The sequence below is a fragment of the Leucoraja erinacea genome, chromosome 27 (assembly GCF_028641065.1).
Source record: "Leucoraja erinacea ecotype New England chromosome 27, Leri_hhj_1, whole genome shotgun sequence".
In the NCBI taxonomy this organism is placed as follows: Eukaryota; Metazoa; Chordata; class Chondrichthyes; order Rajiformes; family Rajidae; genus Leucoraja; species Leucoraja erinaceus.
The window spans coordinates 22,767,103-23,033,134 of NC_073403.1; the positions used below are offsets into that span (position 1 = coordinate 22,767,103).

The following is a 266,032-nucleotide window of genomic DNA, read 5'->3' on the forward strand; positions in this document are numbered from 1 at the left end:
CACCCCTTCCCCACTCACCCAATGCCACCATGCACGTTTCTTAGCAACCTCTCCCCAACCCCTGACCCACCATTTCCCCAGAGCTTCCTAATTTTCTAATCAGTCAAATCGGCATTTGAAGTTCCCAACCAAGGCCCCAGCTCCTCACTCTCTGATCTTGATATTGGTTCTCTGGTTGCTATTATGTTCCTCTCTCATCCCAGGCTCATTAGGCTGCTGCCTGCCAACCAAATCCCTCAAACTTGGCTTTGATCCCACATGGCACATTTCATTCACGAGAAATACAACCTTTAATGTTGTTACCGTACAAGAACAATATAACACACCTATGGCAATATACCAATTATCATGCAACTGCAATACAACACACCTATACTAATAAACTAGGTCTAAACAAACATTCTTTCCAATTTGTATAAAGCTCAATCCCATTATGAACGATAACCGGTTTAACTACTTATGGCCATATTTGGTTAGCTGAACACCTACGCTCAATCCACCTTGCATATGCGATCCTCCTTTGTCAAACATTTCAACTCCCATTCCCATTCCTATACTGGCCTTTCTGTCCTGGGCCTCCTGCCCTGTCAGAGTGAAGCCACAAGCAAATTGGAGGAACAGCACTTCATATTTCGCTTGGGCAATGTACAGCCCAGCAGTATGAAGGTTGATTTCTCTAATTTCAAGAAACCTCTGCATTCCCCCTCTCTCCCTCCCACCCCGTACCCTAGTCATCCTACTAGTTCCACTGTTCGCATCCCAGTATCCCTTCATTGTCACTTCTTCCCCAGCCAATTAGGGTCATGATGTGCTCCACCCTTCCTTGGTCATCTACTGTCGACCCTGATTTGTTCTGATCTTTGTTCCTGCCTCCAATTCCTCCCCCCCCCCCCCCCCCCCCCCCCCCCCCCCCCCCCCACCCCAACCCTTTACTTTCAGTCAGAAGAAGGGTTCCGATCCGAAACGTCACCCATAATTTTCCCCCAGAGATGCTGCCTGACCCGTTGAGTTACTCCAGCACTTTGTGTCTATCTTTGGTTAGGCAAGTGCTGGCTCGCAGGGAAGGAACAATCAGATCATTCTCTTTGAATGTTGCTACGGGCTTTATTTACTGGGAGGGTTGATGAGACCTTGGTTTAAAATAGCATTGGACAAAGGGCACTTCCAATAACACAGTGTTCTTCAGTAATGTGCTGAAGTACCCATCTCAGTATTGTGCTCAAATCGGTGGGAAACAGGAACTCGTGATCTTGTGAGCCAGTACCAAAAGTGAACTTTCTCACAGGTTTTGTTTGCATAATCCACAATTTAATAATTTCCTCTTCGTATTTGCTTATCAGGAAATTCATTCAGAGGTGATTAAAAATATACAGGGAAAGCAATTCAAAGTAGGAGATTTAGGACTGAGATGAGGAAATCATTTTTCACCCAGATAGTTGTGAATCTGTGGGATTCTCTGCCACAAGGCACTGGATGTTTTCAAGAGACGTTAGATTTAGCTCTTAGGGCTAAGGGAATCAAGGGATATGGGGCAAAAGCAAGAACGGGGTACTGATTTTAAATGATCAGCCATGATCATATTGAATGGTGGTGTTGGCTTGAAGGGCTGAATGGCCTACTCCTGCTCCTATGTTTCTATGTTCACAGTATTTCTATGTTATCCCACTTTCTCACCCATTCTTAGCGCATTAGGGGCCATTAGAGACCAATTAAATTACAATCTTGCATGTCTTTAAGATGTGGGAGGAAACTGGAGCACCTGAAGGAAACCCACGTGGTCGCAGCGACAACATGCAAACTCCACACTGACAGCACCTGAGATCAGGATCGAACCCAGGTCTACCATCCGCCCCACTGCTCCATCCTTAACATTACCGTCAAGGCAAGTTGGGTGACATTAGGTAAACTATTAATGATTTTTTTTTTTGCCATTGATTTCCTTTCCGCAGACTTGCTTCTGGTTCGGTAAATGATGTGCGGACTTACTTTGATCTGGTTATCAGGATCACACTACAGGCCGCTGCTGGTGGGAGTGCTCCAGTCAGCAATCCTCACATTTACCATGTCGAGGAATACTCCCACACTGCAGCACACAGTCCCAGGAATATCAAACACGCATTGCAGACTCAAGTGAAAATAAACTTGCCTATCCCACAAAAACATGAAGTAACTGAGCTACAGTCTGCTTGGTTATTCCAGGTATTCATTTCAAAAATGCCCTTATGAACATATTAGTAAACAGACCATAGGTATAACGGGGGTGGCAAATAATCATGGAACTGCATATGCTGTTTTATTTTTAAAAAGGCACACCGTGCTGGAGTAACTCAGCGGGTCAGGCAGCATCTGTGGAGAACATGGATAACTGATGATGCGGGTTGGGGCCATTCTTCAATCCAAAAACTCACCGATCCATGTTCTCCAGAACTGCTGTCTGACGTGTGGGCGGAAGGGCTTGTTCCTGTGCTGTACGGTTTGACGTTCTTATGTTCCATGTAATTAAAATGGACAAAGCAACTGGTGATCAGCGTCAGAACAGCAGTGGAACCTTTGATGCTTTTTCAGTAAAACTTTTAATAGTGACGAGGTGTCGTGGACTGATTACTTTTAGCAGGCACACCACAACTACAGTGTGCACTGAGGTCACCGCACTGACAGTGGATGGTGGAGATAAATGTGAAGCACTACTGCAAATCTGTCAAACTGCAAAGGTGTGAAGAAAGCTTCTTCACTGCATATCAGTGAAGTTGCTTACTGAACCAATCTATTATAACTTGCAAAGTGTAGGGGGTTTGAACCATGAAATAGAGGAAAATTAAATGCCTTGACATTTTCTGCACATTTGAACTTTCTGGTGCTATCTATCAGTTCCTTAAAAGATGTGCGTATAATGCAGCAATCTGTAATCCGACAGAGGAAACCATGGCAGATACAAAGATATAACCAAGCATTAGAAATAACAATGCTATTTGCAGTAAAAACCAGGATCTGAATTTAGAATGGATCGTTTCAATTTGTAACATTTTTCAGAACAATAAAAATACATATCTCCAAAAAGAAATCACAGCACAGTTAAAACGTTTGGCCTCAAAACAAGAGATTATCAAAGAAAAGAAGGTGTGTGCAATTATATAAGTGCAAAAGCAAAAGCCTTATAAAAAGAATAGGAAAAGCAAACACACATTGTGAAAATGGTCAGAAAATGTGAATGTGAGAAAATGGTATTAGGGGTAGGATTCTGAGGGGAGTCGGGAAGAAGCTGTACATTAAGTCTGTACATCAAGGCTTTCAAACTCCGACTACATTTCATCTCTGTATCGCCCACTCCCCTGACATCAGTCTGAAGCAGGGTCTAGACCCAAAACGTCACCCATTCCTTCTTTCCAGCGATGCTGCCTGTCCTGCTGAGTTACTTCAGCATTTCGTGTCTATCAAGGTTTTCAAACTCCTGTATTGTCTCTCGGTTGGTAGGAGAAAAAAGGGAATGGCCAGGATGGCAGGTGTCCCTGACAATATTTACAGTCTTCCTGATCCACAGATGATTCAATGTTTTTCAGACAATCATGGTCTTCATACAGTATAGTCAAATAGACTACTTTACAGTCATTAAGGTCAACCACGCTATTAAAATAGTTCCAAGACTGGAATTAACAAGAAGATTATTACTTTGATGTTGATACCTATGACGTTGGTACAGGAATTTCACATTGTTTAGTATAGTTAAAAAAAGAATCAAACTAAAATGTAGTTGTGTAGGAAGGAACTGCAGATACTGGTTTACACCAAAGATAGACACAAAATGCAGGGGTAACGCAGCGGGTCAGGCAGCATCTCTGGAGCAAAAGAATAGGTGACGTTTCAGGTCGAGACCCTTCTTCACACTCTGTGCCTTTCACAGCTTAAGAATGGCATTTAATTACACAGCTATGGAGATGCTAGCTGATTTGTAGATAAGGAATTGGCATGTATTTTGTAAATTCCGGTCTGATTTCTTAGGTCTCATGCAGTCACTTGATTCCATTTAAAATCACCAGCAAGTTTACATAAAGCGTTAGTTAGAAATATTCTCTCATATTTTCTTACAACATAGGAGGAGGTTGTTTGGCCCATCAAGTCTATGCTGACTGTCAGAATGTATCCATCTTTTTATACTCCTGCCCTTATTTCCCGAAAATGTATATCCCCGCACAGGCCCATCAACGGTGGCGCAGCGGTAGAGTTGCTGCCTTACAGCGAATACAGCGGTGGAGACCCGGGTTCGATCCCGACTACGGGTGCTGTCGGTACGGAGTTTGTACGTTCTCCTCATGACCTGCGTGAGTTTTCTCCGAGATCTTCGGTTTTCTCCCACACTCCAAAGAAGTACAGGTTTGTAGGTTAATTGCCTTGGTAAACGTAAAAATTGTCCCTAGTGGGTGTAGGATAGTGTTAATGTGCGGGGATCGCTGGTCGGCACGGACCCGGTGGGCCGAAGGGCCTGTTTCCGAGCTGTATCATTAAAACTAAAACTAAAAACTTATGGGGTAATAATTGACCAGGCAGGGTTTGGCCTGCTTGTTATGTACAGGGCATACCTGGGGAATTGTCCACACTGGTGGGTGGTGTTGTAGCTGCACTGCAACAGTTTGGAAAATGGCAAGGCAGGACTTTGACTTTTGCTTCACAGGACAGCCACAGCCACAGGGCCTGGTCCTCAGGTCGGCCCATTAAAACAAATGAGTACAATGCAGGGCAAGTCCCGGCAATTTGCACAATATAGCCTTGTACCTGTAAAAAAAACTGACATGCTAATTTCATGTCATCGCGCAAAAGTAATTTGTCTTAGTATTTTGTTTAAATTATATTACCTTCATTTTCCCACCATTATACGCGGTTTTGCATTTTTCTTTATCGTCAGTTGTTTTTTGTCTCTGCTCTGTTGTGGTCTGTCAGTGGCGTTGCACAATTCTTAAGGTGTGACTGGATTAATGTTTCTTTCAAAGGTTTGGTATGAGTTCAGTTGTCTCCTGTACTGCAAGGATTTGCTTTATCAAACTCTAATTGTCAAGCAAGCTTACCAGAGAGTTATAGAGCACAGAAACAGGCCCTTCGGCCCAACATGTCCATGCCCATCAAGAGGCTCCATCTACACTAGTCTTACCTGCCCATGTTTGACCCATATCCCTCTAAACCTTTTCTATCCATATACCTTTCCAAACATATTTTAAATGTTGTTATACAGTAGCTGTTGCCTCAACTACCTCCTCTGGCAGCTCGTTTCATAACCCACCACCCTCTGTGTGGATATGTTGGCCCTAAGGTTCCTATTCAATCTTTCCCCTCTCATCTTAAACCTGTGTCATTTGTTTCTTGATTCCTCTACTCTGGCTAAAACATTCTGCACATTCATCCTATGATCATCCTATGATCTCATGATCTTATACTCCTCCGTAAGATCATCCCTCAGCCTCCTGCGCTCCAAGGAATAAAATCCTAGCCTGCCCTATAACTCAGGTCCTCGAGTCCCGGCAACATCAATACCAAAAAAGATCAATATCGAAAAGATCAAAACTTAAAACATAACAGCTCCCTGCTTTAAGATGTAAAGATGAGTAAGGACGAACAGCTAAACTCTTTCATTAAGAAGTGCTCAGCAGTGTTACCTTACAAGCTTCTCTTAAGATTCTTTGCCATCGTTGGCATGCTAATAGTTACCATTTACAAAGACCTAACCGGACAATCCCTGCAAATATGTTGCGGCAGGATACGTCAAAGGCTCAGATGACTGACCTGCCTTCCCAAAGCCTTTTCACTATCAACAAGGAAGAAGTCACAATGGTCATTCAAATATTGCTTGCGTGAGTTTAGTTCCAGCATCTGAACAAAGCTACCAGCTGGATTAATGTTCTTTTTACCATATTAAACATGCATTTATGCCTCCTCTCGTGCTTGCAGTGCAATGGATTAAGATGCACAGCAGTAATTCATCAAAGGTTGTGAAAATCAAACAATTTGGAACATGGATAGAGATCTCGAGATCTCCAGATCTTCACCTTCCACATTCAACAGATCATTCTCTGCTCTTTCTGCTACCTTGAAAGATATTCCATCACCAGACATGTCCTCCTCTCTTTTCACCTTTCAGCATTTCATAACACTGCTCCTTTTACAATACCATATTTCTGTTCCCACTAACCCTTCCCTTTCCCACGGCACTTTCACTTGCAACCATAGAATATGCAATACTGGTGCTATCACCTCTTCTCTTTCCACCTTCCAAGGACCTAAGCAGTCGTTCCACTTGAAGCTGTGATTCACTTGCACTTCTTTCCATCCAATGTCCTGCATCCGGTGTACACAATGTGGTCTCCTCCGCATTAGAGAAACCAGATGCAAACGCACTCTTTGCAGAACCCCTGTGCTCAGACCACTGCATTGACCCAGACTTTCCTGTTGCGTGCCACTGGATCCCATCCCACTCCCGCTCTGACCTATCAGTCTGTGCCCTCCTGCACTGTTACAATGAGGCCAAATGCAAGTTTAAGGAACAAAGCCTCATCTCCATTTGGGCATGTTCATAAGTTCATAGGTCATAGGATCAGAATTAGGCCATTTGGTCCTTCGAGTCTACTCCACCATTCAATCATGTCATCTATCTTTCTCTCTCGACAACTGAATTCTCTTGCCTTCTCCACGTAATCCTTGACACTCTTACTTATCAAGAAACTGTCAATCTCTGCCTTAAAAATACCCAGTGACTTGGCCTCCACAGCCATCTATAGAAATGAATTCCACAGGTTCATCACCCTCTGACCAAAGAAATTCCACCTCATCTCCCTTCTAAAAAGGTGCGTCCTTTTATTCTGAGGCTGTGCCTTCTGGTCCTAGACTCTCCCTCTAATGGAAACGTCCTCTCCACGTCCATTCTGTCCAGGCCTTTCACAATTCGGGCATGTTGCAGATTTCTGGATTCAATATTGAATTCCACATTCAGTAACTGGATTTCTCTGTCCATATCAATTATCCATCTATAACATTAGCTCAGCTTGTTTGTATCTTTCCCCCCCTTTTTCCTTTTCTCCTCTCTCTTGGCGAGTGGAGGACATGCCCACCCTGGTTTGCCAAGAATATCTTCCTGCACTACAACACCTCCATTCATTGCATATCTTCTTTGGTCTATATTCTCACTCTCTAACCTCTCCTGTTCACTCATTGGCCAGAAAACCTTGTTTACAGCTTATCCCCAAGGTTTTTACCCTGTCCAACACATCACACCTGCAGCTTGATGGACTTCTTTTGTCTCCTGCCTCATTCTGACGAAGGGTCCTTGACCTGAAGCATTAGCTCTGTTTCTCTTCCCACAGATGTGGCCTGACCTGTTGAGTAGCGGAAAAGACTGCAAAAAGTTGTAAGCACTGCCCAGTCCATCATCGGCTCTGACCTCCCTAACATCGAGGGGGTCTACCACAGTCGCTGGCTCATCATCAAGGACCCACACCATCCTGACCACACACTCATCTCTCTGCTGCCTTCAGGTAGAAGGTACAGGAGCCTGAAATTTGCAACATCCAGGTTCAGGAACAGTTCTTCCCCACAGCCATCAGACTGTTAAACGCAACTCAAACAAAAATCTGAACTTTAATAGCCTATTGCACTTTATATATTTATTTAAGTGTGTGTGTATATATATATATTCAATGGTGTTTGGACACACTGATCTGTTCTGTATTTATTTATGCCTACAATATTCTGTTGTGCTGAAGCAAAGCAAGAATTTCATTGTCCAATCTGGGACACATGACAATAAACTCTCTTGAACTTGAACTTAAACTTGAGTATGTCTGGTGTTTCCTGATCATTTTTATTTCAGACTCACCAAATGTTCTTTTGCAACACCTCCGAAAGTTCAAGGGCAGTGAAAACACGAGAGTACCACCACTTCTAACCCACCATTGCTGACTCAGAAATATATTCTTGTTCTGATTGTCTTCCTTCCATGCCTTCACAATTTAAAGTTCTAGGATTCCATGACTTTTCAAAGCTTGCTTGCGCTTGGTCTCTATCTCTCCGTACCTGTCCTATCCATGTACCTGTCTAACTGTTTCTTAAACAATGGGATAGTCCCAGCCTCAACTACCTCCTCTGTCAGCTTGTTCCATACACCCACCACCCTCTGTGTGAAAATGTTACCCTCGGGTTAACTTTTAAATCTATTTCCCTTCACCTTGAACCTATGTCCTCTGGACTCTGGGCAAAATACTCTGTGCATCTACCCAATCTATTCCTCTCATGATTTTGTACACCTCTATAAGATCTCCCCTCATCCTCCTGTGCCCCATGGAATAAAGACCCAGCCTATGCCTCTCCCTATAGCTCACACACTCTAGTCCTGGCAACATCCTCGTAAATCTTCTCTGAACCCTTTCAAGCTTGACAATATCTTTCCTATAACATGGTGCCCAGAACTGAACACAATATTCTAAATGCGTTCTAACCAAAGTCTTATACAACTGCAACATGACCTCCCAACTTCTGTACTCAATACTGTGACTGATGAAGGCCAAAGTGCCAAAAGCCTTTTTGACCATCTTATCTACCTGTGACTCGACCTTCAAGGAACCATACACCTGTACTTCTAGATCCCTCTGCTCTACAACACTACCCAGAAGCCTACCATTTACTGTGTAGCTACTGCCCTTGTTCGACGTCCCAAAATGCAACAACTCACTATTTTCTGCATTAAATTCCATCAACCATAGGCCCACCAGGCCAATCGATCCAAATCCTGCTGCAATCATTCACAACCATCTTCACTATCTGCAAAACTACTAACATTTGTAACATCAGCAAATTTGCTAATCTTGCCTTGTGCAGTATGTTCTCATCTCATGACTATTCAAAGAGAAGAGATTTTGGGAGTGATTTCTGAGGAGCTCTCATCCAGGCATTGTAAAAGCCCAGCATAAACATGGTTGCACCACTTAGAAATTACATACCCTCTTTTCCTGTGAATCACATCCAGCTCCATTTGGGGAAGTTTCTATACCAGCGTCATCAGTCATATTACACAAAGTAGAAGATTACAAAGATAAAGATTTATCAATGCTCCAGAGAGTTTTCTGTGTTATCTTCCCTCATTGGAGATATATGGAAAATAAACCAAGAAATCTAATACCATGCTGTATGAAAATATGACTGACTGACCGTTTCCTTCATTCCTTCTTTCCCTCACTCTCTTTGTCTCTCTCTCAGTCTCTGTCTGTCTCTCAATCTCTCTAGGTGTCTCTCTGTCTCTTTCTCAATCTCTCTTTCTCTCTGTCTCTCTCCCAGTGTCTCTCTTTCTATCTGTCTCCCTCTCTTTCTATCTGTTTATTTCTCTCTCTTTCTTTCTTACGTCATTATATCTGAGTTGAACACATTTACTGCACTTGTGTTAGCACCACTCAGGTCTTTTTATGTCTGGGCAATTAGTGTGTATTGTAGAATAAATGTCAGAAGCAATGACGCAAAGACGAGCCATACCCTGCACTTCTCTGCGATACCTTTATCATGACAGGAAAAGAAGGCAATATATCAGCCTAACAAATACAGAAGATAGTTTCCATGTTGAAAAGTATACCATAAATATAAAATGAAGCTGTACAGGAGGAAACTATTCACTGTACTGTGCCTGTATTCATTTTGAAATAACTATCTAATTAGGCCTCGTTCCATGGTCTTTACCCAGAGCCTGAAGCTATTTTAATTTCAAGTATTTATCCCATTTCCCTTTGAATGATATTATTGAATCTGCTTCCTCAATTCACAAACACAAATTCACAGTTATTATTCAAAACAATAAAACAGACCGCTAAGCAGTCTTACGTTACTATGGTGTGAATTCAAATAACAAGTCCACAATGAGAGCCTTATCCAGGCGCCGATGATAATCGAGTAAAATTATATTTTGAATATTGCAAAGCAAAATGCCAAGAGGAAGTTCAGATGTCTTGTGGCTTTTCTTTGTTCTAGCTGAGGTTAGCATATTATGACATAGAGAGTAAAGCAACCTTCTGAGCAGTCACATGCAATGCTTGCAATATGCACAGCTGAACACGGCTTATCTCACCCTTTCCGCCAATGCTGGCGTTTCTCGACACACCTGAAACCAGCTATTGTGGGACAGATGTCTTGGTATTTTAATGAACATTTCTTTCTTGGGTTAAAGGAGCTAAGGTTTCCAAAGCGGACGTGAAACTTGATAATGAACCTGTTCTAGGACTGAAAGGCCGTAGTCCAGAACATGCCGCACCTTGAAGCCAGCCACTCAAGTGTGCTTGCAACACGAGCTTGCACACAATCATTTGCAAAGCTGCCCAGGAATGGCCTGTTTCCAAAAAGTCAGTTCAAAACAGAATGACTAATTCAGTCCAAAACAGTCCACTTTCAGTTCAGGTTTCACACCCAAACAGCCTACAATTCGTCTCAGCAAAGTCATGCAAACTGAGCTAACAAGTAGCACCTACTCACTGGTAACCTGATTATTAATGACCATTGACCTCCAGATTCAGAGGCAGTTTCATCCCACTTGTTATCGGGCCACTGAACTGTCTTAACACTAACTAGAGAGCGGTCCTGACCTCCCATCGACTCCATAGAGACCTTCAAACTATCTTTAATTCAACTTTACTGGATTGTACTTTGCACTAAACGTTATACACTTTATCTGCGGATCTGTTTTAAAGTGTATCTGTACACTGTGGATGGCTCCATTAATGACCATTGACCAGTTACCAATTCCTGGACGTTACTTGTTAGCTCAATCGTGTGTAGTCTTTTTGCTGACTGGACAGCGCGCAACAAATAGCTTTACTCTGTAACTTGGTACACGTGACAATAATATTAAACTAAATTAAAGTAACTTATGATTCATCACAACTACATGTATAGTCCAAAGAACTGAATTCTATGGGTGAGGTTGAATTAACTGTCTTTGAACATGGCATCATTGAATCCTGGAAACATTGAAGTCACTGGACATTAAGAGGGAAACACAGCAAAAACTAGTCAAACCTCACACAAAGGAAGGCATCTGTGGTTATACAGCCATGGTCATAAGAGTTAAACAACACAGAAACAGGCCCTTCAGCCTAACTCATCCACGCTGACCTGGGTGCCCCCCCAAATAGTCCCATTTGCCCCATATCCTTCTAAAGATTTTCTATCCATGTATCTGTCCAAAGATCTTTTTAAATGTTGTAATTGTACCCTCCTTCACCACTTCCTCCAGCAACACATTCCATATACCACCACCCTCACCCTCCTTATGAAAAACCTGCCCCCTTCGGTGCATTTAAATCATTCCCCTTTCACCTTAAACCATTGCCCTTGAGGTTTAGACTCTCATGGCCTGGGAAAAAGACTGTGAACATGCACCATATTTATGCCTCTCAGAATTTTATAAACTTCTACAACGTCACTCCTCGACTTCCATTGCTCGTGGGAAAATAATCCCAGTTTATCCAGTCTCTCCTTCTAACTCAAACCACACAAACCTGGCAAGGCCCATTGGAATCGTCCATGGGACCTTACCCGCCCCTTAACCTCTGGGACTACAGAGAGAACAATCCAAGTCTGTCCAACCTATTTCAGTTAGAGCTTAGGTGAATACAAACCTAGTCACCTTAATCTCTCTCATTTGGCAGTCCCACCATCTAAGAATCAATCTGGAGAACCTTCACTGGTTACATCTTTGCCAGGTATATAATATATTAATAAGGAGACTTATATTCATGTACCTGACTAAAAGCCTCTTAAACACCAGTATCGTATCTGCCTCTCTTGGCAATGCGTTCCAGGCACCCATTACTGTATGTGTGAAATATTTGCCTCGCATACTTCCTTGAAGCTTTGCCTCCTCAACTTAAAGCTATGCCCTCCAAAGCGATATCCGTGAACCCTGCTTGCTTACGGTGTCTGCTTATGTCTACAACTTCCCCTCGTGACATCACAAGTATTCTGGTGTCAACAGACCCCTCTGTGTGAATTGCAAACTCAAACAGCTCCCACTCACGACATAACTTCCAAACCACTTGCAAACCTTGCCAAAGAAAACACCTACATGCACAACCTCAGTACTACTAGAATGTTATTCATTACGCCCACTGCTTCTTTTTGACCCGAGTGCTTCCCCTCGATGCGAGGGTGTGATGTTTGCACCTAAACCTAATCTATTGCTGTTTCTCAGTCTTCACTGATCTGCAACAGTTCATGAAGTGGCTGACTGATCTGTATCATGAGGAGTTTTTTGGTGGCTGAACTGTATGATAGCTAAATTCAGATTAGACTAGCTACTGGCTCCACCACATGCACTGTTGCATAAGCAAGATTGCTTTCCAGTGCCACAATTAGAGAGCATAAGGAGGTGGGATGCAGACTGGAGAGTACAAGTACCACGAAGTACACCACAATGTCCATACATCAGCAGGTTACATCCATGCCGTTAGCACTTGGCTCCATGTGGCCTGTGGTTTGCAAAACAGACAAAATATTGCTAAATGAGATCCTGAGGAGGGTTTGGTTTTAACCTTGAAAGGTTAGAATGGAAAGGCCTCTCCAATCCCGCATAAGAGGTGGCAGTGGACGGTCAGTATCCATGCCGGACTGTCCACTCACACGGCCTCTGTGGTCATGTCCCTGGTTGCCAGGCGGGCATCAGGCTACCCACATGCCCACAGTTAGATGGACCAGCACAACTTCATCCATCATAGTGACACCAATGGCAAAGTTAGATGTGGATTCCCACATTCTTCCTACCTCCTGATGCATACCCTGTCCAAGCAGTTGCAGGTTAGCCTGGGCAATGGTAGAATTTTTTTTTTAATGTGTAGGAATAAAGTCATCAAGAACTTTATTCAAGGGCAATAGCTCCTAACACTTCAGTCGAGAGCATCTGAATCTATAACTTACCAATGTAAATGTTGCAGAAGGATTTAGATTTTAGACTTTAGTTTAGTTTTGAGATACAGCACGGAAACAGGCCCTTTGGCCCATCGAGTCCGTGTCGACCAGCGACCACCCTGAACACCAGTACTATCTTACACATTAGAGACAATTTACAATTTTACAGAAGCCAATTAACCTACAAACCCGTACGTCTTTGGAGTGTGTGATGAAACCGGAGCACCTGGAGAAAACCCATACGGTCACAGGCAGAATGTACAAACTCCGTAAAGACAGTACCCGTAGTTAGCATTGAATTCGGGACTCTGGTGGCGTAATGCAGCGACTCTACCGCCGCGCCACTGTGCCACATTATTTATTTGCCTGTAGAAGTAGTTAAGGCAGGTACAATAACAACATTTAAAAGACATTTGGACAGGTATATGGATAGGAAAGGTTTAGAGAGTTATGGGCCAAACGCTGGTACATGGGAGTAGCTTAGAAAGGGCATCTTGGTTGACATGGACGAGTTGGGCCCAGAGACCTGAAATATCGTCTGTCCATTCCCTCCGCAGATGCTGCCTGACCTGCTGAGTTACTGCAGTAAAGTCTTAGATCAGTCTGCTCTAAAACACTTCCCAGAGCCCTGCTATTCACTGTGAAGGTCCTGTCCTGGTTTGACATCCCAAAATGCAACACCTCGCACTTATCTATATTAAACTACATTAACCATTCCTCAGCTCATCTGGCCAACTGATCAAGATCCTGCTGAAATCTTTATTAACCTTCTTCACTATCTACAATACACCTTAAGCACGCTGTGCTTTTCTCAAGATTCTAGCATCTGCAGTCCCTTGTGTCTCTAAGAGCCTGCTGGCTGTTCTGTCATTGACTCAGCAGAAGTTTCCAAGTCTTCTCTGTATTAATCTATATTGCACTATAGGCTGTAAAATATAATGTTACAATGAGGACAGATGCTCTCAACCTGGGCATCACTATACAGATGATGTATGTGTTGTTGTAATGCCACACGTAAACAATGCCAGGATATCGTGGGCAATAATATTTCACACCCATAGAGAAATAACGAACGGTGACTAAAAATGGTAACACGTTCAGTACAGAGCATTTTGAAAAGGGCTGTTGACTACTTTGTTTGATATGGTAAGGTAAGGTCTTGGTCTGACATTAATTACCTAAAGTCAACACGGTACATAAAGGGCGGCACAGTGGCGCAGCGGAAGAGTTGCAGCCTTACAACGAATGCAGTGCCGGAGACCCGCATTCGATCCTGATTCCGGGTGCAGTCTGTACGGAGTTTGTGCGTGGATTTTCTCCGAGGTCTTCTGTTTCCTGCCACATTGCAAAGACGTACAGGTTTGTAGGTTAAGTCAAGTCAAGTCAAGTCAAGTTTATTTGTCACATACACATACGAGATGTGCAGTGAAATGAAAAGTGGCAATGCTCGCGGACTTTGTGCAAAAAGACAAACAAACAAACAACCAAACAAACAATAAACACAATCATAAACACACACATATTCAATCACACATAATTGGCTTGGTAAATGTAGAAATTCTTTCTGGTGGATGTATGTGGGGATTGCTGGTCGACGTGAACCTGGTGGGCCACAGGGTCTGTATCCGCGCTGTATCTCCAAACTAAACTAAACAGGATATGTGGTGCACGTGACATTCCTTTCACAATATTTGCACATTATTTTCTTTGTTGAGTTTCAGCATCACATCCGCAGAGGAGTTGGTAAATTAGGGGGTTTAGAACCTCTATCTGGATACACAGACATGGCACTGAAGCAAACAAATATCTTCTGCTCAAGCCCGCTGCCATTTTCAATCCTCCCCTAACTCTTTCCTTCCCCTGTCATTTAGTGCAGTATGGAGGTGAGAATTCTGTGAGGTGCCTTTAGACAAACCTGACCCTGGACAATCCGCTATGTGCAATGTTGGGTTATTTGGCTTAATTCCCACCTTCCTGCTTCTAAAGGCAAGACCATCAGTGAATTTCAGTAGAAATCTCCACTCTTTAATGTAATTCCAAATGTCCAAAAGAAATGTTGCACCTGGAATTTGAAAAAAAATCTAGGGCATGCTGTCATTGTTTTTTCACCTCTTCCTTCAGTATCACCCTTGTCTTGCAAAAGTGACCTCCACCTCCATTGCTGCCCCATTTGGTGTGGGAATAATTGCCTGCATAAACCCTTTCTCCTTTCTCTGACACCCCCTTTCCCATTTTAAAGTTACTGCCACAATCTTCCATTATTTATTTCATTCATCCTGTCTCTAAGCTTTTTTCCAATTGACTTTAAGTGGTCCAGAAGTGTGAAAACACATACCTCCAAATTCAGGGAGTTTCTTCCTAGCTGTTAAGACGTAACTGAACCATTCTATCAACAATTAGTGAGCGGTCCTGAGCTACCATCACCCTCATTGGAGACCCTCGGATTATCTTTAATCAGACTTTTCTAGACTTTACCTTGCACTAAACATTATTCCCTTTATCCTGTTCCTGTGGACTGTGGATGGCTTGATTGTAATCACGTGTAGTCTTTCTGCTGACTGTATAGTGTGCAACAAAAAAGCTTCTTACTGCACCTCGGAACACGTGATAATAAACAAAACTAAATATGTACTTACAAGTAATATTAAAAAGACAAGATGCTGGAGCAACCAACATCTGCAGTTCCTTGTTTCTACAAGTAACATTAAAATATCTGTAATAATATGTTCCTGAGGTAGTCAACAATAATGTGCTAAATTCTTGTAAACATGATTAAATGTGTTAACTCTGAAGCACATTGACAAACATTTTAACCTAAGCTTTCATCAGCTCTGATGTCAAGTTTCAAAACATTCAGCCAAGCCTGAAGAAGTGTCTCGACCCGAAACGTCACCCAATCCTTCCCTCCAGAGTGGCTGCGTGCCCCACTGAGTTACTCCAGCTTTTTGTGTCTCTCTTCGGTTTAAACCAGCATCTGCAGTTTTTTCCTACACATTAAGCCAAGCCGACTCTTTCTGGTGCCAGTATATCTTTGTGTACTTCCAATGATAACAGCAAGGAAAAACTGGTACTGGTTTAGTTTAGTTTAGAGATACAGGGCGGAAACAAGCCCTTCGGCCCACGAAGTCCGTTCTGACCAGTGATCCCCGTACACTAGTGCTATCCTACACTCTAGGGACAATTTACAATTTTTACTGAAGCCTGTACATCTTTGAAATGTGGCAGGAAATGAGAGCACCCGGGGAAAACCCATGCGATCATGGGGAGAACTTGCAAGCTATATTTATGTCATGTTCGCATTGCTAGCATATGCATTATTATCTTTTATCTCATATTAAAATATCTTACTCTTCCCAACCAAATACATGGCAGATGGTATTGCACCATGCTTCTGTAGATAAAGATCATTTTCATTTAATGACAGGGCTTTTTTAGTCCATATGTGCAAAGCAGGATTTTAATGGACCTGATAGTCACCTTTACAAATGCTAATCTGTTAATTGTGCAACTAAACCCTATCTGTTCAACCACTCAGTATTCACCTGATAGGGCTATGTCAATTTGATTATCAAGTAAGCAATGCAAGATCCACGACTGTGCATCTAAAACAGATTTATAATTCACTTTGTTGCTCAATTTATATATTCTATGTTTACATAAAAATGGCTCGGTATATGTATATTCCCTTTACAATAAAATATATTCTATGCAAGCATTAGTTTTAATGTTTATACCTGAAATGATACTTTTCTTGACTCAGAACATATTCTACGAATGAGATGTATGAGCTCATTGACAGGTTAACGACTAAGAATTTCATTAGGCTGGGGAATGGTGCATGAAGCTGATGGTGTGATGGGTCAGTCAGGGTGAGGGTGCATAAAGGACAGGGGAATTGGTTTAACTTGATCCAGGTCAATGTGGCACTTGGTAATGATGTCCATAAGCTCAGGCGACGAGAAGAACAAACACAAGAGCAGCAATTGCCCAGCTCTCCGCAGGCTGTCACACTTATACCCCTGTCCCACTTAGGAAACCTGAACGGAAACCTCTGGAGACTTTGCGCCCCACCCAAGGTTTCCGTGCAGTTCCCGGAGGTTTTTGTCAGTCTCCCTACCTGCTTCCACTACCTGCAACCTCCAGCAACCACCTGCAACCTCCGGGAACCGCACGGAAACTTGGGTGAGGCGCAAAATCTCCAAAGGTTTCCGTTCAGGTTTCCTAAGTGAGACAGGGGCATTACCCTTGTGCATTGAGGTAGGATCCAGTCTTCACAATTAGTTGGAGGGGGTAGGGGTGAGTGAGCAGTTGGGTTATGGATATCATGGTAAGTGACATTGTATTGAAATGCATCGCATGTTACACTGAGTCAGAAAGGTCAGGTGAGACATGTTGTTGGGAAATAGCTGATGCGGTAAGAAAAATTGATGCGGGTTGAAAACTTCAAATTCCACGGGGTCAATATCGCCGACGACTTCTACTGGACCACCAATATTGAAGCAACAACCAAGGAAGCACACCAATGCCTCTACTTCCTGAGAAGACATAAGGGCCTGTCCCACGTTCACGACCTAATTCACAACATTTTTTTACTCGTGGACATTTTTCATCATGCTAGAAAAAATGCCCCGACCTACTTGATGCTACGAGTACCTACGATTAGCATCACGGCCTGCTACGACCTACTGCGAGTATGAGTCAAGGGCAAACTCGGCAGAGGTCATGAATTAGGTCGTGAAAGTGGGATAGGTCCTTTAGGAAGTTTGACACGTCCCTAACAACCCTCACCAACTTCTACAGATGCGCCGTAGAAAGCATTTTAATGGGTTGAATCACAGCCTGCATATTCTCTGCCTAGTCTTTGGACATGTCCCAACACCTCCAGGTGAAACAGTCCCTTCGGTCCACCGAGTCCGCTCCGACCAGCGTTCCCGCACACTAACACTATTCTACACCCACTAGGGACAATTTACATTTTATACTAAGCAAATGAACCACCAAAAAACCTGTACGTCTTTGGAGTGTAGGCCAACATTGGATGTGAGCAGAAGCTGATAATTTTGTCCACCTACCAGTTGCTAGTTCCAAGTACTAGATTCCACCGACAAGGCTTGTGAGGATGCAAAGCTCTTCTAAATTGAAGGGGGCCTCAAGGATTAATGGAATATTTTGTTTAAAATTTACTTCAGATTTTAGTGATACAGCGCGGCAATGTTCCCATTGGCCCACCAAATCCGTGCCGACTAGTGATCACCCCATACACTGCACCATCCTACACACTAAGGACAATTCACAATTTTACCAAAGCCAATTAACCTAGAAACCTGTATGTCTTTGGAGTGTAGGAGGAAACTGGAGGAAACCCACTCGGTCACAGGGAGAACATACAAACTCCGTACAGACAGCACCAAGGTCAGGATCGAACTTGGGTCTCTGGCTCAGTAAGGCAGCAGCTCTACTGCCATGCCACTGTGCCGCCCAGTGATGTTGTGGCCCATTAATATTGCAGAATTAGTTCAAGGTGCCAGTCTGTAAGATTATCCAAATATTCTGTTGATATGCTAACTCCCTGTTTATATCACAGGTGGGTGCTGGATTATGGAAAGGAACTGTGTGTGTGATCTGGTTGAAGATGTTTGAACATTGGTGCCACATATCCTTTCCCAGAGTGGACACAGGGCGGTTGCATATCAACACATTCAGTGACGAAGTATGCAAAAGGCATCAGGAACACCCAAGAGATGTTGGAGAAGAGGAAAACAAGGTTCCACAGGCAACACTTTAACTCCCCCTCCATTTCCCACATTGACCTTTCTGTCCTGGGCCTCCTCCATCGTCAGAGTGAGGCCCAGCACAAATTGGAGGAACACATGTCATATTTTGATTGAGTAGCTTACACCTCAGCAGTATGAATATTGACTTCTCTAACTTCAAGTAACCCTTGCTTTCCCTCTCTCTCCATTCCTCCCCCTTCACAGTTCTCCGACCAGTCTGACTGTCATTGATTACATTTTACCTCTGTTGTTACCTTTTCCCAGCTAACGATCATCTATTCTACATTATCCTTGATCCACATCCCCTTTGTCTCGTTTTCACACCTTTCACTTCCTTATCTCTGTATCCTCTTCTCCCCCGACTATCAGTCTGAAGAAGGGTCTCGACCCGAAATTTCACCCATTGCTTCAATCCAGAGATGCTGCCTGTGCCGCTGAGTTACTCCAGCATTTTGTGTCTATCTTCAGTTTAAACCAGCATCTGCAGTTTCTTCCTACACACTACTCCTTTCCCAGGGTTCTGCCTTCTATCAGGTTAAATCTACATCTCTGCGCCAAGCTGCTCAATAGTCAGATTTCATAATCACCAGCAACACCTAAGAAGAGACAAGGGTTTAATATTTCATCCAAAAGCCAGCACGTCTGTATGCACAGCATGCTCTCTTTACTTCACTGGAGTTAGCCTAGATGTTAGAGCTCAGTGTTCTGGGGATGGACTTGAACCACAGTGCAGTTGAAGACAGCTGATACCACCACCTGGTTAAAGAAGGGGTCATTGACACAGAGAGTTCTCCTTCCTGCAAACTATGGCTTTTGATTCAACGTTGCATGGTAAAAGAAATAGTCTTCACAAAGCCAGCACCATCGAGCCAACCTTAACACTACAAGAAAGTTAGATTGGTTGAGGTCTAACGAGCATTGAACATAGAGCATTGACCTCAAGCAAAACCAAAGCACTGTCTGTTCTCTACATACATGCCAAATGGCCAGTTATGTTCTCCGAGCCTTTCTCTGATTGGGATCTTCAATATTTTATCATGTTCTCTAAACATCTCTCAGTCTCCGGTATCAAACTCAAGCATCAAATTCTCGTCCCTGAGCTCAGGCCCCTAACTAACTAGACTGGAACATCATTAAAAAAGAAATGTAATGTCTTAAATTCCATTAGCGCCAGTCACAGATGGTAATAGGTTACTCATCACTCACCCATCATGGCCTGTTATTTAAAACACTATTGCCTTTTGTTTCACTGCCTAGTGCACTCGTTAATGTAAAACTTTAATGTTTCAATACCTAAAATTGGATTTTAAAATGACCTGTGGCTTTATGAGAAGCACCTGGGCTAGATATACGAGGCATAGTCGGATGTGTTTACTGGGGATTTGCTTAACAGCTGCAATCCTTTTCATACAGTAAGTAGCTTGCCATCTGCCATTCTGAGGAGAATTTGCTGAGCTGGCCTCAATTCTCACAGCGTTTTAGTTTAGTTTAGTTTAGAGATACAGTGCGGAAACAGGCCCTTCGGTCAACCGAGTCCGCACCGACCAGCGATCTCCACGCATTAACACTATCCTACACACACTAGTGACAATTTACACATACCAAGCCCATTAACCCACGAATCTGCACGTCTTTGGAGTGTGGGAAGAAACCGAAGATCTTGGAGAAAACCCATGCGGTCACGGGGAGAACGTACAAACTCCGTACAGACAGCACCCATCGTTGGGATCGAACCCAGGTCTCTGGTGCTGCCAGCACTGTAAAGCAGCAACTCTACCACTGCGCCACCGTGTTCTTTTAACTTCTCAAAAAGTACTTTTGAAAACACCTTTTGCAAAGCATGATCAAATTGCCCCATTAAAACATTGGAATGCAATTGCTAAAACTCTGCGGGGTCATGTGTGATCAGTGGAAAGGGAAACTGAGTTAACATCATATGTCTAAGTCCCAGCGACAAAACGGATTGTTCTGATGGATCCAACAAAGGGTCTCTGCCCTGAAACATTAACTTGATCTTACTTTCCACAGATGCTGCCTGACCTGCTGAGTATTTCCACCATGTCGAGGATGGCGGTCAAGGACGGGCCATGTGGGTGCAGGAGGACAAACACACCACCGGGAACAAAGGAGGACCTGGCGCGGGATACTTTGCAACTACGTCAACGCCCTTTATATGGCGACTCCTTGCATACCTTGGGTATGCAAAACAAAGAACATCACTGTAATTGTCACATGTGACATTAAAGTACCATTCATTCAGTCATGCATTCATTTTCTGTTTTTATTTCACACTCCCAGCATCTGCAGTTTTTTGGTATAAAGTTGTACCTCAATTATTTCAGAAGCCGCCTCATCTCCCAAGTTTCTATTATCGAGGAACGGTTTCTTGCACCTGTTTTTTATAATTCTTTAAAATATATATATCATTTGGAGCATTAAATGTGAAGGTCGATCTTTTGTTCACACATTGAAGCTCAAAATAGAATCTGCTTTCGTGGTTTTGGAAGAATGCCCAGTAACTGGGAGCTCACACCATGCAACCTGTAACAACACTCAATAAGGATCAGCATTGGAACGTTTCCCTTCAAACTTCCCTGAAAGTTATTCCAGGGCGGCAAGTTGGTAACAGCGGTAGAGTTGCTGCCTTACAGCACTTACAGCGCCAGAGACCCGGGTTCAATCCTGGCTACGGGTGCTTATATGTACAGAGTTTGTACCTTCTCCCCGTGACTTGTGTGGGTTTTCTCCAAGATCTTTGGTTTCCTCCCACACTCCAAAGACGTACAGGTTTGTAGGTTAATTGGCTTGGTAAAAATGTAAAATTTGTACCTAGTGTAGGGTAGTGTGAATGTGCAGGGATCGCTGGACAGTGTGGACCCGGTGGGCCAAAGGACTTGTTTCTGCGCTGTCTCTCTAATCTAAACCAAAAAAAGGTCAGAAATCTAAAGAAATGGTCCCATAGCTTGAGAATCTACTGCCCTCTCCAGCATCATGTCTCTGTGTGCCATCTAGTGTAATCCTGATCCTGAAAGATGGATCGTCAGCTTCCTACTGCTGCTGGCTTAGACCACCTCGATCCCAGGCATTCCTGGAGCTTTGATATTTGACCACCTGGGTCTGGTTAATTGCGATAGTTTTCTGACGAACAACCAAAAATGTTCAAGGAAATTATTTTCTCTCCTGGGTGGCTCTGAAGAATGAACAAGAGACTCATCTTAAAACTATAAAGGTTCTTGGACAATCCCGGTGGAACGTCAGTCGTAGCTGAACTTTAAATTTTCTCCTGATCGTGAGTGGCTGTAAAAATGACATCTATATTCTTTCAAGTTTCAAAGCATGAGGGGTGATCTTAATGCTACCTGCAACATGTGTTGATTACGAAAGGGTAGATAACTAAAAAGCACTGTTGAGAAATGGTTTTGGAAGGAATTTTGGAGTGCGTTCCTATGAACAAAAGTTTAAAGGCACTATAAAACTTGGCACAAGGCTCAACACATAGCTTTCTGAGTTCAACAAAGATGGCTGTCCGAGTTCATTAAAGATGGCTTTCTGAGTTCAATAAAGATGGCTGTCTACCAATTTCAATTGAAGATAGACACAAAAAGCTGGGGTAACTCAGCAGGACAGGCAGTATCTCTGGAGAGAAGGAATGGGTGATGTTTCGGGTCGAGACACTTCTTCAGACCCGAAACGTCACCCATTCCTTCTCTCCAGAGATGCTGTCTGTCCCGCTGAGTTACTCCAACTTTTTGTGTCTATCTTTGATTTAAACCAGCATCTGCAGTTCCTTCCAAACAATTTCAATTCATGTTTAAACAAACATAGTTAAATCATGATGTTGGCACAGATATTTGAATCTCGTATTCACTTGAAGATTTCATAACCTTCTCAAATAATTCACATAAACCTTTTTTAAAATTGGTCACGAATTCTGCTTTTTTGAAATTTTCTGTGGGTTCATTCTGACACCCGGCATGCTACTGTGTAAAACCTTCCCTTGTGATTCCTTTGGGAATTATATCACAATTAGGTTCCTGATTCATGACTGGAATCATAGCTATTTCAACACATTTAAACCAGCAAAGACATCAGTAAGTTATGGGATGGAGGAATGACAAAATATTTACAGCAAAGAAACAAGTCTTTCAAGCCAACAAGTCCATGCAAACATGTGTTTATTGTAGAAGCCTCCTCCCAGAAACTTATAGCTGTGTCAATATATCCTGCTATTTATTTCTCCCTCATGCTAGCTCAATTACTCTTGTGGTAGCTTGTTCCTTAAGATTGCGTTTGATTAATTGGGTCCAAGATGAAAGTTAATGCTTTTGATTTCCTTTCTTTAATAAATTGCAAGGAACCTTCTACGTATACAGTATGCTTGGGGTGGGGGCAGTTAACGAGAGAATCATATCTTTCTCATCTGGTAAACACCAAGTGAAAGAAATTCCTCATGCAATAGAAACACTAAAAGTGCACAAATAAAACTTTGCATTGCAAATATGCAGCATGTGATTTTGTGACAGTTTTTTCTGAAGTACATTAGCCAATAATAAGAAGCGAATCCGAAATGGGTAAATTGCAGGATTTTCATGGTGTTGTTAGTTTAGTTTAGTTTAGCTTATTGTCACGTGTGCCGAGGTACAGTGAAAAGCTTTTGTGAAAATCTTGAGTCATGGAGGGGTAGAGCAGTAGAGTAAAAAAAATCCCTTTGGCCCAACAGAATCCATTTACATTAACGCAACATTAATCACAAGGTTGATAGTGTAATACTGTCCAAATCAGGTCACATTTTCCTCAAAGAGATGTGTAGCGAGGAAAGGGTTATATCATCCTGCTTTGGTTCCAAACCTAGTATACTTTTCATATTTGCACCAATTGCCTGTTTATTTGCACGATCAACAAGATGTGTACATTGAAATAATTTGTTTCTTTCTGCAGCTTGTGTACATCATGGGGGAGTAGGGAGTGTGAGTTTATGTATTTTAATTCTGTTTCTTGTAATTTTATTGTAAATATTTACTTGGTGCTGCGAGCGAGATTTTTTCTTTTACTGTTCATTGGCAATAAAATCTGATGAGAGATGTGGAAGGGTTTCCACACAGTGCTTAGTATAGTGACCAGTTTTTTTTTTTAAAATGCTGCTGCAGAACATTTGGGCTGGTAGAGCCACTTCCTCACAGCGACCAAGACCCAGGTTCGATCATGACCTTGGGTGCTGTCTGTGTGGAGCTTGCGTGTTCTCTCTGCGACCGTGTGGGTTTCCTCCTGGTGCTCCGGTTTCCTCCATCATCCTAAAGACCTGAGGGGTTTGTAGGCTAATTAGCTTCTGTGCCTCTGGCACCTGGGGAGTGGATGTGAAAGTAGGATAAAGAGGTAGTGTGAGCAGGTGATCGATGGTCCATGGACTCGCATGGGCCGAAGGGCCTGGTTCCATGCTGCTATTCTTAAACCAAAGAAAAGCACATGCTGCTGAAGCAGCTGATTTTCAGCTGTTGATAAGACGGCAGGTTGAACTTCCTGACATTGTAGGTGAATCTCTGGAATTCTCTCCCGCAGAAGGTAGTTGAGGCCAGTTCATTGGCTATATTTAAGAGGGAGTTAGATGTGGCCCTTGTGGCTAAAGGGATTAGGGGGTATGGAGAGAAGGCAGGTACAGGATACTGAGTTGGATGATCAGCCATGATCATATTGAATGGTTCGAAGGGCCTACTCCTGCACCTATTTTCTATGTTTCTATGTTAACTTAAATACAAATGGAAAAATGGCAAAACAAGGAACTGCAGATGCTGGTTTACAAAAAAAGACTAAGTGCTGGAATAACTCAGCGGGCCAAGTAGTATCTCTGGAGAACATGGATAGGGGATGTTTTGAGTCAGGACCCTCTTTAGATTAATTGTGGGGTGGGGGCAAGACTTTGGGGGGTGGGGGCAAGAAAGAGCCTGTCAAGTGATAAGTGGATACAATTGAGGTGGGGGGGTTGAAAGATAGATGTTTGGACAAAGCAAGAGGCATAAAGACAGAGGTAGAGTAAATGTAGGTATCTACTGCTTGTGTCAAATTACCTGTTTTCTAGAAATTACAAGAGTTCAATAGTGCTTCATTATCATACGTGCAAAACACAGTGATATTTAATTGAGTTGCAGGTTTATGCTAGAGAAGACACAAAATGCTGGAATAGCTCAGTCAGCATCTCAGGAGAACATGAGTAAGCGATATTAGGGATCGGGACCCTTCTTTAGCCTGATTTTGGGCAGGGGGGGGAGAAAGCTGGGAGGGGCAGACAAAAAGCCTGGCGGGTAAGAGGCTGACACAGGTGAGGAAGGTTATTTAGGCGGCAAGGTGACGCAGCATTAAATTTGCTGCCTCACAGCGCTTGCAGTACCAGAGACCCGGGTTTGATCTTGACTATAGGTGCTGTCTGGGCGGAGCTCGTATGTTCTTACAGTAACCCCGTGGGCTTTCTCCGATCTTCGGTTTCCTCCCGCACTCCAAAAGTGTACAGGTTTGTGGCTTAATTGGCTGGGTTAAAGTGTAAATTGTCCGTAGTGTGTACGGGATAGTGTTAATGTGCGGGGATCGCTGGTCGGTGCGAACTCGGTGGGCCAAAGGGCCTATCTCCACACTGTGTCTCTAAACTAAAACCAAAGATGAAAGACAGAAAATGGGAGATAAAATGATTGAAGTGTTGTGAATTGTGAATCCAGAGGAATGAATGTAGGGGAAGAGGTCCAGGTGGAAGGGGGGTGGGGGGGGGGGGGTCCTGGTTCCTAACGTTTACACTAGCTGGGATGCAGTTGTTTTAAAGTTACAAACGTTGAAAATGGCAAAACTATGGTTAAATATTTATTTTTATTACATTTGTTTTCTTTCCATCCATTTAATTATTGAGAATGTTTTTGTGCTACTTCGTGCCCTTCTGGACAGAAGACAACAATCTAAAAGAACATCATTTATTTAAAAGATGAAACAAACAAGGACACAGATGACTTGTATAAATTTAAATCTGCTCTGACAGCATTTTAAAAATCACCAGAGTGGGAGGGAGTAGCGTCTAAAGCAGGAACTGAGATTTAGTTTGAAAAATGACCAAGGCCACAGCAGGAAATTATTTCACAGTAAGACAATCAACACAAGAAAATAAATTGTTCTGCACAAAAAAATCCTCACTGAACTATCAAATTTTCGACGTGAGGTGAATGCAAAATTATAACAAGGGATAAAAAGAATGTTTATTATTTATCGATTTTAAGATACAGCATGGAAACAGGCCCTTCGGCCCACCAACTCCACGCCGACCATCCGTTCATATTAATTCTATGCTATCCCACTTTCACATCTACTCCCTACAGACTTGGGCATTTTATAGAAGCCAATTAACCTACAAACCCGCAGGGATTTGGGAAATGGGGCACCCGGACGAAACCCACGGGGTCACAGGGAGAACGTGTAAACTCCACAAACAGAGAGCACCCGAAGTTAGGATTGAACCGGAGTCTCTGGTGCTGTGTGGTAGCATCGTTACCGGCAGATTATTTCAATTCAAGAGTTTTTATTAGTCATATGTACTGGCAGCAAAACAATGAAATTCTTACTTGTTGCAGCTTAACAGGCCCATAAAACCAATAACACAAATAATATATAATAATAGAATATTAATGACAGGTTGCCATAATAGTTTTAAAAAATCAATAGTGCAACCAAAGGCACGGTCCAAAGAGGTGTGATGTTGCTGAGGTTAGTGTTGTGTAGTGTTCAAGAACCTGATGGTTGCTGGGAAGCTGCTGCTCTTGAACCTGGTGGTCCAAATAAAACCAGGAAGATTTACTTTTGCAAAGTTTTCTTCGTTGCCAGATTCATAAAACGGATTTTGGTTAAAATTAGGTTATTATCAGAAGTGGCCCCTGCCCAAGAACACATCTAAACTCCAACTAAAGAAGTGGACACCCTCAATTTCCAGCGCACACTCGTTGCTTAGCAACCCAGGACCCAAGATCAAAATGCTTTAGCGTTTAGGGCAAGGCTTGAGTTAGCACATTAATGATTTTAAATAATTAAATTGCTGTGAATAACAGTATTTGACTTTTTAAATAAGGAAATCAGACCAGGTATGTTTATGGTAATTTACAACTTTTCATATGTTGTCAAAGGGATGCTGTATTAGCTGAGAAAATAGCACCTTATTGTTATGATGGAATATCAGGATATCTCTAAAGCAGAAGAGTATGCAGAAGATTAGAAAGTGATATATTACTTGAATATAGCTTTTCTTTTTCACAGCCAAAAGGAAATCCAGATTCTGGTTTACAAAAAAAGACACAAAGTGCTGGAGTAACTCAACGGGTCAGACAGCATCTCTGGAGAACACGCATTTTGGGTCAGACCTTTCAGACTGGGGAAAACGCTCACACAATGAACACCTTGCACCTGATACGAGGATTTCTGAAGTTGTACTGTCCAGAGTAATAATAATAATAATAATAATAAATAATAAATACTTTATTAATCCCCTTTTCAGGGGAAATTCAGATGTGCTCAGGACCTGCTTGCAGAACATGGAAGAATGGATCTCCAACTTCAGATAATCTGTTCCTCCACAACATAGCAACATTGAGGGCTCACTTCTAGCCAACATTTGGGAAGCCAGAGCTGGAGGAGGAGAATGAACTGAAAATAGAAGGAAAAATCAGAGGAATCTCAGATTGGGATGGTCAGAAAGAACCACTACCAGACCTGGATTCCAATACACACAATTTGAAATTCCAATTCCAGAGTAATTCCCATCCTATCATGCTCCCATAGCTATTTGACTGAGGCAACAACAAATCATCATTTCAAACCATTATACATAGCTTTCCTGCAATAAAAATATCAAACATCAACTTGTCAGCCCCAAGAGTATTCACTTTGCGCCTTTCTTACTTGTACAGTGCTGCTCGTTGCGTTATGGCTGGCAAAAAGCTATTGACTTTCAAAACCTGAAAACATTGCAAATGTTAGTTCTTCTTCTTATCGAGTCCACACACAAGATTAGAAGTTGTTCAGCCAGAGCTCGGCATCTGCATACAGTGGTGTCTGTCTTGTTGCTTCTTGTGCTTGTCGGGGGTGGTGGTGGAAAGATTGGTGGAAACAGGGCCGCGACGTGAACGCTCTTTTCTTGACCACTTGGCAAGTGTTAGTGAGCCAGCAACACAAATTGTACCTCACACATCCTACCTCGCCAAGAACCTCGACTAACTACAGTTCGCATACCGCAACAGGTCAACGGTAGATGCAATTTCACTGGCTCTCCACTCCGCACTGGACCAGTTGGACAATAAAAACAACTACATCAGGCTGTTGTTTATAGATTACAGCTCGGCATTTAATACCATCATCCCTTCCAAGCTGGTTACCAAGCTCACTGAACTGGGCTTCTGCGCATCCCTCTGCAATTGGATCCTTGACTTCCTCATCCACAGACCACAGTCCGTTCGAATTGGAGGAACCACTTCATCCTCAGTAACAATTAGTATGGGAGCACCTTAAGGCTGTGTGCTCAGACCCCTGCTTTACTCACTCTATACCCATGACTGCGTAGCTGGTCAAAGCGCGAACTCCATCATCAAGTTCGCCAATGACAGCACTGTGGTTGGACGAATCACAGATGGGGACGAGACAGAGTAGAGAAGTGAGATCGACCGACTGACCAAATGGTGCCAGCACAACAACCTGGCTCTCAACATCAGTAAGACCAAGGAACTGAATGTGGACTTTAGTTGGGGAAGGATGAGGACCCACAGTCCTGTTTATATCAACGGGACGATGGTGGAGAGGGCCAATAACTTTAAATTCCTGGGCGTGCTATTTGTTCCCATAGCTATTTGACCAAGATCAGAAGATCTTTCCTGGACCCAGCACACCGATGCAATTGTAAAGAAGGTACATCAGCGACTCTACTTCTTGAGATGATTACGGATGATTACGGAGTGAAATGTGATCGCCAAACAGCCATACAATAAAAATAAAGAACACAACACACGATAGAGTCCAACACAAAACATCCCCACACAGCAGAATCAAAGTTTCCAACTGTGAGGGAAGGCACCAAAGTCAGTCATCTTCCTCTAATGTTCCTGATGTTCACCCATGGTCGGGGCCTCCGGACCCCTCCGCAGTCACCGCTATGGGCAGCCCGCTGTTCAGGCCCACTCGCCGGGATGGAACTTCGACGTCGGAACGGGAGGCCAACCTCAGAGGCTTGGACCTCCAAAACGTCCGCTGCTTCCCTCCGGAGTCCGCTGCTCCCGAAGTCCCCAGGCCGCGCCGGGCGGAGATTCACACTGGCAGCCCTCGGCAAAGGGCCCCAGGGACTCTGCGATGTCGCTCAGCGCCGCCCTCGCTGGGAGCACCGCGTACCACAGCTCCGCGATGTCGATGCTGCAGGCCCAACGCTCCGGAGTTTCAAACGGCGATCCAGGTAGGTATCGCCTGCTGCTGCCGAAGCTCTGCTCCAGTCCCCATCTCCAGTAGGAAAGGCCGCTCCGATCCAGTGGTAGGCAGCGAGGAGGAAGGCCAGGACGAGACTTGGAGAAATAGTTGCATCCCCGCCAGGAAGCGACTGGGAAGCGGCTTCCCCCTTACCCTCCGCCCCTCCCCTACATAGAAAAACAAAAGTATCCCCAAAACAAACTAGTTAGACAAACTAAAATTAAAAAAAGATGGGGAAAAACGGACAGACTGTAGGCAGAGGCGCCTTCAATGGGTTCTTCATGAGGATGGAGAGTGACATAGTTAATTCAGAAACAAGGGTTCTGAACTTAAAGAAAGGTAACTTTGAGGGTATGAGACGTGAATTGGCCAAGATAGACTGGCAATTGATTCTTAAAGGGTTGACGGTGGATATGCAATGGAAGGCATTTAAAGACCGCATGGATGAACTACAACAATTGTTCATCCCAGTTTGGCAAAAAAATAAATCAGGGAAGGTAGTGCATCCGTGGATAACAAGGGAAATTAGGGATAGTCCAGCAGAGGAGGAGAAAGGGCTTAATTAGGAAAGGGAAAATAGATTATGAAAAAAAACTGGCAGGGAACATAAAAACTGACTGCAAAAGCTTTTATAGATATTTTCTATTTTCTATGTTTCTATGTTTCTAATGGAAAATTGGTTCAAGACTCTTCCTATGTGACCAGAGGGCTACCAGCCCCACCAACCCCAATCAACTCTGCATTCATGCCTCCTGTAACGCTCAATTACATTCTTCTAAAACATTAAGCAAGGCTCAACAGTGGCGATTAAATACATTCACCTTATCAACAGTAGCATCTTGGTTTCACTTCGACCTTTCCAAATTTTGTGTACGTATGTATATGTGCGTGCATATATATATACCTGTATGTGTATTTGTGAGTATGTGTATATATACACACACTGAAGTTTTTTTCTCTCTCTCGTTTATTATATTTTTTACAGTGTACTAGGTTTACATATTCTGTGTGCTGCTGCAAGTAAAAATATAATTGGTACATCTGGGACATATGACAATAAAACACTCTTGACCTTGTTGTCACATCTCCTGCAGTGGCTTCCCTCTCTGTCCCATCTCAGTGCCCTCTCAATAACCAAGCCCTATGCTACCCATTGATAGCACTTCCATTCTTGAATCAAAGATGGCCTTACAGATTTGTTTACCCCATGTTGCCTGATTGCTTGAATTTTAGCCAACTTAACACTGATAAATCCAAAGGCATTTCATTCAGCTCCTACCTCACTAGTTCCAGAGTTCAGCCATCCTCATCGCGTATGCTCAGTCCAGCAACCTGCAGCGCCAGTGATATCAAGAACCTCAAGCCAAACTCTAAACCCCATTTTCAAGTTATTATCAGGACCCCAAGACTTTCCTTACACAGCTTCCTTTCTGTATCCGAACACGGGTTTATCCGGCTCTTGTATTACTGTCCGTCTTTGACTTCAATGGCCATACCCTGTTCTATGTACCATTCCCAGCCACATTAACAGCAGCCCAAATAGGCTGAGCAATCTCAGCCCCTGCAGCTTCATGCCTCATGGGATGCAACATGTAACATGCCACATGCAACAAGCCCTCGTCTGCTTATGACCTCCATTCAAGAGCACCCTTCTAATTTCACCACTGGTAGAAGTTTCTTTAGCCAACCTGTCCATACTCTCTGCAAAACCTTTTGGAAGCTCGTGGTCGTCATCTGGAGCATACCTTTGATCACCTCCCATATGTCTCTGACTGCTGCTCAACAATTGTTTATGCCTCAACAAAACAGCTTGCAGGGATTATTATGTTCAAAGTCCACTGACTGCATTGTCATTAAGTAAGCTCAACGCTAGTTTAACAAAATGACCAGAAGGCGCAATGCATCCGCGGAGCACACTTGAAGCTGGTTTGATACTGCATTCACTCAATGACAGACTTGACCAGTGCCATCTGCTACCATGGGAATACTGGAAAAACCTCCCACTAGATCCAGGTCAGCATCTGATTTAGGAGCTATATATTGTTAATTGAAGCAAATATAATAAATCTGTAAAACTGCCAATTCTTGCGGAAAATTTAATGAGCTTATAATCGACAGCACTGTTTAAATAGGTATTTAATTATACAGGAGTGTTGCAATCAATAATTAACCATTTTATTGAGAAGCTGTTATGTCACTGCAGAAACAATTAGTATTATTTCAGTAATCTGTAAACACAATCATAACTGCCTCATAAATATTTGAGTTTCTTAATGTGTTATTAATTAAGTATGGAATATTTTTAAATATATTCATTGCATTTGGTGCAGTGCGGAGCGTTAGATTGAGATTTAAGTCCAAACAATCTCCACTTGACCAACAACCCATCTTTTTCCCTTTCACACACATATGGACCCGATGTGAGGTTTTATCATTAAATAAGTATCTTTTGCATTGCCAGCATTTGTACTTCTGAATACATAAAGGTTAGGCCTTTGTAGTCTGGCGAATCAATGCAGCAAAGCACTGGCTAATATCATGAAGGTTAAACAAGGAACTGCAGATGCTGGCTTATAAAAAAAAGACAAGTGCTGGAGTAACTCAGTGAGTCAGGCAGCACCTCTGGAGAACATGGATATGTGAAGCTTTGGGTTGAGACCCTTTTCTAGACTCAAATTGCTGGAATAACTCAGCAGGTCAGGCAACATTTCTCAAGTACAGAAGAAGGTGTTCCATGTTCTCCAGAGATGCTGCCTGACTCGCTGAGTAACTCCAGCACTTTGTATCTTTTCACTGTCCAATATCCAGGTCCTATGAACTAATATTCAATGGTTCTCCTTAACTTTTACTTTCACAGGCCCATTCAGTCCACAGAGTCCAAGCCAACCACTGATCACCTATTCACATTATCCCACTTTCTTTTAGACCCCATACATTAGGGGAATTTTTTTTTAAAACAGAGGCCAATTAACCCAATAATATCTTTGGGATGTGGAAGGAAACTAGAGCACCCAGAGGAAACCCACACGATCGTAGGGACAGCATGCAAACTCCGCACAGGCAGCACCCGTGGTCAGGATAGAACCTGGGCCTCTAGTTCGGTGAGCCAACAGCTCCTAACCCAAGAGCATAGGTTTGTTTTTTTGATTACTGGAAAAAGGCAAGGGGCTGAGAGGGGAAAATAGATCAACCATGATCGAATGGCAGAGCAAACCTGATGGGCTGAATGGCCCAATTCTGCTCCTATGTCTTCTGATCTTCGTGAATGTAGCACAACGATTAATGAAACAACAGTTGAGATCCACGAGTGTGCTTCTGTTGAATGGTGTTTCATTTCACATAGCTACTGATTATAATTTATTTCAGCTATTTAAATTTCCATTAAAAGCCTAACTTGCCATCTCAGAGGATAAGACACTACGTCTCCTCAAGATTTATTGTTGGCCCCTTCACTCATCTCCACGCTGCTGTACATGAATTCAGCAAACACAACATCACGTTCTATCTGCATGGTGATGACATTCAGTTAGACCTCAGCAGCATCTGTTTCTCAGCTTCCATCGTGTCATTGTGTCCACTGTTCAGTATTGTATAACTGATGAATGAGAAGGACACAGTCTTCAGTTCTCTCCACAATCTTTGCTCCCTGACCGTAAACTCCAACTAATTATCCAAATATTCATGTCTTGGCATCGTATCCGAATCCAAGCTCAGCTTCCTGCTTTGCGCCTTCCCCCCCATTGCCAAGAAGGCCACTTTGTCAAGCTCTGCCTCAGTCAGAGCATTACCAATAGTGATATCAGCTTAATATGCTGTTGCACCCGTTGAGTTTCTCCAGCATTTTTGTGTACCGACAGATAACAATCCTGCCTTTGTTACCTGCAGACCTATTAAGTTTTATAGCTGACATTCCACCCTCTGAGTTTATCCAAAACATGCATCCCTTATCCTAGTACCATTCACCGCCACTCTCATATGAACTCCCTATCCGCAATGGCTCGATTTTAAGCCTCAAATCGCCACGCCTTGCCCTCCCCATCTACATAACCTCCTCTACTTCCACAACCCACTGAAATCGCTACACTCTGTGCAAAGCAAGCCTTTTACACCTTACTTTTCTGTGGTGCCATGCTTTTAACTGCCTGGACCCTTAACTTCAGATATATTTCCCTTAAACGTTTCACATCCTTAGCTCTCAATCCTCCTTTAATATGTCCTCCGCTTCTCACGTCAACTAAGCATTTTAGGCCCCATTCCAAAATCTTCAATTATGTCTTGATGTCAAATTTTAGCATATTTTGCTTTGTTAAATGCTGATGGAATAACAGCACAAGTGACTGGAAACTTTGTTGGTTCCAGCAATGATTGTTTAAAAAAGACAATTGGCTGAGTTAACTACAGATTGATCACTTCCACTTTCTTTATCTGACAAATTAAGAGGAAATGTTAGCATGTACTTAAGTAATAAGGCAGATCAGCTGAATTTACTCTGAAACAGGGAATGTATCAAACCTCTAATGACTAGAAAGAAAAACTTAAGTTATGTAGTATTTATGCCTTCAACCCAAAGTTTCCATAAAACTGCTATTTTAAATTAATTTATACTATACTCTTAAAAATTAATTCCACTTTAAACAAAATTGGTATTGCCTCGTTGGTGACCCTCGGACTATTTTTGATCGGAATTTACTCGCTTTATCTTGCGCTAAACATTATTACTTATCATGTATCTGTACACTGTGAATGGCTCAATTGAAATCAATTTCCGCTGTCTGGTTAGCACGCAAAAGCTTTTCAATGTACCTCGGTACATGTGACAATAAACTGAACTGAACTAAATTGATTTTAACCCAAAGGCATACAGCAGCATTTCTGCATTATTTAATATTATTGTAACTATTGTTTATTATTTAGGTTAAATATTTCAAGCATTACAATAAGACAAATTGTTAATATTTTGCTTAATAATGGAATTTTTCCAGACTTTGCAGATGATTGCTATTTTGACCTTACTGTGATGCGCTCAAGAGTGAGAGTCGTCGAGAGCACTGAATTGCTGTTTGTGTACTCCAGGTTGATTGCATTAGTTGAAACAGGGTGGACCACGTGAAAGTTGCAATCTCCCACCTCAACGTTAGGCTGTGCACGCCATACGCAAGAAGAAGAAGAATCACTGAATTGCTATGTGCATCAATAAAATGGTGAATTTCTTACTTGCTGCAGCTTTACAGGCCCATAATTGCAATAAAAACAGTTACTTTGCTTCTAATATTGTTTATTTTTATTTCAGATTTCCATCATTTCCAGGTTTTTTTCTTTCCAACCTGAAATATCAGACTGAGAAATCCTGGGCTGGTTACACTTTTTTTTAAAGTTTATTTTGGATACAGTGTGGAAACGGACCCAATGGCCCACCGTCCACGCCGACCAACTATTCGCCAAGAATTAGTTCTATCCTGCACACTAGGGACAATTTACAGTAGTCAATTAATCTACAGACCTGAATGCCGCGGCACCAGCAGGATTAACAAACTCATCAGGAAGAGCGGCTCCATCCTGGGGGTGGTGTGGATTCATGGGAGATGGTCTTGGAGGGGAGGATGCTCCTCAAACTGCGGAGCATCCTGGACAATACAGATCACCCCCTCCATGACACACTGGTTAACCTGAGGAGTACCTTCAGCAACAGATTGGTTCCACCAAGATGCCGTACAGAATGCCACAGGAGACCCTTCTTTCCTGTAGCTATCAAACTGTACAACTCCTCCCCCTTCTGTCATGGGGTAGACTGTCTCCCCCCCCCCAATCTTTGCACATCCCCAATCCTTTCCACTCGTCACTTTCATTTCATGTTTCATGTACTATATCGTGTTTTATGACTGTGGGCAGATTAATTTCCCTCCTGGGATAAATAAAGTTCTATTGTATTGTATCGTATCGTCTTTGGAAACATGGGAGGAAACCCAAGCACCTAGAGAGAAAATACTAACTCCATACAGACAGCACCCGTAGTCAGGATTGAACATCGGTATCCAGCACCGCAAGCAGTAACTCTACTTCTGGGCCACTGTGCTGCCTGTGTTATGAGCAATTTGTTAACAACTTAGTAGAATGCTGCCGACCTACATTTGGCCCATCTGCCTCCTTCCCAATCATGCAACCAGTCCCCAAAATCAGTTCTTTGTAAAAGGACAAAGACTCCACACATGCAACGGCTGAAGTAAGATTAGGTCATTCCTTGCGAGAATGTTTTGAGTCTCTTCTGGAATCATTCGAGCCAAACCCTGTTGAACTGTGGAAAGTCATATGGTGTGGTAGCAATTCCTTCCTCATTTTCTCTCTCAGAACAGAACCAGTCAAGAAATGTTTAAAACACCAGCTGCTAACATATGCTGCAAAAGCCGCATTGCTCACATACTAATTATATAGCATTTGCAGTTATGCCCTTGGGCTTGCTACTACTGAGCTGGGTAGGAACGGAAAAGTCGCTTGGTCAAAACCAATATAAAACCACATCGACACCACCTATTTATTGTGATTGCTCCCTTTACACTTCATTGTGTGGAGAGTTTGTATAACTGGCTTCCACTGTTATTCTGATGGAGACTTTAGTCAGACTGCACCAGAATTTGCATATTTTGCAGATCTAACTTTTGCACACCTGTGCTTACAAGATAAAAAAAGTCCAAACAAATTGCATAACTAAATTGCAATTGTGAGATCTTTCTCTCAAAGTCACTCGTGTGAAGAGAAATTTTTTTGCTAACATTTGATGTTGCCGATTTTCCCCCAAGTTCGTCCTCCATTTTCAAGAGAGCCAAGGGTGTTTAATTGTCATATGTACCAACAATGGAACAACTAAATTCTTACATGCAGCGGCACAACAGGCCTGGGTCGAAGAACATGGATGGCAAGCTTTGTCAACAATGAAGACAGTGCACATATACAAAACCAGCCAGTTCATATATTTTACTTTATGACGTTGCATGGTCAGGCATGAGAAATGAAGATGGACTCCTCATTATATGAGAGCAAAAAAAAGAGAAACAAAGGATTGTTACAGTCCTGAAAAAAACACGATTCTACCACAGTCTATGTTGGCTCTGTGTAAAGAAATCCAGTCGGTCCCTGGCCCCTGATCTTTCACCGGAGCCTTGCAAATGTTTGATGTGCAGCTATTCATCCAATTAATATGAATATAAGTAGTAAGCACACTGTGCTTGAATTTGTGAAAAATAGCTGTGGATCTTTTTCAATCCTGTTTACAATTTTCTCTTTCCCATTCTGTCACCAGAGAGTGTTTGTTTCCTGAGAGGAGCACTGTTGCAAAGGGAAACTCTCTGGTGTAAATAACTATGATTTAACACCCTAACATCCATGCAGGCATTTCCAAGTGAGGGATCATTAGTGAATGAGCACAAACTCTAGCCTGTACCTCATTCTCTTCTTCAGCCTATTGCGAACAACAGATGTGACATTTCCTGAATTGGTCGAGGTACATTCATCAGACTAAAATCAAACGGGAGATCTTTATAACCCCTCAGAAGATTTAAAACAAAAACAATCAATCATCCAAACCACTTCAATTTATCACATGCTGAAAAATGTCAACCTCCACTTTTTCAGTCAATTTTAAGTTATTAAGCTATAGGTCACATGAAAGTGGTGCCTTTGCAGGGTTTTATTCAAGTTGTTCCAAGTGTACGATAAAGAAGAGTTTATGTGGATCGAGAAGAACAATTCATGTCTGAAGAGGGGTCTCGACCTGAAACGTCACCTGTTCCTTTTCTCCAGAGATGCTGTCTGACCCACTGAGTTATTCCAGCTTTTTGTGTCTATCTTCGGTTTAAACCAGCATCTGCAGTTCCTTCCTATACAATTCATTCTTAATGATCACCATATAAAATCATGGAGACACACTTAAAAATATGCTTTCATTTGGAAACAGATAATTGCAGTCCATCAGATGCTATGTGACCTCACTGGAGAGGAAAGTATGGTTCCATTGAAAGAATTGGAAGAAATCATTTATGGCATCTAACTGCTGTCTGCTTGCACAGAGAGGCCTGTGCTAATACCTGGTCCAAGCGTAGGTTATCATTGCTGAGACTCATCCAATACACTGGGGAGAACTTTAACTCCATGTGGTATCAGGGATAACACCAACACTCACAGGAGGGTGAACAGTCCCTCACTGTCCATGGGAAGGAAGAGGTACTGGTATCTCAGGCTTGCCCAGCCACTTAGTCTTAGCCGCAATAGACGCGCTGGCTGTCTAGGGCTTCTTTGCGACTGTCTACTCTCGATCATACAGTGGCGCTAGTGGTTTCAGGTTTGTCCCAGTGGCTCAATCTTCCTCAAACTTGAAACAGGAGAACTCAGCTAGCAAGGAGCCACCACACCTTGTCTCCCTTCCTCTATCCTTTTTCTTCCTTGCTCTCTTTTTGTTTTCTTCCTCTTTCTCTCGTGCTTCTTCTGTCGTCATCTCTCCACTGGCTGGAATGACTAGGGAACAGGCTGACAAGGTTCAAGTGGCCAACCAATGTCAACTAATTGCCTTTATCAATGACGCTGGGCATTGGCCTCTCCTGGCCTTTCAGCCAGTGATCGGGACAGAGCGGGCTCCAAGCCAGGGGGCGCTGTCACACCCAAGAACATATTAGAGTTGGTCAACTTGGTAAAAATGTAAAACATTTCAGCATCTTTAATGTTTAGCTGGACTGGGTTTAATCTTACCAGAACGAACTCTTTCTTAAAACAGGTGGAATCATAAAGAAACTAGAAGCCTATTTAATAAAATTAATGAAAGCCAATCAAAAATCAGGATGGCACAGCTGGTAGAGCTGCTGCCTCACAGCGTCAGGGAACCTGACCTCGGGTGCTGTCTGATTGGAATATGCACATTATTCCTAGGATTGTGTGGGTTTTCTCCAGGTGCTCCAGTTTCCTCCTACATCCCAAAACGATGTAGGATTTGCTGATTAATTTTCCTTATTAAAATTGTTGGTAGCAGATGCGACGACATAATAACATCAAACTAATGTGAATGGGTGATGTGTGGGTTTGTGGGTTAATTAGCCTCTGTAAATTGCCCCTAATGACTAATGACCACATGTCGGATAACACGGAACTAGTATAAATGGGTGATCGATGGTCAATATGGTGGGCTGAAGGGCCATTTCCATGCTTTATCTTTCAATCAATCATCTTGAGTCAAAAGCCTGAAATATTCAAAGTACTTGGCAACTGATGAACTGGTAAATATGTAGTAAATATACAAAGTAGGCAAAGGTTTTCTGATCAATTTAACAGTGGAATGGCAGATGAGAAAACATTATGCAGAATGCATACTGCTCAAGGTTTGCCTGTAATAAATGATTAAGTAAGAACTTTTCTGTTCATTTAAATTACACTTAGCATTTCCATGGATTTTAGATTAAGTGGTAACCCCAGGAGAATGGGGTTAGGAGGGAGAGATAGATCAGCTATGATTGAATAGTCGAGTAGACTTGATGGGTCAAATGGCCTCATTCTGCTCCTACACTTATGACCTTATTACCTTATTTACCCACTTCTGCCAGAAACTATTTGAAGACTCTGCTTCCGATGTCCTTTGAGAAAGGGGGTTCTAAACCCTCACAGAGAAAATAAATTCTCTTCATCTGTGCCTTAACTGGATGATCCTTATTTTTAAACAGTGACTTTGTTCTGTATTCTCCCACAAGAAGAAAATACCGCTCTGTGAAGGCCCCTCAAGATCTTCTATGCATCGGTTAAATCAACCCTCACATTTCTAATCTGCAGCAATACAATGCCCATGCAAAAGTTCCAAACAAGACGACCTATCTTTTCCAGTTATCAGTCAAGAAAACTGCCTCCAAATATCCTCCTTAAATAAGATGACCAATACCATATGACCAAGTGCAGGATCGGCGATCATTTCGCTGAACACCTCCGCTTGGTCCGCCTTAACCTACCTGATCTCCCGGTTGCTAAACACTTTAACTCCCCCTCCCATTCAACTCACTGACATTTCTGTCCTGGGCCTCCTCCACTGTCTGAATGAGGTCCAGCGCAAATTGGAGGAACAGAACCTCATATTTTGCCTGGGCAGCTTACACCCCAGCAGTATGAACATTGACTTCTCTAACTTCAAGCTTGCTTTCCCTCTCTCTCCATCCCTCCCCCTTCCCAGTTCTCCTACCAGTCTGAATGTCCCCGATTACATTTTATCTCTGTTTGCTTTGTTGTCACCTTCTCCTAGCTAACAATGCTCTATTCTACAGTTCATACTCAGCAGTACTCTTCCTATTACCAGGTGGGCTTTGCTCAACCTGAACCTCACGTTCATACTTTTACCAATTCAGGGTTTGACTTCTCCAACATTCTGTGGACTACACTCACTTTTTCATCTTCCCAAATATTACAGCTCATTCAAATGTTCCCAAATGTTATAGAAAATAGGTGCAGGAGTAGGTCATTCGGCCCTTCGAGTCAGCACCACCATTCAATATGACCATGGCTGATCATCCTAAATCAGTACCCCGTTCTGCTTTCTCCCCATATCCCTTGAATCTGTTAACCCTAAGAGCAATATCTAACTCTCTCTTGAATACATACAGTGAATTAATCTCCACTGCCTTCTGTGGCAGAGAATTCCACAGATTCACAACTCTCTGGGTGAAAACGTTTTTCCTCATCTCAGTCCTAAATGGCCTACCCCTTATTCTTAAACTGTGATCCCAGGTTCTGGACTACCCCAACATCAGGAACATTTTTCCTGCATCGAGCCTGATCCCAGAATTTTATTTGTTTCTATGGATCCCCTCTCCCCAATTCCATCGACAGAGTATGGAAACAGACCTTTTGGACCACCTTTTACAAGCAGAACAAGATGCCCCATGTACACTAGTCTATCGAGGCAAGAATTCCCGTAAACAACCAGGGTCTACTGAATTGGTGGCAAGGGTTGAGTTTATAATTGCGTGAGATGCACGAGATGCCGCCAAAATCAGTGACATAAAACAATACAAGACAGAGGAATAATTAACTATCAAATGAGTTCCTTGGCCTTCTTTATGGGGAACAGGATCTGAGCAGTCTGCAGGTCATTAAACCATCAAAAACAAAATTCCTTTGAACAATTATATTCAGATTAATTGAATCCTGAACTAATAAATTAACTCTATGAGAGTTTCAAAACAAGAGGCTGTTTCATTTTAAGCTCTCTTTTTATGGCTGTTATTTTATATCGCTGAATCAGAAAGCGATAGGAATTGCAATCAAGCATGCCACGCAAAACAATGGCAGGGAGTTAAAGTTAAACAAGGATGGAAATTTTCTGTACAAGCACAATAAGCGCTAAGAATAAATTCTGTTGTTAAAAATTATTTTAATTTAAATTCTCCGCAGCATAAAAGTATGTAAATTTCTGCAAATTAGCTGATTTTATTCTTAGCTTTACCTCATAACTTTAAATAAAATGGTACTTGAATAGTTAAGCTGCATGTAAAAAGTATTTCTATGCTTTAGTCTGGTCAAAAAGTTGATAAACATTGGAACAGTGGACACTGGGTAAACTGAATCCAAAATGGTCTCGGGGCAAGCAACAAAATGTTAGTCACTGAGAGGTGAAAATGTGCTTAAAGGCCTGTTACCAATTGGGTCTTCTTCTTCTTGCGTATGGTGTGCATAGCCCAAAGTTGTAGGACAACTTGTTCTATTTGATCTTATTTGCTTGTGCACGGCAGGTTGATTACATTTGTTGAAACAGGGCGGATCACGTGAAGGTTGCAATCTCTCACCCCACCAGGTAATATACAAATTAGCCATAGGATTCAATGTCCTATTTCTATGATTAAGATACAAGAGGTAATCTACGGGAAGATAATGCTGGTGTGATCAGATAAACTGAAAATTGACTTGAGGATATCATAGAGACGTGCAACGCAATGCAGAATAGCATGAGAACATATCGTACATGACAGCAAAAACTAGCTGAATTCCTTATAAACCTGGTGAAATTCTCCAATTCCATATGCCTAAATATCCTTGGTCAGAAGCACACAAAGTGCAAGGAGTAACTGAACAGAACAGGCAGCTTTTCTGGAGGACATGAATAGGTGATGTTTCGGGTTGGGATCCTTCTTCAGACTGATGGCAATTGGTGGAAGAAAGCTCGATATGATGTGTGAGGCAGGAAAAATCCTGGCAATATGGGACATAAAGAATTGCAGATGCATTAGTTGAGAAGAAAAATGACTATAGCATATCTAAATACAGAAACATGGAATGTTATCCAAGTCTGAAGAATGTTCCCATCCCAAAACATTGTCTGTCTATGTTTTCCAGAGATGCTGCCTGACCTACTAAATTATTTCACCACATTGTCTTCTACACAATATTTTAGCTTCTGCTGCTCCTTGTATCGAGTCCTTGATCAATGGCTCCTCTACATTGTTCCATCAGCTGAGTACCTCTGAAAGTGCTCTTTATGAGTCATAGTCGAAGACTCATACTGTGTGGAAACATGCCCTTCAGCCCAACTTGCCCACACCAACTATTTATGCTTTAAATAAAACATAGTACAGTACAGGACAAGAACAGGCCCTTCTGACCACAATGTCTATGCTGAACATGATGCCAAGACCAACTGTTATCTGCTTGCATATATTCACATAATTCCCTGCATATCCATATGCCCACCAAAAGCCTTTTAAATGGCACTGTCATATCTGCCTGACCCATCACCATTGGCAGTGCATTTCAGGCACTCACTGTGTAGAAAAACCTGCCCTGCACATCTCCTTTAAACTTTGCCCACTCACCTTAAAGCTATGTCCTCTCGTATTTGATTTTTCTATCCTGAAAAAAAAGGTTCTGACTACCCTATCTACGCCTCTCATTTATTATTAACTTTTATCAGGTCTTCACTCAACCTTCGACGTTTCAGAGAAAGCCATCCAGGTCTGTTCAATCTTTCCCTGTAGCTAATACACCTGGCATCATTCCGGTAAACCCTTTCTAAAGCCTCCTCATCAACCATTGTCCTATAAAGCTGCCTCATGACATACAGATTCTTATACTCAATGCCCCAACCTACGAAAGCAAGCACAGCATATGACTTCTTTACCCATCTACCCACTTGTATTACCACTTTCAGGTGGTTATGGACTTGAAAGTAAGATCGCTCTGTGTAGCTATGCTGTTAAAGGTCATGCCATTAATTGTATATTTTCCCCTTATATTTGATCTTCCAAAGTGCATCACATCATACTTGCTTAGATTAAACTGCATCTGCCATTTCTTTGCTCATTTCCGTAGCTGCTATATCCCGCTGTATACTTTTACAGCCTTCCTCACAGTCCGTGACCCCAGCAATCTTGGCGTCATCTGCAAAATTACCAACCAACCTGTCTATGTTTACGTCCAAGTCATTTATATATATCACAAATCATGGAGGTCCCAGCAGAGATCCCTGAGGAACTCAACTGGTCACAGACCTCTAACCTGAATATTGTCCTTCCACCACAACCTTATTCACTGGAGTTTAGAAGGATGAGGGGATTCCTTATAGAGACATATAAAATTATAAAATGACTGGACAAGCTAGATGCAGGAAAAATGTTCCCAATGTTGGGCGAGTCCAGAACCAGGGGCCGCAGTCTTAGAATAAAGGGGAAGCCATTTAAGACTGAGGTGAGAAAAAACGTTTTCACCCAGAGAGTTGTGAATTTGTGTAATTCCCTGCCACAGAGGGATGTGGAGGCCAAGTCACTGGATGGATTTAAGAGAGAGTTAGATAGAGCTCTCGGGGCAAATGGTATCAAGGGATATGGGGAGAAGGCAGGCACGGGTTATTGATTGGGGACGATCAGCCATAATCACAATGAATGGCGGTGCTGGCTCGAAGGGGCGAATGGCCTCCTCCTGCACCTATTTTCTATGTGTTTCTATGTTTCTAACCTTATCGTAAGCCAGTTCTGAATCCATATGACCAAGTCATTGTTAATCCCATGCATCTTAATCTTTTGAAACGGCCTACCATGGGGGACTTTATCAAATGCCTTAGTAAAATCCATGTAGACAACATCCACCATCCTACCCTCATCGATCACCTTCGTCAACTTCTCAAAAAACGTGATCAAGTTGGTAAGACATAACCTGCCACCTACAAAGCTATGCTGCCTGGCCCTAATCTATTCTCTTTGAAATGGGAGCAAATCCTCTCACAGAGAATCCTCCCCAGAGCTTCTCTACCACTGACGTGAGGCTCACTGGCCTTTGTTCATACGTTCATACGTCAGGAGTCTGCAGAAACGCACTCCTTACTAGTTCTTGTAGGCCTCATTTTGAAGTTAGGATGTCCAAATTTGCAAAAAATATTGCAAAAATACCGAGAGCATTGGCTAGGTTTTATTTATAGTATTTGGTATCTTCTTATCTGCTGCACATTCTTTCATAAAACAATGATCACAATAACCCCAACGCACCACCAACACCACTACCCCATGTTATTTAACTTTAACTTTTGGCAAATGGGCATATTAGAGAATATGCAGACAGACGAAACTGCAGATGCTCGAAACTTGAGCAAAAGCGAAGTGTTGGAGAAACTCACCAGTTTAGGTAGCATCCGTTCTGTCCATTCCCTCCGCAGATACTTCCTGAGCCGTTGACTTCCTCCAGCACTTTGTTTTGTGCTCAATATGCTTTATCTTTCTCATTTATCCAGGTAAAAATTGCATCAGCCAATGCCTTCAAGTAATTAATGCCTTCTGTATAAACTGGTCCATGTCCTTGTGTATGCAATCAATCTCACTTGTACTTGTTATCTTACTACATGAGTTGATGCCAATAGCATATTTCATGTCACACACTACAATTGGGATTATGGGGAGAAGGCAGGAGAATGGGGTTAAGAGGAAGAGATAGATCAGCCATGATCGAATGGCGGTGTAGACTTGATGGGCCAAATGGCCTTATTCTGCTCCTGTCACTTAAGACCTTATGACAATTCACTCTATGCCTGAAGCTTCCATCTCGAAGTATTGTTCTGGGTTATGTAAAACGAACATGTAGTAAAACAAGGTTGTGGGAACATTGCTTGAAACCGAAGTTGTAGCTGGTAAACAAATACCAGGAGACACATTCAGCATAAGACAGCATGAACAATAGAACAATAGCGCAGTGAATCAAGCAGTCATGGGACATGTACACGGCCAAAACACCTGGAGCAATCCTGGAGGCATTCAGTACGTGGGACTTCCTTCATTCCCATGACAACAGTGACTCAAGATTATCCCTGGTGTAGATGTGCATGTTGTCCATTGTAATGGTGACAAATTTGCCGTCAAGGGTGACCAGGCAAAGTTTTTTTTTGGAAACATAACTGGTGAAATGAAGCAATGTTGCACAGACAGGGAAGTTGTTCTATAAAGGTAGGTTAGAAAATGGAATAAGGGAAGGCCTCTCAGCCAAAAGCCGTATTCACCCAGAATGTTTAAGGAGCAAATCTCGTACACAACCCCAACATCTCCAGACCCTGATCTGAAACGTCACCTATCCTTGTTCTCCAGAAATGCTGCCTGACTCGCTGAATTACTCCAGCACTTTGTGTCTTATTTTGTGAATCAGCATCAGCAGTTCTTTGTATCTCCACCTATTGCTTTCCAGCTTTGTCCTGCTCCCACCTCTCTTTTCCAATTTAGATCCCCCAAACTACAATCAGTCTGTAGAAGGGCCACAAACTGAAATGTTTCCTGTTCATTCCCTTCAAAGATGCTGCCAGACTAATGGTGTTCCTACAGCACTTTCTGCTTTACCTTCAGCAAGGTGTCATCTCTGAGATGTGTCAATTGCTGCAGTCACATCTAGCAACACAAGGTTGGAGAAGGACAGAACTTCCTAGGACTGAAAAGTCACTGTGCATAATAGGTTTCATGTTTGTGACATCTTCTACCCTGATGTATGAGAGGTGTACTACTCTGCTGTTAAAGGGAGCTCTCTCTGCAGTGACCTTTTCATCTCATTCCAACCCGCCTGAGGCAAAAATGAATCCAACTGTGAATGGAAATGAAGGCCTCTCACCACTCTTCCCTCTGTCGCGATGTGTGGCAGCATCCTCTGTAATTCTCCTTGTGATAATCAGTGCTCCTCTGCCGTGGTTAAAACATCACGGAATGCTGGTCTTCCTCGGTTTCTGTCCTACCCCTGACTATTACTTTCCATCCTCGTCTGCAAGGAAGTCTCACTGAGTGCCCTGCATGGATAAGAAGTTTAGGATGTTGTAATTGGTGGGGATGCGAGATATTGAGCAGTAGATAAGGCTATCAGTGCTTTTGGAACGATCTGCTCGCTGAAGATGAAACACTCGATGTGATAAGTCGTGTCAGATCATAAAAGTTCTTCCAATGTTATATTCATCTGTTTGGGTCTGATCTCAGTTGCCACTAACTCCTGCTGCTCCTTGATCGTTTATGGGGATTCTCCTTTTCCCCCCATTTCCCCCACACTGGTAAGTCTGAAAACCTTGATTTATGCTCTGTATCATTGATTGATTGATTGATTTTGATTGATTGAAAGGTACAGCATGGAAACAGGCTCTTCAGCCCACCAAACCCATGCCAACCATTGATCTCCCGTTTACATTAGTTCTATCATATCCCATTTTCTCATCCACTCCCTTCACACTAGGCGCAATTTACAGAGGCCAATCAACCTACAAACCAGCAGGTCTTTGGGATGTTGGAGGAAAACCATGCGGTCACAAGGAAGAACGTGCAAACTCCTTACAGACAGCACCCGAGGTCATTATCAAACCTGGCACCGTGAGGCAGCAGCTCTATCTATGTCACCGAGTGGCGCTTTGATGGCAGCCTCGCCTACAGTTTGTCTGTCCTTTTCGTCATTTTTTTGGTTATTTTTAGTGTGTTTTAAAAGTTTGTGTAAAAGTTCTCTGGTTTGTTTAATGTGGGGGGTGGGTGGAAGGAGTCGGGGGAAACCTTTTTTCAATCTCTTACCTTGCCGGAGATGCGATTGTTTTCCAGGTCGTATCTCTGGTCGCTCTGTGGCCTAACATCATGGAGATGGAGGCCTTGTTTGTGACTGACTTTGAGCCCCACCGCGGGGACATGGACTTACCATCTGAGCCGATTCCTTGCCTGGTATCGAAGCTCCAACCGCGGCCTCGGACATTAACATCAAGGGCTCGCAGTCTCGGGAGAGACCGTCGGGAAGCTCCAGAAGCCGCACGACGTCGACGTCGTAAGATCGCCCGGCACGGGCAAGCTGAGATTCCCCCCCCCCGATGCTGGAGCTTGATCACCCCGACGAGGAGGCCTGCCGCCGGCTATGGGAGTAAGATCGTCCCGTCAAGGGAAGGGTAGAGGCCCCCGACTGCGGGTGGACAAAGAAGGGAAGAGATTGAACTTTTTTTCGCCTTCCATCACAGTGAGGAATGTGGAGGAGTCACTGTGGTGGATGTTGATGTTAAAATGTATTTTGTGTGTTCTGTTGCTATTTATTAGTATGACTATTTGACAAATCAAATTCCTCGTATATTGCAAAACATACTTGGCTAATAAATTAAGTATGAGTATAAGTATCACAGTCTGAGATTGCTTAAAGAATCACAACCCAGATTGACATTTGAAAGATCTCCCATTTTCGACTGCCATAATATGCCTTTGCTTTAAGAAGAGCCTGTTGTCTTTAAACAGCAGTAGCAACTTGCAGTGCTAGCCCCTCCCCCCATCTGTTGCACATAGTCAATGAACTGAGACTGAAGTGCTGGCTGGATGTAGTAAGCATTTAAAAGAGCAGAAGGCACCAATTTAACATGCTGACTGTAATGGAATGAATGGGTGTGGACTAATCCCCATGCCCATTTATTGTAGATTTGGCAATTTAAGATGACCAAACTTAGTTCAGAAATATTATTGATCATTTTAACTGCTGACATCGTTGTGAAGTTTGTTTGTAAATATCATTTATTTTTAACCTCTGTCAGAATCCACCAGTTTTGCAATTTTTCAGTAACATTTCCCTTATTTAACTTTTGCTTTCTCAAGAGTATATATATTTATATATATATATATATATAGTCGCCTTTAGTGTTATGGCAGCAGCAATTTTAGTTCACAACCACTTTAACTGGGGACTGATTTCCTTATTGCCTGGTAGGCGCTAAGTATTTAAAAAAAACACACCCTTGGGTGTGGTAGTGACACTCTGTAGACAGTGAGGGCAAATACTCCCCATCATTGTTTAATCTGATGGCACCTTGTCCCTGTATGATCGCTGCCAGCTCTTGATTGTGAAACTGATAATGTTTCATATACAGGTAGTGCATGCAAGAAATTCGGTCTCTTATCTTCATTTCGTCTGTTAACAACGAGATCACTATAACATTCATTTCGATTAGAGAGGGAGGTTAAAGCAGCTTTAAATTGATAGAGCAATTGGAAGTGCGGTTCCTATTTATTGAATAGGGGAAGAATGAACTGCTGCTGGAAGTGGTTAGTGGGTAGTATTTAAACAGTAATGTTCAGTGATGATTCTGGCACAGATGAATTGTTATTCATACTGCAACTGAAGGGCATACGTGATCTTTCCAGGATGTTCTGAAATATTTATATCTGCTAAATTCCATTATCAGATATTTTGATGCTTTGAATGGCAAAGAGTCCATTCCTACACCTGGTGACTGAGATATCATATTTTTGCATTTTTTAACAAAACTGTTCAATTGACCTGATCTAAATCTGTTAATGTGATTCTAGAAGATATGTGGAAACGCAGAGTTGCAATTGTACATTTTGCTGCAGAATGTTTAACCATCTTCATTTTTGATTTGGCCTGGGACAGGAAGTCGTTATATACACAAATACAGTGAAGTTCCACTACAATGAAAAGCTTACTTGCAGCAGCATCACAGACACATAGACTCAGACAAAACACAAAACATAAATGATATGTAAAGAGCGGCACAGTGGGACAGGGGTGCAGCTGGAAGAGCTGCTGCCTCACAGACCCGGGTTCAATCCTGCTGCAGGTGTGGAGTTTGCACGTTCTCCCTGCGACCATGTAGGTTTCCACCGGGTGCTCCGGTTTCATCCCACGTCTCAAAAGCAAGCGGTTTGTAGGTTAATTTGCCTCAGTAAATTGCCCCTAGTGACCAGGGAGTGGATACAAAAGTGGGATAACATGGAACTCGTACAAAAGGGGTGATCAATGGTCAGCGAGGACTCGGTGGACCGAACAACCTGCTGTTTCCATGCTGTATCTATCGATTCAATTCATTTCAAATTATATAAATTCGACAAGATTGAAGAGGAAAAAATTGCCAAAAAAAACGACATTAGGGCAAAGCACAATTAGAAAACAAGTCCATGGTGGTGCGAAAGGTGTTCTGTGGTGTTAAGCTGTTGAGGTAAGATTTAGGGGGGGCCGTTAGAGAGGAAGGGGGGGGGGGGATCACAGAGGGGGGGGCAGTTAGAGAGGTCGGAAGAAGGGTTTCGGCCCGAGACGTTGCCTATTTCCTTCGCTCCATAGATGCTGCTGCAGCCGCTGAGTTTCGCCAGCATTTTTGTGTACCTGAGGTATGATTAAGGTTGTGAAAGTCAGTTGAAGAACAAAAGACAAAGGACAAAGGACATTTATTGTCACATACACCAATTGGTGCAGTGGAATTTGAGTTACCATGCAGCACACAAATCAGATAAACACAACACTTTAGAATTTAACATAAAACATAAAAAACATAAAAACCTGATGTTTGTAGGAAAATAGATGTTGCTGTGCCTGGTAATGTGGGACTTCAGGCTTCTGTATCCCCTGCACGGTGGTAGTCATGAGAAGAGGGCATGGGCAGGAAGGTAGGGATCCTTGATGATAGATGCTGCCTTTTTGAGGCAGCCCCAGAAAAAGACGATCCAAGCATAGGAGATGCTTTTCAGTGGCCGTTTTTAAATTCGCACTGGGCAAAGTACAAGGTGAAACTGAGCGGCTGAGACACATAAACGTGATTCACTTCAGTGGACCATGGCAAGTTGATCACAGAATTAAATGGGGTCAAGGAAAGAGCGTTCACGTCGTGGCTCTGTTTCTACCAATTTTTCCACCACCACGAACAAGAAGGACAAGAAGCGACAAGACAGACACCATTGTATTCAGATGCCGAGATGTGTGTTCCACTCTGGCTGAACAACTTCTAATCTTGTGTGTGGACTCGATAATAAGAAGACAGAATTAAATGAAAAAGCAGATTTGGTGATGATATTTGTGGGAGCATGAAGAACCTTTTGTCCTTCTTTGGTGCAACCTTCACCCGCAGAAGTGAGCATCAACCAAGGCCACCATGGCAACACTCCCCTCACCCTCCTCAAGCTCCAACAATACTTCACTTCCGGCTAAGGAATCTTCGGAGTTCAAACTTTACAGCTCCACCCTCCTCAGTTGGTGACTCTCGGACTTTCATTGATCGGACTTTGCTGGCTTTACCTTGCACAAAATGCTATTTGCTGATCATGAATCTATATACTGTAAATGGCTCGAACGTAATCATGTTTTTTCTTTCTGCTGACTGGTTGGCACGCAACAAAAGCTTTTCACACTATCTCGGTACACGTGATAATAAGCTAAACTGTAACTGTAACATCCTTTCTTCTCTTCCTCTACCTCCTATTATCCACCCCCCATTCCACCATCCATCATCACCTTCCCAACTCCCCTTCCCCGTCGCGCATCCCCCAACCACCAACCCCCCCTTTCCTATTGCCCATCCCCCGACTCGACATTCCTCAACTCCCACCATGCACCACCACTCACCCATCCCCCTTCCCCATCGTCCCACCCCCCAATCCCGCATCCATCCTCACCACGCACCCATACACCCCTCCACCTCCCAACCCCAATCACCCACCTCTTTCCCCATCATCCATCCCCCCACCATGCATCCCTCATCCCCATCATGCACCACCACTCACCCATTCCCCATCCCTCAACCCCGCCACAATTGGAACATTTATTCAGTATTGGCAACGCAGTGGTATTAATATAGTGTGACACAATTAAACTCCCAATTTATGCAATAGTTGTAAATTACCCATGCATGTCACTATTTTAATGAGGAATTGATTGTAATGTGTGATTAAAACAGTATAAAAGAGTCTATTCAGAATTTTCCCATTGAATTTCAAGGCAGATCATCTCCAATGAAACTAAGCCTTTACTGTTTGCACTGAAGTGGTGGCTTTGATAGCGTGGCTTAGTGGGATTGAGGATCAAATATTACTGCACATCTGCCCAAAACATGTCCTTTCAAGTACTCAAAGCTCCTGAGAAAGAAGGGAATGCCTTTTACCTAACATTTGTTGGTCACATTTAATAAGAGTAAAAAATTGGTATATTTGAAATAAGTTTTTATCTTATAATCTTCATTTGATCCTTTGCAATATCCAAGTTGTGCCTCTTGAGTAATTTGAAAACATTTCCCTTAATATCTCGAGTTAGCATTTACTTCTCTGAAGTGGACAATTTGTTTTTATTCAAATCGTTACTCACTAATGCATCCTGAAGATCTCCTCAAACTTCCAGATACGTTTTACCTTGAATTTAAAAATAACCAAACTTTAATTTGGGACGATGCAGTACCAGCGTGCACAAGGAAATGATATTTCACCATTGTCATTAATCCTTTTACATATAGCAATGCCTAAAAACCCATTGTTCATGCCTGCCACTGTTATCTCGCAATAACTTCACTAGAATTAGCAAGATTGGTCCAAAAGAACCTCACCAACTTAAGATAGAAATACACCAATATAATTTTGGATACATGTGGACATAAGGAATAGGAGTAGAATTAGGCCATTCGGCCCACCATGTCTACTCCGCCATTCCATCATGACTGATATATCTCTCCCTCCCAACGCCATTCTCCTGCCTTCTCCCCATAACTGACACCCGTACTAATCAAGAATATATTTATTTCTGCCTTAAAAGTATCCACTGATTTGGCCTCTACAGCCTCTGTGGCAAAGAAAAATCCACAGTCACCACCCCTGACTAAAGACATTTCTCCTCATCTCCTTCCTAAAAGTACATCTGCCACACCAAAGCTCCCAGGGTAACTGGAAATATTGGTCCCCACTCTCAGAATAGGAATGAGGTCTAACTGAGGCCTTGGTTTCTTTAACCATTTTTGTCTCACTTTTACATTTCTTCTTCTTTTTCAAAGAAGATTGTTGGAAGTCTGGGCGACTTTCAAGCTCCTGCATTCATCTACTATGACAGCCATTGTGTGTATCATCTACCATTGATGCACTAATCCCAATCAGGGTTGTGGGTTCCCATTCCTGCCTCTGCCCCACAGCTCACTGTCACTTGCTGTGCAAATACTGGATGGAGATTCTGCTCTACAGAAGATAAAGTGGAAACTCTTGGCAATATGCATGTTATGGGGACACACTGTGAGGATAGTGGGACGGACAGATAAAGGCAGGTCTACAAGCCACATTTCCATCGCCAATAATTATTGATGATGGGAAGGGTCATGCAGTTGCTGCAGCACTGTACCACACAGTGGCACAGCTGATAGAGCTGCTGCCTCACTGCACCAGAAACCCGGGTTCGATCCCGACCTTGGGTGCTCTCTGTGTATAGTTTATTCAATCTCTCTGTGACCACATGGGTTTCCTCTGGATGCTCCAGTTTCCTCTCACATTGCAAAGTTATACAGGTTTGTAGGTTCATTGGCCCCTGTACATTGCCCCTGTGTGTAGGGAGTGGATGAGAAAGTGAGATAACATAGAACTAGTGTGAACGGGTGATCGATGGTCGGTGTAAACTCGGTGGGCTAAAGGGCCTGCTTCCATGCTGTATCTCTAAATTAACGCTAAACATAATAATTGTGCAATCCTTGATGTGGATAATGTATACTAGATGAAGTGGGACCCGTTGGGTCCCATGTTCACACGGGAGGGCTGGTCCCCCAACGCAATATTCCACCTCTCCACCAATTCCAATATTGGCTTTCTGGAGCATTAGTATGGGTGTTGTGAGCCGAAGGGACTGGTTTCCAGTGGGCTAGTATGGACATTGTAGGCCGAATGGATTCTTGGGCTGGCAGCTCAGTCACTCAGGTCTGGTGGGCTGGCAGCTCAGTCACTCAGGCCTGGTGGGCTGGCAGCTCAGTCACTCAGGCCTGGTGGGCTGGCAGCTCAGTCACTCAGGGCTGGAGAGCTGGCAGCTCAGAAACTGCCAGAAATTCTGCCCAAAACAGGTGAGAGACTGTGAGAGAGAAAGGAGAGAGGGTGGAGAATCAATTTTAGAAATTTTTGCATCTTTTTATCCAGATCACAGCAATGAAGGAGGAAAGTCTATGCTGGCCTGGATCTCACAGGGAGCCAATGAAGGGAGGGAGAAATATACTGGGCTGAGGTTTGATACTTGCAGGGGGAATACTTACTCGTGGTCCGAAAGGACTCCCCCTGGGCTAGTGCAGGCATTTTGGACAAAAGGGACTGGTTTCTCGGCTAATAGGGGCATTGTGGGCCAAAATTAGGGGTTTCAGGCGGGCCAAACAACTCATTTCATTTCATTTCCATTTCAATTTCAAGCACAGGGCAGGCCAAACAGCTCGTTGCATTTTCATTTCATTTCCATTTCCATTGCAGTTTCAAGCCACAGGGCAGGCCAAACAGCTGATTGCATTTTTATTTCATTTCCATTGCCATTGCAGTTTCAAGCACAGGGCAGGCCAAACAGCTGATTGCATTTCCATTTAAGTTCCATTGCAATTGCAGTTTCAAGCACAGGGCAGGCCCAACAGCTCATTGCATTTTCATTTCATTTTCATTGCCATTGCAGTTTCAAGCACAGGGCAGGACAAACAGCTCATTGCATTTTCATTTCACTTCCAGTGCCATTGCAGTTTCAAGCACGGGGCAGGCCGAACAGCTCATTGCATTTTCATTTCACTTCCATTGCCATTGCAGTTTCAAGCACAGCACAGGCCGAACAGCTGATTGCATTTTTATTTCATTTCCATTGCCATTGCAGTTTCAAGCACAGGGCTTTTTGGCCAAACAGCTGATTGCATTTTCATTTCATTTCCATTGCCATTGCAGTTTCAAGCACAAGGCAGGCCAAACAGCTCATTGCATTTTCATTTCATTTCCATTGCCATTGCAGTTTCAAGCACAGGGCAGGTCAAACAGCTCATGGCATTTTCATTTCATTTTCATTGCCATTTCAGTTTCAAGCACAGGGCAGGCCAAACAGCTCATTGCATTTTCATTTCATTTCCATTGCCATTGCAGTTTCAAGCACAGAGCAGGCCAAGCAGCTCATTGCATTTCCATTTCATTTCCATCGCCATTGCAGTTTCAAGCACAGGGCAGGCCAAACAACTCATTTCATTTTCATTAAGGGCTAACAAATCATTTATTGCTAGTACATTGCAGACTCACAGTTAAGTTGATTCACAGCTTAGAATGAGAGTTGTGGCCTCTACCTCACGATCTTGCAGAGTGACTGAGTCATGTCAAGGCATCCAGGGTTTTATAGTCCTGCCCAACCCCACCCCCCACCCCCCGGAAAGAGGCGTTACCTTAAACGCTGTAATTGACAGACGAGAGGATCTCAAGGTATTTTAAACACTCATAATTTTTTATTTTTCATCGATGGGAAAAATCCTCAGGGCCTGCTCAGCGGAGGAGAACTATGAGTAAGATGGCCAACAATCATAGCGATATATGGTAGCATTTTTTCTAAAATCAATATACAGCGCAGACAGGAAGTGATCAAGATTTTAATTATATTGACAAAAGGCCTCCAACATCTGTCAAATTTGCAGTCCTGTGTGTGGCTGTGGAAAAGACCCAGCAAAGCTGGGCTGCTGCCATTTTCCAGAGGATGAGACCCATATTGCCAAAGTTACACTGGCAGAATCCCCCAGGGAACTTGGCTTGAATTTCTCCAGCAATACAAACATTATGCAAACATCTCTTTTCTGCACCGATGCAAGTTTGAAACCACACTGATGCTTCGTCTTTTGTCTTCAATCTTGAAATATGATTATCTGCAGTATTTTCATTACTTTTGAACTTTGAGATGATTTTCGGAAGATCTTTTCTTGACTCCCTCTCTAGCAGTCTTTCAATCTAATTTCATATGCAAACGGAAATCCTCCAGTTCCTGGCCACAGTTACAATGCTTTTAGGAGTGTTCAGACACGGCACAGTTTATTCCTATTAGTTCAAAGAGACGTTTTGCAATAAAAACATCTATTATCTGTAAGGTTTACTCAGCACAAAAAGAAAGGAGCACTTGAACAAAGTTGTCCAAGTAACACTAGACTAAGGGAGCTGTTATATTAATTTTAAGAATAGTTTTTGCTACAGTTTAATATGAACCAGCTCTAACACATGTACTAAAAGCACTAATAAAATTGCATTTCCATTCGCAAAATGCCACTGTGCCCACTTGAAAATATGTCAGTATTTAAAATGATCGCTGCATGGAATCATATTCAATGGTCATTACCTCTGAGAAATAATGAGTTGTAAAAATAAATAGATTTGAATATAGCTAAAGAAAAATTTCCACTGTGTAGTCCTGCTAGTTGGTTGCCTGGATAATACATTTGCATTGTTCCAAATATTGATATCGATACTGAATGGCAGAAACAGCACCAGGCAGACAAAGTCCATTCACAATTAACGAACATCAAACACTCCCCAGTTCATGAATGAGAGTAAAACTGTTCGGACTCTGGAGTTAAACGCTTGATTCAAACCAAGGCATTTATAGCCCCTTCTTTTTGATTCCTGATGCATTAATAATGCAGGCGCACAGAGCCGCACAACGCGCTCCGAGTTCCCACACTTGCTTTGTGAGCTAAATTTGAGAGGCTCTTGCGAGACCTGCTACTGACAGGTGCTGAATAAGTGTTAATTAATAGCTGCCACTCAATACAAGTAGCCAGGGCGACTCGTAGCACTGCCTCATCCACTGTGCCTCTCCTCTGATCTGGCAGCCTAATCAAAAGCAGGTGGCTTGTCTGAGGGAGAAACTTTCTGAATAAATGGTATTATTTCCAAGTCTTTAATCCTGAAAAGTCTGAACAACAGATCTCTCCTCTGGCAGGGCGGATAGGACAAGTTTTCACTTCCCAGACAAAAGTAGCCAGTTTGTGTAACTTCAAATTCTATGCTAATTGGAGATATTGACGTAAATGGTGTGAAAGAATACTGTAAAAAAAAATAATGACTATGCCAGAGCAGTTTTGCTTTACATAGTATTTGCGAGATGGGCGCTGTAATAATGTCAAACGCTTTTCGCCGCCTTGTCATTGACTGACTCCATTGGCAAGATATTTACTCGTCAGGAAGTGGTGCTAATAATGCCAGACTTTTCCCTTTTGTTGCTAGTGTAAGGGTTTTTCAAGAATGCCCGGGTGGCACGCTGGAGAATTATAAATGCAAAAGGGAACATTGTCGGTGTAATTAGGCCGCGCGTGCAGTGTGCCCCTCGCCACTAAACATGCCAACGTGTGGCATAATTAAGACATGCCTGCTGCTGGCACAGAATGATACGGGAGAAGCGATGGGAGCAGGCTCCGTCACCCAGCGCTACTGGTGGTGGCAGTGGCAGCCTCGTGGTTGCCAAGAGATTGAGAGAAATTTGAAGAGGCTGCATCTTCGGAAGAGACCGACCCCCAGGCTCGGCTAACCACCTCTCTCTGAGAAGGAGAGCACCATCAGTTCGGCAGCCATTTGTTTTTGAGGTTCCAGTGTCAGATACCTGTGCCTTTAAACGACAGCTCATAAACTCTCGACAGTAAACACTTTAAAGGCTCGGTTCACGTCTCAGATATATGTAAATGTATACATCGCATGTGAAAGAAAGCAGAGTTTTGCATTTCCTTGGGTTCGATCCAGCAATTGCTAGAACCAACACAATAGTTGTTCTCGGTCTAATCCCTCCCACAGGCTCTGCGAGAGAGGTCAGGCAAACAGCTGGAATCTTCCCTGAATAGAGATGACTTGTCATCAACACAACAATCATTTAGATAGAGTGCAATCCCAACAATTCCCAGTTCACATGTTGGTGCAACAGACCAGATCCATCTCGCTGGGGCAAATCGCTTCTGACCATTCTCCATAGGAGTCTTGACATGGGCAGAAATAACCTCAGCAACCACACAGGCATTCAGTTCAAAAACATGACTTACGATTCTCAACCTGAATACAACCTGTATTCTTTTGTACAGAAACACAAAAGTCAGGTTCATTGTGTTTTTAGGAAAAACCGTGGAGAGAACGTTGTTTGGATGGTGGTTTTATCATGTTCTCTAGATGTCTTAGAATGCCGTGCAGCCACTGAATTATTGTTAAACTGTTGTTAAGCAATAAAATAGTGGTGTAATATTTGACAACTGAGATGAATGCGCAGTTAATCTGTTACGAGATGGGAAGATAAAAGAAGAGGTGCCGGTGCTTTTGTTCAAATAACAGGCCAATGTTTTCGAGAGAATTGAGCAGGCAGAGAGGGCTTGGTACTCAGTCTCGTCTGAAAGGTTTGCACTCCCAAGAATGCAGGATGAATTACATTTGGCATGTTCACCAAACGTTTCAGACAATTTGAGGACTGCATTATAGGATAATCTTACATGCATTATACGCTGTGCTATAATAAATTGTGGTATTCTTCAGATCTGTTGAAAAGTAGCAATGCTGTAAAACAAAAAAAAACTACCTGGTAATAAATATGGTGGCTCTGTCATCTCCAGGAGGCAGTGCATTCAAATCATGCACTGGCATTTTATTCAGCACTGCTCACCCTAACACAATAAAATTTCAGTCACAGTTTATTTTTAGTTTAGAGATACAATGTGGAAACAGGCCCTTCAGCCCACCGAGTCTGCTCCTACCAATATTCATTTATACACTAGTTCTATATTTCCCCAGTTTCACATCCAACATACCGCAATTTACAGAAGCAAATGAACCAACAAAACAGCATTTCTTTGGAATGTGGGAGAAAATCGGAGAACCCAGCAAAAACCTACGCGGTCACAGGGAGAATATACAGACTCTGTACAGACGCTATCCAGGGTTAGGATTGAATCTGGGTCGCTGGTGTTGTATGGCATCAACTCTACCACTGCGCACACTATGCCGATAGACTGCATGATTAACTATTGCTATGGACTTGATTCTGTAGAATTTAAACTATTTGGCAGATTCTCACTGTTTCCCAATAAAATCTGCTCAACTTCAACGGGAAATAAAAATGTTAAAACTGCGACCTCTCTTTGAACTAACCTCATGACCCTATCTCCCAATCATCTTTCTCCTGACTCCTTCCTGCAATAATCAATCCAAAGTAATCAAAGACCTCTCACACCTCTCTCTTCTCCCTCTCCTGTTGTGCAGCAAATTAAAAAAGCTTAAAAGCCTGTAAAAACAGATTTTAATACAGCTTCTTCACCTCTGTTATCAAACTCTTGAACGGAACTCTCGTACGCAAAGCATGAATTCCTAGTCTTCCAATCTATCTAATGCTGGCCTTGCACTTATTATAATCTGTACTTTCTCTGTTGCTCTTTAACACTATATTCTGCACTCATGTGTTGTATGATTTGCTTGGATAGCATGCAAAACCAAAATTTTCACTGTATCTCATCACGTGAGACAATAATAAACCAATATCAATACCAAATGCTCACAATCTTCTTTTTAACACTCCACCCTCCGACAACCTGTTCTCCTACACCTCCTCAATCCTTTTGTTGCTACTTCAATCACTTCAATTCCCGGAATGGTGAGACTGTCATATGTTGAAAGAATGGAGTGACTGAGCTTGTATACACTGGAATTTAGGATGAGAGGGAATCTTATTGAAGCATATATGATTATTAAGGGTTTGGACACGCTAGAGGCAGGAAACATGTTCCCGGTGTTGGGGGAGTCCAGAACCAGGGGCCACAGTTTAAGAATAAGGGGTAGGCCATTTAGAATGGAGATGAGGAAGAACTTTTTCACCCAGAGAGTTGTGAATCTGTGGAATTCTCTGCCTCAGAAGGCAGTGCAGGCCAATTCTCTGGATGCTTTCAAGAGAGAGTTAGATAGAGCTCTTAAAGATAGCAGGGTCAAGGGATATGGGGAGACGGCAGGAATGAGGTTGTGGATGATCAGCCATGATCACAGTGAATGGCGATGCTGGCTCGAAGGGCCAAATGGCCTACTCCTGCACCTATTGTCAATTGTCACTACCATAATCAGCTCTTAGCTGATAACACAATGGTATGAACATTGAATTCTCAAATTTTGAGTAATCTCTAACAACCCCCCCCCCCCCCCCCCCCCCCCCTCCCCCCCTCCCTCTCTCCCTCCCTCCCACTTTCTCCCCAACAACCCCTTCTTTCCTTCCTTCCCTCCCCTGTGCCCCATCTGGACTTGCACCTATTTCTCCCCTTGCCCTCAACCTACATTCCTTCCTCTGGCTTTACAATTACCAACTCTTCAATCCTGTCTCACATCTGCTTTAATCACTGGCCTTTGTTCCAACTATCCACCTATCAAAACCTCCCTTGTCTATGTCCACCTGTTACTTGCCACACTATTTATTTCCCCTCCCACCACGATCAGTCTGAATAAGGGTCCCGACCCAAGATGCTGCCTGACCCGCTGAGTTACTCCACCACTTTGTGTCCTTTTGTGTAAGCCAGCATCTGCAGTTCCTTGCTTCTAGTCTTTATCTCTTCCATACAGGGGTGGAAATCCTGGGGGGTACCAGGGGACTCGTGCTTTGAGAGGTGGGGGACAATCCCGCCCCATGTTTTGTCATCGGGACTTTATCAGACACTTTCTAAGGGCTGAATCGGCCCATTCGCGGGGCCTATCATCGCCCGGTACGGCTTGGAATCAAACTGCTGCATCGAGGCGATCAAGGCTCCCGATGTTGAAGCCCTCGCCGGCTGATGAAAGACCCCGTGAACGGGCCGTTTCAAGCCCACGGCCGAAGCCTCGCACTAATGCATCTCGCTCTCTTCATGCTGGAAACTAGGAGACAACAATCAGTAAATTCCAAATCTGGGAATACAAAACCTGAAGATGCAGCAGAAAGATGGGAGACCCAAGAGTGTCCAAGCAATAAATCTATATTTTAACAAACTGTGGAAGGCTGTTTGCCAAATTTATTGATTTGCCCAGCGCGCCGCTTGAATCGGGGATAATTCGGTACAGCGTGGAGTCGGTGCCTGATGGGCAGAGGGAACCGGGACCGGGTCACCGCCATGGATGCGGTTCTCTATCTGGAATCTGGAGGGTCTGCTGCGGCTGCTGGCAGGTACAGAGAGAGAGAGAGAGAGAGAGAGAGAGAGAGAGGGGGGCCACTCGGCCCGCTCGTTGCTGCTGCCTCACAGCGCCAGGGACACGGGTTTAGATCCTGACTCCGGGCGCTGTCTGCACGGAGTCTTTTTCTCCCCACTAGCGCCTTGTCTGATGTCGATCTCATCCTTGATGCTGAACAGACCGAGCACCAGCACCGAGGGCTCGCTCCGCCACCTCCCTCGCTTAAGTTTATTTTGACAGTGGGTCTCCACAGGGCCCACGGCTGAAGCCTCCGAAGCCTCGCCAGTGTGTGTGAGCGTGCGCATGCAAGAAATTGTGTGCCCCGGTCCTCCCCAAGTTTTTATAGCAATTTCCGTGCCTGCTTACATACCATCCTTTCTACCACATTAGTTTCCTCTTTGATCTTCTTGCACCACAATGACGGGAGGTTATGCCAGGTTGCTAGTGCAAGTCCTATACTGGTTTGGCTGTCTGTGTTTGGATGACCGTCTCTGAAAGTGGCAACCCAAGTAAACTGGAGGGTGAAGAAGACGTTTGGAACAGTTGCCTTCATCGATCAGGGGATCGAGTACAGGCATTAAAATATCATGTAGCAACTGGACATATCATTGTCCATACTCGGAGTATTGTGCACAGTTGTGTTTGTATGAAGTATTGCGAGATGACGTATTAAGCTGGAAAGGGTGCAGAAAAGATTCAGGAGGATGTTACTGGGACTGGAGGACCTGAGTTTTAAGGAGAGGCTCGATAGGTCGAACTTTAAGGAGGCGCGCAGTCATTTTATAAAGGACTAGACTAAGTGGGACCCGTTGGGTCCCAGCATCACATGGGAGGGCTGGTCCCCCAATGCAATATTCCACCTCTCCACCAATTCCAATATTGGTGGCCAGTGAGGGGGGAGGGGTCTTTCTGGAGCACTAGTATGGGTGTTGTGGGCTGAAGGGACTGGTTTCCAGAGGGATAGTATGGACATTGTGGGCCGAATGGATTCTTGGGCTGGCGGCTCAGTCACTCAAGCCTGTTGTGCTGGTAGCTCACTCACTCACGGCTGGTGGGCTGGCAGTTGACTCATGGCTATTCCTTGAAATTCCATTTCAAGCAGGGTGCAAGGCCACTAAAGACAGCGAGTCGTGACGTCGCACTCCTCCATCTTGCAGAGACTGAGCCCAGCCCACACTTCTGGGTTTTATAGTCCCTCCACCCTCCCACCAGAAGGGGTGTGGCCTTCATGGCGTGATTGACAGGAGAGAGAATCTCAACATTTTTTAAACACTAATAACTTTTATGTTTCATCGATGGGAAAAATCCTCGGCACCTGATGAGCAGAGGGGGCTCTGAGTAAGATGGCCAAAAATCACAGCTGTACGTGGTAGCATTTTTTTCTAAAATCAATATAAACCACAAACAGGTGGTCAAGATTAGACTTTTAATTATATAGAAGGCAAGGCAACTTTAATTAGGCAAGGAAACTTTAATTAGGTGACACAGCTTTAGCATTTCCAAACCAAAGGCAACACAGCTTCAGCATTTCCAAACTATATTTTCAAACTGCATTAAGGGCACTGACAGGTCAGTAAAACCACTCACAGTTTAGTAGACATGTGTTCAGTTTATTCACAGCTCAGACTGAGAGAAGTGACCCTCTCGCTCCCCCATCTTGCAGAGACTGACTGAGGCACTCAACACTTCTGGGTTTTATAGTCCATCTGGAAGGGGCGTGGCCTTTAGGAGAGCGAATCTCAACATTTTTTAAACACTAATAACTCTTTTATTTTTCATCGATGGGAAAAATCTTCTTGTCCTGCGCAGCAAAGGGGAACTCTGAGTAAGATGGCCAAAAATCACAGCCGTAAGAGGCAGTGACTTTTTTCTAAAATCAATATACAGAACACCAGGAAGTGCTCAAGATCAGACTTTTAGTAATATAGACTAGTAAATCATGAAGGGTGTGGGTAAGGTGGTAGATTCCTGGCTTTTTCACAGGGGAATTTATAACTAAAGGTGAGAGGGGAACGATCTAAAAGGGACCTGAGGAGCAACGTTTACACAGGTGGTGGGTATATGGAACAATTAGCCAAAGGAAGTGGAGCAGGCCGGTCAAGTTATAACGTTTTAAAGACAATTGGACCACGGCATGGATAAAAAAGGTTTAGAAGAACACGAAGACAGACACTAAATGCTGGAGTAACTCAACGAGTCAGGCAGCATTCCTCGAGAAAAGGAATAGGTGACGTTTCAGGCTGGAACCCTTCCTCAGACTCCGTAGAGGGACATGGCACAAACATAGTCAATTAGGACTAGATCAGAGAGACATCTTAGTTAACATGGAGAAGAGTTACCTGACTATTTCACTCTATTACAATATCAGGATGACGCAGGGACATAGGTTGGGACATAAGTTATCTGCACACTCTGTTCTACGTTGCTATTCATTGAGATTACGTGTGATTTGTAACCACACCCACGCAACTGATTTTGCTCCGATTATTTAATTGTCATTGAGGGACATAACCTCAGGGAATATCTTCTTCACCATCAAAAAGGTTCAGGAATCTACTGACGCCGTCATTACAAATGGACCCTTTTTGTTTTACTCACTCCTCTAGCCTCGTATCCACCTCGACAAAGGTTCATTTGGTCTACATCTCTTTCTATTACCATCTATATCTCTTGTTTCCCTTTCTCCTGACTCTCAGTCCGAAGAAGAGTCTCGACCCGAAACGTCACCTATTCCTTTTCTCCAGAGATGCTGCCTGACTCGCTGAGTTACTCCAACGCTTTGTGTCGATCTTCGGTTAAAACCAGCATCTGCAGTTCCTTCCTCAACATGTTTTAATTCTGTGTTAAAGCGTTTTAAGGAAGCCAATTGAGAAAGATCACTGCTCAAGCAACAGGTGGCCAGTGACTGCGTTATGCTCCATAATGGACTGATTATCCAATGTCCTTCCCGATGAATGAATGAATAGCTAACACTGTGCAAATATACATATTGTGGATTACTTCTGAATATTTCAACCCTCACCCACTGCAAAACTTAATATTGTAGAATTTAAACATGCCTCATATCTACAAACAATAATGAATAGATTTTCTACAATCGGAGATGCTGTATAAACTATCTGTCCCTTCTCTGCTTTCATTATTAGTTAATTGAAATTTAAGAAAAACTAGCAAATTGATGAAGCTAATGGAAAAAAGGAGAGAAAATGAAATGAAATAAAATAGATATCATCCATTCTCCTGGAAATGCTCTTTCCCCCATGATCTCTCATATTGAAGATCCATTTGTATCTCATATTGAAGATCCATTTGTATCTCTTGTCTCGTTCTGACAGAAGATGGCTAACACAAAACATTGTGTAGGAAGAAACTGCAGATGCTGGTTTATACCAAACATAGACACATACAATCTGGAGTAACTCAGCAGGTCAGGCAGCATCTCTGGAGAAACGGAATAGGCAATGCTTCAGGTCGGAAGCCTGAAAAAGGGTTCCGATCCATAACGTCACCTATTCCTTTTCTCCATAGGTGCTGCCTGACCCACTGAGTTACTGCAGCATTTTGTGTCTAAACTCAACACATTGACTGTTTCTCTTTCCATAAAGGCTGTCTGACCTGATTAGTTTTGGTATTAACAATCATCCTTCTGGCCTCGAGATGCCTCTAGATTTCCAAAATTGTGCCTGCACTTTTGTGAGGCTATAAACAGTGGGCAGGATATTATTGATGGCTTTGGCCACCTTTTTCATGACTATCTCCTACAGAGCTGGTAGGCCATGGTGTCTAACTGTGTGCAACTCTAACATGATTGCCGGGGTCCCATTTTGGAGCACAATACACTAGCTGGCAGCTTCTCAAAACCCTGCACAGCTGAACAAGGTAGGATCTCTGACCAATACCATTTAGAGGGATCATCTATGATCATAAGGTCATGTGATAGGAGAATTAGGTCATTCGGCCCATTAAGTCTATATAACCATATAACCATATAACAATTACAGCATGGAAACAGGCCATCTCGACCCTTCTAGTCCGTGCCGAACACATAATCTCCCCTAGTCCCATATACCTGCGCTCAGACCATAACCCTCCATTCCCTTCCCATCCATATAACTATCCAATTTATTTTTAAATGATAAAACGAACCTGCCTCCACCACCTTCACTGGAAGCTCATTCCACACAGCCACCACTCTCTGAGTAAAGAAGTTCCCCCTCATGTTACCCCTAAACTTCAGTCCCTTAATTCTCATGTCATGTCCCCTTGTTTGAATCTTCACTACTCTCAGTGGGAAAAGCTTTTCCACGTCAACTCTGTCTATCCCTCTCATCATTTTAAAAACCTCTATCAAGTCCCCCCTTAACCTTCTGCGCTCCAAAGAATAAAGCCCTAACTTGTTCAACCTTTCTCTGTAACTTAGTTGCTGAAACCCAGGCAACATTCTAGTAAATCTCCTCTGTACTCTCTCTCTACTCCACCATTCAATCATGGCGGATCTATCTCTCCCTCCTAACTCCATTCTCCTGCCTTCTCCCATTATGGGCATGTTAGTTATTCCTTGGTTTCTTTTCCAGCAGCTTTGGTTGTCCGAGTCTTCAAGGAGCAGCGTGAAGCACATTTTGCTGACCGTGCTTCTATACAGATTGGTTGTTCCTGTACGAGAGGGAATGTATTGGTAGGTCTTCTCCTTGTGTACATGATGATTAGAATGGATAGAGAGAACAGGGAGAAACACACAACTCGGAGAGCAGTCCAGAGGTCGGGAATGGTTGGTGGGAGAACTCTAAGTGGCACGTTGTGCTTGCCCAGGTAGTCCATGAACATGTCGCCCACATGGACCTCAGTGACAAACAAGGAGGGTAATTGTGCTTCAGGAAGGACAATCTCAATCAAATCTGCCATCCCCAACCTCTGCCTCGGGGCTGGGTAAAATATGGGCCTAGCACTACCAGCGCCTGCCAAGGGGACTATCGCAATGAGCTTTCATAGAGTCATACAGCATGGAAATAGGCCCTTCAGCCCATGTTGTGCATGCCATCCGAGATCCCCCATCTAATCTGGTCCCATTTGTCTGTGTTTGGCCCACATCCTAAACTTTTCCTGCCCATGTATCTATCCGTGGACAGGTAATGTTTGAAGAAGGATCTCAACCCAAAATGTCACCCATTCCTTCTCTCCAGAGATGGTGCCTGACCTGCTGAGTTTCTCCAGCTTTTTGTGTCTATTTTTGGTTGAAACCAGCAACTACAGTTCCTACACGATAGGTAATGTCCATTCACTAGCTTTATCCAACTGGTGCTTTTTGCTGCATTTCACTGTTTGATCACCTCCCCATTGTAAAACCTAGAAGATCACCGATATTCACTCTCTTGGAAGAGCTGACTTGAGTTCACTCCCTCTTGCCTCACACCGGAGATAGAGAGAGCATGAAACTCTGCTTGGATTGCAAACCCTCCCACAGAACAGGACTCATTTGCACCAGGCATATTACCTCACAGAAGCTATGTCAGTTCTGTGGAACAGCAATAGATTATGTTCCCTCAGCATGCAGCTGATAGTTTACAAAAATGCACTTCACCTCGATGCATTCATCTGCAGCAGTCTGCCATGTTGACTGCAGCTGAACCATCGTGGTGAACCAAAAGCAGAACACAAAGTGCTGGAGGAACTCAGTGGGTCAGGCAGCACCTGTTTCCCTCCACAGAAGCTACCTGTCTTGCTGAGTTCAACAGTCAAGACTGTTTTATTGTCATATGTCCCAGATAGATATATATATATATATGCACATGTACACACAAAAAAACAAACAACAATAGTGCAATAATAACAATAATAGTCTATGTAGGCAGCTTATTTGAGGTTGTAGTGTTTAATAGCCGAATGGCTGTTGGGAAATAACTATTCCTGAACTTGGACGTTACATTTTTCAGGCTCCTGTACCTTCTTCCCAATGGCCTGGGTGAAATGAGTGTGTGGCCAGGGTGGTGTGGGTCTCTGATGATGCTGGCTGTCTTTTTGAGGCAGCTATTCCAGTAAATACATTCGATAGTGGGGAGGTCAGAGCCGGTGATGTACTGGGCAGTGTTCACAACTTCTCGCAGTCTTCTTCGCTCCTGAGCGCTCAAGTTGCCGAACCAGCCGTTCCTCCAGCACTTTGTGTTTTGCTCAAGGTTCCAGCTTCTGCAGTTTCTTGCGTCTCCATGGTAAACCCAGTGTTAATTTTCAGGCAGAGACAAGTCGATAAATTGTCCCATGACACTACCCCACAGCATACATATGTCCAATGAAAGACACGCTGTTTCAAGATATTTATTGGAGCAAAATGGCAAAAAAACTTGCACAGCCTGGACTGCTGTGGAGGGGCCCTGCCATTGGATGGAGGCTGAACGGCGAGAGTCATGGTGGTTTGTTGCATACTGTACCACAACAGTATTAATTCAGTGGAGGGCAGATGAGGAACAGGACCTTGTAGTGGAAATGCAACAGGAAGAAGAGGCCAGGAATGGAGACAACCTTAATACCCACCTGTTTGAGTCACCTTTAGTTTAATTTAGAGATACAGCACAGAAACTGGTCCCTCGGCCCACTGAGTCCACATCGACCAGCGATGCCGTACACTAGCACGATCTGACACACTAGGGACGATTTACTATCTATTAACCTACAAGCCTGTATGTCTTTGGTGTGGGAGGAAACCGAAGCACCTGGGAAAAACCCACTCGAACATGGGGAGAATGTACAAACTCTGTACAGACATGCACCCATGGTCAGGATCAAACCCGGGTCTCTGGCGTTGTAAGGCAGCAACTCTACCACTGCGCCATCGTGCCACTTTAAGGAGGGCATCCAATTGTGATATTACAAGGATAATTGGGCCCATTCCCCAATCTTACCTTCTGTCTCTTACTTACCACCCAAGAGTCAGCTTGGCCAGATTGCCCTTCTGCATGTACCCTTACCTGGTCTACTGCTCCTTGTTGGTGCTGTATGGCAGTTATAACAAAGGGCCTGTACAACACTCTCCAACCTGATTTGGACGCTGTTACCCATACCCAGGCTGACTTTGTGCAGCTGTGAATTGAGCATCACACAGGTCTTGGTGGTTACATCTTGTGCTAATGTAGAGGCTGCAATGCAGGCATTCTGTCAAGGATAATATAACAATAATAATATATTTTATTGTCATTGCACATAAGCGCAACGAGATTTGCTATGCAGCTTCCAACCGATGTCATAACATAAATAGCTAATAAAATTTAGATTTAGATTTAGATATCCCGAGAACATGGATTGTAAAGAGAACAGTAAAACAGTCAAAACAGTTCAACAGACTAAAGTGCAGATGTGTCTGTGCGACGTGACCATCTGAGGGAGACAGTCCAGGGGGGGTGGGGGGCACTCAGCAGGGCCGGTTCAGAGCCGCTATAGCTCTGGGAATGAAGCTGTTCCTGAGTCTGGAGGTTCGGGCGTAGAAGGCCTTGTAACGTCTGCCGGAGGGAAGTAGTTCAAACAGTCCGTTACAAGGGTGTGAGGAGTCTTTATGGATGCTGACGGCCTTCCTGAGGCACCGTGTGTGGTAGATGCCCTCCAAGGCTGGTAGCTGTGTCCCAATAATCCTCTGCGCTCTGTGGACGACGCGCTGAAGAGCTCTCCTCTCCGCCTCCGTGCAGCTGAGATACCACACAGAGATGCCATACGTTAATATGCTCTCTGTGGTGCAGCGGTAGAAGGTTGTCAGCAGCTGTTGGGGCAGACCAGCCTTTTTTAATGTCCTCAGAAAGAACAGTCGTTGCTGTGCCTTCTTGACCAGCGCAGCGGTGTTGGTGGACCATGTGAAGTCCTCTGAAATGTGAGTGCCCAGACACTGAAAGCTGGACACTCTCTCCACACTGTCCCCGTAGATGGAGATTGGGGCGTATTCTCCATTATGGGACCTTCTGAAGTCAATAATCAGCTCCTTGGTCTTGGAGGCGTTTAGTGACAAGTTGTTACGTGCGCACCAGTCCGCCAGGTTCTGCACCTCCGCTCTGTATTTAGTTTCATCACCGTTGGTGATCAGCCCAATCACTGTTGTGTCGTCTGCAAACTTCACAATGGTGTTGGTGTCGAATGCAGGAACACAGTCGTGAGTGAAGACTTGACACAGTCGAGGTCCCTCAGTGTGTGAATGGACATGTGAAGAAATTAATTAGCTCTGGCTATGATTATCACAGAGTATGGTTGCTTGAACTGACTGAAAGATAAAGCATGGAAACAAGCTCTTTGACCCAGAGTCCACGGCAACCATTGATCACCTGTTCACGTGCTCTATGTTATCTGAATTTCTCATTGACTCCCTACACACTAGGGGCAATTTTTCAGAGGCCAATTTACCTACAAGTCCATATGCCTTTAGAAAGTGGTAGGAAACTGGGGCACCTGGAGAAACCCCAATTGGTTACAGATAGAATGTGCAAACTTCACACAGACAGCACCCAAGGTCAGGATTGAACCTTGGAAGGAGGGTGGGGGGGGGGGGGGGGGGGGGGGGGGGGGGGGGGGGGGGGGGGGGGGGGGGGGGGGGGGGGGGGGGGGGGGGGAGGAGGGGGGGGGGGAAAGAGAAGGGGCATGGCCAAGTGTTTGAATGTGAGGTGAAGCTGGGTATAGGTTCTAATTGATAAGAAAGTTGGTGGGTGATTCTTGGGGGATTGTTGAATTGAACAGTGTGTGTGGCTAGTACTGAAATTCATATGCTGTAACATTTTGAAGATGAATTTACTAATCTTGATGATTGTTGTTTCTCTAGACGATTGTTCACATGGTATATTGCATTTGTGTAGATAGTGTAGATTGTGTAGATTTGTGTTTGGACTGAAGGGCCTGTTTCCACACTGTATCACTGTATGACTATCTATCCTACTTTGAAACCTCTCCACCAGGGCCGACAATGTACTGTGCTCTCTCCCAAGCTGTTCCGTTCTTCAATGTTTTCCAGATTAGGGTTCACTACACTTATTCACTACACCTATCCCCTGGTGATACATGCAGCCAATCAACAATGTGGACACAAGGAACTGCAGATGCTAGTTTACAAAAAAGACACAAAGTGGTGGAGTAACTCAGTCAGGTAGCATCTCAGGAGAGCATGGATAGATAATGTTTCAGGTGGACTTTTCAACAGTGAATCAGTCTGAACAAGAGTCCTAACCTGAAACCTCACCTATCCAGAGATGCTGCTTGATCAAGAGTTACTCCAGCACTTAGTATATTTTTCTTCAACCAACTGTACAGGCTGATAGTCACAAGGAACTGCAGATGCGGGAATCTTGCATGGAACGGAAAATGCTGGAGTAATGTAGCTGGTCAGGCGACATCTCCGGAGGATATGGATGGGTAATGTATCGGGTCGGGCCCCTTCTTCGGGCCCCATAGTGTGGATGGTGCTGGCTGAGTTCCGATCTCAATCAAAGGTATAAGCACCCTCAAACTGTACTGCAGTAAATGGGTGTGAGTTGTTTGCCTGCGCCTATTTCCCGGGGCTGTCATATTTTTGCGATATAAAGATGTTATTGCGCAAACCAGGACTAATGGCCGTTTGTAATATCTGGATGACTTCAAGATGTTGAACATGCCTAGCTGTAATACATTAGGTTTTCTGATAAGAAAATTGTGCTGGTTCCTGGTTAATGATTAGATGTTGCAAGGGAAGGCCATCCTTGGCTGCTTCAGCTGATAATACACAATTTCACTTTATGCTGACGTTTTCACAATGTTTTCCCTTTCTAATCTTTTCATTGAATTTGCATATTCATTCTGTCAACATCTGCCCACACACTAGTTCAGTCGGTTTTGTTGAGCAGTGTAGCTCTGCTACAGGCATGGCATTCATTGTTTTGCATTAGAACCTAGCACATAGAACAGTAACAGTCCCCTCGGCCCACAATGTCTGTGCCGAACATGATTCCGATGAACTAATTTAATCTTACTGCACGTAATCCATCTTCATGTTTGCCAACTACACTACCGTTGTTGGACGAATGGTGATGAATCAGAGTGTAGGTGAGATAGACCGATTGACCAAATGGTGCCAGCACAACAACCTGGCTCTCAATATCAGTAAAATCAATGAACAGAACTGGAAGAGGAAGGATGAGGACCCACAATCCCGTTTATCTCAACGGGACGATGGTGGAGAGAGTCAAAAGCTTCAAATTCCCGGGCGTGCATATTTCCAAAGATCTTTCCTGGAGCCGGCACACTATGCAATTACAGATAAAGCGCATCAACGCCTCTACTTCCTGATTAAGGAGATTCGGTGTGTCAAAGAGGGTTCTCTTGAACTTCTACAGGTGTACAGTAGCGAGCATATTGACTGGTTGCATCATGGCCTGGTTTGGCAACTTGAATGTTCAGGAGTGGAAAAGGTTACAAAAAGTTATGAACACTGCCCAGTCCATCAACGGCTCTGACCTCCCCACCATCGAAAGGATCCATCGAAGTGGCTGCCTCAAAAGGGCAGCCAGCATCATCAGAGACCCACACCATCCTGGCCACATACTCATTTCACCACTGCCATCGGGAAGAAGTTACAGGAGCCTGAAAACTGGTTCAGGAACAGCTTCTTTCCTACAGCCATCGGACTGTACAACTACACTACACTGTACACTACAACCTCAAATAAGCCCTGAACTGCAATAGACTATTAATATTATTAGTATTATTATTATTATTGCACCACTATTGTTTGTTTTTTTGAGTATGTGTGTATGTGTGGTACTGGACGTGGCGTCGAAGGAAGAGAAGTCGAAGCAAAGAAGTGGAAGCCAAATAGACGAACGGAAACAAAGCCGAAAAGCCAAATAACCGAAAGGGCGGGACGCCTAAAAGCAAACTCACCGAAAGGCCACTATGCCGAAACGCCAACTCACCGAAAAGCTGCGTCACCTACAAGCCAACTCACCGAAAGGCTGCGTCACCTACAAGCCAACTCACCGAAAGGCCGCTCTGCCGAAAAGCCCAGTCACCTTTGGCTTGAGTGGGGAAATGACCCCCACCCTCCCGTCTCCACCGGCCAGTGATGTGATGGACGTGGGGGTCCCACTGACAAGTCCCGCAACCCCCCCACCATCGACGTCATGTCTGTTATTTGGCTTTTCGGCAGAGCGGCCTTTCTGTGAGTTGGCTTGTAGGCGACGTAGCCTTTCCGTGAGTTGGCGTTTCAGCATAGCGGCCATTCGGTGAGTTTGCTTATAGGCATCCCACCCTTTCGGTTATTTGACTTTCAGGCGTCCCGCCCTATCGATTTGTTGGCTTTTCGGATTTGTACGCTTTCAGTTACTTGGCTTCCACTTCTTTGCTTCGGCTTCTCGTCCTTCAACGCCACGTCCGCACACGGTATGTGTATATGTATGTGTGTATATATATATATATATATATATATGTGTGTGTGTGTGTACAGTATGTATATGTGTGTATATATATATATATATATATATATATATACACACACAGTATATACATGTCTTAATGCACTTGTGAGTGTATGTATATATACACTGAACTTTTTTTCTCTATCTTGTTTAGTGATTATGTTTACGTATTCTGTTGTGCAGCAGCAAGTAAGAATTTCAGTGTCCTATCTGGGACATATGACAATAAAACACTATTGACTCTTTCCCTGCATATCTATGTGCCTGTGTAAGAGCCTCCTAAATGCCACTATCATATCTGCCTCCACCACAACCCCTGGCAGTGTGCTCCAGGCACCTACCACACTCAGTGTATAAAACATGCCCCGCACATCTCCTTAAATTTTGCACTGCTCACCTTTAAGCTATGCCCTCTAGTCTTTGACATTTCCACTCTGGGGAAGAAGGGTCTCGACCCGAAAAGTCACCCATTCCTTCTCTCCAGAGATGCTGCCCATCCCGCTGAGTTACTCCAGCATTTTGTGTCTATCTTCTGGGAAAAAAAGTTGACCGTCTAACCTTTCTTTACCTCTCAAAAGGTTGCATTACTATGGTCTGGTAACCTTGAAAAACTAATAATTTGTTGTATTAATGTTACAGTGCAGTTTAATTTATTGTCACGTGTACCGAGGTACAGTGAAAAGCTTTTGGTACGTGCTAACCAGACAGCAGAAAGGCAAAACATGATTACAACCAGGCACGGAACTCGCTATCAAAATATGGAGGGGACAGGGGGGGACACAATTCTTTGGCGGCCGCGTGCGCATGCGCACACTCACATACACATGTACGAGGCTTCGGAGGCTCAATCCAGCGCTAAATGCAGCTCAACTCTGCCTGTCTCACCGGGTTAACTACAGCCCTGACTGGACTGATGGGATACCAGTGCTGCTTCTCTGCGCTGGCCATATTTCCCGCAAGCCCAGGCATGTTAACCTGGCGGGACAGGCAGAGTGAGCTGGGTATAGCGCTGCTTCTCTGCTCTGGCTGTGGACCTGGGGGTACCGCGCCCGCCTGACTCCCGACCTCTCTGGCCACCCGTGGGGGGGCATTCAGGTGCGGACGGGACAGAGCGGGAGACCCGGCCGGGATCGATCCTTGCTGCATATGAGGCGCAGGTCCGTGCCACATCTCCCTCCTCCAATCACTGCACTCTATCATCAGTCCCACCACCCCCCCACTCCTCCCTCCTCCAATCATCGCGCTGAATCATCAGGTCCCGCCCCCATTGCCTGCTGACCAACGTCTCTTTCGTCCAATCGGCGCCCTCGATCAGCAGTCCCACCTCCACTGTCTCGCGGAAAGCGGAGATTTTAAAATCCGAATGACAAAAACTTGGGGGGGATGTCCCCCACCTCTCAAAACATGGGGGGGGGGGACGTGTCCCCTCTGGCCCCCCCGGGTTTTCCGCCCCTGATTACAACCAAAAGGGTGAGGTCAATATTTGAATTAATATTGATTTCTCTAACTTCAAGTATCCCTTGCTTTCACTCTCTCTACATCCCTCCCATTCCTAGTTCTTAGACCGGTCTGACTGTCCCCTTGATTAAATTATATCTCTGAATGCTGTGTTGCCACCTTCTCCTGGCTAACAATAATCTATTCTACATGTTTCTTGATCCACATCCCCTATGATGACTCATTTTCACATCTTACACTTCATCTCTGTGTCTCCCTCTCCTCTGACTCTCAGTCTGAGGAAGGGTCTCGACCCGAAATGCCTCCCATTGCCTCTATCTAGAGTTCCTGCCTGTTCCACTGAGTTACTCCAGCATTTTGTGTCAATGTTATTGTTAATTGGATATCTATTTGTTGTGAATGTTGCATTAATGTGGGCTGGAGCAAGTAAGAATGTTATTGTTTCATTCCAGGTGCAGACAATCAATCACTCTTGATTTGACTCCGGAATTGTAAAAGAGAAATTAAATTTAAACAATGAGGACATTGGCATTGTTATCAGAAGATCCGGTAATGATGTTTCGCTTTTCTTACGACCACTCACTTACAGTTTTGAAAAGTAGGGGAAGATAATTTAGAATCCTGGTTTCATTGTTGCCAGCAATGCCTAAGCAACCACTTGCAAAATCATAGAGTTTTATTCAGAACTGTACCATTTGGCCCCTCATCTGTTTCACTGGATACATCATCCAACCCTCGTGCTTCCAATTTGTCATTTTTAAGCAACTATTGTGACCTATATTGCAATCTGCTTCAAGAGGATGACTGGGGGTTGTTCATGCAAAGCTGAGAGACTGCAGTCAGCCAGAAATGTGATTCTCTTGACATTTTATGCTGAATGCTATAACACAATATCCTTTCTGGTTGCAATCCTTAAACAGACATTCAGGACTTCTCTCTGGCAGAAAATGAGGTGGTACCGCTGTGAAAATAAGGGTACAAAATGAGCCGCAAACCTATTGCTGTCACCAATAAAGGTACATAAAATTATGATAGGCATAGATAGAGCAGACAGTCAGAATATTTTTCACAGGGTGGAAATGTCAGGCAGTTTAATGGTGAAATGGCCAGAGTTTAATGGAGATGTGAGGGGCAAGTTTTTTACACAGTGGTGATGGGTGCTTGGAACGTGATGGTGGAGGCAGATAGTGGCATTTAAGAAGCTTTCAGATAGGGACATGGATATGAAGGGAATGGAAGAATATGGATCATGTGCAGGCAGATGATATTTGTTTACCTTGGCTTTATGTTCAGCACAGACATTGTGAGCCATAGGGCCTGTTCCTGTGCTCTGTTTTTCTATGTTCTATGACCTCATATTGTTCCCTCTTGTCTTATTACTGCGCAGTTGAAACTCGTTTCAAAACCAGACTGTGTATCCTTACACTGAAAGCTGAGGTCCATGAAGTGCTTAAAGCGACGAGAACTGTAATGTAGTTTTAATTATTAATGCAGATTTTTAATCTCATATGTTACGTGCTAGCAAATGATTTTTGCGAAATACTTTTTCTGGTTTTGAGTCAAGTCTGTTAGGAAATGTCTTTCTAATCGGAGATCCCAAAATGCAGCTGCAATTATTGTACCATCACTATTACTCATCTCCCTCGTTCTGTTTTATCCACGCCACTTAAGCAGAATATGATCAATTGTTCTGTTCTGCTCTTGCAATTAGGTGGCTGGCCATCAGCACAGAACAATGAGACTATTTAAAGCATATCATCAATTACGATCGTTTTGGAATTGGGTGGGCTAAAACGTTACATGTTTGGCAGCAAAGTACAGCAGCCCCACTGTATAAAGCTATCTCTGGCCATTATGCAAACTGACAATGTCGCGGGAATTCTGTCACAAGCACTGTTTTGCTTCCATATGACACAGAAATTGTAAACACCACACGCCGCATTGGGCCTTTTGAATTGCAAGTTTTACCGTGTTTTTGTTTAAAGTGCCGTAAATTAAAGAGCTGTAAATGGTGGTGATTTTCTAAATCTTGGTCCTGGTGTCTTATTCAGTTCCAGTCAAATACCGGGCAACATGAAGGCTACAATAAACAAAATCTGTGGTGGAAACCCGATGCCCAGATTATGTGCAATGTTCTGTCATTAATATCTTTGTGGCTCAAATCGAATGGCCCCTCATATGGTATGAAGAAACTTGTTCAGCTTTGGTAGAAAATGCTGGCCTTTGATGGTACCTCTTGTCTTGTTACCCAGTCTGCATTAAAAGGAAGAAAGCCACAATGTAAGTCATTTATTCACAGGCAAGCTGATGCAGTGCTTCCATTGTTTGCAGGGAAGAGAAATATGAGGAACTCAAGATGTGGTTCAAAATCCAGTCATGCCAGTTTTGGAGACAGTTCTAATGCTACACGGTTGAAACTTGGCCCCAAATGAGACAGTATACTCTTTTATAGTGAAAGCCTTGGTCCTGTGAAGTATACAGTTCAATGAGAAGTCTTTGATGCAGCTTTAATTTATCTTGTAGAATGTCTTCTTTATCTGCCATATGGTAACACATTTTTTTTGCTGAACATGTTTGATGGGCCAGAGTTGTTCAACATGAGCACATACATACAATCCCAATTGAAGAAACTGTTGAAGCAATAAATTCCCATTATGGGAGACTTTAAACGACCTGAATTGCTATCATAGGTGTGTCAGTCTAAGACCAAACACTTTCTCAAAGAGTCTGTAGTCAAGAATCATGAGTGTTTCATTGTAATACGTATACTGAAGGGAGTACAATGAAATTCTTACTTGCAGCAGCTGAACAGGCCTGTCAAGCAGTACTCGCAGAACATAATCATAATCATAATTTATCAGCCAAGTATGTTTTGCAATATATGAGGAATTTGATTTGCCAAACAGTCATACTAATAAAAAAGCAACAGAACACCCAAAATACATTTTAACATGAACATCCACCACAGTGACTCCTCCACATTCCTCACTGTGATGGAAGGCGAAAAAAAGTTCAATCTTTCCCCTTCATTGTTCTCCCGTCAGTCGAGGGCCTCGAGCCTCACGTTGACGGGACGATCTTGACTCCGGTAGCCGATGCCGGGCCCTCTTGTGGGGTGATCCAGCTCCTGCATCGGGGGGAATGTCAGCTCCTCCACGCCGGTGATCAGACCCCGGGTCGGGACTAGTCGACGTCGTGGGGTTTTGGAGCTCCCGACTCGGTCTCTCCTGAGACTGTGAACTCTTTGGTGTTAAAGTCCACAGGCCGCAGTTGGAGCACATGTCCCAGGCAAGGAATCGGTTTCGATGTAAATCCACGCCCCGCGGTGGGGTTCCAGCTCCATGATTTTAGGCCGCAGAGCGACCGGAGATACAACCCGGAAACCAATCACAACTCCGGCAAGGTAAGAGATTGAAAAAAAAGTTTCCCCCGACCCCTCGCTCACCCCCACATAAAACAAACCAGAGAACATATAATAATCAAAAAATCAATAATAACTATAATACTTGTACAAAACTGAAGTCCATGTGCAACTATAGATACAGTACATTGTAATCCGGAGTTTAGATCATTTTGCAGATCGGTTGGTGGGTAATTTTTTTTTTAAAAGGCACAAATTGCTGGAGTAACTCAGCAGGTTAGGCAGCTGGAGAACATGGACAGGTGACATTGTGGGTTGGGGCCCTTCTTCAGAGTGATTGTGTGAGTGTGTGGGGTGTGGGGGTAGAAAGCTGGAAGACAAAAAAAGATAGGAACAAAGCTAGGCAAGTAATGGTGGACACAGTCAAGGGGGGAGTGGTGGTGGTTGGGGGGTGGGGGGGGACGTAGTTGATAGGAGGATGGGAAGATGGTTGGACAAAGGCCAGAAATGAAAAGAAGGAAGATGTGAGACAAATGATTGAAGAGATGGAAATGGAAGGTCAAAATAATATTTTTAGAGTCCTCCATCCAAATAGTATTGTCTTGCTAAGATTCATGATTATGATGCACAAAATCCCTCGTACATTGAGAAATTCTCTCTCCATGGGGCTCACACACAAACAGCGCTATCTCCTGTGAAGTGTCATTTTGACACGTGATTTTACAGCCAGAAGAATTTCTACTCTACAGAATCTAAAGAACTAGTCTTGGAGATTGACAGAAACATATTATGCAAATGCTATAGAGATCTGAGCTTGAGGGCTTGAGTTATAAGGAACGGTTGAATTGGGCTGGGACTGTTTACCCTGGAGCAATAGAGACTGTGGGAGTGATCTCAAAATGGCCGATAAAATTGAGAGGAGCATGGATATGGTAGAAGGTCACAGTCTCCTTCCCAGGGTAATGTGGTCTAAAACTAGAGGCCATAGGTCTATGGTGAGAGGGAAAAGATTTAAAGGGGATCTGAGGGACAGGTTTTTCACACAATTGGTATATGGAAACAAGCAGCCAGAGGAGGTGTTGAGATGAGTACACTTATAATATTTAAAAGGCATTTGGACGACTACATGGATAGGAAGGTTTAGAAGGATACGGGCCAAATGCAGTCAAGGAGAATTAGTTCAGATAAGCATGGACGGGGTGATAGAACTGTTTCCGTGTGGTGTAACTAAATTAATCTATGAATAAATATTGCTTGGTTCTATTATACGATTATAAAGATCCTCAGTGTTAAAAAGGGAATGGCAGGAGCAAGAATGTTGCACATTCAAGTTCTCCACCATTCCTGCGAACAGGTTGTAAACTAAAAACAATGTCAAAATGACTGAAAGGACCTTATTAACGTTGCAATTGAGCTTGGCCACTGGGAGGTTATAAAATTAAATAAAGGGCAATCAGAAGCTAATGCGAGGAGCTGAATGCTCGGGTATACGAATTATTTCTGAGCAAATCTGGAGAGAAAATAAAACAGTGATCAGAAGAACAGAGCGGTCGGTGTATCTTCAGAGACTGAGTTATATGAATTTTAAACACTATCCATTGACACTGACCAAGTCAAAAATTATCTCAGCTTTTGGGAATAAAAGATGTCCCAGCCAACGACAAAAAGTTCCAACTAATTTGTCAGCTTTAACTAAAGGCCAGCAGGTATTCATGCAAAGCATATAATTCCACATAATATCGTCTTAAATTTACAAAGTTCCTTTTATGCCTCAGGGTCTTCAAAACGCCGCACATTCAACTTCCTTGTAAATGTAGTCACTTGTTATTATATAGGCAACTGGAATTAGTTAAGACCAAAGTTGGGATCTTGAAAAGGGTGAATTCATTATGGGGAACAAGGAAATGGCAGATGTGTTGGACAGATACTTTGGATCTGTCTTCACTAAGGAGGATACAAACAATCTTCCTGAAATACTAGTGGTCAGAGGATCTGGGGTGACAGAGGAACTGAAGGAAATCCACATTAGGCAGGAAATGGCAGGCTGTGACTAGTGGGGTACCGCAAGGCTCGGTGCTGGGACCGCAGCTATTTACAATATATATTGATAATTTAGATGAAGGGTGACTTGGACAGGTTGGGTGAGTGGGCAGATGCATGGCAGATGCAGTTTAATGTGGATAAATGTGGGGTTATCCACTTTGGTAGCAAAAACAGGAAGGCAGATTACTATCTAAATGGTGTCAAGTTGGGAAAAGGGGAAGTACAATGGGATCTGGGATCCTTGTTCATCAGTCAATAAAAGTAAGCATGCAGGTACAACAGGCAGTGAAGAAAGCGAATGGCATGTTGGCCTTCATAACAAGAGGAGTTGAGTATAGGAGCAAAGAGGTCCTTCTGCAGTTGTATAGGGCCCTAGTGAGACCATAACTGGAGTATTGTGTGCAGTTTTGGTCTCCAAATTTGAGGAAGGACATTCTTGCTATTGAGGGAGTGCAGCGTAGGTTCACAAAGTTAAATCCCGTGATGGCGAGACTGTCGTATGTTGAGAGAATGTAGCGGCAGGGCTTGTATACTCTGGAATTTAGAAGGATGAGAAGGGATCTTATTGAAACATATAAGATTATTAAGGGTTTGGACACGCTAAAGGCAGGAAACATGTTCCTGATGTTGTGGGAGACCAGAACCAGGGGCCACAGTTTACAAATAAGGGGTAAGCCATTTAGAACGGAGATGAGGAAACACTTTTTCACACAGAGTATCCAGAGTGGTGAGTCTGTGGAATTCTCTGCCTCAGAGGGCGGTGGAAGCCAGTTCTCTGGATACTTTCAAGAGAGAGCTAGATAGTGCTCTTAAAAATAGCGGAGTCAGGGGATATGGGGAGAAGGCAGGAATGGGGTACTGATTGTGGATGATCAGACATGATCACATTGAATGGCGGTGCTGGCTCAAAGGGCTGAATGGCCTACTCCTGCACCTATAGTGTATTGTAAATCTATTGTAAACTCAGCAGCCAATCATAATATAGCAAGGACCTATTAGCAGCACTGACCAAATTACAAGTTAATTGTTTTAAGCTCCTAATGATCTGGGGATAAGTACTGGATCCAAACGCGGGCAGGTGGGACCAGTGTAGCTGGGACATGTTAGCCTAAGTGGGCAAGTTGGGCCGAAAGGCCTGTTTCCACATTGTATGACTGTGACTATGATGAGATTTTGAGCAGGAAGTCTTTCTATCTCTGACTGATTCATAAGATATTTTACTTGTAACTCAGAACCAACAGAAGGCTTTAATGTAATGCCTTGCCTGAATTGACAATCAAGTCATACCTAGTTTAGTTTAGTTTAGAGACACAGCATGGAAACAGGCCCTTTGGCCCACCGAGTCCACACCGACCAGTGATCCCCGTCCATTATACCAAGCCAAATAACTTATGTCTTTGGAGTGTGGGAGGAAACTGGAGCTCCCGGAGAAAACCCACGCAGGTCATGGGGAGAACGTACAAACTCCATACAGACAAGCACCCGTGGTTAGGATCAAACCAGTATCTCTGGTGCTGTAAGGCAGCAACTCTGTCACTGTGCCACCGTGCCACCCATGTATGGAGGAAGAAGGGTCCAGGAACGCAACAGATCATCAACCAAGTGACAAGTGGAAAGTCCAGGATTGGGGATGTGCAAAGATTGGGGATGGGGGTGGAGTGGGAAGGGGAGTCAGTCTACCCCACGACAGAAGTGGGAGGAGTTATACAGTTTGATAGCCACAGGGGAAAAGGATCTCCTGTGGTGTTCTGTCTAGCATCTTGGTGGACTCAGTCTTTTGCTGAAGGTGCTCCTCAGGTTGACCAGTGTGTCATAGAAGGGGTGAACTGTATTGTCCAAGATGCTCCATCATTTGAGGTGCATCCTCCCCTTCAAGATCACCACCAGTGAATCCAAGTCCACCCCCAGGACGGAGCCAGCCTTCCTGATGAGCTTGTTAATTCTGTTGCCGTCTGCGGCCTTCGCCCTGTTGCCCCAGCACATGACAGCGACGAAGATAGCACTGGCCACCACCGATTGATAGAACATCTGTAGCATCTTACTGCAGACATTTAAAGAGCTGAGCCTCCTCAGAAAGTACAGTCCTTTCTTATACAGTGGCTCAGTGTTCTTGAACCAGTCTAGTTTACTGTCCAGGTCAACTCCAAGGCACTTGTACTCCTTGGAAAACTGCACATCTGCATCCTTGATGGAGACAGCGGACAGGGGTGTTCCTCTCCTCCCAACGTCCACTACTAACTCCTTAGTCTTGTCAGTGTTGAGTTGCGATTGGTGTTAGGGTCATTACATATATGCAATGTGGCGAGGGTGGTGGTGCAGGGTGGGAGGTGATGCCTGAGGTTGAAGATCAAGGCTCATTTAAGGCCCTCAGTGGATCACATGATTGTGTGGCTGGACAGGATGAGATAGCAGAGTTTAATGAGCTGGACTTTCACTAATAATAACTATTCCCCCAAATTACCCCTTAATTTGCCCTACCGTACTTCAAAAGTGCACTTTTTATATTTGTTTATCATTTAGAGTGTGGGCATCGAGGGCAAGTCAGCATTTACTTTAGTTTGGAGATACAGCCCGGAAACAGGCCCTTCGACCAACCAAGTCCACGCCGGCCGGCGATCCCCGTATGTTAGCACTATTCTGCACACTATGGACAATTTACAATTTTTACCGAAGCCAATTAAACTACAAACCTGAACGTCTTTGGGAGGAAACTGGAGCACCCGGAGAAAAACCGTGCGGTCACGGGGAGAATGTACAAACTCCATACAGACAGCACCGTAGTCAGGAACGAAACCCGGGTCCCTGGCGCAGTAAGGCAGCAACTCTACCGCTGTGCCGCCATGAAAGCCGAGAGAAACATAGACATAGAAAATAGGTGCAGGAGTAGGTCATTCGGCCCTTCGAGCCTGCACCACCATTCGATATGATCATGGCTGATCATCCAACTCAGTATTCCATCCCGGCCTTCTCTCCATACCCTCTGATCCCTTTAGCCACAAGGGCCACATCTAACTCCCTCTTAAATATAGCCAATGAACTGGTCACAACTACCTTCTGTGGCAGAGAATTCCACAGATAAAAAAATGATTTTCTCATCTCGGTCCTAAAAGACTTCCCTCTTATCCTTAAACTGTGACCCCTAGTTCTGGACTTCCCCAACATCGGGAATAATCTTCCTGCATCTAGCCTGTCCAACCCCTTAAGAATTTTGTAAGTTTCTATAAGATCCCCCCTCAATCTTCTAAATTCTAGCGTGTACAAGCCGAGTCTATCCAGTCTTTCTTCATTTGAAAGTCCTGCCATCCCAGGAATCAGTCTGGTGAACCTTCTCTGTACTCTCTCTATGGCAAGAATGTATTTCCTCAGATTAGGAGACCAAAACTGTACGCAATACTCCAGGTGTGATCTCACCAAGACCCTGTACAACTGCAGTAGAACCTCCCTGCTCTTATACTCAAATCCTTTTGCTATGAATGCTAACATACCATTTGCTTTCTTCACTGCCTGCTGCACCTGCATTCCTACTTTCAATGACTGGTGTACCATGACACCCAGGTCTCGTTGCATCTCCCCTTTTCCTAATCGGCCACCATTCAGATAATAGTCTATTCCTGTTTTTGCCACCAAAGTGGATAACCTCACATTTATCCACATTATACTGCATCTGCCATGCATTTGCCCACTCACCCAACCTATCCAAGTCACCTTGCAGCCTCTTAGCATCCTCCTCACAGCTAACACTGCCCCCCAGCTTTGTGTCATCGGCAAACTTGGAGATGTTGCATTCAATTCCCTCATCCAGATCATTAATATATATTGTAAATAGCTGGGGTCCCAGCACTGAGCCTTGCGGTACCCCCCCTAGTCATTGCCTGCCATTGTGAAAAGGACCCGTTTACTCCTATTCTTTGCTTCCTGTCTGCCAGCCAGTTCTCTATCCACATCAATACTGAAACCCCAATACCGTGTGCTTTAAGTTTGTATACTAATCTCTTATGTGGGACCTTGTCGAAAGCCATCTGAAAGTCCAGATATAACACATCCACTGGTTCTCCCTTATCCACTCTACTAGTTACATCCTCGTAAAATTCTATGAGATTCGTCAGACATGATTTACCTTTCATAAATCCATGCTGACTTTGTCCAATGAATTCACCACTTTCCAAATGTGCTGCTATCCCATCTTTAATAACTGACTCCAGAATTTTCCCCACAACCGATGTTAGACCAACTGGTCTGTAATTCCCCGTTTTCTCTCTCCCTCCCTTTTTGAAAAATGGGGTTACATTAGCTACCCTCTAGTCCTCAGGAACTACTCCAGAATCTAAAGAGTTTCGAAAAATTATCACTAATGCATCCACTATTTCTGCGGCTACTTCCTTAAGTACTCTGGGATGCAACTTATCTGGCCCTGGGGATTTATCGGCCTTTAATCCATTCAGTTTACCTAACACCACTTCCCGGCTAACCTGAATTTCACTCAGTTCCTCCATCTCATTTAACCCCCGGTCCCTTCCTATTTCCGGCAGATTATTTATGTCTTCCTTAGTGAAGACAGAACCAAAGTAGTTATTCAATTGGTCTGCCATGTCCTTGTTCCCCATGATCAATTCGCCTGTTTCTGACTGCAAGGGACCTACATTTGTTTTAAGGTTTGCTGAATGTCCTTGTCCAATTACTGCAGACCTTCAGGTGAAGGTACGGCAACAATATCAATAGAAGATTCTCCAGGGTTGAGATCCAATGATGATGAATGAACCACAATAACCTTGGTGAGATTTTGCTGATGGAGGTACTTCCTCACACCTGGAGCCCTTACCTTCTTGATGGTAAAAGTCACAGGTTTGGGAGGTCTACTGGAGTACTGGAATGCCTTTCATAGTTGGCACAGTGCAACCATGGTGGGAATGAACGGAAAAAGTGACGGATCAGGCTCTGGCCGAGAGTCTGGACATCGATGGCAAGTTAGCAATTAGTTTAGTTCAGAGAAACAACGCGGAGACAGGCCCTTCTGACTCTTCCGGCTCAGCCACCTCTGACTGGAAAATCACATTGCGGCCACAGGATTGACTAAATCTCATGAGCTCTCCATCAAATTTCTGGCACGAAGCAAAAACAACTAAGAAATGGTCATTCACCCGAGATAAAGAATGCAAATTTCAATCTCATAACACTAAAAATAACACCTTAAAGCAACCTAAATTGTTTGATAAGTGTATTCAAGTTGTTTCAGGAGGGTGTGAACCTGGAATCTGCTTAGACATAAAAGTATTATCCCTGAGTAAATCTGACATGATTTACCAGTAGCAATCAGCATTAAATTAACAGTCTCACTTGTAAAGGTCCCAGTAATCATTAGCGTGACAAATATAAATGCCAGCCTTGTACAGAAAAGGGAAGCTCTCCCAAGATTAGGATTAAGATGGATTGCTTGGGGCAATGTAGCAGACATTTCATTTCAGGAAAGGCATTTTGTTCCTGACCTTGAAACGTAGTATTCTGAAAACCAAAAAATGAAAACATTCACATTCTCGGCATTAAGAATTCTATTTTTAAAAGACAAAATCCAACAAACAAATTGTACTGTTAAAATGAATTATTAGGTTGTTTTTTTTAGAAACATGGGTAGCCTTTGGATCCTACATCATATTTCATGGGCAAGCCCATGAATTTTAGTTTATTAATCATCATCTGGCAGCTTGTAGTACTTTAGCCACTTAGGTCCAAAAGATGAGGTTGCTCAAAATGATTTTCGTGATCAGTGATGCTGACACAGAGTCATCTGGAAAGCTGTGAGCATCTAATAATGTTTAGGGATAGGACAGGGGGCGGCACAGTAATGCAGCGGTAGAGTTGTGGCCTCACAGCGCCTGTAGCGCCAGAGACCCTGCTTTCTGTACGGAGTTTGTACGTTCTCCCCGTGACCTGCATGTGTTCTCTCTGAGATCTTCGGTTTCCTCCAACATTCTAAAGACATACAGGCTTGTAGGTTCATCGTCTTGGTGTAAGTGTAAAATTGTCCCTAATATGTATAGGGTGTGCGGGGATCGCTGGTCAGTGCAGACTCGGTTGGCCGAAAGGCCTGTTTCTGTGCTGAATCTCTAATTTAAACTAAGGTTTAAAGACTCTTCAGTAGTAAGACTAAAGCATAAGATCGGCATACTTATTTGAATATGATGTATATTTAGCTATGCATTAAATTCAATAACATCTTTAAAGTAACTATCAGGCCACATCTGACCACAGTATGAATTGAGCTATTTAAGACCCATAAAGATTTCTCCACAGCTGTTAACATTTTTCTTCCCATAACTAACCACCAACTGTGACTTTGTCTTATTTAAAAATGAAGTGCGACAAAAGTGAAGAACTTGTATTAACCATTAATGTGTGACTTCGAAGCTTGAAAGTCAATTAGTTTGATGAACTTCTGTGGGTACATTTTCAAGGTGTTTCTGGAAACTGGTTATTAAGTTTAGGAAGTGGAGTCAATCGTGCTGGCTTTCATTAAAGGTAACCATTGAGTCAGAAGTGTAGAAACAGACCCTTCAGCCCATTGCAACTGCACTATCACACACCCATTTCCATTCATCCCATTCTATTCACTTCACATTCCCATCAGCGCTCGTCAGATTCTACAACTTGCCTGCAAAGCAGGGGCAGGTTACAGTGACTAATTTGTATACCAACTCAAAGATCTTTGAGATGTGGGAGAAAACTGGAGCACTCAGGGCAAACCCACATGAAAAGCCTTACAGTGAGTAATCTGCACCATGCAAACTTAAACAAAGAAAATTCTGTCTTTGTTCACTGCTTTTACAGCTCTCGAGCTGCTTTCAATGGCTTTTCTAGTGCTGTAATGTACACCATCTCAAAGATGTTCCAAACCAACTCACAAAAGCTTGACCAACAGCTGCCAAACCAATGCCTTCTATCTCCAGAAAGACAACACACATGGGAACAACATTATCTGGAAATATGCCTCCAAGTCACATACCCTGACCTGGACCTGATATCGCTATCCTTTCTTTGTAGCCGATCCTAAATCCTGGAACCCTCTACTTCACAGTGCTAAAGAACTTTCCCCACAAGGATTGCAAAAGTACAAGCAGTTTCAAGGATTGCATTAGTTCAAGCAGTTCGAGGGTGGCACAGTGGCACAGCTGCTAGAGCTGCTGTCTCACAGTGCCAGAGACCCAGGTTGAATCCTCACCTCAGGTGCAGCATGTGTAGACTTTGCATGTTCTCCCTGTGACCACGTGCGTTTCCTCCAGGTGCTCCAGTTTCCTTCCACATCCCAATGACGTGCATGTTTATAGGTTAGTTGTCCACTGTAATATTGTCTCTAGCGTGTAGGGAGCAGATGAGAAAGTGGGATAACAGAACTGGTGTGAGCGGGTGATCAATAGTTGGGGTGGTCTCGGTGGGCTGAAGGGCCTGTTTCCATGCTGTGTATTTCAATCAATCGGTCATCTCACCACTATCTTCTCCAAAACAATAAAGTAGGGGCATTAACTATTGGACTTTCCCTTGTCTCAAAGTTTAAAAAAAAGTGATACTACCTGTGTAAAGTCATAGAAATCTTCATTGAATCATCACAGTGATCCTGTGTAGGAAGGGACTGAAGATGCTGGTTTACACCAAAGGCAGTCAGTCACAAAATGTTGGAGTAACTCAGTGGGACAGGCAGCATCTCTGGATGGAAGGAATGGGTGACGTTTCGGGTCGAGACCCTTCTTCAGACGGGTCCCTCAGGAACTGTGCAAGGATCACCTGGTGTGGCTGCTCAACTTAGTTTGTTGGGTCAGGATTTTCATAATGATGTGATGTGGGAGTTACTGGCACACCAGAATTTATTACTGGTCCCTAATTGTCCCTTCAGGCAGCAGTAACAAAAAAAAAGAGCAGATTGTGAAGTTCAAATGGTAGGAACACTGTCAGCACTTTTTGTCAATGCACTGTGAAAATGACAGCAACTTTGGGAATTCCGTGTGTGAGTTATATTAATGCATAAACCTCAAAGTTGTTATCTTTGATTCATCACTTGTCCGTAGTCTGCAATGTTTTGTAGACCTCTCCAGCACCGGCAAGTGAAGCCAGTGAAATGGCACAGTGGCTCTGCTTGTAGAGTTGCTGTCTCACAGTGCCCGAGACCCAGGTTCAATCCTGTCCTCAGGTGCTCTTTGTCTGGGCTTTGCATGTTCTCCCTGTGACCCTACGAGTGCTCCAGTCTGCCAAAGACATCCAGGTTTCCCCTTTGTGTAGGTGAGTGGTAGATTCTGATGGCGGGGGGGGGTGGGGGGGGGGGTATGGCGAGAATAAAGTTGGGTTTAGAGTTGGATTAAAGTTGGATTAGTGTAGGGGTAGAGTAAATGGGTGGTTGCTCGTCAGTGTAGACTCAGTGGGCCAAAGGAACCTGTTTCCGGCTATATCTCTTTAACTCTCACTGCAGGTTTTCACAATCTATTCACATTGTAAAATACATGAAAGTTTTCCATTCTGTGGCCAACGAGATTTTGAAATATGCCCATGGACTCTTTCCCTCTCCATTCAATCCAATCACCAGAAAACAGAAAACTAGAACTCAGTGCTTGCAGCAAAAATCTGCAGATGCTTGAAATCGGAAACAAAAACAGACAATTCTGGAAACATTCAGCAGGTCAATTAGTATCAGCATGTCTCCCCGCTGATACTGCCTGACCAGTTGAGTGCCTCCAGTGTTTTCTGTTTACTAACTCAGCTCCTGATTCCAACTCCGATCTTTACCTGTTTGGCTGCCTTTTGGCTACAATTTTGAGCTTGGCAAACCTCATCAATCTCAAATGATCAAAGCTATTAGATTTAATTTCATCTCAGTTTAATATACTTAGTTAACACATTTTCTTTGCTGCATATCACAATCGAGAAACTTTACGTGATGCCAGGACTTGGTAGTCAAATGGCCTCAGATAGATTCAGTCCAATGATGTTGACCCAGTCAGGTTTAGGGTTTTGGATGTTGGGCCAAAGGTTACGGGGATGGCAGGAGAATGGGGTTGAGAGGGTAAAATAGATCAGTCATGATTGAATGGCGGAGCAGACTCGATGGGCCAAATGGCCTAATTCCGCTCCTATGTCTTAAGGATAGGTGATTGATGGAGCCAATTAAAATGTCAACCTCTGACCAGAAACTAGCCCAGGCAATTTTAACTGCTATACTTTTCACGGCAGTGAATTGAAAACTTAATGGAGTCAAAACTAATGCCCTGAAGACCCTTTACTTTACTTTTTATAAGATGCTTTTGCACTTTTCATTCTCTTCCGTAAAAAAACCCAGCAGAATTTATAAAAAATCTTGGTGGTCCTTTGGATGTCTTCGTTGGTTGAAGCATAATAATTTTCAGAAACAATGGAGTCAAACCTTTTTTCACTAACTTCGTATTGCATCACATAAATCCTACTTCCTTCAAAAATCCAACAAACTGTCTTTTGAAACTCATACATAAGGCTGCTTTAACACCTACTCTGTAGGTGATGTATTCCTGAACCATTAATCTCGGATTGAAAAATGACAGAATGTTCTTGTAATTCCACAAGATCATCAGACCTATGTCTGGCCGTTTTGTTATCTCACATGATTTTTGCTGAATCCATCACTGCATCTTGTTCTTTACTAAAGTATTCCATGTTTTCTTTCCCTGGCAATATCATCAATCCATCAAAGTCCATTCCAACGTTATCAACCTCTATGAGAAAGATCTTGATCATATCAGGCCTAAACATAAAACTATAATCCTCCTCTCTTACTTCCAGTTTAATCTAAAGTTGCCCCCGATTACTCCTCTTCATACCATTTGCTATTAACCAAAATCTTCTTGATCTCCTTCCCTCCTTTACAATTGATTAATAGCTGCACATTGTCCACAGAAATTATATTTTAAATGCAAGTCATTTTAGAATCAGAGACCGAAGATGAACATTTTATCCTAAATTGATTTTGTTTTTCTCACAACTCGGATCACAGACACAGCAGATCATTCTCTTGGTACTTGCAGCATGTGAATAAGTTCAATGTCCCCCTTGTTTCCTTCGAGCTAGAATTGGACAATATTCAAGGTGTTGACTGCTTAATTCACCGCTGTTTGATATTTGCTTCCTCTGAGTTAAATTCCACTGTTTTGGCCATCCGCTTTCAAAATTCTTTCTCACGTATCACTTGTTTTTGAAGTTTCACCATACAAAGCAATTTAACAACTCAATTTTCTGAGATCTTTCCATAATCTTCGTGGTTCAATTAGATCAGGGGGGAACTGGATTATTTTGAAAAACTGGGTCCAACATGGTGATCTATGATTTATGCTGCATTATCTGATTTTAAACAGAGTGATGACAGATGCAGGGCCACCAGCTTAATTTCCCCCAATATAACAGCATATATTTAATTACTCTGGGCAGAAGACTGGTGTTTATGGATAAGCTATTGATGTTTTCATACAGGAAAGTGGAACAACTTCCAGAAAATATTTAGCATCTTACTATTATTTTTTCTAAAATACATAGTTTAGCAGAATTTTTTTTGAAAGATTTACTGAACCATCCATTATCTGCATGTCACTTGAATTATTTTGTACAGTAACACTTACTGGGTGTCACGTGTGGTCAGTTTGTTCAAGTAAAACCTTCAGAAAACTATTGATGCCACACTACACATTTGAACTAATGACACTGAATCTAGCAGACAATGCAGACAAAGAGTTTCATAATTGATTGACAAGGTTTGAATGGCCACCCTGCCCCCTTCTCCACTTGTCCCTTTCTTCTCCAGGCAGCTGGAAGACAGTCTGTCTGTCTTCAAGGGTAGCTGCCCCTTGCCTCACTAATGCTGTCCCCATGACCCTGCCTGTGTAAAACTGTGGCCTGGTATCTGACAATAATGTCTTTCTGTAACGTATTGTAATCTGAAATATCATTGCATTAAATCTGAGTAATTGCACATTAATAAAAATAGAAATAAAAATGATTGTTTGCAAACAGAAAATAATTACAAGGTGATGCTTTCTTATTCATATGCTGTCAAACTGATAAGCCATAACAACCATTGAGAGAAGCATTAGGCATGGTGCTGGATAGACAAAGGGACATCATGTAAAGAGAACATTCAATTAGTTATTATTTTGGGGTAAAGTAATGATTTTGGCATAATTGTATAGTGCACAGACTAGAGATTGTTATATTCAGTCTGGCTGCTTTATAGGTCAGCCACATGTTCTGTTAATCACCCAAACTGGTTTAAACTTGTTCTCTATCACAGTATCTTGGGTGGTGTGTGTATTTTGAAAAGCTCCAAAATAAAGAAATGCTGAGCATTGAAGAAACTACCGAGAGCTCCCTGAATGGAAATGTTATTGCAGGGAGCACAGGAGGAGAGAAAGCCTTGTTCCTGCAGAAATAAATGTATCTGCAGATACATGTGTTTTATTAATATTTCACATTTGATGAAGGCAAATGAAAAAATAAATGAAAATGCACATCACAGTGATTGGTACAACAGATACCTTTCCGTTTTTTTTCTTATTACTGTTTACAGAAGGTCTTCCTTAATTTCACAAGGGTTTATTTATATAGGATTTTTCACAAAACCCCATCTTCCCTTTCAATGGAACAATCTACTGTATACATTGAACCTGCTGCTTGCCTTCTGGTTGTGTGAAACATCAATGGATCGTTTAGATGTTCTCCAGTTTACCGACCCTCTGGTCATAAATGCTCATTGAGGTCACTTAGAACCTTTCTCCGTGTGAAAACTGAATTATTTAAATTAATGCATTCAAAATTATTTTATAGGTTTAATTTCACGTTTTATGTGCAGATACTCACATTCCTGGTACTTTGAGGAAAGTTATGCATAGTTATTTTGGTTCTTTGTTCTCTACATTATAAGACACAAAAGACGTTAACAATACATGCCGTATATCTACTGCTTCCAGGTTGCCCAATCTGGTCAGATGTATCCCCAGAGGTTTTGCCACTTGTGACCTCCTATGTTTAACATCCCTTCCAGTCAAAGAGCCTTTCCTTTCCCATCTCCAATATTATTCTTGCAGCGCATGCATTTCTTGCATTTGCACTTTATCTTTCTTCCAGTAATTTTAGATGATTCTGCTTTTCCCATTTAAATCTCCCACACACCATTCTTTTGTAATCCACTAATCTCTTGAACATCTTTTTTTTACACTGCACATTTGTCATTTGATTCTCCATGCCTTACCCTCCAACAGTGGTCTTCCCTGTATTCTCACAGCTCCTCGTTCTCTCAATCTTAACATATGTGTTATCCCTATTTTTTGTACAGTTTGGATGAAGAGTTATTGAACTGAAACATTAACTTGGCTCCTCACACCATAGAGGCCGAATGACCTGCTGAGAATTTCCAAACGTTTTATTCTAATGTCATTATATATTATCAAATGTTGAAAGTAAATTAAAAACAATTTCATGCCCGATAATTTTTTTTTCTGATTTTCTCATTGCAGTGACCAGGATAATTATTTAAATTCCCAGAAACTCAAGATTATCCTGTAGGAATAGTAATCTTAACAAGTATTTGTAAAATAAACTAAAATTTGAACATATACATATAGCTTGCAGCAAAACGTATTTCCTTTTAATATGCATTGATATGATGACATCAAGGCACTAAATTTTAATGAGGCCTATCTGTTCCTTAATTATATCTGGATTAAAATAGGTGGGGAGGTTTAATTCATTTTCATGATTTGTGCAAGCAAACATTTCAAACTCTATAAATGAACATTGCGCTCCCTGGAAAACCCACGTTGTAACGGGGAGAGCGTTCAAGCTCTGCACAGACAGCATCCGTAGTCAGGATCGAACCCGAGTCTCTGGCGCTGTAAGGTAGCACCTCTACTACTGCGCCACTGTGCCGCCCCAAGTTTGATTCTATCATTTCTAACATTTAACCATTTAGGCCACAGTAACTTTGCATGGCGCCCACAGGGTCACTCTCCCCTAACAAACCCTGGTCCTTCCCCTTCCCTTTAATCAGCTCCCCCAAGGAACATCGTTGGTTTTAGCCAACACTAAACTCTCTGAACCTCCGAAGCCCCAAATTTCCCAACAAATCCAAACTCTCTCATTTCCCAATATCCGACTATGCTTAGGGCCAAGCCATCAGATCTTTTCATGTTCCAAAAGAGGCCTCAATCTCTACCTGTTCTCCCATCCCCCAATAACCAGGAGATGATGAACACCAGCTAAAACCATTCCTTCCTAATCCCAGCCTCAATCAGACATGCAAAGTAACAACTTACTTCAGGACTCCGCACTGCCAGTCCTCTCTCACCCACCAATGTTGTGCAATGGCTGAACAGTAACGTCATTGATACACAAGGAGCTGCGGATGCTGGAATCTTGAACAAATCACAAAGTGCTGGAACAACCCAGCAGGTCAGGAAGCATTTGCAGAGGAATGAACAGACGACATTTTGGGTCAGGATTGTTCCTGAAGAAAGATCCCGACCTGAAATGTCGACAGTCCATTTCCCTCCATAGTTGCTGCCAGACCCGTTGAGTTCCTCCAGCACTTTATATTTTGCTCAGTAATGTCAAGGTCTTGGTACACCATCTCTGAGCTGTGCTTCTTTTAATCAAGATGCCACGAAAGACTCCAGAATTACTCGGTCTAATCCTATAGCCAACAAGACTGAAGTTTTATAACTGTCCTCTTCAGACCATGTTCTTTGCAATGGTGACAATTCACCCGTCACCACTGATCCCTCCAGACTGTGATTCCAATGCCCCACACTCCGAACTCCCAAATTCCGACCACTGCTGAACTCTCCAATCCCTCGAACCTCTGAACTCTCTGACCCCCTTCAAAATTTCAAGTAAAGAGCTTTATCATTTATCATGTGTCTTTCTGACTGTCAGGGAGGGGTGTCATATTTTCATCAGCTGCTGCCGTTTAATCTTGCATTCGCAGGCAGTATCTATACCAACAGGAAGTATAGCTGCCAGTGTGTATCATTTCTAAATGACAAGGCAATAATAAAATGGAGCAAAACAGCAATGAATCGTAGAAAGACACAAAATGCCCTGCATACGTTCACCTATTACTGCCCATGCTCTGTCCTCCTCTCTTCCGTTTTTTCTTCCCTGCACCCCCCCCCCCTACTACCCCCCCCCCCCCCCCCCCCCCCCCCCCCCCCACCCCCAGTCTGGAGAAGGGTCCCGACCGAAAAGGTCAGCTATCCATATTCTCCAGACATGCTGCCTGACCCGGCTAAGTTACTCCAGCAGTTTGTGTCTTTCTTTGGTATAAACCAGCATCTGCAGTTCCTTGTTATTACATGAATTGCGGATGTTGCCATTGAGATAGTCGCATGACACCGGATTCCCATAGTAACATTAGTGAATGCGGGAATCCCACGTGGGATGGTGGAATAGTCGTGGGGAAGATGTGCTACCCGTTGCTCTACTCTGCTGTTGGTCCTCTCCCACATTCCAGCGATCTAATAGATTCTATAAATGAGCGCACATTGGCTACGCATTCTGCAGTGGGCCAGCCACAGCCCAAAAATGGGCAGAAATGCAGGATAGCAGGACCTCTGATAGGACTTCCCATCCCATGGCACCTGCCATCAGGAAGGGCAAGAGTTTCAGCAGCTTGGAAACAAAGTCACTTGCAGATTTCCATTCAAGTCGGACACTGTCATGACTTGGAAATACATCATCCCTTCTTCATAACTGGATCCAAATCTCAAAACTCCCTACCCTGTGGGTGTGTCGTCACCAGCAAGTCTGCAGCTATTAGAGAAGGTGGCTCACCATCACCTTCCCATGGGAAATCAAGGAAAACAGAACATAGAACAGTACAACACAGGAACAGGCCCTTCAGCCCATATTGCCTGTGCCTCACACAAAGCCAAGATAAACTAATCTTCTCTGCCTGCACATGATCCATATCCCCCCACACCAGCATATCCATGTGCCCATCTAAAAGCCTTTTAAAAACACTATCGTATCTGTCTCCACCACCAGCCTTGCTGAGCATTCCAGGCACCATCTCGCTCTCTCTCTCTCTTTTTTCTCTCTCTCGCTTTCTCTCTCTTTTTCACTCTCTCTCTCTCTCTCTCTATCTATCTCTATCTCTCTCTCTTTCTCTCTCTGTCCTCGCTCTGGGAATGCATTTACCATTCCAAACATTGTTCCTTCATCTCCTCGAGGAAACCAGGATGGTGCTACACCTCTGACCCTCCTGGCTGAAATTCTTATCGTTTGGTGTCAAATGGATTCTGGTTTTAATAATGTTTCGTAATTTCCTGCAAAGTTAAAAGAAAAAATATTCTCTCCCTAATATGAATCTTATAATTTAGTGTGGGAACTTAGTGCTAAAAATCCTGTGATTACAGGAGATAAAAAACTGTCTTTGGTGTAGTAGTCAAAACAAACCAGCACAATCTTGTTCCATCATGAAGCGATCCTTTTCATTTAATGATGAAGATAGCCTTTTGCCGCATATTTCAGTTCCCTCACCCTCCCCATGTAATATGATGTGTAGGAGACACAGGGATATTTTCATCCCTGGCACCCTTCAAGGGCTGCACTCACGCCATCTGACAGATAGAATGAGTCCCATTCAATCCCTCAGAACGAAAGCAGACATAACTTGCATTAACGCTTGGGAAATTATTACAGTTTCTGTCCATTCAGTTTATACTGGAACATCAGGTGAACCCATGGTAACTCAATGTACTCTCCTACTCTGAAGACGGGTTCCGACCCGAACAGTCATCAGTCCATTCTCTTCACAGATATCGCCTGACCAGCTGAGTTCCTGTGGCAAGTTGTGTAGTGTTTTTCTGCTAATCAGCTTTGTTTGAAACAAGCGGAACTATCTCTTCTGGCATAACAGCTGTTGAAGTCTTTTACCCGTGAGTCGAGATAAGGTCTTAGTTTAATGTCTCGCTAAAATATCAGCCTACAATTGGCTTAGATTCAATGTGCATGTCACTGAAGTAGGAATGAAGGAATTGCAGATGTTAGTTTAAACCAAAAATAGACACAAAATGCTGGAGTAACTCCGTGGGACAGGCAGCATCTCTGGAGAGAAGGAATGGGAATGGGTCTTGACCCGAAACGCCACTAATTCCTTCTCTCCAGAGATGCTGCATGTCCCGCCGAGTTACTCCAGCATGTTGTGTCTATCACTGATGTAGGTACTGCCCAGTACTGTGAATTTGAAAAAAATCAAACCTACCTATTTAAAGTAAGTGACAAATACTTAAAAATAATTTTAATTCTGCTGAGACTCGGGCTCTGGTAATAAACTTGGTCATGGACTTTGCCCACCAATTTTCAACTTTTACTATATTAAAGAGCAAAATCTTTCATCCAGAGTTATAGTGGTTTCATATAACTACAAACCATTATAGAACTATGTACCATTTTTCATAAATTATCCTTTGGAGAACAATAATAAATAGTGAAGTCTGATATAAGGTTCTAAAGTTACTTAAGACTTTTCCAAGAAGAAAAAAAGAAGACGCTTGTATAATATGGCATGTACTACAAAGTCTTTTAAAACCACAACATTTATTTCACAAAATCAACAGAAGATAATGAGCTGACAACAAAGTGGTCACTGTGAGCTTAGAGAAGTAAACCCAGCAACAAGCTGAAATAGAACAACTTGAGGAGCAACATTTATAATATATCAGCTGCAGCACAGCTGCAATCAGACAATGCATAAATGGGGAACTCTTTTAGTAAGACGTGGAAAATAACCAGTCAAAGATAACCAGGCAGAAAAGGCATCATAATATTACAAAAACATATAGGGAGATATTGAGGACACTGGGTTGATAGCAACAGCATTACCAAGCTCTCTTTAATATACTGGCAAGCTGTTTTATTCAAAATACAAACCCTCGTTCTGATTAAGACGCCAGGATCTTGTAAGGTCTGAAAGACGATTTCAAAAACAATTATACAGCTGTATAAGGGAGAAGGCAGGAGAATGGGGTTGAGAGGGAAAGATGATTGAATGGCGGATGGAATGACGGAATGAATGGCGGAGTACACGATGGGCCGAATGGTCTAATTCTGCACCTATATCTTATGAACTTATGAATACCAGTAATAATGTATAACACTAAGAATTAGAAAAAATAACTACCTATTTGGAAAAAGTGAAAAAAAATCTCCAGAAATTGTGAAATGATGAAGGGAAAACCAGGTAAAAAAATGTCATCTTCCTGGAGGACTGGCACTATGGTGCAATTGTTTCCTCACAACTCCGGCCCGGATTCAATCCTGACTCTGTTCCTGTCTCCTTCGCTCCATAGATGCTGCTGCACCCGCTGAGTTTCTCCAGCATTTTTGTGTACCTTCTGTTCCTGTCTGGTTGAGTTTGCACAATTCAAAATGTGACTGTATGTGTTCCCTCTGGCTTCCTTTTACACCCCCAAATATGTGTGGCCGGATTGATTAATTGACCACTGTAAATTGTGCCTAATGTATGAGTGAGTGGTCTGAAGAAGAGTCCCAACTCGAAACGTCACCCATTCCTTTCTCTCCAGAGATGCTGCTTTTCCCCTCTGAGTTACTCCAGCATTTTTTGTCTATCTTCGGTTTAAACCAGCATCTGCTGTTCCTTCTGGAGGAGCTGCTGAGAAGTGGGAAGAATAAACTAAGATTAGCGTAAATAGGTACTTGGTGGTCAGTGGGCTGATGGGCCTTGTTCTATGACTTACATGACATAATAAGAAAATGAGCTCAGTTTCCACTGTGGGTGTGGAGTGATTGGAGAAATGTAAATGAAGAAACATGATATTAAGTGCTGAGAGCAATAGGAATCGGCATCTGGTACAAATACGTACATAGGCCAGGAACAGGCCTTTGGCCCATAATATTTTGGACTGAAAATGATGCCAGGTTAAACTAATCTTCCCTGCTTGCACATGGTCCACATCCCTTCATTCCCTGCATAGCCAAATGGCTCTCTAAAAGCCTCTTAAATTCCACTATCGTGACTGTCTCAACCATCACCCCAGGTTGCGCATTCCAGGCACCCACCGCAAACCGTGAAAAACACGGCTCACACATCTCCTTTAAATTATGCTTCTCTCACCTTAAAGCTACCTTCATGAAATCTCCATGGGTACTTGCGAGAAGAAAGCTGAAACGTCCACGTTAGTTTTAAGTCAGCAGATAATGTTGGAAATGTTGTCCAAATCAGTCTGAAGAAAGGTCCTGACCAGGAATGTCACCTCTCCATGTTCTCCAGAGATGCTGCCTCACCCACTGCCTGACTCCAGCATTTTGTGTCTTTTTCGGGAAACAATCAGCAGGCCAGACCTAAAATTGAAACATGAATTATGTTTCTCTTCCCACTGTTGCAGCTGACCTGCTGAATATGTCCAGCATTTTCTGTTTTGGGTTTTCAACATCTGCAGATATTTTCATTTAAATTGGCAGTCATAGAGACTTGAATAGATGATATATTAACATGGAGTTTGTGCCCAATTTACAAGCATTAAAGACAGCACTATAAGCTCCAATTTATATATGCACATAGCTTAATAATACTAACATAGGCAACTTTTTTCTGCCTAAATTCATAGCTACAACCTTCAATCCTTACTCAACCTTCGAATATTTTCTTCTGACCAGAATGTGCTCAATTCTTCTAACTTAAAAAAAAATCTTCATTGATATTTGCTCAACTTCCATCAATCTAAAGTGTAAACTGTTAATTCTTGAAGCCTAAGCTGCTGATATATACAGTAGCTGCTGCTGCATTACACTTCACGCTGCCTCGGCAAGGCAACCAGTATAATCAAGTACGAGTCACACCCTGGTCATTCCCCCTACTCTCCTCTCCCATCGGGCAAAAGCGTGAAACCGCTCACCTGCACATTGAGGGCAACAATCCCAGCTGTTATTAGGCAACTGAACCATCCTACCAACAACTACAGAGCAGCCCTGAACCACTATCTACCTAATTGGAGACGCTCGGACTGTCTTTGATCGGACTTCACTGGCTTTATCTTGTACTAAATTTTATTCATGATATTACCTTTATCATGTATCTGTACACTGAGGATGGTTTGATTGTAATCATGTAATGTCTTTCCGTTGACTGGTTGGCAAGCAACAAACATTTTTCACTGTCCATGGGTACATGTGACAATAAACTAATGACTAATATCTTTATAATTTAATATAATTTTATTTTTTTCTCTAATCTTTCCAGAGCCCCCAAAATACATCATTGCCAAGTGTAGGAGCTATCCCTGCGTCTCAGCACGCCAACCAATGTGCATCCTTCAGGCAGGGGTCTTTTACCTGCATAAGCAATGGGTCTAACTCCCATTTGAGTCATCAAGAGTGCACAATGATTTTATTTTGGCCTTTACCAACATGGCTTCTAACCTCCTATACTTCAGAGACTGCTTAGCAGTAAAAAATCACCATTGCTTGCCCAATATTCTGAGCCGTGTTGTTTAGCATTTTGTAAGGTTCAAGGAGGTTAAAGAATTATTATACAATATCGCAAAATAATTGCGTACTTACAGCCTGCTGTGGAAAATAATGGTCATATGTAACCATGGACTGGTGTACAATCATTTCTAACACCACTGCTCTTGACAGACAGGTCAGTGCACATCCAAGAACCCTGCAGATAGAAATAACAGGGCAATCATTGTGTTCAACAAATTAACCCTGTACAGTACTGTGAGTCATGAACTCTATCACTGCATCCTCTTGTGGGACCTCCACTTATTTTTCCTACAATAGACCCTCCCAGAATCATTAACGAATTGAAAGGCAAATGGCCTGGTCTGGAACTCGAGTTCATTCTCAGTAAATAAACCATTGAAACATGGCCTTCATTTGAACTTGCTGGTTTACATGAAATAGAGCCATTGTTGAAATAATTTGTTTAAAGGCAAATTCAAATCATTTTGCTATGCATTTGTTTTCAATTCAGATCTATCTTCCTCAAAGACAATTTGACAACCTATTCAAATCACTTGATGTAGTTGTCAGGAATAGGGCCCAGTTCAGTTAGCACCAGGCAATTACAAACAATATCCCATAGCATCCATCTGCTTTACTGACGGGGGATGTTGTTTCAATTCTCCACTCTTTAGAATAAAAAACGCAGCCTCACAATTAGTCACCGAGTGCCTAGTAGTACACAGGCTGTCAATAACAGGGTCGGTCTGGCTGTGAGGTTTCCATGCATGTCTCAAATGTACTTGGATACTATCCTGTGGGAGTCAGTAATCTGAGGTGTCGCTTCACACCAAGAAAATAAATGTGACTGGAAGTAAAAATTTGAATCTGTTGAATCACTCCAGGGAATGTCCTTTAAATTCTAAATTAATCTAATGCAATATTCTTTTCTTCTACTTCTTATCATCCTTTCTGTTGTCTTTTCTTCTTTTTTTTTGTACATTTCCTTTGCACTCTGAAAATGGCATTTGAAGGAGCTGTACAATACGGTAAGATCATCAAGCATTATATCTTATCTCCCTTTTCAGTCAGACTCTGACCTAGGGCCAGAACTATTCAAAAAACAAACCACTCTGTGAATGGATTCTCATTCCTCTAAACAGATAGTTCTATCACTCTGCTCTCAATATTTTCTGTCCCATTTATTTTATTTATTTTCTCTGTTCTCTTTTTAAATGATTCCATGTCTTATTATGTATTGTCATTCATTTTGAGTTTTCTATTTTCTTTGTGTTTTGGTTTTCCTACACATGGCTGACGGTCATTCACACTCAATGTTTTCTTTGTGGCCTGCCCCAAAACAATTGCTTTCATTCTAGCTGAGTGATGCTGACAATTTTAGTGCCAGAATACTGCACGTGCATTGCACAGTCTTTGAGAAAATAACATTAAATGATTCAGAGATAATACAACTCCTTCAAATACCATTCTCAGAAATGAAGAAAGGAAGAGAAATGCACAAATGAAAATAACAATAAGTGTCCCACTTCCATTCACATTTGCTGCAATGCAGCGGCAGCCAGTGTTATTTATGCACATGAAAGTCAATATTCATACTTATTGTTACAATTAACAATGAATTTTAATTGTATGAATGACATGCATGAATTCAAGGTGAATCCCTAAGATTTCTGGAAGAAATTATCTTTCTTCCAAGATGATAGGATGAAACAGTCTACATTTAGACTATAGAACATAAAACGGTACAGTGTAGGAACAGACCCTTCTGCCCACAATGTCTGTGCTAAACTTTTATCTGCCTGCACATAATCCCTCCATTCCCTGCATATCCATGTGCCTATCGAAAAGCCTGTTTAGACTTTAGAGATTGTGGAAACAGGCCCTTCAGCCCACTGACTCCCCGCCGACCAGTGATCACACAGTACACTAGCATTATCCTACACACTGGACACAATTTACATTTTTGTTTACAGAAGTCAATTAATCGACAAACATGTATGGCAGCACGGTGGCACAGCGGTAGAGTTGTGGCCTGGTTTTGGTTGTATCTCTAAATTAAACTAAAACTGTTTTTTTTTTTGGAATGTTGAAGAAAACCAGAACATCCGGTAAAAAAACCACACGGTCACAGGGGGAATGTACAAACTCTGTACAGATAGCACCCACAGATAGAATTGAACCTGGGCCTCTGGCGCTGTAAGACAGCAACTTGAGGGAGTGCAGCGTATATTCATGAAGTTAATTCTCGGGATGGCGGGATTGTCATATGTTGAAGGAATGGAGCGACTGGGCTTGTATACACTAGAATTTAGAAGGATGAGAGGAGATCTTATTGAAACATATAAGATTATTAAGGGATTGGCCACGCTGGAGGCAGGAAACATGTTCATGATGTTGGGAGAGTCCAGAACCAGGGGCCACAGTTTAAGAATGAGGGGTAGGCCATTTAGAATGGAGATGAGGAAAAACTTTTTTACCTGAGAGTTGTGAATCTATGGAATTCTCTGCCTCAGAAGGCAATGGAGGCCAATTTTCTGGATGCTTTCAAGAGAGAGTTAGATAGAGATCTTAAAAATAGCAGAGTCAAGGGATATGGGGAGAAGGCAGGAACGGTGTACTGATTGTGGATGATCAGCCATGATCACAGTGAATGGCGGTGCTGACTTGAAAGGCCGAATGGCCTACTCCTGCACCTAGTGTCCACTGTCTACAACTGCGCCACTGTGCTGCCCCTCTTAAATGCCACAATCGTATCTGCATTTACCACCATCCTTGCCAGCACGTTCCTGACATTCACCATTCACCCACCCTGTGTAAAAAATATTCGCCCCGCTCACAAAATATCCGAGCAATAAATTATTTGGGGAGGGTGTTAAATTGTTTTAGCACAGGTATGGATATGACTTGCATTAAATTTTCACTGAGCCACATTTACTTCATTCGGGCTAAAACAACAAATTGGTTTATTGATGGAATCTGCTTTGGGAGTTTATGCTGGGAATATGGAGAGGGGGAGGTTGGCAGTTTCTAAACAATGCTGATTTAGTGCCAGCCTTGACTAACCAGAGCGTGACTACTCAGCTGACACCATGTGTTAAATCAGGCATGGGTAAACTGGTGTTTATCAACATGAATGTTGATTGGGGAGTCTGAGTACTAGAGATGGTTACTTGGCATATTTAGAGGGTACATGACATGGGATAGTTAGTAAGGCAAGTGGTACAATTGCTGAGGTATGAGACAACATCTTCATTGATCATTGCCAAGTATGTGAGATCAGTAAACAGCATGCAGCATTGTGCTTATGTCCTTGGTACCTCACTCTTGGCATTATCCTTGGTTGTGATCTCCTTCCACTGCAGCATGGCCGTTTGCCTGTCTTCCAGGTGCCATACAGATAGAAAACCCCCCTCTTTGTCTCCCAAAAGAATCCTGAGGGGTGTCGGAAGATGAGGGAGTCTGCCTCTCCCCTTTGCTTCCGCCAACATTCCCAAATCTGTGAAATAACGCCCATCTGATATTCAAAACTGCCCCTTTAAGAGATGCAGACAAAAGCTCAATCCGTGGTGGCTAACTACAGCTTGTGCTAACCGGTTATGGAATTGGACCCTGTGGGTGATGCCAATGAAAATAAACAACAAGTTTGACATGATATTGTGAGTTTGTTGCATTGGGTCAAACAGGCAGAGGTTAATCACTTATCTTATTCTGACGGCAAGTTACCCAGTACTTTTCAGTTAAACTCCCTTTTGTGTCTCAGAAGACCTGGTAAATGAATTACTATGTTTCTCGGAATAAAATAGTTCCGTTCAGTTTAGTTTAATTTTAGTTTAGTTTAGAGATACAGCACAGAAACAGGCCCTTCGGCCCACCGGGCCCGCGCCGACCAACAATCCCCCGCACATTAACACTATCCTACACCCACTAGGGACAATTTTTACATTTACTAACCTACAAACCTGTAAGTCTTTGGAGTGTGGGAGGAAACCGAAGATCTCAGAGAAAACCCACGCAAGTCACAGGGAGAACGTACAGACAGCACCTGTAGCCGGGATCGAACCCGGGTCTCCGACGCTGCACTCACTGTAAGGCAGCAACTCTACCACTGTGCCACCGTGACTGCCCACTAATGTCGTACCGAGGTACACTGAAAAACTTTTAGTTGTGTGCTAACCAGTCAGCAGAAAGACAATACATGATTACATTCAAACCTTTTACAGTGTGTAGATAAATGTTAAGGGAATAATGTTTAGTGCAAGACAAAGCCAGCAAAGTCCGGTCAAGGATAGTCCGAGGGACATCAAAGAGATAGATAGTAGTTCAGCAGTGCTCTCTGGTTGTGGTAGGATGATTCAGTTGCCTGATAACAGCTGGGAAGAAACTGTTCTTGAATCTGATGGTGTGCATTTTCACACTTCTATACCTTTTGCCTGATGGAAGAGGGGAGAAGAGGAAGTTGCCTGGGTGCAACTCGTCCTTGATTACGCTGCTGGCCTTGCCGAGGCAACGCAACGTATAAATGGAATCAATAGAAGGGAAGTTGATGGCCTGGGCTGCATCACCAATTTGCTGCAATTTCTTAGTCCTGGATGGAGCAGTTCCCAAACCAATCTGTGAGGGCATAGGTTTCAGGTGAGAGGGGGTAAGTTTAAAGGAGCTTTACGAGGCAATGTTTTTTACACAGAGTAATAGATGCCTGGAATGAACTGCTGGGGAGGTAGCAAATAGCGACATTTAAGAGCATTTAAGAGTAGGTAAATGTCCAGTTTAAATTTAAATCATGTTTGGCACAGACATTGTTGGCTGAAGATGTTCTATGTAGGAAGGAACTGCAGATACTGGTTTAAACCGAAGATAGACACTAAAAGCTGGAGTAACTCAGCGGGACAGGCAGCATCGCTGGAGAGAAGGAATGGGTGACGTTTTCAGACTCCAGTCTGAAGAAGAGTCTCAACCGAAACATCATCCATTCCTTCTCTCCAGAGATGCTGCCTGTCCAGCTGAGCTACTCCAGTTTTTGTGTCTATCTGCTCTGTTCTGTTATAAAATGACAAACTGATTAAATATATTTCCATTCACAGCACTGTATAGATAAATTATTTTAAAGCACTCTCCACGTGGTAACAGCCATTCATCCTTCGGCATATCTCCCATGAACCAACCATTCTTTCAATAATATGTTTCTCGTCCAATTATTTATTGTTCCACTCCTTTAAACTCATATCCTTCTTCACTACTGCCTTCCTCAAAGACAAACCAAAAGTGCTTCCCATAGGTTCCCTTCTATACACAATCCAATCTGAAATCTTTTTCACAATGTAGAAACAAGGAATCGATGCTGGTTTACCTAGGATAGATAAAAAGTGCTGGAATAACTTAGGAGGTCAAACCTGGAGAACATGGGTAGGTGACATCTCGCATCGGGACCCTTCTTCTCGATCCTGAAGGGTCCCGACCGGAAACATCTTCTATCCATGTTCCCTAGGGATGCCTCCAGACCTGCTGAGTTACCCCAACACTTTGTGTCTTTCCTTGGATTCCTATTCCTTGTTTACTGGCTTTTCAGTTGTGTGTGTTAGTGTCAAAACCTTTACTTTGCTGACATATTTGTCGCACTAAGAATGTACGTTATGTTTCCATTTTTGAACCTAAATATATTTCCTGATTACTTAGCATTTATTGTGTTTTTTGTGATGTGATGGGGCTGCATCTTCATGACTGAAGAATGGCGAATGCAAATTTCATTGTGGGCCTTATTTTCTATCTAGAGATGTTACTTGAGAAAAATAAATAGAGACTTGGAAATAAGAGATGATCAACTAGTTACCGCTGGGAAGGAACTAAGTACGACAACTGGCTTGCAATCTAATAAAGCAATCACATTAGTATATTTGATGAACCGTTGACAAGAATAAAACACATTACTCTAGGAGAATTATAAGAGGATAAAAATATCGTGATGTTTTATCTCTTATTGACTATGATGATGATGACACACTATGATTAAACTCAAATTGAATAAAGCTTGAAGGTTCTCATTTGAAGCTAGAATTTTGAGTGGAATATTCTCCCACACACACACACAATGTGATATGTCCAATTCACTTGAAGACTAATCTTCCCGAGATTTCCTTTGGGCCGCCATGCACAGGCTAACTAAGGAAAACCTGCTTCATCTTTATTAAACCACTGTATCGTCGCAGGGATTGCATTCCGATCAGTGTATGCATTGGGATAGATATTTTATTAAGATTGGTCTTCACGCTATCTTTGCAGCTTTTGATCCTACCATCTGCAGTAATCACCTCTCTGCAGCATATATGTGTGTCATCATCTATCAGATGCCTGGGTGAGGTAGCTTGTAATCTTGGTTTATCAATTTAAATTCTGTCACCATTGGATTATCATGTCCTATTGAGACAGATCAAACGTTCTGATGTGATAACTTTAATCTAGTGATTGCATTAACACAATAAGGTTGCTTTAACTAAAGGCCTGTAACAATTGCTGGAGGGAGTTTGTACGTTCTCCCCATGACCTGCATGGGTTTTCGCCGAGATCTTCGGTTTCCTCCCAAAGACCAACAGATTTGTAGGTTAATTGGCTTGGTATAAATATTCAATTGTCCCTAGTGTGTGTAGTAACATGTTAATGTTCGGGGATCGCTGGTCAGTGCGGACTCGGTGGGCTGAAGAGCCTGTATCTCTAAACTAAACTAAACAGAATTAGGGCATTGACACCATTACTAATCAAGAAGCTACCAATATCCAATTAAAATGATATATGTGGAAAAATAAACAAAATTGAGTCTTCAGGCAATTCAGATCTTTCAGCAGAACCAAATATTTAGTGTACAATTTAGATTTTGCACAACATACTAGACATCCTCCACAATGACTGGCAGGGTTTCCACCAAATTCCTATTAAGGGCATAGCCATCAATTTATTGAATATAAATATTTTTTTTAATTTATTATGTTATTTATGAGTACTGTGTTTACAGGACTGTTACAATGCTGCAAGGATGATTTTCCTTGCTGTGTTATTGGTACATATGACATTTAAACACAACACCAGATCAGGATATAAGGCCTGAACCCAGTGTGTTTATTTTCAAAGGAAGAATCAGAGCAGGCAAAAGCTTTGTGGTGTACTGCATACACAGTCTGGCAACACTAGGCCCTTACACACCGGAAATGCTGGCAACTGGAAATATATAAGGATTATAATAGGGTTGACAGTCCTGAATCTAGTAGTGACCTGATCTTAATGTCTTTGCTGATGGAAGATAATGTCAGCTCAGGCGGATGTAACAGGAAATATAAAATAAAAACAATGCACGAACCGCCGGGACAAATCTATGGCAGGTGTGCTTTCTGAATTGCAATAACCAAAATTCAAAGACTTCAACCTGGGTTCATTAGGGAAAGAGAAAGTATTTTTCCCCTCTTGTTATTATTGCTATGACGTCAGAGTCTGGTAGTAAAACTCACCGGGACGAGGTCACGTGAAGGGGGGGGGCGGGCGCCTCTGGATGTGGCGTCACCTGTCAGCGTTGCCATGGCGCGTTTCATGTCGCTCGCCCAATCACAGGCCAGAGGTGAGGACAACCCCCCGGAGTGACGTGGCGGCGATCCAATGGGAACGAGGTAGTTGGAGGCAGGGCCCGCCTTCCCTGAAGCGTCCAATGGGAGGCGGAGAGTGATGGATGGAGCGCCCCGGGGAGGGGGGGGGGGGGCAGTGAGGGAGCGCACGAACAATGAAGGAGCGCGGGGAGCGGCCAGTGAGGGAGCGCGGGGGGCGGGGGTGGGAGCGCGGGGGGGCGGGGTGAGGGAGCGCGGGGGGGGCGGGGTGAGGGAGCGCGGCCAGTGAGGGAGCGCGCGGGGGGCGGGGTGAGGGAGCGCGGCCAGTGAGGGAGCGCGGGGGGCGGGACGGGAGCGCAGGGGGGAGCGGCCTCCCCGTGTCTGAGGGAAAGTTAGAGCGAGTGTGAAACGCGGTGTCGGGCAGTGTAGGAGCAGCCAGGGGCTCTCGTCAGTCCGTCCAGCTGCTGCCCAATTTATTGTTCTTTAAACAAACAGCCCACCCTTCCCGATGGCATCGCAAGTGGCGCCGCGAGTGCGGCCCAGCGGTTCGCCCACCTCCAGCCGCCCGCAGCCGCTCCGAGCCACCGTGCCCTTCCAGCTGCGAGCGGCCGCCGCCAACAACAACAACAGCAGCGGCCCCAGCAGCGGCGGCTCCCGTCTACCCTCCTGCTCGCCGCCCTCCGTCTGCGCCTCTCCGCCGGCGGCAAGCCTCCGCAGTGCCTTTCACACCGTCGCCACTTCCACCGGGCCGGGGGGCGAGCAAGAGGCGGCCTGGCGAGCGCTGCCGTCTGCCGAGAGGAAAACCGGGCACTCCGCCTCCTCCTGCTGCACCGCTGCCGCCAGTAAAGGTACTGCACCTGCCGACCGTCTACACCGTCGGCCTCAGCTACAGCTGCACTGTCATTAAACCCAGCCATTTGAAGCAGACAATAAGTTTTACTAACGGTGTTTAAATATATCCTTTTCATCTGGTGAACAGCCTTCGATTAACAAACAGCTCACCTTCTCTTTCCATTCCCCTGTTTCTACTCTCTATGTAAACATTCCAGTTTTTGCTCGGAGATCTCTGTTTGCAATGATCTTTATGTATTTCCAAATGTGTATACTATCCCCACAGGAGTGCTTCCCCTTAATGACAAAGCTTGGAATTGCAACCTTTCCTATCAGTAGTCGCTGCAAGTTCTGGAATGGTTTGCACGTATTTTTATATTTGCCACTTCTCTATTTTGTTTTGAATTCTCAACAGAAATAATGAAAAGCCAAATATCAATGAGATTTAATCGAATGGTGTGTAAAAGTGTCGCCTGAACTTCTAATTTAAGCATTTGTTATGGCTGCAGATGTATCTGGAAACATTGTTTGGGGGAGACAGAAAGGGGAATTGCATTTCATATCGGAAACAGTTTTGTAATTTCATGATAAATTTTACACTTATGTAACGCTACTTAAATGTTGCTGTTTTTTAAGCAAATATATTTTATTACTCCAAAAAAAGAGAACGATTGAATTGTACCTGACGACAGTAATTTTTTTCCCTTATAACTCAGTCTTGTGAAATAATAGACACGTTCAACTAACACAAAAATCGGTGCATTTTGTAAGCAGTTTTAACCCGAGCAAAATGTAATTATTGTGCAATCTTAATGGATTGCTAACTTGGTTTAACTGTCAGTTCTATAGGTAGGAATGATTTGTTTCTCTGTTGACTGTCTTGAGGGAGGATAAAGAAAATGATTTCAAATGACTTAAACTGATCAGTAGATTATACCTAAGGGTAGACACAAAATGCTGGAGTAATACAGCGGGACAGGCAGCATCTCAGGAGAGAAGGATTGGGTGACGTTTCGGGTCTGAAGAAGGGTCTCGACCCGAAACGTCACACATTCCTTCCTCACAGAGATGTTGCCTGTCCCGCTGAGTTACTCCAACATTTTGTGTCTACCTTCGATAGCATCTGCACTGCAGTTCTTTCCTACACAGTAGATTATACCTGCAGTGATGAACATAAGTAGCCCAAGTAATGTGCTATCAATTTAGAATCCGTTGGGTTCTGCCATTGCATCTTTAAGTAAAATAGATTTACATATTTAGTGCCTAAGCAGCACAGCTGTGGGTTTTCACAACTCCACTGCTCTTTTGAAATGATGCCATGGGATTTTCTTTCTGTACATATGTAGATTTGAAAGAGGAAAAAGTAGTAGAGGGGATGTGGTCAGTTTAACAAAAAAAACCCTCCAGTTCAGCGATCCCTCGGTACTGCAGTAAAGTTTAGGAAATCAAAGCAGCCTAAGACTTGCACAGTGAATGGTAGGGCTCTGGGAACTATTGTAGAACAGAAGGACCTAGGGATACACGTAATAAGTACTCTGAAAGTGGCATCACAGGTGGTGATGAAGGCTTTTGGCACACTAGCCTTCATCCATGAGGGCATTGAGTTTCGAGGTTGGGCCATTTATGTTGCAGTTGTACAAGCCGCACTCAAAGTTGTATTCAGTCTGGTCACCCAGGAATAGGAAAATGACATTAAGCTGGAATGATTTTCGTAAATGTTGCGAGGACTTGTAAGGCGTAGGAGGAGGGTTGTGTAGGCTTGGACTTTATTCCATGGAGTGAAGGAAGTTTGGAGGTGATCTTGGAGAAGTGCATAAACTCATAAAGGGCAAAAACAGGGTGATACAACAAACTTTCTTCAAGGTTGGGGAATTGAAGAATGTGAGGGTATAGGTTTAAGATGATGGGAAACATTTTTAGAAAAACCTGAGGCACAAACGTTTCACTTGGGTTGATGTGTATATGAAATGAGCTCTCAGAGGAAGTGGTTGAAGCAGGTGCAATAACAAATCACATTTGGGCAGATACATGGGTGGGGTGAGTTTAGAGGGCTATGGGCTAAACATAGGCAAAAGGGACTAGCCAAGGTTGGGAATCTTGCTCTCAACATGGAAGAGTCTACTTTTGGAGCTGTATGAGTTTTAGTGGTGGCCATGACATTTGTCCTTGTTTATCTGGAATGGAATTTAACTTGCAAACGACTGCTCAGAGTAGTGTTGTTGATTATTGCTCATGGGAACCTTGTTGTATTCCTCCATCTCGTGCTCTCGGAGTCAAATTTGCATGTTTTCCCTGCAACTGTGGGTTTCTCTCAAGATGCTTTGGTTTCCTGCCACATCACAAAAATGTGAGGGTTATTAGATTAATTGGGTACTATAAATAATCAATATTGTTAGTAGATGGTAGAAGAATTAGCGCATCATAGAGAATAGTTACACAAACAAGCAGGGAATGGGGCAAATAGAATTAGCCTGTATAAACTTGCCTGGCTGAAAGTAGGGTTATTTTAAGGTGGTTAACCTAGGTTATCATTGACATCAATTTGGGTGTTGCTGGCAAGACCTATATTTGTTATCCACTAATTGTTCTTGGGGAAGATTATGGTGAATCAATGCCTTGAGCATTGTAATCCTTTTATTGAGGGTACTCTTCCTGTGCTATTATGTAATGAATTCCAGGATTTTAGACCCAGCAATAATGAATAAGTTTAAGGATAAGGGGGAAATCGTTTAGGACCGAGATGAGAAAAACTTTTTTCACACAGTGGTGAATCTCTGGAATTCTCTGCCACAGAAGGTAGTTGAGGCCAGTTCATTGGCTATATTTAAGAGAGAGTTAGATGTGGCTAAAGGGATCAGGGGGTATGGAGAGAAGGCAGGTACAGGATACTGAGTTGGATGATCAGCCATGATGGTATTGAATGGCGGTGCAGGCTCGAAGGGCTGAATGGCCTACTCCTGCACCTATTTTCTATGTTTCTATGAAAGAATAGAGATATATTTCTAAGTTTAAAAAAAAAAAACACACACAAAGTGCTGGAGGGTGGGGTACTCAGAAGGTCAGTCAACATCTGGGGGACATGGATAGGTGATGTTTCTGGTCGGGACTCTGTTTCAGATTGAATTTTAAATTTATTTACAAGTTAAGACGTGTGACCTGGAGGACAGTGTTCCCCATGTGCCTGACATCCTAACCTTTGTTGATGGAGTTTGTGTCAAAGAAAGGAACTATAGTCCTTGGTAGAAGATAAGTGGATGGATATAAGTGGAGGAAATAAACATTAAAATTGGGTGGGGGTACAAATAAAATACTTGCGTTTTTAGGTGATGTTGAGATCTTTGAGTATCGTTGGAGCTCACTCATCCAGGCAAGTGGTGACCCTACTTTCAGCCAGGCAAGTTTATACAGGCTAATTCTATTTGCCCCATTCCCTAAACAATATTAGGTCATACAATAGTGCTTTAGATGATGGAAAATCTTTGGAGAAGAGTTGATCAGTGAAGGATACCAGGCCTATGACCTGTTCCTGCAGCTATGGTGTACATGTTGATCCAGCTGACTTTGCAGTTGATGTATCCTAGATTGTTAATGGCGACAGACCTGGTGATAGTTATGTCTTTGAATGAAAGAATGCATGGTTAAATGGTATCCACTCCAAATTCAATAACTATATAATTTGAACTATAACCAGAATTTCCTGTTCCTTTTGGCTTATGAAATGTGCCTACAGTCCCAATATTTCTGCAAATACAAGTAGTCTTTAAATGAAACTCTGCAGTTCACAAAACATTTTAACGACAGAAGTAAATGGCACTTTCTTACAACGCCAAGGAAGAGAAAAACATTTTTTTGGTACAGATTGCTTTTTTTAATCCCAAATGTACTGAGCAGGAAAGTGGCGCAACAGGAATCCAAAATTGCAGCTTTCAAACTTTTTTTTGCCAAAGCAGTTTATGTGAGTATTTGGTTAGCTTTTTTTGAGTGCAGATTTTGTGATCTAAACCAGTCAACCTTTTCCTCGATGGAGATTGGCTTCTATTTCTGAGCTGCATATGGGGAGGGTCCTGTTGTGAGTGGCACACATGTTCCAGTTAGCTACACAATCTCATTTTCATGCGGTGCCACCCTTCCTTGTGAGATTGGCTACTATCTACTGTAGTTTGTTTGACTGCTCTAAATATTTGCTGGTTGTAGCACTTTGTTCTTTGTTCCCATGCATGCTTGCTACAGCTGTTGAAAGCTGAAGGGCTGGATTTTGTATTGAAATAGTAATCTTTGTGTATCGTACTTACTGAAATATGACTACATTCAGGAAAATTAGCAAATCCCCAAATTATTTATCTTGGGATGGAGCTGTGGGACCTCAAGTTTGTCATGCAATAGCTTTGTCATACATTCGGCATAGACTGGTCTTAACAACAAATTGATTTTTATGAGAATTTTGTAAAGTAAAGCATATCTGAGAGGAGCATTGTCCAGTTTTGCTTGCCATGTGAGCCACAAATACTGAAATATTAAGGTTGGCAATGAAAGGACTTGAGGTGAGGCAAGAGATTGGGACGGAATGAAGGTGGAGGTATTTTAAGGAATTGTTCCAAATACAGAAGCAATTAATGCAGAAGTGGAATAGCAGATTCCATTTTTCTTTTCACCTCAAATTACTAAAACAGGAAAAATTGTCAAATTCATAATCTTATCTGTTTGTGCGTTGTTTTTAATATTTCACTAAATGAATTTGTCTCGTGCTTGTTGAATCTTATTAGTCATGCTGCTAAATTTGAGTTTGATTCTCGAAAATAGGCATATTAATGAGAATAGACCTAACAATTCCAAAATGAGTATCCATGGTAGGCTCAACTTAATCAAGTACTGAATGAAAGCTTCTCTAAAACCTTTTTTTGTAATGAGTGGAGACATTTCTAAGTTCCCAGTGGAAAGGATTATTTTGTACAAAATCAATATTTCATTATGTGTATAGGAAAGAACTGCAGATGCTGGTTTAAATCGATGGTAGACACAAAATGCTGGAGTAACTCAGTGGGACAGGCAGCATCTCTGGAGAGAAGGAATGGGTGACGTTTCGGGTCGAGTCCCTTCATACTGATATCAGGGGAGTGGGCAGGACAGAGATAGAATGTAATCGGAGACAGCAATACTGGTGGGAGAACTGGGAAGGGGGACAGGATGGAGAGAGGGGAAGCAAGGGCTATTTGAAGTTGGAGAAATCAATGTTCATACCGCTAGTGTGTAAGTTACCCAAGCGAAATATGAGGTGCTGTTCCTCCAATATGCGCTGGGCCTCACTCTGACATGGTCAGATTGGGAATGGGAGGGGAGTTAGAGTGCTGAGCAACCGGGAGATCAGATGGGCTGAGCGGAGGTGTTCAGCAAAACGATCGCCGAGCCTGTACCTGGTCTCGTCCATGTACAGGATTTGACACCTGGGACAGCGGATACAGTAGACAAGATTGGAGGAGGTGCACGTGAACTTCTGCCTCACCTGTAAAGGCTGTCGGGGACCTTGGATAGAGTCGAGGGGGGCGGTAAAGGAACAGGTGTTGCATCTCCTGCGGTTGCAGGGGAAAGTAATTGAGGAGGGGGTGGGAAGGGACTGGTTGACCAGGGAGTTGCAGAAGGAATGGTCTCGACGGAAAGCAGAAAGGGGTGGAGATGAAGTTGTAGCCAGTAGTGGGATCCCGTTGGAGGTGGCGAAAATGTTGGAGGATTACATGCAGTATGCGACGGCTGATGGGGTGGAAGGTGAGGACAAGGGTGACTCTGTCATTATGAATGGGGGGAGGGGGAGCAAGAGTGGAGCTGTGGGATGTAGAGGCAGTGGAAGAGGGGAACCCCCGTTTCCTAAAGAATGAGGACATCTCCGATGCCCTGGTATGGAAAACCTTATCCTGGGCGCAGATGCAGCGTAGACTGAGGAATTGGGAGTAGGGGATAGTCTTTACATGAAGCAGGGTGGGAAGAAGTGCAGTCTAGGTAGCTGTGGGAGTCAGTGGGTTAGTGGGTTTGTATCTAGATAGCAATGGGTCATTACGTGAAACTAGATTGAGCAAAATCGAATGAGTTAGTATTCTTTTAATATTTGTGTTGAAAAGTTTTGGGGTACAGTAGAGTACCCCAATAGAGGAGTTAGAACTTATATTTAACATGTGCTTGGTTTGTCAACAAAGTCAGCTGGTAGTAAAATAATTTAACTTTTCTAACACAAAGGCGCTATGTGAAAGTCTCAGGGGGGTCCTTAGAAAAAGATTGAGGCGCAGACCACCATAACATTTGCACCCCACCAGCCATCACATACAACAAATAGTCCTCTGTCATTTTCTCCACCTCCAACGTGACCCCACGACTCGCCACATTTTCCCATCTTCCCCCCCCCCCCCCCCTTGTCTGCTTTCTGCAAAGACCGCTCCCCCCGAAACTCCCTGGTCAATTCTTCCCTTCCCTCCCGTACCACCCCCTCCCCGGGCACTTTCCCGTGCAACCGCAAGAGATACTACACTTGCCGCTTTACCCCCTCCCTCGACTCCATTCAAGGACCCAAGCAGTCGTTCCAGGTGCGACAGAGGTTCGCCTGCATCTCCTCCAATCTCATCTATTGCATCCGTTGCTCTAGATGTCAGCTGATCTACATCGGTGAGACCAGGTGTAGGCTCGGAGATCGTTTCACCGAACACCTCCGCTCGGTCCGCATTAACCAACTTGATCTCCCGGTGGCTCAGCACTTCAACTCCCTCTCCCATTCCAAATCTGACCTTTCTGTCCTGGGCCTCCTCCATGGCCAGAGTGAGCACCACCGAAAATTGGAGGAGCAGCACCTCATATTTCGCTTGGGCAGTCTGCACCCTAGTGGCATAAACATTGACTTCTCCAATTTCATGTAGCCCTTGCTGTCTCCTCCTCTTCCCAGCTCTCCCTCAGCCCTTGGGCTCCTCCTCTTCCTTTCTTCTCCCCTCCCCCCGCCCACCCTACATCAGTCTGAAGGAGGGTTTCGGCCGGAAATGTTGCCTATTTCCTTCGCTCCATAGATGCTGCTGCACCCGCTGAGTTTCTCCAGCACTTTTGTCTACCTTCATAACATTTACACCACTTTGTTGTGCACTTTGTGGCACTTGAAAATGTTTGTTGTCTTGTGGGATGCCACAGTTAATGGAGCTGCAGCCTCAGATATTCAATTTCAGAATTTCGGGTTCAATTATGACCTGTACTGTTTGTGTGGAGTTTTCACATTATCCCTGTTACCATGCAGATTTTCTGCTTCACACCCTTTCGCACAGATTCTAGGGTTCCTCCCATAGCCCAAGGATGTGTGTACTTGTAGATAATTTGCTGACTAGTATACAGGTGAGCAGTGAAATCTGCAGAGAGTTGACAGGAATTTGAGTAGAATGAAGTGTGTGTAGTATAAATGGTTGTTTGTAGATCGGTGTGACATGATGATGGGCTGAACATTTATGACGACGAACTTTGAATCAAACCCTCTAGAACATCTGCAACATCAGGCCGAGCTGTACATGTTAATTTGAACTTTACATAATGGGCACAGTAATTAACAAAAACGTAATCTTTCAATAGCAATGGAGGAACCATTCCTTTTATTGTTTCTCAACTGAAGCATGTTGGTGGCATCTCTTTAATTATTAAAAAAAATAACTTGCAGAGGGAAATCCATGCCATTTTCTGTTATTGGGGTTTTCCATGAATAACTTTGGTCCAAGCATATTTCTTCCTGTAAAATGGATTTAAAGTTTCTTATTCTTGTGCATTATCTAAGTAATTTGACTATATCAAACTTGCTGATTGCATCTCATTTGGAGAAAAACATGCTATTCATGGAGCAAAACGTATGCTTATGAACATAATCATTGTAAGAAAACAACATTTAATTTAGTATTAACATGACGTTTTTGACGGCGTGACTTAAAAAAGTTTTTCTTCATCTGAAAAGATTAGTTGTAATTACAGTTTGAGATTTGCACATAGAAAATTGGAAAGAAATGTCATAAGCTTTAAACATGGCATTGAAATAGTTTAAAAAAAAAAAAAAAATCTTAAATAGTGCATGATTTTTTTTAGGTCCACATGGTAATTTAAAGCCAATTTCTGAGTGTGCTTTAAATTAGTACCTAAATTATGAATGGGTGGGTGTGATGGATAGAACAACTGGATTGCAAGTGTTTGTGACATGGCACCAATGAAATTGAATAAATCTAAAAGCTCTTGAGTGCATATTCTGTGATTTTAAAAACACAAATGCTGAATAAATTCAGTAGGTAATAAGCATATTTGCAGAGAGATATAAAATTAATGTTTCTGGTAATTCGCTAACTGCCACCATGCATCTTTATATATTTATTGACTTGGCACCCTGAGATGCACTTGGTCAAAATATTAACTGTTTTGCTGTGAATAGTTGCAGTGAAAAGAGCAGAATAGGTAAGGTTGTGAAAGTAGGGTGATGGTGAAAGTAGGGAAGGTGCATATAGGTTAAATTTTCATGTTGATTGAAGATATTTTAGATGTAATTGTCCATTGGCCAAATCGGATGGAGTTGGAGAAAAGTAGAATACTTTTGCTGAAGTTTCAACTGCTGCTGAAGTTGCTCTAAAATGTAACTGGCATAGTTGTGGACATTGCCTATCATTTTTTCAGAAATGACATGGGTTGAGAGGTTAACATCTTTCCATCATTTTCACAATACAAGTTATCAATGTGAAGGTTTGTCAGGCAGCCTTGAGGTTGTAGGAGGAAGTAGTTTTAGTTGTGGTAATGGCTGAGATTTTGTGTATTTATTCTAAAGAACTGGCATCTTCTTAATGAAGGCTGAGACAAGTTTATTTCTTTCCTGTTCTTAATACAATCGTTAAAAATTGGATTTTAGCACATTGATTTACATTAATTTCACGAGATTTGATTGTTGGTCGCTTGCGTGTTATGGAAGTCTTTTCCTATCTGATTTGGTTTTCGAAGGATCAGAATTTTGTAATCTTGGTTTCTCCTCTAGATAGCTCCCATTTGCTCCATTTGTACATAGCAAATTTTAATAATTAATACTGAATGCACCCAACTGTTAACACATCGAAGATAAATGCGCTAGCTATAGTTTCATGTATTTTATTTGAACTGTATATTCTTGTACTTTATCTAAATATTATTATTTATGTCAAAACATGGTCATCTAATCTTTATTTTCCTTATGTATACACAGATCTTATTGCAGACAAAGAACATATGCATCACTAACTTAATAGTTACTATCCCCGTTATCCCTTTTGAATCAATAGTCCTGTAGGTAGTGAAAGTAAAATAAACCAGATCAGGTGCAAATAAAGTAAAATAAACCTATCCATTTTGTTTGAATGGTACATGAGAGATTTGGTTTGAGTGCAGCATATTAACTGGAGAAAGCTGACATTTCTTAAGATATTAATAATTCCTCTTTGCAGTTGCATCTAAAGCAGGATATTTGGATGTCAGTTGCACAATTTTCACAAGGTTTCAACAAAAGAAAATGGGTGTATTAGAAATTATTTGTACTATGGAAATGATAAAATTGGGAACAGAAAGCCTGTAACAAGTGCTTCCAGGTGGACCACAGCCAGCTGCACAACAATTCTGGTTCTCATCCTGCATTGTACAAGGTCGCTTTACTGTACGCTTGTGGTATTCTGGATGCTTGTATTGTTAAATTCCAGGGTGATTTCATATTACCATTGACATTTGAATGGGATGTGCTGAAAATATTTAATGGACCAAGTTGCAGCCATCACATTGGGTATGCTTATAATAAGTTGACCCAAAATGAGTAGTGAAATAAAAAGGACATTCCTAAAAACACTCCATCTTAATTGGAATGGCAGAAAAATAGAGGAAGATCTTCACATGGAATAACTCTTAACTGGGAAATCTCATTAATGAATAGCTCAAGAATCGGAGGCAACAAATTCAGTGATGGATAAATAGCATGAGGATGGGTGGATGTGAGGTGATGGCAGATCTTTGGATGTGATGTGGGGAATTATATGGATGATTGAAGTAATCAACCCTTTGAAAATAGAATTGGACAGGCATTTGACTGAAAATAATGCAGGGAATGTTCTGAGAATTGGAATTTCTTTTTTCTCTTTAGCCATTGAGAAACCCAAGCTTCATAAGACAAGATCTTGTATACGTCGCACGTCTTCACTCGACACCATAATTGGACCTTACTTGATAGGACAGTGGCCTCGTGACACCGATGTGCACTCTTTATCCTGGGAGAATGAGAAAGCTACACAGGTATTTTGATAATGTGCCCTAATGAATAAATATCTTAAATGCATCATGGGTTAATATTTTTATGAATAGTAGCTGAATGCATGATATTTTCAAATAGTGAAATCTGTTGTGAATATGAAATGATTTTGAGATAAAGTTTACTGTTGTTTCCAATTCTTACTCTAAGTTCAAGAACGTTTTGCAGTCTCCAATCTGTTTAATGATTTAAGTCGGTGTTGAAGCCAAGATGTACCATTTGTGAGGTGTGGAGGGAGCTGGGGAAGGAAGAAAAGATTAATGATTAACTTTAAACGCATTAAATTTAATGGTAAAAATTTAATCATTTTCAGTAATTTTCCGAAGGACGTTGGGTTTAAAACTTCTAACGGGTTAAAGTCACTTGGGTTCTAGTGGGCAGGTGCCCTAATGGAAAGTTAATTGTATATTGTCATTAAAGCTACTGCTGTTTCCAGTTTTGCGCACAATTACCCGGCTGTAGAAACCGCACAAAATCATTTTCGGCTGATGTATGGTGAAGGATGGAATCTGAAAACCACTGGAATTACAAAATTGTATTTAATGACACTGATATTTTAAATTGCTTCTGTGACTGGTTTGAAACTGGAGACCGAGGCGTGTAGCAGATCACCTGTGTTCAACAAATCCAATAAAAGCACAGCTGTGATCAGTGGAGTCATCAGAATGTGATCAATATGAATATGATTTATAGGTGACCTGATTTCATAGTGTAAACAAAAGCCTTGATTTGATTGTCAAAATGTGTATTGTATAGTGAGGAACTTTTTATTTGGGGGAGGGGGGGGGGAGGTCAATTGACTTGTGTTCTAACATAACGTCTGCCATATGGTATCCCAATTGAAGATTGGTGTCGCGGGTAGCTGGCTGAAACTGATCCCCTCACTATCATATCTATGTTTCAAGATTCTTTGATTTGCAACAGACCTAATCATTTTTCCATTAAGGAAGATTGAAATGCTTTGTTTGTCAATGTAGATACAGTTATTGCAAGGCTTCATTATGCACTTCATTGTGTCCCACATTCAGTTGTTTATGCATTTGAGTGTCTTGTGACCTAGTGTTTTGACTTGCTGTTGCTTTGTAGGTGAAGAAAATGCATTTGGCATTTTGAGTGCTATTCGGAGGGGTGCAAAGAAAGGGGAAAACATCTATGCATCTTTTCAGACTCTTTGTATTGGATCACCTGGAAATTAAGCTTGCCCAGATGTACTATTTTAAGTCGATGTTAATGTGTCCTAGTAAATAACTCAATGTTTCACCTGGATGAAATTTCAACTTTATGATTTTAATCTCTCATGTTCTGGAGCCTGTCTGGTAAGATGTCAGCATTGAAATGCCCATCAACCTCTCTCTATTTCAAAAGCACAATTATTAACATCACTATTGTATCTTTGGAGAGAAGGAATGAATGTTTCAGGTCAAGACTCGTTATCTTCGGTACTAACCAGCATCTGCAGTTCCTTCCTACGCTATTGGGTCTTTCAATTTTTTTTTTAAAATATTTGATTTTACTCTTCAGGCTAAATTTTCTAAATGTTTAGCAAATCCTATTGCTGTTCTGTTTTGTGCATCTTTCCCTTGCTCAGCAATTATGGATTTCTATACCTTATATACTACATAATATTTCCAGATTGTTTTACTGTGACTGGAAAAGTTTAGGTATTGCCCCGGGTGTGTTTCTAATTTTCTCTCCAATTGTTAAGGCTAACAGTTTAAGTTCCTGTAATGCATCTTTGTGAAACAAATTGCACAACAGTTATCTGCCTTTGGGTGATGATGTTGGGAGGGAAGAAATAAGGTATGTTGGAGAATTAGGGATTTAGTGCATGATTTTATGCCGAGTCCTGGCTGTTTAGCTTGCCATTATTTCTGGTAGATAATGAGAATATTTATTTGAAGTTCCTTTTGAGATTTCGGCTTTGGTCTAAAATGTGAAAATAATTTTAATTTTTTTTCTTTCTCAAAATATTGGCGATTGATTAGGAAACTGTTCCCTGATAATTCCTGGTTCAGATCCATTGTTATTTTACCAATAACTTGATGTTTAAATGTAAGATTTTGGTTGATTCGTTTCAGGGTTGTGGGGAATTTATTTTGTTGCTCCGCCAGGAAATTTGCAATTTAAACTTTAATTTATTTGGTTATATTAGAATAGGACATTATCTAAATGCGTACTTTCCAATCATTTTCTTTTTGGAATTCTGAAGCCCATCATAACTTGTGAGAATCTGGTGTGGAGGGAAAGATAAGAGGATGAGCTGTGTTAGGATGTGGAGATGATCCCCAGTTCCTGCTCGATTGCAAATTATACATTTATGGAGAAAAACGAGATGCTATAGACCTTACTGGATTGTACTCTGCATGTTCACTCATTTTGTGGGGGGTGGGTACACTGCTGGGAGCTGTATCCTAAGATTCAATGTTTTTCCATTTGCATCTGTTCAATATAAATTTCATGCTTATCGATATGAGTAAGTCTCATGCTGGTGGGCGAACTGCTTTCCACTCTTACATTTGATGTCTGCCTCAAGCTCTGCCAAATGTGCTTCAGCCACCTTCAGAAGAGAAACAGTTGCTGTGAGTGAGTTTCAATTTCCCACACCGGCTATCTTTGTCTTTGGACTGAAGCTGTCAGCTTAGTGCTGAATTATGAGCCCTCTTGCACTGTATGCTTGTGACCTCTAGGAACTTGGTTGAGGCTACTTGCTTAGAAGCTTTGTAAAGGCTGTCATACTTTTTTACATCAGTTGACTGGATTCAAAACTAGATTCCAAAGGTGAAAGCATAATGTTCTAATTTGCCAACCCTTCCAAACTCTGAGCTGTTGTTTTTGTGAAAGGGAACATACTCCATTTTAGATTAGGTTACTTGCTTGTAATCTATAGATTCTTTTTTTAATAACTGTGCATACCCTCTTAATATACTGTCTACGTAGCTAGATTTCTATTACAACAGCTTTCATTCTGGTAGATAACTTTTATAATAGATAGCTCTACCTGGGCAATGTATTATTGAGGACATCTGATAGTTTTCACCTATCTTCAAAATAAAGATTTTTTTTCTTAATTGCGTAGTCTGGTGTTCAGAAAGAAGACAGGCTTCTACATTGACAAACAAATATTTAACACAGGACCTTCACTGGCATGATTCACTCTTGTAACAAGTCAATGACTGAACTTTGCATGAATGTAACTTCAGATACTTGTGAGACTCCAGATGGTGGAATCTTGAGGAAAAACAGACAGCTAGAGAAACTCAGCAGGTCAGGCAGCGTCTGTGCTGAGAAATGGATGGATGATCTTTTGGGGCTAAACCCTCAATGCTGATCCAAAACGGTGTTTGTGCATATCCTTCCACAGATTCTACCTGACTTGCTGCATTCCTCGAGCAGTCTGTTTTCTTCCCTCTGGTATACTCCTTGTTTAAACATTTATTTTTTCATTGAACTCTTTTGTTATTTCTACCTAAGTTGGTTAAGGATCTATTGGAATTCTCATACATGTCTTTGCCAGCTCCCAGACCCACTATTGCAAAGCGGTCAGCATCTTACCTTGGTCTCGTAAGACTTTATCAAGCTTAACTAAAATTCTGTCTCCCAAATCTTAACCCCAATACCACACGTTTGTCCTTCATTAATTATCTCCTTGAGTCACTCCGCTTCTACATTGCTTAGCCTTTTACCCTGTCTCCTGTTACCACCTCCCTCTCGTCTTCCAGTTGTTCACCAGTAGTGATTATTCACATTCAATGCGAATTTCTTCCCAAAATCTCTCTGCTTGACTCTACATTTTTAGTATGCCTGTCTAATTTAATGTATTTGGTGTTGTTTTGTTTTCTGCAATACACATTACTACTTGGTATACAAGTTTGCTAGTTAAAATGTAAACATTCAATAAGAAAATACTCCCCTGGAATACAACATGGGCTTGCTGCTCTGGTTCTGTTTATCAGAGGGGGGTGATGAAGAATGAAAAACAATATGCTTGGGCCAAAATTCCTCGGACTTTGGATACAATCACATTGTCTCTTGAGAGGCTTAAACATTTAGCTGTTGGGAGTGTGGAACTAAGAGATCTTCCGAATAAGTTTCCATGCAGTTGGAACTTTTATCTGGTGAATCTTTGGAATTCTTTATCCTTGGGTTGTGAAATCCTCAAATCTGAAATAGACTTTTAGTATCAACTAACAGAAACTGGTCAATGCTAGGATAAAACTTAGGTACTGAAGTTGGAGTAAAAAGAGGACTGCTGGAGGAAAGCAGGTAAGGCAGCGTTGATGGTTGGATGGGTCTGGACCCTTCGACGGATTAAAAGGTAGTTGATTCATGGATCCCAATGGGCGACAGCAGTTTTGAAAGGTCAAATCGTAACCTTTAGTTTACATCTTTGTATGCTTTGGTAATTTTAATTGAAAGGAAAGTTGTCATTCAAATTTTCCTTTCCACATTTTGCAGAATTGTTTATAGTCATATTCACTCTGCAAGCTTTTGCTCGCTTTCTGTAAAGTAATTTTAATGGGTTTTGCCAATTTGAAAGCTATTTTTAAGCTTTTATTTTAGTTGGGTGGCAGTAGAATGGAGTTTTTACAGAAAGCTGTTTTAAAATGCAACAAAATCCTACTGACATTAAACAAAATGTGTTTGGTGTGAATGGAAGATCATTGGCGTGACTGTGATCCAGTAAATGGAGATTGAAAGGAGCAAAGTTCATCTCTTGCATAATCAAGTTCTTTTGAATGATTAAATGATTCATCACATTTTCTCGTCTGCATGATGGACTGAAATTTTGGAGATCTGATTCCATTTCATATTGTCAGTTGCTTCAAATAAATTGGCCAAATTTATTTTTCTTCCTTGAGAAATCTTAGCTATTGTGTTGCAAGGTTGTAGATAAAAAAAACAAGTTAACTTGTTTTATGTGATGAGATTAAACACTTGCATTTAAAAAGAGTTGCATAATACTGAAGCAATTGCCATAGGCACAGGAGACTGCAAATATGTAAAATTTTGGATCCAAATACTTAAAATTACTGTTGGCTCAGGCCAGAGCTTCTGGAAATTGTAGAAGATGCCAGCGATGCCAGGAAAGTTATTTTGTCTTAATGGTAGCATTGTTGGTCAAGATGCTCAGAAAACTTGGAGACTTATTTCTCCCTGCTTCCTAATTTACTAAAGATAAGTAAATAGCATGTTCCAAACATTTTATCAGTTTTTCCATATCTTTAAGAATTAAAAAATAAAAGTAGTACAGGTAGCTCTGCTATAATGCAACAATGCATTCCTAAGAAACCTTGTAAAAAATTCACTTTATAAAAATTGTTAATGGAGGAAGCAAGGGGGTTAAGGCAAGGGTTTCAGACTTGCGATAATAAATCTTTCTCCCACAGGATTTTCAAAGATAAGTCTTTTAATAGCTACAACTTTATTTTTGTTACCGGAGGCTTAAAATAATAAAAGATGGGTGTCACATTGTTTAATAGTATCATTGCACAAGTGTTAATAGAAGCGACCGAACTTTGTCGATTTCAATGGCCACCCATGGTGAGCTGTGTTCTTGAGAAACTACCGTCTGCTTACTGCAGAGAGGTTACATGAAAGTTTCTTTTACCTGGACTTTCTTCAAGAGATGGTCTTTTTCATCAATTTCCCAAGTGGCTTATGTACATGATTAGATATCAATTCTGTCTGCATAATACAAATAGTATTCCCCAATTTGTTGTATACTATTTGTGTTATGAAAACGTGTTATAGCCGAACTACCTCTAATACCAATCAAATCTTAAGTGTCACATCTAAGCAACTAACATATCCTGTAAGGATTTGCACAAATAGCATAAAGCAGCTTGGAGATTTTTCAGGGTAAATTTATTGGTTGTATTTGAGTGTTTTGGAATCATTCACAATTTGTGTAATAAGAATAATTAGTAAATTGGTTTAAAACTGGACATGACAAATTACATTGAGCTTTTCAATTAGGAAGGTGATTTGGGGATGGTCACCATTTAGTATAAATCTCAATGGAACAATACTAACCAAGGCTAATCCGTGCTTTCTTTCAACGTCTAATTAGTTCCATAAAATTTAAGTGCAGTAATTGGTATTAAGCTAACTTTTCAATTGTGTCGGAGACTAAGTGCATTAGGCTTGGAAAATAGGACTACCAATTATAGAATTACCTATTGCAAGTGTTGCAAGTGAGTGTAGCTCTCATTAACTCTAAGGAAACAAATTTATGTGACTAAACCCATTTGCACTTGGTTAATCCTATTATACTTTTTTTGATGTTTGTCAGTGTAATCCAAATTTTACTCTTCATTCTGCCCATTCCAGCACCATCTCATTTGAAGTGGGAACAATTGGTAGAAATCTTATATCTCAATTCTTGGATGGAGCTGATGGAATGTATCTTGAGATAGACACAAAATGCTGGAGTAACTCAGCGGGACAGGCAGCATCTCTGGCGAAATGGAATGGGTGATGTCTCGGGTCAACACCCTTCTTCAGACTGATGTCGGGAGTGGGTGGTACATAGATAAAATGTGGTCGGAGACAGTAAGAGTGGACGGAGAACTGGGGATGGAGAGAGGGAAAGCAAAGGCTACTTGAAGTTCGAGACATCAATGTTCATACTGCTGGGGTGCAGGCCGTCCAAGCAAAATATGAGGTGCTGTTCCTCCAATTTGCGCTGGGCCTTGCTCTGACAATGGAGGAGACCCAGGACAGAAAGGTCAGTGGGGGAATGGGAGGTGGAGTTGAAGTGTTGAGCAACCAGGAGATCAGGTGGGTTTAGGTGGACTGAGCGGAGGTGTATCTTGAATTGCTTTCAATTTGCTGACAGATGGAAAAAGTTGTCTGTGTACATCAAAGGTTGAAATGCTGCAGGTGATGACATGCTCCAAATAATCCAATCCTCCACCACCCCAAAGCCAGGAAATGGACAGGTGTTTGGCACGGAGACAAGTTGTCAGGATCAAAGCACTCCGTGTTAGCATTGACCACTGAAGTCAAACTACACTAATTGTCAGGTGAAATTTAATCCATAAAGTGAAGGTGTACAGTAGTGGACAGCAGAAATGCAAGATGAGGGGAGGATAAGTTAATGTTTAAGTATTTGAGATAGGCAATCGAGCAGGGATTCGGAATTAAACCAATATTGCCAATTTGCACAGTCATATTGCAGCACTTTTAGCATATTGGCTTAGGCCATTTGGTTAGTGGTAAGCTAATTACTGATCATTTAAAACCTGCTGTAATGTACTTAAGCTTACAATTGAATCCTGTTGCATGTTGGATCGAAAACTGCCATTTCGCCCCCAATTTTTTTTTTTTTTCGGTGGCGGCGCCTTGTGGCTGCGGCTCGCCTGCAGTCTGTTTTTCTTTCTTTTTTTTTTGTCGGGAGTATGTTTTTGGTTTATTTTTAGTTGTGTGTGTATGAGGGGGGGTGGGGGAAACTTTTTAATCTCTTCCTTGATCAGGGACGCGACCTTTTCCTTGTCGTGTATCCATTTCGCTGGGGCCTAACTTCGTGGAGCTGGCAGCCTCCAACCGGAATCGACCCGAGGGCTCCAGTTGTAGAGCCTGCGGACTTAACATCACGGAGCTGGCTGACATTGGAGGCTGTGGTGGCACTGCGGCTGCGACCTGACTTCGGAGGCTTCGGCCGCAGGCCTTGTGGATGGTAAAATCGTGAGCTTGCATGTCCCTGGTAAGAGACCGATTTTCAGGAGATCCCGCAATGGCAGATTCGTCCGCCCCGAATCACGGGGTTTGAATCGGCCCGGCGAGGCTTAATCGGCCGCGGGACTTACCATCGCCCGCCAGGGGCTTTAACATCAAGAGCCTCGATCGCTTCGACGCAGCTGTTTGACTGCCTGACCACGGGAGAAGAACAGGGAAGAGATAAGACTTCCATCACAGTGAGGAGATGTTTGGAGATTCACTGTGATGGATGTTTGTGTGGAACTGCTAATTGTGTGCTTTCTTTTTTTTTTGCTGTTATGACTGCAGGGAACAAAATTTCGTTCAAACCTTTGTTTGAAGGGCAATAAAGGCATTCTAATTCCAATTCTTTCTCTCCTTTGCTATCTGTATCCTGAATGCTTCCTTGTAATTGAGGAAATATTTTAAGTTTGGACAGCGATATTTTCATTTGGACAATCTGGTTAATCAGGCCTTCAATTATTGTAGTTGCCTTAAAACTGTATAGAAGCTCTGCTGTTGTATTGCTCACCCTGCGAGTACATGCATTTCTGGTGTGCCTTACTGTTAATGGCCCCTGGTGAAATGATAAGGAGGAAACTTTATGAATGACATTTGATAATGAACAACTGTTTCATTCTAATTGCACTGCAATCTTTGCATTCTCTCAAATGGCTTCAGGAATGAGTCTGAAACATTTTGGTCAAGTTCAGAATTAAATTTGCATTTGATTTTTTGTTAGAAGTGTGATCTTGAGACTTCAAGGAATAGATTCTTGTAATCAACCTGTAATTTCAGATTACCATTTACTAATGTAGCAATGCTGGTAGCTAATGCATTCTGCAGTACAGGGCACCATATCCCTGTACAGTTGATGGAAGTTGAAGAAAGAACGACTTGGGATTTTCATTTTAAGATTACAAAAGCACAGGTTAGGTTAGGTTTAGAACAAAGCACAGGAACATGATGCCACCACATACCCTTATTTGCCTGCAGATAATCTATATACTTCCATTCCCCGTATATCCATGCGCTTATCCAAAAGTCCCTTCAATGCCACTATCATATCTGCCTCCACCACTCCTGGACGTGCGTTCTAGGCACTTGCTACCCGCTGTGCAGAAACAAAACTTAGAGCTTTAAACTACGCCCTCTCTCCTTAAAGCTATGCCTCTAGTATTTGATATTTCCATCCGGGGAAATGGGTTTTGACTGTCTACTCTCTCCACACATCATACTTTTCTCATAAGAGTTCGCTGCAGTCTCTGGCATACCAGAGAAAGCTATCCAAGTCTGTCCAACCCCTTGCTATAGCTAATGCCCTCGACTCGGGCTTCATTCTGGTAAGCTTCCTCTGCTCCATTTCCAAAGCTTCCATGTCGTTCCTATAATGAGGTGACCAGAACTGCAGGCATCAGTCCAAATATGACCTAACCAAAATCTTGTAGAGCTGTCGTGACATCCTGATTCGTGCACTCAATGCTCTGACCAATGAAGCAGTTCATATGCCTCCTTGTGTTGGAAGGAACAGCCAATGCTGGTTTGCACCAAAGATAGACACAAAATTCTGGAGCAACTTAGTGGGTTAGGCAGCATCCCTGGAGAAAATGAATAGGTGACATTTTGAATCAAGACCCTTCTTCAGACTGAGTCAGGGGAGAGAGAAACTGGAGATATGAAGAGGTGCAAAGAGCAAATGAATGAAATGTATGCAAAGAACAAATCAAAGCCAGCAAAGATGATCAAGCCCACAATGGTCCATTGTTGGCTGTGGAGAAGGTGATAATGAGTGAAATTAGTAGGATAACGAGGATGACAGTGAAATTAGTAGGACAACTAGGATCGAAGAGGTACTGTGGGAGAGAGAATATGCAAGGGTTACTTGGTTAGATAAATCAATATTCATGCCGCTGAGTTGTAAGCTGCCCAAGCAAAATATGAGGTGCTGTTCCTCCAACTTGTATTTGGCTTACTAAAATCTATGCAGACATACCCTCATCGATCACAATCGTCATCTCAGCAAAAAAAACTCAATCAAAGTAGTAAGATGTGACCTCGAAGTGGGAGTAAACACAGAATAATCTTCTCCAATGTACAGTAATGAGATGGATGAAATTTAGAAGTACTTGAATTACATTTTGATTTCAGACAAATTTTAGGGAAGCAACACCCCAGCCCTCATTTGGGGCTTGTGTTTGAGATTTTTGGGAAATCAGTTGTAAGGTTTCATCAAATGCAATTGTTTCTTTAGATGCCTTTTATCTTGATTGTTTTCCAACATTTCCCAGTCTACCATATTTTAGCTTATTTTTGCTTTGCATTTTTTTTTTTTTCTTGAGTAACCTTGGAATTTACTCCCATGATATTGAGGAGAAGTTGCAAATTCTCCACATTTTCCCATACATTTTGATGCATTTTGCAATGGAGTGCTTTCTGGATTTCACTTTGTATACCTGCAAAATTGATAATTGCTAAATTAAAAATGTTCAGTGCAGTCTATTCTTTCATTGATTATGAAAAGTTTTAGTGTTGTGCATCTTTCACTAGCTTCAGGTCTGGTAAAATCTCTACCCTGAGCACTGAGAAAGTAAAAGCTAATGTTTTCTTCGATAATGCTGGTGGAGCTGTTAACTTCGGCATGATTATAAGGGGAAAAAAGCTGCTGCCTTATCCTATGCATTATTTCTGATGGGGAAACTGATTTTATTTGGCATCAATGTTTTAAAAAAAAATTACCATTTTGTTGATACTTTTAACATTAATGGCTGATTAAGTAAGACTTTTTGATTGGACATCCAATTTTAGTATTAAAAAAGGATTTATAGATGGCTTAATCATCCATTAAAATGAATCCAAGCTACTTTCTCATGTAACATTTGTTCATTGGATATGGGTTCAAAGCACTGGAGTAGATTAAATGGATAAGAATAGCAGATGTCATTTCCTAAAGGACATCAATGAAGTGAAACAGTAAAGTTTTATGGTGGTGCTGTTAGACCATTTAATTGCGATTTAATCTTTTGAATTTTAATTCTTAATCTTAAATGTAGCATTGTTTGACCATGAATTCAAGCTGATATGCCCACATTGCAAGTCCAGATCACTGGATTCTCATACAGTTACTTCACTGTGTTGCCTGATTCCATCTAATTCCACCTCTACATTGCTGTCTGAATTTTAAACAAAAATGCTTGGCTGATCATAACCTTCAGCTGTATATTTTAAAGCATGTTATATGATTTGCTGGTGTGCTTGATTTCTTATTAGACAATAGGAAAATCCTCAATTCTATGCTGCTTGGCAATAAATGGCTGTCAGCATTGGTTTCAAATAACTCTTGGCTGTCCAAAACAAGGTTATTCTGCTTTATCATTTGGGGGATTCATAAAATATGTTATAATGTTTGTTCTTTCATTCAATAATTTACATTATCCACTTTGAATTCTTGTATGCATTTTAATTTGATTTTTCTCAAAGCTAGAAGCAAATAGAAGAGGCTAATCAGGTTTGATTTTGGAAAAAATCGTGGTGAGAATTAGTTTGAAGAGCAATATTTTTGTTCCTGAATCTTGTCTGCTTGTCTAAACTTGGCCACATAACCCAAGCTACTGGTAAAAAGCAGAATTGGGACTAGACTTGTCATTGGCCAGTCCTGAAATGCAACATATTCTCATGAAGTAATGGCCTAGAAATTTGCTGTATTTGTATCGTGATTTTGTAGGTTAAAGTGCATTGTAAGACGTGCAATATGTAAAGAGCATAACTTTCAAGCACGCTCCCATGCCTGCCTGCTTCAGAGATATTACATGTATGAATCTCTGCCTGCTTCATTGTTCATAAATGTCCAACTGGCACTGCAACTTAAGATGCCAGTGTGCTAGGTGCAGGACTGCCCAAATTTGGATGTTTAAACTAATTTGTTTATCAGTAAGCTGCAGCAAAGCAGCAGCCACAGTGGCAATCAGGAAGCGGCCCATCACCCAACCAGGAGGTAAACGAAGGGTTGCTTATCGAGATATGGACCACCTTGGAAGTTACGGTTAACATAAGTGTAATCATTTTTCAGTACCGCTCATAACTTGATACTGTTGCTGACCGTTCCAATAAGGGGAAATACTCTGCAAAATGACATGCCGTTCCCATGCAGTTTCAATTTGATTTTAGTTTTGGCGCTGAATCAAACCTAGTTCGTCTATTTAGAGTACTTTTAGAACCAGTAACAGGATGTCCTGATGTTTTACTTCCTGTACAAATGGTGTCAGTCTCTGGATGAAGGAACATATTGTGAAATCTTGCTCTGTAAAAGATGATGAACACACTTTACTTTCAGTTTCCATTAGATGTCTAATTCAACTAGCCACATTTCATGTCTAATTGCAGGTTATTTTTTTGTTTGATGGAACTGTCATTCATGACATGTCTCTCGTGATACTTCTGTTGCAAGACTTTTTAAAGTATTGTGATATGGGTTGGGAGTAGTAATAGATAAAAGGTTTTTTATTCTCTTTCCATTTAGTGTTTTTTGGGAAATGCTCATTAATGTTTTTTTTTTAATTGCTTCTATTATTGGCCATAAACTTTTCATCCTTGTATGATTGTCATACAACATAAATTTGATATGACTTCTGCAATCATTCTCATATTTTATACATTGATTTTTGCCTATCTTGTTCCTGAGCTGAAGCTGGCCGGCTTCGGAGCATGGAGAGCTGTGATGGCGCACTGCTGCGACCCGACTCCGGTGGATGGTGACACCGGGAGCTTGCGGGTCCCCGGTGGGAGACCTCTTCGCGTAGCACCAGCAACGGCAACTTCTCCCACCCGAATTGCGGGGTTGAAAGTGACCTGGAGCGGGGCCTTACATTGCCCGGCACGGCTTAAACAGCCGCGGAATTTGCTAGCGCCCGCCGGGGGCTCCAACATCAAGACCCGGAGCATGGCCTTGCATCGCCCGGCGCGGATTAAATGGTCGCGGACTTGCTAGCGCCCACCGGGGGCTTTGACATCGGGAGAAGAATGGAGAGCAGGGGAGAGACAAGACTTTGCCTTCCAGCACATTGAGGAGCAGATTCACTGTGATGGATGTTTGTGTAAATTGTGTTGGTGTGTGTCTTGGTTCTTTTCTTGTATGACTGCAGAAACCAAATAAATGGTATTGTATTGTATTGAAATCCAGTTGACATTAAGTAGCTGCAATGGTAGCCGCTAAGACTTGAACCAAGAATTGAGGCACCAACTAAATTTTGCAGAAACATGTACTGCTTATGTATATGATAGAGGTAAAATGATTTGGTTTTACCAGTGGTGAATCATTTGACAGAAGCAAATACATAACATGTGGTTAAAACTACTTAATGTAAAACAAAATGGTATAATTGTTGCTGTCATCTTCATGGTTTTGAATATGCAGGTAATGGCTTTTGGTTAGTGGATGAAGAGTAGAATGATTGTTGAAAGAATGTGTCGAGGAACACGGCAGTAACTTATGTCATATGATCCTTTTCACCTAGATTAGAAAACTGACTATTTGAAGAATTAAGTACTTTCACCAAGCGCTGGCTCCATAGTTGAATGAGTTAGCATGCGTGTCGCATGGAAAAATGGAAGAGCTGATCTTTGGAGTCAAATTCTTACCACCATTTTGTTTCTTTTCCTGCTTTCAGGATGTAGTGATTTTGTCTGAATAAGCTTGCAAGTGTACTTTGAACTCTGGGTCTAAACAAGTAAACTCTTGTACCTTTGTATGGGGGTAGTTTTACCATTTTGTACTTAAAATGGAGACACAAGAACTACAGATGCTGATTTACAATTGGCATTTGTCTAGAGGACTAACAGCCCAAAATGGTGCTTTTCTGGGCCACGGATGTATTGAGGCCACTTTCTGTTGTATCATAGAAGGACCAGTCAAACAATAATTATAGAAGTTCTCTAGCAGGTTAGGATTGTTGCAGAAAGCAACAACTAGCCACCTCAACAATCTTGACTTTGAAACTGCATTTTCCATTGTAAATTTTAAATTACTTATTTTCCAAGCCTTGACTGGAAAGTGAAATTCATTTTGTTTTTCTTTCTCTGGTTGATTAAAGGGAGTTATGCAGAGCTTAAACAAGGAATTGGAGGAAGCATTTGTTTCTATTCCATTGTATTTTGTAAATGCTATTTTATTAGAATTCTTGATGTGGTACCCTGCATAGCAAAATGCATTATGGCAGGCTGCATTACCATGCAGCTGCATAAAATGCAACACCCAGGCTTTCACCTCTTCTCTTTCACCTGGGGGGTCCAACATTTTTTCTTCCACATGATCAGCAATTTGCTTGCACTTTTCCCATTCTAGTGCACTGCATGCAGCCTCCTGGAGAAAACAAACATCAGTGGATGATTACTTCACAAAACAATTGGGTTCCGTCTGCAGGAGTCCCCCTCTCTGAGTTGCTTTAATTCTGCGACTTTGTGCAACCCATTCCCGCACTGACTCATCTTTATGGCCCATCTTTATACACCATTGCAAAAAGGTTAATACAATTTGAGGAGCAAAACATTCAAGACATGTTCCAGTCTTCCAGACTATCATATGACCCATTAAAGCTTAATGTATATTTTATGGTCTCTGCTTGTATTTCACACTAATCAGTTTGTACACCTTCAGGATTATTACAGTGTTGGTGATGTTGCACCTTTAGATTCCGACAGCCTCTCCATTATATTGTATTAACACCTTTACAGAGTGTCTTCCTCTAAAGAGAACTTTAAGTTTTAGGCTGAATTAGGCCACGAGAGCACAAAACACAAAGTAATGGAATGTCAGATCAACTACGTGATGAAAATAGTTGGATGGCTGAAACTGGCTGCGCAGGAGCTTTTTTGTGTGGTGTTTTTTCTTTTGTTGACCTGTTACCTGGACCAAGAAGAAAATCTTGCAGGAGATGTCAAAAATAACCTGGTTAGCTCTCTATTCCCAGTTTTATTGCCTATAGTAACTTTCCCCCATAGACTAGAGTTTAAAATTGCTGTAAGTCAATGGGGCTAAGACAACCCAAAATAGTTTGTGCCCTCAACTCGTTCTGTTACCAAATAAACAGTCTTCACCATAACTTAACTGGATGTTTCTGTTTCTGAAGAGTTTGGCCACATTGCAAAATTTGTAAAGCTCGTCAGCACAAAAGCTAAAGTATTATCAGGGCATATCAGGAGGTGACTGTTAAATGGCCTACTTAACCAATGTCGATTTTAAATATAGGCAAGCTTGTCTTATTGCCCACATCCTTTAACGTTGGGACTTTTTTTGTGGTTTGTGTACTTATTTGCTCTCATAACCAATTCTGAAATACTGAGCAAGAAATTATGAAATTTAATGTTGTGTTGAAAATGCATGTGAATAGAAATACTATTAATTATAATAGTTATGCATTTTATAGAAAGTTTTGTTCCACTTTCTGGTAAATTGTGGGGATCACTTTAAAATGTTCCCAGAGCTTTTTGGGGTATAGAGGGGAAAGGAAACAACTGTTTAAAGGTGTTTATTTTAGACCCCCCCCAAAAAAAATGTTCAAGGCCTATAATTTGTGTTCCACAGATAATTTTGTGATGCTCAGTACCTCAAGGAAGGCTTAGTATCTGTAAATATTTCTGCATGTGGAAAGAGTTTATTTGGTGTCTTTGCCTTAATGTCATTTAATACGTTTTGCCCATAATCTAACACACTCTTTGTTCAGTGACTCACCTGAACCATTCAGATAATGCAATATTTAAGGAATGTGACTTGAGATTGGGTGAAAGGTGCTGGGACTAGGAACAGTCTGCTCATCGAGTACCCTTGAGTATATAATTGCTGTGGTGAAAGGCTTGAACCTGCTGGTGGAAAATTGCATTTTGTTCATAATTTAATTTTTGTGGGTGTGGATATAGAAAGCTGTGAGTGATGCTGTAAGGCCAGTTATCATGGACTACTGCAGTCCAAGTGAAAATACTCCAGTGCTGTAGAGCAGGGACTTCAATGATGAAGGAATTGTGTTATTTTTCCAAGTTGATAGAGGAAACTAGGCAGTGGCGTTCCCATGCCAATGTCCTCATAGGTGGAGGTAAGAGTGCTCTTGTCAGGAACTGTGGTGCATTTTGTGAATGGCACACTGCGGTCTCTGCACCAGTCGAGGGGGGAATAAATAATTTGGTGTGCCAGTAATATGTGGTTCTAATTTCCTCCGGGAGGCTGAGTTACCTGTTTTTGAGAAATTGCTTTTGCTAGCGACGGGAATGATATTCCAATGCAATGAGTCCCGCCATTCCGGGAATTAACCTTGGTTCTTGGTTACTTGGTCCTCCAAAATATTCCAACTGGAATTTAAACTGGAGGTGGTGAAGGGAGGGATTAAGCCAGAAATGGTATAAAGAACACACATTATACAATTTGACAATGTGGGTAATGGAAAGGCTTTAGGGTGTCAGGAGATGAATCTCACATCTGTCCTGTTCAAAATTGGAAGGGGTACAATTATAATAGGTTTTCAAATCTGATATTTCTATGGCGATTTGTGAGGATAGACTTTACAGTTTAACTGTACAAATGCATTAATCACATGGGATTATGGGTTTAGAAAGGTGGTAACAGTTGCTAGGTACAGGATTCTTGGTTATTTCAGTTCATTTGTGCCAAGTGGACTTCTGACTCTCTTTGATCCAGAAAAGGTATTAGGTTTTAAGCCCTGATCATTTGCTCATTGTCTGAATTATCCTTTCAGTGTTTTACTTATTTCATGTGCAAATGAAGATTGGAATATTATACTTTTACTCTGGCAGGCTTTGAGAATAAGGCTACTTGAGGTACAAACAAAGCATTGTGCAATTGAAGATGGCCTACAATTTGCAGTAAAGCTAAAACGGATGAAGTCTCCAGCATTTCATTTGTTTGAGATTTACATTTGAATGTGACACTCTATTTCTTGACGTGTGCAGAAATTGGTTTCAATTTGAGGTGGTATGTTTAGCGAGGAGTAACGAGACCACATACTTCATGAAATGTAATAATGAGTTACGACGAGTACACATGCAAACCATAAAAGTAACAAAGCAGATAATTGGGTCTTTGTCAAAAAAACTTGAAGCTTAACATAAAGAACTGTAGTTAAAATGCATTGGAGTGCAATGGGCACTTACAATTTCCATGCAAATGGCATAAAAGGCATTGCAGGTGCAAAAATAACGTTCTCTGGAATAGTAACTGGGCTGTGGTTTTATATATTGAGAAGAATATAAACAAAATGAAATCTCCAAGTGAAATGTGCAAGAAGTAACTTGGCAGTTCTTCAATGCAGAATGCAACTGATAGCAGAGAGGTGCAGCAATTGTTTTGCATTTGGAGGGTAAAACCAGAATTGGAAGCAATGCCCATTAAAATAAAATGGCAAATTTGGCCAGAACCCTTCATCCAGAGTCATTAGTATATGGAGTTTACCACCATGAAGAAATAAGGCAAATGCAAACGATGCATGTTGATCAATACTAGAGCTAGAAATGGGACGGGTTTAGTGGTTGTAGAAACGAAGAACTACAGATGCTGGCTAATACACACGTACCCAGTGCTGGAGTAACTCAGCAGGTCAGGTAGCATTTCTGGAAGAAGGGTCTTGACCCAAAACATCACCTATCCATGTTCTCCAGAAATACTGCCTGACCTACTGAGTTACCCCAGCACTTTGTGTCCTTGTGTTTAGTGCAACTCTTATCTGGGTCTGATCTGAGCATTATAATGAACTTGTGCTTAGGATGTGTTCGCTTGCTATTAAGCTCCATTGTACCAGATTCTCAAGACATGACTTTCATGAGAATACGTTTCCAAGTACCTTGGTGTCCATTTCTTGCAGTGGCTTATACGATGAACTATGCTGGGATCTGATTTTTTGCAGGGAGCTGCAAAGGCGTCTGCATGGGACAAGGGAAGTAGTGGAAAAGGGGAAATTGGAAAGGATCAAATCGACAGTAAGTGGGATGAACCTGAGAATTAGGGAACAATGGTAATTAGTTGATTTGAACAGAACAGCCAAGGGTTGGCGTCAATATTATGGTCTTTGATTTGCTATTCTCTTTAAATCCATTTCTAAGCTTTGTGTTAGCTAGAATGGGCTAACCGTTGTGTATGCCATTTGGCCCATATCCAGTGATCTTTGTGTACCAACAAGTCTCATCATAGAAGTCATGGCATCTGTTTTGCCCTATGGTCATCTGCTTCGATCTGTAGTTGCTTCTCCAATTATCAATTGAAGGGTGTGAGGTAGAGTTTTGTAGTTAATGCTGATGTGTATTTCTGATGTATACAATTCTTTGCTTTCTGTAGTATGTGTCTATAATGGCCTGGATTTGGCAGCTGTATTTTCTGGGGGATAATCTGATAATTGGCCTTAGCTGAACCATTTTTTTTTTTTTTTTTTTTTTGATTGAATATTTCTGAATGTGACTTAGTTATATTGTTTTCTGTTATTCTGAATCTGGTTTGGTATGGAAACAATAGCTTTAACTCTGAGCAGCCAATTGTGGAAACAAGGCCTTGTTTCTTCCTCCCTCTTTTCATCAGAATGTTTTCCCATTAAAAAAAGAATTGTACATTTTCAACTATAATATGGAATGTTCAAGATGTACAGTTATATAAAAATGACATCATAAACTATTAGTAAATGCAAGTTTGGTTCGGTTCTTGGTTTGATAGCTCTGGAACCTTCCGAAATGCAGTATTAAAAGGTTTTCTCGTGTCATTGTGTACACTACAACTATTAGATCTCACAAAACACTAAGGGGGGGAAAACACTTACTTTTCATCAGGTGTTTTCTAGCTTCATTGCTATCTTATTACAAAGTACACAAAAAGACTTAATGGGAGCGGAAATTGCTATGTAAAAGATGGTCTAAAGTAACTGGTATTGCAGTCATTTCCCTTAATCCAAGGATTGAACTTCTAGATTTTGATGTCCTTAATGGTAGTTAAAATGTGCAATTCTATGCAACAGCTCCAAGAGCTTGTTTATTAATCTACTCCAAGCGAAATTGTATCGATCACTTGACTTAAAGAAGCAGGCTAACCGGCTTAACATTTATTCTTTGTACTTTCAGCAGTCATGTTTTTTTTTTTGTTTTTTTTGCAATCATAACAATCTTCTAATGATTTTTGAAATATTTAATTTTCATTCCTTGCTAAGATTTGTATGAAGCATGCATTGATGTACAAGTGTAGTAGTAAAAAGCTGGCATTCCATTCTGTCAAAAATACCTCTCTGCAGCCACATAAATGGGACTTGCTGTTCATTACATTTACATTTGCCCAACCTTGCCCTGTATTTCTGGTAGAATTTTTTGTAATTAGGAATAATGCTGGCGATATGAGTGTATAGTCCATGAAACTGCATCTCTTATCCGGCAGATTGAGATTCTATAATAATGGCAACTGTCTCTGTTCTAACTACCTCTAAATGCAGCTGGTGCTAAAATTTCATCTGAGGTATAACCATTGCTTGAAAAAATGTTGATTTTTGGTGTTTTGGATGTGTTCAAACTTGACAAACAGCTTACATTTTTTTTAAATTTCATACAAATTTGTGCTGGCCTTGACGATGTCTCTGGGTTATTACAGAAAAATACAAATCATTGTTAATTAAGCAAATTAATGTTAATAATTAAGTTTGAATATATATTAGCTATAACCTGTTCGGAGTATTTCAATATCCCCTCTTTACAACTATAGTAATGATAATGTTGAGTTTGTTGCATCTACTGCAAGTACCAGTACTAAACAATGAAAATAGTTTTGAAATAGTAATTGAATCCAGCGCTTTGCTCTCGTGTGGTAATGGAGACTGTTTTTCAAAAAGCATAATTTAGTTTAAATACTTTTTTCCTTTATACAATTAATGAAACTACTTTGTGTTTGCAGACTCCTAGCACTTGGCATGAGATGGGTCTGAAAAGGAAGAATTCTCACAAACGTTCTGCATCGTGGGGCAGTGCAGATCAGCTGAAAGAGGCAAGTCATGTGCTAGTGTGAATGCTGTTATACCTGTGGGGATCCTGGTTAAATGACTTTGGTCACCTGGTTGCACACTGTGCAACACTTGGCCATACCAGCTCGAGTTAGAAACAAAATATATTTGAAAATTGAAAATGTTGTCAGGTTTGGGAGAAATAACAATAGAATGTGGTTCTTCAGAGCTGTTTTCCCCCTCTCAAAATTTGTGCTGTGGAGGGCAAATAACCACTACAAAAATGGGAATAATAATAATGGTATAATAATGCTCTCTTGTATTATCCCTTGATCTCACACTAACTGGAAAAACAAGAAAATTATATAAATAACCAGTCACCCAACTTTCTATGATAGGAATTAACTTATGGAAAGCATCAAATTTGGCACAAAACAAGTTACCTTTGTGATGCTAAACCCATTCTTTTGTGATAGATTAAAAATGATATTAAAAATGTTTCCTCTTAGTGACTAACTTTGAAGATAACTTTTTTTTTACTGGCAATGACTGTACTTTCAAAATATATAGTAAAGCACTTTGGAATGTTTGAGTTGAGGAAAGATGAGGCTGCAGATGTTTCGCAGGTTGGAGCCAACATGCTCTGTTGGGAATTTTCTGCTTGTGATGTAATATGGAAGATGGTCAACATCTTCTGAAATGAAATTATCTTAAAGTAAAGCAAAGTAATATTTAGATTGGTAAATTATTGAATAAATTATTGCATATATTCTGATTGTGCACTAAACGCTTTGGAGTTTTGTCATTGTTGTTATTGATGCACAGCTATTGGGAATCCAGATTCTTAAAATCTGAAGGTCCAAATGGCCAATACTTGCATTTTTTTTAAATTTCCAATTCCTTCCACTCGCAGACAGCAATGTACCTTAATCTTTGAGGTCTGGTGATGGGAGTGGAAATGTATTTGACTAGCATGCAAATTAAAATCAAAGCCTTGACCTTGCAATGCCAGCCTGGTTTTTGATCCATCTTATTGTGGGCTCTAGCTCCAGTTTAGAAGCTGGAGCCTGTAATTGGCACTGAGGCTTCAACGCAGTGTAGAGGAACTGCTCACAGTTGAGTGCCAACTTTCATCTGAAACTTGTCTGCCCTCTTGGTTAGAAACAAGATATTCATAACACTATTTGAAAATGATTATGGGAATTCCATGGTGTGGGATTCCAGATTTTATCCACAATCAGAATGCTGTTATCTGGTCACTTGTGGTGGCTTGTGAGAATGTGATTCCTCTACCACATTTCTACAGCAAATATCTTTCAGAAGTACTTCAATGCACTTTGATGGTTTATAAACTCTTGAACCATATAAAATGCAATGTACATGGAATGCAGCAAATTTCCACTGATTTTTAATTTTTAGCTTCAACTGAAAACATTTGTGGTTATTTTGTTATTGTTATGAACAAGGACAAACTATAGTGAGCGATAAGATTGGTTAAGCTCTTATTAAAACCCTTTGTGGTCGCCCTGCTGCTTGCAATTATAATTCCAATGTTAAAAACTTGTTTGGAAACCTTGTTGGAGGGAAGATCAAGTGGGATTCCCGAGGGCAAATTGAAAGGGGTCAATTTGTTTTTAAACATTTCAAGCTGGTTCATTGTATTTGCACGACAGCATGTTCCCTATTCTGCATTGTCATCACCCTTCAATCCAGTTTATCATCTGTCATAAATACAAAAGTTTCAATGACATTTGTTTTTGTACGTTTTGAATATGCGTCAACAAAAAAATTAATATTGAGTTCCTGTTAGCCATTACCTTTTGAAATGTTTTGCCACATACAAGCCAAGCTTTAAAAAGTGAAAAGTTAAGCTTGAATGTCTTATAGAACATGGTATTTTAAAGTAGAATTTCAATGTTGTTATATATCACCATGTTGTTAAACTTGTCAAAATTGCCCAGATTGTGCAGTCTAACCAGTAAATTTGGCTAAAGTATGTTCCAATATAATCACATAATTGCTTCAACATACTACAGCTGTGAAATCCATAGCAGCTTGTTGACTTTCATAATACAAGCAAAGAATGACATCACTTCTCCCTCCTCCTTTTCCTGCTTCCATCCAAGGACCCCAGCTGTTCTTCTAGGTGTGACAGGTTAATGTGCACCTCCTTTAACCTTGTATACTGCATTTGGTATTCATGATATTGCCTACTGTACGTTGAATTCTCCAATTTTAGGCTACCTCTAACACCAACCCCCTCCCGCCCCTTTAGAAGAACAGTATGACCCAAACTGGAGAACCAATTTTAAGGCATATTATTGGTCGCATGTCTATGGAGACTCTGAATCACACCTGGATTCCCACCTATATCTCTTCCTCCCCACCCCCACTACATTTTTTCTGGCTTCACAATTTTCAACTCTTCAAACTGTCTTTCTTGCACCTTCTGACCTTTGTTCCAACCATCTGCCTGTCAAACCCCCCTTGCATGTGTTCACCTATTAACCTGCCATGCTTTGTCCTAATTTTCCTCTCCCAAGTCTCCCAATTGTGTCTCGGTTCCTGTATACCAATACGATTATAACTGGTCCTCTATCTTAATTCCTTTTTTCCTTGAATGTATTCCTTAGTTCCATTTAATATTCAAAATGGATTTGTTTTCTGTTTTGAATATATTCAGCAGGTGAGTGTCCACACAAAGTAAGAAATTAAGAATTTTAATATTTTCCTTTGTGTCATCTCACCAGATTGCAAAGCTCAGACAGCAACTCCAGCGCACCAAACTCACCAAGCAGCACGGCAGAGACAAAGAACGACAGTCGCCACTGCACGGAGATCATACTGCCATGGGTTTAGTACAGCAAGTAAGATGCAATTCCTTGTCAAATGGACTTTGACTGTATGATAGTGATTTAGAGTTTAACTAAGTTTTATTTAAATCTACTGTAACCTAGATCAATCTCCATAGACAAGGGACCAATTGTATGCCTTAAATATGGTTTTCCAGTTTGAATCGTACTGATTTGCAAACATCTTAAAAATGTGTATTGGGGGGAACAAAGCATTCTGCCAGTTTTAATTGTCTGATCTTGGTCTTGAATATTGATTACTGAAATACAGGAGATCTTTAGTTTGCTTTTCAGAAAAATATATATACAAGCATTGCATAAGGGAGAAGTGTATTGAAGACCCCATTTCTATTTACTATTTACCTACTGTAATCTTTAGAAATGTTTCCACATCAATCAGTCCACATAATTCCAGCAATATTTTGCCTTTTTGTGGTTTATTTAATGATATTTATATGATATACTCTTGTATTCAGGACTATTTTGAGTATCTCAACATAGTTGTGAATCATTTAGATTATGGAGCTATGATTAAACACAGGTTTATCCTGTGAGAATTTTTTCGAAAGTTCAAATTTGTCTATAAGTAAGTTAATAATGCCTGCAAATAAGTTAATTATTCTATTGGTGTGTGCTCTTTAAAACTGTAAACATTTATTTTTTCATTGAATTTTTGTTGTTTTTAATTACATTACATTGATCTTCAAAAGGGAACTTCCAAGTTTGTACCGATTTTGCCAGCAAACCTTGCAATCACAAAGTTAATTCCACGACTTAGGAACAGCTTGGAAGCAATAAATCAAGAAATTGAAGGGATGTTTATAAAAGAACCTGGAGATAAAGAGTTACTGAGGGTATGTATATTTAAACTATCGCTTGAATGGTTTGTTTATAGGCAACTCCTGTGTTCCAGCTGCTTGAATAATTACTCCTCACAGAAAGTGTAAATCACTTTTTCATTTTGTGCTGCTTGACCCATGTGCAGGTCATGGAAAATTCCAATACAGGCAGACCCTTTTGTAGGGATCCAATCCCTTGCCCCCCTCAGCCCCATAATGTAGTGTTGCCGATACATCCAATTGCACACGTTATTGAATATGGGGCATGGTGATTTTAGAAGTTGGCTTCAAATGAGTTGCGTAGTGATAGTAGGATAGTAGTTTACAAATACACAGATTAGATGTTAAAAGTCCAAAGTGACAAATATCAATTTACTCCCGATGGTGATGGGAGCCTTCTGCACTCACCTACGCTCCTCCGATGTTGAGAAAGGCTAGGCAGACATGTCATTGGATTATCAAGTGGGCACCTACTTTCATTGACATTTCGCTGATTGAACCCACAACGTCTCCAGTAGGCTCAGCGGTGCATTCTGGCATCCCAGAACCACCCCCCTCTGCATCTGTCTAGTTGGTTATTTGGGAGACCAAATGGGGTCTTTCCTCTTCAGCCAGAACCACTGGCTACTCCGCTCTGCCACCCGTGATGTTTCTTTGATGGCCTGGCGTAGGGCTTGTCCGCTGATCCCCAGGTCCTTCATCAGTCTTAAGGTAGATGTTGCCACGAATCCTCGACATCCAACTTCTACCGGGCAGATCTTAGTTCTCCAGCCCCGCTGTTCTGCCTCCGCTGCAAGCTCTGTAATATCGCAGTTTCTTTCTTTCGAAGGCTTCCTGCACAGCATCCTCCCAAGGGGCTGTGAGCTCCACAAAATACACCATGCGCTGAGAGTTTGACCAGAGCACAAGATCAGGCCTCAAGTTGGTGATGGCTATCTCTGATGGAACTGTAAGCCATTGGTCCACGTCCACCAGCATCTGCCAATCCCGGGCTGCCTCCAGCTGTCCAAACCTGGTCCTTGGTGGAATTTTCCATTGCCTTTGTAGTAGGAAAGTAGTAGCTCAAACGTTCAATGTATTAAGTGTTCAAGAAGGAACTGCAGATGCTGGAAGATCGAAGGTACACAAAAATGCTGGAGAAACTCAGCGGGTGCAGCATGAGCAAAGGAAATGGGTGACGTTTCGGGCCGAAACCCTTCTTCAGACTGATGGGGGGGTGGGGTGGAGATGGAAGGAAAAGGGGAAGAGGAGGAGGGCAGGGGGATGGGAGGAGACAGCTCGAGGGTTAAGGAAGGGGAGGAGACCGCAAGGGCTAGCAAAATTGGGAGAAATCAATGTTCATGCCATCTGGACGCAAGCAACCCAGGCGGAATATGAGGTGCTGTTCCTCCAATTCAATGTATTAATCCGTTCAATGTATTAATCCTGTTAGAAGTCTATAGTGAATGTGTGAGAATTTATTGCAGAATTATATTGGGGAATTATGTGTGGGAAATATCACATCCTTGTCCATGCTAGCATTCCCCATGATTAATGGTCTCAAATCCAAGTGAACAGCCTCATCTGATTGTAATTTTAATTCATCTTGGTTCCTGCTTTTTGATATTCAAGGTTTTGAGTTCCACTGTATCTTGAGCGCACGTAATAGCAATTCAATTCATTGCCATAAAGAAATGTGTAGGAATTATAGAATTCATCCTTGTCAGGGATAGTAGTTATTACAATAGTGATTAAGCTGCCAAAATACCTTTTGTTAGCTGTGAAACACTTTCTGTTCTTGGACATGTTTTCAAAGATTGAATGGCACTATTAAAATTAATTCAATTGCCAATGAAATTCACTTATTCAAGTTGACAGTTGACCTTTGTGAAATAGGTGAAGCTGAGAATTATCTTTTGTGCACTTTGCAATGTTTTATAACTGAAGTATCGGCAACAGATAATGCACACAATCTAATAAACTAGTTTGATAAGTGGTTAGTTAAATTATTTCTGAAGTATTTTAAGGAGAGAATATTGCCTTTGGCACTGTCCTTGTGGTCATCCACTCCAATGCCAGATATCAGGTGAAGTTTGATAACACCCAATACGTTACTGTCTTATTAAAATTATGTGAGAAATCGTTTGGAATCTTCTTTTGGGGGGGGGGGGGGGGGGGGGGGGGGGAGATTGGGTAATTCCGCTGGTTCCTTCAGTGGGGGAGAAAAAACATTTTATTGTGCGGGTCTTGTGGCTGTGCAGATGTGTTATCACCATGTGGTTTGTTTCGGTGGCTTTAATTTCAAAGGTGAATTTTCGCAACATGTGAACCCAGGGGCTTGTGATATGATTAAAATACAGTGTGGTATACTATCTGTGTATTTGAAGTTTAATATTTTCAATCAGCACTTATCTGTGAAATAGTGGTTAATATGTTTTATTTGTTTGCTGTGATTTGGACTTTTCGCGTCACTTTATCCTCTTTCCTGTTCCTACTTTGTAGATTATGGATGCACCGGATGGGCACAGGGCACCCTTCCCTTCCCAGAGTTCCAGCAGCATTTCTCAGAGTGACCTTTCTCCTGTACCTCTTGAACAGACCAGTGGCCATAGCAGTCCCTCTCCATATCCATCCCCATCCCCATCTCCTTCATACCCAAATGGAATCCAGGAAGAGGGACCTTGTATCATTGAAGATGTGGCATTTTTCATTCAAGATAAAGGTAAGACCATGATGGATACATAATGTTACAATATATAGATCAAATGTTTTCTGACATAAAAATGAGTGGTTTTGTACAAAGCTCTATTGTAATACAGACCAAGATTGTCTGAAGAAGGGTCTCAACCCGAAACATCGCCTATTCCTTTGCTCCATAGATGCTGCCTCACCCGCTGAGTTTCTCCAGCTTTTTTGTCTACTTTTGATTTTTCCAGCATCTGCAGTTCTTTCTTAAGCTTGGATAATGAATTGATTCTCTTTTTTACAAATATTCATGGCGATTTTGTCTGCAACTCAAGATACAATCATGCTCTGCTAACCATAGCTCCATAATGTTGCAATGAATGACATTAAAAGCACAATACTGATAAAGAACAATTACTAAAAGTGTGGAGAGATGTCAAGTCCATGTATTTGTATAGCACATTTAAAAACAGCTCGCGTTGACCAAAGTGCTGTACATCAGTTATTAATGTGCTACATACAATGGTACACTGACTTAACAATACATACATAAACTGTTTACAGCGCCCCCTCAGAGGGCCTCAAAAACGCTAGGGAGTAGAAATAGGTTATGAGCCTCGATTTAAAGGAGTCGATGGAGGGGACAGTTCTGATGAGGAGAGGGATGCTGTTCCACAGTCTAGGTGCTGCAACCGCAAAAGCACGGTCACCTCTGAGCTTAAACCTAGACCGGGGGATAGTCAGTAGCCCCAAGTTGCCCGACCTGAGGGACCTGGAGGTAGAATGGTGGGTTAGACGATTTTGATATATGGGGGGGGGGGGGGGGGGGGGGGGGGGGGGCGCAAGCCTGTTAAGGGCTTTGTAAATGAATAAGAGGAGCTTGAAGTTGATTCTGTACCGTACTGGGAGCCAGTGGAGCGAGGCCAGAATCGGGGTGATGTGGTCCCTTTTACGGGTACCCATCAGAAGTCTCGCTGCTGCGTTTTGAACCAATTGCAGGCGAGACGTATGATTGGCTGATGCCAGTGTATAGGGAGTTGCAGTAATCATGGCGGGAGGAGATGAATGTGTGGATGATTTTTTTTCAAGGTTGTCGAATTGGAGGAATGGTTTGATTTTAGCGGTGGTACAAAGCTGGAAGAAACTAGCTTTTACCACAGAGTTGACTTGCTTGTCAAACTTAAATGCGGAGTCAAATATCACGCCATGGTTATTGACGTGCGATTTGACTAAGGAGGTTAGGCTTCCAAGGCTGCCTGTTATCGTTTTGATGGAGTCGGACGGGCCGAGTAGGATGACCTCAGACTTGCTCTCGTATAGTTGGAGGAAGTTCTGTGCCCTCCAACATTTTATGTCCTCGAGCAGTGCATGAGGCTGTTTAAATTTGACCGATTGTTGGGTTTCAGGGGGAGATAGAGCTGTGTGTCATCTGCATAACAGTGAAAGAAATGCCATGCCTTTGAATGACTTGGCCGAGGGGGAGCATGTACAGAGAGAAGAGAATGGGGTCTAGGATGGAGTCTTGTGGTACCCCACAGAAAAGGCTAGCTGGGGAAGAGAAATAATTGCCTATATTGGTAGGGAAACTCCTATTTCTGAGGTAGGAAATGGCCAGCTCGGGGCAGTGTCATCAACACCAACCCCGTACCGGAAACTGTCAATTAGGATGGCGTGGTCCACTGTATCAAATGCTGTGCTGAGGTTGAGAAGGAGCAGGATTGCACAGTCGCCGGAGTCGATGGCGAGAAGCAGGTCGTTGTGTACCTTCAACATGGCAGACTCTGTGCTGTAGTGGGCCCTGAAACCTGATTGGAAACTTTCCAGGATGGTATTTTGATGTAGGTACGGTATTAGTTGATTTATAATCGCCTTTTCAAGGACTTTTGAGAGGAAAGGCAGTTTGGAAATAGGTCTGTAGTTACTAGGCAAGTTGGGGTCTAGATTGGGTTTTTTCAGGAGGGGCTGGACCACCGCATGCTTGAAACAGGTTGGAACAGTGCCAGTGGCCAGAAAACTGTTGATACAGAGGATGCTGGGACCAGCTATTGCAATGACATCCTTCAGAAGGGTAGTGGGGACAATGTCAAGGGGGCAGGTTTCATAGTGGAGCCAAGCACGGACAGGGAGATGAGATTTTGAGGGACAGGAAGGCAGAGATGCATCAAATATGATTGTGTTATGATATGACAGACGAGCATCAATAATTTCTATATTACAATTTGGGAGACTGGACAATAGCACCAGGTCGAGAGTATGGCCAAGCTTGTGAGTGGGTCCAGTGGTAAGTAGAGTCAGATTGAATGACTCTACCAGGTGCATAAATTCACTCACAAGAGGCTTACTAGGACAGCAGATGTGAATGTTAAAATCACCAAGAATCGAGACCCGGTCGAATTTGGACAAAGCGAGAGATAAGATCAGCAAATTGGGTGATAAAGTCCTTATGCATTTTTGCTGGGCGGTACACAAGAACAGTTAAGAGGGGATAGACTAGACCTACTATAGTTGCACTTCGAAACTGGAGAAATGATCAGCGTTCAGGAGGCGGCAGTTGAAATGTTTCTTAAACACAGTGGCTAGGCCCCCACCGCGTCTGGCGAGCCTGGGCGGGCTGAAAAAGTTACAGTTATCAGGACATAGTTCCACGAGTGGAGCAAGCTTACTTGGATTAAGCCAGGTTTCTGTGACCAGTAAAAAGTCCAACCCACGGGCGGTGAAGAAGTCGTTGAGAATGAAGATTTTGTTCGATAAGGATCTTGTGTTGATCAGGGCCATTTTAGCAGGGACAGCAGGTACGTTGTGGTCCGTTAGCAGCTCCCATGCCAGCGGGCGGAAGTTCAGGGAGACCACGCCGCTGCGTTTCACAGATGGCCTGGCTGGGAGCCCGTGGGCCGACAGACCGGGGACTGAGATGATTGAACGGATAGAGGCATACCTGAGCTTGAGGGACCTCCGATGAATGGAGCAGTAGGGCCGACCAGGTCCGGCTTCGCAGCGCTGGGCGAGGTAGGCTGATGTTGGGTGAGTGTGGACGAGATTCTTCAGCTTTTCCTGAGCACCCGCGTGTTTACTCCGCCTTCTGGCTCAGTTCGTGCGGCGATGACTAAGGCTGGGCCCATGCACCTACCGGGAGTTGAGCGAGGAGCGATCTTTGGAGGAAGTTTTGTCCAGGGCCTTGGATGAAGTCGACAACAGAGGCTCGGATGTTCAGGAGTGTTTGCCGTTCGTAGGCTAAGACTACCTGCAGATCATGCGGATGTCGAGGCGAGCGACGACAGGCAGCCAGACACAATGGTGCGGCCATCAAGGAAAATTAGTTCTGCCGTTCGTAGAGTGAATGTGTATGCATGTCAGACTTTTCAATTTAAAAATATTAGGAAAGCTCTCATATTTAGGTTGTCCATAAATTGAGCATTTGTAACCTGGGGAGAAACTGACAAATTGGACTCTTTGTATTTTTCCATGGCATTTGACAATCTTTATGCTACAAGAGTTAAAGATTGTATGCAAATAATTGTAAAGGTAATTGTGTTGAAGTGTTCTGATCACTAAGATGGCTGTCTCAATGCCTGCAAGGGATCAATCATTTCTGAAATTCCCTTGCAAGTTGCCAAAGTTTCTCTGAATGCATGCAATACCAAAATTACGCTCTTGACTATTTAATAAAAGCAACAGATTCCCAACCCTTTACTGGCTCTTTTATCTTATCTTAATTGTGTCCTTCTGTTGTGTCTATAGTTCCTTGTTAACACTCCTGTGGTAGTAAATTTGTGCATGATATTCCTAGGTTGCTTTTAATGTTATTTTTACATTGTGCAAAAGTCATTTCTGGGTTTTCGCCATTTGAAAAGCGGGTGAATGGATCTCAATCCAGAATTATCTGTGCATTAACTGTCCAAAGCACTAGTTTGCTAACGTGCTTCTTCACAACCATGGAATTGGAAAAACATGCAAAAATTTGATTTTACTTGCTTTGGCTTCAACCTAAGTGAAGACAGTAAGTTACAGGAGTGCAGAAATAAGAGTAGGACTCAATGGGGATGTCTACTTGGGTCCAGTGTGAACATGATGGGCTGAATGGCCTCCATTGGCCTAGAAAGGGTCATTATATAATTATACGCATTAATTTAAAGCTTATTGCATTTGTCTCAATTTGGGTGAATCCTATATTCCTTGAATCTTGGAATTTGATTTTGTTTGTTTCTCATGTATTGGAATGGAATTCATGGTTCATTTTTGTGATGGTATCAAAACATCCTTACAGCCACCTGATCATTTAATGTCTGTTGTATTGTACGAATCGAAGTATAAGTATATTAAGTAATCGTGTATTAATTCTTGCTGCAGGTGTGGCTTGCCATCTATTGATTTTAAGATGTACATTCATAAATTTCTCATAACCATTTGATTACACAAAAAATCTGCTTTGCTAAATCAGTTCCTCCACATTTTGTTTTTACACACAGATGGTGGCACAAGCTCTCCTCTCCTGAAATATGCTTCCTCTCCCAAACCAAACCACAGCTACATGTTCAAGCGGGAGCCTCCCGAGGGTTGTGAGCGGGTGACTGCATTTGAAGAAACTCCGTAAGTTAAATCTATACAAAAATCAATTGAGTGCACAATCTTTTTTTCACAAAAGCTCTTTGTGTTTTTTGTAGTAATTTGATGGTATTTCCCAATCAAACATTATGCAGCTAAACTGAAAGCAACTTTGCACTCAACCTTTCTGCAACAACGATATCAGTTGATGGGCTTGCTGCCTATTACTAAATCTGGTTCAATGGTACTTTATTGGCGCCTGTACCCAAGTACAGTAAGATTGCTAATTGGATAAAGTTCAGTTACAATCGTGCTAAACATTAGGCACAATCGTACTAAATATTAGTGTAAGATGGTGACCACTCGGTGGCACCTCAGAGGGCGTTGGAGGTCAGTCCCAAGCCATCTATGCCATCTTGAAGGCTCTAAATCTGAGTGTGCTTACAGATTTAACAATTAAATGGGTGCTGCCCCCCCTCCACCACAATTTCCCCCCATATTTACATTGATTCCAAGAATCTCTTGATTCTTAGCCCTGCGTAGTAGCATCAGGTGTAGAACTTTTTCCTTCCTAATTAATATACAGGTGTAACTCTGTCACTCTCCAAAGGCATTCTCGTCCAATATTGATAAGTGCAGCTTCTCCATCCATGCAAGGTTGAAGCCTGTGTAACCTATTTTGAGGCATAAAATTGTTGTGATCTCTCCTTTCTCATTAGTGTTTGCCTAACTTTTACAGTGATGCTAGAATGAAGCTTCATTCTGTTTGTTAAATGTAGTTGGCAATGGATTGAAATTTAGGCAAAATTGAAAAACTGAACTTTCGATTCAATGTTGTGGGCCTTGTCCTATTTGCCCCTGCTAGTGTCAGGTTTTCTCTCGAATGATCCTAAAATCCTGCTACTGCATAAAGAAACAATTCAACCATATTGAATGCCAATTATTGCACACCTCTACCTCTTCATCTGCAGATTTATAATGGGAATTAATATTTCACTAGAACATGAATAAACAAATAAAATCTAGTGTGCAGAATACATGGGACGACAAGCTGATTGAATTCCAAATTCAATAGCTTGCTGTAACAAGGTGTACATTGTAGCAGAACGGTCACTGTGACCAATGCATTTTACAGCAGCTTGAATAGAAAGGCTGGATTCGTTAGATTTAGATATGCAAGTGTTTACATGCTATTCAGTGTCATATAGCAGACAATATTCTCAGAGGGTAAATTGTTCAAAATCTGGGCAAGTAATCTGTATATTGAATATTCCTAAATATTCTGCATCAAACCTTGTGGGAATCTTTATGTTTGGAAAAAGCAATGCTTTGAAGTAATCAAATCAAGTAAAATCTTCCTGGCATCAATTTCCAATGAAGTAGTGAAGCGGCACAAATGAACAAACGTGCTCATTTAATTCTTTTACGAGTGAATTTAAGTGAAATAAAACGGTAAAATTGCAACTTCAACTGAAAATGTAAGACTGCAGATCTATGAAAGCAGAGGTACTGCTGTGATACTTATTTATGAAGTTTCAGCAATCCAGTTGCAACATAAATTAAATCCTGAAGGTAAACTGTTATAAAAAAATCTATTATAATAGATTTGATATTACGATTTGTCATGTTGGTATGCAAGCACGGTAGTGATAATTAAATTGGATGCTGCCTTGAAACCACAGTGTACAGTCTAGATTAAAATGCTTACTCAATTAAATGATTGAGAATTAATCTCTCTTTTTTCCCTCCCCAGGGCCATTTCCTTTGAACAGGCTTTGCTATACTCGTGTCCTGATAAAAACAAGGTTAATTTCAATCCCACTGGCTCTGCCTTCTGCCCAGTCCATATCCTTAAGCCTCTCTTACCAACTGTTGACTTGATATTGAGGCACTTACCAGCATCGATTTCTACGACCCCTTCCAGCGCAGGGGTATCTTCGAGCACTTTGACTTCTTGCCAGTCGACAACTCAGGTCTCATTCCAGCAACCGATGGAGAATTCAGGGAGCACAGACTTTGCTGAGCTTTCTAAGGAACAACCTCTACAGTTTGATCCTTGGAAACTTGTTCAGACAGAAGAAGGTGCCTTTTTTCAGAGCTCATTAATAATTTAAACTTGTAAATCTGTAAAAGGTAAATAGCTGACTGGAACTTTACACCCAACAAAAGTTTGATTAAATACTAGAGAATGTGCCTGTGCTAGCTGTTGATGCATTGTTTTCTGACTGCAGGTTTAAGTTTCATATGTTAACAGGCCAGTTAGTGGAAATTTTGGCAAAGCATCATTGGAACTTGTCCGTAAACGTTTATGCTGAAAGCAGTTAATTAATTAACAAGGCACCAAATATCTGTTTGTGTGAATACAAATTCTTGACATATATGCATTATATATGTTGGAGTGTATTGTGACAAATTTGGAGATGCCTGCTAGTCTTATCCTGCACCTTTTAAATGACAGTACATTTTGCTCCTTGGTCAAAGGTGAAATGTTGCCAGTGCTGTCACAGTAAGCCCCACAAGTTTAAGCTGAGGAAAAGTATAAAGTCATAGGACATTCTAATTGTTGGCCACTATCTGGTAATTTTGATGGAGTACTTTTTCAGTCAGCTTTTAACCTTGTATAATACCTTGTGTGCAAGACTGCTACAGTATTTAGAAAATAAAATTGTTTATATATTGAAAGATGCACATTGGAACCTTTTTTCCTTGGATAACCTTGCTCTATACGGAAAGCATTCGGTTTGCATTTTTTATGAAGTGTAGGGCACTGCTGTTATTTTAAAGGCTGTAAAATATAGTCTGAGTATAATCGATGCACAAAGACCACTTGACGGAACTATTGGACAGTGAAATACTGGAATAGGAGTGAACTCTAGCAGCGAGTGCATATTTCCTGTCAATCACACACTTGTATAAGCTCAACAAAGAAAGTGAACTGAATGATGTTTGATCTGCTTCGAAGCTTTATTATCTCTACATAGATAAAGGTATAGTGGCACAACTTAAGGCCACTAATAGGGATGTCACGGGGGAATTGAAATGTGTTTATTCAGTATTGAGCAAAATGATCACTTCCAATTACTTTTAATTGGGACTGAAAATGAATTGCCACAAAATGATCTGACTTGCTGTGAAGGAGTAGAAGGGTATTTTAAAATCAACTAAGTCAATCAAGGTAACAATTGAAATATTGAGAATTGATAAATTAACTGTGTAGAAAGTGATTAGACTAATTAAAAATTGTTAAACAATTTCATACCTAGGATTGGGTTTGGTTACACTCAACTAGCATAAGATTAAGTCTGTTGACCCAAATATTTTTGTGTATATTGAACTTTGCTATTGTATTTTACATAGCAGAATACACTTATTGTCCCCTTTGTATACTTCAAATTTCTCTAGTTTGCTCTGGGCTGGAGTTTGCCTATGCCTTGGGTAGGATTTTTTTTTCTCCAGTTAACAATTCTAAATGTATCCATTGAAAAGTTAAATTGTCATGAAATTCTATTTTTGAATAGCATAAAGGAATTTCTCTACAGTAGTATTAAAATATTAACAGCCACGTACATCTATGAATTCAATGAAAAAATGTCCATGCCACTATTTAGAATCAGACTGAAAATAATGGCTTAATTCAACAATTTGATTGCACCATCTTGCAAATATTGCAAAAGCTTTGAGGCAGGGTGAGGAGAGAAGAGAGAATCGGCGAACACAAGGTCTATTTGCACCAGTTATGTTTGACAGTACTTGTATTTAAATTTACTTTCTCGTTATCACTGTTTCAAATGTGTTTTATACTGAATTGTATTTTTAATTTTACTTCTAATATAAATCCGGGCTTAAATATACAGATGTAGTTTTTTTTCGGTATTTATTTAAACAGTTGATGTACCCATTTAAAGGGCTAGCTTCATTTAAGGTCTAACTTGGGTATTAAAAAAATGAAACCTAGCTTAAAAGCAAAGTGTACAGATTAAATAAAAAAACTGCTTAATTCCTCTGCATTCCAGTTTAATTTACAGGTATATTCTGATACAGAGCCTGTGAAAATAAGAGCAACAGCTTTTCAACTCTTGGTGTCTCAATCTGAAGATTGTGTGGTTAAATATGGCTTCTGGAACAAATTTAGAATGGATTGCCCAAAGGAATTGTCAGGGGCATGGACAATGTGTTTGCATTTTTGGTTTGGCAACCTTTTGTTTCTCTTCCATGTCCATGATGAAACGGTAGACTGCAATATAGGTCTAATGATCTTCAAAACTGCTTTGAAAGAGGCTTGATACACTGGATAGTGCAGTGCAATTATTAACTCTGTACTTGGAGCTGCATTCTTACCTGTATATTACTCGGTGTCTTTCTACCACCACAAACTTGACTTTCACAATTCAGATTTTGTAGTATGCCATTCTGTACCATTTAAGGAGACTACCAGTGTAAAACAGTCCTGTAATAATGGTAAGAGTGAAATGTAATTATCCTTGCAGTGAAGGAAATGTCTAGATAGCTATTTTTGGGGGGTTTGAAATTTATCTTGTGTGTTTAGCTCTGTCTGCATAGGCAAAAGTAAAATATTGTGTAACTCTTAAATATAGTTCTGTCTACACATGTCATTCATGTTCCATTTTAATTTATTATGTAGCCTTATGTGCCCTGATGCTATAGTGTTCCCTACATAACATCTGCAAAGGAAACTAGTTTGAACAGATTTCAAAGTTTATTCATGGAATTAATTGGGTGATAGGATTTGTGTCTTCTGAAATGGTGAGGAAAATATCTTGGTGTTTATTTTGTTACTGGGCTTGGATTCAGCTTAGCAACAGCACCTCTGTAAACAAATTTTTGTGGTTGTTGTGTTGGGTCTACTGTCTTTAATTCATTTAATAATTTGTGTGCTGTTTATAGGTCAGTATTTGCTACCTATCTCAGTGGGATGCTGCTGCCTTGCATTGCAGCAACCAGTGTCTTGGAATTTGGCTTGAGTGCTGCCATCTAGGGAGTTCCGGGATGATTGAGGAATAGGATTTACTTCCCCAGTTCCTCAACATTAAAAATATATTTATCTGGAAACGTTTGTATTGTAGTCAGTGAGATAGTATCTCTATTAAGGCAGTTCTCTCTATTTTCCCCCACCCTGTTATTTTTGGGCATTGGGTTGGTAATGACACTCCCAAGTTGGTATTTAAAAATGTTGCAGATTTGTAGTCAAGTGAGACTTTGAATCAGGACTAGTGAAATTTGAGTAAATTGCTTGGCAGCTACCAGGATGTGGGCAAACATGCTTTTGGGGCATCAGCACCTTCTGGTGGTAGAAATTCAGTACTGTAGCAGTGTTACATGGGCTTGTAGTTTTTGAAACCAAGTCATTGACAGCTGCAAACACAAACTATTTTCTCTCTCCTTGCTTTAATCTCGAATTACACTTAATTTTGATTTAGTTTACAGCTGACTTTAAAATCTGAATCGGATCACTTGCTGTTTTGCCCCTCTTAGGGGGGTGGGGAGAAACCTTGCAAATATCTCTACATATACTTTCCAAGGGAATTGAGCAGTTACTTTTTTCAAAGCAATTATCTGTATGATCCTTGTAAATAGCTAAGTTGAATGAAGTATATAAAGGCAGGCATTGTAGCATAACATTACTCTGCCATAAAAACACTACCTTTTTCCTTCTGTTATATGTTGTTGAAATGTCTATCCACCTTAGGAAACAAAGTAAGAATATCTAAAGAATTCTATTTGTGTTGTGTTTTCTATTTGTAGTGTATTTGTTGATCAGAATAACCTCTGTTAGGATGATGGCAGATAACTGATACCACATGAATGTTTACGAGTGAAGGAAATTGCTGGCCAAAATGGTTAATGAAACACCAGATTTGTATTGAAAGGATTGAATTGGCCTGGAAGCAAATCTTTGTAGAATTTATTTTGTTTTATTGACACTATTGAGGGTTTGGTTGACATTGTACATATGTTTCAAACATTAAGCTTGGACAAATGTATGCCACATTAGCTTGTGGATTTGTGTGTGTGTTTTTTTTTTAAGTAGGTTCAGTTTCAGAAAATACCAATAAAAGTGCCAATTTCCACTGCAGACACCTTTGTGTTGTACATAAAGGAGATTATGAACTGGTGTAACACTTTAATTATTTAGTATCACGGAATGAAAATAAAATAGTGTACTGATGTCTATAGCCATACATAAGAGGAAAAACATTCCAGCATTTTCCAATTTGGACTTTTGCATAGTTATTTGATCTAATAACCTGCACAAATATTTTGCGCAATCAACCTAAACTCATTTCTACTGTGTATCTGAGCTTATTAACTCTCCAGTGAAAAGCCTTCAAATGTTTATATGTGAAACATGTTGCTGAGGCAGAGGTATACATGTTGGATATCCTAACTAGGACCTAACATCTGGGTTCTCATCTTCAACGGCAAGCCCATCATTCTATGCAAGTAGTAGGGGGAAGATCATTGTTTAACATGCTGCACATTTTGAGCTACGTGGTCTGGGGGGTGATCTAAAGTTCTCTATTATATGCAGTCTTTTTCTTTTCTGTTGCATCCTTTGTCCTTCTGCTTGCCGTCATTTTATTCTGCTTTTGAGCAGGTGCCTGATTGCCAGCATGTTAAGCAACAAATGTTTCCAATAATCTATAGTGCTACTAAACGATAGATTAGTCACAGTGTGATACAGTATGCCAGCGCTTCATTTAAAATGACCAGGATCATTGGAAAGTTTCTTGTGTTCATTTTTCACTTGAAAAATATGATTTAAAAACATGATATTTATCAGAAAGGACAAAATAAATTGGAAAATTTGGCAATTCAACACTACCAGCCTGGATTAAGTAAGTAAGTTTATTGGCCAAGTATTCACATACAAGGAATTTGCCTTGGTGCTCCGCTCACAAGTAACAACATGACATACAGTAACAGTTACAAATGACTCAGAAAACACTAAACATTAATAATAATAAAACATTAATGATAAAACACCATTGATCAAGCATGTGAACCAACAAAATACCAGATCAAAGGGAGGCTACAGATTTTTGGCTGTTGAGTAGAGCAACTACTCGTGGATAAAAACAGTTTTTATGTCTGGCTGTGGCAGCTTTGACAGTCCGGAGAAGCCTTCCAGAGGGAAGTGATTCAAAGAGTTTGTGACCAGGGTGAGAGGGGTCAGAGATGATCTTGCCCACTCGCTTCCTGGCCCTTGCAGTGTACAGTTCATCAATGGAGGGAAGGTTGCAGCCAATAATCTTCTTTGCTGATCGGGCGATTCGTTGCAGCCTCCAGGTGTCGTGCTTGGTGGCTGAGCCAAACCAGACCATGATGGAGAAGTTGAGAACAGACTCTACGATGGCCGTGTAGAATTGGACCATCATTGCCTGTGGCAGATTGTGCTTCCTCAGCTGCCGCAGGAAGTACATCCTCTGTTGTGCCTTTTTGACTGTGGAGTCGATGGTAGCCCCCCACTTAAGGTCCTTGGAGATGATGGTTCCCAGGAACTTAAAATACTCCACAGATGTGACTGCGGTGTTGTTGACGGTGAGTGGGGTGAGGGGAGGTGGAGCTCTCCTAAAGTCTACAATCAGTTCCACTGTCTTAAGAGCATTGAGCTCTAGGTTGTTGCGATGGCACCAGGACGCCAGCTGTGACACTTCCTGTCTGTAGGCAGATTCCTCCCCATCCTGGATCAGTCCAATCAGGGTTGTGTCGTCCGCAAACTTGAGAAGCTTGACGGGTGCCTGTGGAGGTGCAGTCGTTGGTGTAGAGAGAGCCTTGACCTGAAATGTCGACTGTCTTATTTACCTCCACAGATGTTGCCTGGCCCACTCAGTTCCTCCAGCAATTTATTTGTGCTCCAACTACCAGCATTTGCATCTCTTGCGTGCTGAAGATTATTGTTTTTTTACAACTTTAAGTAGATTTCATTCCTCAAAGCACTTTGTAGATGCAAAATGTAGTTGAATTGGCTCTGCTGGTTTGAGAGAGTGCCAATGTGTTTTCTGAAATCTTTGGGTCCTTTTTATTACAAATTCTAACATTTCAATGCATGTACATTTTCATTGACCTTTTGCATTGAGGTTTTTAATCTTATGCTGCCAACATTACAAAGATGTAATAGTCTATTACCTGTGACCACTGTTTGTCATTCAAGATAGACAATGACCTAGAGCCTTGCAAACTGTCTTCAGTTTGGTTCTTGAGCTGACAAAAAAAAGATAACAATTCTACAGTCGAGGTGATAGTGATTTAAAAGTTTTTCTGCCAATTTTAGTCATGTTTTCTCAAGTGAAAACTTAAATAACAGGCCCTCGGGTTGAGGTGTTACTGCCTAAATCAGTAGGAGCAGGAATATATGCTTTGAATGACTGGTTCTTTTGACTAATATTATTCAGCCACTTAATATTTCAAGGAAATAGCTTTCAAATTTAATTCCCAATGTCTGAGGAAATATTGCTGCAGTAGTTGAATTCTAACTATTCTAACTTTCATGGACTGAAAGGCCATCTCCTCTGCCATAAATTTGCAATAGAATGGAATATTTCATCTGAATTAACATCTGTTAGATGTTTTTCCCCCCACTTAACCAGTTCCAGCTCTCAGTTAACCACCTCCATTTTATTACTAATTGAGTGGCTGCAGTGTGAAACAAAATCACATGGAAACTATTGGTGAACGAGTAGATACCAGGGCCATACTAATCGAGTTGTGCTGATGGTTGGATTGGAGTAATAAATTGTTTCATTTAAAGACCCAACATGTTTATCACTTACCTTGAGTACATCAATACAGTAAGTGAAACATAGAAAATAGGTGCAGGAGGAGGCCATTCTGTCCTTCGAACCAGCACCGCCATTCATTGTCATCATGGCTGATCGTCCCCAATCAGTAGCCCGTGCCTGCCTTCTCCCCATATCCCTTGATTCCACCAACCCCTAGAGCTCTATCTAACTCTCTTAAATCCATCCAGTGACTTGGCCTCCAATAGACAATATTTCTCAAATTTCTCATGATTTTGTTCAATGATCTCCAGTATTTTTTTATTTTTTTTTTGCAATAAGCACATAAATAAATGTTCAAAAAAGCTTTTCTTTCAAAAAAATTGTTTGGTTTTTCTGTAGCTACTCGTATGTTTCTGGAAGCAATTTTATTTTCCAGTCGATTGTAAAATGATCTTGCTTGCCAAAAGTCTAACATGGCATTTGCATTTTGAAATTGAGTTACTCAGGCATTTCTATTTATTCAATGTGGTTGCACACTTTCTGGTCTCTTCTTTCGTTGTACACCCACTCTAGTTAAACACGTCTCACTTCTGAAATGAAAGCTTGCAGAACTAGCCAAAGCTGACCTTCACCAGCAGCTCATAATCTCATACCAGTCAGGGCATTTTGGAGCAAAGGAGAAAGGTTCTTGGATCCTAGTAACTAAAATCAGAACTGCAGCTGCTTGAAATGTCAACATGGAAATACTGCAGAAATGTGTGCATGGTGGGGAAGAGACGGAGAGATATTTGCACATAGTGAAACGACATTAATCTGTTGGGACATAATTGCCATTTCTGAAGGTTTCTGACCTGAATCATTAACTGCTTTCCACTGATGGTACCTGGCCTCTTGAGTTTCTCCCAACATTTTATTTTACAGTCCCAGTTTTGAGTTGACGAACAAACTCAATCCCACCCCTATAGGCAATGGCATCTATAGATCCAGTTTGCCAATGAGTGTTTTCATTCATGGAATTCTGTGTATTTTAGAGATACAGCATGGAAAGAAGCCTTTTGTTTGGAGTGAATTCAATGTACTATACGGGTGTCGATACAAGGATGTTGGTTGCATTGTCATAGTTACATAGCACAAAACTCTACCCTTTGGCCCACTACACCATTCCCTTTTTGCATCTCCCTGTAAGTCTCCTGATTCACTCTGCTGCTCCTCCTGGAATCTCCTGTCGCGCATCTGCACAAGAGGTTGTTTACACTAACCAAATAACCTTTCAGCTTTTTGTTGGAAAGAACATGCAAAACCAGCCAGGATCAAACTTTAGTCTCTGAAGCTGTAAAGCAGCAGTGTCCTGGAAACGTCTAAACATGGGTTCCAGTCCAATGACCGTGTCCTGAAATCAGATGTCATGGGTGTGATCAGAGCTGCATTTAACATTCTATCACAGGCCTCGCCATCATGGTGAGAGTGCAAAAGCTTTGGGCAATCAAGTCAAGTTTATTTGTCACATACACATACGAGATGTGCAGTGAAATGAAAGTGGCAATGCTCGTGGACTTCTGTGCAAAAGACCAACAACCAAACAAACTGTAACCACAATCATAACACACATATTCTTTTACATAATAAATCATGAAAGGAAAAACGTTCAGTAGAGTTAGTCCCTGGTGAGATAGGTGTTTACAGTCCGAATGGCCTCTGGGAAGAAACTCCTTCTCAACCTCTCCGTTCTCACCGCATGGCAACGGAGGCGTTTGCCTGACCGTAGCAGCTGGACCAGTCTGTTGCAGGGGTGGAAGGGGTCTCTCATGATATTGTTGGCTCTGGCGTTGCACCTCCTGATGTATAGTTCCTGCAGGGGGGCAAGTGAAGTTCCCATAGTGCGTTCGGCCGAATGCACTACTCTCTGCAGAGCCTTCTTGTCCTTGGCAGAGCAATTCCCAAACCAGATGGTAATGTTCCCGGACAAGATGCTTTCCACCGCTGCTGCGTAGAAGCACTGGAGGATCCTTGGAGACACTCTGAATTTCCTCAATTGCCCGAGGTGGTAAAGGCGCTGCCTTGCCTTACTCACGAGTGCTGAGGCGTGTGATGCCCATGTCATATCCTTGGAGATGTGGACTCCCAGATATTTAAAACAGTTCACCCCATCTACAGGATCACTATTTATCCTCAATGGAGTGTACGTCCTCGGATGATGTGCCCTCCTAAAGTCCATGATCAGCTCCTTCTTTTTTTTGATGTTCAAGAGGAGGCTGTTATCCTGGCACCAGAGTGCTAGACCATTTCCTCCCGGTAGGTCTCCTCGTCGTTGTCTGAGATCAGGCCCACCACCACAGTGTCATCAGCAAACTTAATTAATGAGTTGGAGCTGAACCTAGCATCACAGTCATGTGTGTACAGGGAGTACAATAGGGGGCTGACGACGCAACCCTGGGGCGATCCTGTGCTCAGGGTGAGGGACTTCGATGTATTCCCTCCCATCTTGACTACCTGGGGCCTGACGGTGAGAAAGTCCAGGACCCAGGCACACAGGGAGGTGTTGAGCCCCAAGTACATTAGCTTCCCGGCCAGTCTGGTGGGGACTATCGTGTTGAAGGCTGAACTGTAGTCTATGAACAGCATCCTCACGTAGCCTCCCTTCTGACTGTCCAGATGGGAGAGAGCAGTGTGCAAGACCTGGGAGACCGCATCGTCCGTGGATCTGTTCGGACGGTATGTGAACTGCAACGGGTCCATGTTCCGAGGGAGGAAGGCGCAGATGTGTTTCTTCAATTGAGTCATACTACAGAGTTAGCACACAGTAAGATGTTTTTGGAGCCACTGTTGAAAAATATGTTGAGGGTATTACTTTTATAACATCTGTCCTTATGGATGTGGCATCTATAAGCTTTTTGGCAAGATGCCCTATAAAGTTTACATACCTGTAAAGTTTAATACAGGGGATATTGAAAACAGGGACTTTGGCTAAGCAAAAGACAACTGAGGATTGTTGTGCAAGATTGTTTTTAGATCTGGAGCAAGTGAGCAGTTGTGTTCCCCATGGATCACTGTTCAGGTCATTGTTTTTTAATCTGCATTAATGACCTTGACCTTAATGCAAGTCACAATTTCTAAATCTCTAGATGCAAAACTTGGCAGTGTTATGAACTAGGACATGGATAGTGATGGAGATGCATGATAAGTAGAAGCGGGGTGGATACATTTCTGATAAATCTAATTTAATGCAAAAAGTGTGAAGTGATGCACTTGTTAAGGAGAAGGAAAAGCAGTAGCATAGTGCATATCTCATGTTCTTCAAAAGTGTGCAGAGGCCAAGGGAGAAGTGTGTTATCTACACAAATCACTGAAAGCGACTGGGCAGGTTCAGAAATCAATAAGAAAAATATAATTCTGTTTTTTATGAACGGAGTCATAAACAGGATTTTTGCTGGGACTTTTATGAAACACTGGAGTGTTCAGGCATGATCTGGCATTTGAGGGTGCAGAAAAGATTTGTGCGACCTTTTCCTGGGAATGGAAGTACAGTTACACGAGTGGATTAGAGAGACTGGGTCGTGGAGAAGAGAAGACTTGGGTGGGTGACAAAGATATGATAGGAATAAATATAAAATAATTAACGGTGTGAATAATGGGAGATCACTGCTTTTGCTGCAGTGATTGAGGACCAGAGATGACAAGTATAAACCAAAGGGGAATAGAATTTTGATTGGCATGTTTAAAAAAATCTTCAGTAATGTTTACCACGGTTACAACTCACATTAGATGGACAGGAAATGCTGGAGAACCTCAGCAAGTCCAGCAACATCTGCAGGAATGCAGAAGTTGTTTGTTTCCAGTATAAATCTTTTGCTTCTATAAAAAGGCTTACACCTTGAACACTAATACTTGTGTTTTCTGGATGAATGTTATCCAAATGACTAAGTGTCTCCATCATTTTCAAGTTCAAGTTACATTTATGATCACATGCACCAATTGGTACAGTGAGATTTGAGTTACGAATGAAATGAACGCAACACACGATAGAATTTAACATGAACATCCCCACACAGTGGAATCAATGTTTCCCACTGTGAGGGAAGGCAATAAAGTTCAATCATCTTCCTCCTTATTCACCCGTGGTCGGAGCCTTTTGAGCCCTCCGCAGTCGCCGCTACGGTGGCCCGATGTTCAGGCCCTCTCACCGGGATGATCGGAACTCCGACGTTTGCATCAGATTTCCAGCATCTTGTAGTACACTGTTAGCATCACAGCCAGTGATCACTGTTACAACATCATCTCCGTGTTAAACAAGTGAAATCCACTAATGATGTTTGCACTGATCTTCCACGGTGACCCTCCACCAGGTCTCTGATGCACTCTCCTAGCTGTTAGCCTTTTACTGCTTGGGCTTCATGATCACCAGTCCAAAAAAAACAGGCTTAATTTGTCAACCAGTGTGAATGGGTGATCGATGGTTGGCGTGAATTTGGTGAGCCAAATGGCCTGTTTCCATGCTGTATTTCTAAACTGAACTAAAGATAATCACACTAAAGATAGACACAAAATGCTTCATTCAACTAGAGAGCTGTGGATTCTGAGGTTTTGAGATCTGCAGCATCTGCCATGGAGAGGGCAGGTGTTTTTTTTTTAACGAGAATGAGTGATTGGGTTGTTTGGCACAGACTGTGCTGTTTCTGCAGTTTGCACCTGACCTCCATGTTATGTTGGTGCATGTATCCTGCCAATGATCTGGAGATAAGTCATTAACATTATCTTTCTGCACAAATGCTGCCTGAGCTGCTGAGCATTGACAATATTTCCTGTTATTTTAGATTCCCAGCATCTGTTTTACTTTTTGATTACAGTAGGCACTGAGGTTACAGTCCGATCATTTATGGTCTTTATCATGTGGGGGGAAGCAGACTTGAGGGGCTCCTGCTCTGAAATTCACATGTTCTTAATTAAAAACATTTTCATAAAATGTGAATATTATCAATTGGTGCTGATTTGCCTTTGTAAAAGTTATGTAAGATTTATGACCTCCGTCTATGTTTTTCTATTGATAAGAATATACAAAAGGAACATTAGTAGGTGCGAGCGATTCAGTTTCTCAAGCTTGGCTGGTTATTCACATATATTTTGGTTTATCAGATCTTCAATTCTCTTTGCTTACTTTGGTTCTCCAGTTATTATTTTCTTTCCTAAAAAAACCCTCAATGTTTGAATTTTTCTGTTGATCTAATCTCAGCATTTGTTTTATTAGAATTCTCGAGCCTGATACATCCTTTTTAGATTGTTTTTTTAAGAGTTTTAAACTGATTGTCACCTAAACTTTGTCTTGGTTTAAGTTGTTTCCTTTGCAGTTTTGCATTTAAAAGGCAATTGTGCAGGAAGGAACTGCAGAGGCTGGTTTACACCGATGATAGACTCAGCGGGCCAGTCAGCCTCTCTGTCCAAGAGATGTCCAAATGGCCCAATTGTAATCATTTATTACCATTCTGCTGCCTGGATAGCACGCAACAAAAGCTTTTCATTGTACCTCGGTATGCATGCAAATAAACTAAATTAAACTAAACTGAAGAAGCCATTTGGATAGGTACATGGTAGAGGGACATTCACAAAATATGACTAGATTAGATAGGGCATCTTGGTCAGCATAGACGAGTTGGGCTAGAGAGCCTTTCTGTACTGTAGGACTCTATGACCACGTTTGTCATTCTTTGCTGCCCGCATTGTGTTATGAGAATGCAGGGTGACTTGGACAGGTTGGGGGAGTGGGCAGATGCATGGCAGATGAAGTTTAATGTAGATAAATGTGAGGTTATCCACTTTGGTAGCCAAAACAGGAAGGCAGATTACTATCTAAATGGCATCAAGTTGGGAGATGGGGAAGTACAACGGGATCTGGGGGTCCTTGTACATCAGTCTATGAGAACTGAAGAAGTGGTTTCGGCCCGAAACGTTGCCTATTTCCTTCACTCCATAGATGCTGCTGCACCCGCTGAGTTTCTCCAACACTTTTGTCTACTTGCACCTATTGTCTATTGTTGGTCCTGCTTTAAGACTCATCTCATTGATGAACGCGTCCCCGTTTTAAGATACGCGTTCCCGCGGACCAGTCCCGCTTTAAGACGCGCGTTCCCGCGGGCCGGTCCCCGTTTTAAGATGCGCGTTCCCGCGGGCCGGTTTCGCTTTAAGACGCGCGTTCCCGCGGGCCGGTCCCGCTTTAAGACGCGCGTTCCCGCGGGCCGATTTCGCTTTAAGACGGCGACTGGGTGGCGGAGCCCGAGTTCGGGGTGAGTGGAGGGTCGAGGGTCTGGGCCCGCGGGCGGGCGGGATCGGGGATAATGTCGGGGTTAGTGAGGTGGGGTCCGGTGGAGGGAGGGAGAGGATGGGAGCGGCCGGGCCCGGCGCCAGCTATACCGGAGCGGCCATGACTTGCACCTGGAGCTCAGGCCCGGGCCTACCCCAGGCTGCGGCACCGAGGGGCGGGCGTGACTTCACCCGGCGGTCGGTGAGGGCCTCGGTCCTCGGGCTGGAGTCGGCAGGCGGCTGGGAGAGGCCGCAACACAGGCTCGTCCTGTTCCCCGGGCCCAGCGGCCGGGTCTCCCTCCCCCCCCTCGCCCCTGCAGCTCATCGCCACATCATTATTCCCCTTCTCCGAGCCTCCATTCTGTCTCCCTGTGGTCCAAATGCGACCGGCCTCTGCTCATCGGTTTAGTTTATCGTCATGTGGACCGAGGCACAGTTTAAAGCTTAGCTGCTCATCCCCAAAGTCCAGCGTCCTGGGCATCTGTCTGTCTGTCTCCCTCTTATATTTAACCTCTGCTGCTGGCGCATCTCCCTGTGATATTATCCTTCCCAGTGTGGCCTAAGTACCGTTAGAGTAGTAAGTACTAAGAGAGAACTAGATTTAGCTCAAGGCTAAAGGAGTCAAGGGATATAGAAACATAGAAATTAGGTGCAGGAGTAGGCCATTCGGCCCTTCGGCCCTTCGAGCCTGCACCGCCATTCAATATGATCATGGCTGATCATCCAACTCAGTATCCCGTACCTGCCTTCTCTCCATACCCCCTGATCCCCTTAGCCACAAGGACCACATCTAACTCCCTCTTAAATATAGCCAATGAACTGGCCTCAACTACCCTCTGTGGCCGAGAGTTCCAGAGATTCACCACTCTCTGTGTGAAAAAAGTTCTTCTCATCTCGGTTTTAAAGGATTTCCCCTTTATCCTTAAGCTGTGACCCCTTGTCCTGGACTTCCCTAACATTGGGAACAATCTTCCTGCATCTAGCCTGTTCAACCCCTTAAGAATTTTGTAAGTTTCTATAAGATCCCCTCTCAATCTCCTAAAGAGAGTATAAACCAAGTCTATCCAGTCTTTCTTCATAAGACAGTCCTGACATCCCAGGAATCAGTCTGGTGAACCGTCTCTGCACTCCCTCTATGGCAATAATGTCCTTCCCCCGGTTTTGACACCAAAACTGTACGTAACTGTACAACTGTACGATATGGGGGGAAAAAGCAGGAACAGGGTACTGAGTTTAGATGATCAGCCATGATCATATTTTTGAATGGCGGTGCTGGCTCAAAGGGCCGAATGGCCTACTCCTGCACCTGTTTTTTTTAATGTTTCTATATTCCAATGTTATAAATATGTAAGAAGGAACTGTAGATGATGGTTTACACCTAAGATAGACACACAAGGGTTTAAGGTGAAAGGGGCAAGATTAAACAGGAATTTGAGGGTTAACGTTTTCACACAAAGGGTGGTGTGTGCATGGAACAAGCTGCTAGAGGAGGTCGTTGAGGCAGGGACTATCCCATTGTTTAAGAAACATTTAGAGAGGTACAGTGATAGGACAGATTTGGAGGGATATGGACCAAACGCAGGCAGGTGGGCCAAGTGTAGCTGGGACATGCAGGCCGGTGTGGGCAAGTTAGGCCGAAGGGCCTGTTTCCGCACTATCACTCTCTGACACTAAAATGCTGGAGTAACTCGGGGACAGGCAACATCTCTGGAGACAAGGAATGGGTGACGTTTCGGGTCAAGACTCTTCCACAGATGGGTCTCGACCTGAAATGTCACCCAATCTTCTCTGGAGATGCTGCCTAACCCACTGAGTTACTCCAACATTCTGTGTCTATCTTTATAAATATTTTCTGTTTCCAAGATGGAAAGAGTGCTTAACGTTGTGTCTGTCAATCACCACAAGTGTGCCAAGGGAATTGGAATTAGAGGACAACTGGGTTGGACCCTCGACACACATTGACTTCACTTGACTTTCATTGCGAGAGGATTTGAGTTTGGGAGCATTCATTGCAAGAGGGTTTAATAAATATTCATAAACAGCTTGTATGTGTACATTGTCACTGCATTGTCACTGCCGTGATTTTTTCCAATATTCTTTCCTGAAATTACTTTGTTAGGTAGATAAAATTGCTGGAGAAACTCAGCGGGTACGGCAGCATCTATGGAGCGAAGGAAAGAGGCCTTCTTCAGACTGATGCAGGGTGGGGTGGGGTGGGGGGGCAGAAGAAGAAAGGTAGAGGAGGAGCCAGAGGTCTGAGGGAGAGCTGAGAAGGGGAGGAGACAGCAAGGGCTACCGGAAATTGGGGAAGTCAATGTTCAGGCCACCGGGATGCAGACTGCCCAAGCGGAATATGAGGTGCTGCTCTTCCAGCTTCCGGTCGTGCTCACTCTGGCAATGGAGGAGGCCCAGGACAGAAAGGTCGGATTCAGAATGGGAGGGGGAGTTGAAGTGTTGAGCCACAGGGAGATCAGGTTGGTTAATGCGGACCGAGCGGAGGTGTTCGGCGAAACGATCGCCGAGCCTACGCTTGGTCTCACTGATGTAGATCAGCTGACATCTAGAGAAGCGGATGCAATAGATGAGGTTGGAGGAGGTGCAGGTAAACCTCTGTCGCACCTGGAACAACTGCTTGGGTCCTTGAATGGAGTCGACGGGGGAGGTAAAGCGACACGTGTAGCATCTCTTACTTTTGTTAGTTTACCTGTCTCCAGTTTTTAAAAGAGAGCTGGGTCATTTAATGTTTTCTACGAACCAAGCCTAATTAACTACGAACCAAGCCTAATTTGCCTGAAAACCGCTTGATAATCTACCTGGCCTCACCTCGTTTGCCTCTTCCAAACTGATAATTGTCGAGACTGATTTTGCAATAAAGTAGGGTGGCATGGTTCCGCAGCGGTAGAGTTGCTGCCTTACAGCAACAGAGACCCGGGTTCGATCCTGACTACTGGTGTTGTCCGCACGGAATTTCTCTGGGTGCTTCGGTTTCCTCCCACATTCTAAATGAATACAGGTTTCTTAAGTTAATTGGCTTTGGTAAAAAAATTGTAAATTGTCCATAGTATGTAGGATAGTGCTAATGTACGAGGATTGCTGGTCGGCATGGACTCAGTGGCCCAAAGGACCTGTTTCTGTGCTGTATCTCTCAACAAAACTAAACTAATTGCCTAAGAGTTTAAGAAGGAACTGCAGATGCTAGAAAATCGAAGGTACACAAAAATGCTAGAGAAACTCAGCGGGTGCAGCAGTATCTATGGAGCGAAGGAAATAGGCAACGTTGCCTATTTCCTTCGCTCCATAGATGCTGCTGCACCCGCTGAGTTTCTCCAGCATTTTTGTGTACCTTAAATTAATTGCCTATCTCTGCGTTGCACTAATTAAATCTGCAGCCTCTTGGTCTGTAGAGGTCAGTTCAATTGAGAGTTATCCCAAGTGATTGGGAGGGTGGTTTTTTGATTATTTTACTCAGATATAATTAAGCTTTGGCTAGAATAGTACCAAACTACTTAAATCAATAAGATAGACACAAAAAGCTGGAGGAACTCAGCGGGACAGGCAGCATCTCTGGAGAGAAGGAATGGATGATGTTTCAAGTCAAGACCCTTCTTCAGACTTTTCTGAATTGCCACTGGCTTTCCTCTTAATTGTGCAGTTATTGACTGAGATAAATGTGTTGCACCAGATCTAATATAAAGCAATATATATATATTTATGTTTTAACGTGTGAATTGATAATTATGCTATTGCGTTGTTGTCATTGTTAAAACTAATGGGCTGTTGTTGTTGAAACAGGCCACTAAACGTTTTCATGTTTAGTTTTGAGATACAGTGCAGAAATGAGCCTTCGGCCCATCGAGTCCACGCTGACCAGCGATCCCCGAAAACTAACACTTTCCTACACACAGGATAATTTACAATTTTATCAAGCTAATTAGCCTACAAAGCTGTATGTCTTTGGAGTGGAAGAAACCAGAGAACCCGGTGAAAACCCACACAATCACTGGGAGAACGCCCAAACTCTGTACAGGCAGCACCCGTAGTTGGTATCAAACCCGGATCCCTGGCGCTGTAAGGCAGTAACTCAACTGCTGCACCACCATGCCACCCACGTTTCTAGAATGATGGAGGATTCCTTGAAGCAGATCGGGACAGTAGGCTGTGGAACTGAGATGTTGAAGACAGCAGTGAAGACTATACCCACGTTACTGTCACGCGATTTCAGTTGAATGTTGCCCATGTTCTTTCAATTCTTTATTCATCTCCCACTTCCCAATATACTTCTAGCTAATGTTTAGTTGTTCGAAGAAACATGAAAATAGCTCGGGACAAAGCTGCTGTTTCAAAGAGATATCAGGGCTGAGCTCTTTGTTTCACTGAAACATGGCTCATCCCTGACTCTGCTACACAAACCAGATGGTTCTCCATGCATCATATGGGCTGTATCTAATCCTCAAGTGCGGGGAGAGGCCTGATGCCTTCTTTATGATCAATGCTTCCTGGTGCACTGATGTGACGGTCTTTGATCAATTCGGCTCCAATGGCCAGGAATAGCTGATCATAAAACGCCATCCCCTTTACCCACAGATGCAAATTATCTTGTTGGCAGTCTACATAGCCCCCCTGTCGACATCAAGATGGACGCAAAATGCTGGAGTAACTCAGCGGGTCAGGCAGCATCTCTGGAGATGAGGAATTGGTGACATTTTTGATCAAGACCCTTCTTCTGACGCAGGAGAGAGAGAAACTAGAGGGAAGAAAAGGTACAGAACCTTCAAGATAGCACTGAATGATATTTGGTTGTCAACTCTCTTGAGAGAGTAAACCCTAATAGCCTATTCATCATAGCTGGCAAATTCAATCAAGCAAATTTCAGGAATGTACTCCCAAAATATCAACAGTGTGTCTTCTGCCCTTTGCAGGGAGCTGACTCTCTAGATCAGTGGTTCCCAATCTTTTTTTAGCTCATGGCCCCCTTTAATTCTTAAATTTTTCTGTAGCCCCCCCTTGACATTATTAGCAGGAAAAAAGTGGCCCCCTTCATTGAACCTGTGGCCCCCTAAATCCCCCAAATTATCTGTGCCCCCCCCTGAAATTTGCCATGGCCCCAGGTTGGGAATCACTGCTCTAGATCACTGCCACACCACTCACTTCAACTATGCCTATCAATCCATTCCTAGCTCTCATTTTGGCCAGTCTGATCATCGGACAGTGCTGCTCCTATTGGCTCATGCACTGGCTGAATTGCGAGGAACCAAAGGAAGAGTAATAAAGCAGCGATCTGTGGAGACTGTTTACTTCAGGAATGCCTTGAGTCAGCAGACGAGAACATGTTCAAGCCCACTTTATCCAGCGTGAATGTGTATACCTCTGTCATCACCTGTTCCATCAGGAAATACATTAATAACTGCATTCCGACAAAGATGATTAGGGTTTATCCTAACCAGAAACCTTGGATGAATTGGGAGATTCGCTCTCTGTTAAAGTCCAGATTTGACGATTTCAAGAAAGATGACTGTACTGCACAAGAAGGCCAAGTATGATCTGTGTAAGACTATCAGAGATGCCAAGAGAGAATGAAGGCTCAATTCAATCAAGTGTCAGCCATGTGACCATGGAAGGGCCTGAATATCATCATGGACCTACAAACCAAAACCAAACTGAAATTGATGACGTTTCGGGTCGAGACCTTTCAGACTCTGAAGAATGGTCTCGAAAGAAACGTCACATTTCCTTCTCTCCAGAGATGCTGCCTGTTCCGCTGAGTTATTCCAGCAATCTTGTGTCTATCTTCAACCTACAACTTGTACGTCTTTGGAGTGTGGGAGGAAACCGAAGATCTCGGAGAAAACCCACGTGGTCACAGGGAGAACGTACAAACTCCGTACAGACAGCACCTGAGGTTGGGATTGAACTTGGGTCTCGGGCGCTGCAAGTGCTGTAAGGCAGCAACTCAAACGCTGCCGTGCCTCCCGTGATTGTTGACTGAAGGAAGTTTGGAGGGTGGGGGAACCCAATCTAATTCGCCTCAACAAAGTTGCTGTAGAAGTACTTGGCAGCTTCAAGTTCCCAGGTATTCGTATAACAGGTAACCTAACCTGGTCCCGTGGTGATCAAGAAAATGCATCGCCTTATGTACTTCAGGTTCTGAGACGGTTTGGCATGTCCATGAGGTGTGTCGCAAACTTCTACTTATGTGTCAGAGGCAGTATTCTGATGGGATGCATCTCAGCTGGGTGTGGCAACTGCCCTGCTCTTGATCACCTAAACCTGCAGAGTGGTGAATGTCGGCTTGTCCATCAAGGAGTGTCACTTCCTAACATCCATGCCATCTTCATAGTGCGTTGCACCTGGAAGGCTGTAAGCATCATCAAAGATGCCTGCCACTCTGACATTTCCCTTTTCTCTCTTCCACCTTCTGGGACAAGATACAGGAGTTTGAAAGTTCGAACATGCAGAATTAAGAACAACATCTTTTCCCCATTGTAGACTGACTCCCGAACCAACCACCTCTTCACCCCCACCTCCCTGAAGTGCTGCCATGAACCTTTGTTCATAATTCACTTACTTCTTTATTGAACTTCAATTTTTTTAATAATGCACTACTCCAGATTGCTCCACAATCGCTGCACTGTTTGCTGTTTTGCATTTGTAATTATACTTCTTGTGATGTCTATCATTACCGTGTATGATGATACTGTACAAGCTTCCTGCAGACAAGGAATTTCAATGTACCGTAATGTGTATGACAATAAACTAACCTGATCTGATGTGATCTGAAGTCTGTGTACTTTATTTAGTTGGATGGCATGGAGGAGGAAAAATCCCCGTTCTCTCATGACTTACAAAAACATTAAATAAAGTATTCCTCCTGAATTCTGCAGTTTGGGGATAAACAACCTTAATAAATGGAGTAAGTCAGCAAGTCAGGCAGCATCGCTGGGGAAGATGGATAGGTGGCGTTTCGGGTTAGACTGCAGAAGGGTCCAAACCGAAACATCGCCCATCAATATTCTCCAGAGATGCTTGACTGACCTGCTGACTTTGTGTCCTTTTGAGTATTAACCAGAATCTGCAGTTCTTTGTTTCTACATTGTGGGAACCTATCCTGTGTTGAAACTGATAACCATTTTGGATGGTGCGTAATTAATCTTGGAGGTTTTATGTATATAATTGTAGCCACAGCTATTTGGATTAGCACTGCTCCCTTTTAACACTGAAAATGTCTTTGATAGCTCCAGAGGTATTCAGTGTAGTCTGAACTGGAACCATCATTTCACACAATTATGTCCTGTGCATTCAATTATAAAACTGTCATATTGGCGTTCTGGTTCTCTTCTTGAAAAACGTGATTGTAATTGTAATGCAAGTAATATTTTATTTCTTTTGAAATTTCCAGATATTATTTTGCTGGCTTGACAACTATAATTGTACAGAAAATTATTTCCTGTGGATATTAGCCATCAATCTCCTGCACCATGAGGGTAAGTTTTATTCCAACACATTTGTTTTCATTTAATTAACATTTGTAAATATGAGCTTTTACTACAGTTGAACATTGTGGTTTCCTCCTTTTTAAATTGAATTATCTCTTAAAATAGTGACGAGTACAGCATTTCGAGATTATTGCTTTTAACAGCTAGATTGGAGTTAGTAGCTCCACATGTATTATTAAGCTACTTATCTAGCTTGAATTCCCTGCAGATGTGCTGTTTTGATATTAGTTTAGAAAAACCTTGGATGATAAAAATTTGGTGACAGTTGCAATTTGTGATCCTTTTAATTCAATATTGCACAGGCAACTGAACCATCCCATCACCAACTAGAGGGTGGCCCTGATCTACAACATTGGAGACCCTCAGTTTATCTTTTATACTGGACTGGACTTTATTTTGCATTAAATGTTATTCCCTTTGTACACATTGGACGGTTTGGTTGTAATCATGTATAGTCTTTTCGCTGCAGGATAGCATGCAACAAAAAAAAGGTTCTTCACTGTACCTCGATACTATGACAAGAAACTAAACTATCAGCTATATATTGTGTTGCAGTTCGAAGTCAGAAAGCTGCTCTAAGTGATCTAAATATTAGATCTTTGTGGATAACTATATTTATATTGCAATTGATGGTACTTTTAGAATATACTAGACCAAGTGCAGACCCGTTGGGTCTGCTCCCCCAATGGTGTGATCCCCCAACCCAATATTCCACCATGCACCCGTCTCCTCCAACGGAACTGAACCCGTTCCCAAATGTAAGATTCCGGCACTCCCCTGCCTCCCTCAGCAGTGGATTAAAAAAAAATTCCAATTTCACCTACCCTGCCTGCTGCAGCAGTTCCAATTGCAATACCAATTAGCCCTCCCCCTCCTGTTGAAGCACTTGCTGTGATATCCCATTGAGGTGAAAAGTTCAGAGTGTTCCTGTCTTGCAACTTTGTTTTGAAGTCTGTTGGAAGCTGATAGGAAGGAGCAGCGAATCAAAAGGCAGCCGGCCGGACGGACGGCAGGCGGCAGCCACAGACTTTTATATAATAACTAGACCAAGTGCAGACCCGTTGGGTCTGCTCCCCCAATGGTGTGATCCCCCAACCCAATATTCCACCATGCACCCGTCTCCTCCAACGGAACTGAACCCGTTCCCAAATGTAAGATTCCAGCACTCCCCTGCCTCCCTCAGCAGTGGATTTAAAACAAATTCCAATTTCACCTCCCTGCCTGCTGCAGCAGTTCCAATTGCAATATCAATTGGCCCTCCCCTCCTGTTGAAGCACTTGCTGTGATATCCCATTGAGGTGAAAAGTTCAGAGTGTTCCTGTCTTGCAACTTTGTTTTGAAGTGTGTTGGAAGCTGATAGGAAGGAGCAGCAAATCAAAAGGAAGAAAGGCAGCCGGACAGCCGGACAGACGGACGGCAGGCGGGAGCCACAGACATTTATATAATAATAGAATAGATAGATAGATTTTTAGTTGGAGGCAGTGTTCATTCTCGTCTTTGTACAGAATTTAAAAAAAAAAATGTAGATAATCAGTTTTAAACCCTGCACCTAGACTTAAAGTTTGAAAGAAGATTTTATGATTGGGGAGAAAAATGGAAATAAAGGTGCAAGGAATCGCTACTATTCTGTTGTTGGCTCAAGTTTGGAAGCGGAACATTTATTTTTTCTTTTTAAATATCAGATAAAAGTTACAAAATGGCCAAGAACAAATGTGCATATTTATAGCTTTCCTAATTTTTTTCTTGCTTGACACTAAAAGTTCTATTCCCTTTTGGTGGCCTAGAAATCAAAGTGCTGGAGTAACTCAGCGGGTCAGGCAGCATCTCTGGAGAACATACATATGTTTCATGTCGTGCCACTTCTTCAGATTCTAGATTGGAATCTCACCCCCTCTGAAAGCACAGCCCTCCGGTCACTTTCTGCAGCGACACTCCCAACATTGTTATTCTTCCAGCCCTATGATCTTGTTTACCCAAGTTCTGCTCTTCTCGGCTACTTTTGAATTATTTCTTTAGCCATGTTTGCAAACTCAAGAATAGTTAATCTATACTTTAATGTACAGAACTCTGAAATGTTTTCCAGATCATTTACACCACCATCAGTAACTTGTGGAACCTTTCTTGCTCTTGCATCTTCTTATTCTCTCGATTTTTGGTAATTTTGTCTGTACTTTGGTTTTAGATGGATGTGGAAGAAGGAAAGGGAGGGACAGGCCTCCGCCAATATTATCTATCAAAGATAGAAGAACTTCAGGTGATTTATAATGATATAACCAGACGTATGACGTTTGAAGAGAGAAGTACCTTTATATATTTGGTATTTGCAGAATCGAGGAATAACAAAGTAACTTGTGTAAATTTGTTGTAGACTACAATTTACTTGATATAATTAAGGCACAAAATGTGTATAGTTTTACTCCAGTGGTATAGTACATTATGATTTATTTTTCATTTTGATAATGGACTTTGTAAGTGTAATGTCCATATTCCCAGTGTGATAGATTTTCAAATATGTAAAAATTTATTTATGCAAAAGTCAGTAAAATGAGTATATTGATGCTCATCAGAAATACTGCAGAGTCCCGGATACGCCACAGAGTCCTGGTGGGAGCAGTGACTCGGGGAAGAGCAGGCCTGGGAATCTTCCCATCTCCCCAGTTTGACAAGGGGAAGGTGAGGTGCAGGCTGGTCCAGGAGGAAGTGAGGGCAGTTGTGGAGGAGAGGTGTACCAGAGCAGTTGGATTGATGCAGCAGGGGGCCTGGACAAGGTGGGAGCAGGCCATGGACCGAAAAGTCACATGGACTAAGCTCTGGCAGGGTGAACCACAGTGCATCAAGTTCCTGGTCCAGGCAGTGTATGATGTCCTGCCCAGCCCATCGAACCTCTTCATCTGGGGCAAAGCGGAATCTCCAGATTGCCCGCAATGCTCAGGCAAGGGGACGTTGGAACACATCCTGAGCTGTTGCCCAAAGTCCCTTGGGCAGGGCCAGTACACATGGCGTCACGACCAGGTTCTCAAACCCATTGCAGAAGCCATCAGCATGGGAATCAGCAGCTGCAGACGAGAATGCCCCACCACCCAGATGATCACCTTCGTGAAGGCCGGAGTGCAGCTGCCAAGAACCACAGCAGCCAGGAATCCGTCAGGAATCCTGGCGACTGCGCAGGACTGGCAGCTTTCCGTAGACCTGGTGAAACAGCTGAAGTTCCCACAGCACATTGCCACGACTACCCTGAGGCCAGATATCCTCCTGGTCTCAGAGGTGACCAAAAACATCATCTTGTTGGAATTGACTGTGCCGTGGGAGGACCGGCTGGAGGAGGCCCACGAGAGGAAGATGGCCAAATATGAAGAACTGGTCATAGACTGCCACAAGCAGGACTGGAAGGCAAGGTGTATGCCCATCGAGGTTGGCTGCAGAGGTTTTGCAGGGCAATCGCTCTCTACATAAACGGAGTGGCGAGGAGAAAGGCCATCAAGAACACCACTGAGGCATCGGAGAAGGCCTCGAGATGGCTCTGGATCAGGAGAGGAGGTCCATGGAGAGGAGCGAATGCCACCTGAACACAAGTGGTGGTCTGATCAACCACGGCTGGGTCGCCTGGGTGAGGGTGTCTGATGTTGAAAGACCCGAAACACCCAATGACCCCAGGTTACATCACTGATGATGTGTTCAGGAGCATCTATCAATGTATTTGTATCAATCAACTCATTCCATCATGTGTTCCAGTAATTAGTTGCCTCAAATTATGAAATTACCTTTTTAATATTTAGCAATAATTCATTAATTGTTGATGCTGCTGTGTTTAGTGTGTTTACACATTGGATTCTTGATTATAACTAGAGGATTTCTAGGAAATCATTTCCCTATTGATGAAGACTGTATGCAATGGTTTTCACAATACTCTTTAGACTGTTAGTGGCTGGGTACGTTCATAAGTTATAGGAGCAGAGTTAGGCCATTCGGCCCATCAAGTCTACTCCAGCATTCAATCATGGCTGATCTATCTTTCCCTCTCAACCCCATTCTCATGCCTACTCCCCATTACCCCTGAAACCCGTACTAATCAAGAATCTATCACACCTCCTTGAAAATATCCATTGACTTGGCCTCCACAGCCTTCCGTGGCAATGATTCCACAGATTCACCACCCACTGACTACAGTAATTCCTCCTCAACTCCTTTCTAATGGTATGTCCTTTTAGTCTGAGGATATGTCCCTCTGGTCCTAGACACTCGCAGTAGTGTGATCCTTGAGAACATTGGTCCTTACAAATTATGGATGACCAAATAATCCTAATACACGACTACTGAACATGTTAATGAGCATCCAGTACAGCATGTAAATTGGTACCATTTCATGAAAATAGGAATATTCTAAGATTTTTTTTTCTTCTTCTCACTCGTAGCTCATTGTTAATGACAAGAGTCAGAATCTCCGACGTCTGCAGGCTCAAAGAAATGAACTTAATGCCAAAGGTAATTATTAATATTGCTATTGAGTGGTATTCTATGTGGTGGCACTTGGGTCACTTGAGCTTGCATTGTGCTCTATCTCATGTCAGTGCATTTTCTTTTGTACCTGAATTTGGGATCATTTGTCTATCAGTATTGCAAAGTGATTTCTTGACATGGAGTAATGGTGTCCATTATGTGGCATTTTACAGTAGTTGCGACAAATACAGCAGGGTACAAATTGTGCTTGGTACACTAACTATTTGTAAGTAGTAAATAAAGTTAGTCCACATGGTATTACTCATATGTTGGCCTCTTTCCATTGAATTTTGATTCCCTTTTAAATACGCCCACGCAGTTTCATTTTGTTTTTGCATGTAATAGTGTTGTGTTAAAGAAATGTGGACAAGATTATAGTCTTTGATTTGATTATTAATTTTTGTAATTATTATTAGTTTGGTTTCAGCCCTGTATTTCGTTATTAAGATGGAATTATCTAATTTAGTAGTGAGTAAACAGCAATGCCAACTGTAGAACCTATATTCTGTGCTTAATTATTCAGCAGAATTCACATGGGAGATAGTTCAGCATAACATACTAAATTTTGCGAGAGGTTTGGATGATGTGATATCGTGCTCCGGTAGCCATGACTATTTAAATCTAGGGATTAGCGTCCTTCCATAAAGCTGTTTCATTTTTATTCTCTATTTCCAGTGCGTCTATAAAATGGATTTAATCTAAAACATAATTCTTACACAATTACTAAATTTTGAACTAATTCAATTCTAAATGTTTTGTAGTGCGCATGTTGCGGGAAGAACTACAGTTATTACAGGAACAGGGGTCTTATGTAGGAGAGGTGGTTCGAGCCATGGACAAGAAGAAGGTGCTCGTCAAGGTAATTCTGCAGTTTATTTTCGAAGGGGCACTGAATCTAATATTTATACTGACCTGGAAAGATCTGATAGCATGAATGTTGCAAAGGATTCCACGAATGAGTGGTTTAGCATCTGATAATATGATATCATCATATGATGGGCCTCTACTCGCTGGAGTTTAGAAGGTTGAGGGGGGACCTCATTGAAACTTACAGAAAGATGAAAGGCATAGATAGAGTGGATGTGGAAAGGATGTTTCCACTGGTGGGAGAGTCTAAGACCAGAGGTCAAAGCCTCAGCATTAAAGGGCAGTCTTTTAAAGGATGCTCCTGCTGCTTTCTAGCTGGTAACAAAGGGGAAGAAAGACTTCACTTGGCTAAAATATAACAAATGTGAAGTAACAGTACATTAATGACATAAGTGGTGTGACTTTTATGATTTTTCAATTGCAAAATTATTAATGTGTGGCAGAGAGCAGAGGTAGGAAGCGAGATTAAGATCTGACTTTATTTCCCTAAATCCATTTAATAATGGAGTTGAATTTTGAGACCTTTTTTATAATAGAACACATATTTCCAATAGCTTTCATGGTTAAGATATTCTAATTTTCAAGATCTATATGAAATTGCTTCATTTGGAAGGATGTCGCTATTTTCCCTGTTTTAATATCCAACTTCAATGCTGCTCAGGATGTGTAATTTTCCATTGAATGGTGCTTGCCCTTGTACATGTGGAATTTAAAACCAACGTGATTCCAGGAATATCTTGCACAGAATCCACTAGCTACAATAATATCCAGAATGATGATTGCTTAACATTGCCTGTAGATTTTACATCAAAACATTCAGCCTTTGTCTGCCTTTGGCTGTTGAACAGGTTTTTTTTTAGCGATCAAGATTACATCCTCATTCATTTATCACATTGTTGGTTTATCATTGCTGACTTCACTGCCCATTCTTTTTGCAGCTGTGGGTGCTGGTAAAGGGTTGTCACATAACGGTTAATACACCTCAGCTTCCTATGCTCTGTTTTATTTTTCAACACTCATTGTGGTGAGCACGAACATGTCAGGGAGTGGAACGCAATCTCCTTATCACAAAGTTACGATTCCAAAGATAATTCAAGTTGTTTGAAGGACTGGTTATTATAATACATTACAGCTTTGGTTGTTTAATGAAATATTTCAACGTTGATAATAACAGAAATAGAATGGGGGGTGATGGTGGGAATATTGCATTAATCAGCAGGTGAATGATTGGGAGGGAAAATGGGGTTGAGAGGGAAAAAAAGATCAGCCATGATCGAATGGTGGATCAGACTCGAAGGGGCGAATGGCCTAATTCTGCTCCTATGTCTTATGGTTTTAATCCCCATCAAGTGCAATGTGCACAACCTTTTAAATTGTTTGTGGCGTGTGGAGTATCCAATTAATTATTAAATAATTGATTTTCCTTTTAACATGTTTTGAAGCGTACACACATTCTAAGCAGTCTAGCTTTCTGGGGCTATAGCCTGCTACTTCATGAAGTGTAACGATTTTAGTTTGCACTTGTTGCGTGTTATACCTTCTAAAAGTAAGTTAAAACTGGACAGTGTTTTACCTTATTCAACATCTAACTTGGTTTCTATTTTACTCATACCAAGAGCATATCCAGAGGTAAACTAGATCTGAAACTCTGAGGGAAGAAGAGCAATAGGTAATAACATAAATCATGGATCAAAAATTTGTAGCCAGGTAGAGGAATTTGGGGACGATGAACTATTGTGTGCGTAGACAAAACAATTGAAGGTTGCCCAGCTGAAGATAAAATGGTGGAAGGGTATAAAGGGGATAGATTATGGAACAGTAGAAGGCACTGTAGTGCAGCGTTAGAGTTGCTGCCTTACAGTGCCAGAGATTCGGTTTCGATTCTCACCACAGGTGCTGTCTGTACGGAGTTTGTACGTTCTCCCCGTGACCTCCGTGGGTTTTCCCTGTGATCTCCAGTTTCCTCCCACACTCCAAAGAAGTGTAGGTTTGTAGGTTAATTCGCTTTGGTAAAATTGTAACTTATCCCTAGTATGTGTAGGATAGTGTTAATATGCGGGAATTGCTGGTTGGCGAGGACTCGGGGGGGAGAAGGGCCCGTTTCCGCACTGTATCTCTAAACGAAACTAAAGCATGTACTGTTATAAAGCTTAAACATTGGGCTTTTAGCTCTGAGCATTGAACTTGAAATCTACAATCTTGATGCTTGTCTGTACAGAATTTGTGTGATCTCCCTGTGACCGCATGGGCTTTCTCCGGGTGCTTCAGTCTCCTCTTACATTCCAAAGATGTGCAGCTTTGGAGGATAATTGGATTCTGTAAATTGCCTCTGGTCTGTAGGATAGAACTAGCGTATGGGGATCGCTGGTCAGCACGGACCTGGTGGGTCGACGGACCAACCGGTTTCCACGCTGTATCTCTAAAACTAAAACTAAAAAAGTAACGTTATGTGGCAGTTTAAGGTTGATGCTTAAAGGTTGGTGAAGACGATCTTCTTCGCTATTATATGTCATCTGATTAATTCATATATGCTTGAGCTTAGAGAAGCTTGTAAATAAGTTCAGGGGAGTTCGATAAGCTTTTCTTTATTCCGATCTTAATCTTGAATTTTGTTTTCCTCTTTAGGTTCACCCAGAGGGGAAATTTGTTGTGGATGTTGACAAGAACATTGATATTAATGATGTAAGTTGTAATAACAGATTGATGTCAGTGTACATATTGCTCTAGAAATGTTTGTGAATTAAGTATCAAATCTAAGCATTTGAATGTGATTATCGATTTAAAGTATTCTATCAAGACATTAATTGAGATTAGAAGACACTTCAAGGGTACATGATTCATGATTTAAAATAGAGTATAATTTTGTTTAATTCATTCGAAATCCTATTTTAAATATTTTTGGCACCGTGCCTTACGTGGTTCAAAGAATAATGATCTGCAAAACCTATTATTTAATATGTAGAGAGACAATTTATGTTCTAAATGTGCAAAGGAATAAATAATATAGATGCCCCCTAATTTAACGTGTTGTCCACAGAGCATGAGTTCTAAATTGCTATAAAATGGTTAATTACATGCTTCTCAATATGATAATACCCCTACCAATAATTGTGTTGAAGATGAGTTTGTCATGCCTCTCCTATGTGATTTGTTTTGACAAATTCTGTAAATAGCAAAATCGGCGCGGCAGGATTTTTGTACACAGATATGTGCCTGGAACGCATTGCCAGTTGTGGTGGTGGAGGCAGATTTGATGGTGGGTTTAAGAGGCTTTTAGATAGGTGCATGGATATGCAGGGAATGGATGGATATGGATCATGTGCAAGCAGATAAGAGTTTATCCAGGCATGTCTGGCACTGGCATCATGGACCAAAGGGCATGTTCCCATAGATAGACACCAAATACTGGAGTAACTCAGCGGGACAGGCAGCATTTCTGGATAGAAGGAAGAGGTGACGTTTTGGGTCGAGAACCTACTTCGGACTGAGCGTTAGGGGAGAGGGAGTTACAGAGATAAGGAAGTGGAAGAGATCAAGTTCAAAGAAAATGTAGAATAGCTCCTGTGCTGTATTGTTCTATACTCAACAGATGCCAATAGATGAGCCAGTGTGTCATTTTCATTTTAAACAGGAATAGATATGTTTGCTTGTAGCTATGCGGATTAGTTGGTATTGGTTTATTACTGTCAATTTTGGTGAGATACAGAGCTTTATTTGTGTGCTGTCCAGTCATATGAGTATAATCAAGTCTTATACACGTACAACAGCTAGTTCAAAAAGAAAAATACCAGGGTGCAGAATATATATCGTGTTGCAGCAATGGCCAGTCATCTATTGAATGAAATTGTAAAGGTTGATTTATGAGTGTTCTAAGTTTAGATTGATTACTTTCAGTAGTTTTGAAATGCCTTTATTGAGCCTTATTATGTTGCAAATAGATGTTGTTTGAGATTTGAATTTCACATCGTCGAGGGTGAGGGAGTATGCATATAAAATGTAGATGGAGTGCATGGTGGGTTTATTAGAATTGATGTATTGTCATGTTGTTAGCTATCAAAATGCAGAGAATGTTTTGGGGTCTTATAAAAATCAATCTTTCATAGACTTAAACCAACCTTTGAAAGTCTGACGTGCATTGGGAGATTCTAACTCAATTTATTGGCGAAGCCTGGATCAGTGCTAAAATTATTTTTTAGATAATATTGCATGACTAAATCATTTGATATTAAAAGATTTAAGATGTAATCTAACCTCTTCAAATCAGCAGGCATGATTCTGTCTTCTGTTCAGCCATTTCTGGAGAGAGACATAAGAGAGGGTCAAGTTGAGTGAGAGGGTGTCGGGGGTTATGGGACAAAGGCAGGAGAATGGGGGTGAGAGCGATAGATAAGTCAGCCATGATTGAATGGCGGAGTGGACTTGATGGGCGAAATGGCCCAATTCTGCTCCTAGAACTTATGAATTTATGAAATTTGAGCCTGCTGTCTGGAATGTAGCTATTTCATATTGGCAGTATGTTTGCTAACAGATACTTATACATAGTAGAACATAACACAGTACAGCACAGAAACAGGCCTTTTGCCACACAATGTTTGTGCTGAACATGATGCAAAGTTAAACCGAGCTCATCTGCCTGCTCGTGATCCATATCCAACTATTCACTTCACTTCCATGCACCTATCAAGACTTTCTTAAGAATTCTTAAGAAAAATTTCAAGAATTTCATCTTTTGTTTCTGTACATGATCGGTAACTGTGTTGTTCAGCTTAACTTAATTTATGTGTTGTAAAACTATAACTTAATTTACGTTTAAAGGTAACTCCGAACTGTCGCGTGGCATTGAGAAATGATAGCTACACGCTTCACAAAATCTTGCCCAACAAAGTGGACCCTCTGGTGTCTCTCATGATGGTTGAGAAAGTTCCGGATTCTACCTATGAAATGATAGGTGGCTTAGACAAACAAATCAAGGAGATCAAAGAGGTTATTGAACTGCCTGTGAAGCATCCTGAACTGTTTGAAGCTCTTGGCATTGCTCAGCCGAAGGCAAGTACACATTTCCCTTTTATCTTTTTTTTGTTTCCTTTTGTTATACCTCACATAATTTTGAACTTTAAATCTCAATATTAGATTTTTAATTTATTAACAGACCAGCTTGTGTTAGCTAAGAAGTACTTTGTAGCAACAGTTTGAATTTGGCAACCACTAAACTTTAAATTAGGAATTTATGCCATAACTTGCTTTGATATTTCTGTGTTCATAAGTCATAGGAGCAGAATTAGGCTATTCGGCCCATCGACGTTACTCTGTCATTCAATTATGGCTGATCTATCTTTTCCTCTCATCCCCATTCTCCTGCCATCTCCCTTATTTACTAATCAAGAAACTATCACTCTGCTTTAAAAATGCCCAAAGACAGCATCCGTAGTCTGGATCGAACCAGGGTATCTGGTGCTGCATTCGCTGTCAAGGCAGCAACTCTACCGCTGCGCCACTTGTGCGTAGTGGTGGAAAGATTGGTGGAAACTGGGCCACGACATGAATGCTTTCCTTGACTCCACTTCATTGCTTAAATATGAAGATTATCATTTTCTATAATTTCATATTTTAAAATCTTTCATGAGTACAATTAGTTTCAGAAGTAATTTTTCTTTTGGAATATGTGCTGGAAATTTTCAGGGAATATTCACTTAGGATATTCAGTCCACTAAACGTATTTTTTGTCATCTCATCTTATAGAATATCAGTGTAAACAAAGATCCCGACCCGAAAAGTCACCTTTCCATGTTCTCCAGAGATGCTGCCTGACCCACTAGGTTACTCCAGCACTCTGTGTATTTGTAAATCAGTATCTGCAGTTCCTTGTTTCAACATCAGTTTTCAGACTAGCTACTTGTTTTTGCTGATATTGTATCGGCAATCAACTAAAAAGCAGCGTGAAGCAGTGTAGAGCAGTGTTGACCTACTATTTACCTCTTTGGTGACCCTCGGACTATCCTTGATTGGAGTTTGCTGGCTTTACCTTGCACTAAATGTTATTCCCTTATCATGTATCTATACACTGTAAATGGCTCGATTGTTATCAAGTATTGTCTTTCTGCTAACTGAATAGCAGGCAACAAAATCTTTTCACTTTCTCGGTACACGTGACAATAAATTAAACTGATCTGAACGGAGATTTTTATTTCTGAAGAGATCCAGTTAATGTGAAAAATATTGGCTGGCCACAGATTTGTACAATGTCCAAGTACTTTGTGTACAATTCCACTCTGGATATTTATGGGACAGTTCGGCTGCTGCTCTATAGTCACGTCTCACTTCTCAGCTACTTTAATTTAAAAGGCCTCAAAATGACCATCAAATAGCAATCAGCAACCAAGCTCCACCAAAAAAACACTTCTGTAATAGAAGTCTTTTGAAAATCTTAATATTCCAGTAAGGTATCCATTGATGGGCATGGTATATCGAGGAGGAATTCTATGGGAGATTGAAACCTTATAAAGTCAGTCAAAATTTTATTTATGCATTTTACAAAGTGCCATGTTTATTTAAACTGAATAAACTGGTTCGAGGGCAACAGAGCCAAAAGCTACTTGCATTTGGAATTTTAGTAATAGCTCTCCTCCAAACTGGGCCACAGAATAGGCGATTTTCAAGTCAGAATTTAAACTTGGTTTCAGGACTATTTTTCAAACTTTTTGATAGATTCCTATTATAAATCAAAGTTATTTTCAAAAGTTATTTGTTTTACAAGTAACATAAACATAGTAATCTGTAAATACCATAATAAGCAACAAAAAATAATTAATTTTCCCTGCAGCATTTACAAAATTCAAGGTCTTTTTAATAGCTATAAGTTTGTTTTTGTTATTGTGAGCTAAAGATACTAAAGGCCGTATATCAAGATTCAAGAGGCGGTAGGCGGCGCGACTCGTCAGCAGCGGCCTCTGCAGCCCGTCTGCGTTTTTATTATTTTTTTGTCTATGTTTCGATGTAGTTTTTGTTATTTTTTGTTGGGGTGTGTGTGGGGGGAGGGGGTAACTTTTAATCTCTCCCTGCACGGGAGACCCGACCTTTTCTTTGTCGGGTCTCCGTTGCCGTTGGGGCTGCAACGAGGAGCGGCCTCCAACAGGAGAAGACCGGGGACTCTGGTGCCGACGACTTACCTCACCGTCGCGGAGCTGGCCGAGTCCAGAGCGGGTGGAGCGGTGGTGGAGCGCTGCTGCTGCTGCGGCCCGACCTCCGGAGATTCGGAGGCTGCAACTGCGGGTCTGGCGGACGGCGGCACCGGGAGCCCGCGGGTCCCTGGAGGGAGACCGCTTTTCAGGGCTCCCGCAACGGCGACTACTCCCGCCCGAGTTGCGGGGTTGAAGAGCACCATGAGCGGGGCCTTACAGCACTGCCCCGTGCTTGGAATGGCCGCGGGACTTTGCGAGCGCACGTCGGGGGCTCTAACATCAAGAACCCGGTGTGCGACCTTGCACCATCCGGCGTGGCTTTAATGGCCGCGGGACAATCGCCATCGCCAGCCGGGGGCTTTGACTTTGACTTTGACATGGGGGGGGAAAGAGTGCAGTGGAGAGATAAGTTTTTTTGGCCTTCCATCACAGCGATGTGATGGATGTTTATGTAAATTATGTTGTGTCTTGGGTCTATTTGTTTGTAATGTATGGCTGCAGAAACGGCATTTCGTTTGGACCTCAAGGGGTCCAATTGACAATTAAATTGAATCTTGAATCTTGAAGAGACATTTATTGTCACATGCACCAATTGGTACAGTGAAGTTTAGGTCATCTTACAGCCATACGAATAAAAAAGAACACAACACATGATAGACTTTAACATAAACATCCCACACAGCGGAATCAAAGTCACATAGTTTAATAGATTATCATCGCACAAGTGAAAGGAATTGACAATTGCTTGTCAGTTTCAGTGACCATCTACAATGAAGCTGATTGACGGATTGTGTTCTTAAGAGATAATGATGTCCGATTACCACGGAAGGTTAGAAGGAAACAGTTTTATTTAGCAAAGATTTTTTCACCCCCAAGACAGTTTTTGTTTTCTGCTTCACAATTTCCAAAGAACCTTTCAAATGGTTCTCCATTTCCCCATCAAAATTGTGTTATGACCAATTTGGACCACATAGTACAAAGAGTGTTCCCTAATTCACCACTTGTGTTATATCCAATTAGCACTGTGGAAACTTGCATTATAGCAGAACTACCTGTTGTAGGTTTCTCCTGAGCCTGCAGCAATTTTGCAGGGCTACGGTATCAAAAAACATAGAAAATAGGTGCAGGAGGAGGCCATTCGGCCCTTTGAGCCAGCACCGCCATTCATTGTGATCATGGCTGATTGTCCCCAATCAATAACCCGTGCCTGCCTTCTCCCCATATCCCTTGATTCCACTAGCCCCGAGAGCTCTATCTAACTCTCTCTTAAATCCATCCAGTGACTTGGCCCCCACTGCCCTCTGCGGCAGGGAATTCCACAAATTCACAACTCTCTGGGTGAAAAAGCTATTTCTCACCTCAGTCTTAAACGGCTTCCCCTTCATTCTAAGACTGTGGCCCCTGGTTCTGGACTCGCCCAACATTGGGAACATTTTCCTGCATCTAGCTTGTCCAGTCCTTTTATAATTGTATATGTTTCTATAAGAAACCCCCTCATCCTTCTAAACTCCAGTGAATACAAGCTTAGTCTTTTCAATCTTCCCTCATATGACAGTCCAGCCATCCCAGGGATCAATCTCGTGAACCTATGCTGCACTGCCTCAATCACAAGGATGTCCTTCCTCAAATTAGTAGACCAAAACTGTACACAATACTCCAGATGTGGTCTCACCAGAGCCCTATACAACTGCAGAAGTATCCTGTCAAAGAAATTGAATCTGAACCCATGTTTTAACCTGAACCTCATTCAATAATTTCCACCCATTGCCATATTTATAAGGCTGGTTGTACAAGACCGGCTTCCTTGGCCTACAGCATTCCTCATTCATATGACCCCAGCACTGATGGCACTCCATGGGACTGTGAAGAGGCCCAGTTTCTGAAATGTCCCTGCCCCCCTTTGACAGCTGGAGAAGTGTTTATAAGCTTTAGTAGATTGTAATAATTGATATTAAAGTATAACTGAAAATAAATGTTTAAACAAAACTAACTAAAACCACAAATAAACAAAACATCTCACTACAGCAAAAGAATTTGCTTCAGTCTTTGAAGTCGGCAGTCTTGGATCCATCAAGCATGTTTTATTGTCGTATGCCCTGAAATGGAGCAATGAGATCCTCACTTCCAGCAGCTCAACAGATATATACATGGAAATGCAATTTTATTTATGCATTTCACAAAGTGCCATGTTTATTTAAACTGAATAAACTGGTTCGAGGGCTACAGAGCCAAAAGCTACTTGCATTTGGAATTTTAGAATATAAACTATATTCAGTATATAAAAAGACGAAAACTATGCCCCTAGTCTCAGTTGGATGTTCTAGTGTTTATTAGTCTGATGTTTGTTTGGAAGAAGCTGCTCCTGAACGTGGACCTTGCGGTTTTCAGGCTCCTACATCGTCTTCCCAATGGCAGGAGTGAAATGGGAACTCGGCCAGGGTGGTGTGCCAGCATTAGGTCTAAACAAGCTCAGAATCTGAGAGGCAATTTCTTTCCCAAGTCTATGCTGTAAATCGGTGGGAATGGGCTAACAGCTGAAAATGTATTGTTAACCATATCTTAACATGACATGTCCTGCTTCCTGTGTATGAATATTATTGGCTTCAGATCAGTTTAGTTTAGAAATACAGCATGGAAACAGGCCCTTCACCCACCGAATCCACGCCGACCATCGATCACCCGTTCACACTAGTTCTATGTTACCCCACTTTCGCATCCACCCCCTTTACACGAGGAGCCATTTACAGAGGCCAGTTAATCTGCGAACCTTGTGGGAGGAAACCGGAGCACCGGAGGAAACCCACGCGAGCACGGGGAGAACATGCAAACTTCACCCAGGTAGCACCTGAAGTCAGGATCGAACCTGGGTCTCTGGCTCTGTGAGGCAGCAGCTCCACCAGCTGTGCCACTGTGCCACCCTCAGCAATGAGTTGCCTTAACTATATTTTCTATGTTATAAATGGCATCAGTTCTGTACCTTGTGCTGCTTTGAGGAAAAAGCTCGGGGGGGGGGGGCTGCTCCTAATTTGTATATATTTATGTTATTTTCTCGATGATGTGGTTAACTAATTTATTTTATTGGGAAAAAAACTCATTAAATTCTGTGAATTGATGTATTGCAGGGTGTGCTGCTGTATGGACCTCCAGGAACTGGGAAGACTCTGTTAGCTAGAGCAGTGGCCCATCACACTGACTGCACGTTTATCCGCGTTTCTGGCTCTGAACTTGTGCAGAAATTCATTGGGGAGGGTATGTGTTTGATCAGGCTATTTAATGTTCCCTTTCAATTATGCTATTTTAATGCTATGTGTAATACGCTCCAGGATTTGCACCAAAGTGCGACACTCTTGTAATGCCCAAGAAATTGAGCCATTTCAAATCCACATCATTCCGACTCGAAAGACAATCGTTTAAACTTAAGCCAGACAAAGTGTGCTGGAGAAATCATACATTATATGCCAATTTATATTCTACGTTTTGTTTTTTCTATCTCTCTCGCTCTCCTTGGTTTCCTTCAAGTGATTTGGTGGTAAGAGTTTTGGCAATCTTTCAGTGTCATACAGCATGGAAATAGGCCCTTCAGCCCAACTTGCCCATGCTGACCCAGGTCCCCCTCTACACTAGTCCTACCAGCCCACGTTTGGCCCATATCCGTCCAAAACTTTCCTATCCATGTACCTGTCATGTAAATGTGGTTATAGTACTTGCCTCAACTATCTCCTCTGCCAGCTTGCTCCATATACCCACCTGTGGTGGGTATATGTGGAAACTATGTGGAAACCTCTCGTGGTCCTATTAAATCTTTCACATTGCACCGTAAACCCATGTGCCCTGGTATATGATTCCCCTGTTCTGGGTAAAAGACTGAATTCACCCTATCTATATCCCTCATGACCTTATACACCCCTATAAGATTTACCTTCCTGTATCATTGTAGGTATGCCACAACAAGGATATCCAGATACACAAGACAATACCAGCAAGGACAATGTTCCCACACACTGACTATTTTTTAATCCAGTTATTTTGCCCTAAATGTACACAGCAATTCATTAACTTGTCTGTTTTATACATGAATGCATGCACGAGATGCATGCATGCACGGGATTTACCCAAGTACATGCATCGGAACCAAACTTAAATCTTTAATAAATGGTTGATTGCTATCAAAGGATCTAAACTGACAATGTAGAAATTCAGGTTACTGTGCACTATTTCCACTTTACTGCACACATCACATTCAGGGGAGAGTACAGAGATTAATTTTAATTTGTTAACTCATTGATATTACTGTGATAAATTGGTCCTTTACATAAACAAGGTTTGATCGAGTTTATTGTTACGTGTACGAGGATAAGTGAAAAGCTTTTGTTGCATGCTGTCCAGTCAGTAGAACCACGATACATGATTACAATCTATACATGATAAAGGGAACGGTGGTTAGTGCAAGGTACAGTCTAATTAAAGATAGTCTGAGGATCTCCAATGAAGAAGATAGTAGCTCAGGCCCGCTCTCTGGGTTGTTGATAGAAAGGTTCAGGATGATACCATGGCATTTCCCTGGTAAATGGATTGTATTTCACTTGCCACCCCCCTTACTTGCTGCAGCAAGTAAGAATTTAATTGTTCTATCTGGTACACATGACAATAAAACACTCTTGACTCTGTTAAATCAGTTGTCCCTGCAGAGGCATGATTCCATGGGTGTTAACTGCTTTCTGACACTACATGGGTACTTGTGCCTGCCCAGATGGTAAGACTGCTCAACAGTGATGTAAAGAAGATACGTGATAGGCACATTTGTGGGTTTTTAAATCTGATATCCAGACATCAGTACTTCAGTTGGGGGGGTTTTAGATAATAATCTATAGTAGGAGTTCTGCTTTTTATTTCCTCCTATCCTGAGCAAGTGTGACACTGACTCAGTGACCTAATGCATCAAAGGAGTTTTTCTGCAGGAGCGACTCCTTACTATTCGCACGGTTATCTGGGACACCATTAGCACAGCAACCTGTATCACAGCTGTCCAAGGAACCAGTTCAGTTACTGCAGGAAATACTAATATTCGGCAATAAGAGTTAAATGGTAGTAAGTGAACCAATATTGAAAATGGAGCAATATAAGTTCATTACTTCCTGGTGTTTGGAGCCATTTTAGGAAGTCTCATTTAGCTCTCATCTGGTGCTTTTCTCATCTGAATTGTCTGCACCATTGTCATCTTGAGATATTTCAAAAAATATTGCCTTTAATCTGATTAACAGACACCAAAACTTGTGAGGTCTTCCAAGAATACTTGCATTGTTTACCTAGTGCCTTAGAAAGTCTTGAGGTTACAAAAGACATTCCTGAAATCTGTCATAAATATGACATAAATCTGTCTCTATTTGTTATTGAATTCTCATCTATCTATAATTAACAAAATAATTACCATCTATGATATTTATAATGATTTAAAAACTAGACCATGGGTTTATACATTGCTTTTACAGGTGCTCGCATGGTACGCGAGTTGTTTGTCATGGCCAGGGAACACGCTCCATCTATTATCTTCATGGATGAAATTGACTCTATTGGTTCATCGCGGTTGGAAGGAGGTTCTGGTGGTGATAGTGAAGTGCAGCGCACTATGTTGGAGCTTCTCAACCAGCTAGATGGGTTTGAAGCCACTAAGAATATTAAGGTACAGTTTAATCTTGCCAAATGTTGCTGGGAGGTACTGTCAAAGTGGCAAAAGTCTGTTTGTAACCTTATAATGCTGGGTACGTGGAGGTGAGTATCACTACCTTCCATACAACAGAACTCAAACAATACGTTTAGTTTAAGTTTAAAAATACAGTATGGAAACAGGCCCTTCGGCCCAGCCAGTCCATGTCAATCATCGATCACCCATTCACATTAGTTCTATGTTATCTGACTTTCTCATCCACTCCCTACACATTAGAGGCAATTTATAGAGGCCAATTAAATTACAAATCTGCACGTCTTGGCGATGTGGGAGGAAACCAGAGCACCTGGAGGGAGATGCATGCCGTCACTGGGAGTATGTGCAAACTCCGCGCAAAAAGCACATACGGTCATGTCTTTGGTGATCCGAGGCAGCTGCACCACTATGCCATGTTATAATTATGCTGTCTCCTGTGTGTCACTGCTGTTTATGTGGAGAAGAACATTTCTTTGTGTATACTGAAGACAGACACAAAATGCTGTAGTAACTCAGCGGGTCGGGCAGCATCTCTGTAGAAAAAGAGTAGGTGACATTTCTGGTCGGAACCCTACTTCCAACTAAAACATCACCGATTATTTTTCTCCAGAGATGATGCTTGACTCACTGAGTTACTCCAGAATTTTGTGTCTATCTTTGGTACAAACCAGCATCTGCAGTTCCTTCCTGCACTTTCTTTGTGCATCCATTGGAGCCCTGGTCAAGCTGTTGAGCCTGGCATTGGGTTGAAGATGAGAGTAGGACTCTGCCTGATCAATTAAATACTGAGCAAGTAGAAGGAATGCGTGGTTGGTGTCATGCCAGATAGAAACATTCCATTCAATTTATTCAGGAAGTATATTAGTTTGGTGAATTATGATTCGAGTCTCTTCATCTGTTTCCATGTTCTGCCCAGGTAATCATGGCAACAAACAGAATTGATATCCTCGATCCTGCACTGCTGCGACCAGGACGAATTGACAGGAAAATAGAATTTCCTCCTCCAAATGAAGAGGTGAGTTGGGAATTGTACCATATGGTTTGGAAGATGGTGATGATTTTTTTGTTTTTAATTCATCAGCTTGCAAAAAAAATTCAAAAAGTCTGGTGCTTCCTGACTTGCACCATCAGCGTTTGATCATACAACTATGACATTCTTTAGAAACTCAGAAGGGGAGCAGTTTCTGGAATCAGATAAGGAAGGAATGTCATAAATCGAACCAGATGGGCAGATGGAACAAGTTGGGGAAGGGGATAGGAGACCCAGTGGGTTGAGTGTGGCGAAAGGCAGATGGGACCTGGTGCGGTGGAGAATGTCACTGGTCATTGGGGGGCTCAGGTGGGGTGTGTTGGTTAGAAAGAAGTGGGGGGGGAGGGGGGTGGTGGGAGAGAACTTGAATAGATCAGAAGAATAGAAAGAAAGGAAGAAAGGGCATGTGGAACATAAAACAATCTGTGGAGATACATAACAGCTCAGGCAGCATCTGTGGATGGAAAGGAATGATCAACATTTCCGTTTGAAACGCTTCATTATCACCCCGTCCCCAGCAAACAATGGGACATTATGGGCTCCACCCTTCCTTGGCCATCAGTTGCCAGCCCTGCTTTGTTCTGGCCTTTATTTTAACCTCCAGTTCCCTCCCTCTACTTTCTGTCTGAAGAAGGGTCCCGACCCAAAATGTCACCCATCCTTTTTCTCCAGTGATGCTGACTGACCCGCTGAGTTACTCCAGCACTTTATGTCTAGTTTTGGGTCAAAACCCTGCATAGGGAGAATGGGCTACCTGAAATTGGAAAGTTCAATGTTCATACCATTGAGTTGTTAACTACCCTGGTGTCATATGCGGCGGTGATTGCCCGTTGGAAACCAGCACCACTGCGTCGCTAATGTTTTCAATGATTTAATAATAATAATGTAAGGAACTGCAAGTGCTGGTTTACACTGCAGATAGACACAAAACGCTGGAGTAAATTAGCAGACAGGCAGCATCTCTGGAGGGAAGGCAGGGTGGTGTTTCTGGTCGAGACGTTTCTTCAGATGTAATATGAGGTGTTGTTCTTCGAGTTTTCATTTGGCTTCGCCCTGGTCGTGCTGGTGATAAATGGAACCAGATGAGGGAGGTTGAGGTCAGATGGAACCGGATGCAAAAACCAGTTGGTTGAGTGTGTGCATGAGGAGTAGATAGAATCAAGGTGGGAGAGAAGATTTTTTTGGACAGATAAATATCTTGTGTTAATGTCAGTCATTCAACTGCTGTGTTCACAAATTGATACTCTTCATCCATGTGCTTTGGTTGTAACTCATAGAGAAGTGAAGGAGAGTCTGGAATGAGAACCAGATTTAACACTTCAAGTTGAAAACCCTTTATCAGAATTTAGGCTCTGAAATAGACCTGAAATATTAATTCTATTTCTTTGTCCATAGATACTGTTTGATCTGCTGAAGGTTTGCAGAACTTCCAGGATTTTTTTTTAAACTTTCATTTACATTTCTTAACAATCAAAGAAAAATTATTAATTCCAAAACGGCAAAATTAAGAGATTTGCCTGTTTAAGGAACGAACGTCTTGAGTTTTTTGAATTATTTAATCAAAGGTGCTTATTAAATGAGGACTCATTTTTATATTTATTTACTACAATAGTGGCAGTCAGTTTGTTATCGCACTTTAATTTACAATAACTTGTAAAATTTCATTTGGTTTAGATTAGTTGTTTGCTTATTGTGTTCAAAAAAGCAATTGTTCCCAGATTCATTTTGTGAACTTCGCAAATTGAGTTCATCCAATGTGTTTGATTCAGAATTGAATTTTTTTTTGGTAAAATTGTTTTGTATGCATTTCTTCCCCCCTCTCTCCCTTCTTCTCAGGCCCGTCTTGACATTCTGAAGATTCATTCTCGAAAGATGAACTTAACACGTGGCATCAATTTGCGCAAGATTGCTGAACTAATGCCAGGAGCGTCGGGTGCAGAGGTCAAGGTCAGGGACTGTAGTAAATCCTATTCAATCCTCCGGCTTCCCCTTTCCACCTTCTGCCCCCCTATAAAATGTATTTGTGTGGGTAATGCCCTGTCGTGGGTTGTACACTTAACAATACACTTTCACTGCAGTTAAATCTGCTTTGAAGCAGAAAAGCAGGAAGATATTAATATTTTTACTGTTTTGTATCATTGTTACAAATGTACCCACAGACTCTTTAATTGTGAACATGGAAACTCAGATGTTTTTTATACATAGGAAAATAATGCCCTATTTCTGACCCTTTGTTAATTTGGAATTGTAAAAATGTATAGCATTGTGACCCTGCCATCCAAAAACCCATTTAAAATTGCTGCCACATCTCTTGATTTGCAGCCTGTCGCCCAAGCGTTCATTCAACCAGCATTCATCTAGGTATTTTTAAAATATGATTGGAGTTTCTACCAGGTAGTCGATTTCAAATCCACAACCTTGGATTAAAATAAAATATTTTCTGACTGTTCAACCTTAAATCTCTCACCCTTGTTTGATATCTCTCTGCTAAAACAAACTTCTTTGTTTGTAAGCCTCATCATTTTGTACATCTTTTCAGACAACTCCAGTTGATTCAATCCCTCCATGCAAGTAAAATTCCCCATCATCCTCATAAATGAACTTGTAATATAGTGTCAGGCACCATACGGCGAACTCGAGTGATTGCGACTCGAGTGATTGCGTTAATTTTTTGTTCAAGTCTGAGGTTTCTTTCTTTGACCAGTGAAAGCAGATATCCCATAATCTGCCTTTTAAGGGATGGGCCAGAAATACTGACCTTGCTGGCAAAGGACCGTTAGTTAAATAACTAGCTAAATAGTTAAATGTGATAGTGGATCAGTAAGGCTTCAATTAAAATACAAATGTTCTAAAAGGGCTTATTAAAAATGTAGTAGAATTTCTGTGATCAAGTGGTGACGCCAGTATTGTCCGGGATTGTCTTTTTAAAGATGCCTTTATTTTTCAGGGTGTATGCACAGAAGCTGGCATGTATGCCTTGAGAGAACGAAGAGTTCACGTTACACAGGAAGACTTTGAAATGGCAGTGGCCAAGGTAAGAGACTGTAAAGGTTGTATCAATCAGGTGTAATGGCGAATTCAGTAATTTGGCTTCATGGCTACAATGGAATGTGCAACAATCACAGAAAGATTTGTGATGCAAGTTGTGAATGTGTGGAATGGATTATAGGAATTCTGACAACATACTTCAGGATGGCAGTAAGAGGAAATATAAACTACAATGCAGAATTATTTCTTGGACTCAGTGATTTTGTAATACAGCCAAATGGGACTGGAATCTAAAATTAATCCTATAGCCATACATCACTGTCTCAAATATATGCCATATTGTCCCCTCAAAAACATATGTAAACATATACAGCAGAACTCTTCCCAACATAGAGAGGAATTCTCAGTATGTTTTCAATTGATTGATATCAGTTACAATATCAAACCCTGAATAAGTGAAAATAATAGTTATTTGTCCATCCATGTTCTTGTGTGTAATAAAAGTGTGTTCTTTAGGGTTAGAGTAATGTTTAGGGTCAGGTCAAGGCATGGCCTTGCAACTGGTACCATGTACTCCAGTTCAATCTGTGGGACATGCTCATCATTCATGGAAAGTCTGCTTTGGCGGACCAGGCGGAAGAGATCTTTATGAACCAACGGCTGGAAAAGCGACTCAGCAACGCAAGTCAGAGCACTAAACCCATGGCCATCCACTGCAGCCAAGAGGTCTCCAGCTGTGATGATTTTTCATACAACTGGACTCTAACTTCTGTGGCCAAGACGGTGGGGTTGTTACAGGGCAACAGCTTCTCAACCTTAAACTCATTCACGCACAGGTTTCCCGCCATTGTCGTTACTGACGAGCCACCACAAATGTTTAGAGTAACTGGGTTACCTAAAATTAGGCAGGTTCAGTTTGGAGATGCAGCTTGGAAACAGGCTCTTTGGCTCACCGCCCATCAATCACTCGTTCATGTTGGTTCCGTTATCCCAGTTTTTCATCCACTCCCTATGCATTGGGGCCAAATTTTTTAGGGTTTAATGAGACTAAAACCCACACGTCTTTGGGATAAGGGAGGAGACCCATGCGCTCGCAGGGAGAACGGGCAAATTTCACATAGACAGCACCAGAAATCGGGATTGAACCCGGGTCTCTAGTGCTGTGAGGTTGAATTTAGTAAATATTTTGTACACCTTTCACTTTTACTCTTACAATCCTAATTGTAGAACAAAAAATGTTGTGGCTTGTATTTGACTGAACATTTGAGTTATTGGAATTCAAAGTCCCTCTTCATTCACAACCTGCAGCATATTTCATGTATTTTATTATTTCCTTTACTCTTCCAAAATATATTCCACACGTTTGTCTACATGGTGGTTCTAGCATTGGACCCGCGGTTTCTCATTTTTCAGTGTAATGTTGTATTGATTTACACTCACTCTTCATTCCATGCCTGTCAGCTTGATCTTTGCATCCTTAGGAAAAGTTCATTCCTAATTATTCATCAGCCTTGTTTTATTTATTACTTCGTTACTACAATTATTCAACATTACACGATTACTTTCATGTGTAAGAAGGAACTGCAGATGCTGGTTTAAACTGTAGACACAAAAAGCTGGAGTAACTCAGTGGGACAGGCAGCATCTCTGGAAAGAAGGAATGGGTGACGTTTCGGGTCTGAAGAAGGATCTCAACCCGAAACGTCACCCATCCTTTACTCCAGAGATGCCGCCTGTCCCGTTAAGTTCCTCCAGCTTTGTGTGTCTATCTTTGGCGTACTTTCTCTCGCTGACATGAAAGGATGATATTCACTCTCCTGTAACTTGGTTGTTCACTTCTATTTTCAGCAAAATTGTGTGATAACTTTAATCTCAAAGTTATTGTTTTCTAATAAAATAATAATTGTTTAGCCTTTTTAATAGCATTCCATGAATCCTCTCTAGACTTGGTTTAACTGTGGCCACTTAGTTTATACTCTGCTCTTCATTGCAATAACGTTGCTTACTCACCTTATCCTTTCATTGCAGGTGATGCAAAAGGACAGCGAGAAGAACATGTCCATCAAAAAGCTTTGGAAGTAATTGCATGCAGTGAAGTTGGTTGACAAGTGACTTTACCGTTTGAAAATGTCAAGTGATTTGAAGCTTTGTCTTTAATAAATGTAATTAAAAGAAATGTGTTCGTTAATGGTTAATTTAGCTGCTAAAATGATTTTAATTCCTGAACTGTACCGGACATTCATCTAGTAACGATGTTTCATACTTAAAAAAAAAATTCTCATGATTTACTTTGGTCAACAAAAGTAAGGATTCTGTATTCTCTAAAAAGACAGTGAAATGGTCACTCCAGGTTGGAACACGAGACTTTTGTACCAATCCTGCTCACGTCCAAAAAAGTCTTAACATTGGGTAGAAGGAAAATTTTCGTTGTATGTTGTTTAGATTGATTGGCCCAAGAATCAATCTGGGGTAGTTACTGGATATACAAGAGATAGACACAATGCTGGAGTAACTCAGGAAGCCATGCATCTCTGGGGAAAGGAATAGGTGATGTTTCAAGTTGAGACCCTTATTCAGACAGAGTTGGGGGAAGGGAAACCAGAGGCATGAAAAGGTACAGAACAGAGCCAGCACCAATGACCAAAGAGCCCACACAATGGTCCATTGCTGGCTGTGAAGGTGGTGATAACAAGCAGATACGAACAGTAAAACTATCAGGATGACAAGCCTCCCCCCCCGACTCCGTTGGGACCCAAGCAGTCGTTCCAGGTGCGACAGAGAGTGAATGCCAGGGTTACTGACCAAAATTAGAAATCATACCGCTCAGGTTTGTCCGACCTCTCTGTCCTGGGTCTCCTCCATGGGCCACACGGATAGAACATGGGAAGAGAATTGGAGGGCCCACCAAGATCACATAGATGATCAAGCACCCTTCTTATCCTATCCTTTCCCATCACCCCACCCTATACCATTTATCTTTAGAGGGTATTTCCAGTGGCCAATTAAACTACTAGGTTAAAAAAGATGTAACCTTTACATCATTGGGATGAGAACGGAAACCCACGAAGTCAGCACTGAAGCTGGGTCACTGCCGTTGTGACGGGGCAGCTCTACCAGCTGCCCAGTTTCAGAAATGTATGCGTTTCACCCAATTCTGCTCCTCCACAACCCGAGGGGGAAAAAACCACAAGACATGAGATAAACTGAAGCTGATCTTTACTGTCTTTATTTTCCACACAAAACCTCTACAGCAAAATGTGTATATGCGTAATCTGTTTTGGCTCTGGTACAAATGTGGTCCCAAATGCAACAAACATCAAATTACAAGGAAAATAACATTAATCATTTTTGTGCCTAGTGAGCAGTCTGCTTCAAAAAAAATGCTCAAAACATTTGCTATTGAAGCAGAGTTCCAACAAGCCAGTAAAACATTGCGATGTTTTTTGTATACCTACTGCCCACTAAAGGATTCAAAGCTCCGAGCATTGAATGATGGAGTGCAGTCCATCAACTAGTGCTTGCCTAAACCGGCTGCATCGTAAAATCAGAATGTGGCTACCTCAGTCACATTTGCTCTAAAGAACAATGAGCTCTTTGGGAATGGATGGCAGCTAAACCTCCATTAGTTACAAAGCTATGCGATTTTTAAACTGCATCAATATTTCACCTCGAGTCCAGTACCTTATTAATACGGGCATTCGCAGTTTAAATATTGTGTACCTTAGTCTTGCACACCACTGCATTGAATATAAAAGCCATAAAAAACATTTTTTAAATCTGTAAATATAAACGTGTAAAGCATCACTTAACGATTGTTACACTAATGGCTGCGTCACATAACAGGAAGAATGTCTCTCGTTAGTCACATTTTTTACACTTGGAAATTATCCTAGCTTTGCATGTTCTGGGGATATAACAGATCTGTGTCTTTTTTTGTGCTGGAATTCAATTAATTGCACTTGAATTCTGAGCCTGTTTGTAATGGAGACTTTCAGTGTCTCCTGTTATAACCTGTTGATCCACCTCACCCTGATGAGCCCTTTCTAAATGATCTTTGTATTCAGTCACATGAACTGAAACAATGACCCTGTTTAAGTGGTGGATTCTAATGTCCGGATCATGCTGCCATGTCTAGTGTAATAAAATGAAATAGATGGATTATTTCAATTTTAATTTGGTTAAATATTGAATCCGTCATCCAGCATAGAAACAGGCCCTTTGGCCCACCAAGTCCACATCGATCATGCATTTGATTATCTTCACATTTCCATCCACCTTCCCCAGATTTATGCCACTTGCCAGCGCACTAGGGGCTAATGATGCTCCCAAGCTACATCTTTGGGACGTGGAATGAAAGCAAAGCACCCACCCATTACAGGGAGAACACACAAAATCCAGTTAGTTAGCACTGAAGGTCAAAATTGAATCTGGGTTACTGCAGCTATGATACCAGTACAACCTATATTAAGAGTACGATGGAAGCTACAATTAATATCCCCGATGGGAGTTAAAAAACTTTGGTAATATCGTCTGAGTAGCACTCCATGAACCAGCAGGACTTTGGGTGTAGGGGAAGAAACTCTTAAAGAACGGCATCCACGTACTGTGCTACATTTATGCAAGTTATTTGGGGAGAATGAGGTGAATTGTGTGAACCTCCCCTTAAGTAATGGTAAGGGGAAGATTATTATTAAAAACTTAATAACTTTGCTGATTTGGATGAAATACATGTTTCCTAAAAAGCCTGCAATGATCCATAATAGATCATAGACCTTGCAAATAAAATACACTTTTGCATTTTAGATTTTCAACATAAATCACAAAAGGGTTGAAACAAAGTTTCTAAAATGCATTATCAGGCAATAGCCTGCAGAGCTGAGAGTTTGAGAAAAAATTGAAGAGTAATTAGTAATTTGCAGAGCTATGGGGAAATGGGACTGAACGGAGTGCCTGACAAGGAGTTGGCATGGATTTAGTGGGCTAACAACCAGATGTGCCTTGAAGGTTTATGATCAAGGAAACTAGCTGATGGGTTTATCAAGGCTGACGTGGGTTACAGGCTATGTACAAAGTGCAGATTGTGTGTGATGTTTAATTACGCCTGATACACTTAATTAAGAGACATACCCTCCTGTTGCAACCTTCTAAATTAACACAATCTCACACAAGCAAATTTCCCTGCATTTCAATACCCCAGCTAAACTATTCCACACTCGCGCGCACACACACAGCAATCATTACTGTAAACTTTTAAAGCTAAAGCTTTGCAAAAATCTGGAATTCAGATGAAACATTTAAATTTGCATCTTGCAATTTTACTTGAAAAATTATTTTTACCTGAAATATTCAGCTCTTGTTACCCTTAACCTTTATCTTCCTGAACACAAACTTTTTATATATATTTTTTAACAAAACAAATAAGTTGTGCAATACTATTGGAAAGCAACTTTCTAAATTAAACAGCTCCAAACACAACATGAGATTGCAATCCCATACGTGGAAATTTCATCAGTATTCCTATTCAGATTAAAGATAGACACAACGTGCTGTAGTAACTCAGGGGCTCAGGCAGCATCTCCGGAGAAAACGGATAGGTGACGTTTCGGGTCCGGACCCTTCTTCAGATCCCTTTTCTCCAGAGATGCTGCCTGGCCTGCCGAGTTACTCCAGCACTTTGTGTCTAAGGTTGGTATAAACCGGCATCTGCAGTTCTTCGTTTCTACATTTCCTATTCAGATTGTTTGGATCTACCTCTGTGCAGAGTTGTACAAGTTGTGCCTTGAACAGAAACCTAAGTGTTGTTGTAGGTTCTGTTCAGTAAAGTAGAAGCTCCATTATCTGAGCATCAGTGCTTTGGTTAGTGCATTCCAACTGCATTATTTTCCATATGGCTCTGATCTGACAAACATCATTTTGATTATTCTTTGCATAAAGCACGATGTGTATTTGAAATCGAGTTGACGAATCCTAAAATCAAGTTAAATGCTTATTACAATTCTGTTGCTATAGTGCTTGCAATCCTGCTGACTGGCAACATGTTTTCAGGCTTGCGTTTAAAAAACATTCTGGTGATTAGCAGTTTCAAAGAACCAATTTGCAACGTTTTACTTCTTAAAAAGGAAGAATGTTTCGAGTTTGAACACCAATAAAACAGTAGTTTGAAATAATTAATCACTTCTGAAAACAAAATCTACAAAGACACATTTATCATTTTCATCTCCACATTCTGCAACTGTCTTGAACCTGATGATCATTTACATATCAGCCCTAGTCACACAACAGTGTGAATTGGAAGAAATTGGTCCTTGCTAGCCGACACAAATGTAAATCACCCCATTCCACATCCCTTCAAGATTGCTGCACGAATTTTGTCCGCAAAACTCTCCATATACCTTGAAGTGCACCGTCAGGTAATACACATGTTTAGAACGGTACTTATGTAAACTTCAAACCATGCTAAATCAGAGTATCCTACATAGTTCAAACAAACTAAATAGAATTTATCTCGATTTCACAATATTCACACAGTATCTATTTCAAAACTATAGATCAAATTCATCTCTCATCAGTGTTCACCGTCTGCAACGTTAGTGCGATTTCTGATACCAGGTTATTTTTGGTGGATTGAATTCAAACCACATTTTGCACTGGTACATTTTACTTTCTTAGTTGCAACATGTTTAAACACTGACAGAAATGTCCTTGTAATAAACTAACTTACAGGATATTGATAAAGATTTAAGGCACAGCATATAGCTCTAGAAACCGTGAGACGTTCTCTTCTGAGAGCAATGCAATTTGGATTGTCACTGCAAGGAGACAAGCTGAGTAACGTGCATCTTTATCACTAATCTGATGGATGAGTGGTCCATGTAACGCAATATATATACATTTTTTCCAGCGATTGAAATAATTCTTCATGAAATGTGATTGCTATCACCTTGGCTAGCAACTGTAATGTCCTGTTCCAATTCCAGCTTGCGTAATTTATACACAAAAGGACCAAAATGATTAAAACTGAGAGGATTTTGAACTCTACAAAGAGTGACAGTGCTTGGTCCTAATCTAATGTTCCCACAGTACTCAGAAAAGATGCAAAAGTACTTTTTACTGACTCTACAAGTTCAAAGTTTGAAAGATTTAAACGAGAGAAAAAGAACACCACAGCCCAGAAATTATGACATTAAGCGCTGAACGCATTCATTAACCAAGAATGCAAACAGGAATTTCTGGGCATAACTATGATCCAAAACTATGATTGCTTGTAAGTGCTGGAGAGACTTACAACAAAACAATGTGGTTTTTATCCTTACGATACCACAGCTGTCAGAAATAATGTTTCAAGCATGTAAAACACCCTTCAATATTCCCTGGGGATAATTGGGATCCTGCTCTTCACGTTTACGATGCCTTCACTTTAGGAAGTTGTCCAGCTATTCTGGGCGCTCCAGGGGTTATGATAACTAGCTCTGATTGTGCAATCTGTTTCTTTGTGGTGAAAACCTAAAGGCAGATTTGGGCCATACCAGAAGGCTTTCAGCCAAATGAAATTGCTGGGGTCATAAATAATCAAAAATAGACTGAACACCCTTGAATTGAAAGCAATAATTAAAAAAAAAAAAGTTTTAGTTGATTTGCTCCTGCAGATGTTAGTAGCCCTCTGACTAAACACTGCAGGAGAAGGGGAGAGGGCGTTTACATTTAAGTATTGAATTCTCTTTTCATAAAATAAAATGTCAAGACTTTACAAAAATAGTGCTGGAATGTCCCTGGTAAGGAGCAGCTATGCTGCTGGTGACTCGTTCTTCAGCCAGGTTGTTCTTGGATGTCAAGGAAGCAGTGCAAGTAACGTTGAGTTCCAGTTCTTTGGAAGGGGGGGGGAAGGGGCACTAAGTGAAACGTATTCCCAATACTTGTTCCAGTTCTTGTCTGCGTTGCTGAACCTGTTCAGAAAGAAAAATATTACATTTTTAATCCAATGTGCCTAATTTGACCCTGTATTAGCACATGACAGTATAGCACAGGAACAGGCGCTTTGGCCCACTATGTCCATGCTGAACATGATACCAAGTTAAATTAATCTCTTCTACCTGTACAGTGCCCTCCATAATGTTTGGGACAAAGACCCATCATTTATTTATTTGCTTCTGTACTCCACAATTTGAGATTTGTAATAGGATAAAAAAAATCACATGTGGTTAAAGTGCACATTGTCAGATTTTAATAAAGGCCATTTTTACACATTTTGGTTTCACCATGTAGAAATTACAGCAGTGTTTATACATAGTCCCCTCATTTCAAGGCACCATACTGTTTGGGACACAGCAATGTCATGTAAATGAAAGTAGTCATGTTTAGTATTGTGTTGCATATCCTTTGCATGCAATGACTGCTTGAAGTCTGTGATTCATGGACATCATCAGTAGCTGGGTGTCTTCTCTGGTGATGCTCAGCTAGGCCTATATTGCAGCCATCATTAGCTTATGTATGTTTTGGGGGCTAGTCCCCTTCAGTTTTCTCTTTGGCATATAAAAGGCATGCTCAATTGGGTTCAGATCGGGTTATTGACTTGGCCACTCAAGAATTGACCATTTTTTATCTTTGAAAAACTCCTTTGTTGCTTTAGCAGTATGTCTGGGATCATTGTCTTGCTGTAGAATAAACCACCGGCCAATGAGTTTTGAGGCATTTGTTTGAACTTGAGCAGATAGGATGTGTCTCTAAACTTCAGAATTCATTATGCTACTACCATCAGCAGTTGTATCATCAATGAAGATGCGAGCCAGTACCTTCAGCAGCCATACATGCCCAGGCCATAACACCCCCACCATCGTGTTTCACAGATGAGATGGTATGCTTTGGATCTTGGGCAGTTCCTTCTCTCCTTCATATTTTGCTCTTGCCATCACTCTGATATGTTAATCTTCATCTCATCTGTCCACAAGAGTTTTTCCCAGAACTGGTTGTTCTTTTAAGTACTAGAACTGGCAAACTGTAATCTGGCCATCCTATTTTTGCAGCTAACCAATGGTTTGCATCTTGCCGTGTATCCTCTGTATTTCTGTTCATGAAGTCGTCTGTGGACAGTGATCATTGACAAATCCACACCCGACTCCTGAAGAGTATTTCTGATCTGTCGGACTATGTGGGAGGACTATGTACAGTATAAACACAGCTGTAATTTCTACATGGTGAAACCAAAATGTACAAAAATAACCTTTAATAAAATCTGACTGTGCACTATGGGGGGCACTGTATGTGATCCGTATCCTTCCATATCCATATTGGTTGATGTTACTTTGTCGTTGCTTCGACAGATTCATGAATAGTACAGGGGTTATGGGGAGAAGGCAGGAGAAAGCGGGAAAGGGTGGGAAAGGGGTTGAGAGGGGAAGTTAGATCAGCCGTGAAGGAACGGCAGAGCCGGCTTGATGGGCTGAATGGCCTAATTCTGCTCCTATAAATGATGAATTTATGAAGTTGAGTGACCACCAGGAGGATGAAGAGCGCCTAGTCTTTGCCCTTCTATTCTCCGTGCACAATTCAGATCTCACCTATCCTCACAGTATGTGAACAGAATGAGGTGAAAGAAACTGTTTATTACGATACGAGTGCTTGAATCTGTGACTGAAAGAATTTCCCTTTGAAGCAATGTTTTGGTGTATCAAACATCTCTGAGAGCTTTGAAAGTCCATCACACTTGCGGTGTATTGGTGAACTAACTTGGATGTTCACAAGACAGTGACTTTCATGCTCATCCATAACTGAACACTTCATCCAGGAAGTACAGTGGGTCTGTGATATGCGCATGACGAAGAATGTTGCTATATTAAATATCAAACTAATTTCCATTTCATAGTCATTACACCACTACTGGACATATTCCATTCTTCCTATCCTTTAGTTTTGTTTAGAGGTACAGCATGGAAACAGGCTCTTCGGCCCACTGAGTCCATACTGACAAATCAATTACCTGCCCACACTAGTTCTATGTTATCTCACCTTCATATCCACTCCCTACACCCTAGGAGAATTTCAGAGGCCAATTAACCTACAAACCCGCATGTCTTTGGCATCTGGGAAGGAAACCAGTGCACTCCTGGAGGAAAACCATGCGGTAACTGGCAGAACATGCAAACTCCACATGGGCAGCACCCGGGGTCAGGATCGAACCCAGGTCTCTGGCGCTGTGAGGCAGTGGCTCTACCAGCTGCGCCACTGTGCCGCCTCCTGGAACCTATTAACAGGTTCCCAACAAAGGAATCAACTGCACAGCTGGCCTTTGTTTTTCACTTCTTTGAAGAGGTTGGGATTCATGGAGTGGAAAGAAAAAATCCTGGAACAAACGGACTAACGTGACATCTAAAGTACATGCTGTTCCCAGACATTCCTCCAATTGCAGATTCCAAAGGTCAAACGTGACGATTATCCACAAGGTCTCAATACTTATTGTTCCTTTACATCACATCACAAACATGACATGAAGACTGAGTACCTCCAAGTTCATACTGGCAAAATTACCAAACCTAACCCCACCTCACCCACCCCCAGACTGTTACAACAGTCATCTTTAGTTTAGAGATGCAATGTGGAAACAGCCCTTTCGTTCCACTGAGTCACACTGACCAGCGACCACACATGCACTAGTTCTATCCTACACATTGGAGACAATTTACAGGAGCCAATTATCCTACAAACCACAACATCATTGGAATGCGGGAGGAAACCATGCAATCATGGGCAGGACGTGCAAACTCCATACAGACAGTACCCGGATTGAACCCAAGTCTTTGGCGCTGTAAGGCAGCAACTCTGATGGCTGCGCCACTGTGTCGCATTTGTCTGCCCATATCCTGCTATGTTCTGTCCCTTCAACAGTATGTCTAAATGTGTCTTAAACAAAAGTTGTATCTGAATCCACTGCCTCCTCTGGCAGCACGATCCAGATATCAACCACCATCTGTGTGGAAAAAAACTGACTATCCAGTTTATTTTCTTACACTTGCCCCACTTTAAAAAAGCACCAGCTATTGCAGTCTCTTTAAAACACTGCTGTCACAAACTTTCAAAAGACCTGAATTGTGACTAGAGACTTGGCAATCTGGTTTTTGAGAGCACAAGGAGCTTGCTCTCGATCCACGATGACCTTTCATGAAGGAAAGTGATTGACCCGTCAGTCAATGCACTTTCTCCTCCTTCAGAAATGCCGAACCTGTTAAATGTCTCAACATTTTCTTCTCAGCTTTGCAGTAATAGCCTAATCCCCTCTTCATGTCCTATCCTTCTAACCTGCTAGAATTTGCCAATTTACACAAAGGGTGGTGGGTGTACGGAACGAGCTGCCGGAGGAGGTAGTTAGGGCAGGTTCTTTCACATTTAAGAAGCATTTGGACAGGTACACGGATAGGATAGATTTAGAGGGATATGGTCCAAATAGAGGCAGGTGGGACTAGTGTAGATGGGCATGTTGGTCGGCGTGGGCAAGTAGAGCTGAATAGCCTGCTTTCATGCTGTATGACTGACTCTAAATCAGAGCACATCAGCGGCGTACAGAGTAATGGAATGAGAAGTTAATCGGTAATGTGAAGCACTAAACTCCACTGCTTATCACAAAGAGTAAAGGCAATGGTGTGTGTGTGTGGAGTGTAGTGTGTGTGGGTGTGTGGGTGTGGAGTGTGTGTGTTGTGGAGTGTGTGTTGTGGAGTGTGTGTGTGTGTGTGTTGTGGAGTGTGTGTGTGTGTGTGTGTGTGTGTGTGTGTGTGTGTGTGTGTGTGTGTGTGTGTGTGTGTGTGTGTGTGTGTGTGTGTTGTGTGTGTGTGTGTGTGTGTGTGTGTGGAGTGAGAGTGAGTGGAGCGTGTGTGGGTGTGGAGCGTGTGTGTGTTTGTTGAGCGTGTGTGTGTGAGTGGAGCGTGTGTGTGTGAGTGGAGCGTGTGTGTGTGTGGAGCGTGTGTGTGTGTGTGTTGTTGAGCGTGTGAGCGTGTGTGTGTTGTGGAGCGTGTGTGTGTTGTGGAGCGTGTGTGTGTGGTGGAGTGTGGTGGATGTGTAGTGTGTGTGTGTGTGTGTGTGTGTGTTGGGGAGTGTGTGTGTCGTGGAGCGTGTGTGTGTGTGTGTGTGTGGAGCGAGCGTGTGTTGTGGAGCGTGTGTGTTGTGGAGCGTGTGTGTGTGGTGGAGTGTGTGTGTGGTGGAGTGTGCGTGGGGGAGTGTGTGTGTGGTGGAGTGTGTATGTGTGTGTGTGTGTGTGTGTGTGTGTGTGTGTGTGTGTGTGTGTGTGTATATATAAATTATTGGCAGTACCTTTGAGAAGATGAATCTTCCGACTCCTTCCTGTGTCCAGGGTTCATGGTAAAACTCAGCCCGTCTCTCTTCCTCTGGGTTGCCAGTGACATCAGTCATAATCTGAAGTCAATACAGAGGGACATTAAACCAAGAATCTTCATAGGTGAAGTGTAACTTATTGTGTGACTTGAGCTGGAATTGTATTTCTGAGGGCAAAGACCAAACGTAAAACTTTGTTTTTGCTCTGTGTGGCAGGAAACCGGAGAAAACCCACGCAAGTCACATGGGGAGAACGTACAAACTCCGTGCAGACAGCACCCGTAGTCAGGATCGAACTGTCTCTGGCGCTGTGAGGCAGCAACTCTACCGTTGCTCCACTGTGCCGCCATCATTTGCTTCAGCTTCTGGCCTCATCTGTTGCTCCCTCAGACTGAGATGAGGAAAAACATTTTTCACCCAGAGAGTTGTGAATTTATGGAATTCTCTGCCCCAGAAGGCAGTGGAGGCCAATTCACTGGATGTTTTCAAGAGAGATTTACCTCTTGGGGCTAACGGAATCAAGGGATATGGGGAAAAAGCAGGAACGGGGTACTGATTTCGGATGATCAGTCATGATCATATTGAATGGCGGTGCTAGCTCGAGGGGCCAAACGGCCTAGTCCTGCACCTATTTTTCTATGTAATCTAATCAAGCCACAGCCCGTTGTGTACATTGTAAGCGATTCTTCTCTCCGTGAGCACTCTCACCTTGTAATCGTGGCACTGCGACTTTATCCAGTCCTGAATAAACTCCTGAGGATGGTTGCTGAAGCTCAGCATGAAGTCTCGTTGGATCTTCAATTGATTGATGGATTCAATTGTGTCATGAATCTGGAAAACAACGCATCTGATAACCATCATTTCAAATATAGTTAGAATCTTCACAATCCATCTTGTCAAACATGACCAAAACATTTTAGAACATTTGTTTGTACATCGTGATTTTTAAAATTCTGCTCATCTCATGCTGTAGTGCAAAAGACTTAAAATATTAAAAGCCAAATAGTCCTTTGAACTCGGTTGCTCCACATAATAAAACTCAGATTAATCTGCATCTACACTTATCCATGTAGACACCAATTTTGCCAGAGATCTTGTCATCTTTTCAAGAGATTACTTGTCTGGATGTTAACTATTAGACATCTGTTCCACAAATTAAAAGAAGAAGAATTCTTCTGGCTGTCTATGTCAAGCTAGTCTCATTAGTTTGTTTTTGATTTGTTTAGAGGTAAAGGTTTTGATTCCTGCCAGAACACATTTATGTAGAATGCAGAAATTCAAAAACTCGTGATCATAGACAGGAGATGAAGGTGTGGAACTGGCCTTTATTACTGAGGGCTCCACATCAAAGACAAGGAAGAGGCTCCACATCAAAGACAAGGAAGAGATGCCAGTTAGAACATTGATGTGGGGAGATTATTTAGGCTCAAGTAAATCAAAGCTCCTTCACTTTAACATCAGATGAGTTTTTGAACAACTCTATTGTTTAAGAAATAGTTTGTTAAGAAATAGTTTTGGCGGCATGGTAGCACAGCGGTAGAGTTAGTGCCATACAGCGCCAGAGACCCAGGTTCATTTCTGTCTCCGGGTGCTGTCTGTACAGAGTTTGTATATCCCCCCCCCACCCCCGATACGTGCGTTGGTTTTCTCCGAGATCCTCGGTTTCCTCCCACACTCCAAAGACGTACAGGTTAGCAGGTTATTTGTTTTGGTATAAATGTAAAAATGTCCCTAGTGCATGTGGGAGAGTGTTAGTATGCGGGGATCGCTCATTGGTGCAGACTAGGTGGGCTGAAGGGCTTGCTTCCGTGCTGTATATCTACTCGATGCTAAACTAAATATTAAGAATTTGTTGCCAAGTCAAACCCTTACCATTGCACAAACGATGAACACTTTAAACTATATGTTTAGCACTGTCCTCACCCATTTCATTTCACTGTTCATTCCATTTAGGACCGAGATGAGAAAAACATTTTTCACACAGAGAGTGGTGAATCTCTGGAACTCTCTGCCACAGAAGATAGTTGAGGCCAGTTCATTGGCTATATTTAAGAGGGAGTTAGATGTGGCCCTTGTGGCTAAAGGGATCAGAGGGTATGGAGAGAAGGCAGGTACAGGATACTGAGTTGGATGATCAGCCCTGATCATATTGAATGGCTGTGCAGGCTCGAAGGGCCTACTCCTGCACCTATTTTCTATGTTTCTATTTTCATGTAATTTTTAGTAATATTCACTGCACAACCTATCTAACCCATTTAATATTTGAAATACTTCAATGCATCCCATCTTTCCGTGCTGTAAAACGGAAAGATGGGATGCATTGAAGTATTTCAAGTATTCCCTTATCTTTTCTCTGAAGTCTACACTTGCTTTTAATCAATTGTATTTAAAAAAAAAAATCATTTCCAATACACATACATCAGCCATGTGGCATGGCAGACAAAGTTTAACGTAACTATGGTTTGATCACTGAATTGTAAAACCTTTATCTTTCTTCTGCAGACCCATATCCTACTGTTGTGTCCTTATATTGCCATCATATTTACTTGTAGATTAGTTTTATAGTGTTACCAAATGTATCATTTGGGAGTGGAGGTTTCAAAGTATAATTATGACGGTATTGACCGAAATGAAAAAAAAAAACAGCCAAGTTAAAAAGTCATGGTTTTTGCTAACATATGATAGTACTCAATAAGAATTTACATAATAAATCTTTTAAACACAAACGTGCTTTTGTGAAAATAACCAGACTGAAAAAATGTTGTTCAATCATACATTCCCAATCTTCAATATTTTTGTAAAATACTTGGTAGGCATATCCAAGACATTTTTTTGTGTCATCTTGTAAATGACAAATATAGCAAGGTGATCAGTTTCAGAATGTACATTCTTAGTTGTAATATGCCACTTTGTGGTTTATGTTATAGGAGCAGAATTAGGCCATTCGACCCATCAAGTCTATTCCGCGATTAAATCGGGGCTGATCTATCCTTTCCTTTCAACCCCATTCTCATGCCTTCTCCCCATAACCCAATTACAAGGTGGGTAATTCTGCAGATCCTTCCTTGCTTGTTGTTAGCACCGACCAAGAAACAATGACTCCAATGAGAATTCTATCTTCATTCGCCCATCCTCCGCTGGCATTACGCTAAACGTGGAACGAGGTCTTTTAAAAAGATGAAAGCTATTTGAGCCATTTCTTGCGTCAAATGTGGGAAAAATTATCACTGATGCTCAGGACCACACCTTGGAGATCTGAAGCATTGGGTGGGGGGAAGATTGCTCTGCAGACCGAGTTATCAGGAAGGATGACTGATATTTAATGGCCTCAATGACTTACCTTAACATCCAGGACTGCAATCTCCTGCTGGTTGGTTGTTGAAAGAAGGAAGTTGCTCATTTGACTCTTCAAAGGGTCATCAACCTCAACATCAATGTCGTAACAAGCAGTTTTCTTCTGATCACTTGGATCGACACTGCAGTTGATGTTAGAGAAAAGATTTATCACCTTGCCTGGTTATAAAATAGCTTTTGAAATTTTGTGACCAGTTGCTCTTACAGCAGAACACATATGTAAATCCAGTTCATTTCCTGCACTATACCCAGTATCAATGAAGGTTTCATTGTAGGGCCAGAGTTTTAAATGACTGGGTATTACCTAACCCAATCACCAAATGTAGATTACACTAATGGAGGCACTAAAGGCTGTAGATGCAGAATTTGTGCAAAGAAACAAATTGTTGGGAGGGGGCGGGGGTGGCAGGGGGGCTCGTAGCCACAGCTTCAAGACCTTGCCTGATGGAGTACTGGTCAACCCCATGCAGAAAGGTGGTGGAGGCTTTAGAAAGGGTGCCGAGGAGGTTAACCAGAATGATTGCTGGATTAGGGGGCAATATTTACAAGGAGAGGTTGGACAGACTTGGGTTGTTTTCTCTGGAATGCCAGGTCGAGGGTAGAACTGATATAAAATTATCTTCTTCCTAAATTAATGTCCTTTAATCCTGAGGCTATGACCTCTAGTCCTAGACTCTCCCACTCGTGGAAACATCCTTTCCATATCCACTCGATCCAAACCTTTCACTATTCTGTATGTTTCAATGAGTTTCCCCCTCATCCTTCTAAACTCCAGCGAGTACAGGCCCAGTGCCGACAAACGCTCAGCCAATTACTACCCTGAGGAACCAAGTGTTCTACGTGACGCTGACTGGCAAGGTCAGAGTTCTTACCTAATCATGTGATTGATAATGATGGGGTCCGGATGTTGTAGGAGACCAGCCAGTTTTATTGGGATCTCAGTGAACTTCATCCGCATGCAGTTAAATATCTAAGAGAAAGACTCAATGTTAACAGGTGATGGAGAACAAGGGATACCAACTGCGGGAGGATCATATAGCTGATCACAAGCGTTTATATTAACTGAGGAAAAGGCATTTATTACTGAAGACTTTAGAGATACGCCGTGGAAATTTTATTTTATATTAGACCAAGTGCAGACCCGTCGATACGCTGCGTACGCCCTCAATGTGCCTGCGGGCCAACAGTCCGTTGACGCGCGGGATTTTCGGACAGTGCAAGCCCGCGGGGACGGCGAAAAGCAGCGGTGGACCAGCCGATCTGTCTTCCGCCAGCGTGACAGAGCCGGGCCAGGGGGGGGGGGGGAGTGGAGGAGAGCCGGGCGGCAGCAGCGAAAATCGCTAGCGAAATTTGAAAAATCCCAACTAGCATTTTGGGTCGGAGCCTTTCTGTGGAGTGGAGCATGTTTTACCTGCTTGAAGTAGCGATTGCAGTTGATGTATTCCTTCTCGTGGTTGTCCTGCAGCTTGTTCTTCTTGATGTAGAGCCACAGGGCCTGCATGATGTTGCCCCGTGTCTGAGTGTGGACCCCCAGCAGTCGGGCCAGCCTGACATCCAGCTTGTACTGTGGGGGCTGAAGTGAACACAAGGTTAGGACCGGTCACGGGCCAGTGAACTAGTATCAGACAAACGCTTCCTGAGGAAGGACATTCTTGCTATTGAGGGAGTGCAGCGTAGGTTCACAAGGTTAATTCCCAGGATGGCGGGACTGTCATATGCTGAGAGAATGGAGCGGCTGGGCTTGTATACTCTGGAATTTAGAAGGATGAGAGGGAATCTTATTGAAACATATAAGATTATTAAGGGTTTGGACACGCTAGAGGCAGGAAACATGTTCCCCATGTTGGGGGAGTCCAGAACTAGGGGCCACAGTTTAAGAATAAGAGATTAGCCATTTAGAATGGAGATGAGGAAACACTTTTTCACACAGAGAGTTGTGAGTTTGTGGAATTCACTGCCCCAGTGGAGGCCGGTTCTCTGAATACTTTCAAGGGAGAGCTAGAGAGGGCTCTTAAAAATAGCGGGGTACTGACTGTGGATGATCAGTCATGATCACATTAAATGGAGGTGCTGGCTCGAAGGGCCGAATGGCCTACTCCTGCACCTATTGTCCATTGTCTATTGTAAACTGGTACTTCCCGTCTGCTTTAGTAAAAAGACTTCTGCCACCTGGACAGACCTCTCATAAAGTCCTGGATAGAGTGGATGTGCAGAAGATGTTCATTAGTGGGAGAGCCTAGAACCAGACTGCACAGCCTCACATTAAAAGGACGTACCTTTCGAAAGGAGATGAGGAGGAATTTCTTTAGTCAGATGGTGGTGAATCCGTGGAATTCATTGCCACAGACAGCAGTGGAGGCCAAGTCATAGGGTATTTTTAAAGTGGAAATTGATAGGTTCGTGAGTTTAGTTTTAGAAATACAGCGCGGAAACAGGCCCTTCGTCCCACCGATCATTGATCCCCGCGCGCTAATGCTAACGTACACACACACTAGGGACAATTTACAATTATACCAAGCCAATTAAACTACAAACCTGTATATCTTTGGAGTGTGGGAGGAAACCAGAGCACCAGTAGTCAGTATCGAAACCGGGTCTCTGGCGCTGTAATGCAGCAACTCTACCGTTGTGCCACTCACTTTATAAGGGTGCAAGGGTCATGGGGAGAAGGCAGGAAAATGGGATTATGAAGGATCAGCCATGATTGAATGGCTGAGTAGACTCAATGGGCTGAATGGCTTAATTCTGCTCCTATGACTTCACAGACACAGGAGTGACAAGCCTCAGCCACAAGACAAAAGGGATGCTTGCCATCACAACAGCTGGTCCAGGTGAGCTGCAAACTGTAACACAATCTGACGCTCTCCCTTTCACATCGGAATGGTTCTATCCAGCCAAGTGATACTATCACGTTGCCACAATTTTTCTCTGTGCTGGAAACCAAATACTTTTATTAACCACTAACCCTTCAAATGAAAGTTATAAAATTCTTTGTCTGAATATCCCAACTGAGAATACATTGTACAGTAACCTTTACTTTCTTGCAGATGGGAACTGAACCTTTTTTTTAGTGATCAAAAGCTGCTCCTGGTTGTTTACATATTTGGGAATTACAATATTTTCAATGAATGAGTGAATATATTCAATGAATATTAAGTGCAAGGAACTTTGATGTTTATCTTGACTATTAGTTTAGTTTCGACACACAGCATGGAACCACGCCCATTGGCCCACTGAGTCTGCATCGACCAGCGATCACCTTTCCACTAATTGTATCCTAAACACTGGGAACAATTTTCAGAAGCCTACAAACCTGCACGTCTTTGGAATGCGGGAGGAAACTAGAGCACCCAGAGAAAGCCCATGTGGTCACAAGGAGAACATACAAACTCCGTACAGACAGCACCCATTGTCAGGATCGAACACAGGTCTCTGGTGTTGGAAGACAGCAACTTTACCACTGCACCACCCATTAATGCTTTTGTTAATTTGGGTGCAGTACTATATCGACTACAAAAGAGTATATGTCTACAACACCCAACCAATTAAGAATATGATTTAGTTTTAGATATGTTTAAAAAATCAATATAAGAGAACAATGCAGGACTGTTAGAAAATCTGAACATGGATATGCAGGGAATGGATCACGTGCAGGCAGAGGAGATTAGTTTAATGTAGCATCATGTTTGGCATTGACATTGTGGGCCGAAGGGCCTGTTCTATTAACTGGCTCACTCATATCGTCAAGGGAGATAACGACACAAGAAAGTGCAGATACTGGTTTACAAAGAAAAAAGACACAATGTGCTGGAGTAACTCAGCGGGTCGGGCAGCATCTCTGGAGAACATGAATAGGTGACGTTTTGGGTCATAGAAACACAGCAAATAGGTGGAGGAATAGGCCATTCGGCCCTTCGAGCCAGCACCGACATTCAATATGATCATGGCTGATCATCCGAAATCATTACCCCGTTCCTGCTTTCTCCCCATATCCCTTACCACTAAAAGCTTTATCTAACTCTCTCTTGAAAACATCCAGTGAATTGGCCTCCACGGCCTTCTGTGACAGAGAATTCCACAGGTTCACAACTCTCTGGGTGAAAACCATCTCAATGGCCTTCCCCTTATTCTTAAGATCGAATGATAAGTTGGTCTTGCCTGCGCCAGTGTGCAAATGATTTCAGGGTCCACATCATTATTGTTGCCTCCTAACTGACCCCTTAAAATGGACTAACAAACTGACCAATTGTCACAACAAACTTCAACCATGTACAGGAGCAGGTCAAGACTCTGATTAGTACGGGGGTCAGGGGTTATGGGGAGAAGGCAGAATTTGGTTGAGAAGGAAAGATCGGCCTTGATGGGCCGAATGACCTAATTCTGCTCCTTTAACTTATGGACATAACTCACTACCATATTCTCAGGGAAGGTACTGAGGGGCAGCGAGTGTGGATTTACAAGCAATACCTACCTTCTGAAAAAAAAAAAACCTGATCTCAAATGAAAAGAGTGGATTGATTGCAAGTTGCTTACAGTCACTTTAGCCCCGACTGGTTATTGAGCAGTTTGGTCTTACCTGGTGATCCAACATCAACAACAAGGTGCACTTCACATTGACATCTCCTGGTCTCTTCACCTGAAAGCCGTCCGTCTCCTGGGTGGTGGGCATTCTGTGCCACTGTAACCCACATTAAAGTTGCACCTTACAGTTCAGTTTAGTTTATTGTCACGTGTACCGAGGTACAGTGAAAAGCTTTTGTTGCGTGTTAACCAGTCAAGACAATACATGATTACAATCAAGCCATTTACAGTGTATAGAGATACCTGATGAGGGAAAAACATTTAGTGCAAGGTAAAGACACAAAGGCTGCCGAATTGCAGAGACAGTAAGCCTGGTTGGAGAACTGGGCAGGGGGAGGGGCTGGAGAGAGATGGAAAGCAAGGGCTATTTGAAGTTAGAGGTCAATATTCATGCCGCTGGGGTGTAAGCTACCCATTCAAAATATGAGGAGCTGTTCCTCCAATTTGCACTGGGCCTCACTCTGACAATGGAGGAGGCCCAGGACAGAATGGTCAGTGTGGGAATGGGAGGGGGAGTAATTCATGACCTAATTCAGAACCATTTTTACTCGTGGACATTTTTCATCATGCTAGAAAAAAACGCCCCGATGCCACGAGTACCTACGACTAGCATCACGACCTGCTACGACCACATGAACCGGGAGATCAGGTAGGTTTAGGCCGACTGAGGAGATGTTCAGCGAAACGATCGCCGAGCCTGCGCTTGGAGTGAACAAGTTGTCAGCCCTCTGACTCCTCAGACAGACCACTTTCTCTGCAGGCAGTTTAATTAACGCGGTCAAAGGGCTGTGGAGGAACCTACTCGAAATATAACTAACTGTCCGTCAATATAGCCCATGTTTTTATAGGATTCCATTAACAACTAAAACACCCTGATAGTTTGACAGGGAATAAGTAATAGCTATGAGGGAAAGGAGAGATCATGAAGAACAAACAACATATTGGAGAAAGAGTGGAATTTGAAGAAAGGTTACAAGTTAACAAACAGAAGATGACATGTAGGCCCTTAAACTTATTGACAAGATCATAGCTGATCTTGACTCTGACAAAGGATTCCAGGCCGAAACACCCCCCCCCCCCTCCCCGGGAACTATAATCCCCTTTTATCCCATCTCTTTCCCATTCCCCGTGTCCCATTCCACTCCTATCCCTCCCTCCCGCTTTACATTTCACACCTCTGTTCCTTATCGGACTCCATTTGGTTTTCTTTTCATCTCTTGCCTTTGACACCTACTCCACCCATCTGCCAATCCCCCCCCCCCCCCTCCTCACCCCTCGGGACCCTCTCACCTGTATCCACCTGTTACTTGCCAGGCTTTGATCCACCTCCACCTCTATTTTCCACCTTTCTCCTCCCTCCGTCAGTCTAAAGAGCCCCAACCCAAAGCGTCGCCTGTCCATTCCTTCGAGACATGCTGGCTAACCCAATGAGTTCCTCCAGCACTTTGTGTTTTGCTCAATATTCCAGCATCTGCAGTGCCTTGCGTCTCAGGAAACATCAAATGTTTCTCTTTCCACAGATACTGCCTGACCTGCTGAATGTTCCTGGCATTTTCTCTTTCGCATCTACCACTCGTTTGATTTTCACTTACTCATCACTCTGTTCACTTTCCTGTCCGTGTCCTCCCCCAGCCTTCTTCCTCTCCTGTTGCCGGGACTCAAGGGGCTGAGCTACAGGGAGAGGTTGGTAATCCAGGACTTTAATCCTTGGAGTGCAGGAAGCCGAGGGTGATCTTACATGTACAAAATCATGAGGGAAAAGAACAGGGTGAATGCACTGAGTCTTTTTACCAGGAGTAGGGGAATCAGGAACATGAGGACTTAGGTTCAAAGTGAGAGGGTAAAGATTTAATAAGGATCTTGAGGAGCAACTGTTTCCTCACAGTTGGGCGGTGGGTATATGGAACGAGCTACCAGAGGAGTGGCTGAGGCAGATACAGTAACACCATTTAAAAGATATTTGGACGGGGGAACAAGGATAGGAAAGGTTTTTGAGAGATTTGGGCTAAATGCAGGCGGGTGGGACTAGTGTAGATGGGGGATCTTGGACAACAGGGGCATGTTGGATGGAAGGGCCTGTTTCTGTGCTGTGTGACTGTCTTAATTTGGAACCCAGGGAACTTGGGAGACAAAGGGTGACAGACAGATAGAGGTGTGCAAGCATCCCAAAGGAGAGGATCAAATTTGCCCAAGTTATAACTGCCGATCACGGCGTTAAAAGGAGGAAATTCCACATGATGGAAGGGGATCGAGGCTGTTAAGGTTGTTTAGGACCAAGACACAACTTACCGAATAGTGAATGGCCTGGACAGAGTGGATGCGGAGAGGATGTTTTCACTAGTGGGAGAGTCTAGGACCAGAGGCCATAGCCTCAGAATAAAAGGACGTACGTTTAGGAAGGAGATGGAGGAATTTCTTTAGTCAGAGGGTGGTGAATCTGTGGCATTCATTGCCACAGAAGGCTGTGGAGGCCAAGGCAATGGGTATTTTTAAATGGAGATTGACAGATTTTTGTGTCGTAAGAATATCAGGAGTTTTGTGGAGAAGGCAGGAGGATGGGGTTGAGAGGCAACGATACACCAGCCATGATTTAATGGCCCAATTCTACTGCTATGAATGATGAAGATTATCGGGTGGGCAAAAAGCTGATCCGGAGGCACTGAGACACCAGCCCCCACGGCACAACCTACTGCAGCTGGACAACTGAATGGTGCACACCTCATGATGTTGCAGTGTTGAAATAAGATCATGTATGATATCAAAATTATTTTTGTGCGAGGATTAGACATGAAAAGACCTGGTAAAAGATCAATGTCTCGAAGTCTGTTAATGGTTTCTGATGGGGTTCAATGGTCTTCATAATCCCTTTGTGTACATTTTAGTTTTGTTTAGATATAGCAGAGGAACAGGCCTCTTGGCCCTACGAGCCCATACTGACCATCGATCACCCGTTCACATACTTGGTGAGACCACACCTGGAGTATTGCGTACAGTTTTGGTCTCCTAATCTGAGGAAAGACATTGTTGCCATAGAGGGGGTACATAGAAGGTTCACCAGACTGATTCCTGGGATGGCAAGACTTTCATATGAAGAAAGACTGGATAGACTCGGCTTGTACACGCTAGAATTTAGAAGATTGAGGGGGGATCTTATAAAAACTTACAACATTCTTAAGGGGTTGGACAGGCTAGATGCAGGAAGATTATTCCCGATGTTGGGGAAGTCCAGAACTAGGGATCACAGTTTAAGGATAAGAGGGAAGTCTTTTAGGACTGAGATGAGGAAATCATTTTTCACACACAGAGAGTGGTGAATCTGTGGAATTCTCTGCCACAGAAGGTAGTTGAGGCCAGTTCATTGGCTATATTTAAGAGGGAGTTAGATGTGGCCCTTGTGGCTAAAGGGATCAGGGGTTATGGAGAGAAGGCAGGGATGGGATACTGAGTTGGATGATCAGCCATGATCATATCGAATGACGGTGCAGGCTCGAAGGGCCGAATGGCCTACTCCTGCACCTATTTTCTATGTTTCTATTCTGTGTTATCGCACTTTACACATTAGGGACAAATTACAGAAAGCCAATTAACCTAGAAACCTGCACGTCTTTGGAGTGTGGGAGGAAGGCGGAGCACCCAGCAAAAGACCCCACCAAAAGGGAGAAGGGAGAATGTGCAAACTCCAAAAGGGCAGCACCCGAGGTCAGGATTGAACCCGGGTCTCTGGCGCTGTGGGGCAGCAGCTCTACCGCTGCGCCACCGTCCCATCCACAATTTGGGCCGAAGAATTTGCCTGCACAGGATATGCAAGAGGCCAAAATGCAAACCATCCAGTGAATGAACGGGCATTAGTCATCCAGGAAGCTGTACGACAGTCTCTGCAAAGGGGGGGGGAACGTACTGCAGATCGACATATCTCAACAACGGCGATGTTTCGCCGAGCCTGGTGCTGCCAACACTGCCGTGCAATAATAATTTGAGTACATCTGATCTTCTGAGGGAACGAAAAGCAGGGATGTAGCAACACCTTGAAGCTGTTCCCTATTCCCACAACAGGAGCAGACGGGAGCAGCCAACTTAAAGCAGCTGAAGCGTTCAAATACATTTGCAGGCTGTGCCTAGTAATGCTGGTTGAGCTAAACGAAGGGTGTAAGTCATCACATAGAACTCTCTGAAATATGTCACGTTAAGACATGCATATAAAAAATACATGCAGCAGATGTCTGTACAAAGGCTAGGAGTAGCTGCCTGTCGAATTAAAAACAACTCCTGATGACCAAATGGTTTATCTGGCTGTGTGGTGATATCATGTTTCCTACTTTTATGGTGATTACTCTGAAGAATGCCTCTGCTTTGCATTTGCTCAACGGATACGTTTAAGTCTGAAGTTGCCAGATTTTACATACTGTTCACTAGTTTTTGACAGCACACATCTCCTGAGCGACGGGATTGGAGTCTATTGTATGCAGAATTAGCCCATCAAGTCTACTCCACCATTCAATCGTGGCTGATGTATCTTTCCCTCTCGACACCATTCTCCTGCCTTCTCCCCATAACCCCTGACTAAACCTTTACTAATTAATAATCTATCACTCTCAGCCGCTACAATGTTCATTGACTTGCTCTCCACAGCCGTTTGTCGCGTGACTGAAAGGGACAAAAGAGACAACGGAAGAAAGTGCAGATGCCGGAATCTCGAGGAAAGCACAAAGTGCTGGAGGAACGTAGTGGGTCAGGCAGCATCTGTGGAGGGAATGGATAGATAATGTTTCGGGTCAGGACCCTTCTTCAGACTCTGTCCTGATCCGAAACGTTATCTATCCATTCCCTCCACAGATGCTGCCTGACCCGAGGACATAAGAGGGGTCGGCACAATGGGCACACCTCATTATTGAACTTATTCATTAACTCACCTCTACCAAGTGATTGTCTGGACCATACAGGTCTTTGTCCAGCTCGATGACCAAACTCTTGAAAAAGGACGAGAACTTCCTCTTCACTTTCCCAGGCTGGAAAAGGGAAATTGCAGTATTAGTGAAACCGACTCTCGCGTAAAAACGGGCAAACTGCTCGAGAGACGGAACCCGCTACTAACCTTCAACCAACCCCACTTGATGAAAGGGTAGCAACAGAATTTAGCCACTGACTGGCTGCACTCCATGCTTGGCAATGCCAACATGTGGACAAGCTTTTCCCTTTGAGAATAGGGAAGATTCAAACAAGAGGACATGACTTCAGAATTAAGGGACAGACGTTTAGGGGTAATATGAGGGGGAACTTCTTTACTCAGAGAGTGGTAGCGGTGTGGAATGAGCTTCCAGTGGAAGTGGTGGAGGCAGGTTCATTGGTATCATTTAAAAATAAATTGGATAGGCATATGAATGAGAAGGGAATGGAGGGTTATGGTATGAGTGCAGGCAGGTGGGACTAAGGGGGGAAAAAAAATTGTTCGGCACGGACTTGTAGGGCCGAGATGGCTTGTTTCCGTGCTGTAATTGTTATATGGTTATATGGTTAAAGAGCGCAAGGCACCAGACAATGAACACATAATTACCAGATGGAAGGTGGCCCTGCAGCTTTGATGTACTATACTGCATGTCCATGCAGAGATAGTGCTGCAACTCGACTCTGTGTGACGTTATACTCATCAATCCAATACACTTAGTTTCAATAAGTCTTTCACTTCCATTCAACATTTTAGAATTGGAAAGAATACAGACGATATACACTAGTCAAGAATGTTTTTATTGTCATATGTCCCAGACAGAACAATGAAATTCTTACTTGCAGCAGCACAACAGAATATGTAAACATAGTGTGTAAGAAAGAACCGCAGATGCTGGTTTAAATCAAAGGTAGACACAAAATTGCTGGAGTAACTAACTCAGCAGGTGAGGCAGCATCTCTGGAGAGAAGGAATGGGCGGTGTTTCGTGTCGAGACCCTTCTTCAGACTGATATCGGGGAGTGGGAGATACAGAGATAGAATGTAGTCGGAGACTGTAAGACTTGTGGTAGAACTGGGAAGGGGGAGGGGATGGAGAGAGAAAGCAAGGGCTATCTTAAGTTAGAAAAGTCAATGTTCATACTGCTGGGATGCAAAACTACCCAAGTAAAATATGAGGTGCTGTTCCTCCAATTTGCGCTGGGCCTCACTCTGACAATGGAGGAGGCCCAGGACAGAAAGGTCAGATTGGGGAGTACTCTGCAGACAACATAGTGTACATATTAAAAAGTGTACACGTGTACATATTAAACACACACACACACGTGTGTTTGTGCATGTGTGTATTTATACTTTAAAATAAATTATACAAATATATATTAAAAATGTATAAAAGAGTTGTACAGTGAAAAGCTTTGTTTTGTATGCTATCCAAACAGACCAGGTACACTGAACATAAATGCAATCAAATCAATCTCAAGTACACTAGATATGGAGGAAGATGCAGAATGTAGGATATAGTTCTCAACATTGTACAGCACCCATTCCATACACAAGGTCCAATGTCTGTAATAGGGTAGAGGTGAATCAGACGGTAGCTGAGCTTATGGAAGGGCCATTCAGAAGCCCAATAACAGAGGGGAATTTTCTTCTGCTTTGGAATCAAAATCAAGGGGTCATAGATTTAAAGTAATTGGTTGAAGCATTGGGGGAGATATGAGGAATTATCTTTTCAGCCAGAGGGTGGGTGGGATGTGGAACTCACTGCCAGGCAAGGTGGGAGAGGCACAACATCTCATCAAATGTAAGCAATACCTGGAAGCAAAGATCTTATAGCAGAGCAAGATAGGCTACTCCTGCTAAATGCAATGGACGTGTAGTACGCTATGGAGGGGATCATGGGCATTTTTCCACGCCCATTTTAGCAACCTGAGCCTATCTAACCCGACCCGACTCGCACTGTAATCAATGTTGCGGGGCAACAGTTTGTGTGGGTCAGATTCATAAATCTGTCAGTTCAAACTTCTTGTCAAGAATAAAATTTGATTCTGGTAATTGTCTTTTTTAATGTTTTTTAAATTTCTTTTTAAATTGCTCACAAGCAGTGTTTGAGTTGATTTTGTAGTAACCGGAACAGACCCGACTCGCAGGGTGATTGACAGGGGGGAACTTTTTGTGCGTGATCTAGGGTTAGATTCATAATTCAGTTAGTTCATAATTCTGTTGATTCTTGTTTAAAGAATAAAATGTTTATAAACACACATACATGAAAATTATATAAATGTATATAACACACACACAATTATATTTCTTCTAATCCAATAATGAACTTTATTTCAGACTAGACAAGGGACATTAAATAAGAAACATTGTAAATAAGAAACATTGTCTTGGGGCACTCTCTCCCCGCTGCCCCGCACTCTCTCTCCCCGCTGCCCCGGGCCCCGCACTCTCTCTCCTCGCTGCCCCGGGCCCCGCACTCTCTCTCCCCGCTGCCCCGGGCCCCGCACTCTCGCTCCCCGCTGCCCCGGGCCCCGCACTCTCTCTCCCCGCTGCCCCGGGCCCCGCACTCTCTCTCCCCGCTGCCCCGCACTCCTTCTCCCCGCTGCCCTGGGCCCCGCACTCCTTCTCCCCGCTGCCCCGCACTCCTTCTCCCCCGCTGCCCCGCACTCCTTCTCCCCGCTGCGGATCCAATCTTTGGCCGGAAGCAAGAAGGCGGGAGCAAGAAAGCGGAACAAGAGCGGAACAAGATGGCGGAGTCAGGTTGCTAAAATGTGTCCTATAATCACCCATGAATCCGCCCATGAGCGTACCTCACGTTTGCGTGAGAGTAATCCATCTTGCTTCGCTATAAGATCTTTGCCTGGAAGTGTATTTGAGAGCCGTGACCTGCTGAACTTTGACCCCGTGCTGGAAGGTGGAAGGAAACTGCATAGTTCTATTGTTTGAACAGCACAACAATCTCTGGGCCCATCTCATTATTTAACAATCATTATCTCACCAACTTTAACAATCCCTGATCATAAATTGTCAATGATCTGTCATGTTCTCTCAACAAATCTGAAGGCTTCCTCCTGCCAGGCTGTGACACATGAACTTTAGTGACCTCGCCAGATATAATTACATTTATAGATACAGCATGGAAACAGGCCCTTTCGACCCATTGAGTCCACACAGACCATCCGTTAACATTACTTTGGTGTTATCCCAGTTTCTCAACCACTCCCTATATATTAGGGTCAATTTTACAGAGGCCAATTGAACTATAAACCAGCACGTCTTTGGGATGGGGGAGGAAACCGGAGCACATGAAGTGGTCATGAGAACGTAAAAACTACAGACAGCAGCTGATGTCATGGTCGAACTTAGGTCTCTGGTGCAGAGATACAGCAGGTCTACTATCTGCGCCACTGTACTACTTAAATGATGTTTTTTTAAAAAAAAAACTTAATGCCTATATATAAAAGAGTACTGTAGTACAATTCTCTTGATTAGCTCTTCTCGGGCAACCATTCGAAAATGTACTGCCTCCTGGTAATTATTGAAAGCAAGTTGATTTTCCATCTTAACATTGCATTTGCCTTTGTCGAAGATGAGACGATTAGTGAATATAACGGTGCACCGGGTACAGAGAGCTTCAAATATAACTTACGTCATCGAGCAGCTTTCCTTCGACCCGAAGCTCCCACGACGCCACTGTCTCTCCCTCCTCACCCTCCGCCTTGGCCGGGGTGAAAGTATTTGAGATGTAGATCCTCAGTTTGCGTTTTTGCTGAAATGAAGAAAGTAATGAGAGGTTCACAAGCTCTCCAAACATGGACACCTGTGAATCCTTGCCCAGACATCTGTATGAAGTTATAGAGTGATGCAGTATGGAAACTGGCCCTTCGGTCCAACTTTCCCACACCGGCCCACATGTCCCAGCTGCACTAGTCCCACCTGCCCGCGTTTGGCCCATATCCCTCCAAACCCGTCCTATCCATCCACAGTCTTTGAGGAATTCATACATTTTCCGTCAATTTTCTCCATTTACGGCCTACTGCTTAACTCTTCAAGGCAAAGACCGAAAGAGATCAATTACACTAAAAAGCTGAAAAATCTTCAAGAACCCCAAACAATCTGAGCAAATCAGAGTCTACTAGTCAGACGACAATGACAGGCCAATTTAAAAGTATGGTGACCTATTTAGTTTAGTTTAGAGAAACAGGCCCTTTGGCCCACCGAGTCCGCGCCAACCAGCGATCCCCGCACACATTAACACTATCCTACACACACGAGGGACAATTTGCACATACACCAAGTCAATCAACCTACAAAAGCACGTCTTTGGAGTGTGGGAGGAAACCGAAGATCTCGGAGTAAACCCACACAGGAAACGTGGAGAACGTACAAACTCCGTACAGACAGCAACCGTGGTCCGGATCAAACCCGGTTCTCTGACACTGCAAGCGCTGTAAGGCAGCAACTCTACCGCTGCGCCACCATGCCGCCCTTTATATCTTCCTTTAACAAAAGTGATCTGATGACACTGTACATTCAGATCCTATAAGAAATCATACCTTTGATTTTCCATTTGCAAACTCAGAAGAGAATCAGAATGTTATTTGCAACCTGAATTTTAATTTGAATGAAACATTTAATTCTTATGCCCCTGACAATATTCAACAAGGCTGGCCATTTGTTGCAAGGCAATGGAATGTTTTTGGTCAATGAGTCCTTGACAATGCCTTGACCAGTTTGTGATTGTCTCATGACTCTTTATCCTCCACTCAAGTAGTAACACTGTACCTAATCCACTCAGTAGGTCCACAGCCCTAACCACCTAAAGCACGGAGGCAACCATGAAACCAGACCTCCGTAGTGACCAGATCAGATTCCTTTCCAATTTGTGTCTCAGACTTATAACCCCCTCACATTCACCTCTAACACTTGTCTGCCACAATGGAAGGATGTACTGTGCCCCCCATAATGCTTGGGACAAAGACCCATCATTTATTGATTTGCCTCTGTACTCTACAATTTGAGATTTGTAATAGAAAAAGATCACGTGATTAAAGTGCACATTGTCAGATTTTAATAAAGGCCAATTTTATACATTTTAGTTTCACCGTGTCAAAATTACAGCAAAATTACAGCAATGTTTATACAAAGGTGATGGAAAGACTGGAGGAAAGACTAGGTGCTGAGAGCACTCTTAAACCTGCATTAAAGAGGCAATTAAACACACCTGAGCAATTACAAACACCTGTGAAGTCCCAAACATTATGGTGCCCTGAAATGCTGGAGTAAACTGGAATTTCTACATGGTGAAACCAAAATGTATAAAAATACCCTTTAATAAAATCTGACAATGTGCATTTTAACCACATGTAATTAAAAAAAAATTACAAATCTCAACTTGTGGAGTACAGAGGCAAATAAATAAATGATGTGTCTTTGCCCCAAACATTATGGAGGGCACTGAATTTACTGGAATGCGTTCCATCCAGCGGAAAGTTTAAACATGTTAAATAACTAAAAAAAAGATAGTGGTGTTTGTTTTGCAGCCTGTTTCACTGAACACTACTGATGTCCGAGGCACATTGCCAAAGAAGAATGGATATTTAAAAGTGAGAATGATGTTTTAGCGATCACTGAATAACAGTGGCTTAAATCACCGACACCCAACACTCATTAATTGCATTTCCGAGAGCTGTACCATTAAGGGTTTCTTCATGGACTCTTGAATCTCCAGCCGTTTCCTCATAATAGTTTGATCCAGTTTGCGCTCGAAGGCCAAGAGATCCATGTATGCCTGGGATTCAGGAACGAGCTCTCTGATCTGAAAATTAAAAAGGCAACAAAACATCAGCTCTGGGCTTAATCTGGACATCGCAGTGGTGCAGGTGGTAGAGCTGCTGCCTCACAGCTCAAGAGACACGGGTTCTATCCTGATCCTGAGTTTGCACGTTCTCTGTGACCGTGCAGGTTTCCTCCGGAAGCTCCAGTTTCCTCCCACATCCCAAAGACGTGCTGGTTCGTAGATTTTTTGGCCTCTGTAAAAATTGCCCCGCATGTGATGGGAAAGTTGGATTGCTGGTGTGAACAGGCCAAAGTTAGTGTGGACTCAGTGGGCCAAAGTGCCTTTTCCATGATGGTTGTCAAAAAACTAAGATAGAAGGAAATCCACTACAGTTACCTTCCTTTTTGTTTTATTATCTAGGAGGCATTTGGTTTACTGTGGCCACACAAGGTTACACTGTCACTTCTAGTTTCAGCAAGATGCAAAACTTAAATCATAATCATTTTCCACAACATTCACTTGATATTTTATGAACACTTCATGCTGAATTTGCTACATTCCTTCCAAGCCTCACACCAAAGAAAATGTGGGGATTTTCTCTAAAAACCAATGGATTACATCCACAATTGTTTTTAAATGCCCATTTTGGATTGCTGATTACAAACACACAGGGAGTCATGAATTTAAACAGGGCAATAGTTAGACTACATCATGGTGCCCCATGTTGAATAGACATTAAAGTCACCATGCAATGCAGATTCACCAGAGATTTGAGATTTAAACCTAATCATAAGGACAGGCCTGTGTGACTGGAGATTCAAACAGATAAGATGAAGAGTAGATTTATTAAAGGGTTATTAATATTAATATATTAATATTCCAAAAGTTTTTTTGGAAGGGTGAATACAGAATTATTATTTTCTTTTTGTAACAAAAATATATTGCAGTAAAGAAGCTCCATTAATTTCTCAAGAAAGGACACAATTTATAAAAAGTTAACTGGGCACATAAATATCTTCATTAGGAAGTTAGTTCCACAATCATTGTGGGACTTTTTTGTTTAAACGTAATTTTCATGAAGAAAATGCGCATAATTAAAAAACACATTCCCCCATATGGAATTAATTTCTCAAAATTTTAAATAAAATTAAAACAAGTAGAAAAAAATATCTCCATGTAAATGACACTTGGCACATTAACCAGCATGGTAATAAACACTGGCCATTATAATGCTGGGTGCCCAATGAACCCAATGGATTAAACACAGAAAATAGGCGCTGAAGTAGGCCATTTGGCCCTTCGAGCCAGCACTGCCATTCAAAATAATCATGGCTGACCATGCAAAATCAGTACCATGTTCCTTTTTCCTCCATATACCTTGATTCCGTTAGCCCTAAGAGCTATATCTAACTCTCTCTTGAAAACATCCAGTGAATTGGCCTCCACTGCCTTCTGTGTCAGAGAATTCCACAGATTCACAACCCTCTGGGTGAAAACGTTTTTCCTTATCTCAGTCCTAAATAGCCTATCCGTTATTTTTAAACTGTGATTTCTTATTTTTAGTTAGTTAAGTGTTTTGTTTGGAGGTCTAGACTTTTTTTATGTGGGGGGTTGGGGGAGGGAAACTACCTTTCAGGGTCCCTACCTGGTCGGAGAGGCAGCTTTTCTCGGGCTGCAGCTTCGACCCGTCCTCGCGGCCTACCAGCGGGCCTGGAGCGGCGTTTCCTGTCGGGGACCGCCCACAACCTCGGCTTCGGCAGCGGCACAGTGCTGGAGCGCTATCGCGGAGCGGGTGATGCCTTGCCCGGGTTGCCGCGCTGGAGCTCCGGTGAGCTGAAGAACCGCCGGGATAAACATCGCGGAGCTGCGGGACTGTGGAGCGGCCAGCTGCGGGCGGTGGCGCTGATCTTTACACCGGGAGCCTGGGATCTCTAGATGAGATCGCCAGTTGTGGAGTCCTGGACATCGGGCCGCCCGTAGCTGCAACTGCGGAGGGGTTGGGGAGGCCCTGAACACGGAGAACAGTGGAGGAAGAGACTGACTTTGGTGCCTTCCCACACAATGGGGAACTTTGATTCTGCTGTGTGGGGATGTTTTATGTTAAATTCTATAGTGTATTGTGTCCTTTATTTTTATTTTTATTGTATGGCTGTATGGGAATTTCATTTCACTGTGCCATCTGGCTCATGTGACAATTAAATCTATCTTGAATCTTGAATCCAACCGGCGCGGCCTTGTTGGCTTCAGAAGCCGCGGCCTCCAGTACGGAAGCGGCCATTCCAGGGTTCCCAAGCCGCTGGGAGGACTCTCCCAACGCCGGAGCAACATCACCCGGCGAGAACGGCCTGGAACATCGGGCCTCCGTAGAGGCAACTTTGGAGGCCTCAATAGGCCCGACTATGGGTGAACTGGGGTTGGGGACTGGACTTTGTGCCTTTCCTCATAATGGGAACCACTGTGGGGGGATGTTCTTTGTGTTTAAGACTCTTTTGGTGTTATGTCTGTATTCTTTTTTTTTGTGTGCTGCAAAATGGCAAAAAGCATTTCACTTCACTACACCTGGGTGTATGTGAATGTGACTAATAAAATACCTTTGATACCTTTGATCCCTGGTTCTGGAAGCATTATTGATAAGCATTTGGCATTGAAATAATTTGTACACCTGGAATATATTCTTGCAGTGAGATCAGTTGGTCAGTTGCTAAGCTGCTGATTGAGGCATGCAGAACATTCTTCTGGTGAAACACTTTACACTCCAGGCAATAATTAAGAAGTAAATTTAAAAAAAACAGCAATATCAAACACTTGCCCTTTGTGGTAGAATTTTGTCAGCCATCTTCCGTCTCTTCACACTGCAGGTAAAGAAAGGACATTGTTAGATGGCAATTCAAATTGAAGATTAACTGCATGCTCTTTAAACATCAACAGAACATATCTACACATGTAGGTTATAAATGACTCTGAGGCCTTTCAAAATCTATTAGCACAAACGTTTGTGTGCACATAAATAATGAATTTAGCTTAGCTGTTCGTGCTTACTATTATGATCAGTTGTGATCCCCCCCCCTTTCCCCCATTTAGCTCAGGCCCTCACGTTCTGGCAACATAAATCCAGCTTGACAACACCTTTCCTATAACACGGTGCCCAAAACTGAACATGATGCTCGAAATGTGGGCTCACCTGTGTAATTTGCACCCAACCCCCATCCACCTTTAAGTCCCTCAAAAATTCTGAAAGTTGTCTGAAACAACAGTTTTAATGATAATTTCAATTTTCCTAGGCAGTTGTGGAGAGTTTTGTTGAAAATTGACTGGGAAGGGGAGAAGACCATGAGCAATTTTGAAACCCAGAGGGTCAGAATACAATGATGTACGTTCATGCAGGCTCAATTTCATGAAATGTGAAAACTGAGACAAACATTGCTATTCACTACAATTTATAAAATATAATGCAGGCAATTTAATTTAGTTTAGAGATACAGAATGGAAACAGGCCTTTTGGCCCACATTAACCACCGATCATCTGTTCACACAAGTTTAGTTTAGTTTAGAGATACAGCTTGGAAACAGGCCCTTCGGCCCACCGGGTCTGCACTGACCAGCGATCCGCGTACACTAGCTATCTACACACTAGGAACACTTTACAATTTCTACCAAAGCCAATTAACCTAGAAACATGCAGGAAGGAACTGCAGATGCTGGTTTACACTAAAGATAGATATAAATGCTGGTTTAACTCCTTCCTCGACCTGAAACATCTATTCCTTCTCTTCAAGATGCTGCCTATACCGCTGAGTTACTCCAGCATTTTGTGTCTAACCTGCACATCTTTGGAGTTCTGTGTTGTCCAATCTTTTGCATTCACTCCTTACACACTAAGGGCAATTTTACAGAGGACAATTAAACCTGGATGTCTTTGGGATGTGGGAACACTCGGCGGAAACCAATTTGGTCACAGGTAGAACGTGCAGACTCCACACAGACATCACCAGAGGTCAGGATCGCACGCCAGAGGTCTGGCGTGACGGTGATTCTAAAGGTGATTGTTAATTGCTAGTTACTCTGACATAACTGGAATATTAACCTGGTGATATCTATGTGGAGTCAGCACAGTTTAGGACACTATCTTTGCTGAAAAACGCCACGTTTAATTCATCTCCGTCTAAATATCGCCTTCAAACCTGTAGGGTTGGCTCACCAAGGGCAAAGGTACAGGGAGCATCATTGCCAGATATGCTGCTGCTCAATGTAATAATTGCAGAGATTGGCAGAATCCCGAGATTGGGAAGGGGAGGGAGGAAAGAGGGGCGAGGAGAAAACATGGTGCCAACAACAGTTCTAGTAGTCCTAGTCCTTTAGATTATTAAACTGCCAGAGCTTTGTGTGGCTTTGTAACAACAAGGGAAAAAAGCCAGTGCACATATGGTGAGTATCCTAATTATGGTTCTGGAAAGATTGTTTCTTCTTTCTTCCTGTGGCCACTAATTAACAAATAAAGGATGTATCATCACTGCTGACAACTCACTGTTAGCACGCATTGTACCTTTAGTTTACTTTAGAGATACCAGCAATGGTCGGCCCACCGAGTCCGCGCCGACCAGCAATCATCACACACTTACACTATCCTGCACACACTAGGGACAGCTTACAATTATACTGAAGCCAATTAACCCACAAACCTGTATGTCTTTCACGTGTGGGAGGAAACCGAAGATCCCGGAGAAAACCCACGTGGTCATGGGGAGAACGTCAAACTCCGTACAGGCAGCACCCGTAGTCATTGAACCCGGGTCTCAGGCACTGCAAGGTGTAACTGTACTGCTGCACCATCATACCAGTATCAGCACAACTCCATTACCAATGCCAAGGCATGGGTCATTAAGCCCAAGGTCATATGTGTGCAGCGGGCAGAGATAAACTCGGCAAATGGAGCAGCTCAAGCAAATTTCCCACCTGCAAATTCTCACACACACACACACACAAGCACATACGTGCACACAAAATGAAATCAGTGCAACCTGCTCTTAGATTAACTTGGGCAAATGAGACATGGAGTTCCTTGTTTTGACCACATTATTATTAACTTTGTCTCCTCCATGTGCAGGCATTGACGCTACCCGTGGGCAGAGTCTCCAGGGTTTCGATCGATCTCCCATTTGACCATGTATAGATACTTGATAAGCGAATGCAAGTCTTGACATTATATATCACAGCAGGCTGCACAGCACCGGTGGGCTTGGTGCCACACATGTATATCTTGCAAGGATTGCTGGCCTCCAGTCAGGAACACACACCATTGCCAGCACTCTCCTCCCTCACTTGGAGATGCTGAGGCCAATTGTAGCAGCCAATTCGGAGATCAGAGGGAGCTTAGGCAGAGACGTGGCAACGAAGCTCAAACCTTCCTGGAATGTGTGATTCATCCCAGGCACTAGGAAACTTGGCTGCCGTCTCTGCAGGGACTGAATGAGCGTTTAGTGGCTCGGTACGCGGGGACGCGCAGAACTTACCGTCTCGCTCGGTTCTGCATCATCTGAGGGGGCTGCTGCTGAGTGAGCATGCGCTTGCGAAACGGGTCCATCATCGGTTGTGGAATACCTGGTCTCATGGCCGAGCTCCCCATGAAGGACGGCCCAGCGGGCATGCCCATCTGCATCCCCGGCATTCCCATCCGAGATCCCGGCACCATTCCCGGGCGCTGGGGATAAGAAGAGGAATAAGAAAAAATGTAGAGCGTTGGAAAAAATAACATGCACACATTCCAGTTGATAACCTGCTTATCGATGTGCCAGGTAAAAGTGAAAGCGTAAGGTCTTTCTGTCCACAGCCTTCCCATTATGTCAGGTAATCACACCGCTGTCAGATCCCATCATTAACAAAGCCAAGAAATAGCGGCCTATTGGACACAGCCCACACCATCACACAAACCAACCTCCCTTCCATTGACTCCATCTACACTTCACACTACCTCGGCAAGGTCAGCAGCATAATCAATAGACATAACCAGTCTCACCCTGGACATTGCCTCTTCTTCCCTCTCCCACTTTTTCTCACAGAAAGTTGTGAGTGTGGAATTCTCTGCCTCAGAGGGCAGTGGAGGCCGGTTCTCTTGTCAAGAGAGAGCTGGATATTCTCTCTAGTTCTCCCATCTGGCTCAGAGGGCAGTCTCTCTTGAGCTATACAGGCAGAGAGGCTTCTTTCAACCTTTAAGGGTTGGGCTCAACCAAGGGCAAAGTGGTACAGGGAGCCATCATTGCCCAGATTGCTGCTTGCTCCATGTAATTATTGCAGAGATGGGCAGAAGCCCCGAGATTGGGAAAAGGGAGCGCGGAGGAAAGAGTGGCTGAGGAGACACAATGGGTGCCAACAACAGTTATAAGTTACAGTTTCCTAGGTCCCTCTTTTAGATATAGTCTAACCCGAAAGTCTGCCAGAAGCTTATAGTTGATCGGGCTGTACTCTTGTACTTGTCGCACACAATCAGGGTCCAAAAACCCACGTGCACCAACATCATGGGTGAAACGAGGAATTATGTAAATCCGTAATTATGGTTTTTCTGGAAAGAGGTTTTTTCTTCCTCATTCTTTCTTTGCCTGATGGGGGGGCAGAGGAGGTAGAGTTTACCAGCAGTGGGTACGTCGGGCCCACCGACCTCCGCGCCGGACCAGAAACTCAGCACAACACTTCCACTATCCTGCACACCTAGGGGACAGCTTAAACAATTATACTGAAGCCAATTAACCCCAAAACGTTAAGTCTTTTCACCGCATGTGGGAGTTGAACCCGAACGTGATCCCGGTCTAAAACCCACTCGGTTTCCCGGTGGGCACTACAAGCGTCAAAGAGGCTGCAACACTTTTGGCAAGCCCCGAGGTTCCTCAGAAATGCACTGGCAAGGTGTAAAACGTTAACGCTGGCCTGGCAAACCGATCCAACGCCGGACCAGCATCTCCAGCACACAACTACCACTATCATGCCAAGGCATCGGGTCCATTAAGCCCAAGGTCATATGCATTGTTGTGCCCCAGAGCCCCATACTGCACCACAAAAATGAAATCAGTGTCAACCTGCCTTAGATGTAACTTGGGCTGAAGACATGCTACCTTGTTTTGGACCACATTAATTTTAACTTTGTCCTCCTCCAGGTGCAAGGCATTGACTCTACCCGTGGGCAGAGTCTCCAGTGTTTTTCAAACCTTCCTGCATTCAGCATAGTGGAGTCAGCCTAGTTGTTATGGAGAGAGGCCAGCAGATTCAGCAACCTCAGAGGGCAGTGAGGCCCGTTTGTGTCTCGCTGGATACTTTTTTTTTCAAATGGAAACACGGCTCTCTACTCACTGGAGAGTCCTGGTAGAATAAAGAAGGAAGGCTGGCCCACCTCGGAGATCAGAGGGGCTTAGTCAGAGACGGGTCAACGAATCTCAAACCTCCTGAATGTGTGATTCATCCCACGGCCCTCGAACTTGCTGCCGCTCTGCCTGGACTGAATGAGCGTAGAGTGGTCTCGGTAGCGGGGACGCGCAGACCTTGACCGTCTCCGCTCGGGCTTCTGCATCACTGAGGGGGCGCTGCTGATGAGCATAGCGGCTTGCGAACGGGCCATCATCTGTTTGTGTAATACCTTGGTCTCATGGCCGAGCTCCCCCATGACCGGCCCAGCGGGCATGCCATCTTGCATCCCCGGCATTCCCATCCGAGATCCCGGCCCCATTTCCCGGGTCGCGGGGATAAAAAGAAGAATAGAAAAAATGTGAGGTTGGCAAAATCACATTGCCGAATTACAATTTAAAGCCATAACTGACCCTTTTGTGCCACATCCTAGAGGAGGAGCGGCCTATTGGACACACCCCACACTCACACAAACCAACCCGCCTTCCATACTCATTAGCTTTGGCAAGACCCATTCAGAAGCGAGGCACAGTTGTTATTAGGCAACTGGACCATCTGACCAACAGCTAGAAAGTAGTCATGACCTACCATCTACCTCATTGAAGACCTTCAAACTATTTTAACTGCACTTTATCTTGCACTAAAGATGATCCCCATTATCCTGCATCTGTACACTGTGGACAGCTTGATTGTAATCATGCATAGCCTTTTCACTGACTGGATAGCACGCAGCAAAAACACGTTTCACTGCACCTTGGTACAGGAGAGAATAATAAACTAAACTAACTAATCCATGAGAGTACAAATGGGTAGTCTTCAATAAGGGTATACATTGAATATTTTATGAAGGTCCTTTTTTACATTCTCTAGGTTTTAGTTCAAAGCCACCCACTATCACAGGTCCACATTACAGAAATTGTGAGTTATGTTTAACACCAGGTCTCTTGTGCCTTGAAAATGAAGACCTGGAACATCTTTATGCTTACGTCAGCATTGGACGGATCTTCTAGATCTCACACAGATCCTGTTAATCTGAGTCTCCCTCAGTCCCAGTACTTCTCCAATGCGGTATCCAACCACAATCTCCAGTTCCGGTCGTGGAGCCAACATCTTGAGTCACTGGGTTGGTGTTCACACGCTGCGAGGCAGACAGTAAAATCCTGTTCTCACTATCCAAGATTTTTTCCATGGTGATTTGATGCTTGTACAAAATGGAGGGAGGGAGGAAGCCATTAGACCCACATTAGGCCAGCTCTCATCTTCCCATTTCCATCCCTGCAGACGATTCTCTCTCACGGCCATCGTGGCATTTCCTCGTGATTCACCTACTAACGATCCACACTGGGGGTAATTCGCTGCCACAATGAACTTAGCATCCAGGTTTCTGGGATGAATGAATTAATGAAACTTTATTGTCACTCGTACCTAGCTGGGTAGTGAAATGCTTTGTTTTACATACAGCCTCGTCAGTATACAAGCGTCGCCAGGTGTTGACGCAGACAAGGATGTCTGAATAAACCAGGTTTGTGGGATGTGGCCACAGGGGGAAAAGACACCAACTACACACAGATGAGCCATCAATAATGTATGTAAGCACTGCTGAAGGCATCTATCTCCCCACCACTCTCACAATTCAAATGGAGCGTCTCAACCCTCTTGACTTTTCATGGAGTTTTGCATCTACAATTCAACTGATATACAACCTGATCCATCCTCCTCACTTCACATAGAACAGTACAGCAAAAAAACATGCCCTTCGTCCCACAATTTCGGTGCCGAACATGATGCCAAAATAAATTAATCTCATCTGCCTTCACATGATCCATGGCCCTCCATTCCCTTCACATCCATGTGCCGATAAAAAAAGCCCCTTAAATGGAAGTTGCTCAATGGCACCATAATTTTGCTATAATGTATTCAACATGTTCTTAATAATAGGCCCTACATCTCTATTCAGTCATTTATTTTCTGACTCATGAATTCTGAGCTGCTGGCTCTTCAGAAATATAGGCATGTAGGAACAAAAAAAAAAAAAAAAAATCAGGAAATTAAAAGGACCACTTAGCCTTATTTCAGCAGCTAAGTCAATAATAGGGGACAGAATAGCAAAGTGCTTTGAATAATACAAGTTGTGGGAATAATCCGTATCAATTTCAAAACCGTAAAGAATTCATTTAAAAAAAGACGAATTAAGTAGAATGCATGATTTTCAAAGGACAAATAATATAAGACCAATGCCAAAAAACAGCATATAGAATCTTAGTAACGCACACATACACAGCGAGAAGTGGTGCACAGGAACTCTGTGTCCTATAATTCAGTTCTAAGTCCTGACTCTATAATCTACCTCCATCCTAAATCATTTAGCCCTTTAATTCATCTCTCCTGTCATCTCCTCTCCCTATAATTCACTTGTCCTATCACTCTTGTATTTCTGCTTTTATGAACGATACAACATGGAAACAGGCATTTCAGCCCACGCCGAACATTGATCACCCATTCACACCAGTTCTACGTTATCCCACTTTCTCATGCATACCCTACACCCTGGGGGCTAATATACAGAGACCAGTTAACCCACAAATCTGCCCGTCTTTGGGATGTGGGTGGAAACCAGAGCACCTGGAGGAAATCCAAACAATAACTAGAGAGCGGGCCTGCACTACCTTACTGGAGGCCCTCGGAATATCATTAATTGGACTTTACTTTACACTAAACGGTATTCCCTTTATCCTGTACCTGTACAATGCGGATGGCTTGATTGTAATGATGTATAGTCTTTCTGCTAACTGGATAGCACGCAACCACATACCACACCTGGAGTATTGTGTGCAGTTTTGGTCCCCTAATTTGAGGAAGGCCATTCTTGCCATTGAGGGAGTGCAGCCTAGGTTTACAAGGTTAATTCCCGGGATGGCGGGACTGTCATATGCTGAAAGAATGGAGCGGCTGGGCTTGTATACTTTGGAGTTTAGAAGGATGAGAAGGGATCTTATTGAAACATATAAGATTATTAAGAGTTTGGACACGCTAGAGGCAGGAAACATGTTCCTGATGTTGGGGGAGTCCAGATCCAGTGGCTACAGTTTATGAATAAGCAGTAAGCCATTTACAACAGAAATGAGGAAACACTTTTTCTCACAGAGAGTTTTGAGTCTGGGGAATTCTCTGCTGCAGAGGGCGGTGTAAGCCGGTTCTCTGGATACTTTCAAGAGAGAGCTAGATAGGGCTCTTAAAGACAGCGGAGTCAGGGGATATGGGGAGAAGGCAGGATCGGGGTACTGATTGTGGATGATCAGCCATGATCACATTGAATGGTGGTGTTGGCTCGAAGGGCCGAATGGCCTACTCCTGCACCTATTATCTATTGTAACAAAAAGCTTTTCACTGCATCTCGGTACACATGACAATAAAATTAACTAAATAGAGAGGAGGCATGGAGCGATGATACAGCCTTGTTTGGGATTTAGCCCAGTACATCACATGCACATCAGATTCAGGTTCAGATTCAGATTCAATTTTAATTGTCATTGTCAGTGTACAGTACAGAGACAACGAAATGCATTTAGCATCTCCCTGGAAGAGCGACATAGCAAACGATTTGAATAAATAATAATAAGTGTCCGGGGGGGGGTGGTGATTGGCAGTCACCAAGGTACGTTGTTGAGTATAGTGACAGCTGCCGGAAAGAAGCTGTTCCTCACTTCCCATCGTTGAGAGCATCAAATTGAGTCGCCATCTCGGGAAGGCAGCATCTATCATCAAAGATTCCCGCCTTCTCGTTTCAAAACGTTTCAAAAGCCTGAATTCACACACCATCAGGTTCAGGAACACCTTATTTCTTCCAACCATCAAGTTACTGACCTGATCTGCACAACCTGTTGTGGAGGACTCTGGCAATTACTTTGTCTGCAGGGGAGAAAAGGGAGATCCCTGTTACCTCTCCAGGATTAGGCACCGTTCCCATCGATGTTCACGAGTAGATCCTGTGGTCCTCTGGTACATCCTCCTCTTCCAAGATATAGACAATGAAACAATAGTTTTGTGACTGAAGCACTTATCTGCTGAGTTTTAGAAGTTTTGCAGGGAAACCACCTGCTCTGGAGGTTTTGTTTTGCTTCTTAATTGAGATATTGTCTTTCTGACCTCTTGCTGGTCAAAGTGGCAGCAAAGGGCCTGATTCCACTGTGTATCTCTAAACTAAACTAACAAGTGCCTGAAGACTGGTCATGTTATAACCAACACGTTATTCTGTCATAGGGATTAAAAGGCCTCACGGTACATGCCCAGTCCATGCAATAGCACCCATTGGATTATATCATTGTCCTGGAGAGGGACCGCAAAGTTGTTCACATCAGCCATGCCATGATGGGTACCGCTCATTACCCAAACTAGACACAAAGAGCTGGAGTAACTCAGCGGGACAGGCAGCATCTCTGGAGAGAAGGAATGGGCGACGTTTCGGATCGATGCCCTTCTTCACACCATTCCTTCTCCCCAGAGATGTTGCCTGTCCCACTGAGTTACTCCAGCGTTTTGTGCCTAAACTACTGTTATCCCCATCAACCTGACCCCAAAATAGTAACAGAAATGTTACAAGGTCAATTTTCTCACAAAGATTGCTCTTCCCCCTCAGCGTGTCAAAGCCCAGATAACAAGAGCTGCAATATCCATCATGATCAGCTAGCAATGTAATACACCAAGATCGACTACTCTGAAGAGTTCTTTGGCTTCTCTACTGAGAGACACCAGCACTAGCAGTGAGCAAGGGATATCATGCCTCTCATTGGTGATTGGAGTCTATACTGTAAATGTGCAATATCTTCATTAGATTAAATAAACTGCATTTTTCTATGTTAATGCTGGTTTGATGAGAATGACCGAAAGTTCGAGAAGTAAATTCAATGCAAATGCAAGATGCTCGTGGATTGGAAGGTCGACCATTACTTGAGGGCAAGGTAACAGCTCCACAGGAACCTGAAAACAGAATCCAGGTCTAAAGATCAGATGGTGGCCAGAAAGAAGCCCAGCAAATCAAAAACACTCTTCACAATGTCAAGGGCATCCATGGGCCAAGCTGCACTATAGAAATGTGTAGATAGTGTACAACTCTGGTCATTTCCGTCTTGTTTTCTGTGCTAAATATTAATGATTTCTAAACTATGCTTTAAACTCCTGCAGATGTTCCTGGCTTTGTAGATTCGGTTCCAGATGTCCTGGCTTATTTCACTTTGGTTAGTGGTATCATCCGTGTATGTAAATGTTTTTAGAACATTTGAAATTGAGAACATTATCCTCCATCTATACTGTTGATGGTGAGGTCATTTTACCAATTATGGTATCCGTTTCATTGCCATTAATTATAGATCACATTTGTCGATTGGATGTATGGAGTAAGGTTGCTTTGTCTCGTATACCATGTTTGGTATGTGGTGGAGTGCAGGCTCATTTGTAAAGCTAAGAAGGTCTTCAGGGAATGAGACTCCAAAAAAAAGTCTAAACCCAAAACGTCACCCATTCCTTCTCTCCAGAGATGCTGCCTGTCCTGCTGAGTTACTCCAGCATTTTGTGTCTATCTACAGTAAAAAGCTTGTCCAGTTCAGACTGCCTCCCTCTATCGGGTAGATGCACAGTCGGTGAATCGAGGACCAGAGGTTTAAGGTGAAGGGGAAAAGATTTAATAGGAATCTGAGGGTTAACATTTTCACACAAAGGGTGGTGGATCTATGGAACAAGCTGCCAGAGGAAGTAGTTGAGACAGGGACTATCCCAACATTTAAGAAGCAGTTAGACAGGCACATGGATGCGGCAGGTTTGGAAGGATATGGTCCAAATGCTGGCAGGTGGGACTAGTGTAGCTGGGACATGTTGGCCAGTGTGGGCAAGTTGGGCCGAAGGGCCTGTTTCCACACTGTATAACTCTATGCCCATCAGTCACACACTACACCTCCCTGTTCTATCTCCTCCCCCCACCCACCCACTGATTCCCTCCCCACATCTTCCCTTCCTTATCGAGTTGCATTTATCACCCTCCAGCCCTTGTCTCTATCTCCACCCTCCCCGCCTCCATCTGCTGCATTTTTTTAATTTTCCTCTTTGACATCTGTCCTAGAATTTATCAGGATGCAACACAGCTTGATACAGCCAATACTCTGCCAAGAAACTGCAGAGAGTTGTGGACACAACCCAATCCATCACGCAAACCATTCTCAACTCCATCGCTTCATTTACAGCACAGGCTCCTCTTGGGAAAACAATCAAATTAATCTAGAACTACTTAACCCTAATTATTTCCCTTTCTCATGCCCGTCAGGGAGAAAGGGGAATAATGAAGGCAAAGCCTTGAAAACACGTACCGCCAGATTCAACAACAGCTACTTCCTCTGTGTTATCAGACTCTTCAAAGGTGCTCTCATATCCCAAGGCTATATTCCTGATCTCCCAATCTACCCGGTTACAGCCCAGAGTCTGTGCAATCTCTCCCTGTACCTAATACCCCATAACCCAGGCTGCATTCTAGGATACCTTCTCTGCACCCTTTTCAGACTCCACAATCATCCAGTAATGGGGCGACCAGATCAGCATGCAATTCTTCGACAGGAAAACTCCATACGCTTGTTGAATGGATTCTGTTATCTGCACTTTCTTTTTAGCTGAAACATATTATCCTTTCTGTGTAGGAAGGAACTGCAGATGCTGGTTTAAACCAAAGATAGATAAAAAAAATGCTGGAGTAACTCAGCGGGACGGGCAGCATCTCTGGGGAGAAGGAATGGGTGACGTTTGGGGTCGAGACCCTTCTTCACTGATGCAGTCTGAAGAAGGGTCTCGACCCGAAACATCACCCATTCCTTGTCTCCAGAGATGCTGCCTGTCCTGCTGAGTCACTCCAGCTTTTTGTGTCTATATTATCCTTTCCCTTCTGGTGCCTCCTGTGTGCTTGTGTATAGCTTGATCAAACTCATCAATGGTATGATTTGCCTGAATAGCCCGTAAAAAACAATGCTTTTCACTGCACACACGACAATGATAAACCAATACCAATATGCACATCCACTGTCTTCTGACTCCCCCACCCAACTCCATCTGCCCATCATCTCCCTCCTCACCTGGTTTTTTCTCACTTGCCAGCACTGCCTCACCCCTCTTTCCCAGCTTATTCTGGTCATCTCCCCTTGATACTCTCAGTCCTGATGCAGAATCTCAACCCAAAAAATGTTGACTGTCCCTCTGCCTCTACATCCTCACCACCACCACCACCACCCACCAACCTACCAACCAACTTCCAGCATCTACAATCCATGGTGTCTGTCTCCCTCCAGCATCTAGTCTCTTGTGTCTCCTGCTTCCAACACCTAGTCCCTTGTCCCTCCCTCCAACCACATTGAATGTCGTCTCTCATGTCTCCCTCCTCTAGCATCTCGTGTCTCTTCCTCCCCCCACCCCAATGTGGTCTATTGTGCAACCCCACTCCCCGTATTCCCACATCTCGTCTCTTGTGACACCCCATTTCCAACCAATGCTCACTTGAGACACCTCACTTCCAACATCTACAGCCTCATGTGTCCCCCCCCGCCCGCCGGCTCTACTTTGTGCTCTCCGACGCTGTAATACGAAGCATGTGATGGTGCTCATGTGCTTCCCCTCGGTCAGTCAGGCACCATGTACTGGGGAGGGGTTTGCGTGGAGCTGTTGTGGCCGCGGCGGGCGGGGTCTCTGTGTGTGTGTGTCCCGGGACAGTAATGGGACCGCTCCGGGCTGGGAGTGGGCTTGTTGCGGGCGGGGTGAGTGTGTGCGGGTCCCGTGACAGTGGTGGTGCTCTGGGCTGTTGCGAGGTCTGTGTGTGTGTGTGTGTGGGGTGGGGGTTCCAGGACAGCGGTGCCGCTCTAGGCTGGGAGCGGGGCCGCGGATCGCAGCTCCTGTCAACAAACCCTTTCAGCAGCAACGCGGAAGTAAAGGCAAAGGCGGAAAAGAAACGCGCACATTGCAAACTGCAGCGGGGGTGGCTTGAAGGCCAAGCTCCTGACTTCTCTGCCCGGGGTCCGTCCACAACCCTCCACACTCGCCATCGATCCCCGGCCACACAAAACACTACCCCAAAATTAAAAAAAAAAACAAGTTTAAGAGCTCTTCCTATTGTCTTACACGTGCCCAGAGCAAATAAACCCTCCCCAAAAAAACACCAAAAAGCAATTAAATGCAAGCTCAAACGTGATGCAAAATTAATTTTGCAATAACTAAAAGCAGATTATGAAATTACAGCAATGATATATCAATTAATTGCATATTTTGACCATTCTGTGTTTTTGGTTAGGTATGATACTGTGAGGGAGGGGGGCAGTTTTAAATCGATTTCATGCAATAAAAACAAACGAGATGAAAGGAACCGTAGAGAGAGAGAGAGGGAGAGAGAAGTTGGAAAGTTGCTGAAGTTGCGGTCGATACTCACGGGGGGGTAAGCGCCGCCGGGCCCCACAGCGCGGAAGACTGGAGACTGCTGCTGCAGATTCATGGGCACTCTGCCCCCTTGTCCTGCCGCCGGATTCATGGGGTTCATCCCCAGCGCTACATTCATCGGGCTCCCCGGGTTCATGGGGTATCCGCCGCCTCCTCTTGTCGCCATCTTTTTGCAAAGTACATGTACACAAAAAAAAACAAAAGCCAATCGCACTCAAGATCTACCAAAAGTCCCTCAGCTTTCAGCTGTCATTTGGTGCAAATAACTTTAAAAACAAAAAGCCCTCCGGGGCTCAGAATGTGTTTTGCTGCTCCAGGGTCCAGTGTTACAAGGAGGGAAGGGAAAAAAAAGCCTGCGAATCAGCATTTAGTAACAGGCACAAAGGTGGCAATGTTTAGTGTCATCACTACCCATGAAGCTGCTGCAGAGCAGTAAGCCCCAGTTCTGCTGGCACTGACACATTTTCTCAGCCCAACAAAACGTCTAGAGATAAAGATCAGAGTGTTTTTGCCAGCCTCCCTTGTTTGCGAAGTGCTCCGCCTCCCCCGCCCACTCTCTTGTTGCTCTGGGGCAGATGGGTGGGGATTGCACAAAGGCAGGTTAACAGGCGAACTCTCAGCCTGTGCGCCCTCTGCCTCCAGCCAGGAGTAAGCACCAAGCCGGTCAGCAGATGTCAACGCTGAGCTGATCCCTCAGCACTAACCCCCCCATCAAGTTGCATCAGGTAAAGGCGCTTCGCAGCTGTCAGATCAAGCACGCTGCACTTGTAAACCAGTAAGCACAACAATATATCTATTTCACAGTCATACACTACAGGCACAGGCCTTTTGATCGAACTCGTAAAAGACACTTAGAAGCATAGAAAATAGTAGGTGGTCATTCGGCCCTTCGAGCCAGCACCACCATTCAATATGATCATGGTTGATCATCCAAAATCAGTACCCCATTCCTGCTTTTTCCCCATATCCCTTGATTCTGTTAGCCCAAGGAGCTAAATCTAATTCTCTCTTGAAAAGAGTACTTGACTAGGAAACGTTCAGTGAGTATTATTTTTGTACTGTTATTGTCTACTTGATGATGGAGTTCGCACTGTGGTTGGCTACGCAGTCATGGGCATACTTTTATATGTATAGGGGGGTTGCACGTAAGGTCACTGGGTCATAGGGCTTGACGCACGGAGCCGCTCAATCCATCTGGAGGACATCCGTAACTTCCGGTATATGTTATTAATGCTAGAAACGCGTACTTTCCTACCTGTTAAAAACCGCCAAAATGCTGAATTTTTGCGCTGAAAAATATTGTGGAAGTTGTGAGAGACATGTACCCAACTTTAGAATTCCAAAAGTGAAGAGAAATGAAGGTAAAGTTCAAGTTCAAGTGAGTTTATTGTCATGTGTCCCTGTATAAGACAATTAAATTCTTGCTTTGCTTAAGCACACAGAAAATAGTAGGCATTTACTACAAAACAGATAAATATGTCCATATACTATGATATAAATATATACACACATGAATAAATAAACTGATAAAGGGCAAACAGCAGAAAGTGGTTATTAATAATGAGAGTTTTGTCCGAGCCAGGTTTAATAGCCTGATGGCTGTGGGGAAGTAGATATTCCTGAACCTGGTTGTTACAGTCTTCAGGCTCCTGTACCTTCTACCTGAAGGTAGCAGGGAGATGAGTGTGTGGCCAGGATGGTGTGGGTCTTTGATGATACTGCCAGTCTTTTTGAGGCAGCGAATGCGATAAATCCCCTCGATGGAAGGAAGGTCAGCCGATGATGGACTGGGCAGTGTTTACTACTTTTTGTAGTCTTTTCCTCTCCAGGGCGCTCAAATTGCCGAACCAAGCCACGATGCAACCGGTCAGCATGCTCTCTACTGTGCACCTGTAGGAGTTAGAGAGAGTCTTCCTTGACAAACCGACTCTCCGTAATCTTCTCAGGAAGTAGAGGCGCTGATGAGCCTTTTTGATAATTGCGTTAGTGTTCTCGTACCAGGAAAGATCTTCAGAGATGTGCACGCCCAGGAATTTGAAGTTCTTGACCCGTTTAACCATCGACCCATTGATATAAATGGGGCTGTGGGTCCCCCTCCTACTCCTTCCAAAGTTCACAATCAGTTCCTTGGTTTTGCTGGTGTTGAGGGCCAGGTTATTGCGCTGGCACCATACGGACAGTTGCTCGATCTCTCTTCTGTACTCTGACTCATCCCCATCAGTGATACGTCCCACAACAGTGGTGTCGTCAGCGAACTTGATGATGGAGTTCACACTGTGGTTGGCTACGCAGTCATGGGTATAGAGTGAGTACAGCAGGGGGCTGAGCAAGCAGCCTTGAGGTGCTCCCGTGCTGATTGTTATCGAGGCTGACACATTTCCACCAATACGAACAGACTGTGGTCTGTGAATGAGGAAGTCGAGGATCCAGTTGCAGAGGGATGCGCAGAGACCCAGTTCTGCGAGTTTGGTAACCAGTTTGGAGGGGATGATTGTGTTGAATGCCGAGCTGTAATCGATGAATAACAGCCTGCCATATGAGTTTTTGTTGTCCAAGTGGTCCAGTGCAGAGTGGAGGGCCAGCGTGATCGCATCCACCGTTGATCTGTTGTGGCGGTAAGCGAACTGCAGTGGGTCCAGGTTTTTGTCGAGGTAGGAGTTGATTTGCTACATCATCAGCCTCTCAAAGCACTTCATCACCACCGGCGTTAGTGCCACTGGTTGATAGTCATTGAGGCACGTCACCTTACTCTTCTTGGGCACTGGTATAATTGATGCAGGTGGGGACCTCAGACCTCAGAAGTGAGAGATTGAAAATGTCCGTAAAAACTCCCGCCAGTTGGTCCGCACAGGTTTTTAGAACACGACCGGGTATACCATTAGGACCAGGTGCTTTTCGGGGGTTCACCCCTCTGAAGGATTTCCTGACGTCAGCCTCTGTGACTGAGACTGAAATGCCATCACAGCGAATGGGGGATCGGGAAGGCACATCAGTATTCTCCCTGTCAAAGCGTGCGTAAAACGCATTGATCTCGTCAGGGAGTGATGTTTCACCGACATTCGAGCTGCCTCCTGGTTTCGCCTTGTAGGAGAGAAGCAGAACTAAAGAGAAACAGAACTAAAGGGACTACAACAGCTAAAGTGCTTGGCGAACATTCGCCGTGCAGATATCGGAATTGGAAATACTGGGAATTATCGCGTTTGCTCACTGCATTTCATCAACAGTAAGCTATTATTCGTGGTTTTTCTTGATTCCTTTGGTATCTTTGGTATCTAAAAAGTCTCAGATAAATCTAGCTGTAAATTTTGCTTCGGAGGCATTTTCTTTTTGTATGTAAAAACCCACTTGAGAACCATGGGCGATTTTAAAATTTTACTGCCAGATTTATCACTTCTGAAACTTTTTAGATGTCAAAGGAATCAAGAAAAAACACAAATAATGCCTTAGTTGATGAAATGAAGTGAGCAAACGGCCAATGTTCGCCAAGCACTCTGACAGTTGTTGTCCCTTCAGCTCTCGCTTCTATCTGCCGTCATTTCTCCTCGCTTTTGGAATTCTGAAGGAGGATAAATGTCTCACACGCTTACCCCGATTTCCAATTTCCATAATTATTTACAGCACATAAATTGACAATTTCGGCGGGTTTTAACGGACCCGCTACGCTGGAAACAATGGTAAATGCTTACCTGCAGTTCATCGTGTGTACTCCACTTGGAGTAGCGTAGCAACAGTACGGGTCATGGGTCGTGACCCGACTGCCGTGAAACCTCCCTATACTAAACTTCTTTTGTTAGTTAGATAGTTTAGTTTATTGTCACGTGTACCGAGGTACAGTGAAAAGTTGTTGTTGCGTGTTAACCAGCCAGTGGAAAGATAATGCATGATTACAAGTGAGTCATTTGCAGTGTACATGATATTTAGAGGGGTATGGGCCAAATGCAGATAAGTGTTCAATGGTGGACACAAAAAGCTGGGTAACTCAGCGGGTCAGACACCATCTCTGGAGAAAAGGAATAGATGATGTTTCAAATTGCGATCCTTCGAAAAAGGGCCTCGACACGAAACTCACTGCTTTTAGATGTTGCCTGTTATAGTATCACCTGTCCCTTCCCTCAAATCCATTTTTTATGCAGGTCCCCTGGCAGCTCGTTTCACCACCCTCTGAGTGAAAGGTTGCCCCCCTGCAGGGCCTGTTTTCATGCTATATAACTGTATGACTCTAAGTTGCCGCGTCTACGCTTTTAGATGTTGTTATAGCACCTGCCTCAATTAGGTCCCCTGGCAGCTCGTTTCACCACCCTCTGAGTGAAAAGGTTGCCCCTTGGGTTCCTATTAAATATTTCCTTTCTCACCTTCAACCTATGACCTTTGGTTCTTGATTCCCCTATCCTGTTAAATATATGCTGTTACCCTCACGTTTTTAAACACCTATACAAGATCACCCCTCACCCTCCTGCATCCAATGAATAACGTCCTAGCCTGCCCAACCTCTCACGAAAGCTCAAGCCCTCGAGTCTTGGCAATGTCCTTGTAACTCTTCTCTGTACTCTTTCCAGCTTACTGACATTCCTCTTAGAGCAGGGTGACCAAGCTGAACACAATACTCCTCTATATGTATTTTTCTGGAACCTATTGTATGACCCCTTCTCATGCCCTGAGGCCCTACTTTGTCCTTTATGGCAAAATTGATTTACAAAACCTTCCTGTTAGATGTAACATCTTAATCACAATTTTGTCTATTGTAAGCTGTGAGGGGCAGAGACAGAATAGATAGTGTATTTTCCCCAGTTCAGGGAAGTTTTAAACTCAAGGGCACAGGTTTAATGTCAAAGTGAAAACACTTAACGGGGATCTAAGGAATACGTTTTTCACATAGAGGTTGGCTAGTATCTGAAATGAACTACCTGAGAGTGTACCTTTCTGTCAATTTCCAGTTTCCTTCCATGCTATCCTTTAGTCGTAAGTATTATCCATGTACCTGCCCACATGTCTTTTAAATGTTGTTATAGTACCTGCCTCAACTACATCCTCAGACAGCTCGTTCCATATACCCACCACCCTAAGCGTGAAACAAATTACTCCTGTTAAATTTTTCCCCTCTTACCTTAAACCTATGTCCTTTGGTTCTTGATTCCCTTACCCTAGGTAAAATACACTGTTCATTCACCCTATCGATTTCCCTCATGATTTTATACACCTCTATAAGATCTTAGACTGCCCAACCTCTCCCTGTAGCTCAGGCCCGACTACTTACATGTAGTCAGCTGAGTTTGATTATAATTTGTTGCACCATCTGTCCCCATGTGCACATGGATCAATGCAATCCATAGCTTTGTGGCATGTTACTAAAGAATTGCCTGTTATTTTATCATGCAAATAGCCCACTCATGACACACTCAATTGACCTTCCACCAAACATAAAGTGCTGGAAGAACTCAGCAGGTCTGCCAGCATCTGTGGAGGGAATGGATAGACAACATTTTGGGTGTGAACCCTTCTTCAAATGAATTGCAGGATGGCGGAGAAAGTTGGGGGCAGGACGAAGCTTGGCAAGTGATAGGTGGATACAGGTGGGGAGGTGGTATTGGCAGATGGTTGGAGTAAGTGACAAAGGCTGGATGTGAATAGGAGACAAAATGGTATCTGATAAAGCGAGGAGGAAATCCACAAGGGAGGGATGCAGATGGGAGGGGACAGGGGCGAGGGGATAGAGGGGGGATTAAAGGGAAATGGGAACTTGGGGATGGGAGGTGAGTGTACGAAGGAGGGAAAAGGAGCACGTGTGGGAGATTCCAGCATCTACAATTTCTTGTATCGTCTCTGAAAAAAGGTCCCCGTTTGATTGTACTATCCTTATCTTAATGTTGTCTGTTGCTTTAAGTTTCTGATCTATAAAGTTCTGCATCAGAAAATTAGATTATCGTCGTCCAAAGGGAAAAAAAATCAAGCCTTCCTTTCAACACAAAGATGTTTTGATAGGAAAAACATGTTTGAACGTATGATTAATAAATATTTGATAAGACTTTGAGTGCGAGTACAGATTTGGTAGAATGACGGCTGACCCTTAACTCTGGACTTGTAAGTCGTGGATTTGTGAGCTGGCACACTAGGGTTTGGAGGATTAAACTGTTAACTTCATTCAGCTCACAATAAACAATTATTTAAACAATAATTAAAAAAATAAACCCTTTTATTTGTCGCAGTGTGCTGGGCCCTGATTGAATGGCGGGGTAGGCTCGATGGGCTGAATGGCCTAATTCTGTTCCTATGACTTAAGAAGTTATGAAATGATACTTGGTCAATTTTTATACGTAAAGGCCAAAACCGCCGTAAAATTATGGCTAGAAAACCTCTTTAGTCTTGAATTGAATGTTCCCACTGCTGGTTCGGTCTACGGGAGAGATTGGCTGGAAGAGTTGAAGATGGATTGGAAAACATTTATTTCCAGTGAATGTGTCTCAAGCATATTTAAATAACTTTCTGGAACAATTATGGAGGTAGGAGGCAAGGAATGTTTTTCTGACTGGAAGTCTGTTACATTAGTGTACATCAGTGTTCAAGGCTGGTATTTGTAATATATGTACAAGTGTCTTGGATGGGAATGTCGATTTTCTGTTCAGTAAGCTGGCAGACAACACAAACATTAGCAACGATTGGTGTCTAATGATACAGCAGGAGATAGTTCAGCCAGAAAGTCGGGCAGACTGGTGGCAGATGGAAATTAATCCAGACATTCCAGACTTCGGCCCAACTGTTCATGCTAACCAAACTGCCCATCCATGGTGGAGATTGCTGCATTTGACCATATCCCTCGAAAGCTTTCTGATGAACAGTGGAATAATGTGCCCATTCACCTTTCCCAACCGAAAAATGCCACAATCTTGCTGAAATGTTCAATTTGGAAGCAAATGTAGGGTAAGGTAAATGGACTAAATATCCTCAGACGTTCACTTTATAAAAAACATGCCATTCAGCCTTTCAATTTGCTCTGAATATCAAGCTCCTTATTGTAAGAATTCTCTACTCTTCCATTTTCTTACTCCCCCCATTTCTTATCAACACCACCCCCTGCTCGCCCATCTAATTCTATCAACATGACAGTGATGGGGTAGCTTGCCTTACAGCGCCAGAGACCCAATTTCCACCCTGACTACTGACCAGGGTGCTGTCTGTACGTAGTTTGTACGTTCTCGCTGTGACCTGCGTGGGTTTACTCCAGGTGCTCATGTTTCCTCCCACATTCCAAAGACATACAGGTTTTTAGATTAATTCATTTCTGTAAATTGTCCCTAGTGTGTAGGATAGAACTAGTGTACGGGGTGATCGTTAGTCGATGTGGACACGTGGGCCGAAGGCTTGTTACCACATGGTATCTCTAAACACACCTCAATTCATAGGGGCCAATTAATCTATCAACCTGTATGTTTACAGGAATGTGGGAATAAACTGGAGCATTCAGAAGAAACCCATCATGGAGAGGGCATGCAAACTCCACACAGACAGCACCAGAGGTTAGGATTGAACCTGAGTCTCTGGTGCCGTCTGACAGCTGCTCTATTAGCTTTCCCACTCTGCCACCCAAGCTACACGGAGGAAAGGTTTCCTCTACATGATGGGTTCCTACATGACGGAGGCCTGCCAGCAGATTGGAGATGAGAATATGGGATTGTGGAAATAGCGGAATATATGGCTGTAGGAATTATCCTGTGAAGATTGGTGAGAAGTTCTGAAATAAACACAATGCCCAGGAGAATGCACAGTGGTGCATCTGATAGAGCTGGCTTCCTCACAGCACCAGAGATCGGGGTTTGATCCTGAACTAAGATGCTGCCTGTGTGGAGTTTGCATGTTCTCCCTGTAACCGAGCGGGTTTGCCCTGGGTGCTCTGGTCTCCTCCCACATAGCAAAGACGTGATGGTCCTGTCCTGTGCATCACGTGTTTAACTGAAAGGTCTTCGAAGAAACTAACAATAAACTTTGAGTTCCACACAGACTTTATTTGAGGTCCACTCTGCAATGGATATGTTAGAGGTGAAGAATTTACTAAGTGCAGTTACAATGATGAATGTCACCAAAGAGTCAATGCTGACACAATGCTGTGTGCACTGTTCAAATAAGGATGTAAATCATGGGTAGTGGAATGCTTTGAGATGCTAAGGCAATGGGATATGCTGGATTAGCGCAAGTTATTTTTCTTTAATACTGAAAAATGCTTGAAGTAGTTACAGATGAAGTTCAGATGCTCAAAGAAAAAAAAAACAAAGGACGCGGAGAGCCCGAAGGTCATGGTGAATTTCAGCAGGGCGTACAGAGAACCAGGCAGCAAAGAAATGAAACGCACAAATACATGCGTGAAAATCACATTTTTGGAGCTACGAAGAATTGGATCTTATGAGGAAATTTTAAGAGTACAGAATCATTATGTCCCTGTTCGGTTGAAAGGAAATAGTAAAAATTGGAAAGAGCCATGGTTTTCAAGGGAAATTGGACACTTGGTTCGGAAAAAGAGAGAGATCTACAATAATTATAGGCAGCATGGAGTAAATGAGGTGCTTGAGGAGTATAAAGAATGTAAAAAGAATCTTAAGAAAGAAATTAGAAAAGCTAAAAGAAGATATGAGGTTGCTTTGGCAAGTAAGGTGAAAGTAAATCCAAAGGGTTTCTACAGCTATATTAATAGCAAATGGATAACGAGGGATAAAATTGGTCCATTAGAGAGTCAGAGTGGACAGCTATCTGCAGAGCCAAAAGAGATGGGGGAGATATTGAACAATTTCTTTTCTTCGGTATTCACCAAGGAGAAGGATATTGAATTATGTGAGGTAAGGGAAACAAGTAGAGTAGCTATGGAAACTATGCGATTCAAAGAAGAGGAAGTACTGACACTTTTGAGAAATATAAAAGTGGATAAGTCTCCAGGTCCGGACAGGATATTCCCTAGGACATTGAGGGAAGTTAGTGTAGAAATAGCAGGGGCTATGACAGAAATATTTCAAATGTCATTAGAAACGGGAATAGCGCCGGAGGATTGGCGTACTGCGCATGTTGTTCCATTGTTTAAAAAGGGATCTAGTAAAATACCTAGCAATTATAGAACTGTTAGTTTGACGTCAGTGGTGGGCAAATTAATGGAAAGGATACTTAGAGATAATATATATATAAGCATCTGGATAAACAGGGTCTGATTAGGAACAGTCAACATGGATTTGTGCCTGGAAGGTCATGTTTGACTAATCTTCTTGAATTTTTTGAAGAGTTTTACTCGTGAAATTGATGAGGGTAAAGCAGTGGATGTTGTATATATGGACTTCAGTAAGGCCTTTGACAAGGTTCCTCATGGAAGGTTGGTTAAGAAGGTTTAATTGTTGGGTATTAATGGTGGAGTAGCAAGATGGATTCAACAGTGGCTGAATGGGAGATGTCAGAGAGTAATGGTGGTTGGTTGTTTGTCAGGTTGGAGGCCAGTGACTAGTGGGGTGCCACAGGGATCTGTGTTGGGTCCACTGTTGTTTGCCATGTACATCAATAATCTGGATGATGGTGTGGTAAATTGGATTAGTAAGTATGCAGATGATACTAAGATAGGTGGGGTTGTGGATAATGAAGTAGATTTTCAAAGTCTACAGAGAGATTTATGCCAGTTGGAAGAGTGGGCTGAAAGATGGCAGATGGAGTCTAATGTTGATAAGTGTGAGGTGCTACATCTTGGCAGGACAAATCAAAATAGGACGTACATGGTAAATGGTAGGGAATTGAAGAATGCAGGTGAACAGAGGGATCTGGGAATAACTGTGCACAGTTCCCTGAAAGTGGAATCTCATGTAGATAGGGTGGTAAAGAAAGCTTTTGGTGTGCTGGCCTTTATAAATCAGAGCATTGAGTATAGAAGTTGGGATGTAATGTTAAAATTATACAAGGCATTGGCGAGGCCAATTCTGGAGTATGGTGTACAATTTTGGTCGCCTAATTATAGGAAGGATGTCAAGAAAATAGGGAGAGTACAGAGGAGATTTACTAGAATGTTGCCTGGCTTTCAGCAACTAAGTTACAGAGAAAGGTTGAACAAGTTAGGGCTTTATTCTTTGGAGCGCAGAAGGTTAAGGGGGGACTTGATAGAGGTCTTTAAAACGATGAGAGGGATAGACAGAGTTGACGTGGATAAGCTTTTCCCACTGAGAGTAAGGAAGATTCAAACAAGGGGACATGACTTGAGAATTAAGGGACAGAAGTTTAGGGGTAACATGAGGGGGAACTTCTTTACTCAGAAAGTGGTGGCTGTGTGGAATGAGCTTCCAGTGAAGGTGGTGGAGGCAGGTTCGTTTTTATCATTTAAAAATAAATTGGATAGTTATATGGACGGGAAAGGAATGGAGGGTTATGGTCTGAGCGCAGGTATATGGGACTAGGGGAGAATACGTGTTCAGCATAGACTAGAAGGGTCGAGATGGCCTGTTTCCGTGCTGTAATTGTTATATGGTTATATATATGGTTATGAGGGTCACTAAAAGGATGTTGCAAAATGCTTGATAAAAAATCAGGAAGTCTAGGAGAGCTGATGAGGAAGGGGAGGGGAATGAAACTAAATGAATTGCTCTTTCAAAGAACAGGCACATGCAATATGTTTTCTCCTGATGCTGCACCATTTCACAGCACCGTGGTGGTAGATTTGCTGCCTTACAACGTCAGAGACCTGGGTTTGATCCCGACTGCCGGTGCTGTCTATACAGATTTTCTATGTTCTCCTTGTGACTGCTTGGGTTTTCTCCGGGTGCTCCGGTTTCCTTCCACACTCCAAAGACGTACAGGTTTTTAGGTTAATTGGCTTCGTAAAATTGTAAAATTGCTCCTAGTGCGCAGGATGGAGCTGGTGTACTGGCTGGTATGGAGTGATCGCTGGTCGGTGTGGATTCGGTGGGCCGTAGGGCCTGTTTCTGTGCTGTAACTCTAAAGTCTAAAAATGATTGTGGACTCAATAGAGGTCATAATAAAGAAGTTTATGGATAGCAATCTTGCCTGGTTTCACACAGAGGTTGTGGCACACAAACAGCCACTGTCTGGTGCCGTACAGTGACGCAGTGGTAGCGTTGCTGCCTTATGGCAACAGAGACCTGGGTTCGACCCTGACTTTGTGCTCTCTCTACGGAGTTTGAACGTTCTCCCCGTGACCGCGTGGGGTTTCTCCGGGTGCTCCAGTTTTCTCACACATTCCAAAGACGTATAGGTTTGTATGTTAATTGGATTTGGTAAAATTGTAAAATTGTCCCTAGTGCGTAGGATAGTGCTGGTGTACTGGGTCATTGCGGACCCGAAGAGCTTGATTGGTGGCTGATTAGGAAAGGGGGAGATGCAACGAGACCTGGGTGTCATGGTACACCAGTCATTGAAAGGATGCATGCAGGTGCAGCAGGCAGTGAAGAAAGCGAATGGTATGTTAGCATTCATAGCAAAAGGATTTGAGTATAGGAGCAGGGAGGTTCTACAGCAGTTGTACAGGGTCTTGGTGAGACCACACCTGGGGTATTGCGTACAGTTTTGGTCTTCTAATCTGAGGAAAGACATTCTTGCCATAGAGGGAGTACAGAGAAGGTTCACCAGACCGATTCCTGAGATGTCAGGACTTTCATATGAAGAAAGACTGGATAGACTCGGCTTGTACCCGCTAGAATTTAGAAGATTGAGGTAGCATCTTATAGAAACTTACAAAATTCTTAAGGGGTTGGACAGGCTAGATGCAGGAAGATTGTTCCCGATGTTGGGGAAGTCCAGAACAAGGGGTCACAGTTTAAGGATAAGGGGGAAATCTTTTAGGACCGAGATGAGGAAAACATTTTTCACACAGAAAGAGGTGAATCTCTGGAATTCTCTGCCACAGAAGGTAGTTGAGGCCAGTTAATTGGCTATATTTAAGAGGGAGTTAGATGTGGCCCTTGTGGCTAAAGGGATCAGGGGGTATGGACAGAAGGCAGGTACAGGATGTGGTATTATGCAATAATAGTGTAAGGCTGAGCAGAGGGGCACTAGGACCCTGTGTGCCAGAAGCCAGGCTCCAGTAACCGGATGTGACTGGAACCCAGGGTGTGGGCATGATGCATATTGTACAGAGGTATACTCTGGCGTCGTGCAGCATAACCCGCAGGATACTGAGTTGGATGGCCGAATGGCGGTGCAGGCTCGGGGCCGAATGGCCTACTCCTGCACCTAATTTCTATGTTTCTATTCTGCTCTGCATCTCTACAGTCTAAAGTAAAATTGATTGTAAAATGGTTGAGCGGTCACAGAATGATGAAGTTTATAGATGGCAAATGCCTGGTTGCACACAGAGGTTGTGACACAAGAACTGCCGCTGACTGTACAGAATGCTGACACCATACCTGACTTACACAGAGCTTGAGACCAGTCCAATTTGCCATGAGAGGGCATTCCAAATAATTGCTGCTGACTTTCCAGTGAGAATCTTTTATTTGCTTGAAAATTCTTCGATTCCTACTTTAAGGATGTTATTGTTCCATTGCCAGTACTTATGACAATTAAACAAGATGTGACAAGGCAAGGGGGTTCCTTGATACATAGATGATTGTTGGATTGAAACTGGTGTGAGTCCAAAAGAATCACATATTTGTGAACTGTAAAGCTTGTTGAAGTATTTTTGGTGGAACGTTTGGGAAGGGAGGAGAGGGGAAGAGACCAGTGCAAGGTCAGCCAGGGTTCAGGGGAAGTCAGGATCACTATGAGTTATATCTTCCTGTCTCCACCGCAACTCCGTGGCTCACTCATCCCATCCCACCCAAACCACCCCCTCCCCGGGTACTTTACCCTGCAACCCCAAGAGATGTCGCTCCTGTCCTCGTACCTCCTCCCTCGACTCCATCCAGGGACCCAGGCAATCCTTCCAGGTGAGACAGAGGTTTACATGCACCTCCTCTAACCTCTGAAGAAGGGATTTGGCCTGAAAAGTTGCTTATTTCCTTCGCTCCATAGATGCTGCTGCACCCGCTGAGTTTCTCCAGCATTTTTGTGTGCCTTCGATTTTCCAGCATCTGCAGTTCCTTCTTAAATAACCTCCTCTAACCTCATCTACTGCCATCCGTGGGCCTCGATGTCGGCTACAGAATTTGAGCAGCACAGCGATCTCAAAGGGCTTTTTTGCTTGAAGAGAGGACAGAAATTGGGAGGAATTAATTGATGTGAACTTTAATTGCTTAACTGAACGCAAGTGTGAGCTAGCAAGTGGTACCGAAATAAGCGAAGGAGGCACAATTCCACAAAGGACAAGGGCAGCAGCATTTTAAATGAACTTAATGTGGTGGTCGGAGCCAGAAGTGTTAGTGAGATTCAGTTAGGAAGATCACAGTGATGAGCAGAAATTACTGGTTCTGGGGTTATGGTGCTTCGGGATGGGTAATGAATAGGTCCCTAGATTCATTGTGCATTTAATTTAAAACTTACACCACTTGGTGAGTTGGCCTTGGTGTTTTCACACTGATCCTCATGGGCAATGATCCACTGTACCTCCTCCAAATAACGGCAGAGATAGATGGATTCTTGATTAGTACGGGTGTCAATGGATAAGGGGAGAAGACGGGAGAATGGGGTTAGGGGCGAGAGATAGATCAGCCATGATTGAATGGCAGAGTAGACTTGATGGGCCAAATGGCCTAATTTTGCTCCTATCACTTATGACCTAATACCGATCTGTGTGCACAGTAAGCTCATGCGAGAAGCCGTTCCTCACTGTTTTCACTCCTGTACCTTTTTCCCCGATGGTGAGAGTGTGGCCAGTGTGATGTGGGTCTTTGTTGATATAGGCAGCCTTTTTCATGCAGAGCCTCCTAAATGGGCCCTTGGGTGGTGGTGAGGTCAGTACCTGTGTTGGACCAGGCAATGTTTACCACTTGCTGTTACCTACTTCGTTCCTGGGTGTTCGAGTTGCCAAACCAGGCTGTAATGCAGCCACCTCGACCGTACGCCTGTAGATGTTCAAAGAGTAATTGCCAACATTTAAAGTGGTGCTCATGGGCAGAAAAAGCTTGTCAACCTTTTAGCAATGCAATCATCGAATCTGGAATTCAATCTGTTTTGTGCAGGGAAACTCAGAAATCCTTTGTATCCATCTGTTCTTTGTTACACATTGCAGTTAGCCGGGACTTCAGAAACTGGCCTTGGTTACAGATTTCAAGCTGTAGATTTCATCGAAAAAGACTGTCCTCTCCACGTCTACCAAGTGAATCTCGGAGGAGCCACGAACTGCCTTCTGGAATTCATGACTCAGCTCTACGGCAACTCTAGAACGTCAGGGAAAATATAGACAGACGCACAACTCTTGATTCAAAGTACTCGTTTCCCTCAGTCTGAAGACAGGTCTCAACCCGAAACATCACCCATTCCTTCTCTCCAGAGATGCTGCCTGTCCCACTGAGTTACTCCAGCTTTTCGTGTGTATCACAGCTCTTGATTCTTTGGTGAAGCTGCATATCTTGCTCTATGCGAGAGGCCATAGAGTTTTAAGATGTTTTAAAATAAGTTACTGGATAATTTTAATGAACCTGGATTGCTGATGGAATAGGGAACTAATTAGGACACTAAAATGCTGGAGTAAGTCAGCGGGTCAGGCAGCATCACTGGACAGCAAAGATAGATGACGTTTTAGGTTGGGACCCTTCAGTCTGCAGAAGGGTTCCAACCCGAAAAGTCACCTGTCAGTGTTCTCCAGAGATGCTGCCTGCCTGTGTGTCAAACCTCTGCCAGTCTTGCTTGCTCTGGAAGAATGGGTGCTGCAAGTTTGGATCGAGCTAGGTGGAAAGTTTGGATCACACTGAAAGGTATCAAGCCCGCCGTTTTGGGGTGGCACAGATTAGATTAGATTAGATTCCTTTATTTGTCATTCAGACCTTTTGGTCTGAACAAAATTTCGTCGCCTGCAGTCATACATATAATAATAAATAACAAAACACACAATAAACACAAATTAACATCCACCACAGTGAGTTCACCAGGCACCTCCTCACTGTGATGGAGGCAAAAGTCTTAAAGTCACTGTCTCTTCCCTCCTTATTCTCCCTCTGCGCTGAGGCGATCCAGGCCTCCGATGTTGTTACCCCACCGGGCTATGGTAAGTCAGTCCCGCAGCTCAACCGAGCTCCGCGAACGGGCCGGTTCAAGCTCCGCGGCCCGGGGTGGTCGAAGCTGCCGAAGATGCCGCCCTCCAGTCCAGCGGACGCAGCTGTTGCCGCGGGAGCTCCGTAAAAACAGGTCGCCAACCTGTGACCTGTGAGCTCCCGATGATGTCGTCCACTGGCCCGCGGCCGAGCCCCGGATTCAGGTCGCCGCCGCCGGAACACCGCCTCAGCTCCGAGTCGGGTCGCTGCCACCGGAACACCGCCTCAGCTCCGAGTCGGGTCGCTGCCACCGGAGCACCGCCTCAGCCACGAAGTCGGGCCGCCTCAGCCACCAGAACGCCGCCTCAGCCCCGAGTCTTGCTGCCACAGCCACCGGAGCACCGCCTCCGCCCCGAGTCGTGCCGCTGCCACCGGAACGCCGCCACAGCTCCGAATTCGGCCAGCCTCGCGTTGGTAAGTCCTGGCTGGCTCTGCTTCCGGAGCTCGAGGTCGGTCGCAGTTGGAGGCCGCCAGCTCCGCCATTAGGCCTCAGCGCAGACGGAGTTAGAGAAGGGGGGATACGACAGAAAGAGTCGCATTCCCCCGAAGGAAGAGACAGAAAAACATGTTTAACCCCCCCCCCCCCACACATATCACAACCTAATATACTAACATTTAACTAAAACAAGACAAAAAAAAACAACAAAAAAAGTAAAAGCAGACGGACTGCAGACGAGCTGCAGCTGTTCAACAGTGCCGCCACATCCACAGTGGCGCAGTGGTAGAGTTGCTGCCTCACAGCGCCACAGAACTGGGGTCGATCCTGGCTACAGGTGCTGTCTCTGTGGAGTGGCAGGGCTTTAATGGCCGCGGGATTTACTTACCATCACCTGCCGGGGGCTTTGACTCTGACATCGGGAGGAGAATGAGGAGTGCAGGGGAGGGATAAGACTTTGCCTTCCATCACCTAGACCAGCCCTGATTTTGATCATTATCTGAAGAAGGGTCTCGACCCGAAACGTCACCCCTTCCTCCTCTCCAAAGATGCTGCCTGTCCCACTGAGTTACTCCAGCATTTTGTCTATCTTCGGTTTAAACCAGCATCTGCAGTTCCTTCCTACAGATTTTCTAAAACATGTTTACTTCCCCTAATGAGAGGAAGGTGTGGTTTAATGAAATAAAGAGCTGATTGCTTTAATGTAACTGTAAACTTTAGAGCAGTATCAACTGGCTATGAAGTAAATCAACCACAGGATATCTGGTCTTGTTTCTCATGAAATCTAATCAGTTACACCCTGTGGATGTTTAGACAAGTGAAATGAGGAGACATGCTGAGATTTGTGTTAGTTAGATGTTATAATAATGGGTCTTTCTCAGCTAAATCCTCAAGTTATACTGTAGTAGGCGTAGTGCCGCATGATTTAGCCCACCATTCAGATTATCCTGTGGTCCCTTTATGCCTGAGCTAACAATACATGAGTGAATCCACCAATACTGGCCTTCCCTAACTTAGAGCCATCTGGTAAAGGGCAGATAGATCTGATCCACAACCAATCCACAGAGGTCTTACCCCTAGAACATGCAGGGAGGCACGGTGGTGCAGCGGGTAGAGCCGCTGCCGCACAGCGTCGGAGACCCGGGTTTGACCCTGACCTCAGGTGCTGTCTGTGTGGCGTTTGCACATTCTCCCTGTGTGACCGCGTGGGTTTCCGCCGGGTGCTCTGGTTTCCTCCCACATCCCAAAGACGTGTGGGTTTGTAAGTAAATTGGCCCTCTGTAAAACAAACATTGTCCCTAATCTTTGTAGAGTGGATGAGAAAGTGGAATAACAGAACTAGTATGAACAGGTGATTGATAGTCGGCATGAGTACTGTGGGCTGAAGAGCCTGTTTTCTGTGGCATCACTAAACTAAACACTGTGACAGACTTTCTTCGGAAGCAAAACTGGGGACTCAGCAACCCTTTCTGTTAAAGCCTTTCAAGGCTGTATCAATTTTTCAGTGTCTCTATATTTTTCAGTATCTCTTAAAATAATGTTATTGTTTTATTAAAAGCACCAATAAATAGATAGATAGATAGATTCTTGATTAGTACAGGTGTCAGAGGTTATGGAGAGAAGGCAGGAGAATGGGGTAAGAGGGAGAGATAGATCAGCCATGATCAAATGGCAGAGTAGACTTGATGGGCCAAATGGCCTAAGTCTACTCCTATCCCTTATGACCTTATGACCTAAATAATTTAAAAGATTAGTGATCATTCATTCATAGCTAAATCCATAGCTCTCACAGCTATGACTATGATGTAGCTACGACTTGGATCCTATCTCTGGTTAAAGGGAAGTAGAAAAAACAGATCTACTGGCTGCAATGATCAGGGACCAAGGCAATACCTGGGGCTTATACTGGCAGATAAATCTAATTGTAGAGGTTTTGCTGTGCCAGGCATCAGAAACTTGCAAAGTCACTTTTGGGGTTGACAATGAGCCTGGAATGAAAACGTTGCAGTTTTCAGGCATACAAATGAGTCGTAAGCAAATTGAAAATGAAGGAGAATAATAAGTAGGAAGCTTGGTGTGTCGGCTTGAGATTGATGAGTTTGCTGTGTAAGCCTATTTTGAATGAAAATAGTATTGGAGCGGTCATAGAGTTATAGAGTGATACAGCGTGGAAACAGGCCCTTTGGCCCAACTTGCCCAGCCACCGGTCAACATGACCCAGCTACACTAGTCCCACCTGCTTGTGTTTGGCCCATATCCTTCCAAACCTATCCTATCCATGTACCTGTCTAACTGTTTCTTAAATGTTGGGATAGTCCCAGCCTCAACCACCTCCTCTGGCAGCTTGTTCACCCTTTGTGTGAACATATTACCTCACAGATTCCGATTAAATCTTTCCCCTTCACCTTAAACCTATGTCCTCTAAACCTAAATTAATCTTAATAGGAAAGAGTTGTGTTTTTCTTCTCTCTTGTCCCTTTCATTTTGCATTCATCACAGGTTTAGGTTTATTATTGTCACGTGTACTGAGGAACAGTAAAAAGCTTTGTTTCCAAGCAGATTAGATATACTATACATAAATGCAATTTAGCCAAAACTCAACTACAATAGATAGAGCAAAGGGGTAGATGCAGAGTGCCGCATACAGTTTGCAGCATTGTAGTGCGTCACTTCCATAGCCAAAGTCCGCAGTGGGGTAGAGGTGAATTGGGCAGTGCCCTAGCTTAAGGGAAGGAGCTGTTCCTGAGTCTGGTGATGCTCAGTTTCAAGCTGCTGTACCTTCTGCCGGATGGGAGCAGGGAGAAGAAGAAATTATCAGAGTGGGATAAATCTTTGAGTATGTTGGCTGCGTTTCTGTGGCAGCAGGGAGTACAGATGGAATCAATGGTGAGGAATCTGGTCTGTGTGATTGACCGGTCTACATCTACAACTCCCAGCAATTTCTTGCGGTCTTGGGCAGAGCTGTTCCTAAACCAATCTGTGATGCAACCCGACAGAATGCTTTCAATGGGGCATCGGTACAATAGGTTTTATTGGCCGCGACTTCCCATCCCACAATGAAGCAGCTGTGACCTTGAGGAAAGCTGCCCACAAATACCAAGCAATCTCTCTGGCTAACACTACCCTTTCCTGATCCCGATTTCTGTCAGGCATCATTTGAAGAAGTTCTATGGTATCCAGAATTAGTGATATCATCTAACAGGGTGAACAACCAACATTTTGAGCAGTTCTCACAGGATATATAGTTAACTTTTATTTTTTTTAAAAGGGCGTCATGGTGGCACAGCGGTAGAGTTGCTGCCTTACAGCGCCAGGGACCAGGGTTCGATCCTGACTACGGGTGCTGTCCGTGCCGAGTTTGTACGTTCTCCCCGTGACCTGCGTGGGTTTTCTCTGGGAGCTCCAGTTTTCTCCCACATTCCTAAGATGTACAGTTTTGTAGGCCAATTGTAAATTGTCCCTAGTATGTAGGATAGGGCGGGGATCGCTGGTCGGCACGGACTCGGTGAGCCGAAGGCCCTGTTTCCATGCTGTATCTCTAAATTCAACTAAACTAAACTAAAATAAAATGACAAAGTGAAAAATAAAGATTGGAACCTATACAGAAAGAAGATCTAATTGTAATACAAACATTTTACAATACAAATAAAATAATTGTTTTTATTATTTTAATATCATTTTGGAATAATTATATAGGGACGATATACCTAAAAATGTTAGTCTATCAAACCAGGAGAGTTTGTTAAGTAGAAATGGCAGCACAGTGACACAGTTGGTCAAGCTGTTGCCTCACAGTGCTAGAGACCCAGGTTCAACACTGACCTGGGATCTGTCTGTGTGGAGTTTGCTTGTTCTCCCTGTGACCGTGTGGGCTTCCTCCACGTGTTCCGGTTTCCTCCCACATCCTAAAAACACAGGGTTAATTAGAGGTTAATTAGCCTCTGTAAATTCCTCACGGTGAGTTGGTAGTGGGTGAGTGGTATAAGGTAGAACTAGTGTGAATGGGTGACCGATGGTCAGCGTGGACTTGTCAGACTGAAGTGCCTGTTTCCATGCTTTATCTAACATCAAAATCATGGCTTAAAGTGCCATCAGAAGCTGACAGACCCTTCACACAGCAAACCAATACATTCTTCAGATTTTTTTATTTTTTTTTACACAGTGAGAGTTGTTTGTGGGATTTTATGATGAGAAAGACTTGCAAATGTTTCAAGTTCACTTATCAGTCATTTCAGCTGAAAGCCATTGTGAAGGAGCAAGATATCACAGACAGTAGCTTCTGGGCTTCTGCGTTTAATTGGGTCTGTGTGGAAGCCAAACTCTGCTGCCAGATATCTGCTGTAATAATGGTGTGAATGCTTGAATCACCAATTCCTTTCACCGTAAATTCAGGGCCATTACTTTTTGTATTTAATTAGAAGTGAAAAACAATTTTTTGGAAGCAGCATTTTTTTTTTTTGCCAAAAATGTTATTTTCACTCATTAGCCATTCTCTTACTTGCCCTGAGAATAAGGTACCCACTTTTCTTATGGCCAGAAAGTAAGGTGAAAGTGGAGGTTGACAGTGTAATAGCACAACTGGGATAAATATAGCACAGAGTTCAATGCAACAAACTAAACAACAGCGAGTATGTTGTAAAGTTCAGGCCATATTTATCATGAAGTTGATTTGGCTTTTTCACAAGTATCATCATTGGTAGTGCAGCAGAAATAAAAATGAAGCCAGGGACCCCCCGGGCAATAGGAGTTATATTGGATGTATAGGAAAGAACTGCTGATGCTTGTTTAAATCAAAGGTAGACACAAAATCCTGGAGTAACTCAGCGGGACAGGCAGCATCTCTGGAGCAAAGGAACGGGTGATGTTTCAGGTCGAGGCCCTTCTTCAGGCTGATGTCAGGGGAGTGGGCAGTGCAGAGATAGAATGTACTCAGAGACAGTACGACTGGTGGGTGAACTGGTGAGTGGGAGGGGATGGAGAGAGAGGGAAAGCAAGGGCTACTTGAAGTTAGGGAAGTCAATGTTCATACTGCTGGGGTGTAAGCTACTCAAGCAAAATATGAGGTACTGGATGTTTCTGCATTATTCTGTGCAAATGTACACATTCATATCTACTGATGGCTGAGGCAGCAGCCCTTCTAGTTTATTGATCAGTTGGTAGAAGTTACAGGCCATTAATACCTGCTGCAGCTACTTATTGCTCAAGCTTGATTATTGAAATATTTATCAATGCAATCTAGAAATGTAGATTTCTAGATTGAATTCTCAACGGGCTAGTATGGACATTGTCCGAAAGGGGCCAAAAGGGTTCTTGGGCTGGCGGCCCAGTCACTCAAGCATGATGTGCTGGCAGCTCACTCAATCACGGCTGATGGGCTGGCAGTTGACTCAAGGCTATTCCTTGAAATTCCATTTCAAGCAGGGTGCAAGGCCACCAAACTCAAGTGCAGTTTTCTACCATTTCAAGCAGGGTGCAAGGCCACCAAACTCAAGTGCAGTTTTCTACCATTTCAAGCAGGGCGCAATGCCACCAAATGCAAGAGCAGTTTCCTACCATTTAAAGCAGTGTGCAAGGCCACCAAACTCAAGTGCAGTTTCCTACCATTTCAAGCAGGGTGCAAGGCCACCAAACTCAAGTGCAGTTTCCTACCATTTCAAGCAGGGTGCAAGGCCACCAAACTCAAGTGCAGTCTCATACCATTTCAAGCAGTGTGCAAGGCCACCAAAGACAGAGAGTCGCAACCTCTCCTTCCCCCATCTTGCAGAGACTGAGCCACGGCCACACTTCTGGGTTTATAGTCCCTCCCCCCTACCACCAGAAGGGGCGTGGTCATCATGGAGTGATTGACAGGAGAGAGAATCTCAACATTTTTTAAACACTAATAACTCTTATTTTTCATCAATGGGAAAAATTCTCGGCACCTGATGAGCAGAGAGGGACTGAGTAAGACGGCCAAAATTCACAGTCGTACATGATAGCGTTTTTCTAAAATCAATATACTGCGCAACCAGGAAGTGGTCAAGATTAGACTTTTAATTATATAGAAGGCAACACCACTTCTATAAGGCAACACCACTTTTCAATAAGGCAAAGGCAACACCACTTTTCAATAAGGCAAAGGCAACATCACTTTTCAATAAGGCAAAGGCAACACCATGTTTGCATTTTCAAACCAAACCACTTCTGCATTTTCAAACCAAACCACGTTTGCATTTTTGAACCAAACCACTTTTGCATTTACAAACCAAACCACTTTTGCATTTTCAAACTACATTTTCAAACTACATTAAGGGCACTCACATGTCAGTAAAACCACTCGCAGTTTAGTAGACATGTGTTCAGTGTTATTCACAGACTGACAGTTGTGACGTCTCACTCCCCCATCTTGCAGAGACTGAGGCAGTCCACACTTCCGGGTTTTATAGTCCCTCCCTCCGCCCACCGGAAGTGATTCATGGTGTGATTGACAGGACGGAGAATCTCAACATTTTTTAAACATGAAAAGTCTTTTATTTTTCATCGATGGGAAAAATCCTCCCACAGCGGAGGGAGACTGAGTAAGTTGGCCAAAAATCACAGCCGTAAATGGTAGTATTTTTTCTAAAATCAATATGCAGTGTGGTCAAGATTTGAGTTTTAATTATATAGAAATATATAATATGAAGCATATACAGTATATATATAATATGATGCGTATATATGAATATATATGCACAAACACACACATATATATATACATATAAAAACCAACAAACAATAATAGTGCAAAAAGACAAAACATATATTTTAAAGCTTATAGTGTTTAACAGCCTGATGGTTGTTGGGAAGAAGCTGTCCGTGAACCTGGATGTTACAGTTTTCAGGCTCCTATATCTTCTTCCCGATGGCAGGAGTGAAATGACTGTGTGCCCAGGGTGGTGTGGGTCTCTGATGATGCTGGCTGCCTCTTTGAGGCAGCGACTCCTGTAAATCCCTTTGATGGTGGGGAGGTCAGAACCTGTGATGGACTGAGCATGTAATTATGATTCTTTAATTTACTCCAAATTAATTGTCACTTCTCCTGAGTGTAAAAGTGTTCAAACTTATATTCAGCTTGACTAAGTGCACATTTTATTCGGCAAGAATAAAGAGTCTGTTCAGCTACCTGTCTGCAACCATCTTTGTGAGATTGCTAATCGCATACTCAATATGAGCAAGAATTACCTTCCCTTTATATTTTTCCACCCTGTAAAAAAGCTTTGCTTTTATTAAACCAGTCACAAACTATGACTGGGTTCACAGTCAAACTTCAGAACTGAAGTCGAGTCAAGTTAGGATACTGTCCGATTCGCCTCTGGCCCACCGAGGACTTTGTTGATGGAACCGATGAGCTACGATGAGCTGCAATGCTGGGAATATATTCTGCTCCCGGTATCTTCCCTTTCGTTCGATCTATTGTATGGGATTTTGACTTGATTGTGTCTACATCTAGTATTATCTGACCAGATTGGATAGAATGCACAAGAACGTTTATCCACTGTGCCTCAGTGCATGTGCCAATAATGAACCTGAACCAGTCCAGCAGAGTTTATTGCAATTTGCACAAGTACAGTGAGGTATGGTTGCAGTCGAAATCTTGCATCACCGGCACATAGACTGAGACAACACACAAAAACAAAAATTATACGTATATTACAGATAAATTGCGTCAGAGGCGCAGCGGTAGAGTTGCTGCCTTACAGCGCTTACACTGCTAGAGACCCGGGTTTGATCCCGACTACAGGTGCTGTCTGTACGGAGTTTGTACGTTCTCCCCGTGACTGCGTGGGTTTTTTCAGAGATCTTCGGTTTCCTCCACGCCAAAGACGTACAGGTTTGGCGTTTAATTTGCTTGGAAAAATGTAAATTTTCCCTAGTGTGTGTGAGATAGTGTTAATGTGCGGGGACCGCTGGTCAGTGCAGACTTGGGGGGCCAAAGGGTCTGTTTCCGCTCTGTATCTCTAAACTAACCTAAATCCTGCAAGACAATAAATAAAATATGTTCATTTATAGGGACAGCATTAACACAGCATCCTTGCTTGCCTGGAGAACGATCTAATGCCAGTTATCTCTGGGTTTTTTTTAAACTATTTGGTTCATTTATCAAGGCAATAATAGACACATTATTCAATGTGCTGCATTTCCAGGAAGGAGTGTAATCTACAGTGCAGAAGATACAATAGTTCCCGTTCTGTTTACAGCGTTCCACATTACTTTTGAGCAAAGAGAAAGCTTAGTTTAGTTTAAAGATACAGTGTGCAAACAGGCCCTTCGGCCCACTGAGTCCATGTCGACCAGCGATCCCTGCACATTAGCACAAACACACACTTGCGAGATTTTAACAATTTTTTACCAAGCCAATTAACCTACAACCCTGTACGTCTTTGGAGTGTGGGAGGAAACTGGAGCACCCGGAGGAAACCCACACAGTCACGGGGAGAACGTACAACTCCATACCGTAGTCAGGATCGAGCCCAAGTCTCTGGCGTGTAAGGTAGCAACTCTACCGCTGCACCACCGTACCCCTATTTTGGCTCGATATTTATGTAGCAAACAAGCAAGGAAATACAATGTTAGTAATGGTAATATTGACTATGAAACCACTGGATTGTCATAAATAGCCCAGTTCATCTTCATCAGTTTAGTTTAGTTAATTTATTAATTTAATTATTTATTTGTCGATGAATTTAACAATTTATTTATCTATCAATGTATTTAATGAAATGAAAATGAAGTGCCTTTATTTGTCGTTGTAAGCACTGCATACAATGAAATTGTTGTTGCCGCTCCATTGGTGCATAATATACAAACATAAAAACACAGGACACAATTTAAAAACAATGTTAAAAACTAGGTATTAAAATAAGTAAGTAATCCGTACTGTACATGGTGATAGTAAAAGTTCAAGGTGGGTAGCAGCATGGAAGAGTGCAGCATGAATAATACTCCGTGGTTTTTCATGTTGAGTGTGAAGATTGCTTTGGGGAAGAAACTGTCTCTGAGTCTGGAGGTGCGTGTTTTGGCTGACCTGTAATGGCAACAGTTCAAAAAAGGTTGTGACCAGGGTGTGTGGAGTCTTTGATGATTTTAGTGGCTCTGCTGAGGTAGCGTGAGGTGGCAACGTCCTCCAGAGAGGGCAGTGGGCAGCCGGTGATTCTCTCTGCTGTTTTTACCACTCTCTGGAGCGCTTTCTTATCTGCAGCAAAGCAGCCTGCATACCACACTGACATGCAATATGTCAGTAGACTCTCAATGGTCGCCCGGTAGAAGGCCACCAGCAGCTTCTTCTTGGTGTTGTGCCTCCTGAGCACTCTCAGGAAGTGGAGTCTCTGTTGTGCTCCCTTGACGGTTGCAGTGGTGTTGGCTGACCAGGAGAGGTCCTCGGATACGAGGGCTCCTAGGAATTTGAAAGTCTGCACCCTTTCACACATGCCCCATTTATGCAGGGTGGGGCGGGTCCACGTCCCGTTTCCTCCTGAAGTCCAGTATTAGCTCCTTTGTCTTGGTTGTGTTCAGTGTCAGGTTATTTACTGAACACCATCCTGACAGTCGCTGTATCTCGTCCCCTTATGCTGACTCGTCCCCCCCTGAGACGAGCCCGACCACAGTTGTGTCGTCAGCAAATTTAATAATCGTTTTGGAAGGGTGGGCAGGTGTACAGTCATAGGTGTATAAGGAGTAGAGGAGTGGACTCAGCACACAGCCTTGAGGCGCGCCAGTGCTTAGTGTGATGGAGGAGGAGATTAGGGGGCTGGTTTTAACTCTCTGTGGGCGATTTGTGAGAAAGTATTTGATTTATATACTTATTTATTTATCTACAGTATTTATCCATTTATTTATTTATCTATCTGTTTATTTATTTATCAGTCAGCCTATGTATTTATTTATTTATCTATTGATTTATCTGTACAACTATTTATTTTTATGTCCGCCTCTATCTATCCATCTGTCCGTCTATCTATCTAGTTATTAATTAATTTACTTTATTTCGTATATGGCAGAAAGGAATAGAAATAATGAGGCCCCCAAATAAACAGTTTGCCGTACATATGAGCGTGTGGCAAAAGTCAATATTCGTCATCGACAATTGGAAGATCAAATGTCAAGGGCCTGTCCCACTTACGCAACTTTTTTGGCGACTGACGGCACCCGTCATAGGTCACCGAAAAATGGCAACATGTTGAAAATTCAGTGGTGACCAGAAAGACGCTATGACTCTTTGGGTAACTAGGAGACTACTCACGACCATACAGGCGACACCCTGGCGACATGTCGCGGGGTGAAGCCTGTACGGTCGTGAGTAGTCGCCCAAAGAGTCGTACCTTGTTCTGGTCGCCACTGGATTTTCAACATGTTGACATTTTTCGGCGACCTGTAACGACCTATGACGGGTGCCGGCAGTCGCCGAAAAAGAAAAAGGCCCTTAACTTTCCTTTTATACTTTGCAAAGAAAAAAATATTTATTAATCATTGTGACCATTTTTCAGTATTTTTCAGCATGTTGCTGTTTGATTTTCAGCCTGGGAATGCAAGGACACAATGCTCCAGCTGGTTCTTTACCGACTGTGAAACACATTAGGATGCAGGGAGACAAAGCAATAAACTTATTTTATGTGCTGGCTCTGGTGCTTCTGCACTACGCCAGACAACCATAACCTTTGCACGAGAACGGGGGCAGCTTTGGAGGAAATACAGAAAATGGGGCCGAAATTGATGCTGTGGTTTATCCAAGATTAATGATGCCAAGGAATCCCTTTCTATTTATTGGGGTGAGCATGAAAATGAGATGCATCATTATGGTTTTCAAACCTGGATGAAGTTTCAACATTACATCTTGGTGGTGGACATGATAGCCAGGGGAAGAAACTGGGGGCAGTGGTTCAAGAAAGAGTTTGCTATGATTTTGGTTCAACGGTTATCAATTGATGTGCGTGTGAGGGGAGAGAGAGAGAGAGAAAAAGAGAGAGAGAGAGAGAGAGAGAGAGAGAGAGAGAGAGAGAGAGAGAGAGAGAGAGAGAGAGAGAGAGAGAGAGAGAGAGAGAGAGAGAGAGAGAGAGAGAGAGAGAGAGAGAGAAAGAGAGTGTGAGAAAGAGAACGAGAGAGGGGGAGAGAAGGAGAGAGAGAGAGAGAGAGAGAGAGGGAGAGAGAGAGAGAGAGAGGGAGAGAACAATGAATTAATTAATTAATGCATGTGTGGGGTTTCTTTAACCAGCGCCTGAGATTTAGTAATAGTTGCAAAACATGGAGAAAAATTAGATGGAGAGGTTAAAATATTCCAGTGACTTTCCTCAGAAAATCCATTTTTGATCTTGCTTTTCCAAGTTGATGTAATTGCAATGGAGGGTTTGGGACAGGATCCAATACTTGCACTGTCACCTACCAGTAGGGACCAGTCAAGGGCCACAGATAGAGGTATTGATAATGGTATCCTTTGGTAGTGACATTTGATAATATTATTATCCCCTTTTCAAAGTTCTCTTCAGCATCTGCCTGGCCCGGGCACAGGAGAGCACAAGTGTCTCTATTTTCCTGTGGACTTATTCTGTGAACTCAATAGACATTGAGTGGTCAGGAAACGCACATAGGGCTTCGTGTTGAATAATAATAATAATAATAATACATTATACTTATGGATGCCTTTCAAGGACTCTCAAGGACACCTTACAAAATTTAGTAAACGGATTACAAAACGTAAGCGGAATGAAACAAAACAAAAAAATAGCAACAAAAAATTAAAAAATAAAAATAGTAAAGACATCAACAATACACAATTCAAATGATAGAGCCCGAGCCAAATCTTAACCATTCTTGTGCTGAGTGTATTTGCAAGTGGATGGGACTGATGCATCCCAGTTATCCTGTTCAGTTCATTAACAATAAAACATTGGCAATTTCTGCCGATGCACATCTTAGTTTAGTTTAGAGATACAGCACGGAAACAGGCCATTTGGCCCACCAATGATCCCCGCATATTAACACTATTCTACACACACCATGGACAATTTTACAACTATACCAAGCCAATTAACCTACAATCCTTTACTTCTTTGGAGTGTAGGAGGAAAATGAAGATCTCAGAAAAAATTCACGCAGGTCACGGGAGAATGTACAAACTCCGTACTGAGAGCACCTGTAGTCATGATCGAACCTGGGTCCCTGGAGCTGTCAGTCAGTAGCTCTACTGCTCGGCTACTGTGTTCGGTTATTTTTCTCCTTTGGTGTCAGCCCTAGCACTTGCCACTACCTCATTAGAAGCTTCAGTGACAC

At 42.7% G+C, this 266,032-nt stretch overlaps 3 protein-coding genes and 1 long non-coding RNA gene across 4 annotated transcripts; 2 read left to right on the forward strand and 2 right to left on the reverse strand.

Moving 5' to 3' along the window:
* Positions 1-95,452: 95,452 nt before the first annotated feature.
* On the reverse strand, positions 95,453-104,998 carry LOC129710352 (uncharacterized). The gene is made up of 3 exons (XR_008725667.1): positions 104,767-104,998; positions 97,367-97,469; positions 95,453-96,148 (listed from the first exon to the last, which is right to left on the reverse strand). It is a non-coding gene; the product is annotated as an uncharacterized LOC129710352 (long non-coding RNA).
* Positions 104,999-105,221: 223 nt separating this feature from the next.
* Positions 105,222-152,643, forward strand: LOC129710353 (glucocorticoid-induced transcript 1 protein-like). The gene is made up of 8 exons (XM_055657293.1): positions 105,222-105,704; positions 115,829-115,977; positions 135,609-135,698; positions 138,405-138,521; positions 139,217-139,360; positions 141,827-142,046; positions 146,476-146,596; positions 148,305-152,643. Exons 1-8 carry the CDS (start codon positions 105,365-105,367, stop codon positions 148,663-148,665), a joined length of 1,542 nt encoding a protein of 513 aa, XP_055513268.1. The 5' UTR covers positions 105,222-105,364; the 3' UTR covers positions 148,666-152,643.
* Positions 152,644-161,427: 8,784 nt separating this feature from the next.
* Positions 161,428-193,513, forward strand: psmc5 (proteasome 26S subunit, ATPase 5). Its single transcript, XM_055657294.1, has 13 exons — positions 161,428-161,567; positions 168,980-169,064; positions 171,259-171,330; positions 173,489-173,558; positions 174,335-174,432; positions 177,066-177,122; positions 179,256-179,486; positions 184,741-184,867; positions 187,108-187,298; positions 188,236-188,334; positions 190,186-190,296; positions 191,297-191,383; positions 193,366-193,513. The coding sequence occupies exons 2-13, from the start codon at positions 169,059-169,061 to the stop codon at positions 193,417-193,419; spliced, it is 1,203 nt and encodes a 400-aa protein (XP_055513269.1). The 5' UTR covers positions 161,428-161,567; positions 168,980-169,058; the 3' UTR covers positions 193,420-193,513.
* A 1,023-nt stretch (positions 193,514-194,536) lies between these two features.
* On the reverse strand, positions 194,537-238,748 carry LOC129710355 (SWI/SNF-related matrix-associated actin-dependent regulator of chromatin subfamily D member 2-like). The gene is made up of 13 exons (XM_055657295.1): positions 238,151-238,748; positions 227,821-228,007; positions 225,120-225,162; positions 222,227-222,349; positions 220,181-220,300; positions 216,498-216,593; positions 211,583-211,684; positions 208,418-208,579; positions 207,879-207,976; positions 206,993-207,128; positions 204,361-204,483; positions 203,632-203,733; positions 194,537-199,280 (listed from the first exon to the last, which is right to left on the reverse strand). The coding sequence occupies exons 1-13, from the start codon at positions 238,320-238,322 to the stop codon at positions 199,227-199,229; spliced, it is 1,518 nt and encodes a 505-aa protein (XP_055513270.1). The 5' UTR covers positions 238,323-238,748; the 3' UTR covers positions 194,537-199,226.
* Positions 238,749-266,032: the final 27,284 nt, after the last annotated feature.

Excerpts from the sequence above, each read along its gene's own strand:
- LOC129710353 (XM_055657293.1), top strand. The coding sequence starts at position 105,365 with ATGGCATCGCAAGTGGCGCCGCGAGTGCGGCCCAGCGGTTCGCCCACC. Across the intron at positions 115,978-135,608 it reads AGAATGAGAAAGCTACACAG|ACTCCTAGCACTTGGCATGA; the intron begins GTATTTTGATAA and ends TTGTGTTTGCAG. Across the intron at positions 146,597-148,304 it reads ACTGCATTTGAAGAAACTCC|GGCCATTTCCTTTGAACAGG; the intron begins GTAAGTTAAATC and ends TTCCCTCCCCAG.
- psmc5 (XM_055657294.1), top strand. Across the intron at positions 187,299-188,235 it reads AAGCCACTAAGAATATTAAG|GTAATCATGGCAACAAACAG; the intron begins GTACAGTTTAAT and ends TGTTCTGCCCAG. Across the intron at positions 190,297-191,296 it reads CGTCGGGTGCAGAGGTCAAG|GGTGTATGCACAGAAGCTGG; the intron begins GTCAGGGACTGT and ends TTTATTTTTCAG.
- LOC129710355 (XM_055657295.1), bottom strand. The coding sequence starts at position 238,322 with ATGGCGACAAGAGGAGGCGGCGGATACCCCATGAACCCGGGGAGCCCG. Across the intron at positions 211,685-216,497 it reads CAGACAATCACTTGGTAGAG|TGGCACAGAATGCCCACCAC; the intron begins GTGAGTTAATGA and ends TGTGGGTTACAG. Across the intron at positions 204,484-206,992 it reads TTGCAGTCCTGGATGTTAAG|ATTCATGACACAATTGAATC; the intron begins GTAAGTCATTGA and ends GTTGTTTTCCAG.